The 240,545-nt window shown below is 35.1% G+C and overlaps 9 protein-coding genes across 17 annotated transcripts; 6 read left to right on the top strand and 3 right to left on the bottom strand.

The window, feature by feature from the left end:
• Window positions 1-5,604: 5,604 nt before the first annotated feature.
• On the bottom strand, window positions 5,605-8,861 carry LOC147077784 (EKC/KEOPS complex subunit TP53RK-like). The gene is made up of 2 exons (XM_085960786.1): window positions 8,743-8,861; window positions 5,605-6,859 (listed from the first exon to the last, which is right to left on the bottom strand). Exon 2 carries the CDS (start codon window positions 6,854-6,856, stop codon window positions 6,122-6,124), a length of 735 nt encoding a protein of 244 aa, XP_085816912.1. The 5' UTR covers window positions 6,857-6,859; window positions 8,743-8,861; the 3' UTR covers window positions 5,605-6,121.
• Window positions 8,862-9,168: 307 nt separating this feature from the next.
• On the top strand, window positions 9,169-116,311 carry LOC147077782 (coactosin-like protein). 2 transcript variants are annotated; one of them, XM_085960817.1, is made up of 5 exons: window positions 9,169-9,526; window positions 103,595-103,677; window positions 104,574-104,684; window positions 109,839-109,968; window positions 115,038-116,311. In XM_085960817.1, the coding sequence occupies exons 1-5, from the start codon at window positions 9,473-9,475 to the stop codon at window positions 115,152-115,154; spliced, it is 495 nt and encodes a 164-aa protein (XP_085816943.1). In that variant the 5' UTR covers window positions 9,169-9,472; the 3' UTR covers window positions 115,155-116,311. The 2 variants fall into 2 exon arrangements, with proteins under 2 accessions (XP_085816943.1, XP_085816944.1); XM_085960818.1 differs by lacking the exon at window positions 9,169-9,526 and adding an exon at window positions 92,622-92,742.
• Orc5 (origin recognition complex subunit 5) lies at window positions 111,886-114,541 on the bottom strand. Its single transcript, XM_085960816.1, has 2 exons — window positions 113,230-114,541; window positions 111,886-112,266 (listed from the first exon to the last, which is right to left on the bottom strand). Exons 1-2 carry the CDS (start codon window positions 114,414-114,416, stop codon window positions 112,014-112,016), a joined length of 1,440 nt encoding a protein of 479 aa, XP_085816942.1. The 5' UTR covers window positions 114,417-114,541; the 3' UTR covers window positions 111,886-112,013.
• Window positions 116,312-120,837: 4,526 nt separating the features above from the next.
• On the top strand, window positions 120,838-142,540 carry LOC147077781 (nucleoporin p58/p45-like). 7 transcript variants are annotated; one of them, XR_015072238.1, is made up of 13 exons: window positions 120,838-121,032; window positions 123,411-123,577; window positions 125,604-125,830; window positions 127,954-128,041; window positions 130,493-130,546; window positions 131,411-131,652; window positions 134,301-134,454; window positions 135,267-135,413; window positions 136,525-136,782; window positions 137,772-137,888; window positions 138,328-138,476; window positions 138,927-138,991; window positions 140,666-142,539. XR_015072238.1 is itself a non-coding variant. In XM_085960812.1 (11 exons), exons 1-11 carry the CDS (start codon window positions 120,962-120,964, stop codon window positions 140,842-140,844), a joined length of 1,713 nt encoding a protein of 570 aa, XP_085816938.1. In that variant the 5' UTR covers window positions 120,838-120,961; the 3' UTR covers window positions 140,845-142,540. The 7 variants fall into 7 exon arrangements, 3 of the variants coding, with proteins under 3 accessions (XP_085816938.1, XP_085816939.1, XP_085816941.1); XR_015072237.1 differs by having other exon boundaries at window positions 131,402-131,652; XR_015072239.1 differs by lacking the exon at window positions 138,328-138,476 and having other exon boundaries at window positions 131,402-131,652; window positions 140,666-142,540.
• Window positions 142,541-162,651: 20,111 nt separating this feature from the next.
• On the top strand, window positions 162,652-166,843 carry LOC147077780 (uncharacterized). The gene is made up of 3 exons (XM_085940139.1): window positions 162,652-162,968; window positions 164,289-164,834; window positions 165,571-166,843. The coding sequence occupies exons 1-3, from the start codon at window positions 162,843-162,845 to the stop codon at window positions 165,913-165,915; spliced, it is 1,017 nt and encodes a 338-aa protein (XP_085796265.1). The 5' UTR covers window positions 162,652-162,842; the 3' UTR covers window positions 165,916-166,843.
• Window positions 166,844-167,232: 389 nt separating this feature from the next.
• Window positions 167,233-182,399, bottom strand: grsm (probable aminopeptidase NPEPL1 granny smith protein). The gene is made up of 11 exons (XM_085960785.1): window positions 182,297-182,399; window positions 178,653-178,822; window positions 176,718-176,891; window positions 174,545-174,725; window positions 174,197-174,366; window positions 172,388-172,489; window positions 171,472-171,740; window positions 170,847-171,003; window positions 170,474-170,650; window positions 170,040-170,150; window positions 167,233-167,548 (listed from the first exon to the last, which is right to left on the bottom strand). Exons 2-11 carry the CDS (start codon window positions 178,803-178,805, stop codon window positions 167,390-167,392), a joined length of 1,653 nt encoding a protein of 550 aa, XP_085816911.1. The 5' UTR covers window positions 178,806-178,822; window positions 182,297-182,399; the 3' UTR covers window positions 167,233-167,389.
• Window positions 182,400-182,727: 328 nt separating this feature from the next.
• LOC147077778 (uncharacterized) lies at window positions 182,728-191,182 on the top strand. Of its 2 annotated transcripts, none has more exons than XM_085960784.1 (2): window positions 182,728-182,895; window positions 190,460-191,182. In XM_085960784.1, exon 2 carries the CDS (start codon window positions 190,493-190,495, stop codon window positions 191,129-191,131), a length of 639 nt encoding a protein of 212 aa, XP_085816910.1. In that variant the 5' UTR covers window positions 182,728-182,895; window positions 190,460-190,492; the 3' UTR covers window positions 191,132-191,182. The 2 variants fall into 2 exon arrangements, with proteins under 2 accessions (XP_085816910.1, XP_085816909.1); XM_085960783.1 differs by lacking the exon at window positions 182,728-182,895 and adding an exon at window positions 186,640-186,731.
• Window positions 191,183-193,205: 2,023 nt separating this feature from the next.
• LOC147077777 (lipase member I-like) lies at window positions 193,206-207,123 on the top strand. Its single transcript, XM_085940138.1, has 5 exons — window positions 193,206-193,339; window positions 200,050-200,203; window positions 202,786-203,083; window positions 205,019-205,280; window positions 205,562-207,123. The coding sequence occupies exons 2-5, from the start codon at window positions 200,107-200,109 to the stop codon at window positions 205,934-205,936; spliced, it is 1,032 nt and encodes a 343-aa protein (XP_085796264.1). The 5' UTR covers window positions 193,206-193,339; window positions 200,050-200,106; the 3' UTR covers window positions 205,937-207,123.
• Window positions 207,124-214,933: 7,810 nt separating this feature from the next.
• LOC147077776 (phospholipase A1 member A-like) lies at window positions 214,934-223,218 on the top strand. The gene is made up of 4 exons (XM_085940074.1): window positions 214,934-214,943; window positions 220,367-220,664; window positions 220,933-221,155; window positions 222,859-223,218. The coding sequence occupies exons 1-4, from the start codon at window positions 214,934-214,936 to the stop codon at window positions 223,216-223,218; spliced, it is 891 nt and encodes a 296-aa protein (XP_085796200.1).
• Window positions 223,219-240,545: the final 17,327 nt, after the last annotated feature.

The following is a 240,545-nucleotide window of genomic DNA, read 5'->3' as shown; positions in this document are numbered from 1 at the left end:
GGGGACAGGTAAAACAATATGTTACAGCTAACAGTGGTTTGCTGAATGCTGAAGATTTTGAACGTATTATATGGGAAGCTCTTCGATGTGTCACGATAAATAGCTGGCATTTGCAGATGGGGCATGTACTCAAAGTTGAAGACAGAATGTGGCGGGCTGGCACACTTCAAGAAGTCATCGCTAACGACGGTTCCAATACATCAGGAATAATTCCAACTGTTACTTCGGTGGATTCCAGAGAACAGTCAAACACAAAGACTGATGGAAAAGTACCTCTCCCTGCTGACCAACCCATATGGTTTTCCGATTTTATGCGTATAAGAACTGGTGAGGGTTATCAATACATTGGAGATAAGCAGCAAAACGGTTACGATATGGTTAAATGAAAAAATTGGTTTATAGTCTACATAACCTATAATTTTATTAGTCATGCCATTGCGATTGCAGCACAAACTTTAATTGCAGTAAAACAAATATGTTACTACTAGCCACTCGATATTTGACAGCTCGCGGGAAATTATAAATTAAGACGGCGGCCGTGACTTAATCATAAATCAAAACAGTCGAATCTTGCATCTCAATTCTCAAAATGTATGTAAAATTGACATACTCTGTCTCGCTCTATAAGTTAACAGACATGAGAGTGGCTATTAAAAGATGGCTTTTTTTGACAGTTCAGACGGTTAACTTATTTTCATAATAAACCGCCTAAATACGTAGTGATTTATCGCAATTAGCTCTTTTTGGATGTTAACTGATATGTTAGAATAGGCTTGCTGGCTGGATAAATCAATTATTTCCATACAATTGCCATAGTATCATTTCAGATTTTAAAAAAAATGGAAAATCTTAAAATATTTAAGTAATTGAAAAAAATCACATTTCATTCCTAGTTTGAAATGAAAATGAAAGTGGTTTTGATTATTTTTTTGTGGTTAGTTAGTTATTGAAGTAGGTAGTTCTAGTCATTTGTCGAATTTTAAGGTAATGTAGGTGTTCATGACAATAATATGTTAAATGTTCTGCATCTATTCCAAATACTGGTTTCTCCAATGTTTTATTTGCCTAAAAATTTGCTCTATAGTGAGGTGTAATAGCGGAATGCAGAAACATTTGTCATAACTAAAATTTCCTTAGCAGAAAACACTATGCAGAAACATTGTCCTTAGTTAAGATCATTTCTATTGAAAATAATACCATATTTAAAAATTCTCGTTGGGTAAATTAGGTAAATTATTTTATAATTGTTAAACGATGACAAAAATATGACAACTGCATTTTATAAATGCAATAACTGTGAATACATATTAATATTAAATTATAATACTCTTATGTTTCCGTTATAAGTCATTATACGTGATTCCACAGGTACCGCAAGATATTTTTTTAACATGGTAACACTAGCGTTAAGCGTTATTCTTCACCTGGTATTTTGTATTTCTGCGGGTTGGCGTATAAAAGTAAAATAATATTCTACAAGTACATGCCAAAAGAATTAACACTATCAATATCCATATTGAGATACATTGTTAAATGAATTTGAGTGTATGGACTGTGTTATAGACATGCGAATTTATTTTGACAGCAGCTGTCAGTGGTAAATGGTAATACAGAAGGGGGAGTGTTCATAACAAAAGTAGTCTATGGTTAAGGATTCCTTAACTATATACTCAGGATTGTCTATAGTTAAGTCATGCTTTTCGGCGACTTATCCTTAGGAACGAAATCTTAGATTGTGCATTCCGCTCTAAGTGTGTAATTTGTTTTATTGTTAGGTATCTAATAAACCAATTTCTCAGAGTGTATTAATTGGTATTTAAGGAAAATTTGTAAGACTGATAATCATTACTCAGATATGTACTATTAAATTAATAACAAACATAACTAATATTTAAATTAAGTGACAGATCATGTATTAACACCTTTCTTCTAATAGTAATTTAGTTATATTAAATTTGTGAATTTCAAATAAGTACTTGTTCCTATAAGAGTATTGGCACTGTGATGGAAAATGGTCAATTTTTTGTGATTTAATCTATAAAATATTCCTAATGGTATTTCTTTGATGTGTCAAAAGCGTTTCGTGTCTTTAAACCTTCGCGATTGATCACATGGCTGTTCCGGGTAATAGACGATAAAGCGAAGATCACCCTGATTGTGGTTGAATTTTAAAAGGGTATGTTACAAAAAGAAGGCAGAAGCATACAGCTGCAACTTATATTTACCAACATGAGAAAAAATATCTATATGGCGAAGGGTGGAGGTAGGCTGTTATTATCCGACATAAATAGTGCATTCAGTCAGTCAAACGTATTTGTTTTCAGTGAACTAAGACTATATTGTAGATAGTTTTTAAAATTCAATTAAACCCTACCCAATCCAAGCCATAGTAGATAATAGTCATACATCAATATATAATTTTAGATATTTTATACATAGAATATTATGTTTTATCGAATATAGTTAGATGTACGCAATGTTTAACGGCCCACATGCTCGTCCTAGGTCAAAATTGAGTTTTTATTGTATTTTCAAACCATGATCCTGGACACTCCTTAAACGTTCTAGATAATCTATTTATATAATTTTGAAGCCTTATTATCCTTTATATTTATTTTAAACATTTGATGACTGCATAAAGTATTTTTGTTACATAAAATAGTATTCTTTTAAACCTCTCGCCCCAATGTTTAAGAATATAGTCATATTTCGGTACATGAATGTGCAGTGGTGTTAAGATTTTTTACATTTATTAATTTTTAATCGCATTTATAAAACCATTAGTATAATTTATGATGAGATAATTATAGTGAAATATTTACGATAAAAAATTATATTGATAATCTCTGTGATCCCAAATTTGACAAGAATTAGGCATTTTATTATTCAAAAAATCGGCAAGATTAACACATTTGAAGATGATTCTAAAGATACTTATTATAAGCTATGTCTTTGACCATTCAAGTGTGATAAACATCTTATGAATAATGATTGCTTTATAATAATTATTGACCTAAGAATAAGGTAGTGTTTTTTTGAAATACGCCATTTCTTTTGTCATTCCCCAGTTGTTAAGCTACAACATACGGCCGTAGCCATAAATTGACAAACTATAATTGAAGTAGGGAGTTCCTAATGTGGCCCTTCATCCAAAATGTTCGCCCAGACCTGGATTAAACTAATGCTATTTTCAAAATTTTTTGTAACTAGTTATGGCTTAACTTTGTTAAATAGCTGTCATGTGCCAGGCTATTATAGAACTACTAGCTGACCCGGCAAACGTTGTTCTGCCATATAAATTATTTCAAGTGAATATTTTGGTTGTTAAATAAAAAATAACGAATGTATCGTAAGTGTGTGGGGATGGGATCTATGACAGAAAGAGGAATAGAGCGCTGTAGACGATGACCGCCGATAAAAACAAAAAAAACATCAACCATTCATTTTCTCAATTCAAAATGAGTAATGATGTTCATAATGAATGAATTACCTGTGACAGAATCTCGTTGTTTAATGTTTATACAATATCCGTCTTGTCCCTTCCAGAAAATGAGCGGATATTGGAGAGCGTCCTATAAACGGTGTGTGTCAGCGATGAACTCCAGATTATTGTTTCTTCTTCGAATCACGATTTCTCGCGTCGATGTGTGGTCGCCAACCATGATTCCAGCAATGTCGTCAACAACAGTCGCATTGAATCGACGTACGTGCTCTCCAGCTGGTGTTTTATCAGGATTGATGACAATAGCGTGATTGTCACTTTGCAATTCGTACATGTGTGCTTTGAAGAATTTCAATAATTCATTGTGCTCATTCAACAGGGCGTATAGTTCGCCGACGATGCGCATGGCATTAGGCGAATTGAGGCTATTGTAGCCGCAACGTGCATCCACATGATTGATGTCCTCACCCGCGCCCATGAAGTAGATTTGTAAAAATGTATGTGGTTCGTTTGGCATTGGCAGTAATGAGCCTACTTTGTGGTATACTTGACCTTTGATTTTGAACGTAGAATGGAATTGTTGACCATTTGCCGCAGTATTGTGAACTATTTCTGTTGCTCCGGACGAAGTCAATTGGAAGCATGAATTGAATGTGCAAATGGACTTCAGGAACAGGTTTGAATCTGGAACCGTGCCGATGAGCAAGCCGTTCAATGGTTCTGGTGGTATCTCAATTTCTGGTAGTGGCACTTTTCCTGATGCGCAACACATCCCGGCTGACTCATGTTTGAATTTGAGCGCATGACAATGGGGTCATTCTTTGTCCATAGCACCAATCAGCACTTTCGGATGAGCGGAATATTCAATATCTGGCTCGTACTCGAATGCGAGACAAAGGAACGAAGCGCATGTAAATGTTCGATGTACTTGTTGGCGTTGTCGGTCATTTGCTCTGCATGTGTTAACTACGAACCGGCGCGCTTGGCTCCGTTCCAATTGTCGTTGTTGATTTCGTTCAGCTCGTGCCTCTTGTGATTGAGATGCACGCAATTGCGACATGCTTATACGCACTTTTTTGTTACCTTGTTGGATTTGTTCGTCTGTTCTTTCTGCTCTTCTATTTCGCATGTTTGTTGCTTTATTCGTTCGACGGCCCAAATGCCCGCCCTTGCGTCTTGCTGGCATTGTGCACTGTAATACACGCACATAAAAATAGATAAATTAAAATAAATCGTACAAAATTTTGCACGCACTGCGTTGTGATATGCCGAATGAAATGTCAAAATGACGCGACGCTTCTCTTGAATTCTTCTCGGACGTAGCGCCATCTGTCATTCAACAACATAAATAATTTCGTTCTGTTTGAAATGCGAACGACGGTTAAATTTCTTCATACAAAAATAATATAATCGCGATTAAAAAATGGGTTGGTGGGAGTAGGAAGGTGAAAATTTGGGTTTATAGGTATTTTTTATGCCAAATAATAAAAAAAAATACAAAAAAAAAATTGTCAAAAAATAAAAAGAAAATTTTTCTGGATAGAGAACCCTAATCACCTAGCGGTATGAAATATACTTGTTGACCTATTCTCATACATAAAAAAAAAAAATCGGTCGAGCCATTTCGGAGGAGTTCGACCACAAACATCGTGACACGTGATTTTTATATATATAGAGATTGTATTATCATTATAATACATACTATGATTATTGTTTCAAAAAAATACTGTATTTTCTGTAATATTAATAACAGTAACCAGTAATATACAAAACTTTGTTTTTGCTGTTTTGTAAAATGTCTGTGCAAACAGAGAAGAGTGATAAGTCTAAAATATTGAAAAATGAGTTAAATATACCAAATTTATCATAATGTGTACGTGTATAAAAGGGAAAATAGATTGCCGAGTCTACACTGCTGAATTAGTAAATTTCATGTAGAAATTCCCATATAAAGACTTAGGACTTATTGCCCTTTTCCTTTCGCACACAGAAATAGTTTTAGATATAACCATATTTCACCATCACAGTATCAAATTAAATTTAAAACTCTATTCCGATTTCTCCAAAAGTTTTTGAAACTTACTCGTCAGCGTTGTTCTCTTTTTAAAATCATCTTGCAATGTACAAAATGATATGTTAATTAAATTGTTGTCTTTGTGTCTTGAAATATTATTTTTTATTTTTGATAAGAAAATAATGTTAAATCGATGTATAATATATTATACCTTACTACGTAATATACTAGGTTTGTTCCTGCATGCTTTCTGAATGGTTTGATCGTAATGAGCAGATGCGCATTGCATATTTCCGGATTGAATTCTGTTCCTGGAAGTCAAATGAAAATTAAAACTGGCCAAAATGGTGTGGAACGATAAGAGAACGGCTGGAGGCTTCAACTGCATTCAAATGACAGAATGTTGTCATTATTTTGACAAGTGTTAGTGCTGTATTACCAAATAAGTGCTTTGTAAATCTTCAGAGTAAACGGCTAGTCAGTCACACATAGAATAAATGGTTTTGCTAGTATTTGATGAATAGAGATGCGCATGAAAAAATGCTAAACTAGTTTGGACCAGTTTAAAATTTACATCCAGGAACAAACCTATTGTAGTAGTTATGTACATATTTTATACTTAATATATTTGTATTTTTTTAACATTGATAGTAAAAAAAAATTATTTATCCAACCATGGTACGTTTTCTTCCTCTAGCACTTATTTCTTCATATTTTTGTAATACTTCGTGACATTGTTTTTTGCCAACTTTTTTATACATCTCCAAGACTTTTGTGAATAAATCTGGAGCAATACTATGCGTACTGGTCAGGGCTCTTTCTAGCACATACAAATCGACTCCTTTATCCTCCGCTGCGGATGCAACGAAAGATAATCCAAAATCTATGAGGACAATTTCGGTGGATTCCAATTCTTTCAAGTCTCTTAAGTTAGCTGGAATTGGCGTTAAAAGCATATTTGACGTAGTCAAATCTCCGTGAATTATATTATTTTTATGCATGCATGCCAGGACTTTGCCGATCTTGTCAGTCAATTTATGAAGTAAATCTTTACAAATTTCGTCTTCATCGGTGATTAACTCTACATTTTCTGTGAGCTTTATAATATAATCCTTTATTGTGATGCTGTTTTCTAAGTATTCCATGTAAATCCTTCTTCTGTCAAGGTCCACTAAATACAATGCGGGTGTTCTTATTCCTGATGATTTGCAGCGCACGATTGATCTCGCTTCGGCTTTCATTCTGTCTTTAGTAAGTTTGGGATCCAAGTCTGGATGCCTGTATGTTTTTAAAAACCTTTCTTTAATGATCGCAGGTCTACCAAGATAATTCCCAACGTAGAGTTTAGCTTCTGCACCCTGTTTAATAAGCTTAAATCCAGATTCTGTAAGACAAGCCATATTCTGGAAAAAATCAACACATTTTATTAGTTCGGTTGTTCCCAACTTTTCTCATTTGGCAATATTCTCATTACAGTAAAACCTCAATTTTGCGGAACTCGATTTAACAGTCAAAATTTCCAGTTCATAAAATTGTTTACATATTTACATACAGAAGTCACTGATTGTAAACAATGTCGGATGTTCTGTGTGAATATTTTTCTAAACTTTATCAATTTGTCAATTTTTTATAATACACATTTGGAAAACCTATTTTATTATAATATAACAGACTCTCGCCCAAATTCACCTGTTTGTCAGTCACGGTGTTTGTCCATGGTCAACATGGCTTACTTTCCACAAGGTCTATATAGGTAAAGATACTGTAATTAAACATTTCAGCAGGTATGTGGTAGGTATATTGTATTCGCTGTCGACGTGGGCGGATAAATAATGACTAATCAGTAATCGGATTCGTGGACAAGAACATACTGGTTTTGCATTATGTCGGAATGACATAATATGCATTACTAATCTATCATGACAGACCATGGACAAACAGCGTTACATTGAGGTTTCTTTTTCCCGACCATGTCCGATCCTAATATGATCATATGGGCCTCTACAGAGTGGAGGTTTGTATTAACAGATTATGTTTTTACGAGAAATGGATGTCAGCCACTTGCTCAACCTATTAGGTCCATACTCTGACTCAAACACAAATTGAGAAACAATATACGTATTTACCAGACCAGGATTCAAACCTGGGACCCACGACGCTATAGGCTGACGCTTAAGCCATGCGGCCATTGTGGGACTGTTGATTTTTTACTGTATTTTTATTGGTTTGGTTAATTGTCTATCAGCAAATTAAACTAAATACGGGGGTATGCCCTATTATTCAGATAGTATGATTAACTGCACATAGGTCACTTAACTCATTCACTGTGAACCTGTTAATTACTAATTAATTACACGCATTTAAATAACATGCTAATTATATCTAATGGACAATGCAATAGTTGCGTTGGACCTACATAATGAATTAATAGGCCTTGATCTTGATTTGTTCAAGTGCAATATAGGTCACGTCTGTATCATTGATCTTGGAGTGAGTTTTTCCATCAACCGGTTACTTAAGTGGTATATGAAATTCTATATATGTTCATTTAATTACCATGTTTTTATTAGCTCGTATTATTGTTTGTCCAGTACACATTTTTTCTTGTGTGTCCAGTCCTAGCAACTAAATTATTAATATATACATGCGTTACTATGGAAATCAATATGAAATGTCGAAATGACATTTCAGTATTCTATATTTATTCAGTATTTCTATTAAGTACAAAAAAAGTATTTATTAATACATAGAATTGCCAAGTTTATATGATTCAACAGAAAATTTAAAAATGTGGTATATAAAAAGTTCTTTATATCTTGTAATTATTTTATCTAAGGTGGTGGAAGTTAGAAGTATTACCATACTTCTTATCCTGTCTGGTAGCAGATTGCTGTATCACCATACTAAGACAGTACTCACTGAAGACGTATTACAATGTTCTACATACTAAAATTCTGCTTCTATCTATGGTAGGAAAGCTTCAGAATATTATTTGGTAAATATACAGTACTCCATATCGTTTTGTGACCTGAGATCAAAAACCTAATAGAACCTGCTTATTTTTGGGTTACAGTAAGTTTTGGCTTGTTTTGAGGTCTCAAAAGGCCATGACCACAAAAACGATGTGGAGTATTGTATCTCTTTACCTTTGATTTAATTTAGCATTGTCTATAAAGCGATGAATTCGTGGTGAAATAATGCCGCGTACACTTAACCTCAATCAACCGAAATGTATTACAATTAGATTTAAAAGATAAGGAATTATCAAAATTCAATGAACACCTACTTCAAAAAATGAAAAAGCTCTCCAATAACTATTGCATAACCGTCAAAGTAATTTACTCTTCAATTAATGAGATACGAAGTGTCATTTAACTGTCAGTTCGCGATATTCATAGAGAATATATAATTTATATGAAATCCGTAGACAATCACTTGCTAAATTCAATATTGTGATGTTGGTGAAACTGTATCGCTCCTGGTGGTTATTTCATTCAAATGAAAATAAAACAGCATTGATAAGTAAAAAAAACATTATTAAAGAAACAAATTAAGTCTAAAGTACCTATCCTTTTCTTCCAATGACTAAAATTTAAATTACTCAAAGAGATTGGACTCCTCCCAAATCTCTTTGAAATTACTGTAATCAGTATGGAAAAAATCTTTTTTAAACTGGCAGTATTAATACGCGTAAACATTTATATTTTTTTTTACTACAAGCCGGCAAGCTGCGCGCTGACAGGCCATTCCAAATTCATTCCTTACCACTCTTCATTCTTCAGCAGTTTTTCAATCCAGCAACTGCACCAAGTACCAACCGGCATTACCAGATTGATAACCGGGGAAGATTGTCGCGCGTCCATCTCATTTACCGTTCCTAGTCACGCCGCCGGCTTTTTTTTCTATCGTTTATAATAGTCTGCAGTCTGCAAATTCGCGAGACGCGCGTTGTGTTTTATTGTGTGGCTGCATTAAATTTGTGATTTTATAAACCCATATAATTATTTTATAATACCATGTCTGTGGAAGGATTGGAATACGAGACCATTGTGCAGAATGGACCAAAAAAGGTAACACATTTAATTGATCATAATGAATAAAACATATTATATTATGTACATAGGTGTCTACAGATTTAAAAAAATGTTTCCTTTTGTCTTTATTTTTCCGTTAATCGTGCACATTCTTTGCGAATCAAATATTTTCGCAATCTCATCGTATATAATATAGTATATACCTAGGTACCTATTTTTTATTAATATGAATTGAAATAAGCGACATTTTATTTTATTAACTTCCTCTATTATATTTATCTTATGTTTTATAGCAAATTCCGCAATTAATTTATCGGTGAAATGTTTTCAAATCAATATTATTTTTATTTCGTTGATATTATCACATTAAAAAAATTCCGTCTAACTAGACTTGTACATATTAGAATCCAATTAGAATCCGATTGGATTATTTCGTTTCCCGGCTGTCTTTCAATTCAAATTATAATTTTGATTAAATCAAATGTACTGCATGTCGTGTACGTCTTTTGAATTTTATTATAAACAGACGCGCGTCTCTGTTTATTGTTATTATAATTCTGTAAAGAACTCATTCATTGCACGTCTTTAAATGTTGTATTAACACTTTTTGAAAACATCTGGGTTTCGTTACACACACCCGATGTTCATTTTGTTGTTTCAACGCCAGTTAGAATAGGCATGTCCGGCCCATCTTACTCGTTGCATTTTGAATGTTTTGTAAGCGATATACCTACCTATCTGCTTATATTATAATATTGATGATCGCATGATTTTGACAATAACGTTCTTTAAAATAAAATCAAACTGAAATTAACAGTAAATCATTTAAATAACTCATAATTGGTAAATAGCATAAATTATATTATAGCTATCAGCGACGTCCTTACTTTAACGAAATACCTACCTAGGTATATTAGATTATTATAATATTAATATCGGCAACATCGATAATAGAGAAACGTCATTTAACACGCACAACGTTCTTTTTTTTATAAACTTACCTACCTACCTATCATACATAATTATTAAATTGGTAATTATTATCAACATTAATTTTGCAGGTAAAACCACACATGGCTTTAAAATGCGTCATCGATGTTGCAATTTGCAACCTTTCATTTTGGTAGAATAGGTATTAGGTATCCGGGGTTTGACACATTTTCGTCTGCCCACGTTTAGTCAACCAATCAGTGAAGGGTGAAGTCGTCCATACATAAACGTTAAAAAAACTAAATCCCGATCCGAAATGAAGAATTAATTGCAAATAGTTTTTACCGAAAGATGTTTAATTAAACAATCTACAACTGCAAAAACGTTGTTTTGACAGTTTCCTAAGGATTGCGTTTTTATAGTTATAGTAGGTACCAATGTATGTTGTTTAGCGAAAGTAACAATCATAGTTTCTTCGCTCTCGTTTATCATGACGCCTTTAAAATGTCCTAGCTATGTGTCTCCCCTGCATCCCACTATCCTCATAGCTGAAGGTGGAGTGACCATCATATGGCGACGCCCTCCTTCGGCGTCGAATCTCGATGTTTTCACTGACGGTGAGCCTTTCTCAAATGTAAATGTGTTGAAGAAACCCTTATCTTGTCATATGCAACATTCTGTGGTTTTCCTATAGTTTTTTATACCTACAACAAACTTCTCAAACACTTCACTCGGTTTGTATGAAATTTTTCACTTTCATAATAATATTATGTTTACGCTCTATACCTATATATAATACAGATAGAGGGAAGGGTTCCTTAATCATCCATCATGTGACCTCCACATTTTAGTAATAGGTGCCATAATATTCTAATATACTTGTGACTTGATAGATAGATAGATACCTTGCGAGGGTATTACGGCTTCAACTTTCCCGCGGGAAAGAATGTCGTTACTGTGATGTATAGGTATATCCGGGTCAAAAGAAATACAATACAAAAAAAATGCTAACTATCCATAGCTTTGAGACCAGTAAATATTTATGGACTATCACGTTTACTTCTCATTTGCAGAGATGCTCTTAAACAAGTAGCTTATCCGTTTTTCTTATTTCAATATACTGTGACCTGCAATTCAAACAAAATGTCAGCACACTTTATAATAATGAATCCAGCTAGGCACATGATTGTCTAGTTGAAGATGGTGAAAGACATTGTAACGCAAAAGTCGTTCCGTTTTTATCAGCCGCTAAAGAAGAAACTGGACCGATCGGCCGGTTAGTGGATCAATGCCCCAGATGAGTTTTTTTTTCAGCGGTGTGAGGGTTAAAAAGTAAAAGATAAAAACGCGCTCGTTCGCCGCGTGCATTATTTTATTATTTGCATCTCCCATGTGACAATAATAAACAGCTAACGTAGATTAGAAAGCTGCTTTTGCCGTAAGAATGATAATGAAGTGGAACGTAGAACTTATTGTTTGAGAAGGTCATCAATGAGTAGGTATTGTTAGTAATAAATATTATATTATGCGATTTGGTTTGACGTTATCATCGACGTATTATTTATTGTATGGGTGAAGTGTGTGAAAAATAAAATATTAGTCTGAAACTCATGCTGCCAGAACTAGAACTAAAAACTCACTAAAAAAATATTTTTTTTCGAAATAAACAGATAAATACAGATAGATGAAATGAACTCTAGTAGCATTGTAATAAAGGCCAAATTCTAAAGTTAACTAGATTGCATACGTCAATATTTTATTCTTAAGTATTAAAATTAAAGAAAATAATTTAATTTTGTAGGATATTGTTAAGATGAATTGTTTTTATTATATTATACATATTGTATGTACTTTAAACTGAACTCTAACTACACTACATTTCGATAAAAGCGATTCTTATAAAATTTAGTCAGATGCATTGTTCAGCAGACAATCAAGGTAAAAAGTAAATGAAGACGGGCTTATTATTAATTAATTTTAAATTTAAATAATGAAAGTATAGAAGTAATAGTTCAAATTCATTTATTTTACATACTATAATAAATAATTATTATTAGTAGTTGAAATTACAATTCACAAATTCCAGACGTCTATAACATGACATAAAAAATGCAAAGCTACTATTTGTAACATACTGATAGTATCTAGGTAGTACGTATAAAATACTGTACAAAGAAATTTATTCTCACGCAAGTGGAATATATCAATACCCCCATATACGAGGGTGGGTCAATAAGTCCTTAGAAAAGCCGACAGGTGGCGCGACTAGTACTGCAAGCGGTTTGTTTTCATGCAGCGGCACTACCGATTCAGTATGCTGCGAAGTTTCAATGAGATTGGTCGGGTTGTTGTGTGTTTCTCGTACATTTAAAAAAAAATTTGCTTGTGGAAAATGGAAAATGGAGAAAATTGAGTTTAGAGTTGTTATTAAACATTTTAATATAAAAGGGTTAACAGCAAAGGAAATAAAAAATGAGTTGGATTTAGTTCACGGCATATCTGCTCCTTCACTTGCAACTATTTATAACTGGTTAAATGAATTTAAACGTGGTCGTACATCAACAAAGGATGAACCACGCTCAGGACGTCCTGTAGAGGTGACTACACCAGATATGATCAATAAAATCCACGATATGGTGTTAAGTGACCGAAGATTAAAGTTGAGTGAGATAATTGAGGTTACAGGGATCTCAAAAGGTAGCGTCATTTCTATTTTGCATGACAAATTGGGCATGAAAAATATTTCTGCAAGATGGGTGCCGCGTTTGCTCACAGTCGACAATAAACGCAGTAGGGTGGTGGCCTCTAAAGCCCTGTTGTCGCTCATGCAACGCAATCCGGATGAATTTTTTCGTCGCTTTGTGACTGTAGATGAAACATGGATACACCACTATACTCCCAAGACGAAAGAACAGTCAAAGCAGTGGGTTGCGAAGGCAAACCATGTCCAAAGAAGGCGAAAACCGTAAAATCAGCTGGTAAGGTTATGGCTACTGTATTTTGGGATGCACGTGAAATTATTTTCGTTGACTATTTGGAAAAAGGAAAAACAATAACAGGGGATTATTATGCATCTTTATTGGACCAGCTAAAAAACAAAATTGAAGAAAAACGGCCTCATTTAAACAGGAAAAAAATCCTCTTTCATCAGGACAATGCCCGTGTTCACACATGTTTACGATCAATGGCTAAAATTGAAGAATTGAAGTTCGAATTGGTCGACCACCCACCGTATTCGCCAGATTTAGCCCCCAGTGACTTTTTCCTTTTCCCAAACTTAAAAAAATGGCTAAGTGGACAACGTTTTTTTTCAAATGAAGAAGTCATCGATCGGACAAATGCTTATTTTGAGGACCTTCCGAAAACTTATTTTTCTGACGGTTTAAAAAAAATTGAGAAACGTCTAACCAAGTGTATTGAGCTCCAAGAAAATTATGTTGAGAAATAAAAAAAAAATACAAAAATAAAACCTGTTTTAATGCTTTTTTCTAAGGAATTATTGACCCACCCTCGTATGATGCCACGTCTTTGGTGTGATAAACGTGATGATTAAATGTGTCGTAACAAAATCGTTTTAACGAACGGGCTGAGTTATAAAATATTAGGGGGTAAAAGATTTTCGGTGTTGATGGAGTGGGGGCGTTGAAAATACCAAAAATCGTGTGAATTCATTTATGGACGACCCCAATGGAATATGTAGAGTAGAATAATATTGAACCAGATTGAATACGATTCTTAATAAATGTATACGCAAAGTAAATGGCTATTACAACAGTGAAAGCGATGCATCATAAATTTAATAAAAGAATTAACATTTTATTTGGAAATGTCTTTGAAAAATTGTAGAGGCGTCGCGTGGGTTCATTCTGTATACTTAAATGTTTGTCATTTAAATGTACCTCTTTTTATGGTAGATGCCTTCTGTCATTTTCAGTCTTGGTATTTACGAAAGAAATGAGTATCTATATTATTACCGACAGTGTCTAAAGTTCAAGGATATATTGCGCTATTTTACCTAACCTGGTTATAATAATAAAAAAATGTCCTGACCTAACGTACATAGATTAATTTTATTTAGATTATTTACTATATACGTAATGCCAGACCATTGTATTGGGTCAATAAATCTAGATTAACTGATATTTTCATAGATTTACTTATATCATAGTATGCTACTAGTTTCGTGTCATCTCACTCATAGCATACGGAAAACTGTGATTCATTTTCTTTCAAATAGTTCGTCTATTGCCATATTCAATAGTAAAAGAACCTTTTTGTTATGTAGGTACTAGGTACTTACTCACCCTGTCTTATAATAGATATTATGTTCTGTAGGTATGTATATGAAACTTTATAAATTGTTATTCTAAGCTCTAAGGTGCATGCAGAGTGCATAAGGAATAAAAAAAGAAATAGGAAATTTTAATAGTGGTGGCTGTTTTCCGTGGGACGCAGGAGGAACACGCTTTGTCAAAAAATTCCCAAGTCGTAAACAGTCGCATATTTTTTATAAACTGAGGTTTTTTAGTATAAAGATCCATGCAACACAACTCTACTGGTAGTTAATTACATATCCGGGAAGAAATTAAAGGTTTTAAAGGTACGGCCTCATTGTGAAAGTTTGGGTATTGCGATAAACTGCCACTAGTTGTTATAGTACTTACCTAGTTATTGTAGCTAAACAAATTATACTCTAAAAATACGCAATCTTTTAAAATATTGGTACTTACATCATACGGAACCGACTGCCTCATCTAAATACTTCATTGAAAACCACCACTATAGGAAATCTGAATTCAATTCGTTGATCTACCTAAGGGTACGGTCACAATGATAGATTCGTATACTTTGGAGGCTGTTTTCCTTGGGCAATAGCAAAATTTGAACGCAGCATTTTTCTCTTCCCTTATCGTATATTAGACATGGGGTCGAAATCGGATTTGACTTCACTTTTCTCCATCTATATGCCGAAAATGTCGTTTCCTGTAAGTATATATTGTGAACTCAAGATTTTAACTTTGAACAACAGGCAGAATGTTCTCACTATTTGGTATTTTTAGGGCGATATTAAAATCTTTATACATGTAGGCCACCGCGAAACCACAAAGTTTGAAAACCACTGCTTTATGGGATAAATCGCACCGGTGTGTGCGAGATCGGGAAAGCAATTTCGTTGGCTTTTCTGAGTTCAGATACATTATATTGAGGTCGCTGTTGATTCTGTGTACGGAACGCCTAATATATTATGCCATCTTTAATATAATATAGTAGGTAGGTACATGTAGTTATTACGATCACATATTGTACCATTACTATGTTGTACCTGGGGTATACGTATTTTTTTTAAATCTTCCTCAAGATATTAAGATGTGAGATGCGACTACGCTACCTTCAGAAGCTAACAGTTTGGAGTATGATGAATCAGATACAAACCGTTGTAACTAGAACCAATAACACTGTAAATAAATGGCGACACTCCGATGATCCTGTAAACTGCGAATGTAGCGCTGAGGAAACTGCTTAACATGTGATACTCTGCTGCTCGTTGCCATCAGCTGCACCATCGATGGTAACATTATGTTTGAAGCCAATGATGTGGCCAGGTCGAGGCATGGTTGGGAAGAATCTAGATAGACTCTATACCAGTGGTTCTCACGTGAAATTCAACTGTGGCCGCACAATTGACATTGACAGTTCTATGGAAACGTCTGGCGGCTGCACCAAATTTCACTTTTGTTGTGATTGAAAAAATTAAAGCTAAATTTCAATTCCAATTAATAAAAGACATTATTTGAACATTTTAGTAGATATCGATTTATTTAAAAATAATGCAAATGGAAATTCCTCAATACTCCTTTTTCTAATGCAAGCCGCATGGCTGCTTCTAAGTTTACATCTGTCAACTGACTTCGATATTTGTTTTTATGAAGTGCATTACACTGAATGATCTTTCACAGTATACAGCAGTAGGAAAAACGACAATATTAATAAACCAATTGTTGCCAACTCTTTGAATTGACTTGATTCTTTGTCAACGAATAACTTCGACCAAAATTTTTCAACCGTGGTATTATTAAAATGGTTTTTAAATACTTGGTCATGACTCATTTCAAATAACGAAAATTTAACAATTGAATTAAAAATACTGAAAATGATGTTAGTGGCCGCATGCGGGCACCAGGGCTGCACATGAGAACCACTGCTCTAGACACATCTCTCTCACGGACACGACAGAAGACTTAGCGGGCTTTCAGACGGGATTCCGGTGTCGAGCCACCGGCGTGGCTCGATTCCGCATTTACACATAACTAAATGGGAGCGTTCAGACGGAAGACACCCGTATCGCACTTTTTTAAGCCACCTGCGTGGCTGAGATTCCGCATTTACACATAACTAAATGGGAGCTTAGAACCCCCCTGTATTATATATGCATATATTATGTTTTCAAAATGGACCCGTTCCGCATATATAACATATTTCTGTATTACACGCCTGTTGTTTCTGCAAAATTATGTCTCGATCAAAGCCTGAACAAAAACGAGCCATAAGTGCGAGTGAGAAAGCATTCGGCACGCTTATATCTCCGCAATATGCGTTAGGATTAGAGTAAGATAGAATTTCTACGGCTGAATTAAATATGTTTTGTACACGTCGCCGGTAAATATTGATTTGGATGACTACAGTAATTTAAAAACTGCGATCACGAGTTGCTGAAATTTATTGTTTTCGTGTTAAGTATAAAGTTAGTGGTAATTATTTTCAGTTAATTTAGTAGGCCATAACGTTAAGTATGTTGTGTTTAGATTTTGTAGCCGTACTGATAATGGTATAACGTTTCATAGTTAAGTTTATAATAATATACATAATTGAGGTTATACCGTGCGTTATACGCAAGAAACGCGGCAATACCCACTCTCTTTATATTATTACTCTGAGGTCTCGATACAATTTTTACCGTAGATATCAAGACCCACGATAGTCAGGCCGTGAGACGATACTGTAAACCTATATGGCAGAACCTACTAGTTGTTGCTCATACTTCGAATGAAATGTGGTAAACTGTTTGTAGAAAGTGGTTGTTGCATAATAAAAGATAATAATTTGAACGAAATATGCAATCTAAAATCTTCATTTAATGCGAACAGGTAAAAGATAATCAATAACTAGCATTATCATCGTAATTCCAATACAGTACCACAGCCTGAATATAATCGGCCTTGGTAGTTACCGGGTGTTGATTATATTTTGGTGGACATGATTAATTATTATTACTTAGTATCTCAACTGTACGCTGAAAGCATCTAAGTACCTGTGTTTTTTTTTTGTAGACTCGATAGTACGCGTATACTGATTACTTGGCATATTATTTTGTGTATTCAGTACAAAATGAAAAGTACGGCGCATTGGATAGGTAGAATTATTATTGCTTTAGCTAAGTCGTAAATAAAAATAATCAATAGCCGCGTGTTTAAACACTTTGGCTGCGGTTGACGCACCATTATTATATGTAGTGCATATTTATTATCTACCATAAAGTTTAGTTAAAAATCCACCGCAAAGATGTTGAAGAGAAATCCTCTTCTCTGGAGATGGAGAGCTTGCATGTTGTATGCAAATGAAGCTGGTAAAAATACGGTAACTGAGGGCTCAAACACACGATACTGCATTTTGCGTGATAATCAATTTAGCTGCAAGTGTGCATATTTATTATCTACCATAAAGTTTAGTTAAAAATCCACCGCAAAGATGTTGAAGAGAAATCCTCTTCTCTGGAGATGGAGAGCTTGCATGTTGTATGCAAATGAAGCTGGTAAAAATACGGTAACTGAGGGCTCAAACACACGATACTGCATTTTGCGTGATAATCAATTTAGCTGCAAGTGTTTTCGCTTTAAATTCGCAATCCCCTTTTGAAAAAATCTCGCACTCTAAAATGCCATTGGGTATTAGAAGTGTACACATTGTGGAGAATATGTATATTTTTAAAAACATTTTGGAACTGATAAATCGGCTGACTCATATTAATTTTATGCTTCTTGGAAAACCGCCACTGCCTTTTAGTCCAGCCAAACCAAGATTTATTTCTGTATAGTATAAAAACTGTTTCCGAACATTTAACATGTTCTAATACAATAGATTGTCCGTGTATTTTTGTTTTTCGACGCGGATGGGAGATATTGAACATACAAATGTTCTTAAACATATACAATTACAATCATAATATACTTTTTTTATAAACAAAATATTTACTAGCGTTTTGATTTTACATGAATAACCGTGTAAAATCGCAAATAACATTATGTAAGTTGCAAACAAAAGTAGAGACAATATATTATTATTATTCAGTGTTGCCAATGCGAGTATCAAAGAATCCAGGAATCAGGAGAAAGGAGGCACACAACAAAATATTCCTAATTTTTGAATTTATATTTTCATGTATTATATTGTACATTTAATTTGCTAAAACCAATTAATAAGGCTCCTGAGGCTATTAATCCGGCCCTGCATAGAATAGTAACTTTTTTATAGTTTAAATTCTGATTCATCACATGTTTGGTGCTCACCTATTTTTTTTAGTGCTTTATTAAAGGAGGCACTTTACTTAGGGACGCCTCTGCCAAAGAAATATTGCAAATCATTTTGTATGTGACTTCTTGTTTCAGTCGCTTTCGGCGATATATCTAACTGCCTACCATGTACTTGACATTATTAAATGTTTGGCGGTGCTGTAAATCAAAATTATTTTGCATTGTCTTCAATTCGTATATGATTCGGTTAGTGAATCATGGGGTCTCCCGAACTGATTCTGAGTATCGCTGATATTTATTAGTTAGTTACATCGAGATTTATTATTATTTACGATTCGACCGCAAGTAATTAAATTTGTTCCAACTTAGATACCCACGCGATCGAAAGAAGAAGAAATAAAAACACACTCACATCTGACTTGTAGTGTGCCTAAATCAAAATACTTATACTTAATTAACTGACAATAAAGACCATGGCCATAGTCTTCTCTTTACTGAATAACTGTGGGTCATGTCATTGTCGAGTGTGTACTGGAATTCCGGTGGATCCTGTGAAGAACTCTATATTCGTATCAATATTCGTAGGAAGGAGAAATCTGTTTACCTAATGGGGTTTTGTGATGTTTTTAAAGTTGGAACTGTAAGACCCGTATGTATTTCATGCTGCATTTTCTGGAAAATTTAAAATTATATACTTCGGTGTAGAATTTCAATTTGAGCATATTATTCGAGTTTGACTATAATAGTTAGGCCGAAGTACTGAATTGCGAGTTACGATGATAGTGTTAGTTGCTGATTATCTTCGAATGCAATGTGATAACCTGTTCGCAGTAAATGGAGATTTTTGATTGAATATTTCGTCCAAATTATATATTTAATATATTACCATTTTATAACAGTATTCATTTTCTACAGTCTTCCATATTGCATTCGAAGAATAAACTAACACTACGATCGAAACTCACGGCTTCGTGCCCCGGTCTGAATACAGTCGGCCTTGGAGTCTGTCCCGTACTTATACTTTTTACCTTGAGTTTCAGTCACGTCCCAACTTAAGAGCGTACTTCAGTGAAACGGCAAATAATTTTCAACAGTAGGTGCGACGAAATTTCTCACTCGTCAATCGGAGGCCGACATAGAGGTGTGCGCACGTCGATTTGTTTTTGTCATGGCGTCGGATGAAAATATTCTTAAATCGTGTAAAGATGACTAAAAAACTTTACGTATGTACTTAAAAAAGAAAACATGTCAATGAATATACTATTATTATTAGTAATATAACAATAAACATAACATTAAATGGACGCATATTGGATTTTTATGACAAATTATATTTTTGTTCGGCACGCGTCATTTGCACAGTCCGCGCATCGCCTAGCCACGATCTTTTTAGACCATGCCTCAATTGAAGTATAGCCTTGATATGAACGCATTTTTATCTTTACGTTTTGTTTTTTCAATTGTGGAGATTGCATCTTTTGCTGACTGTAGATCAGATGATATTTTGCACTGTTGATCATATCATCTGTTTACTTGGTCATGTTATTGAATTGTTATATCATATCGATAACATTTCCGTTGTATTTTTCGCATCTATTGTAATCCGTTGGGCGACAATATCGTCGCCCCAAAAGCAAAAGGTCACATGTGCAATTTTGACGGTTTTGAGTTATGAATGCAGTTTTCTTCGTAATTTTTTTCTCTACATTATGGGCGAAACGGCATTTGTGAAGCAAAATCCATGAATTCACAATTGAGCGAAGAAAATAAAGGTTACTTGTGTATTTGTAAACTGATCTTCATTTAATGTATAGGAAAAAGGTAACATGTACACGATTTTAGGAACTGTGTGTAAAATGTTGCAATGTTTACAAAAATAATATAGGAAAAAGTTAACAAGTGTAATTATTTAAAAGTGAGTAAGGACCTTTGTACAAAAAAAATAATTTCGTTGCAGAAAAAAGGCACTTGTGAAATTTGTGAAAAATTTAAAAACATGTTGGCAGCGGACAAAGACGCCGAGGCCCAAATAAATATTTGGAAGATCACAATAAGCGTAAAGTGGACGCTCGCAAATCAGAAGACGAAGATAAAGCTATTCATAAATGCAGATAGGAAAAAGGTAACATGTGACTTAAAACCTCTTAAAAATCAAAAATTGACATATTATAAAAAAAATAAAAATTGCATTTCAATCTTGAGTAATTATGTCACATGTGTTCCAAATTGCATTTCAAAATATTAAGTAATAACCTCTCCACGATTTTTTTTCACTCCAAAAACACTTAAGATGCGTTTTTCTCAAAACTCAATTTATGCACAAGTGCCCTTTTGCTTTTGGGGCGACGATATTATATTTATTCACAGCCGAATTGCGTTGCATAACAAAATAGCCGGCAATCGATAACAGTCAAAATCGCGTTTCGTAAAGCCGGTGCGGGTAGGTAAGGTATGCCCAAACAGAAAACACCCCCTAATACGCAGTCCAATTATTTGGACTTGGCTAAAACCGATGTATTAATATCATTATTATACCCACAGGGATGACGTCTCCGCGTGACTGATTACAAAAACTAGGTCTTATTTTAATATCGGATACATCTGTCATAAGTTATTATTATTGTTCTTCATCTGTCTGTTCAATCACATTGAAACTAATGATTATAATATATTATATTTGTTTTGATTTATCTGTAACACACGAGAGAAACTATATTATGTAAATGTGTAAAAAAGCGAGTCAGGGAAAAGACTTAAATAATAATTACAAGATAAAAAGAACTTTTTATATACTTCCACTTTTTAAATTTTCTGTTGAATCATATGTATAAACTTGACTTGACTAGCTTAAACGATCAAAAAAATTGTACTTAATAGAAATAATACTGAAATATCATTTTGACATGTCATATTGATTTTCATAGTAACGCACGTATATATTAATAATTTAGTTGTTAGGACCATCCGCTTAGCAACCAATAATGGTATCGAAATAATTTTTCATAAAATACAGAATTAACTGAAAATGATTTCAATTCTGCTTAAAGATGGCTAAAAGTATCAAAAGAATGCATCGTGTTCTGATATATTCTAAAAGTTTCAAATGTCTAGCTAGTCAGGAAGTTAGTTAAAAATCGATTGCAAGATTTGTACTAGACAAGCAACCACCGGACAAATAAGAATTTGAGCTAATAAAAACGTTGTAAAAAAAAATAATAAAATAAACTTGGCACGCAAATAAAAAAAATCGCTTATTTTAATCGGGTCGTGAAAGAAAACAAACGATATGATATATTCTCATGATAGTTTGACAGATGACGACAATGTTGACAGGTGGCAATGTTACCTGGTTTTTTTCTATTTTGATAATATTCATTCTTCCTTGCGAAGATGTTTTTATGACCCGAAACTGAAAACTCACTTAATGACAACTGAAAAATAAAAGGGTCACAGTGAACGAACTTGCTCATCACTATTTCGTAAGTTGATAAATACAGATTAGTAGGGTTAAAAAATGAACACTGTCCACATTGCAGTAAGGATGTATATTGCAAATCCGCGTTCATGTAATTATGTACATCATTATTTATCTTCAGTTTACGTATAGGTACTAAATTATTCTACAGTAGCACCATAGGCGATTCACGAGTTTATTGGATTTGCTTGCGATAATGCCTGTTGCAATGCTAGCAAACAATACCACTACAACTGCAAACCGCGTTTGCCGTGCCCATGGTGCCACTGTATAATGATTTACCTAAAATATTTCCACATACATTGCAATACGGGTGCATATTACAAATTCACTTTCATGCATTTGACTTATCTTGCTAACGTGTCCACTTTACTATTGAGATATTGTATCTATTGCAGTGTCATTTAGTAAGATTAACATCAATAACTCCAATAATTCTAAGTACCACTTTAAACATCAGTTTTTTTTCTTATTTACGTAATGCAGAGTTTTCGACGTTAAACAGCCGTTCTAAACAAGAATAAACACCTCCATGTTTTTTCTCTCTTCCACTAAAGTGTTCTAATAAGATTAATGTATTATTTTTCTCTCGTTAGGCGCGTATCTTTGACGCGTAAGTTTGATTCTGCATCGCGCTCTAAAAATAGGAAAATCATAAAATGAGGAAGAGTAGTCGTATCTTAGGGACTTTTAATTTTGAGTTTAATTCTGCATCGCGCCCTTAGATTTGGTCGAATACAAAATAATAGGGTAAACCCGGTAAACAGTACAGTTATCGGCCACCATAAGTATTATAACGAAATTATGACACGTTTCAGATAGTAGTTAATAATAATTACACTACACGAGTCGTATAATCGGTAATCACCGCTGATTTAATAGTCTGTCACGATTATTAAATAATCAATCTAACAATTGAATTAATGACATTCCATTACGGTCGGCAATAAGATAATGCCGAGGCTTATGAATATGAACAAATTCAAAAAAGAACACGTTATTTGTGACGTCACGACTCGAAGCCTTCGCGCGCGGTCGATAGTGACCCACAATATAAATTTTTGGACTATTTTTACTGTTCCTCGCACAAAATAATGTATTGAATTTAATATTTAAATAATCATAATTAACCAGCTACGTACATATTATCTACTTCTTGCAAGCCTTTGATATTACTATGAATCCGACGTGTGGCGCGTGCAATTAGTGCAATCGCGACCGTGACAGGCCATTTTTTTTAACAAGGCAGCATTCGGCTGCCGATTTCATTTCGGTTCATATTTACATTAAATATTCAAATATTGTTATAGTTTCAATTTTTTTTGAGAGCACATCTCCATTTTAAATGTGATTTTATACTGTTGGAGATACTCTCGAAAATTATGAATGTGATATTGTGGTATCTAATTAAATTATTGATAATCCCGTGTATTTTATTAAGTGTCTATCTTGGAAAGACTCCGTGTCAGTGGCGAATGGTGGAGGTAGGCTGTTAAGATCTGAAATAAATAGTGCACACCAAACTTTATCATCGATACGTATTTGTTTTCATTGAAATAAGAGTACAATTTACAGATGTTAGTTAGTTTTAAAAACTCAAATAAACTCTGCAAAAACCAAACCATAATAAATAATACTCGTCTATTTATAAAATATCGAAAATTACGCGATTAATTCATACATTACCTTTGATATTTTATAGATAGAATAATATTTGTTATCTATTATAGTTTGAATTAGGCAAGGCTTAGTGAATTTAAAAAAATGAACCAACAATATGACATGTAATATATTAATATGTATTCTTAATCCAACGAAAAAAAATACGTATGAATGAAAAAGTGTGCACAATTTTGTCGGATCGCCCAAAATCTACCAAAACTATTGTGTTAGGCAGGGTTTAATTGATGTTTAAAAACTATCCAACAATATCTGTAAATTATTGTAGTCTTAGTTCAATAACAACAAATACGTATGACTGACAAAGTGTAATGTGTACTATTTATGGTGGATCTTAACAGCCTACCCCCACCCTTCGCTACTGCTCCATGTATATCTACATATTTTGGTAATATATTGGTTTATAAATAGTCTCTCTACCATGACCAGGGAACACAGAATTAATGGGAACTGAAATACCTAACGGGTGTGGAGTAACAGGACACCGATCTCGAGTGTGGAAGAATATGGTATAAACTTAAACACGTGTCAAGAATACGCTTACCCTGAGTTTATGCACTGACGCTAATTCAATATTGGTGTATTTGAAGGTTTCAATACACACTATTGCACGTATATAATATTTGTTTCATTTTCGTAGGACACTCGCACATAACCCTGCGTCAAAATGTAGTGTATTGGGGTTTAGCCTATCGGAATTTTATTTATTAATTTGTTCTGTGACCATGACTGTATGATAATATAATACCATACAAGCGGCGAATACTCGATACTAAGTGACTATTTTAAGATTACCTTGACTGCAGTCGCGGGTTTAGGGATGTGGAGGCCCGTCGCACTGACTGTTTTTTAAAACCCCCACAATAACAAATAAAATAAAAATAATAATAAACCTTGTACAAAATATATCAATGTATCTCTTCCTAGAACCAAAAAAGATATATGGCAATGATTACAAATAATATTAGGTATTAGTGGTTTATTGTAGAAATACGCATATTTAAAAAAAATATTATTTAATAATTGTATGACTGGTTTTAACTGCTTCGAGACCGCCTTTTAAATTTTCTGACGAATAAATTGCGTCATTTGCGTCAAAGAAAATCGCCCGCTGCTGAACTTATAACAATAATTCAATTATGATAATATTGTTTGATTTCTAGCGCTATTTTAAATAACTACTTTCAAAATATTTAGTCTTTAATCGTGAGTAATATTTGTATGACTGTAGGGTAAGTATCACACGTTGCAGAAATCAATGTGAATGACAATTTTATATACAAAACTAAATTTGAAGTAAACAGAAAAAAATATTCTGAACTTTCTGAAAAAAAAATGTCAGACGTTAATATATTATATTGCAGGTATGTTATAACACATGGATCACTGTCTAAGTGCGTATTGCTATTTCAATAAGTAGTCATCGAAGTTTCGAACGCAAAACTTCGCATCTTTCTACTACACGCGCACTGCCTGACCACTGAAGTCGTCCAATCGAGATATGGCGTGTGATGCTCTGTTATTTTAATGTTGAACATAAAAATACACTTCGCAGTGTTTGACATTACTAAGTATCCAACGTCGAAGAAGCTCGGTCTGATTTCTCGTGAATTTCATATTATTTATTAATATAATTTAAAAGTAAACGGTAAAAAAAATGTTGCCATGTCATTCGATAACGATGTCTTTTGTGCTGAACACTGAACTCTAAAATGGCGAGCACTGTAGTACGGGTAAAACATCAATTTTACATTACACACCGGCCTCGCAATGTTTCATTGCGGCAGAGATGCCGAACCAGTGACCACCGTGATGTCAAAGTACTCGGCATTAATGTTTACAAACTACATGGGTTTTGGTATATATAGATTTAAAAACTGTAAAATATATAACTGACAGAAAACATTGCATGATTCAACTAAAACTTCAACATTTTAACTAATTTAACTAATTTTAGGTAATCTAAATTCTATTATGTTATACTGAGATGTAATATGATAATCTTTATTTAATGTTTGAGTTAACGTATGCGTGTAAGCAGTGTTTGCTGAATGTGCAAGGTTACAACCAGCGCTCGAAATGGAAAAGTTAACGAACCGGAGCGCTCGACAATTTTTTGAAGATATTAACATTACTCGTAATCACTGGCGGCTCCCTCTATAGGTCATTCGGTCATTGACCTGCCAAAATAAATACCTAAAAGTGCGGCCACACCGGCAACAAGTCGCGCGACAACTCGTTAAATTTTACGATAATTATCATAATTGCTTAAGAAATTTTACGATAATTATCATGCTTATCGTAAAATTTAACGAGTTGTCGCGCGACTTGTTTTCGGTGTGGACCCGGCATTACAATCGACATAATAATATTAATAATATGTGCAATGTCATATATAATAATATTAATAATAATCGGTGGATTTGAAATTATAGGGCGCGCGATATTGTGTCAACCCAGTCTATTGGGCTTTTTTTGTTTGGGCGATAATTCCCCGAACAAAAATATTGTGTTCGCCGGCAGTCTGAAAATTGACCCAAATTGAATATTTTTATAAAATTTTCTCTCTCGTTTCTCATACATAAGACAGAGATCGATATAACACAAAATACGAGATCGAAGCTTGTAACGGTGCGTGAATTACTGTAATATCGGCAATGCCCGAGTGTGAGACAAAAGATTTTTTCACCTAATTAAATGAAACAGAATGATAACACTGACTAGATAATTGGTCTCAAGACGCAACTGTGTATGCGGTTCGGATTCGTTGACAGGTTTTGACGAATGCTTTTGGTTATTTTAATAATATATAAGGAGTTTTTGGTGATTTATAACATTTTTGTGAAGCAGTTAGTACGCACGCAGTAGCAATTGAAGTCTGTGATACAATTATAATGGAAATGGAAGCACGATTTGCATCCAACGATCATCTCATTATATCCGATTTGTTCAATAAAGAAAATTACAATGATTTTAAAAATAATTTTCCCACACGTCAAGTAAATTTGGTAAAACTGTTAGAAGAAATAAACATAATCAAGTTAAAAAATGAATTATTGGTGTTTTATCAACGAGATGATTTGCATGGCGCTATTAGTGCAGTTTCTCTTCTACATTTTTTACTCAGCAATAATTTCAACGAAACATTTTCCGAGTCGATCAAAGTTCTCCAATTTATTTGCGTCATAGCAATGACAACAGTTGAAAGTGAAAGATGTTTTTCCACTCTCAAAAGAATAAAAACCTTTCTACGCAATAGGGCCAGGATAGACTGACCGCTCTTGCAATGCTCAGTATTGAAAAAAAATATGTGGGAAAAATAGACAATTTTTATAATCGTGTGATTGATGATTTTTCAAAAAGCAAAGAAAGAAAAGTGGACCTGATTTACAAAAAATTATAACGCGTTGTGTGCAATTTCGGTTAACGATGGGTTGGCGTTATGAAAAACGGACATTTTTTGAAGGGTTAGTAGGTACCGACCTATAACAATTTCTAGCACTTATTCTATAATGTATAAAAAGTCAATTTGCAATACGTCTTTTCAGTATACAACGAAAAGGCAAATTAAAATAATATATTCAAAATTGACCTGCTAGGTTTTTCCGGATTAAGCCGCCAATGCTCGTAATTATCAAATTACATATAAATTAATTAGAGTTTTATATACAAATTAGTGTTCGATTTTTTGGTATATTATGACCTATCTAGCTCAGACCGTCAAATTATTTTTCCACGAGGCGGAGCGATAATTTTACCGATTTCATGAACCGGAACGGCGCTCCGGTGCGTTCTGGCCCATTTCGAGCCCTGGTTACAACCCCAGTAATAATTGAGAAACTGATGATTAAAATAATACAAGTTACCGTGTTGAGTAAATCGACTTCGAACTAAATATGCAATTGTAAATTTTTCATCACTTTTGAACATTTTCTGCTTAGTGTCAAATGATACATTTTTACTACAAAAATATTGGGATTTCTTTGTGTTCCTTAGTATTTTTACCAAACTACTTTTTTATTCAATGAATAATTCACAAGATTTGAGAATGTAAACATTCTTCATATTTCGTTTCAAAGAGTTTGTCTATTCGAATTCGTTAGGTATGTTTCTGAGGTGTTTTCAAATTATGTGAATTTTTAAGGGATTCCATGCCGGACATAAACATCCAAATTAGATGCATTGCTATAAAAATAATGCACAGCATTTCATGATATATACAGTTTAATACAATGCTAATAGTAAAATATGTACTAGTAACTTTCTATAGGTACAGAAGACTTCCATGTTTGAATCATTTTATATGCATACATTATTATGTGGTGCTGTGACAGCTGCATCGTATACATTTTTTACTACCTAATACATAATATTGTGTTACTTATAGTCATTTAATCATCGACCTTTTAATTCATGAATCTCGGATAGGAGCTTAATTAACAACAAAGATTTTCTATTAAACAAAATATTTTTCACGTTAAGTATCGTTTTTTTTTGTAATTACCTAGGTACATACTCTTAATTAAATATTCTACCGGCGATTTCAATAAAATTCAATCTTGATCCACAAGTGAAAAATGGTTCCCCATGACTGCGTTAGCTTCCGATTCTTTTTCGATACGTTATTGATTGTGCTTTGAATTCAATTTGACCAAATCTAATTATTCACGTTCGTTTTGTTGTAGCTAGTAGGTAGATGTGTGTGCATAATATAAGTGATTCTCAAACTTTTTTGTTTGGAATAACTCAAATGTTTTTTAAATTTTTATTATCAATGAACCTGTCCGATAAAATATATCAAGTTCGTCAGGGGCAATTTTATTTACAATGTGTTATGGATTATGGGCTATGGCATAGGTTTACTAAAGAACGATTGCAAATATCTAATTTTGAAAGGACCAGGTGGGATTCGAACACTCACCTTTCACTATTTCTAACGCCTTTCAAAATTATGTACCTACATATTTCAAATAAAAATAATGCTACGATCTTAATTTCTGTGTAGGTATGCATACATAATTTAATTTAAAACATGTGTAAGGATCAGCGTCAAAACTAAAATTTGGATTACTCCTGGAAGGACACTTGGGTCGGCAGCTTAGTTATTTAAACGCACACGCAGTAAGTCAGTTCACATCCCATTCGGTCATATAATATAGATTTTTTTCTAATCTTTAGAATGTTTCTTAGTTTTTTAAGAATTACGTGGGCATTTAGAATAACAATTTCTACATTCTGAAATCTTTTATATATCTGGAGTAAAAAATAGTTTACTCATGCATGCTTTTGAATCATAACTAGCATGCGAATGTCTGAACAAGCTATTATTTTTAAATGACAAATTGTTGTTTTAATTATGTCATGTTATTATTATAATATGTTATATAGGTACCTACTCGATTTCAAAAACACTGGCAAATTGTACAGTCCGTTTCAGCCTTTAATAAACCTTGTTTATGTGTTGGTGATATCAGTAATTGATTGTTTCCAATACAGAATTGCACACGCTGATTGGCCGAATGGTGTACCTTTTCGCCAGGTTTTGTAAATGCTCGGATTGGGAATCACTGTATGCGCATGTACCTATATCATCGGATGAATATCTGTTTTTAATTTCAACATACGATTTCTGTTAGAAAATGAGCGATTATAAAAGAAAAACTTTCGCCAATATCATTTTGTATTGTACACATTGCATGACATGCCACTGTTTTTGACCACTTTCATAATATAATACAAATGAGAGAGTGCATCATGGAATTGATCATTCTTGGCTCTGCAACTTTTGGCAGATGGGCCTTGTCTTCACCCAGAAACGTTCTCCATCACGAAAGATCAGTGGTGTTTTTAAGGACTTGGAAGTCTGAGGCATTGACTGATTTTTAAGGCCATACCTCAGCTGGGGCACGGTCTAAAACGATCGTGATTACGCGACGCGAAGATTGTGCAAACGACGCATGCAGAACAAAACATAATTTGTCATAAAAATTCGTCCATTTAATGTTCTGTTTATTGTTCTATAAGTAACAATAATAACATATTCATTGACATGTTTTCTTTTTCAAGTAAATGGGTAACGTTTTTTAGTCATCTTTACACGATTTAAGAATAAATACCCCCGTCGCCATCACGAAACAATTTGACGTGTTCACAGCTCGACTTTCGCTCTCCGATTGCCAGCGAGTCCAAAATTTCGTCGCACCTATAGTTGAAAATTATTTGTCTTTTCACTGAAGTATGCTTTTAAGCCCCTAACGGTAAAAAAAATAAAAATTCCCTTTCATTACGACTATCAACATCTGTAGTAAAAAATACCAATGTATATTATTTTCCCTAGAATCACATTCTATATCAAAACATAATCAATCATTATTGAAGATGACAGTGATATTGTCATATAATATTTATGTTTTTTTATATATGTTACACCGAATGTGCGAAATTAACTATAATATGAAATGGGCAAAATTTTGGCTAATTCATGTAATAGTCACGCCTGTTGCCTTATTCATGAATTAGGTAAATTTTCTGCTGAGTACATGAATTCGCCAGGGTATGGAATTCTTGAACTGTCAACATGACAGAAGAAAAAGTAAATTTAATACGGATGGTTTTATTAGTTATAATTGGACATAATATAATATTATTATTATTAGGTTAGGTTAGGTTAGGTTTTGTAATTCTGAATTAAATTATTCAACTGAATGTCCATTTTGAGGTTAGCTATCAAGTGTCAACAAACTATCACAAACATTCAATCGACCATTGCACGTTTGAAACCCAAGCACGAATCAAATCGCGAAAATACTTTTCAATAAAATTCTTCTGTTATCATATTATAGTTCTAGATTTTTTTGCGCATAGTAAATGGATATGAACGTCATTGTATGATTGGTATATTTTTATATTATAATCAATGACATTTGACACATTTGTTTAGTTTGATTAGTTGCAAAAAACACCACCGGAGCGCGATCATCTATTTTGACCATAGATAATATATGTAAATTTTGACCAATGCATGAGCATTTGATACATTTAGTTTAGTTGCAAAAAATACCACCGTAGCGCTACTATCTAATTTGTGTCAATACATGAACTAGGCAGAAAAATTACTGCCGAATTCACGCACTCTTCAGATATTTTGTCTAATTCATGAATAAGGTTACGGGCTTGCATTTTTCATGATTTAGGCAAAATTTTGCCCATTTCACGTAATATTCAATTTCGCACATTCGGCGTAACATATAGGTACAAGTTTGAGTATTTATGTTTACAGGCCATTTTGATGTTAGTTGTGTTGATTTTGTTATGCTTTCTTTAAAATTTTATACTCTATTTGTTAGATATACGCATCTTTATAAGATGCTATAATTTAATAATTCTATGACTGGCGAAACTTAATATTGTTTCGCCCTTTAAATCTATGAGGAATCGATTATATTGAAAGAAAATTGCCTTTGCGAACGACACAGCCTCACTTTCCAATTAGTATTAGTATTTTGGCCCTGCATGCTCGTATTATTAGCTCTTGGCTTCACTCATATAATAAGTATTCATTATGCTGATTCCCAGCGGCCGGAGAGCCTCTGGGTGCATACTAAATTCGCCAACAATCTCAGAAGATCACTCACTAGGTACGAAGAGGAAAAGGCCTAACATCTAGGTACCTCATAATATAATACGTTGTACCCAAAATTGTAGTAGTACTAGTACTAATAATATCCCTTGAGTTGCACAGTTGAGACGTCTCAGTCCCACCACCCGAGTGTTGTTTTAACACTCAGGGAAAGCGCTCAAAATTGGTATGTTGCTCCCAGTGGCGCACCCAGGATTTAATATGGGGGGGGGCCCAAGGAGGAGAATGTAAATTAGTCCCATATACTCTTTTTCTTCTTCACAGCTTAATTTCTCGTTTATCGGTCTTTTGTCTATTGCACTCGGTGTACCTATACCATGGTCCCCACATCCTGAAACGGGCCCTCAAGCTAGGATATTTGGCGGGCCCCCTACCTACCGCTAAGATTAAATGCAGTGTGAAACACTACATTAACGTTTTTCAAATTGTTTTTTAGTTCAAATTAAGGTACTTATACAGTGAATTATTGGCGATTTTTAATACATCTACTTTAATAATGGAGCTGTCGAGTATATCGACACATAATAATCAAAAAATATATTGCACAATTATATAAGTAATTGAAAATGTAAATGGCCATGAAGTGTAATAGCGCCGCAGGCGACTTTTTTTACTATTCATGCTACTTTATGATGTGTGTTTATCTCACTTATCTGGTCAACCCGACACGTCGGGCCCCCCCACAGCCCGGGCCCCCAGGCTACCCCACTGGTTGCTCCTCCGGCGGGTTATGTACTAGGTCAAGTTATCGTTTTTCCCCAATAGAGTGAATCTTCGTCTTTACTAAATCCCCTGATCTCCAAGTGCATATTAACAGCCCCATATAACTCTTAGTACTTTTTTCTCGAATACATCCATCTTTCTTTCAATCAGTTTGGTCTGGTCTGCTATAGTGTTAATACAGATCCAGTGACGTCCCCTGGCGATGGGCAGGTCATGCATCGCTTACGGGCGGCAAATGAACGAACTAACACGAATTGTATAACTTTTGAGAGCAGTGGCGGCTTTTCACGAAGCAGATTCGTTAGAAAGTGCCGACATACAAGTTAAAAAAATATTGTAAGCATTAAAAATCCCCGCAACCTATCCTATTATTCCTATTTTGTGTTGTCACAATTCACGAGGGGGCTCCAAACCTGTCAGCGCATCAGACCTACGCGTTCCTAAAAACACCGCTGTTTGAGAATATGTTTCTTGAAAATGCTCCAATCTTCAGTAGATGATGACTAATAAAATAGGGCGGTAGGTACCCAACAAATTTGCATACAATTTGAGACTAAAAATTAAAGGGTTGGCATTCTTAGTCTGCCTATGGCGGCACTGCCTAGGGGCGTCCTGTATAGATTTGATATTACAGTTTTTTTTATATAATAATTGTTGTTTTTCTTTTATAATGAATGATCTGTTCTGTAGAGTTAAGAAGCTTTTGGAAATCGATTTAGTTATTTACGAGGGTGGGTCAATAATTCCTTAGAAAAAACCATTAAAACAGTTTTTATTTTTGTATTTTTTTTTTATTTCTCAACATAATCTCCTTGGAGCTCAATACACTTGGTTAAACGTTTCTCAATTTTTTTTAAACCGTCAGAAAAATAAGTTTTCGGAAGGTCCTCAAAATAAGCATTTGTCCGATCAATGACTTCTTCATTTGAAAAAAAATTGTCCACTTAGCCATTTTTTTAAGTTTGGGAAAAGGAAAAAGTCACTGGGGGCTAAATCTGGCGAATACGGTGGGTGGTCGACCAATTCGAACTTCAATTCTTCAATTTTAGCCATTGATCGTAAACATGTGTGAACACGGGCATTGTCCTGATGAAAGAGGATTTTTTTCCTGTTTAAATGAGGCCGTTTTTCTTCAATTTCGTTTTTTAGCTGGTCCAATAAAGATGCATAATAATCCCCTGTTATTGTTTTTCCTTTTTCCAAATAGTCAACGAAAATAATTCCACGTGCATCCCAAAATACAGTAGCCGTAACCTTACCAGCTGATTTTACGGTTTTCGCCTTCTTTGGACATGGTTCGCCTTTCGCAATCCACTGCTTTGACTGTTCTTTCGTCTCGGGAGTATAGTGGTGTATCCATGTTTCATCTACAGTCACAAAGCGACGAAAAAATTCATCCGGATTGCGTTGCATGAGCGACAACAGGGCTTTAGAGGCCACCACCCTATTGCGTTTATTGTCGACTGTGAGCAAACGCGGCACCCATCTTGCAGAAACTTTTTTCATGCCCAATTTGTCATGTAAAATAGAAATGACGCTACCTTTTGAGATCCCTGTAACCTCAATTATCTCACTCAACTTTAATCTTTGGTCACTTAACACCATATCGTGGATTTTATTGATCATTTCTGGTGTAGTCACCTCTACAGGACGTCCTGAGCGTGGTTCATCCTTTGTTGATGTACGACCACGTTTAAATTCATTTAACCAGTTATAAATAGTTGCAAGTGAAGGAGCTGATATGCCGTGAACTAAATCCAACTCATTTTTTATTTCCTTTGCTGTTAACCCTTTTATATTAAAATGTTTAATAACAGCTCTAAACTCAATTTTCTCCATTTTTGTAAACAAGCAAATTTTTTTTTTAAATGTACGAAAATAAAAAACAACAACCCGACCAATCTGATTGAAACTTCGCAGCATACTGAATCGGTAGTGCCGCTGCATGAAAACAAACCGCTTACAGTACTAGTCGCGCCACCTGTCGGCTTTTCTAAGGACTTATTGACCCACCCTCGTATCTACTTTTGTTATTGTATGATACAATTAACGTAGGTAAAACTAATTATGGTTTCCCTGGCTTCAACGCTGATTCGTACTATTTTATAATATATTGTTGGTGAGTATTATTTTCTATTTAAAAATTCGGTGTCATATTGCCATTTTAAATATGTGCAAAATTTATCTAAAAAATAAATACGATGCTTATTAATGATTTTTTTTTATGAATGCGAGAATTCCATAATATGTATGTATATCCAATCCAAAAGTCGTTCTCCGTGCTGCCTGAAAAAATAATATGCACGCATAAATAAGTCAAAGACCTCTTTTCTTGGTGAATGTCTGAAGTAGAAAATAATATTCGCTCAAAACAACAATATCATTTATCGCGAACGCAACAGCTGATGCTACATAAAATGTGCAATCCGGTGTGGTTTGTATGTCACACACTGCACTAAGTATAATAAGTAGTATGTAACTTTTACTGGTGCAAATGCAATTCAGACCTTTGATCTATTAAGACTGCCCACTAGTCGCGAAACGGTCGTAGTCCTCGTCTTATATATTATAAAAAAACTAATTGATTACATGTAAATTGTATGTATTATAATTCGCCGTAATACAGTTCACCGTGAGCTGTCTTACCGGAAAGAGATGGTCGTATAGAATTTACATAAACATATGCATTGATTGCAGATAGTAATGTTCCAATTTTTTTTTAAATTCAATAATAATATTGATTTGATTGGTATCAAATATTTGATCATAATTCTGTCACTATTGCCAGATATTTAATAGGTACCTACGACTTGATAGTATGACTGTATTTCTGATTTATTTACTTACCTGTTTTCTTCTGAATTTCCATTGTATATTCCAGTGGTTTTTTTTAGACGTGGATTTGATCTAATACTATACGGCTATCTATTTCCGACACAACATTTGACGGTGAATTGTGATACGGCTAACTCCATACGTATACATTTACGGACACGGATTAAATTTTGTTATAATGACAATCAAATGCATAAATGAATATTTCGACGCAAAATGTTGATATTTATTTTGACATTGTTTTGAAAATAATAATAATATGTAGGTACATACTGATGCCAAATAATATTTACTATATTATCATAATGCCTAAATCCCCCATCAAAAATCTTTCAATCGACAGAGTTGGGAATATAATGATAATATTATTGTAACTGTAAATGAGTCAAGGCTAGACCAGGATTCACAGCGAAACAAACAAAAAGAAAGTTACCGTTATCTGTTTCTGGGCGGACGAAGGGTCGAGAGTAGGTACGGTACGGGCAGTCGGTGACCTACGCTTGAGCCTCGAACGGTGCCTCTAAAAATACAACTTTCCCCCTTTTCGCGCCAAAGCGTGCGTTTACTAATGTTATTAATAATTAATTGTTACTTGTCAAGCGAAATATACTTACAATGTCCCTGAATCAGTGTTTTTAATAAGTGAAAAGTATAAATCAAGACCCTACGTAAACCATTACCCATCAATACTTACACCTGATTTGATAACTAAGCGAAAATTCGAAAAGATGTTTAGTTGGGTAGTATTTACGAAATACATACTTACCTACTTATATGTTTTTCAAAAAGAATCGTATTTTGTTTTATTCATTAAACAAACAATATTTTCTACGACGTTGTCTAGAAACTGCGATTTTTTGCGATGGAATTACACTTGTTTGGTACTTATAGGTATATTATGGATTATGTTATTAGCTGATAGTTTATCTATTTTGTGAGTAAATTTTAGATAACACCATAAATTAAACATGGGAAACTGAGATCGTTATCGATAATTTACATTGTCATTACTGAATTTGTTGATGGAAAGTGATTCGATCAGTTGGCCATTCGGGTCAGTCATTATCAAATAGTACAATATTGCCTTCACAAAGTAAAAAAAAATGAAAGATTTTTTACATTATGCAAAGCTTACGGTTTATTGTTGAACTGGTGTGGACTCCGTTGGGAGACCATTAAATAAATCGATAGTGATTTCGATTAACCGTTTAAACTCAATCAAAAAATCGCAAGTAGAAATAGTGTGAATGGTTTCTATGTAACTAAAAAGGAGTGTAATATATTGTAAAGTCGTCAGTCATTAACGTTGTCGTTCAAAACATATTAAAGCGTGCACCACCTTTTTTGGTAAGTAATGCGTAAAACCAAAACCTAACTGATTTTTTTGAGAAATAAATCTGTGTAGGTATTCTTTTCTTCGAGTCGTTATTCCTTACTGAGTATGGTGACCTTCGCTTCTAAGCACCTAGGCTTCGATATCCTCGCCTGTGTTAGGGGATGTCTTCATAGGCAAGCAGGCTGGCTCAACATGGCGACGTTGAAGTGGCGGCAACGCTTGTAGGTACTGTTTTATATTTGAGTACAACCTTACAAAAGGTCTATACTTTCCTCGGACGATGTTTTGTTGTTAGGAAATTTATCGTTTTTCGTGCAAAAATAACTTATTTACTTAGGCATGTTTTTGTCGACGAGAGATATAGTTGTTACTTCATAACTCTGCACTCCTGGTTCTAGGATGTAAATGAAATATATTATTTAATTAAATGATATTACTTACATTTTTTATATACCAATCTAATCACTAATATAAAATAATTACAAGATAAAAAGAACTTTTTATATACTTCTTCTTCTTCTTCTTTGCCCATATCCGCCCCTTAACTGGAGCATATGGACACCACGCGGCGCCTCCAAGAATCCCTGTCGCTCGCCAGTCTTCTTGCTTCGTTCCAGGTCAAACCAGCATCCCGTAGCTCCGCCGTATACACTCTGTAGATTGTATTTAGCGGCCTTCCAGGACGCCGGAATCCGGTCGGCTTGAAGAACAGGCAAGCCAGGTTAAAGTTCTCTTCTGGCATCCGCAGCACGTGGCCGAGCCAGGTCCAACGTCGCCTCTTCACTTTCAGCGTGATGAGAGGCTGCTTGGTACGTTCTCTTATCTCCTCGTTGCTCCTAAAGTCATACCACCGCACACCCAGTATTCGTCGCAAACATCTGTTTTCGAAGCTCAGTATACGGTTGCTCTGAGCCTTCGTAAGGTGCCATGATTCGCTACCGTAAAGCAGCACCGTCAGAATGCAAGCGTCGAATAGGCGGCATTTGGTTTTGACCGAGTACAATCGTGAGTCCCAGACATTTCGCATCGAGTTGAATGTTGCTCCAGCCATTCCCATTCGGATAGCGAGCTCTTTCTGCAAAATGCCATCTCCCGTGATGTGTACCCCCAGGTACTTGAAGCTGTCGACGCTCTCGATGCTCTGTCCATCGCTAATCAGAGGGAAATCTGGATCAGGACAGGTGCTATTGCACAAGACGTTGGTTTTCTTCGCGTTGATTTTCAAACCAACGCGAGAGGAGTTGTTATGCAACCTGTCGATTGTCTCTTGAATGCCCTCGATTGAGTTGTCGAATAGGACAGCATCATCGGCGTATTCCAGGTCGCATGGCTTCACCGTGGGGGTAACAGGTATGCCTCGGTCGGGTGGTATTGACTTCCGTAGTATGAAGTCAAAGAGAATGATAAAGAGAAACGGTGCAAGGACACAACCCTGTCTGACTCCGGTCGTGACCCCGAACCATTCCGTGACAGTGTCTCCAATTCTGACACAGCATTCGCTATTCTCGTTCAGGCTTTTGATTATGGCAATGATCTTGGGAGGGATCCCGTATGCTCCCAGTATCATCCAGAGGGAGGGGCGGTGCGGACTGTCGAAAGCCTTCTCATAATCCACAAAACAGCAGGCCATCGGACTGTTCAACTCATGGCTCTGCTGGAGAAGACATCGAAGGTTGTGGATTTGGTCTGCACACGCTCGACCAGGTAGAAACCCGGCTTGGTTTTTCCTGAGGACGTGCATTATTGGGTCCCTTATTCTCATCAAAATGATGTTTGCCAAAATCTTTCCCGGAACACTGAGTAGCGTAATGCCTCCGTAATTGTCGCAGCTTAGAGGGTCACCTTTTTTAAGAAGTGTGATGATTTCACCGTTCACCCAGTCCCTTGGGCAGCGCTCTTCTTCCCACACCTTTGTCATCAGATGAAACATAGGGTGCAGGATTGCGCTCAAGCTGTACTTGAGGAATTCAGGATGAATCCCGTCTCCCCCCGGTGCCTTTCCGTTCTTGAGCCTTTTCACAGCCGATTTTATCTCGGTGTGCGTGGGCGGGCAATCGGAAATGTCGGTCGCTCGGGGAATGTCCAAAAGTAAAGCTTCCGCAGATATGTCAAAGGGATCCAAGGGGGGTGGGCGGTTCAGCACTCCGCAGAAATGATTCTTCCAAATCTTCTTGACGCATTCTGCGTCAGACTCTATTGCTCCACTGGGACCACGAATGGCTCCGGGAGTCGGTGGTCGCCTGCCGCAGACTTCACGGGTGATTCGGAAGAGTTTCCTGGTGTCATTTCTGCTTGCTGCCTCCTCTGCCGCTTCAATTTGCCGGTTCATAAAATTGCGCTTGTCCAACCGCACGGATCGTTTGACTACCCTGTCTTGGGTCTGGTAGTCAGTCCGGCGGTCCTCGGTTCGGTCGGGGTCTCTCTCCTCGTCTCTCAGGGCTTTCAGCCTGGCTCGTTCACCAATTTCAACCCACGTTTCGTCAGACATCCACTTTGGCTGCTCACTCCTTCTGGTACCAAGGACGGTACGAGCCGACGACACAATCGCACTCTTTATGAGGCTCCAGTCCGCCTCAATGAGGTCGGATTCAGATTTGTGCCGCTCGTAGATACGATCTACACTATCTCGTACAGCAGTTTCGAAGTCGGTCCGAATTCTTCGGCGTCGGAGCTTCTCAACGTCAATTCGTTCGCACTTTGGAGGCCTCGCCTGGCGACTGAGTTTTACTCGGATGTTTCCAATAAGTAACTCATGATCGCTATGGATATCGGCGCCTCTGTAAGTACGCACGTCGAGAAGTTCCTTTCGGTGCTTCAAGCTGTATAAGAAGTGGTCAATCTGCGTCCTCGTGCGTCCATCAGGAGACGTCCACGTATATTTGTGTATGTCTTTGTGGGGAAAAACAGTGCCTCCGATTGCAAGCTCGTTCAGAGTGGCGAATTCTACGAGCCGCTCACCATTATCGTTGGGGTCACCGAGGCCGTGTCGTCCCATCACCGTGGGGCCAAGCACCGGGTCTGCTCCTACTCTCGCATTATAATCCCCCATTACAATCACGCGGTCTCTTCGGGGGATGGCGGAGACTGCCGCGTGGAGAGAATCGTAAAAAGCATCCTTTGTCTGCGCGTCGGCATCCTCAGTGGGGGCGTAGCACTGAAAGACGGTCAAGGAGCTACCAGGCGTCTTGAAGGAGGCACGTATCAGTCTCTCCGAGATTGGTTCCCATTTCACGAGGCAACGGGCCGCTCTCTTTGACATCAACACTGCCACTCCCTGGCGATGGTATTGCTCCTGACCTGAGTAGACAATAGAGTAACCCTCAATCAACTTTCTCCCGGCTCCTTTCCAGCGCACTTCGCTCAGCCCTAGGATGTCCACACCATAGGTGTGCATGATGCGTGTGGCGTGCAGGTCCTTTCCGGGGGTACGCAGGGTGCGAACATTATATGTCCCAATGCGCATACTCGAGTTGTTAGAGAGGATTACTCTACCTGTTTCATTGTCCATTTCCATGCAAGGTCGTCGTTTTACAGAGCCGGTTGTCGTCCGAGGCTGCTGTGTAGGTGTTTTGTTAATCTGTTTCGTTTAAGGAGGCAAGGTGATTAGCCCAGCGCTCCCGAGGCCTGAGCCACGAGGGCCCTGAAGGTCGGCTCGACCAGGTTTTTCTGTCGGGGATTTCCTTCCCTTAGCCAGAAGGCCAGTTTTATGGCGCCGGTCACTCGCCCTTCGCCCCCTGCTGTTAGCTACAGCGTACGCTGCATTGCCCGGAGGTCGCCACGGGGAGGCCAGCAGATGGGACTTGCTGGCAGTTTGGCATTTCCCAACTTTTGCTATGAACACATCTACTGGCGTCAATGTGTCCACTTGGGGCCGACCAGCCGTTGACCACCAAATTTAAAGTAGTAGAAAAATTATATACTTACAACGTTTTTAAATTTTCTGTTGAATCATATACACTTGACTTGACTAGCTTAAACGATCAAAAAAAATGTATTTGATATAAATAATACTGAAATGTAATTTTGACATGTCATATTGATTTCCATAGTAACGCACGTATATATTAATAATTTAGTTGCTAGGACCCCAGCCCTAGCAACCAATAATGGTGTCGAAATAACTTTTCATACAAAACAGAATTAACTGAAAATTGATATAAATAATACTGAAATGTAATTTTGACATGTCATATTGATTTCCATAGTAACGCACGTATATATTAATAATTTAGTTGCTAGGACCCCAGCCCTAGCAACCAATAATGGTGTCGAAATAACTTTTCATACAAAACAGAATTAACTGAAAATGAATTAAATTCTACTTAACGATGGCTAAAAGTATTAAAAAAATGCATTGGCATCGTGTTCTGATATATTCTTAAAGTTTCAAATGTCTAGCTAGTCGGGAAGTTAGTTAAAAATCGATTGCAAGATTTGTACCGGACAAATAAGTATACGAGCTAAGAAAAACGTTGTAAAATAGAACAGTTGCATTGTCATTATACATATTTATTAAATTTTATTACGTTGAAGTTAGAGATCTTTAAAATAGTTACTGGCAGAATGCATTAAGTCAGCAGTCACATTAAAATTATACTGTTTTTTTTAAATATACATACTTACCTACAACTTATTCGCATCGAATCTTATGTTTTGTATGCCAAAAAGGTTATTCTTTATAATGTAGAAAAAAAAAATAAAAAAATCTACGTGGGGGAACGCTTTGAAAAAAAATATACTTAAGTCCTTTTTGCTATTATCTCAGAACTTGTTTAATGACTTAATGCTTTCTGCCAGAATACCCTCGATATATTATTATCTATTTATTTTCTTATTACTACATAATACTTATATCAATACAAAATACTAGTGAATATCATTATTTGATCTAATTTTATTCGAGGTAATCAGGCAAACAGGCATATTATCAGTGGAGTAAAAGTGCAAAGTTATCAACACAAATTAGTACTTAAATCTGAATCTAAGAAACTTTGTCTGTATATCTATAATATTATACCTATAAGTTTTATTTCAACACTCTAGAAAGTTCTCCAGAATCTACGATAATAAAATAATGCAAGCAGATGTCCGTTACGTCAATGGCCAGATTGTCAATTTGTTTCTTCCGCCCCGTTCTATAAAGGGTTTTTGTCTATTATACATACTGACACTGGGTATATTATCTATGCAGGATATTGAACAGTGAGAAATGCAACGATAACGCATTGCATTATGTATGTATAATATACATTCGAAAAGTACTTATCTCCCGGTTTTGAAAAAAGAACATCGCGGGGGCGAGAGTATGTTGTTATTTATAAATATAAAAACAGAATGCAGGCCGCATTCTCGAATGGAGGAGAATGAATGGGCCTGCCAGTTATCGTGCCGGCGGCTGATGATGATGATAATGATTTAGATGAGTAGGACGATGGTACGCATCACTTGACAAACACACAGCGCATTATAGTGCATATCATTATGCTGCAAGTCGAGTTCTTGTTGTGACATTCGGACGTCTGCGTATGTTTTAAATCCGTGTGTGGGACACGCGCAGATGGTCTCAACCGTACCCGAATAAAGTTAAAGACAGAGCGGCATGCACAATCTAAGATTTCGATCCCAAGGATAAGTCGCCGAAAAGGATGACTTAACTATAGACTATACTGAGTATAGAGTTAAGGTATCCTTAATCATAGACAACTTTTGTTATGAACACGCCCCTTTCCGTATTATCATTTTACCACTGACAGCTGCTGTCAAAGTGAATTCGCGTGCTATAAAACAGTCCATACACTCATATTCATTTAACAATTTATCTCAATATGGATATTGATAGTGTTAATTCGTTTGGCATGTACTTGCAGAATATTATTTTACTTTTATACGCCAGCCCGCAGAAATACAAGATGCCAGATGATAGAATGACACTTGACGCTAGTGTTACCATGTTAAAAAAATATCTTGCGGTGCCTGTGGAATCAAGTATAATGACTTATAACGGAAACATAAGAGTATTATAATTAAATATTAATATGTATTTATAGTTATTGCATTTATAAAATGCAGTTGTCATATTTTTGTCATCGTTTAACAATTATAAAATAATTTACCTAAACTATAGGAAAGAGAATTTTTAAATATTGTATTATTTTCAATAGAAATGATCTTAACTAAGGACAATGTTTCTGCATAGTGTTTTCTGCTAAAGAAATTTTAGTTATGACAAATGTTTCTGCATTCCGCTCACACATCACTGTTATTTTTCTCAAATTGTTTTTTTTATCCAAATGGAGATTCTAATGGGATGAATTTGGAATCAAGTAAAACTTGCGTCGACGCGTTGCAACTGCAGTGCTGTGTTTCAGAGCCCTTATATAGACAGAGTATAGGTATATGCTGACCAGAGGCACCGAGCGGAAAAATACGGTGCTTGCAATTTGAGTTTTTTTATAATATACATTTTAAAGTATTTTAATTAATAATTAAATTCTACATATATTCAAAAACATTACAATTTGCTTTGTTAAGTTTTCTCTGATGTGCTTATTAAAAATATTTTTGACTAATTAATACGTAGTTTTAATGTGTACTATATTAAAAAAAAAACTTTATAAATAAGCCCCATATATCATAGCGCTTAGGTTGTGAAGTCATTTATTGAAGACGCTTTATAGTTTATAGCAAAACTAGAATAATTGGCACAAGAACCGAACCCTGGAATCCGGAGGACCGCGTTCATTATTTTGAAATCGGTACCGGAAACTTTGATTCCTAATATTCATAATCCGACCCTGAACCGGAACATCTAAAAAATGACAAGGCTTTCGAAGATTGTTTCTTTTTAAATATCCTTATACTATTTTTGATAATTTTTCACCGAACCCTGGGCGTTGTAAAATAATTTGATTTATAATACCAATCTACAAAAAACTATCCTGGTAAATAATTAATATCATAGCAGGCATGTCAATTTTCGTACAAATAAATACACAATGCGAAATGACCTGCCGATAGTTTTTTTTAATTGTCAGTAAACCCTTGCAGCTTAACTCTCATACTTAAAACCTCTATCTGCATTCTAGATAAAAATGGTTTGCTTAAGTATTTTAAAAAAAACTACCATATTGTATTTCTTTAGGAGGGCATTTGTCCAATAGTCTTTAAGTTTAAATAGTAAGTCTCAACAACTCTCCAGGATTTTGCGACCACACTATTTGAACTGATATACCTAATCACAGAACAGATTAATAAATTTAATTTCGACAGGCTAATATCTCAATATGTTGTCAGAACGAATGAAAAGTTTAGAATTACGTATTATTGACATGTGTTTAAGTTTTTCCCATATTCTTCCACATTCGAGATCGGTTGCCTGTCACTTCACATCCGTTAGGTATTTCAGTTCCCATAATTTCTGAGTTCCCTGGATATAATATAATATTAGTAGGTATAGAATTTACTCCTGTACGTTGTGTGAGACTACGGTATTCCAATCTAAAAAAAATATCATATTAGACGCGGACCGCGGGCCGGACATATGTTAGCACCGTTCTTGCGGATCCATTTTCAAGAGCAAAGCGCTGTGGCTAGACTAGGTGTAAGCAGTTGGGGATTATTTATTTTTTAAATTGTCACACTGACGTGCCTTTGGCCATGAAAATACTTGGGTACATACCTATTCATTTTCACTACCATACATGACCCGTTTTCATTTTTCTCTAGCATAGGCTGTTACGAAATGAACAAGCCATGATCATTTTTGAATGACGATTCCTCTTCCATATTTAGGGATGCTGGAGGTACAATGCCACTACGGTATGTATTTAATGCCTACATACGAAGCTTACAGCGCAGCTCAATCAACTGAGATTGGGAGACTGTGGTGACTATGTCGTCACGTGCGCCGTATGAACCGGAAATGAGTAGCGTCGATGTTATTTCACGCAAATGACGCAATCAATTTAAAAGGGGGCCTCGAAACAGTTCAAGCCAGTCATATTATTTATACTTTTTCACATTCTCAATTGACTATTCTCAATTTAGAATTATACTTAGAAATTAGTGGACGAAACCGGTACTGATCTTGCTTAATTATGTATAATACGTATTATGTCGAGTTTGCTAAGCCAATGAGTGTAGGGGACATTTTAGCGAAGATTTGCTATTTATGGAGAGTGCAGGGCTCGAAATGACCGGAGCGCCGTAAAATCCTGAAGATTATCACTTTGTCTCGTGGAAATATTAAATTACATATAATACAATACAAAATTCTACATATAATAAAAATCGAAAACACTTATTTTTATAAAATACAAATACAATTAGATAACTATAACTATGTTAATATTTTCGTAAAATTATCAAGCGCTCCGGTTCGTAAAATTTTCCATTTCGAGCGCTGGGAGAATGTCATCTTGGACGTTTACAAAAGTGTGACAGCAAAACTATTTTCTGATGGGTTAGTGAAAATAAAATAAAATACTTATTTCTAAATATCAAATAACTGTTATCCTGCAAATTATCGAATTGTTACTCACTCCCTTTTGGTTTTGCAATTCCGGTATATTAATTATATTATTATTTATAGGTACATATTATTGTCCTTCTGCAAAAAAGATAAAGCACGCCATGAGAGTGCCTGTGGAGTATTATAGACGTATCCGAACAAGAACCGATCGGTGTATGCGTCGAATGAACATCGTGTACAGCGCCCGCGTGTGGGTGAGGTCCGCCGAGAGATTTCGGTGGAGGTTCGTCGACCTCCGCGGCCGGGACTGGAACCCCGCGACCTTTGCATCCCCGCCACCGTCATTCGGCCAGATTTTTTCTTCATTTCAATCATTAAAGCCTATTGACCGGCCTGCGGCGCTGATCGCTCTGGCTTAATTGAAACGTGTGATGTTTTCGTTATTGAGCAGGCAATGTTTCCGTCTGGCAGTAGCCGCGCGAACACTTCAATGATTCACGTATCGGTAATCAGCCGTTTGCTTCTCATCAATGTCTCTAGGTAGATTGCTTACGGGGAACACATAATTAATCTGTTCTGTGATTGCTTTCCTTTGATAATTTGAAGCGCCTAGTTTCCAATCATCCTAAAACGGTTTTTGAAAATTTTTGAGTTGGATACCTATGTATTTAGATGAATATTTTTGTTACCTATATGATGGCCAAAGATTTAACTTAAAAAAACGCCAAAATCCTTCAATACGATAAAAATTGGTGTAAATTTCAAAACCCGCTAAAATGGTTGGACGTGCTTTTCAAAGACTCCTAAAATGGATAAGCCAAAAGAAAATACTCTTTAGAATGTACGAATTAAAAAAATAATTCATAAAGTTCACAGATTTAATAGATATGAGTTTTTCTCATTTTTTTCAGAACTATGTAGGTACCTAAAATCGTTTTAGGGGGTTTTGAAACTAGGCCTTCCTATCCATACATGTTTTATAAACATATGAGGCGATTATTGTCAACAACCGAGATTTTAACTCAGGTCCGGCAAGTGCGAGGCCCGATTGGAGCATATGTGCGAGGCCCTTATGTATCCGGACATTTTTAAAGAAACCGATCTGGATTTTTGGTCTCGTCTTCATTCAAAGACGGCCGCCGCTCTATGAACTAAGCTAACATGGGCGCCTATTAGAAAAAAAAAGTATCTGTGCTGGGTACAAAGAAAATGGTTTGCTTTTTTTTAATTTAATTTTTTTTAAATTATTCTTGTGGCGGTGGTTGGGAGTGGGGTTAATAAAAACTTATCTTCGCTTCAACCGCGGAATACCACAATTTTCCTCGTACATTCCCCATACCCAGACATTCCGCACTTTGAGTCTAGTGTGTATAACTAAGGGTGTGTTCACCTACGAGTTATTGTGATCCGTCGGTTATCAAATGCGCGTGGCTTAGCTGCCATAATAATATCTATTAGAATAATGTCCGTTTGTTTTCTTTTATTTTGTTAACTGTCAATTCATGGTGGAACTGCATTGTATTGTTGTTTTTGTTTAATAAAACGCAATTTTTTATAAAACTTATTCCACTTTAATTAATATATTAGGACCGGTTTCGTCCGCCTCAGTTGAAAATGTCCCACTGAGGCGGACGAAACCGGTCCTAATATATTAATTTAAGTGGAATAAGTACTATAAAAAAATTGCGTTTTATTAAATAAAAACAACAATGTCCGTTTGTATCGTCCGCGCTGTCTTGTCTTCTAGACATGCCGCATCGGAAGAATATTAAAGTAAACATTGTGTGCCACAGATAGTTTCACCAATTTATGAGTGCCACGCATCTATAGTCTATGGTGCCACGGGTCTTTCAGTGGCCACAGGTCTTGCGTGACGTACCTACAGTGCCGAGAGGACTGGGGTCAATCCGTTCACGACAGCTGTTTGACAGCCAAACCATCTTTGTCACGATCCTCTGTCATGAGGTCTTGATGAAGGACAAAATAATATTCCGTTTTCCTAAATAGTGTGTATTGTTTCCGTTTCTGGCGTGGTCCGAACCCGAAAACCGCCCACCCCTTGTGTGCTCGTTTGGCTGGGTGAAAAATACAAAACAGCAAAATACAAGCAGATTTATTTTTAATTCTGTAGATAGGTACGATGGTTGAAGTAGCTGAGTGTAATCAGCTAATCGTGGCATTCATTCGCGCCGCAATTACCCTTAAATATTCTGGTTAGAAATTCTCTTATTTCAATTATTTTTACGCGTCGAGGTAAACCGGTAAACGCTAATTAATCAACCAGTATAGGTCTTCGTCACCGTTATATATTACGTCACGCCGAATCCGTGCAATTGCCTAATCCGTAAACTTTTTACATTCAATACTGAATCATTCGTTTCTTGACCTTTCAACATCCGATGACATATTTCTGCGTACAATTAATTAATTCGTACGGGATTCGTACTTACTAGTGTTGCCAACTTTACTACTCATCTAGCCATGGCCCCCATAAAGGGGGGGCTGACAGGTCTCTAGCCTGGGGGCCCGGGCTCAGGAAGGGCCCGGCGTCGCCAGATAAGTTATATAAATACACATCAGTCATCACAAATTCGCTCTAATTAAAATTATGTGGTTGTACGATTTCATTTTTAATTGGGTATCCGATACTCGACAACTCCATAGTTCATATTGATGCATTAAAATGTACAAAAAAACACTAAATATGCACATTAATTTTACCGCGTACACCTTTTGGAAAACGCTACTATAGAGCGTCACGCTGCCTTTATCTTTAGCTATAAGTAGGGGGACCCGCCAAAGATCCTAATCTGGGGGCCCGCTTCAGGATGTGGGGGCCATGCATCTAGCTTGCCAAAATCACGCCTGGTACCTATGTGGCTTTAACTCTAAAGTCTGTATTCTATAAACTGGCGTACACGTCACACGGAAAGCATTGTGCCATCGCGTTGAACTGTTGCAAGTTTTCAATTGGAGGCCAGCTTATAGAAGACAGACTAGCGTTTTCGTGCAATCCAGAATAACAACCGTGCCAATAATCTCATTCACCCTGCGTAATTCCATCTGTGCTTGTTAAAGGTTAAATTGTTCCACAGTAGTGTAAAAGATTTTTTTATAAAAGCGCCAGATGTTTTATAATAAATAAACGCATACGGTAAAGCGTTTAGAAAGGATTCAAAGATTTTTTTTATTGAACCATGATTCACAAAAAGGGCTCACGTTTATTCTTAAATTGAAATTCTTAGATACAAGTGAATTTTTCTTCTCAGCGACAATCTGTATCTTTGATACTTTTTTCATTTCAGGAAATCTACGGTTTTTTCGTGTGAAATAGCTGCTTTTCCCTTTACTCACCCAGTCTGACATAATTTGGTTGACAAGAGTTACACGCAGATAAAAATACGTGTTCGTATTTTATCATAGAAGGTTTCATATCTTAGAAAATATTGTACATTATTTACACTATTTTACATTAGCTACTGAGTACATAATATCTTTATTGATAAAATCGAGGTCGTAATAATAATATTATTATTATCCTCTTCTTACTCCTTAGTAGTAATAATTGATGCGGTTATTCAGAAATGGCTGCCTCATATATTATATTCTTGGGCGCCTAAGAGATAATAATTAATTCATTTAATTGTGCCCAACATTTAATTAATCACATCTCCAAACTTGGAGAGATTAATTAACGGAGATAAAATGAGCGTTAAAAACGCTATACGCCTTTCATTAGAATCATTGTAATCATATATTAGTAAGTACGTTTAAATAAAATCATACTTATCAGTATTTTTACGCCATTAAAAATTATACTGTAAAAATGAATACGTAGATCCCGTTTTCGAATTGTACCCATCCAGTATTAGATTATGTGTATATTTTTAATGTCATTAAAACTGGAGATAATAAACGTAGCCTGCATGGACTAGTCGTAGAAGTAGACTACGCACTAAATTCGTCAGAAGATTTGAAAAGGGCTTCGAAACAGCTAAAACCAATTATTAAATTATTCCAAAATTTTGTTAATTAAGAATAAAATATTACCCAAACCATAATATCCTTGCAACTAACATCAAAAGGGTGGGTCTATAATGTAACTACTCAAACAGATACGTACCTACTTGTAAACAAAAAATATTACCACTTGTAGTATTATAATTATGTCGTCATAATAATTATTTTTAGTTAGGTACAGTATTTATGTTTTTTATTTTATTTTATATCGTGGCGGGGCTCAAAATCGGTCAATGATTGTCTCGGGTCTCCACGTCCTTAAATCGTCCTACTGACCGAATAAACTCCCCAGCTTTCCGAGTGACACGGGGCCTTTATGGGACGGTCCAGTGCCTTATTTCGATGTTTACGAAAACTCAACTGGGTTGACTTGTAATCATTATCATATACCTTCTAACATATTTTGATATACTCATGGAACACAATAATAATGTGCGTTACCTCTTGGGCGTGGTTATAAGAATGTACTATTTTCGAGTGGGAAATAAACTTAAACGCGTGTTAAAAACTATACTTATGTTATTTTCAATATTTATGTAAGTACCTATGTATTTATAATATGCATTCAATTTTGTTATGTTAACCTTAGATTGGTAAATATTTAAGGAACCTAACATGTTCTTTGTATTCCTTGTTTTTAAGGAATTGCCCCTCTTTCGATCATAAACCAAAGTTGCTGCCGAGCAGTGATGCCAACCGTACTATAATTATAGTACAATACTATAATTTTAATTCCGCGAAAAATGTAAAATACTATAATTTTACGCCAAATATACCAAAATACTATAATTTTAAATGATTCAAGACGAAAAATGTTCCTGTACTATATATTTTTTAGAAATACTATAATTTTTACGCCTTCGTACTATAATCAGCATAGAAAAAAATGGCAACACTGCTGCCGAGACGGCAAAAGTCCTAGAAAAACATTTATAATGATATTATTAAAAAATAATATGTTATTCTCAACTATAAACACAAATAAAAGACGCCCGCGGCACATTTTTCTCCCCATGCAATAAATTGTGGTTTTGTACTTCATTTGAGTATCTATCGATATAAGACAGAATCTTGGATTTATAATTAATATGTAATATAATGTCATAATTTTTGTTACATATTTTGATGAAAATAAAATACTTGTTTCATCTTTTCTTTTAGTTATATTTCCACTAAATAAATATTTTATTATTTGAGGGGGGAAGAGCGGCAATTCTAACTTGGATACCAATGTCCCTATATCCAATCGACGCCTTCGACTTGCAACTGTTATCCCCCATTGGGTTTCTAATTTTAAATACTATTTTTTCCACATGAAATTGAATGAATCCTATTAATTAGCGTCGAATAACTAAACAACATCCCGGAGGAAGATAAAATGTAATGAACACAAGACGGCAAGCCGCCAGAGTTTCTTGTGATTGAATGATCTTATTCCACAGTTTCATATTCCTGTATATTATATGATTTGCAATTATAGCAATCTATCGCCTGCTTATAATGATATTCCTGTTTCACCGAGGCCTGCGTCCGCCCACGGACTCAAAAATAGCAGTTTTTAAATAGGAATAAATTTTTAGCTGATGGCATATTAGGTATATTGTAAATGTTTTACTTTCGGCCGTCCATCCGCACACTACATACATTCTACATCAGTGATGCTTAACATTTTCATCAGAATATGTATGTTATAGATTTTATAAGTGTTCAGAAAATGGGAGATATATTTTTTGTAACGTGGAGACATATTATTTAGAATTATTATAGTTTATCGTCTTCGCTAAAGCTGAAATGTAAGTGTGTCAAATCGCGAGTTTAAAAAATAAACGGAATTTTTGGGTTCCTCTCCGTGTTTTACGCTTTACGTTTGAAGACACGTAAAGCGTAAGCAGTATTGTCAAGTTGATAAACAAACCTCTTGATTATTTTTCATTATAATTCCAACTTGAAAATATTTTCGTGGTTATTGAAGGTGGAGAGTAACTTCTAATCTCATATGTACCTATCTTATTCTTTTTCTGAGACAGCGGCGATAATTTAGGCTTTATTTTAGCTGCTCTAAGCTCTAACCAATCCCTCAGATTTTTGAGCCAGGACGTTCTTATTCGCTTACCGTAAATCTTCCCTTGAATGATAATATGCATACGTTGATATTTCTCAGGACGCCGCATGATGTGATTAAATTATGCAAACTTTCTTTACCGCTGTGTTGTTTTTCATCCTCAATATTACTTTGAAATTCGTAACTTTGTCTTTCCAACTGATAGGAAGCCCATTTTAAAAGCTTTAAGTGCCCTTCGCATTGTAGGTATCTATGAGTGCACATACCTTCACTTCGTATAATACAGACAACCCAATAACTACAATAACAAACAACCGAGGTGCCCTTAAAATATATTATTATTATAATGTTTCTATTTAATTACAAATTATGTGTGTAGACTCAGTGGATAATATATTATTATCAAAGTCTGAACAAAACAAACCATAAGTGCGAGTGAGTAAGCATTCGGCACGCTTATATCTCCGCTCTATGCGTTAGAGTAAGATGTCGTTGAAAACGTCGCCGGAAAAAATTGATTTGGCTGATTACATACATTTCAAAACTGCGAGCACGTGTTGATGAAATTTATTGTTTTTGTGTGTAATATAAAGTTAGTGGTAATTATTTTTAGTTATTACCATGTTTTTTTTAGCTCGTATTCTTATTTGTCCAGTACAATTTTTTTTTTTTGTTTCCAGTCCTAGCAACTAAATTATTAATATATAAACGTGCGTTACTATGGAAATCAACATGAAATGTCAAAATGACATTTCAGTATTCTATATTTATTCAGTATTTCTATCAAGTAGAATTGTCAAGTTTATATTATGATTCAACAGAAAAATTAAAAACGTGGTATATAAAAAGTTCTTTTTATCTTGTAATTATTTTAATTGAACATAAATTATGGTTAACTATGTTGTGTTGAAATTTGGTAGTCGTACTGCGAAGCTACACGATGGTATAACGTTTCATAGTTAAGTTGATAATAATAAAATCGTTGTTCTACGGTGCGTTATATGCTAGAAACACGGCTTCATTTTGCCGAAAAATATGCACTCTCTATATATCATTACTCTGAGATTATTATCCATTTGGGGTTCACGAACAATTATTAGAAAATTGAAAAAATTATTTTTGCCCTTCTGATGAAAAGGTTGCGCATCACCGGTCTACATGCTTACTGCAAGTCGATATTTTCGGGTAGACGCTAGTTTGACAGTGTCCATTATTTATTAGGAGATAGGATAGGACGCAATAAATAACTTCCAGCCGCGAAAACCGGTTTATTTCGCTTTAAGAAGTTCGGCCCGGCGAATTATTGTCTCGATGGAATATTATTCTGCTTGACTCTTTCGGAGCGGACGGCAGACGGAACTGGGATCTTCGCCCCGCGCCGGACACGCTCGCCGATCGAGAATCGATCTCGCCGATTGACCGGCATTGACGTCCATTATAGATTATAATAAGAACTTTTAATTCGGAGCGCAATGAAATTAATAAATAACCATTGTATGCTGATTCTAAGAAATGAATGGAGTTAGTTTTTTTTGTTGTTGTAAAAATCGTCGGCAGAAATTAGTTTAACTTGCAATTCGTTAATTTATCATTTTTATATACTTACCTGTATATTTCTGTTTTAAAAAAAAATATCTTAGAATTCGAGGGATTTCCAATAAGAATTTTTCACGGTATGGATTGTTTATAATATATTATTTTTTAATTATATTAACACAGAATAATAAAAAGTGGCTTGTCTACTTAGTAAAATACGAATAAGTACCAATGTGTTTCTGTAAGGCAGTTTGCGCGGTTCAATAAAATTTGTTATTATATTAATATCTACCTATTTATTGTCTTCTTATATTATAATCGTTATAGGTACCTACCTATACGGCGTACAATTAAGTCCGTCAAAGAAGTATTGATATTTTTTGACCGATATTTTTTCTTTAAATATAACGGCCAAACGCTAACAAACACAAAGTAGTAAGGTATGGGTAGCGTACATAAGTAAACTCCGCAATAATTGCTTTAGTCACCTTATCACTGCTCGAAAAACGGTGCAAATTCAGTGGCGGTTTCCCTTGAAGCGCTAGCCTCGTTAGAATGTTCCAAAAATTTACAGATATTTAGAGATAAACTATCGGGGGGCTTCAACCCTGTGATAAAACATGACGAAACTTACTTCAATTAGGATCTTAAATTTTTACCCCTATCTGTAGCTGCCCTAAATATGAATGAAATACTGTTCAAGGTAGTCTTTGAGATTCTTGACCCAGGGTGTACGTCTTCTTATTTCAGGGCTTCTAATATCCCCCGAAATGGCCGATGATGTGTCCAAAGTTTGCCAAATTTCTGATTTTTATATTATATACATATTATTTCATTCGTAACTTTTTTCCATCGAGTTTTTTGAGTGTCGTCCACCCATAAACTCCACTCAACCGAAGGGATTCGTACATGGATTTCCCTTATTTATAGTTAGCGATTCTCGACTCTAGCTACGAGACTATAGTATCGGTCATGATTTAATATAATAAAAACTGTTTTTTTCATCGCGCTATAGTTAACTATACCGTGATAAAAATAAATTATATCATCCTGAACGGGTCAAAGGCGTCAATGATCGATTCTTCGAATTTAACCGCATCGCTTTGTAAAGTTAGTTTTACTCAAACACTTTTTTTTTTAACTATATAATCGTTATTAGAGATCTTGTATTACTGATAAATGATAATCGAAAATTCGGCGGGATTTGTAAAGTTTTCCTCGTCGAGGCCTTATTTATAATATGCAGTTGCAGACGCTGTATGAATAGCATAAAAATCCATAGACAAACTTCTCTAATGTAGTAAGGCACTTAGGCTTTTCGCACATTAGGACGGCTAGACGCAACCACAAATTGCTAAGTTGAAATGATTTTGATAGACGCGTGTGATAACAATGTGAATTTTGCTACAAATTAGAGCGAAATGACTTGTAGCAGTTGTAGCAAATATTTTCAAGAGGTTCATTGTTGATTTAGTCATTAGTGGTAATTCGTGATAATTATAAAATGAGTTTATCATAAAGATGTTGAAAAAACCCTTTTCTAGTCTAAACTTGAAATATGCATTAATTTGCAGCAAAAGGACCTCTTACTAAAACTTACCGCGATTATGTGGGTTATAAAATCGGAATGAAAACTGAGCGTTATTGTGGACTTTATCAACTTAAAAATGCTACATGTGGTTGCTAAATAATTTCAAATGTCATAACAGAAATAACGTATAAAGCTTCTCCTATTATTATTCCATTTTTTTTGATTTATCACTTATCGACATGTGTTTCGTTCACATCAGTAAAGCTTTATCAAGTAAGAGAACCGATATTTACGTTTGAGTTTATGTATCTAATGATGAAGAGATAGACGTCTTACTTACGATGCCGAACGACAACCCGGTGTTGGTCTTAACCTCCTCCAACAGCTCCCTCCACCTGTCCCTATCCAGTGTGGCCGCTTTCCAATTTGGTACCCCTAGAACACGGCAGTCATTGGCAGCTCCATCCAACCAGCGAATCCTTGGCCTGCCTCTTCTTCTACGCCCGATTGGATTGCCGGACACCACTCTCTTTCCCGGTTCATTGTCATTCATATGGTGCACATGACCTAGCCATCGCAGTCTCCCAATCTTGATTGATTGAACTGCGCTGCAATCTTCGTATAGCCCGTAGAGCTCAGCATTATATCGTCTCCTCCAATTGGTGCCGTCCCTGATCAGTCCATATATACGGCGGAGAATTTTTCTTTCAAAAATGTTCAGGGCTCGTTCATTTCGCAGAGTTAATTTCCAGGTTTCCGATGCGTAGGTGAGTAAATATAGTATTAGAAGTAATTTCACTGCATTTCAACCTACTTTTAAAATTAGACCTGTAGTTAATTTAATCAATATCGTTGGTAAATTTTATAGTTTCGCGTTCTTATGTTTAGGCTACGTCTTAGTGGAAGAAGGTTTGACACCTTTGGGAAGATCATTCTTTTGTAGCGGGATGGCGTGGCATTATCGATCACCGCGGCGACCTCGTTCGCGTGTCGGCCTTGCGGGCGCTGCGGTCGCCCTCTATCAATCTTCGCAATAATATATTTTATTATGCCAACTAAACTTTTTGTATCAATCACTTTGCTGACTTGCCAGGTAATAAATTCGCCGATTAATATCGGTTCGATCGACTGGTTTATTCATTTCCGTTGCTGTAATTTCATATTACTGAGTACTGTTCGGAAACTTTGGATGCGGGTTCTTCGTCGGGCGTAGGTTCTTGGTTCTTCTGCACTGAGTGTTATGAAAACTGTGTTAGGATTCTGAACTATACGTACTTTCACCTCACCCATTCATATTTTCAATAGGTAAAAAAAATACTTGTCCAGCAACATTTAAAATTCAAACATTTTAAATGTGTAGTTTCTTGCAAACAATTTTTTGTAAAATATCAATAAACATAAATAATAATACATATGTACTTAAACCACCCACGATGACCGCGCGGCTTAAGGGTCTCAGGCTCGAATCCTGGTTCTGGCAAGTACACATATTGTTTTTCAATTTGTGTATCAGAGTATGGACCTGTTAGGTTGAGCAATTGGCTGACATCCATTTATGGTAAAAACAAAATCTGTTAATAGCTACAAACCTCCACTCTGTGGAGACCCATATGATCTTATTAGGATCGGACATCTTTCAAGTCTTGGAGAATATCATGTTCAATTATTTTAGAAAAGGGATACACTGAGAGGACTTCACAAGAAAGGAATCCATGAATATTTTATACTTACCCAATTTTTTAAGTTTTTGTATAATTTTATAATTGTATCAGTGATTTGAACTGTTTCGAGGCCCCCTTTAAATCTTCTAATGGATGGACAGCGTCATATGCGTCAGGGAAAATCGCTGCTGCCTATAGCTATTGAAGACCCGACACGACAAAGAAAAATTGTCATGAGACCACCAAGCTGACACAACTATAAATCTCACATTTTTTTTATAAACAGTTTCGTGTTATTCAAAAAGTTTTGAAAACGCTGGTTATGGATATCCTTTGAAGATATTATGCGCGTGTATTAAAGATTATATAGGTGCGTATAACCCCACACACCGTGTACCTATATCCAGACACACCTTAAAACCAGCGTCCTGCATCCATCTTTTTGTACCTATCTACTGCTGTTTTGTGAATTCACTATACTAGTGTCCCCAGAGTTCGTCGATCTTTCACAAATGATCCGTTGCGTTCATTCGATTATTGACTCTATAATTAGCTGCAATTGATTGTTATTTGTTTGCGGTTCTTTTAATCGGCTTTATTGTGAGAAACACTTTATTTATTTATTGACAAGCCACGGGTTTATTGTAAAGGAATTAATTTGTTGCACAGTTGCTTGTGCCGCGGAATTAATACATTGCGGATCATTCAATCAAACTTACTGTAAATAATATTATTGTTGTTATACCGAAAGTTTACCGTGTTTTTATTGAATATGTTGTATGGTTAGGTTTACCATAACTCCAAATCGAGACAAAATAAAATAATAAGAAAAAAACATAAAATTTAAATCATTGGAAACATTTTTTTGGCAAACTCTAAAGATGACTGACATAACAATAACAAAAATGTACACAATGGACATAATCCATGTGATATGAGAACCGAATTTACATTGGGAAAGGACCTATATATACTAATATTTAGTAGTGGGCAAAAACCCCAACTTATCAAAACGTACTTTTAAAAAGGGTTAATTTTTCATATAATTATATTTGCTTAAGGCACTTCAGCTGAGGCACGGCTTAAAACGATAGTGACTACGCAACGCACATATTGTGCAAACGACGCGTGACGAACAAAACATAATTTGTCATAAAAATTCAACATGCGTCCATTTAATGTTATGTTTATTGTTATTTAAGTAGTGACAATAATATGTTCATTCACATGTTTTGTTTTTCGAGTAAATACGTAACATTTTTTAGTCATCTTTACATGATTTAAGAATTAATTCCTCCGATGCCATCACAAAACAAATTGACGTGCGAACTGGTCGACTATCGCTCTCCGACTGGCAACGCATGAAAAATTACGTCCCACCTATTGCTGAAAATTATTCGTCGTTTTACTGACGTATGCTCTTAATGAGAATTAGGTTTATTCGGTTTGTAAAAAGAATAATTTGAAATGCAACATTGGGCTTCCACAATATAATTATTATCAATTTTTTCGCCCTCGAAGTATACCTATGATTTGACCGTTCATAATCCCGGTCTAATTGGAACGTATGGCAAACCGACGTACCTATAGATATTTTTATAGGCGGTTTTGAAGGACCTGTTCTAATTTTCAATAGTTTTCTCATGTCGCCTTCGGACTGGTCAAGCTACATCGCTCGAAAAGCAAATCGTCTCTTGAGTCTTGACTAATCGCTACATTCGGTGTTACCCAAACAATATTAGATTTGGTTTTCGATTGAAATTAGTTAGTTATCTCAACACTCGGTGTCGATTCCAGAATATTTTAATGTGGTTGAATGGGTAGACAATGAAAAATGAATATTATGTATGGCGGATATAATATACTGTAGCTGCCATTTTTGTCTGTCTGTTTTGACGTTCCATTATTTATATCCTACGTAATTATGGCTTAGGCGATTTTTTTTTTGTAATTGTTCATTTAAATATTCTACAGAATGGATGGTTCGGTGTATTTGGCTCCCTATTTATGTATGTATGGATATTTGTTTACAGACAATTAATATAGCTGTAATTGTACTACAATAACAGTACTTTGGGTTCTGATAGCTACAATATGAATTTCGTATATGAAACAATTCCACCGATTTTCGATTAATCCAGTTTACCTATCTGGTACAAAAATGTGGCTTAACTCACTTAAAGAAAAATTGCAAACAAATAATTATTATCGACGAAGTGATCTCAAACGCCATTAATTTTTCAATCTGCTATTATTTTTCTATCAAGATAAGGAAGGCTGTGCGAGTAGATTAGTTCGGCCAGTTGGCTGTATTACAAATAATGCAGTCGTTGCCAAGTCTTCGGCCGTAAAAAGCGTTATCGTGACGTCATTCCAGAATTAACACGCTGCGTCAGTGTGCGGGGTTGGCGAAATGCTATAAACCGTGTCATCCAGATTTATGGCTCGATTGGGGCGATAATCTCACATTAAACAAATGAGAGTTTTAGCTCCAAAGTCTGCTACCTCGGCTGTTTTTTTTTTAAATTCAGAATTTTCTTCACCATATTATTCTCTTCTAACATGATTCATTAAAATTTAATATCACAGTGAATTATTGCAACTTTCTTATCAGCATGGTAAATTTATCAATTTTCTAATAATATTCGCGTGCCGCTCAGTGTCCTGGACCGAAAAAATGTTTCGGAGGGTGGACATTTCGAAAAATATCCATAATAATTTATTATTGATATTTTAAGGCGGTTTCTCGTCGCTTCAACCGCAGACCACGCACTTTTCCGGTTACATTCCCCATATCCAGATACTTGAATTTGAGTGTAGTGATTAATACCCGGTCTGCAGCTACAACCACGAATTATTGCGACCTGTTGCATCCACGGGTGGTTATCGAATGTACGTGGCATAATTGTTATAATTATTAGGATGGTTAGTGTCCGTGTGTGTCGTCCGCGCTGTCTTGTCTCTTAGACATGCTTCGGATGGCTAAACCAATAATGAGTGTCACAGGTCTTCCACTGACACAGAACTTCCGTATCGCGAATACCAAGAGGAGTGGGACCAACCAGCTGTTCAAAAGCCAAATCATCCTGATCACTACTCAGTCAGGAGAAGAAATTTAATATTACATGTCGTCGTTGTTTTGTAAAAAGGGCGAATTAACCAAAATGCTACTTTACAGGAGGAGGGTTTTTAACTTTTGACATTTATTTGTTTTTTACCTGTAGATGATTATAAATATTTAACAAGTTTATAATAAAGCTTAGAAAGAATACTGTCATTATAATAGGTATTATTATATAATATGTATTTTAAAAGGCCTAATATGTCACATTTGCTTTTTATTTCGTAATTTTAATTAATTTAATTTTAGTCGATTATCATTTTTAAGTACTTTCCAGTGGAGATAAAAAATCGCAGTTTTTACACAACAAAGCGAGTGGGGTACATATTGTATTTTCATTAAAATCTCGATTTCGCCAAAATGGTTGATTCGCCCTTTTTACAAAACACCGACATTGTGAGCTCGCTTGGTCGAGGATAATGGATGTGTAGTTATAATATATTATGATTATTTCAAATTACATATTTATGTACCAGATACTTAGGTACTCTCCTCTTTACTGTAAATTTCGTACATATTTACAGAATGGAACTCAGTGTCAGCAAACGCATCTTCAGGTCGCGTTTAATGTTTATGGTTGCTGCTCCTGCACTACTTCAAACAGTCGCCATATATAATATAGAAAGTTATTTCGGGAAAAATTTACAATTTAAATATTGTGTATTCATACCCAGTAAACTGGGCATAAAAATGCTAGAGATGTGATTTGTCAGCCCTATTCCGAAGTGAGAAAATATAAATGTATTTTATTTTTTTACTTAGAGTGGAGATTGTGCTATTAAAAAGTCTGCGGACTCGCACTATTTTATTTAGCACTTCACCATTGGTATTGTTGCGTTTTTGTGAATATAATATTAAGAGTAAACGTTTATGGTTGTAAACGACTCTGCTACTAGTACTCAATTTTAATATAGGTACACATAAGTCCGCAGTAGTATACAATTATATTGGTTACGTACAATTTCTGGCAGTGTAGTCTGCGACCAATATTAATTTCTACTGGTACGTTTTCTATCTTTGCAACTCTGGGAGTGCCTTGGATTCTTCCAATGTTCATCTCTTTCTAGTAACGGTGCTTGTATTTACATGGGCCTGTTGTCAGACGTTGTCCAGTTTTACCTAATCGTCCGACGAACTAAAAGGACACCCTTTTAACCCGGTGCTCATATGTGCTTCGGAAATACCGAAAGAAAAGTATCCAATTTAGCCAATTTTTTTCTTCTTCTCTGGCACCATATGGCATATGGGGTAGATCTTGTGCGCCTCCAGCACACTCTTCTCCAGTATGCTATCAACCAGTGGCGAATAGTGGAGGTAGGCTGTTAAGATCTGCCATAAATCATGCACATTACACTTTGTTAGTCATACATATTTGTTTTCATTGAAATAAGACTACAGATTTACAGATGGTGTTCGATTTTAAAATTCAATTAAACCCTGCGAAACCAAGCCATGATAGATAAAAGAGTCAAAAAATACTATAAAATATCTAAAATTTTGCAATTAAATCATATATAACTTGGACACAAATACGTGTGACTAACAAAGTTTAATGTGCACTATTTGTGGCGGATCTTAACAGCTTACCTCCACCCTTCGCTACTGCTATCAACCCACCAAACTCATCATGATATTCTCGTTTTCCGTTTTCATTCCGTTGACGGCCCATCGAAGTCCTTGGGTTTTGATTACTCTACCGACGTCAGGATCATCACAGAGCTTGTAGTGTAGGGCTCATGATTATAGGCACATCGTCAAATGCCATCATTGCAGATTGGGCCAAATATAATTCGCAAGGCTCTACGATCAAATATCCGCAGTTTCTGAAGATAAAAAAAAAACACACTGAGCCTGAACTCATTTTCTCTAAGTGCATAATATATAGATAACTCTCTTACAGGTATTTGACACAGGTATGAATCCGTATCTACATAGTTTGTACCTACCCACAAAATAACCGTAGTTATTGAAAGAAGTTAAGTAGCTGATAATACCAGTATACCACCTAAGTGCATGAAGCTGCGCCGGAGACTCCAGATGTCTATATTTGAACAAGTCTCCCCCTCGTGAGAGCTATTTAGGAACTGTCAAAGTGATGTCTGCCAGACTAAACTTATCGCGTATAGCCGCAGCTACAACATTCATTATCAATTATTATTTTGAAATAATAACACGGCTTGAGTTTGTTTCTACAGTAACGGGTACCTAACTGCATCTTGTCTCAAGGTCATCGTATAGTTCGCGACACGTACGTTGACCTGTCTCATGAATGTGTCATTTTCTATAAAAATGTGCCAATTTCTTTTACAGCAGTAACAGTGACACTTTGTTGTTAAATTATCGAGAAAAAAAGATCTTCTCTTTTGACAACATGCTACGTGCCTCAGTTTTGAACGAATGTTTATTTTCCCACAACCAGAAGTCCATTAAAATGATTCATTTTGCATGGTACAATCAGCGGTGACCGACTCGATACGAAACTATAATAAATTTATCATGTACCTACCATGAATCTTAAAAAATAATTTAAACACCAATAATTTCTGAACATTCCACATTGCGAATATACCTACCATAGTCATGACATTACCTACATTATTAAAATATGAGAAATTTGCGTCATTTAAAGATACTACGAAATTTGCATTAACTGCAATTTGGAAAAATCAAAACCATTGTTTCTATTAAAAAATAGTATTTTTGTTAAGCTAAACGTAACTTCAGTTGGACGCTTGTTGATTATTCTGCCTCCATAAACAAAAAGGTAGCTAGCTACATACATATTTACCATATTGCCGAACAGGGAACTCAGAAATAATGGGAACTGAAATACACAACGGGTAAGGCGATAGCAGGTAACAGACTCGAGTAAGGATGAATACGGGTTAAACATTCACCCGTGTTAAGAATACGTTTTACGTCGAATACTAAAAACTGCTCTCGGTTTATGCATTTACGCTCATTTAATGTTGGTGTATTACACACACTATTGCACGTGCATAATGCGTGCTTCATTTTCGTAGGACACTCACACATTCAAAAGCCTGCTTCACCATCCGGCGTATTGAATATTGCCTATCGGTATTCTATTTATTATCTGTTCTGTGTTGCCGAAGTTACATTTTGAGATAACGAGATATCACGTTTCTCAACTTTTCTTCCGATTTTTTTCAATAATATAACTAAATCTTTTGATTTACTTATGGTATAAACAAAAACCAGTATATTTTTAATCGATGCTGTGTTTTTGCTTATGAATCTCTTTATACTGTCTTCTTGTTTAGAATAACTACCGTTTTCACGGAAAAAATGTAAAAACAATATGTCGATTTGTATACTGAAATAAATTTATATAAGTGTTTTTTACTTTGTGTCAAATGGTTCAGAATTTCACTCAATTTGAGATTTTTGTCGAAAAATCGGTTACTATATTATATATTGCAGTAGGTATATATTTTGTCACTATCTAATTATCGTGTTTTGTTAATTTTGATTAATTTCTAACCATTTACCTCCATCTAATATGCAGCCTTCGTTATTGCTAGCATACATTTTCACATTGCAATGTACAATAATTCCTTGATTATTTTTTTGGATATCAGTTGAAGCGTCGAAACTGTAAGTGCACACTGGTTCAATACTTGCAACTCTATGCCAAAAGATTTTATAAAATTCGGCGGTTTATGAACAGCTATACAATGCTTTCTCACAAGAAAAAAACAAGTGTGTTTACTATCCATCGTTTCCTGTTGATAAATTTTCATAGTTTTTTTTTTAGAAACTTAGCGATGGAAGATCGCTTGATAACTTGCCAAAATTACAGCATAAATCCTCTTTATGGCAATATTCTATGCGCTGCATTGTACCAGTGTTGCCACTTTGTGTAGGTACTAGATACTAGTAAATAGTGCTTTCCAAAATAACCAAGCGATTGATTGTTAATTATTCACGAATTTATCTCTTGTTGGCAACTCCATGAGGGATCAAGGTTACGTTATTTCCACTCTCTACTTCATCCTCCACATGGCCAAACTAATTAGTAACGACCAAGCGTACACATAAAATGGTGGAGAGGGGTAACATTAATTTCGGACCGTAATACAATAATTTATTTATTTGTTATACATTAATTTCGTTTATAGTGTGATTGTGATTTGTTGGATGCGACTCGCTGCGGAATTCGGAGAGTCCACATATAGCCGGTGCCACTGACTTCCACTCTTACCACGCATGTTTCACATGCCCAGACACTCCGTGCTTTGATTCCAATTATCAACATGCAGCTAGAAATACTAGTGGGGTGGCTCACCTAAGAGTCATTACGATCTGCCGCACCCATAAGTGATTATTATATACGCGTGGACTGGCGAACCTAATTATTTGATTAATGATGTGCGCTTGTGTCGTCCGCGCCGCGATATATTGTATTTTAGACATGTCGCGTCTACAATAGTTTAATAATATTCACCTAAATATATTTGTTTCATTCCTAGTGATGGGCTCCGTTCGTTATGACTCTCCCTCCTTGTGCGCATACCTAGACAACCGATCAAAAGTCTCCCCATATGCTACATCTGAATGGAGCATGGTTATTTCATTGGATCTACCCGTGCACTGATGAGGTCTGTATCGTGACGTGTACTGCCTACAAACAGCTGTCTTGAGTCTTTATTATTATGAAAACGTAGTGCGGGGTGTGTGCAGATTCTTAATTCGAATTAACAGCAACAAATTATTACTGTAAGAACGATTCTCTAATATATAAATAACTTACCTACTATTGAGAGAAAATCCGTTATACAGATATATCTACACAGAAGATGTTTCTTAATTTTAGTTGTGTTTATGGCATCATTACGTTTAAGGCTTCAATGCTTCGAGTTTTAATGAAGATGACAAATTACAAATTCAAAGCGTTCACAACATTAATATTAAAAACTAAAGAAAAATAAATATTAGGTATGTAACAATATTTACATAAAATATATAAGTATTAGTAAAAAACGTTGATGGAAGCACACCGAGTGAACCAAGTAGACTCTTATTTTAGAAAGTTATTAAACGGCGCCCACCTTAACACTCTCTCACGTAAGTGGAATATATCGATATCATATTTCAATGGGGAAACAACTCAAAAAACCTTGTTCCAAGATAGTGGCGTTTGATTTTTTTGCAGAGATTCTCATTTTAATTTTAAAGCCTTGAGATTTTGAGAAAAATGTATTTTTTTTAGTTATTAGTTTATTAGAATTCAAGAATGCACAATGACATTTTACAATTCAATACGGAATTAAGCTAGAAATTTCAGTACCTATATAATTACTGAATTAATGATTAATATCACAAAGGGTTTTTCGATTTTATGACACACTGAAGAAATCTTTGACTCTTTTTTTTTTACTGAATTGTAAATAGAAGAACTTACTACATCGAATGTCATTATTAACTCAAAACCTTGAAATTTTGAGTTGTTTCCTTATTGAAATGGGGTATCGATATCAATATCCTAAGCGATATTATTGAACGCAGTGGCAGGTAATTACGTTCTACACCTTGGGCAGGCCCGGTCATAGGGGAATTGTAAATTAAACGATAGATTAAACTTGGTTTTTAATTTCAATTAACAAGAATTCTGAGAAAAAACCCTGAACAACGTGTTTCTAATAAAGTGATTCATGACTACTATTATAATTGTATTATGTTGAAAAACGCATTCAAAATTAACTCATTGGCATCATGGAAGATGCAGTACAAAATAATATTGTTAGAAGAACAAAAGCGACTAGTATTTTGGTATCTTACGATGTTAGCTGTTAACTAATTGTTACTGATGAATCTTGGAGCTTAGATTTTGAATAATCAACATGTAAAACGCATGCAATTCATCTTGATTAGGTATGTAGGTACTTACGTAGTTTTGTTATAATATCAAAACCTCCGGTAAATTGTTATAATACATATAGGTTTACCTAATACGTAATGGGAAGCAACACCCTCTTATGTATGTATCTATAGTCTAAGCCCTTAACCGTTTTAGGAGGGAAAATAATATTATAATTAGGGGTCACGCGCACATATTTCAAACGGGCTTCGCACTTGCCAGGACTGGCCCTGACCTTGGGAGAAGACAAATCGATGCTACCAAGATGGCAGATTTTTCACTGGTCTGCTGAGAAAGTTAGCTTCAAGTTAATCCTTCAGCTTCATATAATAATTATAACGCCCATGACTTCCCAAAGTTCTGCAAGCCCGTATGAAGCAACTAGCAACATTGTGACAAAACAAAATATTGGGCGATTTTGATTTGGAAATTAAAGAAAGGGGCTACCTATTTGAATTTATGCTGCGATCGTTACAATTTTTTGTATGTGGGCTGGCGTATTGTAATTAATAGTGTAAATTTGCGCTACCTAACGATAAAGTAAAATACACAAAATATTAATCATCTTGTTGTATGAAATTAATTACATGACTTACGCGATATGCATCTAACACATTTTCTTTATCACCCGGAGTGCACGGCTTCCTCCATTCGGTTTTGTTAGGTACATACAATATTTTCTTTTATTATTTTCCTTTACCACGCAGAGCTGCGAAAAAGATCTATTTTAGTTCGCGACATTTCGATAAGGAACGAATTATGTTTGCACAATAATATTTTTTATTATTTTTTTATTATTTTATATTATTTTTATCACTATCGCGCCGGTTTACAAAAAAATGCACTGCAAAGAAGAATTTTAAAATAAATTCGAATTCTCTTTGCGAAAAAAAAAATAATACATATAGATACATTATAAGTCAACTATAAAGTTGTGATTAGGTATATTGAGTACATGTCGCGTAGGACTGTCACGCTATTACGGCGAGAAATTTAGTCTATAGTTTCGTCATTTTGCAGAACCCAACCCGCAGACCATAGATAATAGACAACATTCTTATAGCAAATACATGGTGACAACCGCTAAAAAAAAAAAAACACGCGATTTTGACATGATTCGAAAATGTGTAGATATTATGTAGAAAATTATAGTGCATGTAGAAAATCATAAAAAAACGTTCATTGAGTCATGCGGGTGTCGATGCAGTGCGGTACGCGTGAGGGTTGTTGTTGTGTGACAGTGTTCATTTAAAGGTTCAAAATGTGCTACGGGATAGGAGCATCAGTCTGATAACATTTTAAACCAAAAAAAAAACATAACATAGTTTTTTCCCGTAGAGGCAGCTTACAGTGACGTCACGTGATAGTACGCGACGTGCATCTCAATATAATCACAACTTAACAGTATTGCCGGTGTGTTGTAAATTATTAGTTCTTTAAACCGCCGCACCTCAAATTAAAGTTGTAGATGGAAGAACGTTTGTCTTTTTAGTAAAAATTCTTTATGTGCGATGTAGGAATAAAATGTGAGCCTCGAATTGTCATGAAATACCTATTATAAAGTGTTGCATGCTACGAGGGTGGGTCAATAAGTCCTTAGAAAAGCCGACAGGTGGCGCGACTAGTACTGTAAGCGGTTTGTTTTCATGCAGCGGCACTACCGATTCAGTATGCTGCGAAGTTTCAATCAGATTGGTCGGGTTGTTGTGTGTTTCTCGTACATTTAAAAAAAATATATTTTTGCTTGTGGAAAATGGAAAAATGGAAAATGGAGAAAATTGAGGTTAGAGCTGTTATTAAACATTTTAATATAAAAGGGTTAACAGCAAAGGAAATAAAAAATGAGTTGGATTTAGTTCACGGCATATCTGCTCCTTCACTTGCAACTATTTATAACTGGTTAAATGAATTTAAACGTGGTCGTACATCAACAAAGGATGAACCACGCTCAGGACGTCCTGTAGAGGTGACTACACCAGAAATGATCAATAAAATCCACGATATGGTGTTAAGTGACCGAAGATTAAAGTTGAGTGAGATAATTGAGGTTACAAGGATCTCAAAAGGTAGCGTCATTTCTATTTTACATGACAAATTGGGCATGAAAAAAATTTCTGCAAGATGGGTGCCGCGTTTGCTCACAGTCGACAATAAACGCAATAGGGTGGTGGCCTCTAAAGCCCTGTTGTCGCTCATGCAACGCAATCCGGATGAATTTTTTCGTCGCTTTGTGACTGTAGATGAAACATGGATACACCACTATACTCCCGAGATGAAAGAACAGTCAAAGCAGTGGATTGCGAAGGCAAACCATGTCCAAAGAAGGCGAAAACCGTAAAATCAGCTGGTAAGGTTATGGCTACTGTATTTTGGGATGCACGTGAAATTATTTTCGTTGACTATATGGAAAAAGGAAAAAAAATAACAGGGGATTATTATGCATCTTTATTGGACCAGCTAAAAAACAAAATTGAAGAAAAACGGCCTCATTTAAACAGGAAAAAAATCCTCTTTCATCAGGACAATGCCCGTGTTCACACATGTTTACGATCAATGGCTAAAATTGAAGAATTGAAGTTCGAATTGGTCGACCACCCACCGTATTCGCCAGATTTAGCCCCCAGTGACTTTTTCCTTTTCCCAAACTTAAAAAAATGGCTAAGTGGACAACGTTTTTTTTCAAATGAAGAAGTCATCGATCGGACAAATGCTTATTTTGAGGACCTTCCGAAAACTTATTTTTCTGACGGTTTAAAAAAAAATGAGAAACGTCTAACCAAGTGTATTGAGCTCCAAGGAGATTATGTTGAGAAATAAAAAAAATACAAAAATAAAAACTGTTTTAATGCTTTTTTCTAAGGAATTATTGACCCACCCTCGTATTTGAAGAAGAGCTCGATTCTGATGTCGACGAACATGAAAAAAAATTAAGGTAATTTTTAAATATAGAGCATTCGAAACAAGTGAGATGAGTTTTCCTGTCAAATGTATGAATTGATTATATCATATCCCTATAAGTACTCATATTAATTATTCGTATTCGACAATTTTCCGACGTAGTCATCGAAGAAAATGTCTGCGCGGCTGTAGATACGTATCGTATACGCGTATCCACGTGTGAGGACCAATGACATTGATATGGACGAATCATCTGGAAAAGAAAATGACACTCACTTTATCGTCGGGTCTGCCGAATGGCATAATCTGTTCTAACGCCATTATAATAAAGGTGATATTGCTATAAATTCCTGATGCTTTTTGTTGGGTCTGCCGAATGGTTGGTTCGAACGTGTTCGTTCAAACTCCATTACAATAAAGGTCATATTGCTATAAATTCCCGATGCGTGATATCGCATAATGGAAATTGCGTGACGTCTACCTATACATGCGAATGCGCGAATTTACTTGCTAGCTACTGTATTCAGTGCGTCGTCCATTAATAATGTCATTGGTGAGGACACATTCGTACACTGAGCATCCGTCATACCGTAATGGGTACTTGAATCCTCCGTGTGACATTGCTCTAACTGTTTTGGCGCCTTATTATAATGGTAGGCTTCAATTTAATAGGGTAGATTAATTTAATCGCAGGGTTTCTCCGTTCCTACGAGTGTTTGGAGGATTTTTGATGAATTATGAAACGCGAATTTATAATTTATTCTTATTAACATAAAATTTAAATTGCATAGTGGCCGTTCTTGGTTTCATAGAATTTAAATTCAAAGTTGAACATTCATTTATTTTTTTATCTTAGAAATTTATTTCCTCAATCTTTTGTTTAAACAGACTAAAGGGAATGGTATATATTGATAGCCAAATTACTAAGAAATAAACTGACCATTATTATTATATATATCGAGATTCTGCAAAATATAATCATATTATGTACTTACCTAGTCTCAAACAAATGACTATTGTATAAAGTTGTATAAAAACTGTTCGAAGATGTTTTCTTTATTCCGCTGCGGATGGAAAACATGTGTAAATATACCGATCAACTTGTAAATGTGGCCGTATTTGTATGATTTTTTACTTTTTCATCGGAAGTAGCGACCCGTGGTCTTTTGTACTAAATGTTGTTTTTATTAAAGTGTGGAAATTTGTACGATGTGGACTGTCTAAAATATTTTATTTATTATTTCATAGCAATATTTGCAGGACGTGTCGGCGCAAAAAATATACGAATTAGTGCACCTACATTCTACCTCTCTTCCACGGACACTGTCAACTCAAAGTCAAGTATCCGTCAAAGCACACTTGAGCGCTAGGTGACCTCAGTTTCTATTCTCAGTGCTACTGAGACATACCCACTAAAAAAAGATACCTGTCTGAAAAATCTGAGGAGCTGACGGATTGGAGGCCTCTTGTGAAAATTTTGTCTGTGCGATAAACTGTCATTAGGTATAAGAAAATAAAAATATGATAGGTTGTAATTTTCGTATTCGTTCATACATTTGCCGCCCCTAAGCAACGCATGACATGCCTTTTTCCACGGGGAAAAATGATGCTTCACATAAATAATGTCTCCATCCCCTGCATGGCCCCAACATCCTGTAATGGGCTCCCACTGCTCCCAGGCTACGATGTTTGGAGGCCCCTCCAACCTATCGTTAAAATTAAAGGCAGTGTAATGTTTTACGGTAGTGTTCCCCAAATGGTATTCCGCGGAACTGTGTTTTTAGCGATTTGAATAAATCCACTTGAATTGTCGGCACTCTGCATCATAAGAATATTATGAAGCACTCATCGCGACCCCTTTCTATGATAGCCAAGTAACATGCGATATTGGATAAATAGTTATTTTTATTAGTCGGGAAATACACTAAATATAATTATAAAATAAAATTCTATTTGTGAAACAGTGCGCAGACGACTTTTTTTTACTATTCGAGTAAATTTATGGTGTGTGTCTATCTTATTTAACTGGTCGACTTGCTACGCCGAGCCCCCTAAGCCCGGGTCCCCAGGCTAGAGCTCTGTCAGCCCACCTCTTGCAGTGGCCATGGTCCCGTTATACACCCGATTAAAAGCGGGCGTGGTGCTTGTCGGGTGGTGTCATTGGGCTATTGACTTTGTCATTGCCGACTCAAGTAGAAAGCCGATACATTCACAACGACTGGTCCTACTTTTTCCGCTCCTCCCGTTGTTGTCTATGTATGACCTGTCATTGACTGCCATTGTTCTATAGGGTGCTCATACTGACGCGTCTGTCGTGTTCACACAGGGAATGGTTTGATTTGAATAGATAAGTTACATGATAAATAATACACTAGCATTACTTAACGCACCTTCTACAAATGTAATGCATAGATAAATGTTACATATTTTTTGGAAATCGATATTACCACCGGTTTTTGTGTGAAGGACTAGTCTAACTTTGACAGCTGATGAATAACAGGAATGTATATTATTTATAATTTATTAATATATTTGATTTGAGAATTTTTTTATAATTCAATTTGAAACGAGAAAGGGCGAATCAATATGTCAAGCAATCAGGGATCTGATTTTGACAGCTGAAAAGTGGACACTCGTTGCTTGTGCAAAAAGTTATGTTTAGGCTTTATTAATCTAAAGATGGCGGTGCTTTAGTGTATGCGAAATCATGTATGTAACATCGGTCTGGAATAGGCATTTTTGGAGGTAGGTGTGCAGGGTGTTAAGTTAATAATAAATTATTATGAGGCATTGCGCAAAAATCAACGCGATTTTCTGAAATGGCGTTACGTCTAGCCGAAAATTTTATCCAATTACATGTAAAAGAAGCCAATGAATTAAAAACACAAAATAGATCTTTTAAGCCATTTTTTCCGGCCGAGTTATGGTTGCGCGCCCAAAATCCAAATCCACAGACGGTTCTTTTTTTAATAACGTGTTATTTCGTACTAATTATTGATGGCAGTGGCGGGCACGGTCTTTATTGTAAGTCTTCTCAGCTTTGTGTCAGCAATTACAATAATTATTATTGATTACTCCATTATCCATTGAAGTACGAAGGAACTGAACAATAAAAAAGGTCAACGAAAAACATCCGGGCCTGCTCGTACAAATTTAATTCTTTCGTAATCGGGTGAATATGTTTAAAAATTAAGTTTACTTAAATGGTGAGTGTTGCAAATCCGCGTTCACGTACAGAATCGTTATATATTACTAATGCGTTCGCTTAAGGCCATACCTTAGTTGAGAGGTTGAGACACGGTCTAAAAAGATCGTCGCTAGGCGATGCGCGGATTGCGGGTCGCGGGTGCATATAAGGCATGTCAAAATAATTATAATTTGTCTTATAAATCCAACATGTGTCCATTTAATGTTCTGTTTATTGTTTTATCAGTAACAATAATAATATATTAATATATTCATTGACATGTTTTCTTTTTAAAGTAAATGGGTAACGTTTTAAGTCATCTTTACACGATTTAAGAATTATTACGGCCGTCGCCATCACGAAGCAAAATGACGTGTTTCCAGCTCTACATTCTCTCTCCGAATGGGAGCGAGTGCAAAATTTCGTGGCGCCTATGGTTGAAAATTATTTGCCGTTTCACTGATGAATCACCTTTCGCCCAATACAATACGCGTTGTGTGTTCATGTAGGTGCACATTGCATATGTTTTTGACTTGTTCAACTAAAGCGATCATTTTAATATTTATCGCATACAAATTATATTTATCAAGCTACTAGTCAGATTACTATTAGCTGATTCAAATCGTGTCCGGAAATTCGTAGGTACGTATGCAGTTGGCCGTATCACAGTTAATCGTGAAACGTTGTATCAGAAATATATGGCCGTATAGTATTGAAATCAAATTGGTGTCTAAATAAAACGCTTACAAAATACGTAATAAAACCCACTGGAATACAAGGGAGACGGAAGAAAATATGTTTAGAACTACAATCGTATATAATTTATAAAAAAAATCTCGTAGGTGCTAGTAAGTATCATGTCGTACCTATCAAATATCTGATGATAATGTCAACATTAGGTACTATCCGATGTTTTCTGCCAATAAATATCAAATTAATATTCGGAACATTACTGTCTGCAATGCTCCACAAGCAAGCGTATTTTTGTTTGTCTCAATGCTATACGTCCATCTCTTTTCGGTAAGATAGCTCACGGTGAACTGTGCTACGGCGAATTGTAATACATACAATTTACATGCTACCGATTCAAATATGATCATTCATAGTGCGGATGAGGTGCAGGGATAAAAATACGCATATCTTAATAATAAAGTAACCTACCTAAATGGTAGAAAACACGATGAGAAACTGACATTTACAAAATAAATTATAATTCTATTTTCACAAGAATAAAAGATTACATATGAATTTATCGTTTAGTATCTATGTATCTATCAAATAAGTCCTCAGTAGAGAATCACTAATTTAATGTAATGTTGGTACCTACTAGTAATTATTTTTTGTTGAAAAATAATAATTTTAGCCATTGATCCCCATTGCTGCACGGCAATGCTGCGAATTTGACGAACCACTGACATTATAATATTCTGTTATAATGTTTCATTGCTTTTCTTCAAACACAGAATAGAGTTTATATTACTATGATTGTTTTACCGAATTCGTATAATTTTATCATTCAGATACATTATACAATACATATTACAGTTGTAAGGTAAAACGCAATCTTGTACATATAAAGTAATAATTAGAGACGCTCATTACCTGGATTCGCGTTGGACTGGACCGAATTATGTATAATTAAATATAGCCCACCCAACTTATTGATAATAAGTACCTAATAACGATATCATGTAGTCAATATAAAAATTATATAATTTCTCTGCACACAACAGTGACGAAGGGTGGATGTAGGCTGTTAAGATCCGATATAAATAGTGCATACTAAACTTTGTCAGTCATACGTATTTGTTTTCATTGAACTGGATTACAATTTACAAATGGTGTTGGCTAGTTTTTTTTTTAAATTCAATTATAGGTACCATGCGAAAACCAAACCGTAATAGATAATAGTGAAAAAATACTCATCTATCTATGAAATATCTAAAATTATGTCATTAAATCGGACGTCATTTTGAATATTTTATATTATTGTTTTATTTAATAAAACGCATTTTTTGTAGTACTTATTCCACTTTTAATCAATAAATTAGGACCGGTTTCGTCCACTTCAGAGGGATCTTTTCAACTTCATTAAAATGTCCCTGTGAAGTGGACAAAACCGATCCTAATTTATTGATTAAAAGTGGAATAAGTACTACAAAAAAATGCGTTTTATTAAATAACACAATAACACAATGCAGTTCCACCACGAATTGACACTTAACAAAATAAAAGGAATATATAGAATAATATTTTTTATCTATTATAGGTTGGTTTAGGCAGGGCTTAACGAATTAAAAAAATAACCAACAACATGTATATACTGTATTTCTAATTCAATGAAAACAAATACGTATGAATGAAAAAGTGAGCATAATTTTGTCGGATCGCCCAAAATATACTAAAACTAGTATGGTTTAGTTTAGACAACGTTCGTGCTCGATGGTTTTTTGTTCGATATCGAACAAATTGCGCTATCCGAAAAAGATCGAAGGCCCGTAATTCTTGCTCGATGTAATTAGAGTGAGGGAGTGAGGACGCATCGGCAAGGCTTGTGTGGCCTCGCTGTCACTCGTGGTTGAAGTCGTGGCGGTGCGACGGTGGCCTCACAGCGTCTTGTGTCGAGTTGCTCGACTGTGTGGACGCAACGACGAGCATGCTCCCAAGTTAACATGCTCGATCGAGCAAAAACGTACGTGGGTACTAGGCTTATGACTGACAAAGTTTAATGTCCACTATTTATGTCGGATCTTAACAGCCTACCTCCAAACTTCGCCACTGCCGCGTATCTACCTCTTGACATATTTCGCGTACGCGTACCACAGTTTGGGAAACACTGCATAGCTTAATACGTAAGTATATATATTTGCCTAACCTTTCACTGGTATATGCAATATGATAAGTAAAATAATAACGTACACATAAATCCATTAGCGTCAAAAGTACAACTTAGGTAGGTATAGTATGTATCAAAAATTCTTTCTCATTTACACGGCATAAATTTCCCGAACGAAAAACCCACCCCCGGGGCATTAGGTTGACGAAATTCTCTCACGAAACATCTCGTCTCTTATTTACTATTGCTATGTGCTATTTTGTTATTCAGGATGAGAAAATTCCAGGCTCAGCGGCGCCCAATGATGAATACGCGTTATAGTCCCTTACCGACAATAATATGTACTTATAAGAATATGCATTGTCGTTTTACATGGTGTGCTATTTACAAAAGATTCTTGATTATGTCCCTGCCTGCAGTAAATAAGACGCTGTTAATTTATTATTACGCGCCCTAGGGGGATAGTATACTTAATACGAATTTAATTTGAAATTGCTGTATTTTTTTGTTTATATTATACATATTACCATAATATAGTAGAATAATATGTATTATATCCACAGAACAAATTAATAAATATAATTCCGATAGGTTATATCCAAATACATTACATTTTGACGCAGGGTTTTGAATGTGTGTGTCCTACGAAAATAGAGCCGTTTCAGACGGGACATCGGTGTCGCGCTCGTAGGAGGCCTTTGTATTCGAATAAAGGAGCCTTTGTATTATGTTTATGAACGACCCAGAGCTAATGAGTCAGCGGATAATTTCGCGTTATAAATTAGAACATAAAACTGGCTGCGGTAATAAAAACAAGTGTATCGGCGGCTTGAGAATGTAGCGGCCGACAGAAAAGTGTACCGGACACTGACTCATTAGCTCTGGGGCGTTCATAAACATAATACAAAGGCCTCCTTACTATATACGAGCGCGACACCGGTGTCCCGTCTGAAACGGCCCTTAACCACGCATTATAGACGTGAAATAGTGTGTTGCAATCTTCAAATACACCAATCTTTAATGAGCTTCATTGCATAAATCGAGAGCGGTTGTCAGTATTCGGCGTATGACGTACTCTTGACACGTGTTTACGTTTATCCCGTATTCTTCCACACTCGGGATCGGTTGCCTGCTTGTCCACACCCGTTAGGTATTTTAGTTCCATTATTTCAGAGTTCCCTGATTATATCCTTTCCCCCTAACAGTTTTCCTTCGAACAAGTCATACGCCTAGTCATATATTTGTACAAAGTGGCTTTAAATGCCACGTATGGCCCGAACACATTACTACCACGTCACGTGCTGTCGCGCTAAGATAGAAACGTTGTAGTTGTGAATCACTATGTCGATCCCATTTTCCCAAATAGTGTTTTTATCATACGCAGGGCTCAAACAAAATAATATTATAGTAGTGCTAGCTATCAACCTATCAACCTTTGTAAGTTAAGCATAGGTGTAATTAGCAAATAAATAAATAAATATAGCAATGCTCATAGTGATTTATTTCGTTATTGTGTTTGATATTGTTATGTCCTTTAAGTATAGAACAAACTTGGCACACCGATTAAAAATACTGATATATGTATAGTAGGTAAGTATGTAATTTTGTGTTTCGTTTGAATTGCAATCGAAATTCAGATTCTTTGTACCTATCTTGCATATGGATTCTGTACATGCTCGACGTACCTTCTTTGAAGTTCTAACTATGCATCTGGCCCTAAGTATGTAGGAAGAGCTTTTTACCAGGGTATATAAAATTAATGGGAACTGGCTTACGGTACTGGGTATGGTATAACAGGCATAAACTCAAACATGTGTTAAAGAATATTTTATTTTTATTAGTAACGTATGTATTATAATACTATGGATTACAGTTTGTCACGTAAATGTAACATTCAATATTTGAGGGTAGTCGCCGCGCACAGTTTTACTTGGGTTTTTATGGCTTGACCGGCATAAAGTACTTCAAAATCTTCGTCAATGGCGATGGCTTTTACATTTCTATCTAATCTGTTCTGTTGCTTTTACATACAACAAAAACTGAAGTATTTTCGACACGTGATAGGTACGTGGTGAAAATATCATACTGGGGAAATTGCAGAAACTGTAGGTCCGGGAAGACGAATATCGTGGCGGAAGAATCTGGAAGAAGTGGAAATCGATTCGGATTGCCAACCTTCGTAGACAAGATTACACTCAAGCGATTAAGAACAAGTAGGTATATTATGAAACCGGTCGTTGCTACCATTATTATTATTGAAATCCGGAGTTTTTACTGTCATCGATCCCGTGACATTTCTTCGAAGTTCCATTGGTTTCGTTGAGACTTGTGTCGTGTTGCTGCGGGATTTTCTGGCATCCCACCGAGCTGGTGGGCTGACGTGGATTGGGGCTTTGTAGTCAGAAGTCAGAACCATCTAGGTCTTAATAATGTGATTTTGTGTTGATTATCATTTCCGCCCTGCTGCCATACAAACGAATGAAAGTAGATAATACAGTCTGAATTCCGGAATAGGTACGACCAACGCCAGGTACAACAATTACTATTAAATTATTAAGGGGGGACATGCTCGTCGAAGGTCAAAATTGAGTTTTTATTGTATATTCAAACCATGATCCTGGACACTCCTTAAACGTTGTAGATGATCTATTTATATAATTTTGAAGCCTTATTATCCTTTATAGTTATTTTAAACATTTGATGACTGCATAAAGTATTTTTGTTACATAAAATAGTATTCTTTTAAACCTCTTGCTCTAATGTTTTAGAATATAGTCATATTTCGGTACATAACTGTGCAGTGGTGTTAAGATTTTTTACATTTATTAATTTTTAAACGCATTTATAAAACCATTAGCATAATTTATTACGAGATAATTTTTGTAAAATATTTACGATAAAAAATTATATTGATAATCTCTGTGATCCCAAATTTGACAAGAATTAGGCATTTTATTATTCAAAAAATCGGCAAGATTAACACATTTTAAGATGATTCTAAAGATATTTATTATAAGCTATGTCTTTGACCATTCAAGTGTGATAAACATCTTATGAATAATGATTGCTTTATAATAATTATTGACCTAAGAATAAGGTAGTGTTTTTTTGAAATACGCCATTTCTTTTGTCATTCCCCAGTGGTTAAGCTACAACATACGGCCGTAGCCATAAATTGACAAACTAAAATTGAAGTAGGGAGTAAAATGATATTGACGCGCGTGTTTGAACATGTACCGTTTAAAAAAAAATAAAAAAAAATTCGGTTAGGTACATGTTCAAACACGCGAGTTAACATAATTTTACTCCCTACTTTAATTATAGTTTGTCATTTTATTGCTACGGCCGTATGTTGTAGCTTAACCACTAGGGAATGACAAAAGAAATGGCGTATTTCAAAAAAACACTACCTTATTCTTAGGTCAATAATTATTATAAAGCAATCATTATTCATAATATTTTTATCACACTTGAATTGTCAAAAACATAGATTTTAATAAATATCTTTAAAATCATCTTGAAATGTGTTAATCTTGCCGATTTTTTGAATAATAAAATGCCTAATTCTTGTCAAATTTGGGATCACAGAGATTATCAAAATAATTTTTTATCGTGAATATTTTACAAAAATTATCTCGTAATAAATTATACTAATGGATTTATAAATGCGTTTAAAAATTAATAAATGTAAAAAATCTTAACACCACTGCACAGTTCTGTACCGAAATATGACTATATTCTAAAACATTAGAGCGAGAGGTTTAAAAGAATACTATTTTATGTAACAAAAATACTTTATGCAGTCATGAAATGTTTAAAATAACTATAAAGTATAATAAGGCTTCAAAATTATATAAATATATTATCTACAACGTTTACGGAGTGTCCAGGATCATGGTTTGAAAATACAATAAAAACTCAATTTTGACCTTCGACGAGCATGTCCCCCCTTAATAGAAACAAAAATATATACCGAAGTATAAAATGCATTATGCATAGTTGATAGCTGTACTTATTTCAAATTAAATGCGATGATGAAAATACGTACTTATTAAAAATTTTAATGTTTGTGTATAGCATACAATTTTAATTGTTATTTTATTAGGTTGTTACTCGTACTTGTGGCAAATGGTAATATAATAATAATTGTTTGTAATTAATTATTATGAAATAAATACTAATTACTGAAAAGTCATTTTGAATATAATATAATGTAGTGTCCAAGATATAGTTTTGTTGAAATAGGTATAATCTATTTGCTACAATCGGTTTCAATGCAACATATTTCTCTATTATATTATCTTACTCTAATGTTTATGAATAAATGGATTCGTGTTTATCGCATTGCGAATATTGCTTTCTATGCGTCTATTTAGCGCTTTTAAAAATATACTAGTGGCGAAGACGATAAATAGTAAATGACTTTTCATTATTGCGATATATACTGCTTCACCTCTACTACTACTTCACCCTGTCACGCCCCAGCGTAGGGGCATAGGGCGAGTACAAGTTCGCGCCATTTCAATGCCAACTCAAGCGCCTCCCGCCATGTCAGACCTGCAGCGCGTAATAACGAAAAATAATGTTATTTAATTTATTTGTAAAGTACAGTGACACTCCATAGAAGAAAAAAAATCGGATTGTGATCACTGATCAGCCTACCTCAAGATAAAAAAAAACTATAAATGTTCGAAAAGAAATACAATTGCCGACGACGGTTATATTTTTCTATCTGCTGTGGTATCTATTTTGGATTGAATATATTAATTATACCTATTGTGTACTTTTATTATAGCACACACCGTGGCAGAGTTGAAAAGAGTGGCCGTCTATATGCCATGGGTCACAAGATTGATCTCGCGGCAAAAATGCACCTATGATATCTTTTGCACGTTTAGCTTCAATGTCCTAGGACTTTTTTCGGTCACCCATCGCCTACCCCCCCCCCCCCCTCCTTTAATAGGCATCATTTGCCACCGGTTTATAGATATACACATAGTTTACGCCCACGATGGCCGCGCGGCATAAGCGTTGGACTATCATGCCGTGGGTCCCAGGTTCGAATCCTGGGTCTGGCAAGTACACATATTGTTTTTCCAATATGTGTGTGAGTAAGGGTATGGACCTAATAGGTTGAGCAAGTGGCTGACATCCATTTCTCGTAAAAAAAATCTGTTAATACAAACCTCTACTCTGTGGAGGCCCATATGATCCTATTAGGATCGGACATGGTCGAAAAAAAAAACATAGTTCAGAAGACAATTTTTTGATTGTATTGATTGCGGGTTTACGAATAGTTTCGAACTTTTACTGACATATTATTATAATTATTTATCACATTATAACTGTTGTTTAATATTACACAAGATATCTAATCAAGTATTAATTAAGATAGCAATAATTAGTCATGTACTTGTTACTTGCATTTTATAAATGTGTATGTAATGAATTAAGTAGGTACTTTATGATATTATAAATTTGACAAACTTGTAAAATTTGATATAATTATCATTAGGTAGGTATACTGTTGGACATTAGCGGCTTCTCCCTTAGGTCATTTGGTCATTGACCTTCCAAAAATAAATATCTTACAATTTATGTAGGTTATAATCTAAGATGTAGGTACAATGTCTTATAATTATCGGCTAACTCGGCAACTCGGGACGCACGCTAACCGTGTGTATAAAATTTAAACAGAAGGAATCACGATCGGTTGCTGTGTAGTGTATACCTTGGGTCATTTCGGAACCTGCCGGGATGAAATATTTATAAATATTTCTCTTTCTCTCTCATTTTTCCTATGTCAGACGAAGAGAAGAACAAAACTTTTTTCTTTTTCTTCATATTATTTTGTCGCCGTATTAGGCGTGACTTTGGTCATTGCCAGAAATGAAAGAGATGTAAATTTTCAATGTGTTAAAATGAAACAGGTATAAAATTAGCGAGCGTGTTTTGTTTTGGTAAACCTTTTTATACTTATTTGTTATCGCTTCCTATTGTTTGAAATTTGCATATGCAATTTCAATGTTTGTATGTAGTTTAGTTTAAATCCAACCTTTGAGTAATACGCATTGATTGCGTTCATTGTGTTAAACCATTGTATACAAGTTATCGCTTAAAATGTCATCTGCCATATTTATCATAAAATTTACCTTCTAATAAAATCAGTGGAAATATAAAAAGTGTTTTATATATATAAATGATCCCGCCGTTACATAACAGTACACAACACTTTTTCTGACAGTGACAGTTAAATGAAAAATGAAGCTAAAAAGCTACGGTGTTTTTATTAAATGTGTTTGATTGTTTGATGTGAAATGGGCATTTTTTGAAGAGTAAGTAGGTACCTATCTATAACAATTTCTAGCACTTTTTTTATAATGTTTTAAAACCCAATTTGCAATACGTTTTTTAAGTATACAACGAAAAGCCAAGCTCCAATAATATTATTACTTATTTAAAAATGACCCCCTAAGTGTTCAAGCCTAGGGCCGCCAATGCTGTTGGATAATGTATTATGTCTGAAAAATATTCATAATGTGAAGAATTTTAGCAATGCAAGGTTTTCGTGGTCTGAAATTAATAGCCATTTCAACCAGGGGTGCATTTAGGGGCAGACGCTAAAACAGGAAAAACTGTCTAAAATTTCTTAATCTCCCCCAAATTTTTCAGTGTATGATAATATCATGTCGCCCCTACTCTCTCTCCGTATACATACTTATTTTTTATTTATGTAAAGTATGTTGATGTATATGTGTAGGTACAGAACAATTGCGTCTGTATAAATTAGCTTATAATAAAAAAAAATCCTATACTTTCCACTTGATCTCTTGAGTAAAACTATTGACAGTTTCGGATTTGGAGGCCTCCTTTAGGTGTATTTGCACAAACGTTAAACCGACATTAGATGTTAAAAATACAGCATAATATTATTATGCTTTAATTAGTTTCAACACTCAGATTGTAAAATACACCTATTTTATATTCAAAAGTACAAAAGTAAAGGTACTTTCCGACGAAGCTTTATGGAACACTGAAATTAATTATTAAAACTGTTGTTATGACAAACAGACATTCCTTTAATTTGAATGGAGATGGATTGGATAATCCTACAATTACTCCGTAGTAAATTTCACCGTGAGTTTTCATATCAGAAAGAGATGGCCGTGTAGCAAAGATAAAAAATGACATGTTTTTACGAAGCTTTTGCTTAGGGTATTCTAAAATTTTAATACCACCATATTATCTTAATTTATTCAGTTGATGAATGTTAACAATCATAGTATCATACCATCAGGAATGCTGTGACTCTTTCTACATACTCAGACTACCGCAATATAGTTCTCCACAACAGTACCTAAATAGGATTTGTACTGTTTGTGCAGTAAAAAAATATTATCTATTTCAAAACCTCCGTTCATTTTTAGTATCAAGACGACATACTTTCACTCTGTTATTTCATATTTCTCTATGAAAACAACCTTATTTATTGATGCATAATTCGGTTCTGCATATTATGCTTCTGTCTCGGCTGTTACATTAATAATCAGATAAGATAAAAGAACCTCAAACAAAAAAATGCAAATTGCGTAGTGGGTCACGGGATTCTTGTATTCACTATTTACCCACATCGTATATCAAATTTATTTTTATTTATTATCATAACATATATATATCTATTAGTAACTATTAATTTAGATTTATTTGGCGAACACTGTTGCCCAGACTTCTACGAATGACCACGATGAATAAAATCTGACGTTTAAACATAATTATTAAAATAATAAACGATTTTCTCTGAAATTTGATTTTTATGGTGGTTTTCGTGGTGGAGTCTGAAAATATTAATTATCTCATACGAATAATATATACAGCCTATCATGGCGTCGCACATTGGTCCCGGATATAAGTAAGTACACGGCTTTCGAACTATACACAACATTGTAATATGTTTATTAAGAAATTTTAAAATATTAAAAAAAATATTGGTCGCAATTATTTAGAAATCGCACTGTTTGGAATGGGGTGTAACTGCGACCACAGAGTACGATGGTGCGGGAGTGTCGAGTAAAAGACGATGGCCTGCCACTGATTTCGAAGATGAACAGCTGTATCCATGTAGATGGTGATTTTATTTTCAGGATGCGCACTTGCTGTTGAACATAAGGTTGGTATTAGAGGTTATACCCTGTCTTATTTTTGTTTGACATTTCAGCAGGGGTAAACTGTCTGAATGTCTAAATTTCACTGACCCATCCCGAGTCTTCAAGTTAAAACACGACATGTCCATAAAATTCATAATACAAATTTCTCTGTATTACTGTAAACATGAGTATTTAAAGGTTAATCTACGAAATAGTATTTCAAACCAATTCAGCAAAGTTTATTTGTTGATAATTATTGCTATTAATTTAGAACATTTTTATACTGCAATAAAATACCCACAGGGGCAAACCCTGACATGAGTCAAAAGTTTAACTGAACTTTTTAAAATTTCTGATTTTGACGTCATGTGTCAAAAGTTTTTTTAAATGGTCAGATATATTTATTTTTAAGTAGGTGCGTATATGAATCATTCTAAAAGAAAACAATTACCTTTAATGAATGCTGTACAGTTCACCTTAAATTTTTCTATTTTTTTCGTTTAACAAGGGTCGTAGTGAAGCCGTACTTACAAATACATATACTAAATGGGCTTATATTTAAAACGGTCTAATCTTTATTCAACAAAATAATATTACGTTTTAAAACATATAAAACGTGTCCGAAGGTGTTAACCCTTATTAAAAATGTTTTACGACATGTGTCACAATAATGAGATGACCAGGATGAGAGGTCACATAGCCAACAGATGTAATTATACATTTCGGCCTTTATCTCTACAATTCAGTTATAGTTTTGACAATAAACGATTTCATCGATGTAAATATGCCGCATAAACGTGAAGTTCGATAGTTTTGACAGAAAATATAGCATATATAGAGCAACACCGAGCGAGAGAAAACTATCCAATAAGCTTCACGTAAGAGCAGTCGGTACTAATAACGGTAATGATAATTAAATTTACCTTATGTATTTCATGCGCAATAGAAGAAATCGCAATCTGCGCAATTTCAAGTTGTGCTCTATAATTATTTATGAGCTACGACTATATGGGGTCGTTCCACAGTGCGACGGTTTTAAATTTGCATATGAGGTCTGATCCGTCTGATCGATGACAGTTCCCTGAAAATATCTTATTCGCTTTTCGTTTTGTGGCATGTTTAGATGTATTTTCTGCCTACTTTTATTGCGTAGGTATAGGTACAGTGGGCGTCTTAAGCATAAAAATGTACCTACATATCTCATACATTATTTTTATGCGTCGGGATCATTCCAGTAGTAGGTATATTTTTATTGGTTCGTGGACTGTCAGACGTACGCTGTCACATAATATATTCAAATTACTATTGTAGGTACCTACTCCGTTTTACTTGCTTGTAGGAATAACCAGGGTTGAATGGAAACATAATATAATGGTGTCCACCAAAGAGTTCCAGAAAAATTTTAGTATGATTGAATTTATAACTATAGACAAAATAATATTATGGGTATTCGCAGTGTTGTAAATAAAAAAGAAAATTGCCGCCTGTAACTGTTTAGGTACACTCTTTACTTTGTTTATTTACTTTTTACGTAGGTACATACTAAAAAACCGCCCTCTGGCTACGGAAGAATTCGGGGGGTTAATTTTTGTAGAGAGTAGGTAACATCATTTTCCCAAGCTTTTGGCATCTACGCAATGTCACAAATAGTTGGTATTAGTATCTACTCGTTCATCTGAATAAAGATTGAGCATCCTTTTGAAAGTCATAAATATTAATAATTAATTGTGTTTTACTATCATGTTGTTTTTTTACCAGGAAATAAAAAATAATGGTTCATTTATCACTGGCCTCACAGTCTGGTGTGGATCTTAGCCGCCTAACGAAAAGGTTCTTAACAGATTTTATGTTATGAGAAAATAATTTAGACCATGCTCTGGCTTCAGACACTCGTTGATTTTTTTGCCAAATCCCTGATTAGAACCCGAGACCAACGACTTCATACACGGACACGTTACCACTCGTCCATCGCGATAAATAAATAATAACGGTCTCTTGTCCAAAATCATTTCTTTGCTTGACACACTGGTGCGAATTGGTTTTATCTCGAATATGAAATCACTGGTAGCTTCTTTAATCATTAGCCTTAGTAACCTTTTTTCAATCTCACTCCGGTATATTTAGGCACCATCTTCGTGTACCTATAAACCCTTTCTTCAACATATGTATTTGGTGTCGACCACAGAATAGATCAATAAGATAGTAATGCGAAAGCTGGTCTCCATGGACCAATGCTTTGACGCCAGTTTTCGTATATTACTTAATGACAGTTAGACCATAAATCGCAAGAATTACCAAGCTTATATACTTATATCCAATATCGAATTCGCGTTTCGTTTACGTGACAAGCTTTAATGCATAATAAATTACGATACAGACGTAATTATTGAAAATAACATATTCTGTAAAAAAAAAAATATCCACTCGATAATAAATTATACCTTGTTACAACCTTATTCAGAAGGTAACTCACTTCCCTTATTTTTATGTTACTTAGTGTTCACACATCTTCTAATTATATTACTTATAATAATATGCATAGCTTCTTACTTGATCCAGCAAAATACCACTGTTCCCTGTCATAAATTAATTAAATTACTAATATATTACTTTCTTATTAGAACCAACATTTCCAAATTTAGCAATAGTAACGAACACGGTACAAATATACAGATATACTGGATTCCAGCACAATATAAAGGAATTAATGGCAATGAAATTGCTGATCAATTGGAAAAAAAATCTGTAAAATACCCATCAGAAAATATAAGAATTCCATACACAGATTTTAAACCCCAGTTTAAACAAACAATGAGCGAAAATAACGGTAAATATTTAGAAAATCTTGGGAAAGAAAAGGGACCACACTACTATCAAACTATTATAGTAGATCTCCTAAAACTTGGTTTAGTAAACATTGTAAAATAAAGCGAGATGTAATAGTGACAATAGCTAGAAGCAGGACAGGGCATTACAGTCTCAACGAATCATTGTACAAAATTAAAGTGGTAGATAGCCCTCAGTGTCAGTGTGGGCATCCCACTCAAGATCTTACCACATTGTCTGGCGATGTGATGCATATGACCAGGAGAGAGAGGTGTTAATGAATAAATTGAGAAAATGCAGGTTATACCCTCCTTTTACGATTAATTCGTTCCTGGCAAAACCAAATATTTCAGTTATGAAAATTGTACATGAATTTCTCCAAAAATGTAATGTAAATGTCTAGTGTATAGTGTAACAAAAATGTAATTCTGTATTATTAATAATGTAACTATTTATGTCTGTAGTTAAAAAAGTGTATGTATACTTTTGTAAACCATTGTAAAGCAGAATAGCCTTCCATTCAGAGAAGAGCTCAATTGCTTCCAAATAAAGAAAAAAATATTACTTTCTTGCTTGCTTACCTTAATAATTTATTTAATGAATTTAAAGTTCTAGCAAACGTGAATATAATACCTACCAGTACCCTCCAAATTATTGGGGGTCGTAGAGTAGGCATTTTAAAGATCCCTTATAATCGTAGGTACCTATCTACATACCTACCTAATTATTAATTAGTATTCATACTATACTATGTAAACCAGATAACTTCGTAAAGGCTTTGAACTATCCTTTAACTAATATTGTGGCTACAAACAGCTGAAAATTTAAATTCCGAACACAATTTTCAATTCTGGGATTATGGGATTAATATTACTTCAATCTAGGGATTGGAGAAAGTCAAACGAAGAACATAATTCAGTTTCGCCCACTTTAAAACACGCGTCTCTTTTTTATAAATTAGTGTAAATATTTATTGCCAACTTATAAACTATTCAAAAAATTAAAAAAATCTACTTACTTGTCTCTTCAAAGTTTTATTTTAGTCGGTTTGCTTCCATGTACTTTTATTTTATTATTTACTCATATTAACTTGTATTTTTATTTCAATATTGTTAAGATTTTTTTTTATGTCTTGAGTTTATAATTTGTATTATGTAAAATACATAATTTGAAATATTATGATGGAAAGGCCATCCAAGGATGTACGAATTTTTTTTCCATCATCATTGTTCGTGTCTTGTGAATGCATATAAAACTGTTATTTCCACGATTAATAATTAACGAAGTCGTCCAAATAGCCACAATGCCTTCTAAAAGTTTTTAATAAATCTTTTTCGTGATTTGCAAAATGATCCCCATTATTTTAAAGGACTACCACAAAAACATTCATGAGTTATTTAAGTAATAACTATTTTTCAGTGCGCACCCAATGCGAATGATAGCAACGCTTTTCTTACCATTAAGTTTTGTTCATCGGGGATGTCATCCATATGGACGTTTGTTATGAAAAATAGTGTCTTGAAACCCTACGATTTCTTACGTTTCAGTGAAGTGCCTTCTTAAATACTTAGATAGATATATTAGACAATAAATTGACAACACGTACATGGGCCCCTCCAAACCAATCCGCTCCGCACCACACCCGGTCTTAATCGAGCGTATCACGAGGCCCTACGTTTGGTTGTGAAGCATCAGCAGTTGTTTACGCCTGGGAGTGTCTCAGGAGCAGATACTCTAGTCTTGAGTGAGCTTTGACTGAATTTACTCAAAGACGTAATTTAATAAAAAGTGCCACGAGAGAGAAAGGCACGGAGAATTAGGTAACAGAAATAAATAATTTTAATGATATATTAGATACAAAAAACCAAAGTAAAAACAATACGAACAAACAAAATAATGTGAAGAGATCTTCACGTCCGCAATAAGACGAAGCATTTTTTTTAAATGCAATATAATTGGTCTTTGTGGCGACTGAGTCGGGCGGCTCGATGGGCCCAACAGCTAGTTGGACAGACTTAAGCATCTCTTCCCTCTTAATAAATTGTCAGCGGTAAATGACAAAATAGAATAAGCTATATAATATAAAATGCATTGGCTGACTGTACTAATTCGACCCTGCAGTCAAACGGCTGGAATAGGATTGAATTTATTAAGCGGAGTTGCAAAATTTATAATCTAACTCTTCGCACAGTCTATTAATAAAATAATATAATATATAAAAATATATATGCACAAGCGAGTTAGTCGCGTTGCTTCGGCAGTGGGCGGCGAACCCACTTTCATGGAAATAAACATATAAATAGCGGCGACGGTGCCGATTCATGAATCACAATCATTCTTTGTGCCTCATCCTCGCGCACCCCTTCATTTAAAGACAGTGGCGTGAGCATACTGAAACAATGAGTTTATTGAAGGTTACTGAAAAAAAAAAATTAAAAAAAACATTCGATCCATTACAGGTGTTAGTTAAGTTGGAAACGGTTTTAGAGCGGTCTCCCCCCTGTTTCAGCATTCCTCACTGCATTCTCTCTCGTTCCCTCCCATTTAAAACTTGCAATAATCGAAAGCGATGGCACAATGCTTTCCGTGTGACGTGTACGCCAGCTTATAGAATGCAGACCCTAGTTATTCGAATGGGTTACTTGTAAATTGTACGTAAAACATTTCACCGTGACACAGTTCGCCGTGAGCTTTCTATCGGAAAGAGATGACCGTATACAATACGGTCTCCAATTTTATTAGATTCAATATGAATATTAATTCAATTTTCATAGTTGATTTTGAATTCAAGAATGATAACCTAACCTAACAAATAATCCAGTTATTCTACTACAATTCACAGATGGTGTCGGTTAGTTTTTAAAATTCAATTATACCCTACGAAACCAAGCCATAATAGATAATAGTCAAAAAATACTTGTCTATCTATAAAATATCTATAATTATGATATTTAATCATACATAATTTTGGATATTTTATAGATAGATCAATATTTTCATATATTATGGCTTGGTTTAAGCAGGGCTTAATGAATTTTAAAAAACTGACCAACAACATAATATATATGTGTAATATTTATATTCTTAATTCAACGAAAACAAATATAAGTATGAATGAAAAAGTGTGCACAATTTTGTCGGATCGCCCAAAACATACCAAAATTATTATGGTTTGGTTTAGGAAGGGTTTAATTGATTTTTTTTAATTGACCAACTCCATCTGCAAATTGTAGTCTTAGTTCAATAAAAACAAATACGTATGAGTGACAACGTTTGATGTGCACTATTTATGTCAAATCTTAATAGCCTACCTCCACCCTTCGCCACTGCAGTATATTATAGAAGGTTGTAAAAATATCCTTTAAAATGGAATCGCTAGCACGCCATTGTTTCTCGTCTACTCCTTACTTCCTTCCTTTATTTTGTTGTAGCTAAGTACCGAAGAATGCGTCAGGAATAAGTTTCTCGGAACTGAAAGTATTTCGTACAAAGAGTCGCCTACCCTTTCGTGTGTCATATTTCCCTGTCAATATGTCAGCCGTTGTTGGATTGACTGATTTCGGGAAAAGGGAGGCATTTTATTTTTATGTCTACTCGCCGGAAAACTCTATGGCGCATGAGGGCTCTCTGGCTGGAGATATTATTATCTTCGTTGTTTTTTTAGGATAATATTATTTTTGGGCCATTTGCTTATCTTTCATACGTTTGTTATCGCTCAGTTGGATGTGAGAACGAAAAGGAATATGATATAATACAGTAGTGCACAGCCTTTTAATCGGAATAACAATTTCTATTTATTGTCCGATATATTATTCGTGGACTACATGAAGTATAAGTATTTCGGATGTTTATTTTATTTTATTTATTTTAAGAAAGTATTGACAAATTGGTAGGTAATTAAAGACGTTCACAATGTCATTTAGAATAATAACAGGTAAATAGAATAATAGTAAACATACAAAATAAATAGAGCACCTATGAAATATAATTTTATTAAAATCACAAAAATGTCTAGGAAATGCATTGACCAGCCGCGCCGTCCTCGCTATTGGTGTCTAAGTAAGTGCTCGGCCGTAGTGATTTGGAGGGCGCGGCGCGGCGGCGTCTTGCGAAACTCAAACGTATAACCGTGTGTATTATGCCCCAAAAAAGACACTATCTACGAACATTTTACACATGGTTATACGTTTGAGTTTTGCAAGACGCCGCCGCGGCGCCCCCGCGCGATCACTACATTCTTGCACTACGGCTAAGTATAATGTCCATATGGCGCGTTTTGACTAGCGCGCATTCCAGGTACATGTGACCTCATTGAGCCGTCCACATACACTCGCGCTGTGACGACTGTTGCGCGCGGTCGAGGTTCAGGTGACTTCGTTGAGGTGTCCACATCCACTCGCGGCGAGACAGGCGCCATGTGGACAAAGGCTTAATAAGGGTGATATGAGGAAACAGTTTTGATCCAGAAGGAATCATGGCTGTGCCTAATTGACGGGTGCATACAAATTCAAATTTTCAACATGGTTGGAAACCATGCCACTTTATAGCAGAGATATATGCTTTAAGTGACCTACGAGCTTCGCGAGTGACAAGCGAGCATGTCTTAAAAGAAAGATAGTCAGAAATTATCGAAAAATAGTTATAGGTACGATACGTTCAAATAAATTTGTCGAAAATTTTCTTATGGTCGTGCACTAAAACAAGTTTGCTGGAAATTTCACAATCAGACTAGCAGTTTCACCCGGCGCTGCCCGGGAGTGGAATGGTTTAATATTTGAAAATAAAAATTCTAAAAAAGTAGAGTGCGAAGGATTAAATTTAAAGAGTAAAAAAATATAATTCTAGAGATTTATATTTTTATTTAAATATCTTAAAAAGTAGTAGGTACATATTCAATTTATTATTTTAAGGCTTTCTATATTAATATAAATATCCATCCATAATATAAACATCCAATCCATCATTCCAGGGCTTTTCGATATACAATATTTGTGGCTTTTCCATTTGGTGCCAAAATATATAGATTTTTAGCCGCTACATACAATTATTGTCCGTGAGTGAAGCATTCCGATCTAATGTGGCAGCACTGCGTCGCCCGCGCCAACCTGCCGATTAGCGATTCTAATAACTTTCTTCCATTTCTGACATGCACCATGTCATTAATATAAGGAACATAATTCGGCCATGATTTAATCCTCGGGGAACACCTGAAAAAAATTGGAATACGTTAGATACATACATATCTGACATAAATGGCATCGCAGGCCGCGGATTGTGCACCACTGTGTGATATTATACATTTATATGGTTATACATTGGTTCTAGCGTTCTATTATATTTATAGATTTTCGAAGCGCAGATAACTTTGCTGTACTATTTTAATAAAATTTTGATATGAAAAGAATCTGAGATATACATTATTATCAGTTTTGTCATTCAGGGTTGTTGGTTTCGGCTTACAAATGTGCATTTCCTTTAGAACCGGTTAAAATAATAACAAATTAGTGTTATTGTCCTCAAAATACGGATTTATATATGCCTGCGACGTTGTTTTATTTAATAGCGAATTCTCTAATATTACCTAAGCTTGTATGAGTAACTAAGGCCGACATTTCGGTTTTTTTTCAATATAAGCCCAATGAGTTACTAAGTGCTGTAGCTGGAACCAAATTTAAGGTATAATTAGGATCATACATTTGTAATAAGGCGCAATTAATACAAGATACGGTAGATAATATCCGTGTGGATATTATACATATTTATAATATTGACTTATTTTAAGACGGGCCATCCGCATTTTAAGCTAGAACATTACGGCTCTATGCCCCCCCCCCATCTAGCTCGTGTCCGGAAATTTGTACGTATGTATACAGTTCACCGCAGGACACTTCACCGTGAAATGTATCGGAAATATATGGCCGTATATTAAAGACCGTCCAACCGCTTTGGGTCGTATAATACTAAGATAAAATTCATGTCTAAATAAAACACGGTTCTTGTCGGTTTACACTTTACACGAAGCCAGCGGCAAACAAACTTTGAAAATAGCTGATATACTGGTTTGTTAGGTCAGATTAGGTTTTCATATTGAATCTAATAAAATTGAAACATTATCTGCATGCTCCACTAACAACGCGTAATTTTTTCATCTCTGTGCTATAGGGATAACCGTATGGTATACAGCCAAATACTTCCGATAAGAAAGTTCACGGTTAAATGTAATATGTACAATTTACATGTAACCCATCTAGCTAGTAGGTACTGGAGTAACAGAATTCATTATGTAAAATTGTTATGGTTTAAAGGGAGAGCTGGGTTTCTAATTAGGCTGCTGATGGTGGTTTTATGTGTTCTTTAACTTACGCGCAAAAATCTGCCTCCTGGACATAGAGAAACTGCGAACCGTTTGATTGCAGGATATAAATTGTAAATCCACAACTATATCTGACTAATAAGACTTTTTACGACCCAAGTTTCGGCATGACGTGTAGATAGAGCCTGACCACACAGAGTGATCTAAGATGTTGGGACGAAATCTAGATCTCTTATCAATTAGAATTTAAATTCAATGTTTATTAGGTAAATACCCTCAGCCGATGGTATATATTACTTACTACTGTATTATTACTGTATATTACTGTATATTACTGTATTTTTTCTCTGAAACTATTATAAAAAATAATCAGTTTAGCCTCTACTCCAATTATAATAATTTCACTGTCCACTTCTTAAGCAAACTTTTCATCAAAGCTTAGCTTCAAAGCGACCCTTTATTAAATAAACTGACATGACAGAATTGGTTCACTGCTTTTTGATTCTTATCGTTTCAAAACTCATTTTATTACGTTTATTCATTTTTCAATCATAGGTCACTAGGACAACTCACAAACAGGTCGACTAGGACGACTAGGTCAATAAATAAGTTCATAATTATTTTTTATCATTATATTACAAGAAATGAAAATATAAATAATATTAAATACCATGTACAGGTTTTATTATAATTTAATTATAATATTATTTATATTTTTATTTCTTGTAAAATGCAATTCTACCAAATAAATGCTATCTCAATTAATATCATTATATTCTCCATAGTTTTTTATTGTTGATACGGAAGATGTTGAAGAAAATCTTCTTCTGCAGAGATCAAGCAGTCACTAAACATTTAATTGATGCAAAATGCACTCATATTGTACTAATTTCCATACACATCGTGAAGGTTTGTAAGGCATTCATTGTTTGCTGAATATAACAATTAGACTTATAAGTTATAATACATAGCACAGAAAGTTTCGTTTGGCAGAAGGTTTCTTCACCATTTTTGGTCTACACACTTTGCGATGTGTATATTAAAATTGTTTCGTTAACATCCCGGTCAGTGAATCACGATTATGCTATTGATTAACTATCAAAACTACATATTACATACGTATAGATATATAATATTATGTACTCATTTATAGCACTGCAAATGGCCATGAGGCCCGATGGCAGTAGTGTAGTGAAACAGTCACAAACATCCAGGTTCTGAAAAAATCCCATACATATATTGTGACCTCACCGAGTTTGAACACGGAGTCCCCACTATCTTGCCATTACCTCTGACCGGCGCATGGCATTCGATGATTGCAATAACATTGGGTGTTTCCAATTTGATATCTGCAGTTCACCTGTCTTCATTAGTCGGCATTATAAAATGAATCATTAATATGACAGTCACTGCCAATGTTGTAGATAAGCGAACTTGGTTTTGCGGACTGATTGTGCAAACCATTTTTTTGCCACATCCGTTTCCACTTTCCAGTCGGTAGTTGACTGTTGGCTTTTGCTGGAATAAGTTGTGCCCTCAAACCTCCTACTTTATTAATTGCACCTCTGTTCATTAGCACAGTGATTGTTCGTTTTGTGACTTAACTCATCCCAAAAATAAGTATGTACCCAGCTTTGATATTATTATCATGCATTCTTGTCTTACGATTCCTTTCTCTATTCATGTTGATTGCTTGTATTTTTCATACACTATTATTAGCTTGACTTCTGCCTCTATGATCCTAACAATCTCCACTTGTCTTAACTATTTCTCTAAGTGTCTAGATTTATTATGACATACTCTCTGTAGATACATTGTTATTAGATTTCTCTCCCATATCTGTGTGCGGAAGGCGCTGGCTTCTCATCCGGGAGCCAGGGCTTCGAATCCCAACGACATCACAATAGATTTATGTTATTTTCTCAAAGCCTCAGTGTTTATGTAATCGTTTCACTTTTGGTACAGTACAGTATTTCACTGCACTAGATGACGTGAAACGTGAAATTCGGTCTTCGACATTTTCTTATATTTCTGTGATTGGACTAAACCTGTTTTGTTCATTTACGCATATAATAATGTACATTTTGGTTAATTTGTCGTATTAAACTTATTTTTCAATTTTTAAGACTTATCTTACTTTTCCTTTCAAAATCGGAAACATTTTGTTTTCTTACTATTATGTCGTGCGCCTAAAACCTCGTTTTTTTTCTTTTGACGGCATTAATATCACAGAGTGTAATAGTTTGCGTATCGGTTAAAATGGGCGGGTTGTCGTGAAGCGAATGACGCTATCGCTTAATTAGAAAGTTCCAAAAACTATTAAAAATGCACATTTTTCACACTAACAATATCAATTTATAAGTGTGTATAAAATTCCTGCACAACCATAATATTGCCTACTTCATGTTAACACTCAGTGATGTTCTTACATTACGAATAATAATTAATAAGATATTATGATGCGTATCTATTGTATACACAAAGCTGCTATCGAGGGTATTTTATAATATTTATATATTGAGGTATTATAATTGTTACAATAAGTTAGCCGTCTTCTAAACTGTTAAAACTGTCTATATCTATCTAAAAGTTAACACAGCCAAGAGAGGACGTGCTGTTAAAACATAGCACTTATTGAAATAATTACAACAAACTTTTTTAACAATTATAATACCAATACATAAATGTGACAAACTACCCTCGATAGTTGCCAATAGCAGTCTTGTGTATAGAATAGATGCGATGAAACGAACACTTACGATCGTCGATTTATTTAAGACGGTACCTACTTCAGTGTAACGGCAAATAATTTTCAACTATAGGTGCGACGAAATTTTGGACTCGCTGGCAATCGGAGAGCGAAAGTCGAGCTGTGAACACGTAAATTTGTTTCGTGATGGCGACGGAGGTATTAATTCTTAAATCGTGTAAAGATGACTAAAAAACGTTACCTATTTACTTGAAAAAGAAAACATGTCAATAAATATATTATTATTGTTACTAATAGAACAATAAACAGAACCTTAAATGGACGTATGTTAGATTTATATGACAAATTATATTTCGATCGGCTCGCGTCATTTGCACAATCCGCGCATCGCCTAACCACGATCTTTTTAGACCATGCCTCAACTGAGGTATAGCCTTTATGTACGAGGGTGGGTCAATAAGTCCTTAGAAAAGCCGACAAGTGGCGCGACTAGTACTGTAAGCGGTTTGTTTTCATGCAGCGGCACTACCGATTCAGTATGCTGCGAAGTTTCAATCAGATTGGTCGGGTTGTTGTGTGTTTTTCGTACATTTCAAAAAAAAAATTGCTTGTGGAAAATGGAAAAATGGAAAATGGAGAAAATTGAGTTTAGAGCTGTTATTAAACATTTTAATATAAAAGGGTTAACAGCAAAGGAAATAAAAAATGAGTTGGATTTAGTTCACGGCATATCTGCTCCTTCACTTGCAACTATTTATAACTGGTTAAATGAATTTAAACGTGGTCGTACATCAACAAAGGATGAACCACGCTCAGGACGTCCTGTAGAGGTGACTACACCAGAAATGATCAATAAAATCCACGATATGGTGTTAAGTGACCGAAGATTAAAGTTGAGTGAGATAATTGAGGTTACAGGGATCTCAAAAGGTAGCGTCATTTCTATTTTACATGACAAATTGGGCATGAAAAAAATTTCTGCAAGATGGGTGCCGCGTTTGCTCACAGTCGACAATAAACGCAATAGGGTGGTGGCCTCTAAAGCCCTGTTGTCGCTCATGCAACGCAATCCGGATGAATTTTTTCGTCGCTTTGTGACTGTAGATGAAACATGGATACACCACTATACTCCCGAGACGAAAGAACAGTCAAAGCAGTGGATTGCGAAGACAAACCATGTCCAAAGAAGGCGAAAACCGTAAAATCAGCTGGTAAGGTTATGGCTACTGTATTTTGGGATGCACGTGAAATTATTTTCGTTGACTATTTGGAAAAAGGAAAAACAATAACAGGGGATTATTATGCATCTTTATTGGACCAGCTAAAAAACGAAATTGAAGAAAAATGGCCTCATTTAAACAGGAAAAAAATCCTCTTTCATCAGGACAATGCCCGTGTTCACACATGTTTACGATCAATGGCTAAAATTGAAGAATTGAAGTTCGAATTGGTCGACCACCCACCGTATTCGCCAGATTTAGCCCCCAGTGACTTTTTCCTTTTCCCAAACTTAAAAAAATGGCTAAGTGGACAACGTTTTTTTTCAAATGAAGAAGTCATCGATCGGACAAATGCTTATTTTGAGGACCTTCCGAAAACTTATTTTTCTGACGGCTTAAAAAAAATTGAAAAACGTCTAACCAAGTGTATTGAGCTCCAAGGAGATTATGTTGAGAAATAAAAAAAAAATACAAAAATAAAAACTGTTTTAATGCTTTTTTCTAAGGAATTATTGACCCACCCTCGTAAATAGATTGAATGTGACAAAACTAACTTTGGAAGTTGTATACTTACCCATAGATTTTTTAACATAAGTTGACTGGATTCATTTTTACATAACATCTACACGTATTATTACGATTTAGCAAAACCAAAGATTCTGAGGAAAACTTTCTTCGATAATCTATAAAGATGTAGCATATAAATGAGATAGAATGGGACACTTACGTCAAACTGGAATTTCTTCGGCGATTTTATAGGGAACACATCTGGATGAAGATAAGATATTGTGTTGAGTTGTTGAGTATGCATCGTTTTTTGGTTACATGTAAGTTGTACGTATGCAGTTCATCGTGGGGCACTTATTCTTACGCCGCAGTACGTGAAACATGAGTTCGTATAACATTTTATCAAATGACGAATTCTTCGTTGAACGTTTCACCGTGGGATACTGTTGTACGACATCTTACAAAATGCGGCGATAGTTTGCAAATAGTACTGTTCCAATTAGATTAACCCCAACTTAACCTAGTAAAGACATTTCCACATGTTGTAGCATACGTACAAATAAACTCCACGGTGAAGTGTTCAACAAAGAACTCTTCATTAGATTAAATGTTAACACGAACTCATGTTTCACGTACTGCGGCGCACGAATAAGTAGTGTCCTGCGGTGAACTGTTTACGTACAAATCTCCGGATACGTCGTTTTTTGGGATCACGCGATATTAAAAGCTAGTTTGTAATGTCAATGCCGCATGCTATTAATTTGTTTTTTCAGTCCACGAGAGTGTGTGCTTTTCATTTTAAATGCATTCATTAACATCCGCCATCTCTCTCGCCTTGAATACTTAATTACGTACCGTTTGTTTTCTCAGCTGCTCTCATCTTAATAATTAGAAATTACAACATATTCATTTTCTCCACACATCGTTTTCGTCACCGATATGATTTCGTTATTGTATTGTACCTATACGCAGTTATGTCCCTAGGTAAAGTGCCGCCCTTAATTAGACGTAGAATGCCATACCATATTATATGCAAATTCGTTAGGTATCTACCTAATCATTACCAATTTTATTATTTATTTTCGGCTATATTAAAAGAAACAAATACCTACATCAAAACATTATATTGAGAATTCGAGCATTTCCACGAAACCTACTCTCAAACAGTACCTATTCATTTTAGGTACTTTGTGACACTGACACGTTTGTAGGCATTGTTGTGAAAATAGACCTTAATAATTACAAGATAAAAAGAACTTTTTATATACTTACCACGTTTTTAAATTTTCTGTTGAATCATATAAACTTGACAATTCTATGTATTAATAAAAACTTTTTATTGTACTTGATAGAAATACTGAATTTAATATAGAATAGGTACTGAAATGTTATTTTGACATTTCATATTGATTTCCATAGTAACGCACATAATTATATATTAATAATTTAGTTGCTAGGACCCCCTTATGCATCAATTACATTGAGCTTCTTTACGAGCTGTTTGTTGGCGAATTTATAATCTGCCTGTAAAGTCGCCCAGTGTAATCATCGAACAAGCTGACATTTCGATGATTACACTGGGCGACGTTACAGGCAGATTATAAATTCGCCAACAAACAGCTCATAAAGAAGCTCAATGTAATTGACGCTTTAGCAACCAAGAATAATAACTTTCCATACAAAACAGAATTAACTGAAAATGAATTCAATTTTGTTAAAAAATGCATTGTCGTTCGTGTTCTGATATATTCTAAAAGTTTTAAATGTCTAGCTAGTCGGGAAGTTAGTTAAAAATCTTCAATCGTCATATTATATTCAATACAAATCTCTTGGACAAACAAGAAAAAATTTGTACTGGACAAACAAGAATACGAGCTAATAAAAACGTTTTGAAATATGTTTTACGGTGGGTATTACAATACAATACTAGAATATTATCCGGGTTTTTTATGATTCGATTATTTTTAAAACTGTGGAAAACCGCCACTGCTCTTTTGTATTCGTTCTGTCATACGCCACACTTTTTAATGTGCCGCCCCCATACAATACATGACCTGCCTACCCCCACGGGACGTAACTGCGTATACCTATAATACCTAATTACATACTCTCTGGGGGCGTCGCGGATTCTATCAATTCAATGCGTTCTCGTTCTTGTTTCAACAGTTTCTGATCTCCAATGTTTTTCGCGATATAAGTACAAATTACTTTTGAACCGTGCATATCTCAGCTTAGCCAATGGTTTCAAAAATACTTTGAAGGAGATACTATGAATACGTGTAGATAAATTCAAAATTTGAGGGTAACTGCAGTGACCTCCCGTGTGGTTAGGCAGATCATGCGTCGCTTAGGGCAGCGGTTTCCAAAGTGGGGGGCGCGTATTCGTTTTAATGGGGGCGCGAAAGTTTTAACCTTTAATCCTGTATTGCTTTTTTACATTTTACATTTTTGTACATTTGAAATAGGGCAACACCAAGTTATTTTGTAATATGGAGCGTATTAACATACAGTTTGGACCACTAGCTTAGGTGTTTGAGGGGACATTTGAGAGTACCTATGTGTATTTCGCCTGCTATATTTATAAGTGTGTTCAGGGCTCGAAATGGACCGGAGCACACCGGAGCGCCGTTCCGGTTCGTGAAACGGGTAAAATTATCGCTCCGTCTCGTGGAAAAATATGTTGACGGCATGAGCTAGATATGCCATATAATAGAAAATCTAACACACTTATTTTTTATAAAATACGTACACATAAAATTTGATAACTATGTAAATATCTTCAGAAAATTGTCGAGCGCTCCGGTTCGTAAACTTTTCCATTTCGAGCGCTGGGTGTGTGTATGACGTATGTTATAGGTACCATAATAAAATAAATATTTGCAGGTATACGTTTAAGATAGCGAAGTAAAAAAATGCAGTATTTAATGCATTTACTGTGTAATTAAAATACATAATTTTTTTTAAGTGATATAGTAACGGATGGCACTATATAATTGGGTAAATGGGTAGTTATGTCTAGTATGATTATAACATTTAAGAAACTGCATGATGAACATGCTCACCTATCTCACTAATTGATATTTTATGCACCGCCGAAAAATCTTTATATTATGCTAATGGCGTCGTGAAACGAAAAAGTTTGAAAACCACCGATTTAAGCTAAATTTCAGCGGGCATAACGACGTATAATTTCATGGTAGCCTGGACAACAAACTACATGCTTCTTACTTAAAAAAAACATTATGAAACTTTGGTTTATTGACTTACATATTATTATATGTAATAAAAGTGCCTTGAGATTATTTTGAGCGGTTTTAAAAATATAAAATTTATCCCGACCGTCGCATTGATTGCCCCGTAAGTTAAGGCAATAATTGTGAAAGCCGCACTATCACTTCATTGAAATTGAATCACTGACTGTCTGTAGTGGGAGTGTGTGTGAGAGCAGATATGAATCCCCGCGCTTTTAACTGAGGCGTAGTTCTTTTTACATCTTTGCACAGTGGAATTCGAGTAGGTATTTCTTTATAATGGCGAATGACAAGTATCCTCAGCCATATAGGTACAATCCGTTTGTTTCAGTTGAAAAATGACAATGGGAGATGTTGGTAGGTCACTGCCAATTTTGATACTGGATCACATCCTACTTGAAGTTAAACATGTTTGATATTTTTATGGTAAACCACGAATTCAAATAGATACCGTTACTACGTACTGTATTTTCCCTAAAAATAACAGTTGTCCCACTGCACTATACAGTTTCGTGTTCATATTAAATTTGGGTGGTGGATAAGAATATATTTATGCGGCATCGTGAAGATCCCTTTTAGACGATAGCAATATAAAATTGTAATCGTGTGTGTGCATATCTTGCTTTTACAAAGGTGATAAAATGAATATATTATTATTATTCCTTCATAAACCGATCTTTACTTTTTGGCTTTTCATTAAATTTACCCTCTGTGTGGACCTTTGCGTTTTTAAACTCTGTTCAAGGTTAAAGATGAGAAATTTCCAAACCCACATGACGTGCCCAGCATTAATATTAGTATGTGATACTTATATTTATATTTTATACCAATCCCTCTCAGACGAATCGTATGGTAGTTGATTAGTTGTTAGTCATTCGCTAAATCACTCAGGGGCTCGCCGAGCAGGGGTGTTGGGGGTGAAAAGCACTCGGGAAGCAGAATTTAGGGGGGCGGAAAGTACCCGGAATACTCATTGATAATACTTAATATGCGCCGTTGTCATAATATGTAGGTATATAATAACTAATAACAGTCATATTTAAGAATTTAGGTTCTCCGATCTACTTATGACTAATGAGAATGCATGACTGTATTGACAGTTTGTATCCAAATATATTAAAAAGCATTCTTTCAAAGCCTCACTATAATAGGTCTAGGTTTTTTTTACAATATTCAAAATTTAATATATGACAAAGGTGTCAGGAAATTGATTCATAAAGCAGTCAAATTTGAAAGAGCGTTTTCTAATTAATTTATTTAACGGATAGTAAAAAAATTGCCCTTTAGTTCATCTTTATAAATATTTTAATGAGAATATTTTTTTTCTATATTTCTTTTATATTTTTATATTGCGGGGGCAGAAATTTTGGGTTGGCAATGTTGACATCTACCCTTGCCGCGGTTCTGAAACCACTATTCAGAGGCACGACAAGGGAGTGATTGGACGAAAGGGCATTAGACATTATTTTAAAGCCTGAATTGTGTGTAATTTAAAAAGTACACTATTGAGGACAATTTGTCGGTATCCGGTATGTTATAAAAGAATAGATTTAAAAAAATACATTTTAATCTTAAAACGGAAATAGTGTCGTAACATGTTTTTCCCCATATTATATGCGATTACTTTACCTATTTTTATGTAGATACCTATTTATTTTTAGAGTGCGATGCAGAACCGAACTTAGGCGCGTAAGTCCTTAGGATACGCGCCTAACTTTAAGATGCCAATTTCGACGACCTAAGTTCAGTGAGAAAAACAAATATAATTCTTACTAGAATAAGGATGAACCGTGTCCGGAAATTTGTACGTATGCAGTTCGCCGTATCACACTTCACCGTGAAATGTTGTTTCGGAAATATAATATGGTCGTATATTAAAGACCGTCCAACTTCTTTGGGTCGTATAGTATAGTACTGAGAAAAAAATCATGTCTAAATAAAACACGATTTTTGTCGGTTTACAGGAAGCCATCGGCAAACCAGTTTTGAAAATAGCCGATATACCGGATTATAATTATGTTAGGTTAGGTTTTCATTCTTGAAAATTGAATCAATGTTTATATTGAATCTAATAGAATTGGAGATCCTATAGTATACAGTCATCTCTTTCCGATAGAAAGCTCACGGCGAACTGTGCTACGGACAAATATTTTACGTACAATTTACATAGGTATATATAACCAGGATGAACATGTAACGAGTTTTTTTTTTGTTAGAACTTCTGCTTAACGTCGACAACTTTGCATTATGGTCTTACTATTTACTACCGAAAGAATAAACCGATGATATCAATACAATTTTAGTAGATATTATGATTACATCTAGATACCTACCTCTAATGTCTGGTGAAGTGGCTACGAATAAGACTAATATTAGTATGATAGTGTTTGTGAAAACAATTATTAGGCTATTCCTACACACCTACACGGAGAAAACACTTTCGCTTTTCCGTGGATATGTTTTTCCGATATTATGACTAATCCCTCAAAATACAGACTGCCCACCATATAAGTAAGTACATTGCAGACTCTCCTGGTTAATGGGGTTTCCCGCAAAACACAGAAACTTAGGAAATACATCGCGAAACCACACCCCGCTTGATAAATCGCTATCTGCAAACTCCACTCGACTTCATTAATTTTTTTTTTATCAAACCACTGGAATGAAATGAATGACACGCTCGCCAAATAATGTTCTGCCATTTCTATTAAGTTTATCCGATAAACAATATTATTTCCCAACTTCAGTTAGTTTAATTACTTGGCTGACTAATTGAATGTGTAGTTTTAACCTATTTCAGTTTAGTTTTGTAGCGAATCAAACGGCTATTGAGTATATAAATGTACCTATACCTTTATACAAACAATGTTATGTACGTAATATAATAGTACACCTACCTATAAGTTAGTAGTGACGTACCTAAGCAAAATGCCGCCATTGGCAGACTTAGAACACCTACCGTCCCCATAGGTACATTTTTAGTTTCAAATTGTCTGAAAATTCATCAAGTACCTACTTACCTTTTTTATTATTTATTTTTGGCTATTTTAAACATAAAAATATGTACACCAATTTTTAAATTGATATACACACCATCTACTGAGAATGAGAGCATTTCTATTAAAGCTGTTCTCAGATAGTGGTGGTTTTAGGTACATGGACGTCTGTGATTCTGACTGGTTTGACTTTGATTTTTTTTAAGTTAAGGCGAAGTCTTCACTGAGCCTTTTTTAAAGAGGCACCTATCGGAAAAATACGAAGCTTGCAATTTGAGACATTTTTTTGATAATTTACAATTTCAACTGTATTAATGAATAAATATGTATCTGGAAACATTAATAAGAAAAATATTTTTTATTTTAAGTCAAAGATAAACTTACAGTTGTAAAAAATGTGAATTTGTTAAATCGGACCGCACCCTATTATTGCATATATTTTATGGTCATATTTATTATTAAAATTTAGTTTATTAAGTTTTCTAAGCATCACCTAAGCGATTTTTGACTAATTCATAGTTTTAATATTTTTTATATCTATTTTAAAAAACATCGATTTTTATAAAAAATATAAATGTGTAGATATAACTTAAAATCCTTTTTATTTAGTAGTTTTAAATAAAGCGACTGCATTGTTTGCTTAAGGCTCTTCAGCTGAGGCACGGTCTAAAACGATCGTGACTACGCATCGCACAGATTGTGCAAACGACGAGTGACGAACAAAACATAATTTGTCATAAAATTTCAACATGCGTCCATTTAATGTTTATTGTTATTTAAGTAATAATAATAATATATTCATTGACATGTTTTGTTTTTCGAGTAAATTTTTTAATCATCTCATTTTCAAATATTTTTTCTATGGATTTAAGGGTTATATTTGTAATTCAGAATTCTGATATTCATGGAAGCTATGATTAAGAAATTTATTTGTAAAATAAATATTGGAGGATTTAGTATCAAAACATACATGAATACAAAACAGATTAGTTATCAATTCTATAGAAATTTATTATGATTTATATGCCCTTTGATAATGTGTAATATGGTTATTTTGAATTCAATATCTTTAGTGATTAAAAATGAATTCATAAAAGATGTTTATTTTATCAGATTAAGTAAATGGATTGTTATGATAAGCAAGTTAACTTGATAATGATCATTATGATAAGTATATCTACATATGAACTCAATAATTGTTTTATTTTTATCCTTCTTTGAATTGCAATAATGTTGGACAGGTACAGGAAATTGGAAATAGTTATGCAAGCAGGATTTAAAACATATATTTGATTGGTTTACCTCTTTATCTGCTTCATGAAAGCACTGACGGTGGATTACTAGACGTGATCTTAATATGCATTATAAAAAAAATTGGAAATTGTCCAGCGACTTGGGTTTCTAAAAAAGTTGCCCTCCAATTGGAAAATTATTATTCGTAACAAATCACCGCTCAGCGAAATATTTTTCGATGAAAATTCCATTTATTTTCAATGGTCTTCTGTCATCTGTGTAGAATTTTGACTACATTGTAGTTGTACAAGTGTTCTCATACAATTTACCAGACATCGATGTGACATATTGATTTTGACTCCGGAGAGTTATTTTCTCTTGCTAATTTACATTCAGTTGACATACCCACTCAATTATAAATGTAAAACTGTTTATGAATATTAATTTATTTTACCCATTGTTTATATTGTATTCTTACCCTTTTATTTTATTACTGTTTTGATACAATAAATTGTATTATTTTTTTTACTAATTAAAAATTTTCTGGTGTTGCAGGTTGCCATGACGACGGGAATAGACAAAGACGAAGTGAGAGCAGCATACGATGATGTCAGATCAGATAACTCACTCACAGATTGGTAATAATATTTCTTTTCTCTTTTAAAATTAAGTCAGCATATTTAAGTGCCTTTATGGAGTGTATTTATCTCACGAAGAATCACCCATAGTAGTCCCAAAATGTAAACGAGAAACTAGTCTGTCTACGCGGTCGCTGGGGGAGGGAATGTGCCTTCGTTGGATGAAGACACCATACGCCACGTCTACTATTTAGATGTATTAAAAACTTTTGACACACAAACCATTCTACCTGATGCCAATTAAAAAATGTGCTGGCTAAGAGTGACATAGTGGAAATCGTTCATTTACCCACATCATCTAGTTAGTAGGTGTATACTGATTTAAATTCTACCAAGTCTTGGAAACCCGCCTTGCAAAAACCATGGAGAATTGTTTGTAATTTAAGGTGATGGAGCCAGAGCATATTGCTGCTATAGTTTGCAATACCAGGACTCAATTTCTTGATCCCGTAAAAATATTATCAGATATCTCCCCTAACTTGTACGGTATTACAGTATCAATAGAAACATGTGTAATTATAAAAAAATTGTTATTCACAGCGTTTTCATCTCGGTGTATTATTGGCAAATATAATATCTCAGTACAGTTAGTGTGAAGTTTGATTGAAATGAACCTGCAATGCAACATTACTTGCAGCTAATTTAATCTTCAACCTTACTTAATATCGGTAACACTCACATTATATTTATTTATCTCCATAAAATATGGATTTTCCTCAACATCCTTGTCGCAATAATTTGACATGGATTGGATGTTAGTTATTCTATTCATAGGGAATAAAACCACAAGCTTCCCATGCCTTGGATTGATAATAATATATTGATTTGAAAAAAAAAATCAACTACCCGTGACAAAATAACTTGACTGCATTCTGTGTTTTTTTTATGATCCACAGGGCAGTATTCAAATATGAAGGAGCACAAATAATTTGCTCCGGCACCGGTTCAGATTTCAACGAGTTCAGGGAGCAGTTCTCTGAAGATGAGAGGGCTTTCGGATATATCAGGTAATTTAAAATTTATGAATACATATCGCCAATTGCTATTGACGCAATGGATAGTTTCTGTTATCATTGAAAATAAATTACTATAACCCTACAAATTACTCATATAGGTAATCGCCTTTTAGCATTAGTGATATATTACTTACTACTCACATAAATTACCACGAGTCCTCTTGTATAGATCATTAAAACCTGAAAATGTCTTTGAGGATAGCGATGGATAACTAATCCGATAATAATATATATTTTACAACCGCCTATTTGTGAATTGAACGACTTCTTAATGCACATCCAATGAGGACCTTTATTAAAATTAGTTGTCATCATTGTCACACTTCTGATTTCTTGGTTTAATAATGGCCTTAGGCCAGACTAAGATAGATCTGTTCGGTGAACAAATGAACATTGTATAGAAACTGTTTGAAAAATATATATCATTGTTTTTGAACATTTCCAAATATTTAATATGTATGATACAGATGACCATGTATTTTTGTATTCCAACATGGATGGAAAACATTGTTCTTGGACTAAGAATCTGAAGTGCATGAAATAAAGCTTTTTATTTATGTCAACTATATAATCGTATGCAGACGCTTAGAGTATCCTCCACATAAACTTGCCATTGTACACAGTGATAAGGATTTGTGTGTATACGCAACCGTATAATTGCATTAGTAAAAGCCAGGCACTCGATTGGTTTACTCACGTACGCCGTATAATTGTATTAGTAAATTCCAAGCACTCAATTGGTTTACTCACGTTTTAATTCAAAAAAATCATTCCAAACAAGGCAAGGTTACGTGATGACTACCCTACAAACACAGCTTTTTGCGAGTTGAACGGTGCATCTGGTATCTTCTATCTCTCATCTCTCTCTCTATTATCTGGTTAAACTAGAGGTTCTTAACCAATCGATCGCAACCCAAATAAAAATCAGAAAAGTTTGGAATTGGATATTTATATAAAAATAACTGTTAATCAAAATGCATCTGTATTTACTGCAGAATGCATCACTTTGAACGATGTGCTTGATATAGCCCTACAATGTCTACTTTTTCCAATTCAATTTATATATTGCAGATTTTAAAAAGCTTTAATACATTTATACAAATAACTTCAAACAATTACATTCTACTGGACTCACGTATTAGAATCCAGGGAAACGAGGAAGAGAGAAAAAAGCAACTATTGAGAAGAGCATAGATAAACTCCCCATACAGACTTTTTTGAATTATTTAAGAAAACAGCTAAAACTAAGACAGAAAACATGTTAAAAGTTATAACAAAAGGCAAAAAGTATTTTCAATCTTATTACAGTAATAAAACCAAACCCTGGTACGCCAATAAAATGCTTAATAGGGAAACAATTGTAACAATTAATAGCTGCAGAGTTGGTCATGTTCTTGGAGAGGAACTCAAATTAATTATTTACCAGATGTTTAGAAAGAGAAAACTGTTCACTGGTGCAATGGAAGTCATTCTAAATAATGCTGTAAATATTTATTTAAAGCTGCCATTCGTTTAATGTATTATTATGTATGTATACCAAACTTCCGGTGTGTTAACTACAAACATATTTACTATAAATTCAACATAAAATGTAGGTGGGTACACACTTCTTGCTTTTTGTGTTATCACACCTTGTTGACTCTTTAGCTGGTATAAGAGGTTCCGGTTAATTTATGGCACCGCATTGAAAATAAGGTTTGACATTTTGGGCAAATAACAAGAGACAAGCTGATACGGTAGACTGTCTGCAATAGCGACCTAAGACAATATACAAATTAGCCCACTTGCGTATTTGGTATACTTACTGACTTTACCCTGTCACGACCGAGCAAGCACATGGTTGCGCCACTTTCTTCGGTTCACTACTATGATTTGAGCCTCCTGCCATGTGAAACCTGCAGTGTGTAGATTTTGTAGCACAGCTGCAAGGTATGGTCGGCCACGGCGAGGGGGAACCCTTGAGGTTATGCCACTAGGGCACGGAGTGTCAAACCCTCTGGCGGGGTCCGGAGCATCCGAAGCGTCTCTTTATGACTACTTCAATCACTGAGGCCTGCCGTGTCCGTTCACGAACAGTGTTTGTAACACAATCGTACCAATGTGCCCCTATGATTCAGCGGAGACATTAATTCTCAGTCATATTTGTTATCAAATTATGAATATGTAACATAAGTCCACCACCAACAAAAAAAAAAAAAAATTTGTACCACTGCCATAAAAAATACCTACGGACGACAGGAGAGAGCATAATTAGTTCTTTTAATAATAATTAATCTTCTATTTTCATATGAATATTATCTTTGTTATTTTGGACAAGAATGACATACGTTTGGTGACAAATAATATTTACAAACTGGTTTATCTTTAAATTACACTACCCCGCTTCTTTCTTTAAGTGTTCTTATGGCGGCTATAGTCAGTCCCATTCTCGTCCAAAAATTTATCTTTTACACGAGTAACTCTCTGTTAGTTACAAATACTGGACGTTGTAACTCATTTAGTGATAACGGCTTTGTTATCTTTTCATAAAACATGCTATCTAATTTACCACATTTTTTGGCTCCTCAAAACTGATTGTTGTTGATTTTTTTTTTTTTTTATATATATAACCCCCAGTGAATTATTGTACATCCGTTATGATGGACAGATATTAGACGAGACTTGCCATACAATCTGGCTACAACATAATTTTATTATATTACACACTATTATATAAATATTAAAATTATTCAATTCGAGACGTCTTTATACGAACCAGATTCCGTCAGTATGTCTTGTTAACTATTCTCGCTACACCGGACTTAAGCTTTATATTATCATGGCGAAGATTCGATGCTATAAATTATAATTTCGATTCTAGTAGACGGGTAGCAAGAAAGAGCAGGAGGAGGGCCAAGCAAGACAGCCCGGTACAATAGGAGCGATGTAAACTGTCAGTGATAGCGACCATAGATAATATACAAACTAACCTCAAGTACTTCTAGCGCATGGGGAGAAGTAGGCTATGGAGATTCGACATAAATAGTGCACACTAAACTTTGTCAGTCCTACATATTATTTGTTTTCTCTGAACTAAAAATTTAAATTGCAGACGGTATTGGTTAGTTTCTAAAATTCAATTAAACCCTCAGTTCAATTAATCAGGAATCTGTATTTCTCACAATGCTATGGCGGAGTTCACATCTCAGAAAAGTGACAAAATGAGTCTTATATCATAAAAAAGAATGCAAATCGACAATGACACTCATTAATATTGATGGGATATCATTACTTTTTTGGATAATGTGAGTTATGACTCCGGACTACTCAGTACTTATATGTAGTTTTACAAATTATTTGAATCAAAAACTAAGCGAGCACCACAAGTATAATTCTGTCCACCCACTACGTTTGACTGTCATGCTTAACCCTGCCACGCTTCTTGGGGCATAGAGGGGTTCGCAACATTAAGATTATGTTGGCACGCGGCCTAAAATGAATATAGTTGTTAAATTAAAGACATTGTGTAATTATTGACAGTGTACAATGTAGTTTCGCTTTCATTTGCATTGATTGAAATATTTTATTAGTTATCTATTTTGGCAATAATTTGTGAACAATTAGGTGTATTCATAGAGAGAGACTACACACTATTTACTAGTGTACGATGAAGGTTAACAGCAGCATAGAGTAGGTAGTATTTTTTTTTTTTAAATTACAAAACATTTCAATTGTAATTATTGGTATAATAGATTTAATTACCTACCTATTATTGCATGTTCCGATAATTAACTTTCAACTAATTACTGACAGTTTGTTAATTTGGATGTTGTGTTTATTACATAAAGCCAAAACTACTGAATTAAAAATATAGGTTAATTGATTCATGGTACTCTTAACTAGAAAATAATATGGTGTTTCTAATAATACAAATAGAGAATTGCGCATGTGTTTTTTTGAGGCTTATGGAGCTAGTTATTGCGGTGATACAGTCATGGTGTTATGCATTCATTTTTATGGTAAAAGTGTCTTGAGTTAATACTTTGTAAATCTTACGTCATATATAAAGATATTGGAGAAATATAGAGATGGAACCAAAACAATGAGGCAAGAAAAGTATTTCTGATACTGCACTAATTTTCATACAAAAACTATACACAACTGGAATATGTTTCATTGGTTTTCATAGGGAAACCACCTTCATCCGAAAGATTCAAAATCTTTGGTCGTATATCTATGTTTCATAGCAATATATATTAAGATAAACAGAGATGTAACCATCGCACTCAGTACTGTTTAATAGTTTCATAACTATACCCGATAATTCCCTTTCTATAATTTAGTTATTCTATGATTGCTATCAATAAATAACAATGGCGAATTCTCAATACTAAATGATATTGATACAATGTTAAGGTGACGCATCAGTGAAACGCCAAATAATTTTCAACTGTACGCGCGACGAAATTTTGTACTCGCTTCGCATTCATTGAGAGAACGGCGAGTCAGACATACGTCACTTTGCTGCGTGATGGCGACGGGCCAACTAATTCTAAAATCGTGTAAAGATGACTAAAAACGTTACCCATTTACTTTAAAAAGAAAACATGTCAATGAATATATTATTATTGTTACTAATAGAATAATAAACAGAACATAAAATGGACGTATGTTGGATTTATATGAGAAATAATATTTCGTTTGACAGGCGTCTTTTGCACCCGCGACCCGCAATCCGCACATCGCCTAGCAACAATCTTTTTAGACCGTGCCTCAACTAATGCATGGCCTTAATTGATCTATTATTTCATTTGTAAGTAATGAATTATTACAACCTGAAAAACAGTGACATCTTTAAATGCTAAGGAATAACATGCATTTTTTTGCCTTGCCGGTAAAACTCCCGCAACCCACAGCTTTATATATAGCCACCATAGGTGCCATCTACTATAAGTATATTATAACACATTGATCACTGTGTGAGTATTGTTATTCTTTCGTGTGTTGTAATCGTTTACCTCCGTCCAATAGGCAGTCTTTGTCACTGATAAATAAACTCGGTCGTAGTGTCTTTCCACTTATTGAGTGACTCCAGTGAACAACCGACACATTACCATTTCTCAGTGTAACGTTTGCGTTGGTATTAATGTTGCTGTGTGCTTTCAGATTACAAATGGGCGATGAGATGTCCAAGAGGCGGAAGTTCTTGTTCGTGACGTGGGTGGGGCCTGGAGTATCCGTCATCAAGAGAGCAAAGATGTCAACTGACAAAGCCATGGTCAAAGACATCATCTCCGTAAGTAATCATTACTATCTATTATCGAATGGCTAATCAAATCAAATTAACTCACAGTTCTAAATTACTAGTACATATATTGTGTCCAAAAAATGTTTCAGCACATGCAGCGCTGTGACGTAGAAGACTTGATATAAAAGTTGCGCTGTACACAAGATTGTCAGCTTCCCAATCTTTTTCTGGCCACATATTGAAAAATTAGTTAAACATACAAAATTATAGGTAAATCATTATACAGTGGCATCATAGGCGATACACGGGTGTAATAGAATTGTTTGCTGCAATGCCTGTTTCAAGCATACAATACCACTACAACTGCAAACTGCTTTTTTCGTATCCATGGTGTTACTGTATGATGATTTACCTATATCCATAATGCATAAATGAGAAAACGGATGAGACGGATCACCTAATTCAATAAATTTCACATGGAAACGAGGAATTCACAATATAAAATTGTCTAAAATCAATCTTTTTTTGGCTCTTCTGTAAAGTAGTAATATTAAACTTATCTGTAACCCTTTTCCTTTCGCACACAAGACCACTTTTCGTCAAAACGTCTCATACTCCGTTTAGGCTTGGTACCCTCGTTACTATGTCTAAATATTTACTATAATTACTATGCATGACATTGTAAATTTTCAAAGTCAATGTGTAACACTAATTTTGTGAATAAACTTAGAAACAAATCACGAACAAGGCATGTCCACTATGGCTAAAAGCAATAATCGTATGAAAAAACGATCTTATGAAAAGTCATTTTTTGATTATTTTTTCTATTATCAAAAATACCTCCCCATTCCTGGTTAACTGAGGTTTCATTGTATAATATTATAATATATAGGACATGTAGGTACTAATAAGACAGAATTAAATTTAATCGTGTATTTGGGAGAGTAATAAATAATAAAAACATATTTATATTAAAATAAATATATGTATATTAAATGAAATTAAACTACAATACTCTCTCAGTAATCCGCCACCCCAAAAACCAGACAAGTGTCCAATCAGTGAAAGCGGCGGATTATAGTGCATACATACAAAATATGGTAAACATTAAAACAGGTATTTCGTAAAAATAGTTTTTTTGAGAAATTTGTACTAGCAAATTACGGTTTTATTTATAATCAAAATCAAGTATTTATTATTAAAGTATACATATTTATAAACTAAGTTTATTAACTAAATATTAAACTGTAAATCACTTGACACAACCAGTTGTTCAGTGAGGCAGATATTCTTGAATGGCTTAGGATTCCTGGCTTTTCCTACGACCAAAAGCTTAATTTTCTGTGTCCCAGGTGCATTGGAGCACGGGATAATTGTCATGTGGTCTTTGGGCACTTTTCTCCCTGGTACATTACTTTCTTCGCGATGAACATACGTTTTAAGAAGGAGAAGTTTCCAAAATAAACCCGTCTCATCTGCGTTGTATACTTGTATGCGACAGACTACTAAATTTGACAATCGAATACCGGCAAATTATAGAGCTTGATTTTTGCTTTCAACTAGTAAAAATAACGGCGGATTATAGTAGTTGTCGGATAATCGAGCGGCGGATTACTGAGAGTGTACTGTATAATACTATAATACATCAAATTGGCCGACTATAATAGTACATAATAAATATTAGCCCACCTTGCATTCAGTGTATTGAATCATGATATTAAAATTATTAAGTACTGGATAGCTACATTTGATAATTTTCTAAAATTATTGTTATGAGAGTATTTCTGCGGTGTCTGTTAAAATACATAAGTCGAAAGTATTAGCCGGGGTTGCACATCTAAACTCGTCTTGACTGCAACACATCGAATAAGTCGATTTATGTAGTTTGTAATTAAAGTACTTTTTATTCAATATATCAATATTATGCATACATATTATGTAGTTGTATTATATTATAATATAATCTTATTTTTTACTGAAAGCGTGGAATTCATTTCGATGAAACCTTTTTTAAACTATTGAACAGCTGGTGAACAAAATATTTCTATAATAAACAGAAAATTATAATAGCAACTAAAAATTAACATAATACATTATATAAAATCATAGAGATACTTTCTGAGATTAAAACCGACCATCCGAGAGATAGCGAGGACAAAGTCGTGTCCGGCAGTGCACCTGTATTTTGAACCGTCGTGAGAGGCGGCGAGAAGTTGCAAGGCGACAAGGCTGGACACTTGGCACAGCAGGTTTGCCGTGAGGCCGACTCGCTCCTCTAGTATCGCGTAGAATATCGCCAGCAGCCGGTCCAACGTGAAGAACTTTGGCCCGAGTTGAGCGTTCATTCTGAAAACAAAATATTTTACGTTAAGTCAAATTGTCACCCCGTTTTTTTTCTTGGCGTAAGGAAAACAGATTTTTTGATTTGCCATTTTAGTTATCAGAAAAAGTGTAGCATTGGCCTTTCTGCAATAGGCATTGCTATATTTTGATCCATCGGCGACGCCTTCGTTTACCAGGTATATACTCTGCTGTATATATTTGATAAATTAGAACTGATGCTGAGGTGACAAAATGGGAAATGCTGTCAGACATTGCTGAAAAATATTGTATTAGGTACAACCCATGCTTTAATAGCTGCAGAGTATCCACCTCCGAAGGCGTTGGTAGCGGTTTGAATCCCACATCTGACAAAATTTGCATTTATTTTTTCGATGGATGTTTGACCAATAGATATAATTAGCATGCTATTTAAATGCGGTAATTAATTAGTAATTATCTAGTCAGCAGTCAATGTGAGACAAATGTGACAAATAGCCAGGCATTGCTTTCTGAAACTTGTACAAATAGAATGTAAATTGCCATGTTCATTCCTAAGCGAATCATGTGTTTCAGATTGGAGGTTATATGAACAGACTTTTTTACGAGGATATTTTGTTAGCCAATGCCCCAACCCATTGCACTGCATCAAACACACATTGAAAAAACAACATGCGTTTTTGCCAACAGCTGAGTTGAACTATGTCTTCAGACTGCCATTTGATAGACTAGACCACCGTGGATGGGAAATAAATTTTATATAATTTTATGACTTTCACTCTAGCTTCGTTGATTAGGAGAGTTTTTTTTTCATTGGGTCTACAATCCGATATCAATCCAGATTTTATTTGCGAGAAGTGGATTTTAGCCACTTGCACAACCTATTAGGTCCATACTCTTAGTCCAAACGCACATTGAAAACTTTACATGAATTTACCAGACCCTTGATTCGAATCCGCAAGCAACTGATTATTATTATTAAATACTTACTTATCACTGAGTTTCGCCTTGGCGTTGACCTGCTGGAGCCTCTTCCTCTGCTTTCCGTGATACTTCATGAACAACCGTTTGTCTTCTTTCACAGGATTGTAACTTGCCAAATACGCAGCTATCAGTAAAAACTTTGCATAGAACGGCAACTCAAAGCTTTGCACCAATGTCTTAGTGTTGGTCAACTCATCGGTGATCTTTTCATTCTTCAAAATGGCAACATCGTTTGTGGTAATCCCTAAACGTTCCATTCGCAAGTGGATATCTCTGCTCGATGGGTCTTCCTTAGTTTGCTCTTGATTCCCACTCAGTCGAAGATAGAGCGCTTCTAATCCGACTTTCAAAGCCGGTGCAATGTTTCTCCATAACTTGGTGACGTCATCGGCTGGAATGCTGCCATCTAATATCGGTTTGCAGTATTTTAGATAGTGTATCCGTGCCATGTGTCGCAATTCGACTAAGTCACGACATGGCCTATAAAATACGCTGAGGAATGCATTAAGATAATTTGGAAACAGATCTGGTCTACGTAATTCTTCGCAAAACTTTGAATCGGCATTCGTTTGACTTAAAACGTAATTCGTACACGATGATTGACTTAAGAATATTATTCGATAAAGTTCTTCTTTGGAATATTGCGGAAAAAACAGCTTAATAGGCTCTCGAAGTCCTGTTTTTAAATGATATTTTTCGAACACTATATTTGACAGTAGAATAGTACAAATATTCAAATTGCAGAACTCTTTCAGGCGTAAAAATGCCGGTAAAATATTTTGATCTAAGTCTCTCAATCTCTCAGCTTTATCTATTACAATAATGACTGGCTCGTAATCCTGGTTTGGAAGAATGTTATTCAAATTCGTTATGAAGTCCTTCATGTTGTCGCATTTGAATTTGGAAGCGTATCCCATTTCCCGTCCGTAATTATGGCCGCTCAGCATGTTCAGGATTGTCTCGTAAAGTATCCTGGGAGAGTAGCATTCCACTGCGTTCATGAACGCAAAAGTGTAGTCGAGATATTTCAGAGTAGCCGTTACGCACGCACTTTTACCAGTTGATGTGTTTCCGTAAACGTAAATGCAAGGAGGGACCGGTTCATCTGATTCACCGATGTAACTAAAAAACTGAGATAGCTGGCTATCCCTGCCTGGGAGGATTTTACGCGTTTCTTGAATGAATTCATCCATTTTGTATCACTAGTTTTTCAATCATTAACAATTCAATCTTAAGCGTTCGTAACTCGTAACTTTGTTTATGAATGAAAATAACGCACTAATATTATATCAATACATCGTATGTACAAGTTTTAATACATTATACTACTATTTTATCAATAATTTCTGGTAAATAAACTTCACAAACATAATACGTAACCTCGCTGTCACAGCAAAAGTCAAAACGATAAATGTCAAACCTGTTTGCGCGGGAATCGAGGTGGCGGTGCTGCCACTCAATAAAATAAAGTTACTTGCCACATTGCAAAAATTGTATTGCCAGATAGTAAATAACCTTTTCCTTATGGCCGTATTAATCAGTAGGCTCATTGTACCTAATTAATTTATAATTTTTATATTCATATTATTATTATTATAATAATAATAAAATGTTTATACAATATTAATTTATAATTTTTATATTCATATTATTATCATTATAATAATAAAATGTTTATACAATATTAATTATCTGACTAAATCACATAATTATTTTATTTAGTTACTTACAGATTTTTTTACTATTTTGTAAAATTATGTTCTTTTAAATCTGTGAAAACTATATTTTAATATTTCATACATTTTTTTTTCCAGAATTTCGCAGTCGAGTTGCAACTAGAGAGCATCACCGAATTCGAAATCGAGCAGTTCCGAGACGCCCTCAATAGAGCAGGGGGCGCCAACTACGGCACAGGAGTTCGGGACTTATGAGGCACTCGCCGCAACTCCACCTACCCCAACACTCATCATCATAATCATAATATTATATCTATAATGTAAACCAATGGTCAGGATCAAAATCAAATGGAAACTTTGTATATATTTTATTATTGAAAATCTGGCGTATCTTCAGATCATGGAAAAGTCTTGAATATATTTGAGATTTAATTATTGTATAGCGCACATAGATTTTTAATAATTTTGTTTTTTTTTTAAGATAATCTTTTTGCATTTATTTGATGCTTTCCTCAATAATTATTTGTTTTGCAATCAATTTCGCCAGCATTAAAAGTTATTCGCTATCTATCCGTTTGAATGAATCGAGAGTATAATAATTATTTGTAGAATAATATTATTTCAATACAGAAGAAGTTAAGAAGCTAAGTCGACTGAACGGAATGTTAATTAAATTTATTAAACAACAAAACAAAAAAGAATGAAAAACAATGTATACTGTAAATTAATAATACATAATTGATGGAATTATTATATGGATTTGATTACATTTTTTAGATTCATATACTTAGTGAATAAAATTTCTAAATTTAGTGTCGTTTGTTGAGTAATAATGTACTCCGTAATATCTGAAATTTAATGTTATGTTCTTAAAATGAAATTAATCTTTACGAAAATTATAAAGCTTATAAGTCAAAGTGATAACTTGTTTGTTTCCTATCAAAATAATGAAGTCCACCAAACATCCTATATCAGCAAAGTGATGAACTATTACTGGCCTTAAGTATAACTGCCACAATTTTATGTTAGAATGGTCTTTGCCAGTAATGTGTGACGAAATTTAAATCTGGAATAGTTCTGTAATTTTTAAGATTCTGCTTTGTAGTTGAAAGTTCTTTATGATTGTTAATTTTGTAGAATAGAAGTTAACGATAATAAATACATTCAATGTGTTATTAGAAGTTAAATTTAATGTGAAATATAAATTATTATTATTATGTCGCCGTTAAAGAACGAATAACGAATCGCTGGTTCATTCTATGTGTCCGTAATCTAGTATTGCATTGTCAGAATAAATAAATAAATGTGTGAGTAAATTTTGTACTAGGCATGTAATTATACAATATCTCTGTTTAATAAAGTGCAATAATTTTTTTCATATTGTTTCTAAATACATACAAATACTGAATGAATTGTATCTTTTATTTAATTATGCAAATGGCGAATTTATTGTATTAATAATTAATTGAATACAAAGGAAAACATCCTTATGGGCACGGTAGCCAAACTGTGTAAAATGCAATATAGACATGTAAAAAGATAAAAGGTGACAATCCCCACTTGAATTATCTGGGTTAATAAGTAGGTATGTAGTGATATGGTCAAGGACGGGGTGGGGCTTGAAGTCGGCGTCTGTATATTATCAAGATACAGTATAGAGCGGAGCCAGGAATCATAGAACGGTGTGTATTCAAAGAAAAGTATAATTACAATATACGAGTTTACAATAATTATTGCTGAGCAAGTATCGACAAGTTTAAGTCAAAGTTCATATTGTGTTGATGTCTTTTTGGAACGTGGATTGCAGCCTGGCACCTGTGGCCTGACTTTTCGGAACTGACCAGACACGGTCTAGGCAGGTAAGCGGATGAGTGTTAGAGGTAATATTTACACAACCATGAAACTTATTCTAAGGAATCTGCAACTAACTATTTGGTAGGTCGCTAGTTTTCTGAGGGCGCCCGAAATATAGGTATAACGATAATATTATCCAACTCTGGATGTTTAAAAAATTTTCCACGCCTAGAATGCAGTCATTAAAATATGCAATGTTTTTGCCTCCAGTATAGTTTTACGCAAAAACATGGGGCAACAGCGATATATTATACCGATACATTTAGAAGTCAAATTTACAGGCTGGTATGATATATTTTCCACGTGTAGCATTCATTGAAAGATTGTAAATAAACACACAATGAAAGGACTTTTCAATCAAATTTATCACATTTCAGCAATGCCTTATCGATCAGTCAAAAATAAATTCGTGTCGAAGTCACTTGTGACCTTTTGATAGCTACTACAAATACCTAAATATTCATTTTACTTAGTGCTAAATTGTATCCATTTCTAGTTTATTCAAATGTTTATAAGATTCTCTAACTTAGCTTTATTCAAGTGTATCATGACTCCAAGTAGGGGTATCGTCAAGATTCTACAATGATTGTTTCGAGAGAATTACTATGTGGCGCACTGCAGAAATTCTTACAAAATAGAATAATCATGGTAAAAAATATAAGTTGCACACAAATAATATTTTTGACAATCTACAACATTGTTGTACCCGACATCCATTGAAAAATCACCTCCACATTCAGTTGGTGTTCACTTAAGAATTGATGTGACAAACAAAATAGTTTATCAATGGTTTGAACAATAATTAATAATTAGTCTATTGCCATGTCCACAAACATCACCATCGGAGCAATATATTTTACTAATTGAGAATTCGATGCAATCACTAATCATACTGAAATTTCCTAATAACATAAATACATCAGAGGTGTTATTTTTAACTCTGTTAATATTGGCGGCGATATTTTGATGTTTTCATTAACAATATAGTACTGTTGGGTCACTACTGTGGTGTTCGATGTGTGGGTTGAGGATGATGATAATGAAGTCTACGATGTAGCAGGGTGAGATTTATTAGCAGCGTATCGGTACAATAGTATATTAAACAATGATAGTACATATAATCTACTGAGATAGTTACGAGCTAGGTACTTGGATTCCAGTGACATTTAGATAAATTATTCTTTGTTCTTTATACAATAAAAAGTGGGACATTAACATTAAATTCTGGTACATAATCATATTGGACTAATTATAGAGTCAGCGTTTTAAATCAAGTAGCTTGTGAAATATTATTTATTATTACATATTATATTATAATAATACACTAATACACCGTAATGTGCTGTGATATGATGTAATAATATACCGTATCTAATGTCGCCAAACAACTTGCTGATCTAGCTAAGAGTTGTTTGCTGGAAATTGATTCGCTGGGAATATATTACTGCAGAGTAATTTGATGCATTAAACAATAGATATCTGATCGCTATTATTCTGCAGCTACATACCCCCTTTCCAGAAATTACGAAATTTCGATACTATATAATAATATAATTGAGTGGGTTTTTTTTTTGTTGCAAAAAAATGGATATAAAAATGGAATTTAATTACGTGTTTAACCTAAACGATTTACTAATGTATAAACGATATTATATCTATGTTCCGTAGCACTTTGGAATATGCACTTTTGGTATGCTTTTCAGTAGCTTAGACGGTCAGGAAAGCGTACACGTCTGCCTATACGTGTGACGTAATCATGCTGTCTGATGTCTTCTGGTGCTGGATCGTTCAATGCCGGTTTCTCCTTTGATGAGTTGTCGTCGTCTTCTGCCATTATCTATGCGGGTTTAAGGCGGTCTACAGTGACTGTGATGTCCTTGCCTCGAACGCGAATGACGTAGGTTCGAGTATTCCTGCTGATTACTTTGTGTGGGCCAGTGTATGGCGACTGCAAAGGTCTTTTGACAGTGTCATCTCGTAGTAGCACATGCGTGGTCTTATCCAAATCTTTGAACATAAATGAGTGTTTCCTGCCGTGGTGCGTTGTTTTGGCGGGTTGCAACTTATAAAAATGTCGGAGATATTTGACAAAATTGGCTGGTTCACAGTCGTTGGGTTGCTTTGAACCTAAGAATTCGCCTGGTAATCGTAGAGGTTTGCCATAGACCAGCTCGGCTGAGGTAGTTTTGAGATCTTCTCGCCAAACTGCCCTGATTCCCATCAAGACTGTAGGCAGTGTCTCTGTTCAACGCGTGTTTTGATGGCATTTGATGGCTGCTTTCATTTGACGATGTAACCTCTCGACCATGCCATTTGCTGCGGGATGGTACGCGGTGGTGTGAATGTGAGTTGTACCTGCCAGACGATTTAGTTGTCTGAACAGCTGTGACTCAAACTGTCTTCCTTGGTCCGTGGTGATTCGTACTGGAGTTCCAAACCGCGTGATCCATCCGGAGTAAAATGCTCGTGCCACTGTCTCTGCTTCTTGGTCGTTCAACCGGAAGGCTTCTGGCCATCTAGTAAAGCGGTCTACACGTCATGTTAAACAGTATCGATGTCACTCCGACGGTGGTAGGATGACAACAGTGGCGCACCCAGGATTTAATATTGGGGGGGGCACAAGGAGGAGAATGTAAATTAGTCCCATAGGCTCTTTTTCTTCTTCACAGCTTAATTTCTCGTTTATCGGTCTTTTGTCTATTGCACTCGGTGTACCTATACCATGGTCCCCACATCCTGAAATGGGCCCTCAGGCTAGAATATTTGGCGGGCCCCCTACCTACCGCTAAGATTAAATGCAGTGTGAAACACTACATTAACGTTTTTCAAATTGTGTTTTAGTTCAAATTAAGGGTACTTATAGAGTGAATTATTGGCGATTTTTAATACATCTACTTTAATAATGGAGCTGTCGAGTATCGACACGTAATAATCAAAACATATATTGCACAATTATATAAGTAATTGAAAATGTTCATGCCCATGAAGTGTAATAGCGCCGCAGGCGACTATTTTTACTATTAAAGCTAATTTATGATGTGTGTTTATCTCACTTATCTGGTCAACCCAACACGCCGGGCCCCCCACAGCCCGGGCCCCCAGGCTAGGGCCCTGTCAGCCGTCCCCAGCCATGACCTACACCACTCCGGAATTCGGGTAAACTTTGACAGTTCCCTTAGGTATTGGGTTTCTAAAAAAACCTGACATAATTAAGTGTTTCGAAATTTTAAGAAATTTTTCTAAAAAGGGTGCTGGAGAATTATTACAAATCATTTTTTTGCCGTGTTTTTAATTGTCTAAGCCCAAAGGTGTAGTTTATTGGCTTTCAATGTCAATGTTTAAAATCATTCTGATAATTTTCATGTTTGGGAGATGCCAGGGCCCCTTGCCCCCCCCCTGGCTGCGCAACTGGTGTACACCACTCCGGAATTCGGGTGGACACCGAGAATTTTTTGATATTTCCAGTAGAGATTGAGTTTCTAAAAAAACCCGACATTAGTGTTTCGAAATTTTTGTGTTGAAAGAGGGTGCTGGAGAATTTCAAATCATGTTTTGCCGTGTTTTTATTTGTCTAATCTATTGGCTTTCAATTTCAATGTTTTTGGGGGAGCCAAGGCCCCTTGCCCCCCCCCCCCCCCTGGGTGCGCCACTGATGTACGATATAAAATAGGTTTAGTACGCCCAAAATACTATAATTTTAAATATCGGAAAAATGTGTAAAAAGTACTAAAATTTTGATATTGCCGTTCGATAAATTGGTGTAAAGTACTTTAATTTCGAAATATAAGAAGATTTGGAGAACTTGGGAAAAAATGCTCGAAAAACGTAAACATATCCCTTGACTTTGGTTTAAAATAAAATTTCTTGTAATTTTATTGTAAGTAAAGTTCTAATCTTTTTGGTCGGAAGAGGTACCTAAATAAAAAAGGAGTCTCGGAGTTTCTCAAATTCTCCGTTATTTCTCCTGAGAAACAAAAAACCTAAACATTTTCAAGAAAATATGACAACGCGTATTATATTTTTTCCCCAAATAGTATCATTTTGGAGGCTCTGTACTATAATTCCACTTTGAAAAGATGGCAACACTCAACAATGTTCTGTGATCAAAAATGTCAAAATTTTTGTCCGTTTCGGTCGCCTAAGTAAATTTTAGTACGTGTTTTGTTTTTAATTTACAGCCTTGTTGGTCGGATTATTTAGAAACAATAATGTCTAAGTTTAATTTTATGGCCCCCGCTAGCACGGCAGCAACAGGAGGATTCGCATTTGGCGCTAATAAGTATGCTTGAAACATTTCTAACCTTTAAACTGCCATTTTTTAAATCATGTTCCATGTTGTTTATTCGTTTGTTTTTGCAACAAGCACTCTCGTTGGTCAATTATTATTTCCGATCAAATGTGACATAAGAATAAATTAGTAAAAAAAGTTACACATTTATAGCATATCAGTCTATGAGTTCCACTATTCTTGTACAAGTTGAATATTGAGGTAACTTATTGTAATCATTCATTTTCTTTGATTTAAAATCATATTCTTAACCACCATTATGGTAATAGCATGCCTGACACCAAGACACGATTACCCAATAAATATTTAGTTGACATGTTTATTTATTCGGCTACATGTTACATTTTCGTTGAGATATTTATGAAAATTAGTCTTATCAGAAAGACACAGTTGGAACCGCAGAACAAATTGATAAGATAGAAATGCGAAAGTCAGTTAACTTGAGCCAAGATTTTTGAAGCTGGATTTGGTTTATTACTTTATGACTCAGGCCATAAAATGCAAGTAGCACAAAGCACACTGAGTGAATAATACCAATATTGGATGCGCATTCGTTTCGTGACAAACTTTAATGCATATTATGATACAGAAATACTATTGACATGTATGACGAGATTGCTTCCAGAACCAAACTGGCGGGTGTGCATTTGGGCGCCTAAATGGTATCTTCAAAAGTGACCTCCCATTGTGTCTTTAGCGTAAAGTGTTCAAACAATGTGTGCTACCAACACTCACGTATGCATGTGAAACATGGATTTGTAATGTAATAGAAATCCAAATATTATGAGTGCAACGTGACTTGGAAAGGTGCATGTTGGGCAAAACGCGTAAAGATCACAAAAGAAACAGATGGGTAAGGAAACAGACAAGAGTATGCGATGTGATTGAGGTCGCTAACCAGATGAAATGGCAATGGGCTGGACATGTCGCTCGGCGAGTAGACAAATGCTGTCATACAGTCGTACCCAAGGGGCACTAAACCCCACAGGGATGCCCTAAAACCCGCTAGATCAGTACTTCTCCAACTGGGGGCGCGGAGCTTCTGCCAGGGAGCCACGAAATATGTCAGTATTTGAAAAAACAAAAATTATAACGTCATCACTGGACGATACCGCTCACACAATCACAATACTTTATCCGATATGTATAAGAATTGTAGAACTTAATAGTGAACTTTGCCTCTTTGTTTCCCACTTTAGTGATGAAAAATGGATGTGTTTTGCTTCATATTTGGCGGATTAGTAAATGAATTGAATCTTTCTCTTCAGGGAAAAGATATCAACATTTTCATTCTGAATATCAAACTTCAAGCTCTCTAAAACAACTTTCTTCGTGGTCAAAAGGTATTAATCAAGGATGCACTGATATGTTTTCATGCTTGAATAAGAGTGCCTTACCACCAATGAAATATCACTGTTGACTTCTATTAAAAGTGTTTTCAACATATGCATATTTCTCAAACTTAAATGAATACCAAAAGTACAATTGCATAAGAACACCATTTGCTAAATCCTTAAAATATGATCATATTATGTGGGCAGCTTAAGAAGAATTGGTTGATATTAGATCTGATAATTCCCTTGAAGTTGAATTTAATGAAAAAAGTCTTGCAGAATTTTGAATAAGATAAAATAAGATATAGAATAAATATGATACCTCCCTATGCGAAACAGCATTTTCATCATTACTAGTAATAAAAAATAAACACAGGTCGTGTCTTTCAAAGGAGATTTTGGAGGAAACCCTGCGAATTAGCATTTCAAATTACCAGATATTGATTTATTATGTAAAAATATGCAATAACCCCCCTCTCATTAAATTGTTTTTGTATGCTGTAGCTGTAATAAATTTGAAGTAAATTTTTTTTTAAATTTTTGTTAGTACAAGCAAGTTAAATGAAATGTTTCATTATCTTTAATAAAAATGTACCAATAATAATAATTAATGTTAAATAAAGTACTGTTGGTCACTAAAGACTAAATTTTTGGGGAGGGTAGCCTTGGATTTATTTTTTCTGATTTAGGGGGCCGTGGTATGAAAAAGTTTGAGAAGCACTGCTAGATAGTCGAGCTCATAAAGTTCAGTGGATGTACGTGACAGCAAAGAACTAAGGGCCGAGAAGAGTGGGAAAAGCTGGGGTAGGACTTCATACAGTAGTGGATCAACCCCGGCTGATAATGATACTGTTGAAAATTACACATAATTTATTATGTTTGTTTATCTCATATTTTTCCCAAACAGATTTAAATCCTTTCAGAACCTCGCCCAGAAGGAGCAACCCATATACCATTATTTTCATGTTCCCCGGTTGGAACAGTGGAATGTGTTGATTTAAATTGAAATTATTGTTTGTCATCTTTAATTTGCAGGCCTGCGACAACAGGATTTGGATTGGGTGCTTCTCCGTCAGGCGGAGGTCTCACTTTCGGCACTCCGGCCACATCGGCGCCCACTTTTGGAACTCCGGCTTCCACCAGTTTTGGAGCAGGCACGGGATTCGGTTTCGGAACCAACACCACCAGCACAGCAGCCACTGGTACAATTTACTGCCCGACTTGATTGAATTTTATTATATATTTAATATACAGTAATGTCCAAGGACATTGTCATAATGAAATCGAATTATTATATTATATAAAAATATGTGGCGTATGTTGTGAGTTTTACGATGCTCTTCGAAATAAATGGTTTTATGTACTTATCAAAACAGCTGAAATTACTAGAATTACTTATTATGTAAATATTTATTATTATGTGGGATTAACTTCGGAAATAAACCCTGATTTTATGTTTTTGAAGGGACTGACAAAAAAAATGTAAATATAGGGAAATGTAAATTGGGGATGTGGAAAAATAACAAAAATCTAATTTATTTTTTATTAAAATGTCATACAAATTGATTTGGTGAATATTTTTGGAGCGATCGCAACAAAATACGGGTAATATTTATGTATACAGTAATAGCCCCGAAGTTACGCAATAGGTGGGTCCATCGAAAATCGCTTCACACAAGTCGAATTCACGTAATCCAGGGTACAACTTAATATGCATATAAATACATATAAATTTCGTTTAATTGGGACCAAGAACTAACAAAAACACTAGTTTAGAAGAAAAATATTTAATAAAATTGTAGTTCTGCAGGGCTTCGAACTGTTATTTTTTATTTCGTTTTGGTTCAAGTTAAAAATATATACCTATCGGTTTGGTTCCGGTTTTTGCTCCAAAATAAATAACGGTTTTTTCGGTTATCGTTTCAGCTCCAACTGATTAATTTTGAAATGTTTTCAAGACCCAAGACGTAAGATGTGTTGCGCCTACGACAACTGAAGTGGGGAGTAAGATCATGTTTACGCGCGTGTTTGAACATGTACCAAACTGTTATGAAATTGAGTTACGTAAAAAGAATATTTTGATGTCAATGGTTTCATAAAATCTAACAAATTCGTCGACCATACCAATGCCTTCTTTTTTTCACGGAGAATTTCTTCATAGCAAGCTAATATTTTTTTATTCGTTGCTTTGTATCTATAACGCGTTCTTCATCGGAGTCTATGTTTTTTTTTAATTTTTAAGCCCTTTTCAATTGAACTGCGACCTTTTGTCAAGCTTACAATTAATTGTCATGTGCTTTTCTGGTGGAAGTGTTGCCAAATGAAAATATCAAGAACTGTGTAACTTCGAGTTTGCACAAGTTGAGGTAGCGTAAGTCAGGGTATAGCATATTATAATAATATTAGCACATTTCCACAGATTTTAATATAATAATTTATATGGTCTTTAACAAACATGTTTTGTAATTATTTAGGGGTGCACTGCATCCACAACATTTATGGGCTGCACTGCATTCCACTGATGTATTTACTATAAAACAAAATATTTCCTTGTGCTTTGAAGATTAAAATTTAGTTATCTCAAAATGTTAAGCCTCGTCTATGGTTCAGACTAAGAGACCGCAAACAATCAAAGGCGGTAATCATTTCCATTTTATTAGTCTTGGTTTTGCCCATTTTTTGAATAATAAAATGCCTAATTCTCGTCAAATTTGGGATCAAGACATTATCAATATAATTTTTTATCGTAAATATGTCACTATAATAATGTCGATATAAATTATACTGATGGTTTTATAAATGCGTTTAAAAATTAATAAACATAAAAAATCTCAACACCGCTGCACATTTATGTACTGAAATATGACTATATTCTAAAACATTAGAGCGAGAGGTTTAAAAGAATACTATTTTATGTAATAAAAATACTTTATGCAGTCATCAAATGTTTAGCTACAAGCTACAGCTTACAAACGCTGAGCATGTCCCCCCTTAACACTATTGACCTAATTTGATTTAATTTCTAATGGATTTAAGTTTTGAAAACTGTATTTGTTATCATTAGTCATTCATTAGTCAATCGATGAGTGACTATAGTACCTGAAGATGCTGAAATGCGAATCCCGGGTCAGAAAAAATTACTCTAATGGAATATGTAGTACAACACTTCCATTGGAATTTAAATAATTTAGTATTAAATAATTAACCCCGCAACATTTTCTCACCCAGGGCTAAACTTCGGCAGCAATACTGTGACAGCTCCAACAGGGGGCTTGAATTTCGGCAGTCCAGCCGCAGGTGGACTCAATTTTGGTTCTCCCGCTCAGGGTGGACTCAATTTTGGAGCACCGGCCGGTGGCGGCTTGAACTTTGGCGCCCCGCTACCCACACAAGGTTTGGGCGGTTTCAATTTTGGCGGAGCCACTGCCACTACATCAGCTCCTGCCCCATCATTGGTTCGTATTAAATAAACGACATACTGTTTTCTTGTCTTTTGCACACAAAGTATGAAAAACGAAATAATTTTGAATGTACATACCTACCTATCTTAAAAGGAACAAAAGCATTTATCCAAGGCATGCCCAACCCGCGGCCCAAATGAACAGTTTTTGCGGCTCAAGGCCCAATTGAAGTTTTCAGCTTTCTATATTTTGCATTCTGGTATTCATATAATAAAAATAAGTCATTCTCGTAAATATACTACATCTATATTATATTTTGTGAAATTTTCTTGTTGTACTGCGTGCTAATAGCTGTTTTCATGCTTATTCTGGCTCCACACACTCGGCGAGCGTGTGGAGTTGGCAATACATTAGTGAGAGTCAGACGGCTATATTGTGAGCATTGACCAATTGAGAAATCGTTCATTACACTGTTTCAACTGTTTGTATGGCTTACTTGCGTTGGACAATTTAGATATCAAAGTTGGATCAATTGCTTCTAGATTTATGTTTTCTGACAGATATAACAATGAAATTAAATGAATTAAATCAGAAGCTACAAGGTGAAAATAACCTAATTACAGAATGTTATCAAGATATAAAATCCTTTGTAACAGAACTCAAGCTTTACGAAAATCAATTACGGTCAAATAATTCAATTCATTTCCCATTATTAAACGACTTTAATAGTGACTGTAAAGATTTTTTTAAATATTCTAATGAAGTCGCAAAATTAATTAAAGAATTCGATACCAGATTCGCATTTATGCAAAAGTATGAGGACATGTTCAAAATATTCTTAATCCCATTTAACGCGGAGGTGGAATCAGCGCCTCCAATTTTACAAATTGAGCTAATAGAACTGCAATCAAGCGTAGAGTTAAAGTGCATCTTCGAAGGGAATAAGCTTGAGTTTTATCAGAAATATATCCTTGAAGATAAATTTCCAAAATTAAAATGACTGGCAATGCGGCATTACAGCAGCATTTGGAACTACATATCGCTGTGAATCATTTTTTTTGAAATGAAATGTAGTCAAAACGGAAGTGTCACAACATGTTGGTAGATGGAAACACAACCAATCAACTGCGATCCACATTCGCTAAATTACCAGTCGATATGAAACAGATATCAAACAATATATAAAAACAAGTGTCACATTAATTATAAGGTAATAAAATATTTTGAATAGGTTCTTTTTTTTATATATTGTGTGGCCCACCTAAGTTCAGTAATATTTTTTTAGCCCACCAAATGATTTGGGTTGTGGGCACCCATAATTTATGCGGTCATCCAAAGCATTGCTATAATATGTATTAATTTTTTATTCACATTTATTGTTTTTTTCCTCTCATTAATTAATAAATTTAAGGGGAGTTGAGATAATATAAATTGTTGATTTAAGTTATGCCAACATAAATTGAATGTTTATATTAAAATAGTAGTGATTTTACTTGTGCGATGATCGCATAGTAGGCACGTGCATTGCAGTAGTGAATGGTGGAGGTAGGCTGTTAAGATCCGCCATAAGTAGTGCACATTAAACCTTGTTAGTCACATGGATTTGTTTTTAATAAATCCCTACAGTATTAGACAAATTATTATTTTATAAGAAAGCAGTTATTTGTTATCAATATTGTAAGTTGAATATTTGACTTTAACTTTATTAACGCCTGTACACGTGCATGGATTTACTGGCACCAATAGTGTGTATATTACACTATCACAATAATAACTGTTTACACACAAAAGTGCTGACTGTCTCGCCAATCTCATTCTTCAAGCGTTAGCGAACGTGTTTGTTGTCATTGTGTGGCGCCATTGTTCGGACAGGTTTTGGAAAACGGTAAACGTCAAAATGCTCTGTGCGGTGCAGTTTTTTTCCATCACGTTTATCACTATATTTCTTATGTGCATGCGCAGATATGCGGGTTGCAACTATCGTGTGAAAATTCAGAAGCCGCTGAACTTTTTTAATCTATGCATGCAGTCTTGCAACTTGCACGATAATATGTGTATATGTGTAAATCCATGCACATGTAAACTGGCTATGTTATTCTAACAAAATTTGAATTGTAAAAGAAGTTAGATTTGCCCTACTTTGCAACTCATACCTTCGTATGCTATGTTTTTTCTAGTCTTTTCCATTTGGAGGTGGCCTAACCAACACTCCAGCAAGTACAAGTCAGGGCTTTGGTTTGGGGACTTCGTCTGCTGGACTCTTTGGTAAATATATATATTTATACTTATTTTATTTCTTTTTATAAATATTAGTGTCTTGAGCTTTTTGCCAAAATACAGTATTTGACAGGTCCCTCACCGGATCAAAAAGATTGTAAAATAGATATTACAATGGCAATAATTTTGAATGTCCACCATTACAAAAAAGGGCGAAGTTATTTCTTCACTAATGTTCCATATGAAATAAGTTGTATATTTAAGAATCACTCTCCAACTATAGTTTTTTTTTTACCATAGATATATGAAATATCACCTTTCTTAGTTTTATTGTCGATTAACCTCTCAATAATCTTTTCCTTATCTCCTTTAGATGACAGTTTTCCTCCAGCTCCATTCCTCAATCCCAGACTACACGGCACACCTTTTCCTATTAACCAATCAAAAATGCTATCACGGGCCACTATTGCGATGGAATGCCAGGATTCCCACTCCGTTAATGTCCCGATGGATACCATTCAAAATACTCCCATGGATCAATCTAATTCGTATTTCCAAAATGTATCCGGCTATCAAAATTCCAACGCTTTCACGAGTTCTATCACTCCATCCAAACCTTTGTATTGTATCCCTCTGCCCACTCATATCGCAGATAGTCAAAACCCTGTATCTTTTCAGTCTTCACCTGTGCCATATCAGGTTTTGTCAAGTTTTTCTCCTAATTCAAACTTACCGATCGTTAAAACTGAAAGTGAAACAAAATCTACGATGCGCCTGCTGTCATCTACTCCACAGAATAAAATTTTGAGTTCGAGTGGTAAGATTATGGAATTGGTTACAGCATTTACAGATAGACAAGTAGTGACAGATTTATCGCGAAATTCAATATGGCAGTTTTTATATGTTACAATGAGTCTATTGAATCTGTCAAACTAAAATACTAACCTGATACACAATGTCGAGGTGTTGTGAGAGAGATTGTTGTTTAGTGTTGGGAGAGATAATTTTATATAAATCTTGAAGCGGAACCCAAGTTACTTGTACGTTATGCCCAGATATCGAAAAATGCAGTCACAACACGTTATGGATGGTATTGGACGACCAAACACAGAAATTATACTCCTTTTTGATGTATTTTTTTTCCGACCATGTCCGATCCTTATAAGGATCATATGGAGTGGAGGTTCGTATTAACAGATTTTGTTTTTTTACGAGAAATGGATGTCAGCCACCTGCTCAACCTATTAGGTCCATACTCTGACTCATACACAAATTGAAAAACAATATGTGTACTTGCTGGACCTAGGATTTAAACCCTGGACCCACGACGCAATAGGCCATAATGCAATGTGTGCAAGTGATACAGCAATAATATGTGAGACACGTGGAATACACTATGTGACTATCCAATCCTATGGATTTTTTCCGACCATGTCCGATCCTAATAGGATCATATGGGCCTTCACAGAGTTGAGGTTTGTATTAACAGATATTGTTTTTTTTACGAGAAATGGATGTCAGCCACTTGCTCAACCTATTAGGTCCATACCCTGACAGACACAAATTGAAAAACAATATGTGTACTTACCAGACCCAGGATTCGAACCTGAGACCCACGGCGGGATAGTCCAACGCTTATGCCGCGCGGCCACCGTGGATGGCCTATGGATTTTAAATATTCAAAACGTCTTATTTTTGCAATATCTGCGGTAACACAAAATAATTGTAAAAAACTAAATATGTACTTACTCTTAATACAAGAATTTTTCGTTAGTTAGTTCGCTAGTTGAAAACTAATGGTTTAAGCGGCTCTGCTGAATCGGTTTGACCAAGTGCCAGTAATGTGACTCAAACTAGACAAAGTGGAGATACTCAAGAGATGAGACACCCTTAGTGAATCGTTTTATTCTCTCTACCATTCATACAGTGACAGTAATAGCTTTTGTACCTTCATACTTAATACGACTAGATATAATTTTACGTCTCTTTAATGCTCAGCTCCTCATTTGTAGATTGTCATATTGAATTTCACTCCTGCCATCCCAATGACATTATTAATGGACAACGCACTCGGTACAGTAGCTAGCAAGTAAATTCGTGCATAGCAATATAGATAGACGTCACGTGAGAAAATTTCGCAATTTCCATTATGTGATATCACGCATCGGGAATTTATAGCAATATCACCTTTATTATAATGGCATTAGAACAGTGTTTCTAGTGTCAATGTTCATTTGAGCGAGCGATATTGATATAAAAAAATGAATTATGCCATCCGGCAGACCCGACAAAAAAGTGAGTGTCATTTATTTTGCCAGATGCTTCGTCCATAGTAATGTCATTGTGCCATCCTGACATCGCATTTTTACTGAAATTAATTAATAGCAAAAAGAAATAGTTGAAACATCGAATTAATAATAATGTAGTGACTTCTTAAAATAAAATATATTCATTGAAATTAGTCTCTCTCAAGTATTGATATCGATTTTTAATTTGCAGGTAAACCTGCTCCAAGTCTTGGTGGTTTACCTGATGCTTCGAAACCACCTACTGGTGAGTAACTTTTTTGGAAGAATTCATTAGGTGAAAGATTGGGCTAACATTCGGTACAGCAAGGAATAAATAGTCAAATGGATGATTCCATTTATAAAACCGCGTCAGCATTAAAAATGAATAACTTTCATAAACATGTCAAGATACTGACTACCTCAGAGTACGAATACTATAGAGAGAGAACATAGTCTGGTTGTATACATCTGTTTTCTGTGCATATTAATATGATTAAATTACTACTGTACAGTAGAACTCACAATTATCCAGACTAATTGGGGTGAAAGTACTCTATAAATTCAAATAGTTTATAAAGTAATAACCCTATTTTATTTCCGGAATCACCCTTTTTCATTGCAATTACTTTAAATTTCACCTTTTTCTTTTTTATTGTTATTATTGTTATGCATTGTTCTTATGAACCTGATGAACCTACAGCTAATCGGGTAATTAATAATCTGGACAAACAAGGTCTGCATACTTGAGGATCAACTCCATTACTCCATCAATACGTCATCTATAAAGCATTATATGGCTTTATTTTTCTCGGTTCGCTTCCTAAATTTTGATACAGTATAGCTAATCATGTTATAAATCGTCCATTAAATATAAAATTGACGATTATTTTATTTTTAGACAAAATGTAATGTTTAAGCAAAACACACTGCACTACATATTATCCTCATAACCTAAAAGGCAAACACAAACAAAAGTGGCTTCACAGCAGTGAATTCGACGCTTAAATTCCTGTTTATGTCGTCATATTCTGACATATATCTTTTTATGTGTTGCACTCACATGTCGGTTTTGTTCAAATGTTGGATTTTATAGTAGGAAAACTTATGATAATTCCTTCAGTTTCTCTAGGGCTCGGAGGCCTGGATCCTTCAGCTGCAGGCGGTGGTTTGCTAGGTTCAAATATCACCGGGACGGGAATCACTTCATCGGCGGGGAACACAGCGTCTGCTCAAGGTGGAGGGCCTGCCCCCAAGTCTGTCGCCTTGCCGACTGAACTTCTAACTGTCGTAGATGCTTTCAAGACTAATGTCAGGCAGAGGAAGCAGACTAGCTCTGATATTGCCAGAAACTCTGTATGTCCTTTGAACAAGGTAATGATACAAATTTTTATATTATATATACATCAAAAGTTTCAAATCAATGGTTCATAATATGATCCTTCACCATAGAAGGCAAACGTCAGTACATATTAGCAGAATATTTAAACACCTGCGAATGAATGGTCTGGTTCTCAAATGATACATTAATTTTAGGTTCGTTTCTTTCAACCTGAACGAAACAAATCAAATTAAACCATAGACAATATACATACAAATTGTATGAGTAGAAAGTTGACCGGAAATGGTTTGAGATTTGACGTTTGGTTCAGTGTATCATTGAAAATCAAACCGTTCTCGGACCATCAGAAATGGTTTGACATGAAACGTCAAACAGATTCGGACGATCCATAGACTAATGGCAATCTGTCAAAGTGTTGATAAGCATTATTCGGCATTTATATATCGTGAGGTGTTCATATTAATATGTTAGACATTTACACCATAGAAGTTTACTTGAACTATGTATATTATAGATTAATAATCAATACCTAATATTATTCATAAGTAACCATACGCGAACAGGAAGCCGCTTTTGGTCTTATTATCTCAAAATCTAATAAGTAATATGTTCGATTGTCGTCTAAGTCACAAAATCATACTATCAACATGAACAAGTGGTCAATTATAAAAAGCTCTTAACAAAAGTAATTTTTAAAAACTTGTCATACCTATTAATCTTATAAATTAACTAAATGGCTACCTATTCACGAAGCATTCTTTATATTTTGTACATTTAAAATGAATGAATACGAATTTGTATTACTGTAGACAACGATAGGAGGTTAGAATTTCATAACAAGTTGACGTTTCAATAAATATGTTTCTGTTTTAGAGACTTATATGTTATGAATTAATTTTAAGTACAGACAACACTAATTAGTCGTCAGAAAAGCGTTTCCGTGGACATTTACCAAACGGTCCCAAACCAAACGGTTCCATTTCGTTTGTTTGATTCAGGTTGAATGATACAGACTTTTTATATCATGAACACACATTGATATTTTCTTTGTGTTTTTAATGCTCAAGGAGGTGCAAGTTGAGCCAATACATTTAAATTAGATGCGTTGGTTTGACAATGACATTTCATACAAAGCAGTTAGACGGCTGTAGCCATTTTAATGCTTATTAAATTAGCAGATGTTCTGCGGTGTTTTACCTACTCATTGTAGAATGATGGGCCTTAAATAGGTATGTGGTGATGTGACAACTGTTTTTATCATTTTTTTAAAATGTATTTACGTCACTTGTAGAAACCTTTTCAATCCTCAGCCTCTCTATAAACCAGACCTGGAATTCGAAACCGGGACTTATGATTTTATAAGCAAACACAGTAATCGTTTGGCTATCATGTATTGTTGCCAAAATTATTACCTATTATAATTTGCTTGTTTAAAAACGATTTGAGTTAACCATTCTCACAAAATGTATTAATGTAAGCAATTAAGGTTATCCTTCATGTCTAGAGGGTGTCACTCCAGAAGTTGCAAAGACAACATCATTTTCCTCTATTAATGACTTTCCATGTTTGGTACTTTGGACTGACTCTGGGTATTAGATGCTCTGCTAACTTTACCCATTCTTTGAGACCCTCAGAAGTAAAATTCTCTTCCTGAAGGACAGAATTAACTTCAGTGCATAAAAACAATTAATTAATCGGTCAATATGCTACGGCATAGTACGATTTTAGTTGTGTCGTGTTACATGTATTAGGTCACTAAGTCAATTGAATCATCAGGAATGCACGGTCGATCATGTGAAAACATGGATTTAATGCACTCTCCCAGTTGCAATCAGTCTGAAATCTGTGACAGGGTACTGATTTTAATATCGGCTGGTTTTGAAATTGTTGATTGGCTGATTAATTAATTGCTCATGTGCGCTTACTAGGGATTGCAATACCGAATGAATATATCAATACCGGTATTTCTTATTGAATACCGGTATTAGTCAAAACATATTAGGTATAGAAAAAAAGAAGTACCTATCCATAAATATAACTATTTAAATCTATTTTATGGCAACCGAAATTACCTACCTACATTTATTATGTTGACCTTTATCAAAATCTATTGATCATAATATTTTAGAACTGCTAATTTTTACAAATACTATAAGTCCGGGTACAGAAAAATCTCTCTCAAATTAAACGTTTGTTGGATGTACATACTACCAACGTTGCATCAAGATAAATTATTGGAAATGTTTGACACGATTTTTTTCTTTTTCGAAATATTATGTTAATTTATCGCGACAATTCCATAAGTATGTTGGAGGGATTTTGTTTTAATTTTATTTAACTTTAGTTGGTTCAAGTCAATATATTTGCGTTCTGACAACATAAAACTTATACACTAAATTTAATATACAATATAGTAGTAAGTAGGTAATGAGAAATAACATTTAATTCATTTTCGAAAAACAAAGTGTATGCTTTTTTGATACCGGTATTTTGGGTTTTTGAAACCGGTATTTCAGTATCGATAAATAATTGAATACCGGCTTTTAATTACCAGTATTGGAATCCCTAGCGCTTACCTTTAGATAGAAGAGGCTTGGTTGTTGTCATAAAACTTTCACTGAATTTAAGTGTTTGCATATTCATGCACTGCTGTAATAGAGCTTACCATCTTGAATATTAGGTTGCCAGCGAAGCTGATAGAACATTGCGAGAGAGCTCAGAACTGAGTGCCCTCGTGGCCCAGCAAAGGAGAGCGGCGACAGGGCTCCGAGGCCGGGCTGCTGCATCACTGCCGGCTGCTGAAAGGGCACACCGGGCTTTCGAGACTCCACATGGTACGAATGTGAATCAACATGATATTCACAAAATTAATTTAATAATGGTTTTCTTATTGGCAATCTTGATAAGCTGTTTTATTTTCTAAAATTAAATCTCGTTAATTGACCGGGGCACATCCACGTGATGTGTGCTTGCATGATGCCTATAGTCAGTGGAGGTTTTCAAGGAAGCAGATGGGGCCTGTCGTGAAAATATCATTAGAAAATGTGTATTTTTCACAATCTGAAGTATAAAAAAATCTGTGATCGATATCGATGGCCATTTATCGTACAGATAAAATTGTCACAAGTGGTCTCCAAACCTACCAACATCTCAGGTCTCCCTCCACGTATATAAAACCGTCATTGCCTGTGACGTGATCAGTTTTACTTAAAGATGTTAAAAAAGAATCTTCTTCAATAGAGAGTCTACCTACAAGTTATGTCGCATTGCGAGTTCATTTGTAATGAAGTTCACACCTGTGCTCTGAGATTTATTTGCCAGGGCACTCCTAAGATAAGAACATCTAGCATTAGTGTTACAAGTCAAAAACCGAAATGAACTGAACCAGATGAAAAGTCGCATTAAATCACAAATAACAGTGCACGAGTAAATGATTGATATAAGTTGTTTACATTTTCTTATCTATATAGTTCAGTATTAAGTAATAAACGAAAACTGGCTTCAATGCCTCGGTCCATGTAGACGGGGTCTTGGATTTCTAATCTGTTCTATGATGATACCATTCAATATGTTGGTTCAATGTATTCAGTTTCTTTGGTGTTATTTTGCACATCCCCTTACTAATTGATGATTGTAAATCGTGCAGGTGTGGAATATGACAGTGCTGCTGTTGCTTGGATTACGGCGGTGGTTGCGGAAGGAGAGACCACTCTTCGTTTGCTGCGACGCCAATTGGAAGCCGCAGAGCGCCAACTCGGGACGCCTTCCAAGCCCATCTCCGATCAGGAATTAGGTACTAACTGATGTATATTTTTCCAAAAGTCCCTATTCTGGCCGGCACGTCATCACAGCCGTGTGAGAAAATTCACACTACATACCTACAGTGACCTCTCTATTACTAATTTCGTGTTACTTTATCAATCTCTGTGTTTCCACTACCTATATCAAAAACTCTGTACATATGCGATCCTCGATCTTTTTATCAGTAGGGCCAATTAACCTATTGTCTAATTGTTGCACAGGGTATAACTCTAGTGGTGTTTTTGAACATGCATAATCTTTGAAGCGAAAAATACTGTAAAATTGTTAAACTCACAATTTGACGCACATTTATCATTATATACGCGCTGCACCAAATTATAACACTACATACAGCTTACATTAATGATATCTGTCAGCAGCATCTTTCAAAGTTATAATTTAAGTATTTTATCATGATACACTGAAAATCTAGTCTAATTAGGGTATATCTTATGGTTGGGTCAAATATATCATCACCTCAATACTAGGTACAACTAGATAATTTGTTTTTCACTGTTTTTGAGATAGCTATTGAATAAAATTATACATTTCCTTCTCTACAAAAGCTTCCGTGGTATACGGATCTATCAATTTATGTAATTTGATACTTTTAATAATAAAAATATGTCTAGAATGATCAGGAGTGATGTTAGAATTTTTAATAGTAAAATTTTGGTTTATTGCAAAGAAAAGGAGTCACATCTAAAAAGAGACCCGATACATTATTTAAACACGCGTTGCCGCCATGAGAAGTCTTCTATATGAGACTACAGCGACTTCCTGTTATCAACGAGATCTTGATGTCGGACAGTAGTTGTAGTATTGAGGTGATGATATGCTACCGAGGGTCGCGGATTGTGTACCACTGTATACGCATGAAGTAATAAAAGTAACCTAAGGCCCCTACATGCGTAGGTAACAATAAATCTAGTAATGTATCTGTGCTGTTTGAACAGCGTAGATTTATTGTTTGTGTCGATGGTAAATCGTTATTGATATTTTGGATTGTACAGTTCGTCAGTGCAAGTTGCTTTTTCTATTTGATAAATCGGTATTGATTGCATTTGCGTTTCTATTCACCTACCTGTCTTAATTTCTCCTAGTCGAAGGAATGCGTCGAATCCACGAATCCTTTGTGGCGGTGGCCGGACGTCTGCAAGCAGTTCATCAATCGGTCGAGGCTCAGAAGTCCCAATACCTCTCCTTGAGACGCAACCTTCTCAAGGATCCCTCGGATGTGTTTGCTGAAAAAGATGGCGGCGGAGGAAGTGCCGGCTCTACTTCTCTGTGCTTGGATTGGATGGGGAAAGCCTCGGCACAACTTCCCAGCGCAGTTGTGGCCGATCCGATGATGGCTCTAGGTAAATAAACACTGTTCTACTTTCTAAACGTCAATCAATTCATTCGATGATATTATATATGTTTGTATTTTTATTCAATCGTCTCATCTCCAAGATTCAATCAATGTTGAATATCCGATATGTAAAAATTCATGAATTTAAAAATTATCTAATGTTTGAGACTTTCACGGTTGTCTTTTATCGTAATAGATTCTTGGGTTTCCACCACGTGTACTTCTTCCTTCTTTCCTCGACATTTTGGGCTCGTTGCAGAGACCATTATCAAGAGATACGTGTTATGATGAAGTGTAGTGTAGGTGTATGAATGCAAACGTCGCTCTAAGAATGCCAAAAGGAATCCGATTAGCTAAGAGCAATAGGGATGATGGGTTACGGTTATGGCTTCCGGCCCTGTCAGCAAAATCCAATATTCGATCCGGTATCTCTGGTCGTAACGAGTCACGCATTACTCTGAGCAATATTTGCTCTTAGCTAATCGGATTCCTTTTTTCATTCTTAGAGCGACATTTGCATTCATACACCTACACTACACTTCATCATAACACATATCTCTTGATAATGGCCTCTGCAACGAGCCTGAAACGTCGAAGAAAGAAGGAAGAAGTATATGCGGTGGAAACCCAAGAATCTATTACAATTTAAAATTATCTGATGAAATTTTATAAATAATAATTATATAAATCATATTGAATAATGATTAATCTAATCAATTGTTTCCATACATATTTCCATCTTCAATTGTATAATTAATTGATCAAAATTGTGTATGTATTTACATAGATACATGCACAATATTTTTCCCTATCGAGCATTTTTATAATTTGGGCACACTGATCACAGTGGAATTCAACTATCATATCCAGACCTCCATAATGTTACAATTTTAAATGATTTAATTGAACAAATAAATAAATCATCATAATATTATCTGAGCATCAGGGCCCGCATCCTTAAATGACCCATTTAAAGACATGTATGTTTTGGTGTAGGCCTACCGCAAAACAAGAGTCATCAGGTGAACGGTGGTCCCAACCCGTTCACTTATCTCGACCCACCGGGATTCAGCCGACTGCCTCTCGGATTCTCAGTCAAGCCAACTACTCTCGGTGAGTAACAATATATTCACAACCCTTCAAAGTAGTTACCAAACTATTTATATGATATGTAATGTAGTTTCTGATTTGTACATTGATATAATATTATAGATACACCCATATAAATAGATGAATGCAGGCTACAATATATGTAGAGCTAATTTTGCAACCACTTACATCTGGATTTATCTGTTTTCGTGAAAGGAATGTTAAGGCCATGCATTAGTTGAGGCACGGTCTAAAAAGATCGTTGCTAGGCGATGCGCGGACTGCGGGTCGCGGGCGCAAATGACGCCTGTCAAATGAAATATTATTTGTCATATAAATCCAACATACGTCCATTTTATGTTCTGTTTATTGTTCTATTAGTAACAATAATAATATATTCATTGACATGTTTTCTTTTTAAAGTAAATGGGTAACGTTTTTAGTCATCTTTACACGATTTTAGAATTAATTGGCCCGTCGCCATCACGCAGCAAAGTGACGTGTTTCTGGCTCGACGTCATCTCACTGAATGCGAGCGAGCCCAAAATTTCGTCGCGCCTACAGTTGAAAATTATTTGGCGTTTCACTGATGCGTCACCTTAACAGATTAAGGTAGACTCGTTAACGAGTGACCTTTTATTTTTCACATGCTTTACCCTGTTATTATGTCAATACAACCGCACTGTAATTATATTGATGTACTATAATTTTGATTATAAAATAGTAAGTTGTTGTATATGTCTATGCCAATAAAAATCTATTATTTTTAAAGATTCAATATAACTTTTAGAATGTAGTAAGATTTATATTAAAGTAAAAATTAAAAAGATGGCAACACTGGCAATGAGTCGATAATGACTTTTCTCATGACCCTCAAAAATGATTGAAGTTTTATTTTAATTATTTGAAGATATATTATGTAATATGTTATGATATTACCCTTTATATTTCTATTTTATGTTTATTTTGATTTGTTTTTATATCATTTAATCATGTAATAATGATTCATACTCCACATTGTAGCAATATCTCTGTCTCAATTTGTAATTTTATCTTATTCAGCGCAGTATTAGCCAATCCCACTGCACACAATATGATGCAAAAACTTGAGCACCGAAGAAAAATAAGTATGTCTTTGAGATTTGTATTTATAAGATTTCGAAAAAGAGTATTTACATCATACACAATCGAATAAGATATGAACTCAAATGTTCTGAAAATTTGGCTGTACATACGTTGTTTTAGATTTGTGAATAATTATTTAATTCTAGATAAATTAAAAATTGAAAAATGTTTTGTTTCGTGGCATCATTATCGATCGGCTATTGGATCAGTAGGCGGCACGGTAAATTTTGAAAACACATCCTAGTTATTTTGTGATGTGAAGGGGCAGGGAGACTGCAAAATATTGTTATACTAAAATAATGATGCCAATATGCATATAGGTAAATCATTATACATTGACACCATAGGTCAGTGGTCCCCAACCTTTTTATTGCTGCGGACCGGTTAACGTTTGATAATTTAGGGGGGAATATTTAAAAATAGAGGGGGGGGACGTTGATTGTTTTGATTTAATAATTTTAATTTAATTGTATTTAGACATGCCTTCAAAATAAAATACAGTTACACCAAAAAATGAATATAAAGTGATTTAACATTTTAACTCACTAGAACGCTAAATCAATGAGAACCCTGAGCTTGTTTCTTTGCAACGTGACGCTTCCATCTCGGGGTAATAGGAGACAATGACACCCAAAGTGTGTTGCTTATGTCCAGGTAATTCTGTTGTTTTGTTTTGGTTGCTGTCATTGCAGAAAACCCCGCTTCACACAGATTGGATGTCGAAAATGGCAATAGGGATTTAAGTGCTGTGTGGCAATCTCAGGGTATTCCGCTATGACTTTAATCCAGAACACCGGCAGAGTTGTTGTCTCGAATGCAGTTTTAAGGCCGGTATTGGTGCGGCTTTAGGTAACGTCTCTCAGCTCCCGGTTAACCTCTCGTCCATGGAAAGTCGCACAAACCCGAGAGAAATACAACACAGTAAATAATTTAATGTTCCTCGGGCGGCCCGGTACCATTTGATCCACGGACCGGGGGTTAGGGACCACTGCCATAGGTGATTCGCGGTTGTTTTGGAATTGTTTGCTGTAATGCCTGTTTCAATGCTAGCAAACAATACCACTACAACTGCAAGCCGCTTTCACCATGCTCATGGAACCACTGTACTGCGTTTTATATATACTTGTGCTATATTTATAGGATTGTTTACAGTCGTAAATAACCAAAGGTGTTCAAAATAAACTCTCTTCTATAAAGATGAATACTAAATATGTGCAGTTTGAAAATAGACACTTAGTTTGAAAGTGAAACTATAAAAGAAGATACTAAAGTTAATATTTAAATTATATGTATGTCATTTTGCACTGCAGATTCATTTGTAGAAAGTTTCACACTGGGTTTTAGGAATATTCGCTAGGACCACACCGAAATAAAATCATTTTGCAGTAGTATTACAGATATTATGAACAAAAGTTTTTTTAGATATTTGATAATATTTTTTTGATGACAGTAACCGAAGCACCGCATCAAAACAGGCTGTCATATTAATTTTATTTACAAACAATACTACTAACTATGAGATTTTAATTTTACTATTGTTATCTATTCAACCACACTAAATTCGTTATGGGATTGCTGTCAAATGTTGTAATACAAAAAGTTTATATGATTCTTTTTAGATAAATTCCATTAATTTTGTAAATAACGTTAATTGAAAAATTAAATTTTTGCATTAGGTAACACATCGTGGGGCATGTCGTCAAACACGAGCGGTAGCATGGGAATGTCTAACATGATGGGAGGACTCCAGTCTCCGCTGTCGGCAGGCGGCGGCCTGATGGGTCTGGCTGCAAACGACCCCATCGGCTTCGCTCTACAGAAGCCACCCGCGGGCAACAAGAGAGGGAAGCACTGATACTCGGATTCGTTCAGCCGAAGATTCCGGTGATCGGTTGAAGGAGTCGCGATGGGTGCTGTGATAAAACAATTCGTTTGGTCACTCTTTTGTGGCTAAATCGTCTATGTGTAATACATAATGTGTTTAGTAATTAATGATTGGCATAAACTACGGCTAATAAATTAGACACCTGTATCTCAAATTGTTTTCATGCATTGTGACAATAAAATCAAAAGATTCGTCATATTTTTTAATCAATGAAAATGAAAAGATTTATGAAAGTTTATTTTGCTGTATTGTTCGGTATATAGCATGATGTTTTCTGAAATAGCATTAATACCAAATATGATATACATATAATATAGATAGAGCCCAAACATAATTATGAAAGTGAAGCAAAAAACGACCCCTGCAGCTATATTCGATGTACCCGCTCTGCGAGTGCAATATATATCGCTTTGTGATTCGCCGCTGTAATTTATCGCGGCAGTATTCACCAAAAGTGCAACAGGGTCAATCAAATATTTCTGGAAAATCGTATTGTGAATGCGCATTTTATCAATTTATTTACTACTTTTGAGACATGCATGCTTACTAGAGAATATGAAATGTCATTGGCTAATAGCAGTATTGTAAGTTTCTAACTATTTCCTTCGAGTTATAAAATGACAATGGATTTGCAGATGGCCTAAAGTAATACGAAACACTAAAGATAGTCTGTCTGCGTTAGGGACTTCTGCTTCTGAAGCATGGGTCTGCATTGTGCTCTTTGTCTTCAATACAAGTCTTGTTATTCAATAAATGAAATATTTTTTTTACTTTACTATTTATAACAACCCAAACACATGCCTACTGTTAACATGATTAATTGATACAGCACATAGAGATTTTTTTGAAGACCCTCGGATTACCAAGTGAAAACATTCCTACTGTGCTGTATGAATTATTCTCATATTATTGTATAAATGATTTATGGCTCGCACAGGCCAATGCAAAACTTTCGCAAAACAGTTCGAGTTGGTCTATGGGTGCCTTTGATCTCTTATTGAAGGGAGAAACATGTGAATAAATCACTTGATATGAATACAGTTGATTTGATAATAATCATATGCAATTGAAAATAACTAAAATACTTCTTTCATTAATCATTACTATCAATATCGATAAAAATCGCCATAAATATCATAATATTGTGTTACAGACCTACAAACTGAATGGAGGGGGAGCCACAGTCGAGTTCCATTTTTGACCGTTCTTTAGATAAGTTTGTAGGACTGTACAGTAGACTCCCGATTATCGTAGGGCTAATGGTGGGGAGCGGTGGCATGGATAAACGAAAAACACGGATAATCCGAACTATGGTTTTTTCTTTTTAAAATAATACATTATTATACATTTCTAAAACACACAATTATTTTAACATGTTTAATACTCATTATTTATTAAGATAACCTGTGATTTTGGTTTATTTGCAATCTTTTAATGATTTTCTAAAATCAGTTTGAATTTTCCTAAGAGCTATTATATCGTTGTATTCACCGTATCGTGCACGGATAATCCCGCACACAGATAATCGGGAGTTTATTGTATCTGAATATCTTTTTTGTCTATTGTTTTTTATTAATATGTCTTACATCTTACGAACATTTTCATCATTTTGTTATCACCATTGCTTTGACAACATATTTTCGATGAATAAAAATAATTTTTTACAAAAAACAATGTTTTTAATTCATTGTAATATTACATTCTTATCTATTAGCTCTACAATCTGGTGTGAATCTTTTTTTTTTAACCATATTCGAACCCAAGATCATATATCCAGAGTAGAGGAGTGTATTTAACAATTTTTGCTTTTTTATGAGAAATGGATGTTGGCTACTCGCTGAACCTATAAGGTCCATACTCTAACTCAAAACACAATTTGAAAAACAATATGTAAATTAACCAGAACCGGGACCGTGACATTATAAGCCGACGTGGTTGCTGTTCAGCCATCATCTGCGTGAATCCTGATCACCTACAAATATGATATTAAGAACTAAATTGAGAATAGATGCAAACAGTATGCGACAGAATAACCAGATTTTTATAAAAGAATCTTCTTTATTGTAGTATTGTAGGGACAGGGATATAGGTATAACAAAAGCAAAGAAAAAGTATCTAAACTTTTTATTATTACAAAAAATGCAATATTTTCTTAAAAAATAATATTAATGATATATTATATATATATTGTCATGAAGGATGATAAAGAGGTTGGATGGTGTATATACCCATTTCACAGTAAGTACATAATTATAGCGCCTGTACACATGTATGGATTTACTTGCACCAATAGTGTGTATTTTAAACTATCGCGATAACAACTGTTGTTCACACATAAAACTGCTGACTATTTCGCCAGTATCATTCTTCACGAGACGCTAAGTTATCATTGTTTAGTACTATATGACAGGTCGTGAAAATCGTTTAACCGTAAAATGAACATGTAAACACATATTATCGTGCAAATTGCAAGATTGCATGCATGAATAAAAATAGTTCATAAGTTTCAGAATTTTCACGCGAAAATTGGACCGTGGAATATCTGCGCCTGCGCAGTAGAATTATAGTGGCAAACCTGCCGGTAAAAAACGAACTACACCGCGTGACTCATTTTGAGGTTAACCGATTTGCACGACCTGTCAATTAATAGAACTATAAAATGACAACATCGCGTTTCACTCTCGAAGAATGAGATTGGCGAGAGAGTCAGCACTTTTACTTGTAAACAATTAAAATATATATACTTATATATATAGTTTAAAATACAGACGGACATCGACTTTCGAACATTTGACTTTCGCACATTTAAAAAAAAATCGTTTTTTTAAAACGTTGCGCTGTGGGGTAAAGATTCCCCCTCTCGCTGGTTCACTCACAAGCAAGTGCATTTCTTCAATCACTTGCATCCTGCTCACACCCGTCACTTTGCTTGTGAGCTAGCTAGAATAGGTTTAGTGAGTGAGAAACGGAAAAACTGCAGTGTTGATACGAACAAAAAGAAATCAATGACTCATAAACTTCACACGATCGAGACAAAGATGGAAATTATCAGACGTTCTGATAGCGGTGAATCTCTTGCATCAATCAAACGTTCGTATGATACAAACAGGTCTACGATATGTTGTGATAATTGTGGAAATATATCTTTAAAGATTGTTTCCAAAAGGCACGGCATAGTTATGGATGAAATGGAAAAATCTTTGTCATCATGGATCGATGACCAACATCAAACAGATGTCCCTCTGAGTATTTCAATTATTCAAGCGAAGGCTCTTAGTTTGCACAAAGATTGGAAGGCTAGATTAAAAGAAGATTCTAACACGATTTTCAAGCAAGTAACGGTTGGTTTATATATTAAATTCACTGGAGAATCGGCTGATGCGGATAAAGATGCTGCAAAAGAATTTATTTCCTCATTATCCAAAATTATTGAAGATGGAGAATATTCCTCTAGCCAAATATTTAATGTAGATGAGACAGGTTTACTTTGGAAAAAATTCCTAGTCGTACATTCTTATCTAAGGAAGAATCAGTTGCCCCTGGACATAAACCTTCTAAAAACCGATTGACATTGCTTTTTATTGGAAACTTAGCCGGTGATTTCAAATTGATGCCAATGTTAATTTATCAACCAGAAAATCCCAGAGCATTGAAAGGGAAAGATAAAGTATTCTTCCAGTCATTTGGTAATCAAATAAAAAAAGCCTGGGTTACTGCGTTATTATTTAAAGATTGGTCCACTTTAAATTTCGTGCCAGCAGTTAAACAATATTGTAAAGTTAATAATTTACCATTTAAAATAAGAAAAAGAAGAGTGGCAAACAGTTAACTCTTGATAACTTTTTAAGGGAAACACCAGCAAACCCCACTTAAACATGTCTCTTAAACATCGTATATTTACTTGATAAATAAATATTTTAAAATTCACACAATTTAAATAATTTTTTACTTCCCTCTACTTTCGAACATTTAACATTCGCACACACTTTCAAGAACCAATTATGTGCGACAGTCAAGGTCCTCCTGTACACACTATTGCTGCAAGTAAATCCATGCACGTGTACAGGTGCTATTATTTCGTTATGCAAGTTCGTGTAATTACATTGTAGGTGTTGGATGTTTTTGACCCATCGATTCTATACAACAGTTGTAAACATTGTAGTTCACAATTTTTTTTATTGATCGATATATTACTAAACTTACGATCTATATATTTTATAATTGATTAATTATTATGATACAACGAACAAGGAATAATACACGAAAATCTCCATCTGGACCAAACCATGTTGAAAATATTGGCTAAAATTGCAAATTGGCATTGTAAACGTCAATCAGTATTTCAATACCTTATAACAGGGATGGCCAGTGCGTTGATCGTGGACATAATAATGTATTGTACTATTTCTTGTTCAAACCAGTCAAAACTACTCGACGTTCCAGCTCTTAAAATCCGCTAGTTCTTATCTCTTCTCTTACATATCATTATCAAGAAATACAGTCATGCGAAGAACACAAGTGATGAGCTTAAACTTGGAAGAAATTCTACAGGAAAACATTAATAAAATAAATGTAAATTCCTATCCTTGCAATTTGACGAGTCGGTAGATTACACGGGTATTGCACAACTATGTGATTTTATTCGATTGGGTTTTAAAGACATGTCTGCTTCAGAAGAATTATTAACAGTTTTACCACTGAAGGAAATCGATTTCCTATTCATAAACTAGTATCGGTAATGACTGATGGAGCTCATGCTATGGTTGGGAATCATGTTGGGTTTATTACTTTATCTAAAAGTGAGGAAGCAATAGGTACCCACTTTTATCAGTTATCATTGAATTATACACCAGCATGCATGGCTCCCACAAGGGGGTCTGACAGGGCTCTAGCTTGAGGGCCTGACGTGGCAGGTCGACCAGTTAAGTGAGAAAAACACAAACCACAAATTTGCTCGAATAGTAAAAAAAAGTCACCTGCGACGCTATTTTCCACAAGGGATAATTACATTTTAAAATATATGGGTATGTGATGCAATTTGATGTGATATGATTATTGATGTACACGTAATTAATCTATAGAATTATTTATTTTAAGTATGTTTCCTGGCGAAGGGTTGCATGTTACTTGGCTAGGTACTACAAAATTTCTATTATTCCATTACAGGTAAATTGTGTAACTATGTCGAAATTACAGTTAATGTAGACCTACCTATTTTTTTTAGAAGTGAAATATATAATTATTGTATTATTGTCGTTAATTCGATTTTTTGTATCGTTATTTTTTATATGTAAGTATAGAATATCTGTTTTCAAAATACATATTTGAATTATAAAAATTGGGTTTTTATTGTTCTCGCATAATATAAATATTACAGGTGATCGCCATAAATAATTTTATCAACTAGTCGATCCTAGAAAAAAAAAGTGTGGCCACCCCTGCCTTATAACAATATGAAATAAATTATATCAACTGAGTTCCAGATGAGGTCCCTCCGAATTCCTCGGCTAGCTCTGGGGCTTGGAAGTGGAGGTTCATCGTTGTGGAGAAGCAGGCCATGGCCTCGTGGAAGGAAGTTTCCATATAGGTCATCAAAATAAAATTCCTCGAAAATTTAATTAGGTCCATATATTAGTCCATATATCAATATATTATATAGAGGCTGTCAAGTCCGCTTCCACGTCGATCAGACCAACTGACACCTATAGATTAGATATACCAAAATCCACTAGAATCAAAATCACGGCGAGAAACTGTGCCAGAAAGATCGCCCAAATATTGGGGGATCAGCCCTCTTACTCCAAGTTTAAGAAACTAAGAAAAGAGATTAGGAAACTAAACGCGGATCACGCTGCTGAGACCTGGAACACCAAACTCACAGAGTTACTTAAGGGTAGTGACCCCTACTGGAAACTCTCTAAAGCCCTGAGGACAAAGAAATGTCCAATAACTCCACTGAAAGGTCGCACCAAGACGGTATACACCACAGAGGAGAAACTTGAGGTATTCGCGGACAGCCTCCAAAATCAATTTAGACACATCAAAAAGGTCCACCAGACGACACCTAAAATCAATTGAAGATAGGGCCGGCGCAATAATTCATGATAGGATAGATCCTCCACCACCTCCGATTACCCCAACCTCCACTCAAGAGGTTGAATACTTAATCAAACGACTTAAAAATCGTTCAGCGCCAGGAAATGACGGGGTGAGTAATCTCACCCTCAAGAAAATTCCAGAAAAAGGCATCCTTGCCTTAACAGGGATCTTCAATGCCTGTTTAGAGCTCCAATACTTTCCAGATGACTGGAAACTTGCGGACGTCATCCTCCTGCCAAAACCCAGCAAGGATCATACATGCCCCGAAAATCACAGGCCGATCAGTCTCCTCCCTACGATGAGCAAACTTCTAGAAAGAATCATAGACTCCAGACTTTAAATCATTATTTATGAGAAAAAACTCATTCCAGACGTACAGCACGGGTTCAGAGCCGGTCACGCTACGAACCACCAACTGCTGCGCGTATCAGAATACATAACAGACGGTTTCAATCACCACAAATGTACAGTTGGCTTGTTCTTAGACATTACTAAAGCTTTCGATAAAGTTTGGGTCGAAGGACTCATAGTTAAACTCTCTGAGGTCGAAATCGAACAGCCAATTATTAAAATCCTACACTCGTTCATCACCGACAGACGCTTCGCAGTCAAACTGTTCGGAGCCAAATCCACCATCAGACCCGCAAGTGCCGGAGTCCCTCAAGGATCCGTGCTTGCTCCGTCTCTGTATAACCTTTATACAAGAGACATTCCAATCCCTATAGATACCTCAGCAGATTCTTGCATAGTTGCACAATATGCAGACGATGCAGCCATCCTTTCCCGATCGATGCACAGAGATAGAGCTACTTTATTAGTGCAAAGGTCGGCCGACCAGGTGTCCGCCTGGTGCGACAAATGGCGTACAAAGATAAACGCAGACAAAAGTAAAGCCATTTGCTTCACGCGCAACTTTAAAAAACGGCAACGTAAACGTAAGCGCAAATTTTCAGACCTGACAATGCATAAAACTAAAATCCCTTGGACCAATACGGTCCAATATCTTGGTCTTACGCTAGACACGAAACTCAATTTTTCTAAACACATTAGCAAAAAAAACGCCATTGAAGTTAATCCCTTCAAACCAAAACCCGCCACGCACCACACCCGGTCTTAATCGGGCATATAACGTGGCCCTACATTGGCGATGTGAAGCATCTAGTTAAGTTTTAGGCCGGGAATGCCCTAGGAGGAGATACCCAGGACTAAGGTTGCTACGCTCAGAGTGAGCTCTGACTGAGTTTAAAGTTACTTTATAATGTAAAGTGCCGGGGAGAGAATATAAAACAAAATAATGAAGCTAATCATACGGACAGCAAAAATTATGTGAAGAGATCTTCACGCCCGCAGTAAGACGCCGCAAATTTTTTAAATGCAAGATAATTGGCCTTAGTAGCAACCAAGCCGGACGGCCCGATGGGCCCAACTGCTGGTTGGACCGACCTGAGCATCTCCTCCCGTTCGGAGCACATTCTAAGACATTCCCAGAGGATGTGGTTGGCATCCTGAATCTCCCCTCCGCATGGACATGTCGGACGGCTTACAAGTCCAAGCTCAAAGAGCTTGCCAGCGAACCCACCGTGTCCAGTCACAAATTGACGGGTGTGATGGTCAGGAGTCAGATATTTGGTTATCTCCAATCGCCATTTAATATTTGGAAAAAACATGTATGTGTTCCGGCCCTTGGTTGATTCATCCCATCGTCGCTGCCAGGTCTTCCACGCCGCGTCAAGCGTCATGAGACGTATTGTCCGCTTCAACGAGGCGGGGCTAGGTGAAAGTCACCAACAACGGCCTCCTCGCCTTTGAAGAGCATCGTTGACGCGCCGCTGACCTGTATGTGCAGATCTAGTGGGAGAATGCCGGCCAGGACCGGGAGCGCGGCCGTAGAAGTTGTTCGGTAGGCCTTGGTTATGGAAAGCAGCGCGCTGCGCTGTCCGCTTAAAAGAGTGCTTCTAAGTTTGACACTTTTCGGGATACACAAGCACCACGCACTAGCAGCGTAGGCGGCGATCCCCATATAAATGGCGCCATAGGCAATCTTAAGCGCCCTTACTTTTAAGCCCCATCCATCACCAGCCATACGGCCCACCCTCTGGAAGGCCCTCCCAGCCTTATAGACTTGGGTAAAGGCATGGTGATGGAAATTTAACATAGTGTCCATTTGGACGCCCAGGTAGGTGACGATCTTTGACACTTTCACTCTCGTGTCACCGAAGCGGACTGTGGGTGGCCGCTTACAGTTTAGTCATCCCGGTCCTTTCAGGACAATGGCTTCTGTCTTGGAAGGTACGAAAGATAGTCTGCTTACTTTACCCCACGCCTCAATTGACTTTAAGGCTTCGCCGACAGCACTCTCAATCTTCGCCCTGCTGTCGGCCTCCACCAACAGCAGCGCATCGTCAGCGTAGGCGATGACAGTGCAATCGGTTGGAAGCGGGATCCTAAGGGGATCGTCGAAGAGCACGTTCCAAAGGAGGGGCCCGAGGACAGAGCCCTGGGGGCAGCCCATGCTGGTGCGCCTCTCTATTGTGGTAGATCCAACACGAAACTCGATCGATCTATTCATGAAATAACTCTGAATCGACGCGAACAAAATTCCTGGTAGTCTCTTGAGCCGAAACTTTTGAAGTATAAGAGGCCAGGATGCACTATCAAACGCACCTGCAATATCCAGGAAAACTCCTAGGACGTATTTACGGCGAGAATTTTTAGCGATGGCAATCACGTTTCTTATGGCGTCTGTCGTTGATTTGCCTCTTCTGAATCCAAATTGCTTATCAGAAAGCGGCGCATGCTCTTCCAGGTGGGCTTCAATCCTGTAGCACAGAAGTTTCTCCAGCACCTTACCGAGAGCCGGCAAGAGTGTTAGAGGACGGTAGGCTTTGGGGCTTGGGGATTCTCGACCGCCGGCTTTGGGGATTACCTTCAGTAAGCCCCGCTTGCAGCAGTCGGGGAACGTGCCGCTCTTGATGCAGTCACTGAAAATTTTGGTAATTTCTGGCGCGGCGATGACCCATGTGCGTTTGACAAGTATAGTGTCAATGCAATCCGGGCCTGGGGCCTTGCCAACAGTCAACGTTCTAATGATGCGATTGGTCTCCTGTTCAGAGGGCAACGATGAATGGTCCGTGTCGATAGGAAGAGAAGCCTCAAAGCGGACCATACTCATGGTGGCATCGTCCATGGACTCGTCATCCAGGAGGATGAGTGCCTCGAGCAGGGCCGCAGCCGTTTCAGACTCGGTACTGGTGTATCCGCCACCCGGTTTCTTGATACCGCACAAGAGGCTCGTCGGTCTGAGACCAAGCTTTAATGCACGGTATGGAGGAACCCAAGGGTCCGAACCCTCCTCGATGGTGACGAAGTTCCTCCAGTAGTCCTTCTTGGCTTGAGTAATTGCTTTCTTGTAGTCGTATCGGGCGGACTTAGCCATGGATGCAAGAAGATCAATAAAGGCAGGTGGTTGCTTGAGTCGGCGCGCACGTTGATGGACCTTGCGTGCTTTCCTGAAAAAGACGCGCAGGTTCGAAACTTGCTGCGTCCACCACGGTGACTGGCTGGGTGGCTTGGGCTTGCAGCGTCCGAGTGAAGCTTCGGCTGCTCCGGTGATGTTTGCAGTCAGTCGTGAAGCGGCCGAGTGCAGGTCCGGAAAACGTTATCTCGAAGTCCTATCAAGCTTTTTGGAGAGCGCCTTTTCAAACTTTTCCCAATTCCTGTCACGCGTTCTGAAACGCGTGGGCGGGAAAGGGGATACGTCAGAGACGCCATCGTGCGAGGAGTCAGCGGCCATCTTGAGCGCCCTTACTTTTAAGCCCCACCTTCACCAGCCATGCGGCCGATCCTCTGGAAGGCCACTCCAGCCTTGTGGACTTGGGTTTCGGCATGGTGTAGGAAATTTAACATTGTGTCCATTTTGACGCCTAGATAGGTGACGATCTTCGACACTTTCACTCTCGTGTCACCGAATCGGACTGTGGGTAGTCTCGAACAGCTAAGTCATCTCGGTCCTTTGAGGACAATGGCTTCTGTCTTGGAAGGTGCGAATGATAGTTTAGTTAATCTACCCCAAGCCTCAATTGATGCTAAGGCTTCGCCAACGGTGCTCTCAATCTTCGCCCTGCTGTCAGCCTCGACCAGCAGCAGCGCATCGTCTGCGTAGGCAATGACAGTACAGTCGGTTGGAAGCAGAATTCTAAGGAGATCGTCGAAGAGTACGTTCCAGAGAAGAGGCCCGAAAACTGAGCCCTGGGGACATCCCATGCTGGTGTTCCTCTCTATTATGGTTGATCCAACTCAAAAATCAATCGATCTATTGGTGAAGTAACTTTGAATTGACGCGAACAAATTTCCTGGTAGTCTCTTCAGCCGGAGCTTTTGAAGTATAAGAGGCCAGGACGCACTATCAAACGCACCTCCAATGTCTAAGAAAACTCCTAGGACGTATTTACGGCGAGAATTTTCAGGAATGGCAATCACGTTCCTTATGGCGTCGACTGTTGATTTGGCTCTTCTGAATCCAAATTGCTTATCGGAAAGCGGCGAGTGTGTCTCCAGGTGGGCTTCAATCCTGTGGCACAGTAGCTTCTCCAGCACTTTACCCAGAGCGGGCAAGAGTGTTAGAGGGCAGTAGGCTTTGGGGCTAGATGGTTCTCGGCTGCCAGCTTTGGGGATTACCTTAAGTAAGCCCCTCTTCCAGCAGTCGGGGAACGTGCCACTTCTGATGCAGTCACTGAAGAGGGCTGTAATCTCTGGCGCGGCGATGGCCCATGTGCGTTTGACAAGTAGATTGTCAATGCAGTCCAGGCCCGGAGCCTTGCCAGCAATCAACGTGCGTATGATGTGGTTGATCTCCTGTTCGGAAGGCAACGATGAGTGATCCGTGTCGATGGGAAGAGAAGCCTCAAAGCGGGCCATTCGCATCCCTGGATTCATCATCCAGTTGGATGAGGGCCTCGAGAAGGACCCCAGCCATTTCAGACTCAGTACTGGTGAATCCGCCACCCGGTTTCTCGATGCCGCACAAGAGGCTCGTCGGTCTGAGTCCCAGCCTCAGTGCACGGTATGCAGGACCCCAGGGGTCCGAACCTCCCTCAATGGTGACGAAGTTACGCCAGTAGTCTTTCTTGGCTTGAGTAATCGCTTTCTTGTATTCAATTCGGGTGGATTTGGCCATGGTTGCAAGGGGATCGATGGAGGCAGGTGGTTGCTTGCGCAGGCTTGCACGTTGATGGGCCTTGCGTGCTTTTCTGAAAAGGTCATGCAGACGCGAAACATGCTGCGTCCACCACGGCGACTGGCTTGGTGGCTTGGTGGCTTGGGCTTGCAGCGTCCGAGTGAAGCTTCGGCTGATCCGGTGATGTCTTCAGTCAGTCGTGAGGCGGCCGAGTGTAGGTCCGGAAATCGGGTTCTAGATGTCCTGTCAAGCTTTTTGGAAAGCACCTCTTCAAACTTTTCCCAATTCCCGTCGCGCGTTCTAAATCGCGTGGGCGGGGGTGGGGATACATCAGAGACGCCATCGTGCGAGGAGTCAGAGGCCAGCTCAAAAGTGATCAACCGGTGATCACTCATGGACTCTCCAGCCGCTGATTTGTCTCGCGACGGACTCAGTGGCCAGGGTGATGTCTATGTGGGTGCTTCCGGAGTTTGCGTGCGACACAAAAGTCGGCATGCTGTTGGGGTCGTTGAGGACGACCAGGTTGTACTGGTGAACCAACTCCTCGATGACGTCCACGTCGCACAGGGGGATATCCACGGGCGCCCAGAGGGGGGATTGCGAGTTTGCATCCGCACAGATGATGACATCCCTGCCAACAACTGCGCGTAAAATGCCGTCGAGCACTGATGCCACGTGTTCCTTTGTGCTCTTAAAGCTGAAGTAGGCGGAGATAACCACCACGCTACCTCCTCCGGGAAAGCTTATATCTGCACACGCGACTAGCTCAGTTGACAGGTGCGAGAGCGACAGCACGCCAAGGCGAGGGTCAAGAGCAAAGACGCAGGTCTTTGGCTCTGCACATCTGGCGCTGACGACAAGGCCCGCGCACCTGAGTCCCTTTTCAGTGACCTTGGGGCCCTTTTCAGAGCCCTAGTGGTACGGTTCCTGCACCAGCGCCAGAGACAAGCCTGTGGCCCGCATAGTCTCAATTAGCTCCGCCGAGCCGGCGTCGCTCAGGTTGACGTTCAACTGAACGAAGGCAATCATCGCGTGGCAGTGTAGTCCACCATCGCCCTATCGCGCAGCTCAGCGTGTAGCCTTGCTGGGCAATCGAGACAGCCGGTGGAATGGTCAGACGGCTGCTTGTGTTTGTGGCAGGCCACGCATTTGGGTGGGTTTCCTTTGTTGGGGCAGTCCTCGCGGTCGTGGCCGGAGATGGCGCAGTGGCTGCACGTCGGGGTTTTATTTGAGCATCCTTTGGCCATGTGTCCGAAGAGATGGCATACGTTGCATTTTACTACCCCAACGTAGTCCCTCAGAGGAAAGGATTCCCACCCCATGTACAGCCTGTCTTCTGCCAGTAAGGCAGACCAGATGGCCGCCGGGGCGAAGATCACAAAGTGGCATCTGCCTGTTCTAGGCCCGGCTTTGTGGCTTAATCTTATTTCACTGTATGCTGTTTCTGGCAGGCCGGTCTGTTCCTTGGTGGAGGTGAAGATAGCTTCCCGGAGTTGAGTTTCTGTAAGAGTCGATGGCAAGTTGAAGATAATTACGCGAGGCTGCTTTTTCCCGGCGAGCTCGGCTCGTAGGGCAGCCTCCGAGGTCTCCAGGGCTTTCATAAGGGCCTTGGCCTCGACTTCAGAACGGGGGTGAACAATAACGCCTCCGTTCCTTATATTCCCGATACCCGTAATTTGAACCCCAAGGGACCTGGGGTCGAAGGCCTTTTTAAGGATCTCCTTCGTGGTATCTGATTTCTTCTCCCCAGAGCCGGTCGGGAAGAAAAAAACTCCCGGTCTGGGGGCGAGGGGAAGTAGGGACGGGAATTGTTGGTTGGCGGAAGTCGAGTTAGAGGGTGGTACAAGCGTTGCTGTCGTGACCGTAGGGCGGCTTTTCCTCCCCAATGCTGTGGCCCATGACATTGGTGCAGGTGTTGTGGCGGTGGGATGAGCGTTTGTGGGCGCCTGTGGCTGGATGGACTTTAGAATTTTGGATTGTGCGTGTAGGTCCTTTATTGCTTTTTTCTGGAGTTTAAGGCCGGTAGTTCTGTCTTTAAGTCTTGGGCATCTTCTCCCAAGACACTCCCAGGCCAATTCTTAGATGCTTCACATCACCAATTGACGGGTCTCGTGATACTCTCGATTAAGACCGAGGCTGGTGCGGGGCGGGTTTGGTGGAGGGAATTTAACTTCAATGTCTTTGAGTAGTTCTTCCAGGTATTGTATCCTCGCCTCTTGTACGATGGACTTCCTCTCCAGCTTGGCCATAGCTAGGTTCTGCCGGCTGTGGGCTTCCGACAGGCTCAGGAGGGCGTTTGTTATCTGCTCCTTGGCACCAGCCTGTTTGCCGCGGAAGGCCGTTATAACTTCTTTAAGGCAGGTTGATACGTCGTTGTAGATTTCATCGTGTTGGTCTGGGTCCAATCTGGAGAAGTCTACGGGGATCTCGTAGTCCTCGCCAGAGGAGGAAGAGTCTTCGTCTTGTGGGGGGGCCGGCTGATGGTTCCTTTGTTTGGTTTTTTTGGCCTCAGGTTCCGTGATTGTGGTTGGCGATATGCTCTTTGACGTTTTCTTCGTGGGGGTTTTGGGCGATCGTTGTTTGTTTTTCGCCGGTCTGGCCGATGATGGGGCATACGCAGTAGATCCGGACGTGGATGATGCGAGGGTTGGGGAGGTGCGGGGGTCGAGAGGGTCAGGATCCTCCTGGGGAGGAGTGCGCATCATCTTGGGCATGCAATGAGATGGCGTTTAAGCAGGGTACAAAATAGTATTTGTGTTATAATGCGTTCCACGGCCGGTGGATTGCCGTCTTGACAGTGTTAGTGTTTTACACTTTTTGAGATGGTGGAAGCGGTCGAAGCGAAGCGGTAGGTATGTAACGTGGCTACCTACCTGGCTATCAGGGGTGCTCAAGTCGGGGGTCGGAGTCCAGATGGGGGTCCCTTGACCTCCAGTCAGGGAAGGTCAAGTTGGGCCCGCGGTCCAAAAATGGTCCCTATCCAAAAGTGGACAGGGACACAGAAAGAGGTGTCACGGACCTCAGACACGATGAGTTGATGACATATGAGTAAAATGTTTAAGAGAAAGTGGTCAGGGGCTCAATTGAGGGTATGGCAGACCTCAGGGAAGAATGGCGGAGCAGTAATTAATGGCTTCAAATTATTGGGTAAGTATATATATGCATTAGCAGCAAGTATTTTAATAAAAAATCGAGCAAGTATTTTATTAAAAAGTTGGGAACTATTTAATATGAACAGCAAGTAAAAAATGATTATTGGTAAGTATTATAATATGACAATGGAAGTATTTAAATTATGATAGGGAATTATTTGAGTAATTTTCGGGAATTATTTGAATAATTAATGGTAAGTATAAATATCAATTTGTCAGTATAAAATTTATTTTGGACAGGTTTTTTCTTTTAGAGAAATAACTTATTTAGTAGCTTCCTTATTATGTTAAATTTAGTAGGATAGTATTGTTCTTTCTATCTGGCTCTCCAGAACAGATTGTACTATAATTATAATAGTATTTCTCTATTATTTCATCCCTTACGCCCATTTAGTGTAGCAACATTTGTGTATCTATAAAATAGCTCAATGATGCAATAGTGCCTTTAAGATACTATTTCATTTTAACTATCAGCTGTAACTTAACTGCACCTTCCGAACCATCAGTTGTAGGTAGCTGTTAGGCATACACCCTTGATCTAAGCGCACTTCAAAGATATATGTAACCTTACCTTATGAGATTCAAACCCTTAATCTCTACTTTATTGCAGAGTTAAATACAATTGTAGTGTCTGTTATATATATTTTCAACTTTGCAATAATAACAAGACATACTTCAGACTTGTATACTGTTTATTACATATTATTTTCAATATCAGAATTAAATAATAAGACAGACTTCAGTTGATTACAATAAATATATTTCTTATGTTCATAAATTCACAATAATAATCAATGGTAACAAACATATGACAGAATAAGACGTTTCCTTCAATTACATATAAATTACATACAATCTATTACTAAAGACGACCGATGTCGATCAATGTGTATGATTGAAAATGATAATCTAGAATACACATCCCTCGAATAAACAATGGGAAACAAATTATTTACAGTCAAACGATAACATAAAAATCTTTTCTTTTAATTACGTACAACCTATTAAGTACTAAAAACGTTTATGAAATTCATAAAAGAAAACATAAAATTTGTGTTGTTTTTACTGTTATATTATTTTATGAAAGTCTACATATACATAACACAACATTTTAGGATTATCGGAAAACATTCCGATAATAGCAACTTTTGGCTTTTGACAGCTCGACTTTTTTTATTCATTCGTTGATCAGTATCAGAGCATAGACAAATCGGACGACTTATTAATAATAGGCTTCAAATTATTGGGTAAGTATATATATGCATTAACAGCAAGTATTTTAATAAAAAATCGAGCAAGTATTTTATTAAAAAGGTGGGAACTATTTAATATGAACAGCAAGTAAAAAATGATTATTGGTAAGTATTATAATAAAACAATGGAAGTATTTAAATTATAATAGGGAATTATTTAAATAATTTTCGGGAATTATTTAAATAATTAATGGTAAGTATAAATCTCAATTTGTCAGTATAAAATCTATTTTGGACAGATTTTTTCTTTTACAGGAATAACTTATTTAGTAGCTTCCTTATTATGTTAAATTTAGTAGGATAGTATTGTTCTTTCTATCTGGCTCTCCAGAACAGATTGTACTATTAGAATGGAATTTCTCTATTATTTCATCCCTTACGCCCATTTAGTGTATCTATAAAATGGCTCAATGATGCAATGTGAGTCTCCTAAGCAAGCTTCTAGTGCCTTTAAGATACTATTTCATTTTAACTATCAGCTGTAACTTAACTTAACTGCACCTTCCAAACCATCAGTTGTAGGAAACTGTTAGGCATATACTCTTGATCTAAGCGCACTTCAAAGATATATGTAACCTTACCTTATGAGATGCAAACCCTTAATCTCTACTTTATTGCGGAGTTAAATAAATTGTAGTGTCTATTATATACATTTTCAACTTTGCAATAATAACAAGACATACTTCAGACTTGTATAGTGCTTATTACATATTATTTTCAGTATCAGAATTAAATAATAAGACAGACTTCAGTTGTTTACAATAAATGTATTTCTTGTGTTCAAAAATTCACAATAATAATCAATGGTAACAAACATATGACAGAATAAGACGTTTCCTTCAATGATATATCAATTACATACAACCTATTACTAAAGACGACCGATGTCGATCAATGTGAATGATTGAAAATGATAATCTAGAATACACACCCAGTCAAACGATAACATGAAAATCTTTTCCTTCAATTACATACAACCTATTACTAAAAACGTTTATGAAATTCATAAAAGAAAACATAATATTTGTGTTGTTTTTACTGTTATATTATTTTATGCAAGTCTACATATAAATAACACAACATTTTACGATTATCGGAAAACATTCCGATAATCGCAACTTTTGACAGCTCGATTTTTTTATTCGTTCGTTGATCAGTATCAGAGCATAGACAAATCGGACGACTTATTAATTGTCCTCGGACTTTTGGCTCGCCAATGGCAATACGTTTCACGGTCTTGCTTACATTACATACTGTAATAAATTAACAATATTAAATTATTATCTGATTCGGCATTTACACTAATAGTAAAAATAATAATATACATAGGTATTATATAAATAATTAAGATACTTACTTAAATTAGTAATTTTAAAAGACGTTGAAAAAAGACATTTTTTGTAGTGATGAGTAAAAAACATGTAAAATATAAAAAATCCATGAACCCTAACTAATTAATTTAGCATACAATTTTAATTGAGATAAATTTAATATCACACTATTAATTATTGTTGTACCCAAACTGAGATTCATTTTTTTTTATAAAATTAGACAATAATAGGTACTTAGTTTAAAAAAATGATTTCTGTAATATTTGTAGTACCTACCTAGAGAACCTATATTTTTGATGAATTATTAATTTAATCTTTGAGGTTATTCGCATTTATTTTGTGAAATGTCCATCTAGCTCTTTTTTCTGCACCTCTGCGACTTCTTATTTGATCTTCTTTTAATAATAATATAAACATTAATAGTTTTGTTCTTACCGATATTCATGAATGCATAGACTAATATACTTTATATGCGATAATGGTAACCCTAAAATGCCGTGCGCCCCATTGAATGTTTTTTACTTTTCATACTATCAAAATAATAATGGATATTGATTTTATCTATTGGCCCATGTCATTTAAATAATGATTATTTATTTTTACTACTGATTTTTTAATATTATTTCTTGCTGTACTAATATTTTACATTCAACATTAAAACTGGCGGGCTTATACCGATACTTTGAAATAAATACTTACCATTCATTTAAAATTCTGACAGTTGTTATTTAAAAACTTTTCAAAATTGTCTATTAATACTTGCTTCAAAAATGCACGCCTTAATAATAATTATTGTCCTCGTACTTTTGGCTCGCCAATGGCAATAAGTTTTACGGTCTTGTTTACATTACATACTATAATAAATTGACAATATTTAATAATTATCTGATTCGGCATTTACACTAATAGTAAAAATAATAATATACATATATAAATAATTAATATACTTACTTAAATTAGTAATTTTAAAAGACGTTGAAAAAAACCTTTTTTTGTAGTGATGAATAAAAAACATGTGAAATTATAAAAAATCCACGAACCCTAACTAAATAATTTAGCACACAATTTTAATTGAGATAAATTTTATATCATACTATTAATTATTGTTGTACCCAAACTGAGATTCATTTTTTTATAAAATTAGACAATAATAGGTAATAAAAATGTACTTAGTTTAAAAAAATATATTAATGTGATTTCTGTAATATTTGTAGTACCAAAGAGATTGGACTCCTCCCCCAGAGGTAGCACACAAATGTCAGTGTGTACTCGTTTTGTGAGAGAAAGTTCTACTTCTCTGAAATTAGGTACACTTTGCTGCAAATGGGCCATACTTGGACATAAAAACGCCCCACTGAGTATTTTTTTTATCAACACAAGCTTACAACCAATTTATGATAAACGTATTTTCATTATAAAAATTTCCCGCAATAAAAACTTTATTAGGATTCAGGGTAAGAAAAAATAATGCAAATGGATGTAAGTATTTTATATTTAATAACACAAAAAACACAATAATATTACGAAAAATTATACACAAATCAGTTAATAGCAAATGGTTAAACATTGGAATAAGAAATATGGTCTTGTTTTTACATATTGTTCTATATAAAATAACATAGCATTATTGTTTAGATAAAACGGTTAAATAAAAAACACAAATAATTACAGTTAATTACAAACAAAAAAAATTATTATAATACCTACCTATTTACACATGTGTATTTTGAAAATATTTTATGAAATAAAAATATAACATGGGTTCGTTTTTGACATATTGTGTATAAAATTACTTGTTTATACAAATCTATTAGAGACAAAATACAGGTAGGTATGTTGAAAATTTGATTATATAGTTAATTACAATATTTTATATATTTAACTCACTTTTTTAACTCTCATTTAACTTTAACACTCATTTAACGTCACTTTCCGAGACATGCTTCCCACACAGTAATGAATATTTAGATGGCACCCAGCTCTCCCGCCCGACTGCATCAATCCACAATTTCCGAAGAACTTCATTTTTCGGAAATCTGAAATAATTTAATTCATACCTATAACATTATAAAATTGCTACATATACTCCATTACATACTTCATATAAATAAAATTTTTTGTTTGGTATTCTTAAAAATATATTTAACTCTGAAATGAAATATAAAATCTATGTAAATAATGAATGTCATTAACTAGCACTAACAGTTTTTACTTTGAAAAAGACATCGTATATTTTGGGTTCAAAATAATATTATGCATACGGCCCTGGATTTTTCGCAATAAACCATTTGACGTTTGATGTAAAAGTTTTGAATTGTTATTGTAAAAGATCTTTTAGGAAAAACTATCAATGTATAAATAATTAATAGTATGCATATTGTTCCGAAATGCTATTACTCATTTGTATTCTTCCATTAATAAACATTTTTTTACCGAATAATAACGTATAATACGTATAAATCGAGAGAATAACAATATCATATCCGCCATGTTGTTTTACCACACGAACTTGAAGAAGCTCCAGAATACCAACATTACCAACTGTCTTTCTCCGATTCGTATTTTTAGTACATAAATGATAGCGTGTTCCCTCTCCAGTCTTTCAATCTCTTTGTGTAGTACCTACCTAGATAACCTATATTTTTGATCAATTATTAATTTAATCTTTGAGGTTATTCGCATTTATTGTGTGAAATGTCCATCTAGCTCTTTTTTCTGCACCTCTGCGTATTCTTAGTTGATCTTCTTTTAATAATAATGTAATCATAAATAGTTTGTTCTTACCGAAATTCATGAATGCATAGACTTATATACTTTATATGCGATAATGGTAACCCTAAAATGCCGTGCGCCCTATTGAATGTTTTTTACTTTTCATACTATCAAAATAATAATGGATATTGGTTTTATCTATTGGCCCATCTCATTTAAATAATGATTATTTAATTTTACTACTGATTTTTGAATATTATTTCTTGCTGTACCAATATTTTACATTCAACATTAAAACTGGCGGGCTTATACCGATCCTTTGAAATAAATACTTACCATTCACTTAAAATTCTGACAGTTATTATTTAAAAACTTTTCAAAATTGTCTATTAATACTTGCTTCAAAAATGCACGCCGTAGTAAGTATATTAATTATTTATATAATATGCATATTATTATTTTTACTATTAGTGTAAATGCCGAATCAGATAATAATTTAATATTGTTAATTTATTATAGTATGTAATGTAAACAAGACCGTGAAACGTATTGCCATTGGCGAGCCAAAAGTCCGAGGACAATTAATAAGTCGTCCGATTTGTCTATGCTCTAATACTGATCAACAAACGAATAAAAAAATCGAGCTGTCAAAAGTTGCGATTATCGGAATGTTTTCCGATAATCCTAAAATGTTGTGTTATTTATATTTAGACTTGCATAAAATAATATAACAGTAAAAACAACACAAATTTTATGTTTTCTTTTATGAATTTCATAAACGTTTTTAGTAATAGGTTGTACGTAATTGAAGGAATTTGTTAACGTAAAAGTTATCGTTTGACTGGGCGTGTATTCTAGATTATCATTTTCAATCATTCACATTGATCGACATCGGTCGTCTTTAGTAATAGGTTGTATGTAATTGATATGTCATTGAAGGAAACGTCTTATTCTGTCATATGTTTGTTACCATTGATTATTATTGTGAATTTTTGAACACAAGAAATACATTTATTGTAAACAACTGAAGTCTGTCTTATTATTTAATTCTGATACTGAAAATAATATGTAATAAGCACTATACAAATCTGAAGTATATCTTGTTATTATTGCAAAGTTGAAAATGTATATAATAGACACTACAATTTATTTAACTCCGCAATGAAGTAGAGATTAAGGGTTTGAATCTCATAAGGTAAGGTTACATAATTATATCTTTGAAGTGGGCTTAGATCAAGAGTGTATGCCTAACAGCTAACTACAACACTGATGGTTCGGAAGGTGCAGTTAAGTTAAGTTACAGCTGATAGTTAAAATGAAATAGTATCTTAAAAGCACTAGAAGCTTGCTCAGGAGACTCGCATTGCATCATTGAGCCTTTTTATAGATACACAAATGCTGCTACACTAAATGGGCGTAAGGGATGAAATAATAGAGAAATACCATTCTAATAGTACAATCTGTTCTGGAGAGCCAGATAGAAAGAACAATACTATCCTACTAAATTTAACATAATAAGGAAGCTACTAAATAAGTAATTTCTGTAAAAGAAAAAATCTGTCCAAAATAGATTTTATACTGACAAATTTATATTTATACTTACCATTAATTATTCAAATAATTCCCGAAAATTACTCAAATAATTCCCTATCATAATTTAAATACTTCCATTGTTTTATTATAATACTTACCAATAATCATTTTTTACTTGCTGTTCATATTAAATAGTTCCCAACTTTTTAATAAAATACTTGCTCGATTTTTTATTAAAATACTTGCTGCTAATGCATATATATACTTACCAAAATTTTGAAGCCGATTTTTTTTAGAGAGGTGTAGTAACATAAAGTTTGGAAACCACTGAATTAACATTTGAATTTTGTCTAAAAAAACGAGACGTTAATTACCCTTCATGGATATTTTGTCTAAAAAAACAAGACGTTAATTACCCCACGTTTATTTTTTTCAAAATGTAGAAAATTATTGGTCACTCAACGCGTACAATATTTTTTGCCGAAATACTATAATTTTGAAGGCACTCTACCATAATTCCACTTTCAAAATATGGCAACATTGCCTAAAGCTGAAATCTGTCAAACTGTCATCAACGAAGCAAAATAAAACAAGTTTCGAGTGGTGTTAAAATGTCATCTCCAGTATAATATTATTAATTATCCAGATGATATTACTGAATTAAACCACACCTCAATACGTATCACTATATTGGTTTCGAAACAATTGCTACATGGACACTGCAAGAGGTAATATTAAAGGCGAATTCGACGGACTTGTGTCTGATGATTCCGAAACTGATTATGTATTAAAGAATATTGCTAAATGCGCAGGCATCGCGGAGGATTTTAAGACTGAGGTAAGACATACGTCATTGCTTCCTTAGGAATATAAATTATGGATTAAAATGCTATCCATTGAATGCATTATTTTATTGTAGATCAAAGAACCAAACAGTGGGTTAATATAAATTCTACAACTTTAATGCTCAAACATTTTCCACGTCTAGGGAGCATAATTTGGGCCCTTGCATTAGAACATTGAAAAGTAACATGCATTTCTTCCAACAGTGGGTTCGAACCCGCAATCCACAGGTTCAGGGACAGTGGCTCTAAAGTTACCGTAGGTGCAATATACAAAGAGCAATAATTATATTTGACATAATATGAAACTGTACCATCCCAACCCTAGCAATGCTCATGTGGTATATATAGTACTGCAATTAAATCACATGATTATAGATAACGCAAAATGAATAACTATAATTCGATATTACATTTTTAAGGCGGTGACATTACATTCACCCTTTAGAAGTTTGAGACAGTTTTTATTCATGTTGACCTGTTTCTTACAAAAACTGTAAATGCCAGTTCTTATATATGACACTGGTTAACGATTACCCGCATTAATGAATGTACAAGCGGCCCTTGATAATTGGCTCCTGAAAATGTATATGAATGTTTAATATACGAAAGTAGAGCAACATTGCTCTACATTATTACTCTCTACTCTACTATATTTTTTTTTTTTTTTTTCGACCATGTCCGATCCTGATAGGATCATATGGGCCTCCACAGAGTGGAGGTTTGTATTGACAGATTTTGTTTTTTACGAGAAATGGATGTCAGCCACTTGCTCAACCTATTAGGTCCATACCCTGACACACACAAATTGAAAAACAATTTTTGTACTTGCCAGACCCAGGATTCGAACCTGGGATCCACGGCTTTGTAGTCCAACGCTTATGCCGCGCGGCCACCGCGTACTATATTACATAATAAAAAACATCAAAAAGTGTACTTTAAAATAATATATATTCATCAATGGATAAGTATAATAAAGTTAACGAGGCATATTAGTAATCAAGGGTTTTCTTTATAAATTTGTCAAGAGATAGTTGAATAACACCTTTTTTTCTTTGTGGAGAGGACTGTATGGAAATGGACAGTTTTTGTATTATCAACAAAAATCTAAATTTTAAGAAATGTACAAAAGTAGAATGTTCGAAAGTCAAGGGCTCCTTCAATAACTTGGGCACCATTCCTTTGGTTCTCTACCCTACCACTCTCCTAGCAAGTCAGCCCATGTACGGTGATTCTTGTAGTCTAATGCGTAAGGCATTTTTTAAATAACCATGCAATAATATAAAGTAATGTTTTTTTATTATTTTGGTTTCAAGTCTTATTCAGATGCAGATAAATTATCAACACGTAAAAAAAAAAGGAAGTTAACCCTAAGTGACGCCATGGCGAGTTACGAGACAGATGAAATAGAGGACTTTCAAAATTCAAATATTTCAAAGTTCGATGACAATTCCGATGAAGAACCGCCCGATGAGGATTCTGATATACCAGTTTGCTGGAGCAGAAAACAGTTGCAGTCATTCCAAGAGAAATATATTTACTTAATAACCAAAAAGGGAAAATTGGGCTGCTCGATATGTGCGCAGGTGACGAATCTGGGATCCGAGACTGGAAAGTTCTATCACGTTTCGAAGCAGTGGAGAAACAGCGATGTTAAATGCAATGGTCAATCGAAAAAGACGAAACAAGCTTCATTACGAAAGAAGTTGTCTGAACATTTCTCATCGAGTTCCCATATGAAGGCACTACTAATTGTTCAGGGAAGAGAAACAGAGATGAGGAATGGAATCGATATGTCAGATTTCGACGCGGACATGTCGTTTCAGAATTTTATACAAGTCGACAGTCAGTCAGACATAAAGGTAAAATTGTGATAAAAAATATTATTTCCACGATGCATTATTCATTGCGGTTTTGATTTGTGGGTGATGAGACCCCATACGTAGTACTGTAAAGAAAAATGTAGTTCTACGTCAATAATAATAGTGGATCACTTAGCATGTCTCAGTAGGACTACCATAAAATTTAATTTGAATGCACAAAAAGTATTTTTAAACGTTTCATGAATGATCATAATATAGAATATATTAATACCATAAATGTCTATTATGTATTAATTGTAAAAATCGTTTGAGATTGAGAATAAAACCATATTTTGGTAGGTACCTATATGAAATGTCATTGGTTATAGCAATTTTTAAAATTATATCCTTTTTAATCTTTAAAAGCACTTCAGAGTATCGTAAAAGCGCTAGTTAACTTTGTCGCAATTAGATAGGACACGTCATATAGCATATTGGTCGGTACATGGGCATCAATCCTAGGGGTGTTGTATTTTTTTGAAGTTATATATTGTTTGGAAGTGTTTTAAATTATGTTTAGTTAACTTTCTATTGGAGTTTACAATTAACTCATAATTTTGGAGAAATTGCAAAACATTTTGCAATCTGTATTTGCTATGATAATAAAATAAGTTTTTTTTAATGGTGTAATATAATTTTCTCTCAAGGTCCACGCTTTCCCATTCAAAAAATGCTTAAAGAATTCTTCAGAAAATCGAATGTCTGATTCATCAATTAATTTTATTTTTGTTGTCAGGAAACCCCAGCAAATACAAATACGCAGACGACGAGTATGTCGACCTCTCCATTGCCAGAAGAAAGAAAATTCCAAAGGAAAAGACCGACCAAGCAACAGTTTCTAAATTACATGAGGAAACAGCGGGCAGAAGATGACGAGTACGACGCCATAGGAAAGATAGTTGCTGCCAAGATACGTAGATTCCCAAAATGCCAGAAGCTCATCGCCGAGAGATTACTTCACGAACTGCTATATCAGGGCCAAGTGTCCGGACTAACGACAGGTTCAATAATCTACACACCATCGAATAAAGTTGTTGCGGCAGCATTGGACACAAAAAATATTAGTAGTGAACAATCCTGAGAACAGTGTGGCAGCAGAAAAGATATTTCTAGCTGTCAATTTGCCTCCGTATGACCTTGTACTGTACTGTCGAATATTGTTTAATTTTTGGGGGTGTCTATTTACCCAGATATGTTTATTGGTGTGGTTTTCCTTATTAATTAAATAATTGGAAACTGAGATTTAATAATATACTATTTTTATTAACATACCTTTCATTTTCTAACATCTCTTATTTATTTGGGTAATACTTCACTGCTAACGAATTTTACTTTATATGTAATGGTGCAAATCATGCCTATTGTGTATTGAAAATGTTCATGGTTATGTGGAAGGACAATTTTTATAATCCACACTACAATCGGTAGATTTAGATTCTAATTCTTGTAATGATGGACTGCAACGCATTTAGGAAGGCGGTGCTAATGTTATTATGTGAATATTGCAAGGATTTTAGTTCTCCAAACAGCCACTCTCTTTCCTAAACGTGTCCCAGTCAGGGATAAGGCTTTCAAAAATACATGAATACTTTTATAGCCACCATTGAACCATTCGATACTTATTCCATACTTGGAATATTCAAATGCTGATTGACAATGACAATGTATCAAAATATTTGCAATTTTCAGTGATGTAGAAAGTATTTTGATTCAATATGTGTATTGTTCATTAAAATTTGTCATGATTATGTAGGAAAGTGTCACAAATCTGGAATTTGCGTGATCTTAGTATAGTCTTAGATAAGTAAAAAATATGCACTTTTTGAGGAGAGCACCAAACTTGGCATACATCATGTCCACACGTTGACAGTTAGGAAGGGGAGCTACCTTAAATTCATCCTCTCAACAAAATAGTGCTCATGTTTTCCAAATTACCCCACATTAAATTTAAATCATTTTAATATTTGCAAGTTAGGTATCAGATTATATGTTTTTGGGAATGCTGAATTAAAAAAAAGGCTCTAAAATATTGTTGGACTATAGGGTGAGATATTCAAGATGGCGAGCAAAATGGCTACCGTGTAAAAATTATTGTGGGAATTTCACAGTCACAACTATTAATTCTCATCAACTTTAGGTGAGGGATATGTGTTATCCTAATTTTTATTATTATTCATTATTTGGGATGAAATAAAGTAAGTATGTAATCTCGTAATGATTAATAATTTTTTTCAATATTGTTATATACAATATCAATAGTCTGAATAAGTTTGTAAATTTGTCTGCACAGTCCTATTGTCTGGGATATGGACCTAATTTTTGTTTGTCCATTTCAAATTCAAAATAAGAAATGGTGAGAATGAATAGAATGAATTATCGAAAATAATAAAAGTTCTAATTAAAATTTTGAATAATTTAATTATCAAATCAATATGTTAACATTACAGACTTTAATTACATGTTTGCACTTTCAATATAAAAATATACAATCGATTCATTTTTCATTATTTTTGTCAGTGGATCCTTGAAATTAGCTCTCGTAAAAGTCAGGTGACCTAGCTACGTCTGGACTTCTTGGCAGCGGACGCAGGCGAAGGCGACGCGGCAGGCTGCACCAGAGAAGCAGGGCACATTTCCTTGAGCAGGGTTCGGCGGGAGTATTGACCAAACAACACTGCCAACAGTGCTGTTCCAAATCCGGTAGCACGTTCGCCCTGTTGAGAACATTGAAGGAGTGTTAACGTAGGAAAAAATAAAATACGCAATACACCCGATCCTCTTTTTGCACGGGGGATACGTTCCAAAGAGTACCGTGTAAAAAAAGGTAAGGTGCCCATCAGCGGCGGCTGGTCTAACATCATGCAAGTGCACCGCACTGCTTGCATTGCTATGAAACATCGTTCAAAATCGTAAATCATATTTTTTCTTCATAGGTTTTTAATATTATCGCTCACTTATTGTAATGCAAACCACAAACCGATGTGCCCACATTCCCAATCGGCGATAATACAGGCACTATGCTCCGTGTACGTCATCCTCACTGAAATCGCTTGCGCTCCGGCAATAATTTTGTTTACTTAAAATGAACCCAAAGCTTAGTATTAACTAAAGCCATTATAAAACAACTTAAACCGTGCTAATCACTTACGCCATGCGTAAGTTCCAGAATATCGAGCGCCGACCGGGTAAAATGACATCATATTGTTCTGAGTAGAGAGCAATTACAGATTTGAATTATGGTTTGTTATTATAGACGCCGCAACTTCACGCCGCGACTTCACGCTCAAATTATGTTTAGTATCATATTTAGCAATCTCGTATGTAAAATGCCTGTTAAACTTAATACAATAGAATTCATTATTTTATAAATTTAAAATGGATAAGAAATATAATAGAATGTCGGTAAGATATTTTAATTTATGTGTACTGCAAATTAAATCAATGAAGATAAAAATAATTTTGGTACCTACCGCATTTCTGGAAAATTAATATTTCATTATCCTGTGTGTTGACTAAATGCGAAATGATGTCGGTTATTTATAATAGGTATAGAAAATTATTAATTCATGAATTCTAGTGATAAGCTAATAAATTTTAATACTATTTCACAAAGTGCAGTTTCATAATAATCATTATTCATACAGTGTACAAATTGCTAAAGATAATGTACTTATATAGAATAAGATGGCTTACGTTGAAAGTAAGAGGTATTTATCTACTATAAGAGATGCAATCGTTTCTTAAAACAAATCCAATAAAGATTTAAGTAACTCGCAACATGTTTTATTAAAAATATAAAATATACAGGTAATTTCCTAAATGTCAATAACGTTTTGTCAAATCAAAAATAAGGCCGAATTGATTTAATTTTTCAATAAGGTAGGTTTCCAGCGCACCCTCAAAAATTACAATCCAAAAAATCACCGGCCGCCACTGGTGCCCATACAAAAATGGTAGATAGGTTCCATTACTTAAAATCAACTCAAAATACAAAATTCTTGAACTCAAAAATAAATCAAATTTATTTATTATTTATACAGTATAACCCCTATTTTACGTTTTTTAAGGGACTGAAGAAAAAAAACCTAATTGGAGGGAAAATGTAAAAGGGGGGTATTGAAAAAAAGAACATTTAAATTTTATGTTTCTAAAAAAATAACGTTTTATTAAAAAACAACATTCAATTAAAATTTTTATTGAAAAATCGTTCAAATGTCACGACCCAATCATTGTCGAGTGCGCGTAACTCGCATATTTTGAATATTTCCGACGTAAATCGCGGGAAAGAAAAACGTAAATGCGGGTATTAAATGTACTGAAATACATCGGGACTGAAAAAAATACACGCAATTGCCGGGAAAACGTGAATTCCGGGCACGTAAAAACGAGGTTATACTGTATGTAAAAATACATAGTTTTCGATATAAATTAAATTTAGCACATTTAAATATTATATTCATTCAGTCTTGTTAGGTACTTGATAATAAACGTGCCCGTTTACTGTTGTTTTTCTCTGGCAAAAAATTACTCATCGCTGGAAATATTTTTTAATGACGCCGAAGCACGCGGCGCGTCTCTCGTATCGAACCCGAAGTGACTGACTAGTGGCGCCATGTATACATACGTATATATATAAGTTTGTATGTCTGAGCGGCATCCGGTGACATCCATTGCTACGCAATTTTTAGATAAATATGTACATATATACGTATTTTCATACGCAAAAAAGTCAGTGTAAATAAAAGGTAATAAAAAATAATCGGTACTTTTTTTAAACCATGCAAAAATAGGATCAGGTGTACCTCGATCAAGTTAATTACCGGTTTCATAAAATGAAGAATAAAAGTGGTATAATAGGTACCTTCAGTTAAACACCCAAAAGTTCAAAAAATAGAAAAAATCTGTGTTTTGTATTAGAAGATGACATTGAGAAAGTTAATTCAATACGGCATTTGTAATACAAGACATTGCCAATACAAGGTTTAAGTGCAATCACACACGACAACTACTGGGTGTCCCATTTCAGGGACAGTTTGGACATTTTTTTTTTCACGCTTTTTTTCAGATTTTACGCTTCGCTCCAACTGAGCAAGTCGTATACTGGGAAAGTTGTATACATACTAATGATGCAATAGTGGTTGCCACGTGCACGCGTTTTAAGTTGGTGATAATTGGATTAATATGAAAGACAAAATCACTACTAACCGAATATGAAGGGGCAGCAATGTCTACGTGAAGCCAAATTCCAGGGAAGTCCCATCCAAGTTGAGCTCCAATGAAAAGACCAGCACACGACACTTGGGCATTGTTACGATCCTGTAAAAAAGAATAATGTTAATTCGACATATTATTATAATGTATGTAGAAGCAAGATATAATATGAAGGATATAATAAATAGTACACAAATCTTTTAAAATATTATTTATAGTTCTCACACAAACCTACACAAGAAGATATTTTTTAAATAATTGGCCTAAAATAATGTTCCCCCTTCACTATTAAAATACTGCTGCAAGCCCCTTAACTTTTCATTGAGAGGAGGGGGTATCTTTCCTAATGTTCAGAGAAAACTATGCCATTTTCCAATTCTGAGATAAAACACAATATTAAAAAAAGTTCAAATGTAGAGATGACTAACCGCAACACTATTTTTCATGTCAGCAATGGCAGATGTGAATTCAGTGAAGTGTAACTCTGGCGCGTACGGCACTGGAAACACGACATCACCCGAAGTCCTGCCGGCCTGACACACTGCAGCTTCCCAAGTCCCACTGTTGGTTAGCACTGCAGCATGATATTTCCCAACAGCTATACCCTGTCGCAAAAAGAAACGATTAAATAATTTTAAGAAGCAAAACATTGTGACACACAGAATGTGCAAAATTACTGCAAGAACACTACACAACATAATTAATAATTATTTGATCAGTAAAATTAATAACATGGAGCTAGATTTGCAAAATTTCGAGTTACGATATGTTTTCATAGTGCGAATTTGATGGCAATTTTACTTGAGCTCCGGTCAACGTGGCGACGTCCACAATTATGTCAGCATGGAGATCTTTTTGAGCGTATGTGACTCCGTCTGCTAAGACTAAACGTCCTTCCGCATCGGTGTTGTTGATTTCTACCGTGCGACCTGAGTATAAAGTATGGACATCGTCAGGTCTGGAAAGAAAAATTGCAAAAAATGTATAAATTGACTGAAATAAAACAAAACAAAAAAAGATATTCCTTGATATTTGGATGTCTTATTAAATTGAAGAAAAAAGAAATTTTCATTTCATTTGAAATTCATTAAATTAAGTTTTAGGATAAAAGTTTTAGAAAAAATAATAAGATGTTCCACATTTATCAAGTAAAAATTATCGCAATTAGACAACTTTACAATATTATGCTACATTTGGTAATTATATTTTACAGAATTTGCGATGAAAACTAGATACCCACCAATTAAATGTGGTACCAATTAATTTTTCAATTCACAAAATATTAATATAAATATTATGTAATTGGGTTTTTAATTCGATTTAGCTATTTGTGGCGATAAACTTTACATGTGGACTTGTGAAGAGAGGATTTGGGATTAAATTCAAGACATCCCATCCGCTGATATGTCATGTAATCGAAATATACCTAGTTGCATCAGGTCCAACGCTGTTCTCAGCCAAACAGAGCACAGCATGCAAGTTTTGAGTGAACCCGCCCTTCACAGCTGCCCGGAACGCTCCCAAAATGGCCGCCGCGCCCCCACAGTCTCGTTTCATCCCCGGCATGCCGCTCTTGGACTTGATGCTAAGGCCACCGGTGTCGTAAACGATTCCTTTACCTACCCACGCCACTGTTGAAGTGGCCCCGAGCGGTCGATAGCTTAACACTGCTAACGCAGGCGGCACAGTTGCTGCCTGAAATTTGAATAAAATTTCTACATAAAATGCTTTTGTATGTAATTGAAAAATTAAGTCTACCTTCTTGCAATAAGGGGACGTCCATAAATGACATCACACGATTTACGGTAGATCCAATCACAAAAAAATATTTTAACCCCCTGACTAAATTATGACACATTTTTGAACTCCCTCCATTTTGTTAAAAACAAATTCATTGAAAACTATAGATTTCCCCCTTTCACAAATGATTACACTGTATCACACCCTCCTTCTCCCTGTTAGGGTGTGATGCTATATATGGACTAAAGGTGATATTACAAATTTGTGTTTTATTTCTTTAATCCTAACCCCCCCTTTTTTTGACCATGTCTGAGTCTAATAAGATCGTACGGGTCTCCACGGAGTGAAGGCTTGTATTAATAAATTTTTGTTTTTATGAGAAATGGATGTTAGTCACTTGCTCAACCTATTAGGTCCATACTCTGACTCAAACACAAATTGAAAAACAATGTGTATTTGCCAGACTCAGGATTCGAGCTTGGGACCCACAACGTTATAGGCCGACGCCTAAGCCGCTCGGCCATTGTAGATGTAACCCTATTTAGAGGATGAAAAACAAACAAGAAGTGACCAGAAGTATAGTTGCAAAAAACTTAACTCACCTTTCCGACCCCATAAATGCCTCCGAATCCTTTCTCATCAAGTTTTTTTCCTCTGATGATGACCGGCACCAAGTTTAATTCTTTACCAACCGCTGTTACTTCCTGAAAACAATAATCGCTACATTATTTCTACTTCTAGTAGGTATAGTTATAATCAGGCTTGAGAGGTTGTCGTTTAATTGGGTCCCGTGACAGTTGAAGTACGGCCTCAGGTTTAGAGTCTTTGGGGGAGACAGGACATTTTTGACACCTGACACTGTATGGATAATATCCAACAATCTGATACTGACAGGTCTCCGCAGACGTATGGTGATCATGTGTATTACAGGAGAACCTCGATATAAGGGACTTCGGATATAGCGGACAAAATATCCGGTCAAATGTGAAAATCGTTATAAACATCCTGTTAATGTTATGCCCAGAAACAAAGATATTAGTGATAAGATCGCGTCTTAACACGTTGATCGCCATGGGGGTCATCGGTGACCGGCATTGGATTACGTTAAGGGGGCCATGGGGGTCACCGGTGACCGGCAAAGAAAACCTGCCGCGACGGACACATGTGGCCGGCACATCATAAAAACCAATATTCACGTAAAAAAATCATCAAAATGAAAAAAAAACATTATATTCTTTCATAACCTATCAAATAATACCTTAGAAACAAATAATCATTTTTTATATTAACTAACTAATAACTATTTTATGTAAAACTAGTTGGCGATCAATGTGTTAATAATCTAATAACATTTATTGACTATTCGTCAGATAACGAAATTCAATTATATTACACGCATTTTCGTAATTTTAGAAGACTTCAAAAGTGCAAACTAAACATGATTCTTTTATATTTATACCTACATACAAATAAATTGTAGGTATTATCTTTAGGTAATTGTAGGTATATTTCGATTTGATAGCAGGAAACTTTTCTGTGAATAAAAGTTTTCATACCTATAAAAACGCATTCAGAAAACCTACTTTTATAAAAGTTCTTTTGACTTTATAGGACACCCCCTCACGTTATATTGAGGTTCTATTGTACTGTACTAGCGTGAAAGGTGACCCACACAATAAAACAGTATGGATTCTATGCGTAGAAGCAGCGACTTTTTGAACTACACACAGGCAGAGAAGAAGGGGATAAGGGGTCAAAGCCCAGGTGACCCATAACCTAGGAATGTCCAAAGTCAAGCTGTGTTGTTGTGTAACAATTTTTTTTAAAGAAAAAGTGTTGCGTGGCCGCTGTGTGCACGGTGCTGGTACATTAAGTTACATGTGTTTTGTAAATTCAAGCGACCCGGTATAGGTTTACTGTAAGTGTAAAAGTTAGAAGAGATCTTTATGTCTATTAGAGCTACATATTTTTTTCATTTATACGCGGGTCAAATGAGAACTCTGCCATTCTTGGTAGTACTGACCTATGTGTCCATGATTGTTACTCAGAAATCGGGAGCATTGATTGTTTGTTCTCCCAATAGGCAGAACTAACCTGCATTGCTAAGTAGGAGGCCAATTACTGTATTCAGCCATAATCTTCTCGGGTATTGACATATTCCACTCGCGTGAGTGAGTTTAGATAGATGTTTTATAAATACATAAGATACGGTCTATCTATTTAGCTCACAAGTGTCCATCCATGGACTTTTCATGGTTTTCTATATTTTTCAATTTTATATTATGTATAATTTGTAATGTTCATTTTGTGTATATAAATGAATTTGACTTTGAATTGAATAATGCTGTAATGATTCGAAGATAATCTTGGTATCAAAGAAATAACATTAATAAAATTACATATTATTTCACCTCCAAAAAGTGGCTGACATTCATCTCATTGGTGGGTTTGTCGACGATTTCTGCAGTGAGCTGGATGGCTTTGACCGCATCGTCGAGGGTTTCCAAGTCTTCTTTGGTGATTTTGGTGGATGCCAGGTCTCCTGAAGGGCTTTCCCAGATTTTGTCATGAGGACTGCCATCTGAAAGATTTCATCATATATAATTATTATAGTTTTCTAGATTCCTGATTCATATATATTTGAAATTGTCATGGCCATTGGTAATGTGTCAGCTTATAAAAATGAGGGTCTCAGGTTCGAATCCCGGATCTAGCAAAATCATACGTTGTTATGCCAAAGGCTGAACGAAACTACTCACTCTGCGCTGGGGCAACGGGCTGAACGAGCAAGAACTCAACAGTGACAGTAGCCGCGGTGGTAGTGGAGGCAGAATTGTTCGAGTTAGCCGCGTTGGCGGTGGCCGTCCGCAGCGAGTACTGCGGGTAGGCTCGCGCTACAGCACACGCCGAGGCGTACAGCTCGCTCTTCTCACACACCACCTGTAATAGCAATAGATTTCATATAATTTCACCTTTCATTTACCATCATCATCTGAGGATTAAATACACTAACTTTTGTCAATTTGTTCTTTTCCAAACAAAAAAATTAAAGATGCCGAAGAAAAACTTTCTGATGCGAAAATGGGGCATATAACAGTGAAGTTAATAAGAAGGTTACTGATGTAATGATTAAATTCATTAGAAATCAGTTTGTGTTGCAAGTTCATAATATGGAAAAAATCCTATTAGAGAATGGCAAGTATAATGTGAAGCATGGCTGTTTCAAGAACTACAATCCTCCCTAGCCTTTTCCTCTTCGTTCCCCTCGCCATGCAATCATTTGACGTTCGTTATTTGTGCGTGCTGCAAGTTTGTATAGTGTTTCTTCTTCTTCAGCCATATCCACCCCTTAGTTGGGGCATATGGACACAACAAGGTACCTCCAAGAATTCCTGTCGCTCACCAGTCTTCTTGCATCGTTCCAGGTCAAATCAGCATCCTGTAGCTCCGCCGTATACTGTACGTATGGCCTTTCAGGACGCCGGAATCCGATTGTATTGAAGAACAGGCAAGCCAGGTTCAAATTCTCTTCTAGCACCCGCAGCACGTGGCCGAGCCAGGTCCAACGTCGGCTCTTCACTCTCAGCGAGATGAGAGACTACTTGGTGTGTTCTCTTATCTCCTCGTTGCTCCTAAAGCCATACAACCCCACCGCACACCCAGTATTCGTCGCAAACATCTGTTTTCGGAGCTCAGTATACGGTTGCTCTGCAGGCCTATGTTATAACTGGTGATATGAAGTCACCCGACGACATGACGTAAGCCAATACACGCTCGAGGCAAGCCGCCCAACGAACACTGCTCACCATAGATATTATTATGCTGAAACACCTATTTGTGTATGGGGACAATGGATAACGCCAGTATTTTAGTAGCGTTAATTTCTCGAATGCTATTATCACTCCGGTAGTACGTCACAATGATGTCACATGACGTCATGTCAACCGGGTGACTTCAACTCGCAAATTCTAATATAAGGCCCCTGAGCCTTCGTAAGGTGCCATGATTCGCTATCATAAAGCAGCACCGTCAGAATGCAAGCGTCGAATAGGCGGCATTTGGTTTTGACCGAGTACAATCGTGAGTCCCAGACACTCCGCACCGAGTTGAATGTTGCTCCAGCCATTCCCATTCGGATAGCGAGCTCTCTCTGCAAAATGCTATCTCCCGTAATGTGTACTCCCAGGTATTTAAAGCTGTCGACGCTCTCGATGTTTTGCCCCTCGCTGATCAGAGGGAAATCTGGATTAGGACAGGTGCTGTTGCACAAAACGTTGGTTTTCTCACGTTGGTTTGAAAATCAAAAAATCTCCTAAAACTGGCAATCCTTCATGGTATATCGCAGCGCCACGACGGCAGCCGTGACTTTCGCAGTTTAATGTTTTGAGATTTATTTGTCAGCGCCGTTGCCACATGGAGATGGAAATACCCGGCATTAGTATTACATATCTCAAAGAACTCTTTTAATGAATGAACTAAACATCATTAATTAGATGAAAAATTGCAAATAATTTGTTTATAATGTATTTATGCTGCCAAACAACAGAATATAAACTTATCAATAAAAATAATTACTCGGCAAAATAAATTTATAACAAAGCAGTCAAAAATACAAAACTATATTACATACATACTACAAGTGATTATTTCTTACAAGGAATTTATTCATTTTAGATAATATTGATTGATATAAATATTGACATAATAATATGTCATGTTCCTTCATTTCTGTACTATTGAGAAGTAGATAATAATGTATTATTAATGAGTTTTTTTGATTGCATGGTTCATTGGAAAAGAAAAATGTTTCAAAGTACTTTATAGAATTTAAAAAATGATCAATCTATAAAATCATGACACGTGTGTTAAGTAGACGGAAAAACGAGTTTATATAATATTGTACGTGTGTGTATTCAAATTGGCTGAACTTACGACAACACAGTGGTCTGCGGATGTCAAGTGTTGCTTGGTCAATCGGGTGAGCGCTGCTGGTCTGGCAGGGGCGCAATGACGAGAACAATGCGACGGCAGCACTCCGATGTTGGAGCGTACCACCAGAGGGCAGAGCTCGCCGGCTTGTACTGAGCCCAACGCTTGCTTCCATACCTAAGAATGAAAAAATATATAAAGCTATTAGTATAATTTATTATCGTCAAAAATTTTAATTAAGAAGGCATTTGTATTCTTTCGATCTTTACTGGAAACTATCATAACTGAAATAGTTAACTTAAGGGGCCACGTGCGCCACGTAGGTCAAAATGGAGATTTTTGGTATTTTCATACGATAACCCTGGACATTCCTTAAACGTTGTGGATAATCTTAATTTTGAAACCTTATTATCCTTTATATTATTTATTTTAAACATTTGATGGCTGCATAAAGTATTTTTATTACATAAAATAGTATTCTTTTAAACCTCTCAATCTAATGTTTTAGACCAGGGGGCGGCAAACTTTTTGGATGGAGGGCCAAATTCAAGAATTCAAAATGAGCGGCGGGCCGCAAGTAAAATACTATTTTTAGATATACACTATTTATTATCACGAAAAATAAACAATACAAAAAAATTAAGAAGAATGAAACTGTTGTACATTTTCGAACATTTTATAAATTCAGGTGTTAATTTTGTAGTTGATATTCTCAAAACTGCTTGTAAATGGGCATTGGAGATATTTTGATCGTAAAGAATTTTTATTGAGGTTCATGATCGAAAATGTGTGTTCACATATATAGATTAATCCAAAAATAACGAACATTTTTCTTGCATAATCTTTAAGTTGGTCGAATTTGTCTGAATTAAGGGCATTGTAAAATTTGGAGTTTTCTTCACGACGATGCAATTCTCCTAAATCAGTGTCACACTACAGATTAATAATCTCAAGTTGTAGCTCTGTCGGTACACTATCAATATCTATTGAAATCGATGTTCAACGTAGAAAATAGTGCTTACATAGTGCGAGACGAAACGCAAGGAAGATGTACTGAGATAATACATTTTACGAAACAACAAATTCTTCAAATTTTAATCTATTGTCAATATTTTTTAAAAAATTATAAAAAAAGTTATTCGTAATCAAGAGTACAATTAATGATGGCGGGCCTCAAAAAAATACCCGGCGGGCCACATGCGGCCCGCAGTTTGCCCTCCCCTGTTTTAGACTATAGTCATATTTCAGTACATCCATGTGCAGTGGTGTTAAGATTTTTTAGGTTTATTAATTTTTAAACGCATTTACAAAACCATTGGTAAAATTAATGTTAACATTATATAGTGATTTACGATAAAAAAATATATTTTATAATCTCTGTGATCCCAAATTTGACAAGAATTTGGCATTTTATTATTCAAAAAATGGGCACGATTCTCACATTTGAAGATAATTCTAAAGATACTGATTATAAGCTATGTCTTTGACCATTCAAATGTGATAAAACATCCTACGAATAATGATTGTTTTATAATAATTATTGACCTAAGAATAAGGTAATATTTTTTGAAATACGCTATTTCTATTGGCATTTCCCAGTGGTCAGGCTACAACATACGGCTGTAGCCATAAATTGACAAACTATAACTGAAGTAGGGAGTAAGATCATGTTAACGCGCGTGTTTGAACAAGCACCGTTTTAAAAATCATTTTTTTTTGGTTAGGTTAGGTAGTATATGGACATCTCTTATCGATAAGAAAGCTTTCGGCGAACACGGTGAAATGTGTTACGTACAATTTACATGTAACCATAAGATGTAGCAAAGATCTGTTCAACCTCAATTCACACCAGGTAAATAAATATACTCATTATTCGATATTCTATGACATATTGAAAGTATCACTGCAATTAATAAACAAATAAATAATGGACTAGACCTCTTCAGAGACTCCTGGCTGCAGCTTTGCGCTCAGCGTTTCGTAAGACACCTGCTGGAGATGGCGGAGCTGACCGATGACCAGGACAGGAACTTTTGCCGGGTCTGACTGAGTCAGTTCACCTGACAGGACTATCCTCGTTGGGGGAGGCATCCTCGAGTGAAGTGATCCTGGACAGTATCAGAAAGATAGTAAGTATATCAGTATCGGTAAATACTCATATTTAACAGGACATTGACGTTAAAATAATTATGATAATACGCCTATTTGTTGAGTACAAGTGGATGGGATGGTTTTCGGTATTTATAAATTAGTTGTTATTTATTGTGACGTCCACGATGTTTGGGCAGTTATGCAAAATATTAGGGTTATGTCATGGGTTCCAGGTTCGAATCCAGGGTATGGCTAATTCACATAATGTGTGTTTGGACCTAATAGGTTGAGTAAGTAAGTGGCTAACATCTATTTCTCATAAAAACAAAAGTCTTTTAATACAACCTCTACTCTGGAGGCCCATAATATGATCTTCTTAGGATCGAATATAAGAATGCATGATTCTTTTTTAATGGAAAATATTTAATTTTTATAATCTTACGAAACATACTCGTACATTTGACTGACGAGGGATTCGAACTCATGTCATTCACTTTGCAGGTGATGGTTTTTATTCATTAAGCTACCGATCCAACTATCATTTTGGTGACAAGTTACTAATAACTACGATATTCAAGTTTCAAAATAATGTAGTTATTAGCAATTATTTGCAAGAATGCGATGTATACTTAAAATTTAATAATCAACTTAAAAGATTTACTAATAGATGGCATTCATTACGTGTTCATTGGATATGCTGTAATATTAAATACAAAAGAAGTCCACGTACATACAATATCAATTCTTTTATAGAATGTTTTATAAAGTTTACAATTAATAGTAAATTGCAGTACCTATCATAATATTTATTAAATATATTTCCAAATATTAAAATAAACGATACGGTTTATCAAATTTTGATAAGATAGTAGTCACTGCGGAAAGTGACAGATATAAAATAAAATAATTCATTTTCATATATTGTTTACTTGATAAGACTATCAAAATTTGATAAATTTGTGAAAATATTATTTCAGAATTGTTTTATTAATATTAAAGAAATTCTATACCATTATTATTGGTGGGTCCTTATTTTGTTTTCTTGTTGAAGAAAATATTTGTTATATTAAATATTCTATCAGAATGATAAAATTAAGAAATTCCAGATGACTAGTCAGTATGTGTTAAACGCCCTCCAATGCCTCTCAATTCAACACCAACATAATTCAAACTAGGAAATACCGAGAAAATTTCATTCGCTCCCTTGCACATATGCGATAATCTATATTTATAATCTATCTATATCAGTGGTTCTCACGTGAAATTTAACTGTGGCCGCACAATTGACATTGACAGTTCTATGGAAACGTCTGGTGGCCGCACCAAATTTCACTTTTGTTGTGAACATGTGTTTGGATTAAAGCTAAATTTTATTTACTAAAAAAATGGATCAATTTATTTACAGACAAGTCCATACATTAAAAGACATTTGAAAATTTTAGTACATATTATTATCTATTTATTTAAAAATAATGCAAATGGATATTCCGCAATAATACTTTTTTCTAATGCGAGTCGCATGGCTGCTTCCAAGTTTACATCTGTCAACTGGCTTCGATATTTGTTTTTTATGAAGTGCATTACACTCAATGATCTTTCACAGTATACAGCAGTAGGAAAAATCGACAATATCAATAAAGCAATTGATTCTTGGTCAACGTATATCTTCGACCAAAAATTTTCAACCGTGGTAAAAAATGGTTTTTAAGTACTTGGTCATGACTCATTACCAATAATGCATATTTAACATTAGCCCAGTTAATTAAATTTAGATAAACTTTTACCGAAGATAATCACGCGATTACAACATGAATAAGCGTAGGTTATCATGCAACTGACTGAAATATTGTACTATAGACCGAAGTGTCCAACAAAAAAAATTTGAAAACCTCATCTCTCTCTCTCTGTCTCACACGATAAGTATTTAATAAAATGGTGACGACTCTTTCCATATTTGGTCCCACATTTAAACAAATGCGTGAAATTGTAAATTTCACTAAGTCAGAAACGGACTATTTCACACATCACAAGAACACATTATGGATCATTTGGGCGTGGAAAGAAATTTAAGACAAGTCATGTGTATTCAACCAATTTAAATATTATTCTGTAAAGCACTGTTGGCCCCGCAGCAAAATCCTCTGGTGGCTGCACATGAGAACCCCTGATCTATATACCTAATCGAAATCGAAAAAAACTCATATTTAAGCCGGATAAACGTACATTAAACGAAGAGATAATTTTGTAGATTTACTAATTAGAAATACCTGTACCAATGCTGTATTTCAATATTCTTAGAAAGATATTTCTCAAACTGTGACGCCATAATCTATATCCATTGCTATTTCTGTGGTCTGTGCATTCTAACAGGGACTCACGCGCTATGAATAGTATGAATTCTATGCAGTTTGGTGGTGACTACTATAACTACTATACTTGTGAGAACATATTTATGTCTTAAGTATTATTTCTTGAACCACGAGTTAGAAGAATTAATAAAACATGAAACGGTGGTGAAATTCTGTCGATCCCAAAGACTAAGGTGGGCTGGACACGTTGAGAGAATGCCTGAGCACAGGACGCCAAAAATCATGACCAAATGGATCCCACAGTGGAAACGGCCTAGGGGCAGACCAAAGAAGAGGTGGGCTGACTGTATCGAAGAGGACTGGAGAAAGATGGGGAGGGCTGGAGACTGGAGAGGAGCAGCCAGGGAAAGGAGCGTGTGGAGGACAATTGTAGAGGAGGCCAAATCCCGCCCCGGGATGTAGTGCCGAGAAAGAAGAAGAAGTATTATTTCTCTCCTTGAACAATGTGCATCCTCTCCCATGCACGCGTACTGGGTCAAGAATGCATCTTACCTCTACGCCAGTAAGGCAGATGCTAAAATACTAAAACATTTTCAACTGAGGCGTAATGAGGGTAAGTGTCAATCAAATGTGTGGATTTTGGGAAAAAATTAATAAACCAAGTTTTTACGGGGGCCCGATATACTTTTGCTCAAATCTCATCTTCAACCATAAATTTGGCCCTGTCAATTCTATTTAAAATACCTAAGGCCAAACTTTTGTTATATTTTGTGAATTCGATTGTCATTTTTATTTTACAGTTTTTGATTGTAGGTTGATAATAATTTATGTGAGTGTGCATTTTATTAGTTTATACAATATCACAGGTGTTCGTGTCAAAACTTTTAGAAAGATCAGAGATTAGTGCTGATGTTATCGCAATCATGAAAAAGAAAACCAACTCAAAATAGGAGCACAGAATAGACGAATCTTGATAAAACTTACTTATCAGGAAGGAACAAGGTCCATAAAGCAATTTGAAAGTCGAGAACATCGCCCAAAAATATTTGTCAATTTCAGTTAGGAAAACTAGCCATTTTTCTTATGTCGCTACCAACATTGCAAATGTATTAGTTACGAAAAAAAACACATTCTATGTAACACTATTTTAGATTCCAGGATTGTTGATAATAAATTATTTACCTGGATTTCAGCTAATGCAGAATTTGTGAAGGGTTTATGAAAGAATGGAAAATAACTTGCCGGCCGGCGGCCACTTCTTCAAAAGATTGCAATTCAACGGTGTGAAATTAGTCGCAAGTTACAACTGTTACAAACCCAAATGTTGAAAGGCGATAAAAGAAAAAATAAATAGCCTAATAAATATTTAATTCTCCGCGAAGGTTAATTTCCTTTTAATTCAAAATATAATTTTTATGAATTCAAAGGATTGTAATAACACAGATAAATCCATAGGTATAAAAATAAAATGTAGCATGCCAATAATAACTTGAAACTGATAAAATTTAATTTTTACTATCGAGTATTACCAAACGTCAGATATGATAATATGATAATAATATTAATGTGTCAACACCGTCACTGAGTTTTCAGTTCAACGTATATTATCTATGTTTCAGTTTTCATCGAGCTGAAAATAGGTGTAGATTGTGAACTGTCATCTGTCAATTTGAATTTAAAATATTGTAACCTCGAAACGAAAATATAAGATAAAACCAAAGAGATTAATCTCTTTGGATAAAACCTATTTAGTTATTTGCAATATTATAAACAAAAAACTGGTGAGTGGAAAGATTATTAATTCATTAGAGAGTTACGAAATACTATTATTACATTTATTAGGAACTATCAAAATAATGTAATCGACAATCGTTTCAACAAAATTTATTGTAGGCACCTTTCTACCTACTTATCTACATAATAATATTATAATTGAAGATTAATTATTTTATAATGTCAAGTATCAAAGGGCATGGGTGTGCATTGGTGAGTTAAGCCAATGATTCTCAAGCTTTGTTAATTAAAGTTTTTTTATTGTCTTGGAGAATACATACCTACTGTTGGTCACTAAAACTGAAAATATTCAGGATGCCTTGATATTTTTTCAGATTTAAGAGGCCGTACAATGAAAAAACTTTGAGAAACAGTTATGCAACCTAACGTGCGCTACAGGGACGAAATTAGCTTATTTTATTCTTAAAAGTTACCTATTAATATTAGTCACATTCAGTACAAAGTACTGGCACCGTGTATAAACAGCTGATGGTCCAATTTGGCAGTTTGAGGTTATGAGTAGGGAGCGGATTTATATGCAACAAAAACATGATTATATTATGCATGCACATAATTCGATACCTTAGTTCAATAGGGGAACAACTCAAAATTTAAAGGTTTAGATTTAAGAATGCCATTCGATGTAGAAAGGTCTTCTCTTTATAATTCAGCAAAAAAAAATTGTCAAAAATTTCTTCAATGTGTCATAAAATCGAATAGCCATTTCTGAGATTACTCAGTAATTCCGTTATATAATCAAATTTATTGGTTAATTCCTTATTAAACTGTACGATTTCATTGTGCATTGGTGAATTCCACTAAAATAAATATAAAAAACATACACTTTCATCGAAATCAAGGCTTTAAAATTAAAATGAGAATTTCTGCAAAAAATTCAAACGCCATTATCTTGGAACAAGGTTTTTTGAGTTGTTCCCCTATTGAACTATGGTATTGTATGCACTTAAAATCATTAAAATATGCACTAAAACCGAAGAAATATGCAGTTAAAAATTTACATTTTTTATGGAAAAAAATTGTAAATTCCCACTTCACCCAAAAAATCGAATAACAAATTAATAATCTTAATAAATATAATACATTAACAAAAAAAACAAATAAGTAGTCGATATAAAGTTAATAAAAAGTAAATAAAGTTATCAATTACAATTTTCAAAATAGTTTGTTTACAAATAATTGAATAAGAAATGCAATGTAAACTAGGCACAACTTTAAAAAACAAAAACGACACACTTAACTATTCCTAAATACTATTTACTATTTTCTTGTTGTCAGAACAAAAAAAGTTACAATATTGTGATCTGCCATTATTTTTTTCCGGATATCTGTCGGTATTTTGTTTATATGCGGAAAACGACCTCTCAGCGTCGACAGAGGTGATTGCGCAAAATTTAAATAAAGGAAAGTAAAATCGCAGGGCCGAATTTTTGGGCCCCTAAAAATTGGAATCGGGCTCAACTTGACGAGGGGGCCCGAAATGCTCCGATCTCGCTGAGCTTCTGTAAACATACGCTAGGGGCCTTGATGGGTCCAGTAAAAATAGTCCGAGTTGACTTCACTTTTTCTGATAAATCCACAACTCGGGGATGCCATAAAAAAATGCAAGTGCATCTGAACCAGTGTAACTTGAGTCTACGCTCTCTCGTGCTAAGATTTGGCCAATTTTAAATTATTGATCTTTCTGCACAGGAATGCGTTATACATTTTCAAAATTAAGTTGTAATATGATGTGGAAGAAAAAATAATAGACTTGAAAAACGATCCTGTGCACAAAACCTCATTGTCTGGGCTAGAGCTATCAGCATTTTGGATTCCAGCTTGAAGTCAATATCCTCGATTAGCAAATACAGCTATTATCTCAGTTGCAGTGTGCACCGTCGTGTCTTGCGAAATGATCGATATACTAATCAAGTTTCTATTGCCTTTTGCACTTCTAACAAAATTTAAATTTTATTTGGGTAAGCGTTCTACATCTAGGAAGCAATAAAGCTGTTGGTTTTAAAGTGTAATTGTACACAATACATATGGAACCTTTCGCGGCACACAGTTTAGCAGAAAGTGATATTTACGAACATCCGTATGACAATGTCTTCACAAAGTTTCAACTAAGAGTGATTGATTGTGGATACAAAAACGTTTATCTCATTCATTCATAAAATGAGTTTTAAACAGAGTGTTCGTATACAATTACATTCTTTTTCAGATACAAGCTTGCTTCAGAATAGCCACGAATCGATCAATGGTCATTAAATTTACCAAAATGAACGAATTCAATGCTTTCAGATGTTATCGTCATAATCCATTAGGTACCTATCTAATTGATGGTAAAATACAGAATAAAGTGCAAACACTCAATCAAGCGATACAATACAGCAAGAAATCATTTATAATCTGGGGCAAAACAACAATAGAAATAGAATAATAATTTTGACCTTTTATTAGAAAACTCCGCCCTCATTTGGGTAAAATGGTGATATAAAATAATATATTATGAAACAATTTTGATTACGATCCTTTTTGAGCTCCAAACAAAATAATATTGGAATTGTTGGTAGGAAGGTAGGGATTATTAAACATAGTTTTATGAATAACGCTTTTCTGTAACGCAACAGACTCAATTGAGTCGTCACAAGATTTAAAGGGGGACTCGAAAAGACAATAAATTGAACATACATGATTTTGAAAACACTTCTGAGAAAATATTATATTATAACAACCAATAGAAAAAAATCTTTTTTGAAAAAAAATACGACTCAGCAGGAGAAAACCTGCATTTATCGGGTTTCACGCCCATGCACATAGGCTACTATGCTGTAGGCGTCATACTTAATTGCGATAAATTTTAACTAATGGCTCTTAATACTCTCTGAAGCGCTTTCCAAATTGAGTTACTATTGGCGATCGACTTTTGTATTTTAAAATCAAAGTAGGTACACATGTGGTGTACATTCTTAAATCTTGTGAATTATTCGTTGAATAAAAATAATAGTTAATTAAAAACAATAAATTATTAAAGTATACAAAAATCTTAATGTGAAAAATTTTTTGTTAATAATAAAACTTTTACTTTTTTTATAATTTAGAAATATTTTGTAAAAAGTGTTTCTATAGATCTGATGAAATTAAAAATAGGTACTTACCTAATAGTTAAAGATATGAAGAGAGGGGAATGGGACAACTGGACGCCAGGACAATTGGACGTATACAGAACGTAGACGAGGAATTTTAATCAGTTTCTATCTACTACTTAGTAGTTTTAATTCATTTTACTCTTAACATAATGTTTTTTTATTGCGGATTGAGAATTACCATGCCTAAGGCTTTATATAACAATAAAAAAACTCTTTTTTCGTTGGAACTTAAACATACGCACGATTAAATCATTATTTACGTGTGCGTATTTAAATTCTCACCAATTATTGAATCATAATATAATAATTTAAATATAATTACCTAAGGTCTATTTATTTTCGAATTGCGTGGCGTCCAGTTGTCCCGGCGCCAAATCGTCCTAGACCCGAAGAGAGTACGTAACCTTTTATTTTGAATAAGGAAAACCTGCAAGTAGCTTTTTAAATAATATGAATTTAGATTTCACTTTTAGGTTTTAATTAGTTCGTTACATATACTTATATCGCATTTTATTTACAAACATTAGTTCCGATAAGAACATAACTAAAATAAATATCTTACATAGTTACCATACTTATATAATATAATCGTTAGATACATATTATTTTTGTTGTTGGTCACCTCGATATGAAATTTAATTTATTGTGTAGATTAAACTTGTGTAGTGCGGTCTGGTCAGACGAGATTTGTTGTGAGTTTTCATTGCTACTAATAACTTACTAAGTAATTCTATAAATTTATACAGCTCTATGTGGAAGTAATTTTCTAAGATCCATCATGCCAGAAGCCAAACCATACAAGAATCCAAATGTCCTACGTACACTCTATGTCTCGTTAGTGCATAGTATACTTGAATATGTCCTCATCATGAGTCCTTATGAAGTTTCTTACAAGCTTATTTTAAAGCGCGTCTAGAATAAATTTCTTCGATGTCGTTATTTAAGACAACTATTCGTCAAACGATTACTTTCCGGCTGCCTTTCTACAAGGCATGCTCACTTTTCACTCTCTTGAATCTCGTACTTCACTTCTGGTCGTGAAACATTTTTGCCTGCTTTCACGAGGGCTGTTTTCTAATCATGGCGTCCTAAAGAATTAAAATTTATATGTATCTATAGTCTATGTATGCACCTGCCAGTTACCTACGTGGTAGCAGCCATGACCTATTCTGGGTCAGAACTGTTTCCTCGAGTCAAGCCTATCAGGCACCATTAGCGAGGGGTGCAAGACTAGTAAATGCGCTCCCTAAATACGTAGGCATTTTCAATGATGTACCTACTTTGCATTTTGTTTTTGAAACTCTATTTTATTGTATGAAATTGTTTATGTTTTTATTATTATTATTTTCTTCTCTCTTGTGAGAGTAATATTTGTTATGATGTAAATCATGATAACTGTATAATGTGAACGTCCTGAATATTGATTTGTTATGTCCACATAGTCCAATCAATGAATATATTGTAGAGTGCTTGGAATATACCACAATTTTTGACTTCATGACTTTGTTATGGTACGTTTACATCTGACACTTATACCATTATACTTATTTTATGTGTCGGACATAAAATTTCATTTACTGTTTACACCTGCATGGATCTGACATAAAATTCTGGTATACTTCTCGTTGAAATAAAGTCTCGACACTTTATTCAATGGCAACATTGGAATAAATATATGCGGTGTTTACATATGATATTGTAATTTATTCGGACACTTATTTTGTATACTTCTCAAAAACGTTATGTCAGTTGTCAATATGGGAATGTTAAAAAAGAAAGCAGCGAGTGTTATTATTTTAAGTCTTTTGGCAACAAAAAGGAGGAAAAAATGGTCTAGATGGTGCGGGAATGGATTCAGCGACGAGAAGAACTAGGTGCCTTCCGTTTAATGTCAGAGTTTAAAATCGAAGATCCAACTCAATTTGTGAACTTTAGTTTGCAAGATTGGACCTTTTGCCAAAAAACAAAACACACAATTCAGAAATGCGTAGAAGAACGATTAACAGGAACATTGCGATATCTAGCACTTGATCGTCATTGCATATTCAATATAATATTATCGTACCTAATACGAGTGCAGGTGTGGGCCAAAATGAATTAGGTAATACCATTTGAAGCGCATTTTTTCTTCACAGAGTGCATCAGAATTAATCGTATGTGCCGAGAACAAGCGATGTTTTATTTTCGAACAAAATCCATAGAACACGGCACATCCGATTTATTTCTCATTGTCTATGATTTTTGACAGATCGCTACAGTACAGTGTTGCCAACCGTACTATAATTATAGTATTTGTACTATAATTTTGGTCCGCGTACTATGTACGATATAAAATAGGTATAGTACGCCCAAAATACTATAATTTTGAAAATCGTACTATAATTTTATATAAAAGTACTATAATTCTGCATTTGCCATTTCGCAATCGAGTGGTCTTCGAAAATTTGGAAATCTGCGGCCCGCGACGAAATATTTTTCCTAAAAAAAACGAGCCGACCATGAAAATTTGGGAACCTGCGGCCCGCGGCGAAATATTTTTCCTAATAAAAACGAGCCGACTATGAAAAATTGGGAAAATTTTCATTTTCAACAGATGACAACGCGTACTATATTTTATCTCCAAATACTATAATTTTGGAGGCTCTGTACTATAATTCCACTTTGAAAATATGGCAACACTGCTACAGTACATTTATTAACGTAAACGTTGGGCATACATTCATGGTGTACCTATGATTATTGATTGTCCGTTGTTTTAGAAATATACATATGCAATTCACTAGGTACCTGTCAAACTACGAATATTGTGTCAGGTACTTGACATAAAAGTAGACGGTGGTCCAACTTCGGTGATATATCGCTCCAAGTTCGAACTTGTCGAATACGCGGTGTTTACATTTGCGTATATAAGTAGATTGAATAAGTGGTAGGTGAGAGTCGACACACGCAAAATAAGTGGCAGATACAAATATACTTACTGTTTACACTTAAGTGAATATGGTGTCATACATAAATATGACGATATTAGTGTCAAATGTAAACGTACCATTAGGAGTAGTTGGTAGGTAAACATACTAAAAGTCCCCGCCCCAGGGAGTGAGCTAAAGGCGGGAGGGGGGTTGAATGGTCCCATTTTTTGGTTTTTCGCTTATATCTCGGAAACGGTACATTTAGAAAAAAATGTTTCACATAAAAATGAAAGCTAATTAAATTGTCTATGAAATTGTCTCTATACATATTTGTCGAATTCCCAACGGTTTCCGAGATATACGTTATTGAAAATCGATAATTTTCAACGATATTTGGCAACCAATTTGCCCATTTGCTCGATTTCTACAAAAAATGTGGCATATTCCATGCACTCTACACCCATCTTTTGAGCACTCGACTGGACTAACAATGTTTTGTTTTCTTATGTCACGGTTTATGCATTTATGCTCATTTAATGTTGGTGTATTACACACACTATTGCACGTGCATAATGCGTGCATCGTTTTCGTAGGACACTCACACATTCAAAAACCCTGCTTCAACGTGCGGCGTATTGAATATAGCCAATCGGTATTATATTTATTATCTGTTCTGTGCTAGGTACTTATCTAAAGTAGGTTTTTATATTTTATTTGAATGAACAAACTCACTGATAATAAGAGCATTTCCACGAAACCTATACTCAAATAGTGGTGGTTTTAGATACGTAGATGTGTGTTGCTCTGACAGGTTTAGAGACATATTTGAGACAAATTTGCCTGTGCGATAAACCGTCATTAATATTTAATATTAAACAATATTAGTTATTATATTGTCAGGATTTTTGATGCTTCGGTTATTTTTCAAACTAAGAAGTTGATACTTTCCCAAGGTGCAGAACCAATCTGCCACTGGTAATGCCAATTGAGAGAGCAATAACTATGTTCAACCAAATTGGTTCGGGTGTTGATATATTCCACTGTCGTGAGAGTGAGTTTGGGTGGACGCTATTTTATAAATTCTTAAAAAAAATAGGGTCTCCTTAGCAAACTCGGTGTACTTCTTTGAACTTCTGTAGATATTATTGTATTTTCACTGCTTTTGTATGTTTATATTATGTTCTCTTTTTATGTTTTAATTTTTATCCCTTTTATTACTTTTTTCTTCTTCTCTATAATAATGTTTCATGTCATGTTGTGAACGTCCTACACTTATAATTTGTAATGTACACAATATGTTGAAAAAAATTAATTGAATTGAATTGAATTAATGAAGTGACCGCATCATCAGCTTCTATGTAATATTTGTATTTGTTCCTTCATTCGTCACCCTATATAATGTGCCGCCGCTATGCAACATATGACCTGCCTACTCCCACGGGACGTCACTGTCTTTATGAATTTAACTGCTTATAAAGCACTACCTTGACTTGTTTTTTCCATTGTTTCAGATTTTTGCCACACTTATGTGAATCTATGCCGAAATGGGTCGTCTTTTAATGTTCTCAGTTCTCGTTTCGTCAGTGGTAGGAACGTTAATAAAGGCAACGCATTACACCACAGCAACAATGGAGAGACCGGCACTAACTTTGTTCGATTTCACAAAGATGAAGAACGTCGACGACTGGGTGGAGCAATCGGACACAGTCAGAACACCAGGAATGTCCAAGGCGATTCTGACATTACAGAAGACTCAGATATACCAGCGAGCCGTGTTTTTTGCGCTCCTAAATCCTCAACCAAACGGTGCAGGATTTGCAGGAGTCAGAAAGTTGGATCACTTCAGCAATCTTCAAGACTACAGTGAACTTCATATCAAATGTAGAGGACAAGGAACGTGCACCTCGTTTAAAGTTGTTCTCCGTCATAAGGATCTTAATGACGAACCTAATTATACTTACGAACAGACGTTTATGGCTCCCAAAGACGATTTTGATGTTATCAAACTAAAACTGGAGGACTTTAAGCCTTATTATCGAGGGGCGTTGGTAAATACAACTGAGACTTTAGATAAATCGAAGATCACTGGATTCGGTATTCAGTTTTATGGAGGAGTGTATTTGCCAATCAAGCAAAGTGGGCCAGCGACACTTGAAGTTGACTGGATTAGAGCTGTAGCATAAAAAAACGGTACCTGCAATATTCTAATATTAAAATATATTACTAAATTTACCCATGCTTGTTTTACTTACCTATTTATTACCTACTGTCTATCGTGGGTGCATAACTTAATATGCAAATACTATTGGTAACATGATCAGTGGCGCTAATTAATCTAATATAATTTTACAAAGAATATGTCTAAAATGCGTATATGCCTTCAGATGGACAAAACAGATAGAAATAGTGTCACTGCCATTCGCATTACGCACTGGAAAAACAGTTTTAAAATTTTGAAAAAATAGATATTTTTCTTGGCATTGGTCAAAACGTGACGATGGTATTAGATATATACCAACTGTTTTAATTAACTATTTCTTTTATTCAACGAATAATTCACAAGATTTAAGAATGTACCATTCTAATTATTGAACATACATTATTTTTGAACACTTCTGATAAAATATATTATAACCAATAGAAAAAATCTTTTTGAAAAAAGTAAGACACCCGGCAGGATCGAACCTGAATCTCCTGGGTTTACGTCCCAATCCGCGCATTATCCACTATGCTACGAGGTGACATACTAATGATGACAAACTTTAACCATTGGCCTTTTTAATACCTGTTCATCAGCGTTCTTCTAAATCAAGCTACTATTGGGAATCTGTTTTTAATTATTAAATCAAAGTAGGTACCTACTACTTCAATTACTAACCGACGTCACAGATTTCTCCAATATTTTATAATGTAACTTACCCGTACTTGCTAATAATTTTTAATTAACTATTTCTTTTATTCAACTATTAATTCACATAATTTAAGAATGTACCATTCCAATTATTGAACATACTCTTGGGGAGTTTTATGTAATCATTTTATTTTTCACGAGAAATGTTCCTAATAAAAAAGAATTTAGATGGGCTTTCTATACATGTAGATGATAAAGAGGTAAACTAGGTTAAGTCCAAATTTGGTGAAATGAGTTACCATGTTAAAATTTTATTAACTCATAATTTATTTAATAACACAGAAACAATGTATTCAGAGAGCTTAATTTAAAAAATCTGTTTTCGGCATTAAAAAAATATTTTGAAACCAGAAAGAACGCAAAAAATTATATTATAAAAAGAAATGTAGATACTTACCTAGTCATAGTATTTAAAAAAGCGCGACAAATCACTATTTTGTCTCTCATGTAAAGTTGTCAATATGGATTTATTGTAGTTTAACTCTCGCATACAGATTTATTAAAATATACATAGTACACATGGCCAGCACAAAGGAAGGGCTGGCAGGGCTCTAGCCTGGGGGGCCGGGCTCAGGAAGGGCCCGGCGTGGCGAGTCGACCAGATAAGTGATATAAACACACATCACAAATTCTCTCTAATAGTAAAAAAAATCGATACTTTACAACTCCATAATTCAAATGGATGTATTAAGATATAAAAAAACACTAAATATACACATCAATTTTATCGCGTACCTACACCATTTGGTACACCTACTCAAGAGCGTCACACTGCCTTTATCTTTAGCGATAAGTAGGGAGGCCTGCCAAAGATCCTAGCCTGGGGGCCCGCTTTAGGACGTGGGGGCCATGCTGGTACATACCTACTACGAGTATTACCTAAATATTAATTCATATGAATTCATACTTTCAATACCAAAAAATAAAACCTTGCACAGGGCACATGAAAAGTTGGTTACAACACTGGGTAGGTACCTACTATGTTATCGATAATCTAGATTTCTTCTTTAAGTAAAGATAGTCATGGTTTCTTAACATCTTGTGCATATAAATCTTTATAAGTATGCACAGTTGTGAAAATGTTTCAATTCATTGGCTCATCGACATAGAGAGGGGAGCGCTTTTTATTGAATTAGAAACTGCGATTTTCAGACGAGATTTTACTGCCCATTCATTATACGAGGACGATAGGTACGATAAGAATACTGTAGCTGTATAGCATAATAAAATAAAAGAGAATAAAAAACTTTATTGAAAAAACTGTTCTTTTCATTCAAGTTTTTTTCGTATGGCAAACTCTTTATTTACATTACCTCTTTGTGTGACTAACTTCACAGTCAGATAAAGTTTTGCAATCGGATCAGGTTTTGTTGAGAGGCAATATGCTGTCGCTCAATAGCTAAATAGTCAAAGACACAGTACCGATATAGAAACTTCAAAAGGCTGTGATGTCTGCAAATAGGTATAGGTACATAAAAAGGTATGCATAAAAAAGAATTTTATTGTCAAATTTTTAAAGCATGTCACTTGCCGAAACGAATGCTGTATCTTTAGTTCATGATGAGAGCGTCTATAAATAATAAAATACTATAGATGTTTTCAAATAATATAGTATCCTATGTTTTACGTCCTTAAATGTTATGTCAAACAATCCGTAGAGAGAAAGTGATAATGATATTCGTATTTGCGAGGTGCCAAGCTATGTTGCGGGCATTATAATAAAGTTTGAATACATGCAGATTTAGCATACTATGGTTATGAAACTTCCTCCATCCTGGACAATCCAGCGCCGAAACTTTTCAGTTGCTTTGACCGAGCATTCTTAAATCTCCTGTGGCGCAGTCCAGGCATCTCAATTTCGGCTATCCTTGTCTACTCTTGCTCATTCTATGAACGGGGCCGACCCAGCGCAGTCTGAATTTTCATTTGCCACGTGATTTTTTCGCTCCCATAAAGTGTGTACAGCTCCTCATACCTTGACCTCCAAATGCCACTTTCTTGAATGGCCCCAAAGATTCTTCTCAAAACTCACAAAGCTATCTATATTTCTCTCATCCTGTTTGGTGAGTGCCCAGTATTTTGATCCATATGTTAATACCGGGTGCATGAGAGTTTTATATAAGGTTGTTTTGGTTTTCCTTGAGAGTGCTTTGCTCTTTAGAAGGTTTTGGAGACCAAAATAACACCTGTTAGTTGGCGAGGGTGATACGGCGTTTTTTAAAGGGGCTATAGTCCCCGCATATTGGTAGGGGTCACAGTTTCTAAATTAAGTAAATGTTTACAGGGATCTAATCTACTCTAATAAAAATAAACTATTTTTGACAATCAAAAATATCCACCAAAAGAAATTTAATGTTCCCTGTGTACCCACAAGGCTGCTATCGGCAGCTATAGAGGGTTGTTTATTATGTTTATGTAATAAGGTATTATAATTATTGTTACAATAAGTTAGCCGTCTAAACTGTCAAAACTATCTATCTCGCTCTAAACGTTAACACAGCCATGAGAGGTGCTGTTAAAACCAGAGCGTTGGAACGGACCCTTTTTTGAGTTGCTCCGCTCCAGTTCCGCTCCGGGACCTAATACTTGCTCCGAGTAAAAAGTTTTATATGTATACAAATGGAAAAAAAAATCATAAGTACATAGTTTTTTAAAAAATCGTCATTTTCATTATTAATTCTATTAAACAAAACCGACAGCAAATCGTCTCTCATTATTTGCCTCTTCTATCAAAAAGTGAGGTTATTTATCACTCAGCAGTGTTGCCATATTTCAAAGAATTCCAGTGTTGCAAAGTGTCAAAATATATTATTTTCATTGGATTTTAGGACGAGAATTTATTAATAAAAAAACATCCGGAGCAGTGGAGCACTGCAAATTTTCGGTGGTCCGGCTCCGCTCCTGCTCCGGGTAAAATACCATTGCTCCAGTGCTCCGTGCTCCTTCCGCTCTCCGCTCCGGTTAAAATAGAGCAGTTTTTGACACTTCAGACGGTCAAAGAGATTTAATATTGCGTATTCAACGAAACTCTACTTCTGCGGTCCTACCAAAAGCTGCGCCCGGGGTGGCTGCCCGGCCGCACACTCTTGTTACGCCACTGTGTATAGGTACATATTTACATTGATATCGATTTAACCATATATCCGAGTGGCCTTTGAATAATTAGATTAATGTCAACCTTTCACATAAAAAGATCCGCGGCCCCAATAGTTTAGCGTTCCGGAAATGTAGGTTGAAGGTTCAACTGTATCAATTCCCGTCGAGGTAAACCGATGTAGATAACAAGGAAATTTGTAAGCGAGGGCAGTGAAACACAAATAATACCTATATGCCAATCTATATACTAAGCCACCCCAATAAACCTATTATGATCCTGGCGCGTCACTTCGTAGATAATGGAAACTCGTGGCCAGACTAAGTTCTACGCTTACGATGACACGCGTAGCAGATCCGTAGCACATCGTAGCATAATCGTAGCACAAAACGAAATACATTTAAAATGACTTGCGAAATTAGCAGAAATTTAAGGGTACTGTTCGGTTAAAGTGGATACAGCGGAAAACGCATTTTGAAAATAGCCGATAAACTGGATTATTTGTTAGTTTGGGTTAGTTTAGGTTAGGTTAGGTTGGGTTAGGTTAGGTTAGGTTTGGTTAGGTTAACCTAACAAATAATCCACTTTATCGGCTATTTTCAAAATGCGTTTTCCGCTGTATCCGCTTTAACAGAACAGTACCAATTTAAGCTATTAGTATTAAGCAATATAATTTCTCCTATTAGTAGATATTTTGTCATTCTAAGTGAGAAAATGTGTCACGTTCCTATCGAAATAACTATGATTATAGGGAAATTATCATTTCGGCCACGTGATGCCTGTAATTATTATTGAAAAGGTATTTTCTAGAAGGTGCGCCTTAACCAAGATATCATTTGGCATCATATCCGGCGCGCGTAAATTAATGTGTACCTAACTATAAGTGCACAAAAATTACATCGCAGTAAAAATAATCAAATTTCACAAAACGGTAAAAACCGTAGATTTCGTACATTTATTTTCACACATGCTGTCCAATATTTCTGGTAAATACGTTAGGATAAAATATTTACAATCTCAGGGCACGCAACAGTATGATATTGGGTTTGACATTGTGTATGTATTTTTTACAGTACGTGTATAATCGTATGTATGTGTTGTATGCGTGAATTGTTCGAAACTCGTCTTAGCCTATTTTTCATTTTATTCTTCTTCTTCTTCGACCATGTCCGATCCTAATAGGATCATATGGGCCTCCACAGAATAGAGGTTTGTATTAACAGGTTTTGTTTTTTACGAGAAATGGATGTCAGCCACTTGTTCAACCTATTAGGTCCATGCCCTGACTCACACACAAATTGGAAAATAATATGTGTACTTGCCAGACCCAGGATTCGAACCTGAGACCCACGGCGTGATAGTCCAACGCTTAAGCCGCGCGGCAACCGTGGGCATTTCGTTTCATTGTATTAGTGGCATGGAAACGTCTGGTTGGGCAAGCCGACAACCAATTATTTATATAAATACTTGAATAGGCAATTGTTTTTTTTGGATGTATAAGACTCTAGTGTACAGAATATAAAATTGTGGTTTTGTGTAATTTTCACATCTTTATCCAAATAATCGTGTTAGCGAGCTGGCCGGCCATGCTGCTTTTTTTGAAAATCAAAATATGCACCCACGCTCTAATTGAAATCACGCCTGTTATTGATAAAAACGATATCAGAGGAGGATAAGAGAGTTTTTGCTACCGACAGAATGACAATAAATTATTTAAAAAAATATATATTATCTTCCTCTTAGTGAGTCAAAGCTAAAAGCAAATCCATTAGTGCTATACAATTGATTCTATTGTATTGTATTTTTGGGGTAGTTCCTCGAATCATTATTCATTGCCATTATATTCTAATAGTGGTTTATAGTCATATTAACTTGATATTTAAGTCAGTCGTCTGTAAACACTGAAAAGCATTGTGCCTTTAGTGTAAAGATATTGTTTGTCCATAAAACCTTTGTCACAAATAAATATAAAAAAAAAATTATAATTATATATCGGGCAAAAGTCTAAGCTATATCGTATATTATTATAATTGTTATATTATCCAAAAAATCATGCAAGAAAAACTGTGATTATAATATTATGATGCACGTCGCGCACTATCACATGAAGTCACAGTAAGCTGCCGCCACGGGAATAAACTGTGTTACGTCGTTTTTCTAATAACAAAAAAAATATACTTTTAACAAGATATTGTGTTAAAGAAAGTTTTGTGAATATATCTGTATTATTCACACAATATAACATTTCGACTGCTTAATCTACAAACCAGCAAACAGCACTTTTGACTAAAAATGAGATTTGATAGTATTTTGTTATAAACTAAAGCTCTTCTATGCTCACACAAAATTTAAAACGCTTAAGGGGGGACATGCTCAGCGTAGGTCAAAATGGAGCTTTTGTTCTATTTTCAAAGCATGATCCTGGACCGTTTAAAAAAAATCGGTTAGGTACATGTTCAAACACGCGCGTTAACATCATTTTACTCCCTACTTCAATTATAGTTTGTCAATTTATCAATATATCATATCAAGCAATCATTATTCGTAGGATGTTTATCACACTTGAATGGTCAAAGACATAGCTTATAATTAGTATCTTTAGAATTATCTTCAAATGTGTTAATCTTGCCCATTTTTTGAATAATATAATGCCTAATTCTTGTCAAATTTGGGATCACAGAGATTATCAATATATTTTTTTATCGTAAATATTTCACTATAATAATGTCAATATAAATTATACTGATGGTTTCATAAATGCGTTTAAAAATTAATAAATGTAAAAAATCTTAACACCACTGCACATTTATCTACTGAAATATGACTATATTCTAAAACATTAGAGCAAGAGGTTTAAAAGAATACTATTTTATGTAATAAAAATACTTTATGCAGTCATCAAATGCTTAAAATAAATATAAAGGATAACAAGGCTTCAAAATTACATAAATAGATTATCTACAACGTTTAAGGTATGTCCAGGATCATGCTTTGAAAATATAAAAAGCTCCATTTTGACCCACGCTGAGCACGTCCGCCCTTAAACCCATGAATAAATCCAAATTCCAATATCGTAAATGAAATAACTCCGCTCTTTATATATATTTTCTTTATATATAAAAGGAAAGCTAAAATAGTGTATTACCAAAGCGCAGTTTATTTGTAAAATAGTGTATTTTTGGAATTGTTAAATTCCGCTTGATAGTTAAATTAATATGTTTTTTTCTCCTTCCTGATCAATTTGCCCAAATGGAGTTAGCCGGTTTGCGGATTAAGCAGTCGATTTGTTTATTACTGTATCAAATCAAATCTCAATATATCTCAGACGTAATAAATAGTATAATCATCTATATATTAATAATATCTTCGCATTAATTAATTACTTCTAAAAAATATATCAAAAAGGTTGAAAAATAAATAAATAAAGGGAATCATTCTTAAAGCACAATATGCTTATAAGTAATATGGTACTTAATATGTATATAAAAACATAAAGTAACAAAATCTGGCTAAAAAAATCTGTAGGTACATTGTTTATTGAAGTTGTTTTTCGTTAGCTATCAATTATTGTCTATGCAATAAATTTTACGTGAACCGGTAAAACGAAATAATATGGTATAAAAGAAATTCACGTATAATCATAAATTTCGCAATAGATTTGAATAATAGATATATTTTAAATAGGTATACAATTATTAGTGATCTGTATCACTGTTAGATATGTATTAAAGATATAAAGGGCAATTTATTAGCGAATAAGAAAGGGAAATTAGATAGGTACCTATCTAAGAAATATCTTCAGGAAAAACAAATAAAACTATTTCAATAATAATTCAATACAAAATATGACTGCGAAAATACTTTATTAAGTGGTTAACTTCAAATAACATATTTAGATTCTCACGTCTATCAATAGCCTCGATCGTCAGTCACGATCGCCATCGATTATAATATGTCATTTTGGATCGATTCATAGAGTCGTAGATAAAAGAAAATAATTCATATTTTAGCGTTCGACTCAGTCGACGATCAGCGACAGTTAGTCGAAGATTACCGTGCATGTAGGAAGATATCTCACGGTTAGATTGTGAGTAAGGCCGCATGCGACGTGTCATGCCAATGGTTTTGTTCAAGGCCTGAACAAAAACGAACCATAAGTGCTAGTGAGTAAGCATTCGGAACGTTTATATCTTCCCACTATGCGTTAGAGTAAGATAGATTTTCTACGGGTGAATTAAATATTTTTTGTAACCGTAGCCGGTAAATATGGATTTGACTGATTACATTCATTTAAAAACTGCGGCACGTGTCGCTGAAATAATTTTTTTTGTGTTAAATATAAAGTTAGGGGTAATTATTTTTAGAAATCTTATTTAGGCATGGTCCCAATATTTAAGCTCGATTTGATACAAATAAAACGGATTTCAAGTTATACACATTTATATTTTTTATAAAAATCGATGTTTATTAAAATAGATATAAAAAAATATTAAAACTACGAATTAGTTAAAAATCTAAGCGGTAAAAAATTGAAAACTTAATAAACTAAATTTTAATAATAAATCTAACCATAAGAATAATGTAATAATATCTTAACATGTGTACCAAATATGTGACAAATTCAATTTTTTTATAATTCTAAGTTTATTCAAATTTAAAAAAAAAGTTTAAAAAAAATCTTTTTAATGTTTTCAGATACATATGTTTATTAATTAATACAGTTGAAATTGTAAATTATCAAAAAGAATTCTCAAATTGCAAGCTTCGTATTTTTTCGCTAGGTTCTCTGTTTGCATATAGGATCCGCTGCTGGCACATACGTATGTCACCATTCATTTATCCTATATTCAAACCTTAAAATCACTCAGAAGATTATTTTCTACTTGTGATATTTTAATTTACATGTAAAAATTATATAAGCTTCTGTCTACTAACATATATCTGTTCATTAAAGTCGATGATTGCCCTCGACGATCGGCGTGAATCGTCAAATCTGGTTAGTTCTGCGAGTCTGGTGGTGTAACTTTACCTTAGTAAAACTAAGGAAGACAATTAATTATAAGAAAGGAATATTAATAACAGTTCTTCCCTTACAGATACCTGAATCTAAATAACAATAAATAAATATCGAGAAGAAAAGGAAAACTGATACAATGTGGAAATTAAGAGTGATTGTTTTATCAGTAATGATTTGTAAAGCTATAGCTGAAAATAAATCGAGTGGATTTGATAACGGATTGTTTGGAAACTGTGAGTGCTCCAGTTAAATAATTGTATCTATTTACTTTTTGAATACCTCAAATGTTTGAGAACGGAAAACAAAAGGAAGGGAAAAATTATTATTAATTTGAAATAATTGGGGGATGGATTCTATTAACCTCAAGTGGTGCTTTCAATCAAAGGTTTTGCGTTAAGTTTGTTTTTAATTAAATAATTTTGCGTGCGCATTGTGAAAATAAACATCGTCGTATCAATCAATCAATCAATACCGCTGCGAGAGTATTGGGTCTTCCGATTTTTACCTAAATGGCATGTTCAATATCCACTGATGCACAATTTGTTAATGTTAATAGATTTTTGTCTTCTTCCCAAGGCCTGAACAAAAATGAACCATAAGTGCGAGTGAGTAAGAATTCGGCACGCTTATATCTCCGCACTAAATGTTGCTAAGTAAGATAGTTTCTACGGCTGAATTAAATATTTTTTATAAGCGTCGCCGATAAAAATAGATTTGACTGATTACATTCATTTAGAAACTGCGAGCACGTGTTGCTGAAATTTATTGTTTTTGTGTTAAATATAAAGTTGGTGGTAATTATTTTAGTAGAACATATTGATAACTATGTTGTGTTTAAATTTGGTAGCCGTACTGAGAAGCAACATGACGGTATAGCGTTTCATAGTTAAGTTGATAATAATAAAATCGAGGGTCTACCGAGCGTTATACGCAAGAAACACGGCTTCATTTTGCCAAAAAATAGGCGCTCTCTATGTATTGTTACTCTGAGGTTCTTTTTCTTTTTTCCTCGACGTTTCGAGTTCGCTGTAGAGGCCGTCATGCAAGAGGCAATGGGCCCGAAACGTCGAGGAAAGATAGAGAAAGAACACGCGATGATAACCTAAAATTCTATTATATAATATTATAACGAACAACTGTGAAAGTCTCAATTATTGTACATATCTGTATGTCTATTCTGTCATATTAAATCATAAATAGGAATAAAGATTAATGCGGTACACTCGTTTATTCGTTGTCTTAGCAACAGGGGAATAGCAAGATGTTTTAATGCCCGGAACACTAACAACGACCTTTACGTTAATATCCGACCATGTCCGATCCTAATAGGATCATATGGGCCTCCACAGAGTAGAGGTTTGTATTAATAGATTTTGTTTTTTTACGAGAAATGGATGTCAGCCACTTGCTCAACCTATTAGGTCCATACCCTGACTCACACACAAATTGAAAAACAATATGTGTACTTGCCAGACCCAGGATTTGAACATGGGACCCACGGCGTGATAGTCCAACGCTTAAACCGCACGGCCACCGTGGGTACGTTAATATACATCTTATATTTATGCATTCTGGTACATATCCTACCTATAAATATGAAGTTCACATGTGTTCGGTTACCATTAACAGATTCAAATAGTACGAGATACATAACTAAGAAAATAAGTATTTTAAAAATATACGGTCCCCTAAAACTTTAATTAGCCGTCTAAACTGTCTATCTCGCTCTAAAAGTTAATACAGCCAAACTACCCTCGATAGTCGCCAATAGCAGCCTTGTGTATAGAATAGATGCGCTGGTATAGGTATCGCATCGACGCAGCGTCGGTCAAAAACTTCATCATCATCATCATTAATGACACTATAAACCTTGGTGGGTGTTGGCCTCCTTCAAAAACTTCCTCCATCCTGGACGATCCAGTGCCGACACTCTCCAATTGTTTTTACCGAGCGTTTTTAAATCTCCCGTGGCACAGTCCAGCCATCTCAATTTCGGCTGTCCAGGTCTTCTCTTGCCATCGGGGGGTTCTGTAAATAGCCTGCCTCGCCGGTATGTCTTCCGGCATTCTATGCACGTGGCCGATCCGGCGCAATCTCTGCAATTTAATATGCCACGTGATCTTTTCGCCCCCATAACGTGTGTGTAGCTTCCCATTATACCTTGATCTACAAATACCACCTTCTTGAATAGCAACTCTCCTCTCAAAGATATCCATCCTTCTTCTCATCCTGTTTGCTGAGTACCCAGCATTCTGATCCATATGTAAATACCGGGCGCAGGAGAGTTTTATATAAGGTTGTTTTTGTTTTCCTTGAGAATGCTTTGTTCTTTAGAAGCTTTTGGAGACCAAAATAGCACTTGTTGGCGAGGGTGATCCGTCATTTTATTTCGTCGCTCGTGTTATTACTGTTTTTGACAAGGGACCCTAGATAAACAAATGAATCCACTATCTGTAGCAAAATATTATTATCCTTTACTATTTGGACGTGTCACTATTGTGCAAAAACACTCGATAATATGACGTGATGTTTGTTAAGTGAAGAACGTCAACAGAAAAGTTTCTAAATATTTTTTTTTATATAAATGTTTGTCACCATTTCAAAAAATCCGTTTGCATGGAACCGGTTTGTATTATAAAATTATATAAATTAATTGTGGGAAAAGTACAAAAATAGTAGGTATATAACTTAACATTGTAGTATTTGGTTTTTATAATTTTCTGTAGTAAACATGCTATAAGTGGTCTGGGAACACAATCAAATTTAATATTCAAATGTGCTACCTTTTGATTAATTCAAACTCTTTGCTGAGCAGGTAACATTGAGATACTCGACATTACCATTACGAAGCAGTCAACGGACTCTTTGAAGCTTCTTCTTTCAACTGGAAACCAGAATGACATCTACCATGTCTACAACATAAGCAAAGCAGCGTCCCTCCTGAAGGATCCATTCTTCAGAAAAGACTTTAGGACGGTTGTATTCATACATGGGTTTAACGACAAGGCGCGGGGGCCTGCGTCAGAGAAGGTCGCGGATGCTTACAGAGCCAGAGGAAGGCATAATGTTGTGATGTTGGATGCCAGCAGTGTAACTTACTACGAATATCTTAGGTACCTACTTATATTTAATTACATTGAGTTACCATTTTACTTTTTCTTTTATTGACTATTTCCATTACTAAGTGCTCGGCCGTAGTGGTTTGGCGAGCGGGCGCGGCGGCGTCTTGCGAAACTCAAACGTATAACCGTGTGTATTATGCCATAAAAACGACACTGTCTACGAACATTTCACACACGGTTAAAGGTTTAAGTCTTGCAAGACGCCGCCCGCCAAACCACTACGGCTGAGCACTAAGAAGATCATAATTATGAGGCCCCACAGAGTGGAGGTTTGTATTGACATATTTATGTTTTTTACGGAAAATGGATGTTAGCCACTTGCTCAACCTATTAGGTTCATACTCTGACTCGAAACACACATTGCAAAACAATGTGTATTTGCCAGACCCAGGATTCGAATCTGAGACTCACGAAATTAGTCTTTGTAATTCAGTTTTTTTTTGGCGTAGAACTACGTATTTGTATTCGGCAAGACAGGTCGTTAACCGGTTAGTAATGATGTCATAAAAGTATAACACTGTGTAGATAAATGAGTCCTTTGACAGAAAATATCAGGTTCAAACTGGCCAGACCATCAAGGTTGGCGAGACGGGTGAGAGAAAAACTGTCCTCGATAATTGAGTTCTTGCTGCCATTTTATGACTACGACTACGTCATAATAAAAGAAAAATGCATCGATACCGAAATATTGACACTTAATAATATATTTATAAAAACAATAATCATGAGATAATATTCAATTTATATAGGCATATGGGATAACTGTTTAACAACATTTGAGGCTTAAATAATCAATTGGCAATTAATGTTTCAAATACATTATCATCACGTTATGTGCTGCCACATGCTGTCACAGTAAACTGCCTGATCAGTCTGATGCTCCCATTCCGTAGCACATTTTTGACCTTTAAACGAACATTGTGCAAAATCTGCCGAAATCGCCATAACAACAATGAGGTCACCTCACGCGTATCGCAATACATCATGACCAGCACTAGTCAGTGAACGTTTTTTTTCTATTATCTGCAGGTCTACACATTTTCGACGACGATTAGTGGTTTTCTCTGTGGACTTTCTATTATATTATTATCTATGTCTGCTGTTTACAGTCTACAGGTTGGTTTCTGTTCAAAATATTATCTATGGATGCAATATAGCAAGTTATTTTAACGTAAGCACGCGTAGAAGCTGCTAAAATTAATTGAATTTAGTATGAATAATAGTTTACAATACTAATACATTAAAGTTGGCACTCTCCATCATTGAATTTATAGAGATAGTGATCGGTAAAATATTCTGCGGAGTGACGAAACTATAGAATAAATTTTCCGCCGTGACAGCATGTGATACCACATAACATGATGATAATGTATTGTGAAGCATAACAAACAATAAATATTGAAAATAACATTAATTTAACTTCGACCCATTTGACGGTACATATTAATAATTATTTCATTTTACATTCAAAAAATTGTTCGTGTTACTGATCGCATTGCGGAGTTGGTTGTTTTTGACACATCGATTAAAAACAAATGCCAAATTATTAACTTCAAAATGTTCCAACATTATTGGTCGATATTATGTTATGTAGGTATGTATATTTATTTGCTATTAAAAATGTTATTAAAGAAATACTAATAAATCTGGAGTAAAATTACTCTGAAAATAATACAAATATTTTATTGCATTATTGGTAATCTTCATTCAGCATTTAAATATTCCAACTAGAGAAAAAATATCCGATATTGACAAAGAGTATCTATAATATGGTATGGGAGGGACTGATATTTTTTTGCGGGTGGCAATACTTTCAAGTTCCGCTTTGTACCAATGAGGTTTGAAATTTTCCCGCGCCGTTAGTAAATATATACTATTTTGTTATTATAATATGTATCCGATTGCACATTTATTTCTGATTTACAGAGCATCCAGGATAAGCCGTTACGTTGGTGTTCGTTTTGGCCAAGTCCTTGCCCAGCTTGTGAAATCAGGTTTAGTCGTCCAAACCCTGGACATTGTTGGATTTAGTCTCGGTGCTCACGTGGCAGGTTTCACGGGAAAGTCATACACAAAAGCTACTGGTAAACTGCTACCGAGGATCATAGGATTGGACCCTTCAGGACCTTGCTTCAGAAAAGCATTGGCAAAGGATCGGTTGGACAAGACTGATGCTGAGTTTGTGCAGGTAAATAAATAATTAAATTAACCCATTCTTCGGAAATTAGGCCGGGACTCATTATCAAGACTTATCTTAAAGCCAGTTAACAAGAATGCATTTTTATCTAAAAAAAAAAATAGCTTTAAGAATTGTAACTAAGTGTTGAAGAGAGAAAAAAACTAAACATATTTGTTACAGTTGTTAATAATTAAATTAGTATTTTTTCTTGCATAATTTGATAACACCTAATATTTACTTTTAGATAACCGCAATATCTGATGAGCAATGTTAACTTTGAATTATTCCAGGTAATACACACAAATGGCGGAGAATTGGGCTTATACAATCCAATAGGCCACGTCGATTTCTATATAAATGGCGGACGGCGACAACGATCCGAATTTGGACTCACTTGCCTATTTTTCTGCAGCCACGATCGCGCTAATGACATTTGGATGGCCACCGTCGAGTTTCCTGAAGCCTTCGTTGGCTGGCAGTGCCCAGGGGTTGAGGAAATCCGTAAGAAGCAGTGTCCCTATTCGAAGAAGAAGAAGCGAGCTCTGATGGGTCCTGCTGCTAATCCTAAGGTTAATGGGGTTTTCATAGTCGATACGGCTAGCAGACATCCATTCTTTTACGAGAATGAGCCTCAACCATACGTGCGTAGGCGAATTAAATGTTAATTTAATATAAAGACCATGGTAACCTGTAGGTACCAGTAGCAAAGGGTAGAGGTAGGCTGTTAAGATTCAACATAAATAGTGCATATTAAACTTTGTCAGTCATTCGTATTTGTTTTTATTGAATTAAAACTACACTTTCCAGATGTTGCTGGTTAGTTTAAAAAAATAATTAATCCCTGCCTAACCGATACGACAAGATTATGCACACTTTTTCATTCATTCTTATTTGTTTTTGTTGAATTAAGAATACGTATTACACATGTTGTTTGTTCGTTTTTTTTGTAAATTGATTAAGTCCTGCCTAACCAAATCATAGCAGATGAAAAATTTTGTTGTATCTATAAAATATCCAAAATTATGTATGGTTAATGGCATGATTATATTTTTACTATTATTTATTTTGGCGTGGTTTTCGCAGTGTTTAAGTGATTTTTTTAAAACTAACCAACACCACTTGTGAATTAATATTTCAATGAAAACAAATACGTATGACTTACAAAGTTTTCCCGACCATGTCCGATCCTAATAGGATCATATCGTCTCTGTTCTGGCAGAACACACTAACTGGAGAATACTAGTTTTGAGTAATTTGACTTTGAAGTTGTTAAAAAGTTTGAAATAAAGGTCTATCATGTGAGTTTATTAAGTAATCGTAAAAAGGATGACTTTAAATAAAGACTGTTTATTTATTAAGAAGGTTTCCAGACGGTAAAGTTTGAAATAAGGAACATTTTGGTACTAACTCAATATGTCATTTTTCCGAATTAGTGTCTTCTGCCAGAACAGTGACGATATGGGCCTCCACAGAGTAGAGGTTTGTATTAACAGATTTTGTTTTTACAAGATACAAAGTTTATTGTGGACTATTTTCTTTCGGATTTTAACAGCCTACCTCCACCCTTCGCCATTGGTAGGTGCCATATAAAATCGCAGCGTTTCAAACCTTTTTCCATATACTTATTTATTAACATCAGCGAACATTACCAATTACAATAATATTTTGTGCAGAATCTTTTATTCTTCAAGACAATTAAGTTACGTTAGTACAAGTAACAAAAATATGTCACTATTATAATATGTAATTATACCTATGATCGCTAGAATAATGTATAAATATTGCTATGTTTCAAGGTACTTGATGGGTAGGTACCTACACAAGATGACATCATATTATCATCCTTGTTACCGACTACAAAATAAACGGAATAATAAATAAATATACTTAACTATATGATACCTAATAATTATTATAGTATAATGTACGCACCAATATTATAGGTCGGTACCTAGGTACCTAATCTCTTTATTTTCACCATCCTCCGACATGAAATGATATCAAAATAAACGCATACAACTTATAAATATACCAATAATTATAGCAGCAAACCCAAGGATAATGTCGAGGGCTTAGTGTCAAACAACACTATCTACAAAAGTGCAACTTTACAGGAGAGCCAAAAATCGTTATTTTAGATTCTTGTAACTCAACAAGGGAAATGTTTATTTAAAACCTAATGTTAATATTTTATAATTTATTGTGTATTGTACATTTATCTTGCTTATGATGATGTTAAAATTTATAGGGATAGTTTAAAAAAATATGAAAACAAGGGTAACTTATGTAGTTAGCGTTAAACTTTACTGATGATTTAATAAGAAATTAGAAAATATTGACATAACGTTGTTTGACTACCATGTAGCCGTAAATGTAAAATAACATTATCTCAAAAAAACAAAAAAACACTTTTTTGTAGATAACGTTGTCTGACTTTAAGCACTCGATGTGTAGGTGCCACTTTAAAACCGCAACGTCCCTGTGAAATTTGCTATTGACGAACATAATATCATACTGCATCCATACTGCCCGCCGACCGCCGTCGTATTGTAGTTGAACCATTGATATACTACTAAATGAGGAGTTCCCATACAAGTGTCATTTTAAAAATGTACCACAAAAGAAGATAATATTACGAATATCGTCTTATAATATTTCCTTGTAGGTATAATGCGTTAAGACCGTTAACATGGATTCCCGAATTTCACCCGTATTGCCCTGGCTGTAAAACTAAATTTGCGTTCTTGGAATAGTGACCCTAAGGGTGTGCAACCCAAAGCTTGCAAGCTACCAAAAATTCATGTCTGAGCGGACAGAGCAAGTCGTCATGCGCTGACTATTAGTTAGAGCAGGGGGGGGGAAAACTTCTTGGATGGAGGGCCAAATTCAAGAATTCAAAATGAGCGGCGGGCCGCAAGTAAAATACCACTTTTAGATATACACTATTTATTATCACGAAAAATAAACATTATAAAAAAAATAAGAAGAATGAAACTGTTGTATATTTTTGAACATTTTTTTAAATTCAGGTGTTAATTTTGTAGTTGATATTCTCAAAACTGCTTGTAAATAGGCATCGGAGATATTTTGATCCTTAAAGAATTTTTATTGAGGTTCATGATCGAAAATGTTTGTTCACATATATAGATTAATCCAAAAATAACGAACATTTTTCGTGCATAATCTTTAAGTTGGTCGAATTTGTCTGAATTAAGGGCATTGTAAAATTTGGAGATTTCTTCACGACGATGCAATTCTCTTAAATCAGTGTCACACTACAGATCAATAATCTCAAGTTGTAGCTCTGTCGGTACACTATCAATATCTATTGAAATCTATGTTCAACGTAGAAAATAGTGCTTACATAGTGCGAGACGAGACGCAAGGAAGATGTACTGAGATAATACATTTACGAAACAACAAATTCTTCAAATTTTAATCTATTGTCAATATTTTTTAAAAAATTATAAAAAAAGTTATTCGTAATCAAAAGTGCAATTAATGATGGCGGGCCTCAAAAAAATACCCGGCGGGCCACAGTTTGCCCTCCCCTGAGTTAGAGTAAGATTCAAGCTAGATCGGGCTTACTCATAATTATTGCCAGGTCGTTTTAGAGACAAATATCGAGTTAAGTCTGCTGATATTAAAACAGTAAGTTTTAACACTGGCCGAGTCGCTGAAAATCGGGCGTCATTTTAAGAAGCATAATATGATTCATTCAGTAGTATATCAATGAGTTGAACCTACTTGAAATATTTCATATTAGCATTTTTGTCAACGGGACAAAAGGATAAGCTAAGAAACGTCTGCTTGCGTCCCACTATAATATAATATGGACATCGCCGCGCGGTTACAATTAATATTATTCGATAACATGTTGTTTGAACGTATCTTAGCAACCGAACTGATATTTTATTGGAAGTAATTCAGTAGGTAATGTATTTGGTGATTATATTTTATTGTTTTATTATAATATATCTTAATATATAATTTAACGTGTGATAAACATAGAATGTTACAAAAGTTCATATCTACGGTTTTTCTGAGTTTTTAAAATTTTATTGTCAGGGAAAACATAAATACTCTTAGCGTTCGTTTATTAATCGGTAACCCTTTACAGTAATCTTGAGGTAAAGCCTGTAAAGGGCTATCAACTTCTTTCCTACATTTTTGTAGCGTGGTTTATTTGCACGGTAAAGAATTTAAATATTACTATCTATATAAAGTAATGACTATTTTTGATTAGGTGGTTTGAAAAATCTGAAAAATTGATACGTTTTAGGCTTTTAATGTTTAAAAACTTTAGTAATAAAGACATGCAAGTCTATTCTCAAGGGGGATGCTTCACGGAAAAATACGAAGCTTGTAATTTGAGACAATTTTTTGATAATTTACAATTTCAACTGTAGTAATTAATAAAAAGGTTTTCAAGTTATATACATTTATATTTTTATATAAATTGATGTTTAAATATCAAATATCAAAACTATGAATTAGTCAAAAATCTTTACGAAGAAAAATTTAAAACTTAATAAACTAAATTTTAATATTAAATTTGACTATAAAATATAATGTAATAATAACATAACTGTGTACTTAAATATGTAATAAATTCACATTTTTTTACAATTATTGTAAGTTTATCTTTGACTTAAAATAAAAAATATTTTTCTTTTTAATGTTTTCAGATATTGATTTATTAATTAAATGTAAATTATCAAAAAAATGTCTCAAATTGCAAGCTTCGTATTTTTCCGCTGGGTGACTCTGGCAGGTAAAAGCATCCCCCTTAACGGTTACCACTTTAGTACGTTTCCGTTATTTCCATTCTTACAAATTAGCACGGAAGTTATTCTTTACAATAAAGGATTAGCGGCGACTATCTCTAATTATTCATAATACGGCAAAAAATTAGGTTAGTAGAAATGTCGGTAAAATTCTGATATGTTCGTAATGCCGAAAGCAAGCGGATAAGACCGAACACAAGCGGATAAATCCGAACGAGCGCCATCTAGTTGGCAATGAGCCGAACACAAGAATTTTGTATTGACACGTCAGACATATAAACATAACCTACAATTTTCTGTCAAGTCATTACGATTGCAGCAAAACAGGATCTTGCGTCTCAATTCTCAATATGCAAAATTGACATACTCTGTCTCATTTTCAAAATTAGCACTTAACCGCCAGAATACATAAAGTGATAAATGTGATATATTTATCACAATTAGCCTTTTTTGGATGTTAAGTGATATGTTAGAATAGGCCCGCTGCTGGGTTTTTGCGATGTAGACTCGATTAAAGTTGTTGCATAATAATTGATAAATAAAGGCTTATTTTTGTTGTTTGAAATAATTTATCTACGTTTTTTAAACTAAGTTTGCACTTAATAGAAAATAAATAAGTTACTTACTACAGATGTATTTGAAATTATTTAGTAATATTACCATTGTGTTATATTTAAGATGTTTGTATAGTAGTAAAAAGATTCGTTACATTTGTCTCATCTATATCTATGTAGAAGAACAAAAATCAAATTTTTAATTAAGTGGTTTATTGCATACACGAGTCTTAAAGTGTTAGCGAATTAATTCCTGCATTAATATTAAGTGTAATGTCACCAGTTTTTTTTCAATAAAGAAATTTTATGAAAAAATAATTGCATTTTTGACTATTTCGTAAGCATGTCACTTTTTCCATAATGCTGCATAATATTATACTCAGGGATGAAAAAAATTCAACACATAAAAAAACAATGGTAGAATATCCTATTATCCTATTGATAGATGTTTGTTTCGTTGGTGATTTAATCGTCCAATCAGCAGATTTAATTGAAAACATTAAAAACTCATGAGCTAATGAAAGCAATGAGCAAAAATTGTCCAAACTATATAAAAACTTCCTCAATTAATCTGATTGTCGTTTTATAAAATTGGCTGCTACTGTTTTGTTATGATTTTCAGTTACTACGGGTAACACAACAAGTACCTATTGTTACTTTAATCTATACAGTGCTTGAAATGAAAAAAAATACGAACCGGAACGCTTCTACAAGTCTCCAAATATATAAACATATTATTTATATAATAATATAAGGTATATTTTATAAAAATAAGTGTGTTTGAATTTGTGTTATATGGGCAAGCTAGGGCAGACGGTCAAAGTAAAATTTTCACGGGAGGGATCGATAATATCGAAGATTTAACGATCTGGAACTACTCGACGGTGCGCTGCAGTCCATTTCGAGTCTTGAATCTATATGTGTGTCTCATATCTCATGTGAAAAGCCAAATACATGTAATATTTAATTTCCCCGAATCCGTGGTTTTATTCAAAGTGTAACACTTTGATATAAATCCATACAGATCACTATACATATAATTATATACATACAGCAGGGATGTTAAGTAATTTTTAGATAAGATCTACTTTGTAGGAAAAATCCTCCGCGATATATTTTTTCTGGAATTAAGACATACATAATATAGTATCGACTCTGTTTAGGAAAAAGGACGTAATCCTCGATTTTTTGAAAAGTGCTTTTTATTAGATATTAACAATGTATACAACTAAATACAATATGTTCAGTAAAAAGGAAGAAAGCCGCAAATACCGAATTATTATCTAAATTCAGGTTTTCATTGAGCATTAATTAAGTTTTAATTTAATTTAATAAAAAGCATTTACCCTCAATTTTAATGATTTTTATTATTAGATCGAAAAGATATCACACCAAATCATCAATCATCATGCACCGAATGTCTGTGCCTTTTTTTTTTTTTTTTTTTTTAAATATTAAACTAAAATTATTCAAAAACGTTTTTTGCCCCTCCTGTAAAATTTGTTCTGTGAGGGTTACGCCCTTTTTCCTAAACACGGTCGATATGTAAGTAATGTATAAAATAAATACATGTTGTGTATTATTTATTGTGTCAAGATTTAAAATTCGATTAAATTGCATAGCAAACGAAGGTAAAACAAAAAAATATTATAAATCGATAATCTAACGGCTTAACAAACATGTCAATTTTGTTTGACAGTTTGATAGTTTGAAAAACACTGAGAGAATCAAAAGCCTTAAATACTTGATAGAACACATCACGAGAGATGGGACTTTGCAAAATGAGCTTATTATCCGAATGGGAATGGCTGAACCAACATCCAACTCGTTGCAGAATGTCTGGAATTCACGGTTTGACTTGGTTAAAACCAAATACTGCCTATTTGGCGATTGGATTCTGATGGCGCTGCTTTACGGTAGTGGAACATGGTACCATATAAAAGTTCAGGGCAACCTCTACTGAGCTTCATGCCCCCCACAAGGAGTGGGCTGACAGGGCCCTAGCCTAGGGGCCCGGCGAGGCGAGTCGACGAGGTAAGTGAGATAAACACATCACAATTTGCTTCACTAGTAAAAAAAGTCCTACAATATTATTATTTAAAATTATATGGTTGTACGTTACAATTTGAACTGTGTCAATACTCGATAACTTCATAATTCAAATGGATGTATTAAACTATATAAAAAACACTTAATACCTATACACATTAATTTTACCGCATACACCATTTTGAAAAAACGCTACTGTAGAGCGTCACACTGCTTTTATCTTTAGCGATAGGTAGGGCGCCCGCTTCAGGATGTGGAGGATATGCTGAGCCTTACTGTCGAGGTCGAGGGGCACCGTGTGGTGTATACATGCTCCAACTAATGTTCGGACATGGTCAAAGAGGTATTCTGAAAAAAAAATCTTTTTTGGCGAACGCTAACGTATTGATTTGACGCATACCCGTCATTGGAGACCACTGATGTCATTAATCAAAATTCAGATCAAATGGAAAATATTTCGAAATCACAAAAAGACACGTCCATTGGATTATTAGTATATATTATGAGTATTATGACAATGACAGTTGTCTGACGCCATATTCACGGCGTTTTTTATTTACATATTACAGCGTACAATAAATTTATAAACGAACTGTGGTAAGACTTTAATATTTATGTGAGGGTATGTTTTTGTATGTTTTTATATACCCACCACTTATTTTTCTCGCATGTCCATTAAATTTCTTAAAAATATTGTTATCTTAAATTTATAAATTGATTTTTAGTCTAACTACTATAATGTTAATAGAAATATAATTAATAATAATTACTTTGTGATTATAATAACAAACTTTTAAATTTTAGAATATATATATTTAAGAACCTATGTGGGTTTGCATTGTAACTGTTTAATTATATTTTTGGTAACAATTAGGGTTTAGTGTGGTTAATGACCATGCTATTATTTAATTGATAATAACTTTTCATTCATCATCATCATCAGCCCAAATCTATCCACTGGTGGATGAAAACCTCTCCAAGCTGATTCCACTTCTCCCAGTCCTGTACGTTGCGTTGCTACGTAATTCCGCAGAACTTTATCATTTTATCGATCAAGCGGCCCCATGGTCTACATTGCAGATGTTTTGTACCACTTGGGTACAACTGGATGACTAGATTTGTCCAATGATTGTCCCTTCTCAGAGCTATGTATCCTGTCCATCTCCATTTGAGGTTCTTAGCAAACTTTATCACATTGCAAACTGTCGTTAGTTTCCTTATCCACTTATTCCCCTTTTTGTCCTTTTGCGTTATGCCCAGCATGCACTTCTTCATACCACGTTGTGCTACTCTAAGTTTCTGAATCTCTCTTATTATTCACTTCATGTAATTTAACTAGGTACCTAAATGTGATTATAGTAATGTTGTCTAATACGTTAGGTATTTTTATTTATTTATTTTTGAACAGAGAATTTTTTAGAATCATTGGGTCTAGAAAGGTTCGGCGCTGGGACAACTGGGCGTCACGCAATCGAATGAAATTCGAAAAAAATAGACGTTCGTGAATTATAGGTACTTTTAAAGTATATTTAATATTTTTATTTATATTTAAATTATTATAAGTACTATTATTTATTACTTGGTGAGAATTTCATTATATATATATTGAAAAATAATGATTTAGTTCCGCATATGCTTAAGTTACAACGAAAAGAGAGTTATTTTATTTTTAAAATTACAAGTAGTAGATAGAAACTGATTAAAATTCCTCGTCTACTTTCTGTATAAAATCGTAATAAATATCTATTTATTTCATTCGATACTGCGGCGCCCAATTGTCCTATTCCCCAATTTTTCAATCTCAGTTTTTCTATTTTTATTCACCTGTTGATGTTTCGTAACATCGTGTATGTGTGATATGCACGGTCCGCGTCTGGTGGATACATGTCACGTGGCATGTTCCCAAAATGTTTTTTCAACAACAACACTCAATGCGACATTGAGGAAGGTTATTAATCAGTAATCACAATGACATTATAAAACAAAATTTATTATGTGTACTGGACCACTTTATCATCGCAAATAACATTTAATAACACGGACTGTAATCGTTTAAAATTTTAAAATTATTCCAGCGTGCAGCCAAATAAATGGTCTACATCAGTGAGTTTTCATTTTGATCCATTTCTGAAACAAAAAACGGCTAAAAGGACTAAAAAATTGTCGACCAATAATAGTTTGTGCGATAAAAATTACGTGTAGGTACACCTGTCAGGTAATTTTTATATAATTTTTTTTTACAACGTTATAATGATTTATAATTCATTCCAAAATGGCGTCAAGTAAAATTGCGGTGCAGGTTGGAATTAAAACAATTTGTGATTGTTTATTATATGAATGAAGAAATTTCATAGAGAGAAAGAGGAATAGGAAAAAGAGGCATTGGTGGATAAAACCATGGGTAATGTGACATTATGTCATTGGGAATATGATGACCAATACTCAGGGGTGTTTGTGATTCTTCAAAATTACTGACAACCACCTTGTATGAAAAAGCTTGGGCATGGTTATTAAGAGCATACCTACTTCACTGAAACGGAAAATAATTTATAACTATAGGTGGACTTTGGACTCGCTGGCAATCGGAGAGCGAAAGTCGAGCTGTGAACACGTCAATTTGTTTCGTGATGGCAACGGGGGTATTAATTCTTAAATCGTGCAAAGATGACTAAAAAACGTTACCCATTTACTTGAAAAAGAAAACATGTCAATGAATATGTTATTATTGTTACTAATAGAACAATAAACAGAACATTAAATGGACGTATGTTGAATTTTTATAACAAATTATGTTTTGTTCTGCAGGTGTCGTTTGCACAATCTTCTTGTCGCGTAGTCACGATCGTTTTAGACCGTACCCCAGCTGAAGTATAGCCTTAATAGTTCTTAAAAAAAAAACTCAGGGGCGCAGTGCGCATGCTTAACATTTTTGGAGTCATCCGTAGTGATCAAAAAATGAACAAAAAGGTTCTAGTTTTAGCTTATCGAAAAATATCTAAGAATATAATACCATATAAAAATATATAAGAATATAACATAATATAAAGATCTCTGTAAGTATCAATATTTTATTAGTTAGTTAAGCTGACGCTAGAGACCATTTTGGTTCAAGACCGTCTGTCCAACCATCTTCCAGAAATCTCTCACTAGTCAGTCACACTCAGGTTCTCTGCGTCCCTATTGGGATTATTATTATTATTATTATTTATTAAATAGTTATAAAACCAAGAGACACAATTAATAATTGTTGGAAAAGAAATTTAATAAGAGTATTTTTCTTCTTACAGGTGATACTTACCTAAATCTAAATAACAGTAAATACATATCGAGAACAAAAGAAAGACTGATACAATGTGGAGATTAAGAGTGATTGTTCTATCACTAATGATTTGTAAAGTTACAACTGAAAATAAATCGAGTTATCTATGATCTGGTTTGACCTGGAACGAAGCAAGAAGACTGGCGAGCGACAGGGATTCTTGGAGGCGCCGCGTGGTGTCCATATGCTCCAGCTAAGGGGCGGATATGGCCAAAGAAGAAGAAGAAGAATTTACTCAATGAATGTTTGATAACGGAAAACAAAAAGGCGGGGGAAATTATTATTGATCTGAAATAACTCACATATGAATCTATGATTCCGTTAATCTAGGAGAGGTGTTTCCAATCAAAGGTTTTGCGTACAGTTCGTTGGTAATTACATAATATTGCCTACTCCAGGGATGGCGAACCTTTTTGCGTACGCGTGCCAAAATTTCCCAAATACTATTTTTCAACTGTCTGACGTGCCGAGGAAAATAGTTGAAAAAAATGATGATGTTCTAGATAGAACATAGCTTTATCACTTTTTTCAATTACCTACGAGATTTATTTCGGTCCACCAATTTTGAAACTGTCTGTCAGAATAGCTTCAACAAGTTTTTGTTTCTTATTTGGTGCACTCATTTTTTGTGGGTAGAAACGAAATCGTTTGTTAATGTATTAATTAGTTTTGACACCAGAATTGCTCCGATCAGATGACGCATTCTCTCGCTACAGTGGTCTCAAGCATTGTAAATCGATCAAAATTAGAGTTTCGCGGCGCGGCATTCCCCGCCGCCTGATGGGGTCAGAGCGATAATATTATATATGACACATAAAGTATAAGGATCGACCTATGCAAATATAAACGTTATGTTTATTCTTGAAGAGTATTTGGCTGCTATTTTTTTACAATCTGATATCTAATTTATTATTATTATAGGTATTTTTTCTCTCTTCAAACGCGTGCCATATGTTCACACATCCCTGGCCTACTCAGTGTTAAACTAAACATTAGTGGATCAGATCCTTTGGGAGTATTCATTCATCTGATTTCCTAATTAATATCAAATGCGAATAGCATATTTTATCGTGATTTAGAAATTAAAATTTATTTGTAAAAGGAGTTGCTCTTGTTAGTTCACTGTCACGTTGAAAACGTTTATCATTTAAATGTAGTTCAATATTTTTTTTTATTTGATCAATTCATTGTTATAATATCTATATAAAATATATATTTTTTATAATATGTGCCCTTGAAATATTTACTCATTTTACTTAGAAAAAGAGTATTATGGCATTACATCGATTGATCAATGCGCCATAATACATAATAAATACAAATTATAAAAATGACTTAATTACAAATAATAAACAATATAACAATAAAGTAGAAAAGAAAGTATGTGCTTATGTAGTTATTAAAGTAAAATAATAAATACAATTAAGTACACATTTAACCTGTTTAAAACGTCCACAAACATGATATAGTTGACCAAAAATAAATCAACCTTTATGGTGCCATCAAATAAGTTAATCACACGATACATAGCATCATGAAACATTACATTCGTCCTGCGACGGGGTATCATGAAGACCGTAGAGTTACAAGTGATGTTGGTGAGAACATGACAATCAATATTTTCCAGTATATACGGACTGTAAATGAATCCACGAAGAAGTAAAAACAACTGCTTTAAAAAGGAGAAATCACTCTTCGGGTGTACAGGGATTGCATTGATAGCATATCCCAGAAGTCGGAAAATTCATTTTATTATCATTATCATAAGGAAAGAATCCGTATGTCCTTAAAGCCTCAATTACATTGAGCTTCTTTACGAGCTGTTTATTGGCGAATTTAAAAGCGGGCGATTCAGCTACTGCGATTTGATGATTACACACCAGCGCTCGAAATGGAAAAGCTTACGAACCGGAGCGTTCGACAATTTTCTCAAGATATTTACATAGGTATCACATTGTACGTGTACTTTATAAAAATAAGTGTGTTAGGTTTTTGTTGTGTAGCCTATCTAGCTCAAACGGTCAAATTATTTTTTCCACGAGACGGAGCGATAATTTTACCGAGTTCACGAACCGGAACGGCGCTCCGGTGCGCTCCAGTCCATTTCGAGCCCTGTTACACACAAAACTTTCCATTCGCTGAGAAGCCACAAGCCAGCGACTATTTTGACGGAACGTAGTTCGTTTTTTTACCGGGAGGTTGGTACTGCGCTCTACTGCGCAGACGCAGTAGGCCCACACGCCGGCGTGTAGTGTGTAAAGTTGACCGGCTTTCAACTTTTCTCGGTAGAGTGTTTACAACCTGCGTATTAGCTTATTCGATGATTACACTGGGCGACTTTACAGGCAGATTGTAAATTCACCAATAAACAGCTCGTAAAGAAGCTCAATGTAATTGAGGCTTAAGTAGAGAAATCTAAGAAATCTATTGTGCACTCGATCCAACTTAATTGTTAGGACTTCAAATTTTAATAATGCTGGTATATTCAAGAATACTCAACACAAATGACACGTTTTATGTACGTAGCACTCGGACGTTTTCGAATGATCTTGAAACCCTTATAACAAAACCAAGCATTTTGTTAGATCTAGTACTGATGTACTAGGTTAGGAATGTGAGGAGTGGGGCCATTGCCACTTCTGGGCTTGGCATCATAATTTTGCGTGTACACTATCGTCTCAAGTAAATGAATCATAAAAAACCTCGTCCGTCATATTATGTATACTCTTGTCTTTGCTCCACCTGGATTATTATGCAATACTCGATTATATGATTTTACTTTACACATGTCTGCGTTTTAAATGTTTTACACCTACTCAAATATTTGATTAAAATTAATAGCTACCCATTGTTTCATTAATTTTTTTTTATTGTGACTCACTTAGGGTGCAAGTAGGGCTTGCAATACTGAATAAATATATCAATTCCGGTATTTCGGTATTTTTATTGAATACCGGTTTTCATTGGAGCTGCAGTTGTTTGTTCTCCCAAAGTGCAGAGCTAACTTGCCATTAGTAATCCCAATTAAAAGGGCAATTACTCTGTTCAAACAAATCACTTCGGATATTGACATATTCCACCTGCATGAGGATGAGTAGGTATAATAGGTGGGCATTGTTTTATAAATTCTTAAAATAGTCTGCTTAGCTCATTCGGTGTACTTACTTGTATCACATTTATATATATTTTTTGTATTTACACTTTTCTACTGTATAATAACTTTTATTTAATACTGTTTTAATAATATTTATTTGTTTCTAAATTGTTGTTTTTATTTAATAAAACGCATTTTTTTTATAGTACTTATTCCACTTTTAATTAATATATTAGGACCGGTTTCGTCCGCCTCAGTGGGAAATTTTCAGCTGAATACATTTTTTTAAAACAATATTTATCAAACAAAATTCGAAGCGATAGAAATAATATAAAAATAGGTACATAATAATTATCCGTCCAATAATACTTTCCCAATAACAGACTAATTTAAAACTTATGAGGTTGGACATTAATATTTCATACTACGTCAGGGGCATTAAACAAATTATTTAAAATATTAACAAACCACAAAATATGAAACAATCTACACTTACAATAACATTAATATCAACAAATAATTATGATTAGTCAAAATTTACAATAAAAATTTTATAAAAAATAAAATAAACAATATTATCAATTGAAGTGAGATCGAATAAAAAAACAGATACAACCAAAATATGAGTCAAAATTAAATAAAAATAAAATTAATAAATAATGTACAATATATAAAGTTATGTTATGACAATCCCAAATATTAAATAGGGTATAATAATGGAGAAGACACAAAATATAAGTGATCATTTAACAAATTAGAATTGGGCAAAAATTTATACCCATTAATTTCTAGGATTTCCTGTTTATCCAATTTTATAGATTTCTCATTCAAATACAGGATTTTAAAATTTTTACTGATATTAAAAGAGTGATTATTTAAACTTAAATGATACAGGCACGGAAAGACAATTAGATAATTTTTTTAAAGACATAAATAGTATTAATAAGTCAATTCAATTCACAATAGAACTAGGGAACAGTACAATTAACTTCTTGGATTTAACAATCAATATTACAAATAACAAACATACATTTAGCATTTCTAGAAAGGATACCTTCAGTGATAACATTATTACAGCGATATTAATATCGAAAATACCGGTATTTTGTATTTTTGAAACCGGTATTTCGGTATCCATAAATAATTAAATACCGGTATAGGTGTTAGGCCTGATTAGGGTCTGTGCATGTATTTCTTTAGTGCTGCGAACACAATATGGAATATTACGGAAACACTTTTCTAAAGTTATCAATAATTCAAGCGCATTGAAAAATATTTTTTATCGAATGCAGGCAATATTGAAATTCTCGACCTCACCATTACGAAGCAGTCTACGGACTCTTTGAAGCTTCTCCTCTCGACCGGAAACCAGAATGATATATACCACGTCTACAGCATAAGCCGAGCAGCGTCCCTCCTGAAGGATCTATTCTTCAGAAAAGACTTTAGGACGGTTATCTTCATACATGGGTTCAACGACAAAGCGCGATGGCCTTTGTCGGAGAAGATCGCTAATGCTTACAGGGCCAAGGGAAAGTGTAATGTTGTGATGCTGGATGCCCGTAGAGTAATGTCCATCGAATATCTAAGGTGAGTTGATTGTATTGAGAACGTCAGTAAAGTGAGGCCTACAATTTTATATAATAATAATATATCATATTATAGAAAAAATACAATTAAAAATGATCGTGGTATTCGAACAGCTGGTGGCTAATTGATTTGAATGCAGCGATTTGATTTTGCAGAATTTCAAGTTCTACATTATAATAATATGCTTATCGATATCATATCCAGATTCAAACCTATTTATAATTTACAGAGCGTCAAGGATGTGCCGTTACGTTGGTGTTCGTTTTAGTCAAGTCCTCGCCCAGCTGGTGAAATCGGATTTAGTCGTCGAAACTCTGGATATAGTTGGAACTAGCCTCGGTGCTCACGTAGCGGGTTTTGTTGGAAAGTCATATAAAAAAGCAACTGGTATGATGTTACCGAGGATCATAGGCTTGGACCCTGCAGGATCTTGCTTCAGGAAGGCATTGCCAAAAGACCGGTTGAATAAAACTGATGCCGAGTTTGTACAAGTAAGAACATTTTACTATACAAACTGGTAATATTATTTTTTATTAAACTTCAATAAGGTCAATTATATACTCCATTGAAAATGTTACCGAATATATTTTACTGTACAATGTTAAATTAGATGACCAGGAAAGATAAATAATGCACGTGTAGACAAAATACTACGATTTTTGAAAAAGTTCTATAACCACAGACATCTAATTAACCAAATATGGCTTTATTTTTAATTTATTAACATATCTTATGCGGTCATTAAATGTTAATAGATTATTATATCATATAGATCGTTAATAATGACCTAAAAATCTTCTTTCCTAAAAAGTTTACTGAATATTTAGGCGAACCTCGCGAAGGTACTTAAAAACCTTAATTTTCTACCTTCACACAGTACCTTGGCATTTAATATAATATATCATTAGAGAATTTAATATTTCCCAGTATTTATGCAACAAACATACCATGTGATATTTGAAAGTTGAAGTTCGTGGCAGGGGTGTCGTGTTCGTATTTTAATAGAAAATAATATCGTCATAAAAAATATTACATTTACCATATTGATAAGGTAAAAAGATCCTGCAGGACGAACCTGGTTAAATGATCCTGTATTACTATGTTTGTCAATTCTGAGATAAAAATTATATTTTATATTTTTATCTTATTTATCGGATATAAATATAATTTGTAAACATAATCAATAAAATGGCTGTGTTAATTATTGACATATTGTTTCCGTAAGTGGGTATATACTTTAGATTCAAGCAGAGCTTATAATTTGTTATTATCTGTAAAAAATATGTCAATGGTTTTTTTAAACATTAAACACTTACACTAATCCTCTATGGATGGCATGTTTACTGTAAAAATTAATTTTTCATACTATTAAAAAAGGTGCAGGTAATTCCAACCTTGGTTTTCATATAATGATTAATTTTCGTATTAACACAGACATCTAATGAAATAAATAATTCAATCTAGGTAACTATTAGACTATTAAAGATTCATTTAGACTTCCAAAACTTTGAAAAGTTATGGATATTTTATGTCTTGTTGGACAATTTGTGAGATTGAATTTTAGTCGAAGCAATAGATCGTGGGCAAATCCTGAACAAAACCGAACCATAGGTACGAGTGAGATAGCATTCGGCACATTTATATCTCCGCAATATGCGTTACATTAAGATAAAATTTCTATGGCTGAATTAAATATTTTTTGTACATGTCGTCGGTAAATATTGATAAAAACTGCATGCACGTGTTGCTGAAATTTATTGTTTATGTGTTAAATATAGTAAGTGGTAATTATTTTTAGTTGATTTAGTAGAAAATATGGTTAACTAGGCTGTGTTTATATTTGGTAGCCGTACTGAAAAGCAACATGATGGTAAAATGTTTCATAGTCAAGTTAATAATAATAAAATTGAGGTTCGACTGTGAGTTATACGCAAGAAACACGGCTTCATTTAGCTGAACAATACACACTCTCTATATTGCTCTGAGATCGTGGGTTATTTTTTTGTTACAATTTTATACATTTATGCTCCATCTCTATAGAAGAATGTTTTTTCAACATCTTGGTGGAAGGAGATATGAAATTGTGGCTATGAAGAGTTGTGGACGGGTAGAATTTTTGAAAAAGAATTGTGCGCGAAGAATGCTCTTAGACCAGAACTATCTAATAAATAATTGTTGCCTTGGATTATTACAGGTAATACACACAAACGGTGGAGAATTGGGATTGTTCAGTCCAATAGGACATATAGACTTTTATATAAATGGCGGACGTCGCCAATGTTCCGAATTCGGACTTACATGCTTCTTCTTGTGCAGTCAAAATCGCGCTATTGACATATGGATGGCCAGCGTTGAGTTTCCTGAAGCTTTCGTTGGTTGGAAGTGCTCTGGGGTTGAGGAAATCCGTAAGAAGCAGTGTCATTATTCGAAAAAGAAGACAGTAACTCTCATGGGTCCCGCTGCTAACCCAAAAGATACGGGATTGTTCATAGTCGATACAGCTAGCAGATATCCGTTCTTTTACGAGAATGAACCTCAGCTATTCGAGCATTAGCGAAATATCAAGCCTGTATCGTAAAAACTTGCGACCATTTTTATACTCTTTCTCTCTTCTTCTTGGCCGTGCACTCATGGCTGAGGATCGTGACCACATTTGAATTTCGCCATCTTTTGAGCGACCAAGACTTTCCATCCTTCTCGATCTTCCGCTTCTCTCAGGGCAGAATGGATGATGCCCCCAGTCAGCTCTTTCACTTGGTCGCTCCATCGCGCAGACGCTCTTCCTCTGCTTCGCCTTCCCTGGAGGCAACCAAAAACTACCAGTCTCTCTAGGTTGTCCGGTCCGCGCCTGACAATATGTCTAAAAAACTGCAGAATTCTTCTCAGACATATCAGACATATAGCCGTTCCTTTATCTTCAGTTTCTGGATGATTGACTGGTTCGTCCTGTGCTCCATCCAAGCAGGATCCAATCCAACCATCGCAGCATTCAGCGCCAACACCACATCTCAAAGGCATCAATTGCCTTCCGTTCCCTTGCCTTCAGGATCCACGACTCGACTCCGTATAGAAATATCGAGAACACTAATGTTTGCACAAGCATCATTTTTGTGGCAATCGAAATTCCCCAATCCTTCCATATAGTGGTAAGGCGTGTCATCGCATTTTTTGCAATCTGTGTGCGTCTTCTTATTTCCGCTTCGCATCCGCCCTTTCCACTGATGGTCGATCGCAGATATACAAGCTCGTCGACTGTTTTGAGGTTTTGGAGTGTACTTAGTGTTGGTAGAAGGTTGGCCCGATCAACAACCATTAATTTGGTCTTATTCCTATTAATAAGGAGGCCGTATTTGCGACTCTCTTCCTCTACTCGGTGTAACAGCTCTGTGAGTTCTCTTTCATCAGCAGCGATTACTCTTTCTACGTAAACTTATTTATTAATATGAGCAAAAATTACATATTTTGGCGGTCCCTTGTAGTCTAATCCACTAATGCGCACGGCACTGGCTTCTCAAACTAGAGGTTCCGGTGATGCCAAAATACATAATAATTAAGTGATTTTCTCGAACATTGGTGGTTTTATGATTATTTCGCTACTGTTCTTAATTGGTGGCCAAATATATGGCATGAAGAAATATAAAGAAAAATAAGTATTTAACACCATTCAACAATTATATAATACACATTCATATATTAATCATCAAGAGCCTGATTAATAAATATACCGAGTGAGTTCAGTATACTATATGTATGGATGATTATGTGGAAGAGAGAGAGAGTCGTTGTTGCTTGGATGTTGTTTGGAGAGAGTTTATTGATCGATACAAGAATACAATAAACACACATGTAAAGATGACAGCGTGAGATTATAATCGCGGATACGGATGTACTGGTGAGATCGATGGTATCCAGAGATTGATTATATTAATGAACCGAGAGACTGGACTCGAGTGGAATTACAGTTGACTATATTGAGTGAAGGGCTCGTGACTATTGTAGTGCGTCGGGTGACGGACTCGATGAGTGAGCGTCAGTCAGTGTTGCCATCTTTTCAAAGTGGAATTATAGTACAGAACCCCCAAAATTATAGTATTTGGGGAAAAAATAAAGTACGCGTTGTCATCTATTGAAAATGTATAGGTTTTTTGTTTGTCAGAAAAAAATAACTGAGAATTTGAGAAACTCCGAGACCCCTTTTTATTTAGGTACTTCTTGCCACCAAAAATGATTACCGAAGAATTCAAGAAATTTCATTTTAAACCAAAGTCAAGGGATTTTTTTACGTTTTTCGAGCAATTTTTTTCCAAGTTCTCCAAATCTTCTTATATTGCGAAATTATAGTACTTTTTACATATTTTTTCCGATATTCAAAATTATAGAATTTTGGGCGTACTATACCTGTTTTATATCGTACATAGTACGCGGACCAAAATTATAGTATAAATACTATAATTATAGTACGGTTGGCAACACTGGCATCAGTGCATAAATTGAGAGGAGTTGTCAGAAGGAAGAATGTACAGAATGCCGTATTCTTTGCATTTGTTTATGTTTACCCCATAGTTTTCCACACCCGTTAGGTATTTCAGTTCCCATTAGTTCTGTGTTCCCTGAGTGTAATGCACACCTGTACATATGGATAGGACGGCAACGTATACAATCTGGCTCTAACCATTTTATAATTATATCTTTTTATTTCATTATTTAAAAAAAGAAATAGGCAATTTCGAAGACATAGTACAAAATACCAATGTTAAAAGAAAATAAAATGCTAAAATATTTTTAATCAATTGTCGAAATGCACAAATAAAAATCTGATAGAAAATGCTGTTGGTAGCTCTGTTCGTTTCTTTGGTGTAATCGTCGAGTCAGGAGATTTAATTGAAAATGTAAACAAAAACAAAATTTTCCATTGCAAACAGAGAGTTAATAAAAGCAATGAACAAAAATTTCCGAACCATATAAAAGCTTCCTTAATTAACCTAATTGCCCTTTTATTACACTGGATGTTGGTAGATACCTATCGCACCTTTCACCTAAAATTGGGGTGCGCTATGATACTGTATTTGACTGATATTGTAGGCATTGTTTTGGTTTTGCAGTCACTGCAAGTACAAAAAATGCCTTCATATTATTCTATAATGTATTATAATCTGTCTATTTGCAGTTGTATGAAGTCATATTCATGAGAGAATTAGAAAGTTAATTATGGTAACAATTCGATGTATAGTGATATGTATGTTTACACGCTTTTGCCATGTTTATCAAGATAATTTCCAAAATGAATTATTTTAACCATTTTTATATTACATCAACATTATCTCACCCACTAACAATCGAAGCACTAAGGTGCATGGTTGCTACATCAGTCCCGTACAGCATCGCTTCGGGACAAGGAAGTGTGGCACGAAATTGCTTCGGGTATTGATATATTCCACCTACGTGAATGAGTATAGGTGGAGGTTGTTTTATAAATTCTTAAAATAGAGTCTGCTTAACTCATCCGGTGTACTTCCTTGTACCTATCTAATTTAATTTTTTTGTATTTACACATTTCTACTGTTTAATCACATACTATCTATCTCTATACTGATCTATCTCTTTTTTATGTAATACTGTTTTATATTTCTTGGTTTCTATATTTCATGTTGTGAACGTATTAAACTTATAATTTGTAATGTCCACAATATGTTAAAAATAAATAAATTGAAATTAAAATCTTTTCATTCTGACACGTTTATAGCGTCATGGAAGGCGGCCGACCACAAACCGCGGCTGCATATACATGGCGGGTGGAGATGGGGAAACTCAGCATTACTTTGTTGTCTACACCCTTCTCAGCTCCTATACCCCAGTAAAGTTTGTACAGGTGGTGGTTCTTCGAAGTAGGGAGCTACAATTTGGCATCCCCAACCTCTTTATTGACTAAAACCGTGGCACGGAGCCTTTTATGGGGCGGTCTTATTTTGGTGTTTACTAAATCTTACTTGGTTCAGTCTGTAATTACTTTATACTAACAACAGGGAGCCCAGAAATAATGGGAACAGAAATACCTAACGGGTAAAAAGAAGCAGGCAGCCGACCTCGAGTAAGGAAGATGGGATAAATTTAAACACGTGTCAAGAATACGTCACACGTCGAATCCTGACAGCCGCTCTCGGCTTATGCATTGACACTAATTTAACATTGATCTATTACACACACTATTGCACGTATATAATGCGTGGTTCATTTTTCAACCATAGTTCAAAATTTACTGTATTGGGTATTGCTTTTAATTTCTCCTAATTTTTACATAAATAGTAATAAGTTCAACATGATTCCCAACCATTGCAGAAACTCCATCAATCGTTACCGATACTAGTTTATAAATAGGAAATCGAGTACGATTAATATACGACTTAAATGCATTAAATAGGTATATCTTCTCTTTTGGATCGTCCATCATTGGTAAAACTGTTAATAATTTTTCTGAAGCAGACATGTTTTTAAAAACTAATCGAATTAAAACACATAACTAGTTGTGCAATATCCGTATAATCTACCAACTCGTCAAATTGCAATGATAGGAATTAACATTTATTTTATTAATATTTTCCTGTAGAATTTCTTCCAAGTTTAAGCTCATTATTTGTGTTCTTCGCATGACTGTATTTCTTGATAATGATATGTAACAGAAGGGATAAAAACTAGCGGAGTTTAAGAGCTGGAACGTCGAGTAGTTTTGACTTGTTTGAACAAGAAATAGTACAATAATATATTATTATGTCCGCGATCGACCAAAAATACCTTCGCGATCGACGCACTGGCCAGTGGCCATCCCTGGTATATAGCCTATCGGAATTCTATTTTATTATCTGTTCTGTGACTAACAATCAATATAGTAAATTAAAACTGAATTAATAGGCAATCGAACCTCATTAAAAGTAATAGATACATTAAATAATAAACTGGTTAATTTGCAAAACAAATGGTTTTTAAAACCAAATAAACATTACTATCGTAATTTTAGAAATGGGTATCCAAAAACTAATTTATTAAATTTTATTAAAAATACCTTTTTTTGTATTATAGAACCGTTTAATATATATTTATAGTGATAATACAACATATCTAATATATAAAAAATAATATTTGTTTGTGTGTTTGTTTGTTTGTTCGTATTGAATGCACTGCCATACCGTTCATCCGATTGCGATAAAACTTTGTTAACTTATTGCTTGCACTTTCGTGAAGAGTATAGGCTATATCTTATATATAAAAATGAATGTCTGTCTGTCTGTATGCCTGTTTGTCTGCCTGTCTTTCTGTCTGTCCCGTATGCGTTCCTATACCATTCATCGGATTACGATGAAATTTTGGTAAGTGGTTATATGTACACCCGCAAAGGTTTCTGAATTAGAAAAATCATCATCTTCTTCTTCTTCATCATTCTATTTTCTTTTATTCGTATGGTTCCTATACCATTCATCCGATTGCAACGAAACTTTCGTCAGTTATTGTACACACACCCGCAAAGGTTTCTAAATTAGAAAAACCATCTTTTTCTACTTCTTCTTCATTATATCTTCTTTTATTTGTATGGTTCCTGTACCGTTCATCCGATTGCGATGAAACCTTCGTCAGTTGTTGTGGTAACGCCCGCAAAGGTTTCTCAATAAGTACAACTATCTTCTTCTTCTTCATCATTCTATCTTCTTTTATTTGTATGGTCCCTATACCATTCATCCGATTGCGATGAAACTTTCGTTAGTGGTTGTGCCAACACCTGCAAAGGTTTCTGAATTAGTACAACCATCTTCTTCTTCTTCTTCATTATATCTTATGGTTCCTATACCATTCATCCGATTGCGATGAAACCTTCGTCAGTTGTTGTGGTAACATCCGCAAAGGTTTCTGAATAAGTACAACCATCTTCTTCTTCTTCTTCATTATATCTTATGGTTCCTATACTTTATACATTATTCTTTATACTTTATACATTATTCGTATGGTTCCTATACCATTCATCCGATTGCGATGAAACCTTCGTCAGTTGTTGTGGTAACACCCGCAAAGGTTTCTGAATAAAAACAATCATCTCTTTCTTCTTCTTCTTCTTCATCATTCTATCTTCTTTTATTTGTATGTTCCCTATACCATTCTTTCGATTACGATGAAACTTTCGTTAGTGGTTGTGCCAACACCTGCAAAGGTTTCTGAATTAGTACAACCATCTTCTTCTTCTTCTTCATTATATCTTCTTTTATTCGTATGGTTCCTACACTAATCATCCGATTGCGATGAAACCTTCGTCAGTTGTTGTGGTAACACCCGCAAAAGTTTCTGAATTAATACAACCATCTTCTTCTTTTATTTTATATTCTTCCATTCATCCGATTGCAATAAAACTTTCGTCAATAATTGTGCCAAAACCTGCAAAGGTTTCTGAATTAGAATAACCATCTCTTTCTTCTTCTATTCGCAATGAAATTTTGGTGAGTTGTCGTGCGCATGCCCACGAAGATTTCTGGATTAGAAAATCATCTACTTCTTCTATTCGTATGCGTTCCTATAACATTCAACCGATTGCGATGAAACTTTTGTGAGTTGTTGTGCGTACACCTGCGAAGGTTTCTAAATTAGTATTATATAAAATACAACGTTTATTGTTTGTTTGTTCCATGCAATTTTGATTTTTTTTACTACATATTAATAACGTTTGCATCATAGACTATAGATACATCTAGACACCACCCGTTGCATTGCTAAATGAAGCTGCGTGCCATGCGTTTGGTTTGTGAGCGAGCGAACGCATTTGTCTACAAATGTTCGAGACCAAAGACCATTTCGGTAGTGCTCGCCCAAAGTGCTCGCACTAGACGCTCAGAATTAAAATATAATTTTCTATTTTTTTACGTTATATAGTATTTTTAAGCGGTCAAAATGAAACCATTAGGTAAAGATATCCATAATTTAAGTTATTTTAAAGAAACACTAGGTCACTGATAATATATATAATAATATACAAATAAATTATCATGAATATGTATCAACTTACTTATGAAACGTAATACCATATTCTTGCTTATCAGTATGGCTACCATATTTTAATACAACACACAGAACCATCTTTCCTACTTAATTAACAAAAAATATTTACCATTGACTTTATGTCTAACACAAAAAATAGCAATTTAGCAACACGAGCTACGATGCTACGTGAAGCGATTCTCCACGATTTGTTGGCGATACTTTTATAAACTAACGAAAACATATGTAGACCTTTTATCTTACTCTAGCGCGTGTCGCAGAGATTATAAGGGTGCCGAATACTTTCTCACTCGCACTCATGCATCGTTTTTGTTCAAGCTTTGGTTTGCATACTTTGGATTCGATTTTAATTTAGTGGTCTTTTGTTTGACCTATACTCCTATTAGAATTATTTTCATATTGCCATATTGTATAACACAGATATTTTAATATTAAAAAAAAAATTACCTCTTAATATTTTTTAAATATCTAAGATAAATATAACCACGAAGCGACCCTGTGCGAAGCCGGGTACTTCAGCTGGTATAATATATAAATAACGATTTTGCGCATTTGAATTTCGGCCTAGTTGCATATTGTACGGATCTCTTCTTTAACCATATTCACACATTAGTTGGAACATATGGACACCAAAAGGCGCTACCAAGACTCACTGTCGCTCTCCAGTTTTCTTGCATCATTCCAACTCATGCCAGCATCCCGTAGCTCCACCATATACACTCTGTGGATAGTATTTAGAGACCTTATAAGACGTCCGAATTAGGATGGTTTGAAGAACAGGCAGGTCAGGTTGAAATACGGGTATAGTTTAATCAATAATTTATATCGAAGGTGGGAAATGAAAAACGTAGTTTTTAGGCTCCATTATTATGAAATGATGCCTATATAATTATGTTTCATCTGTATTTTTTTAAAACTATTTTCAAAACACCCACTATAGCCGTGCGGTTTATAACGGTGTGTCTATAACGTTGTGGGTTCCAGGTTCGAATCCTGAGTCTGACAAATACAGATATTGTTTTTAAATTTGTATTTGAGTCAGAGATTGGACCTAGTAGGTTGAGCAAGTGGCTAACATCCATTTCTCGTCAAAATCAAAAATCTGTTAATACAAACCTCCACTCTATGGACCATCGCCCCCACATCCTGAAGCAGCCCCCCTACCTATCGCTAAGGATAAAGGCACTGTGATGTTCTACAGTAGCGTTTTCCAAATGGTGTACGCAGTAAAATTAATGTATATATTTAGTGTTTTCTTGTATCTTTTAATACATCCATTTCAATTGTGGAGTTGTCGAGTATCGATACACAATTAAAAATTGTATCGTACAAGCACATAATTTTAAATAATAACGTTATTGAAGGAAGAGGACTTTTTTACTATAAGAGCAAATTTGTGATGTGTGTTTATCTCACTCATCTGGTCGAGTCGCCACGCCGGGCCCCCAGGCTAGAACCCTGTTAGCCCCCCCTATGTGGGGGCCATACTATGGACACCCATATGATCTTATTTTAATCGGACATGGTCAAATAATAATAAAAAAAATATTATGAAAAAGTCATCCATTGACACGTGTGGTGAGAAATTATATAAAGCCAACTTGTCGTGGTCGGATGGTATGGCCCAGCGACTAGAATTATGATGATAGCGATATTGTATGTACATGAATGAATAGGGACAGGTTAAGGAATGAGGAAAGGAAAATATTGTATCAATCAGGCTTTAGTCGAAAGTAAAAAATAATAAATAAGTATATGTGTGAATTTATTGCATAATTCAGTCAAATTCCAAATTCCAAAAGATAAAAATAAACATATGTTTTATAAATAACATCATGGTCTTTTTCTTTTTAGCGGCTTAGTTCCCTGCTTTCCTAAATAAAACGGATAGTTACTGGATGTCCGTATGTAAAAGATGCCGTTGATTTTTGGGTCAGCGTTGGGTCCCATAATGGCCGTTCGTTGTTCCCCTGAACTTTTATAACAATTGCTTTTGTCAGCCATATCGACGCTGGCACACTCCACTCCGATAAATCCTTTACCTAAGGAGAAAAAAATACATTATCAATAAATTTAACCTTAGTACATACTTATGTAATTTCCCTCCATTTTCGAAAGTGGAAAGATGCTGTCACTTGGTTCTTTGTATGGATTTTCGTCTGGATTCAGGACTTGGAGGTGGACAAATAACAAAACGGAATTGTGATGGAAACGGCGAGGTTTATTTACGTTAATATTATATAATGGTTACATTTTTAATAATTTATTTTACGGAGGACGAGATGTGCGTATTTACGGTTTGGCTGTTTGCAGCGTTCTGATGCGCCAAAAAAAACCACCGCTTACAAAGCGATACAATTCGGCGTTGCCAATATGAAATTTTGCCGGCAACCATGTACAACGTTGCCGGTTTTTTATTACTTATTTTCTTAATCAAACTTTACTATTTGTAGGCTGATATCGATTAGGGCCTCTCCAGATTCACAGAGACATCCCCAAATGGGGGCCATTTGAGAATGTAACACTTAGTTACTTACCATTTTAGATAATCAATAATATGTACTATTTTTTTAGGCCCGCAAATGGTATCAATCACAGAGAATAAGTATAATTTATAATATAGAATAAAATAATATGTGATGGTCCCAATAACAGACGGACCCAAAATGCATAATACATCAAATTAAATTAGATCAACTATTAGGTACAACTGTAATGAATATAATTGAAGAGTTATTGAAAAAAGTTAAAACGGAAGAAAATCACATTAGTAGTAATCATAAGAAATGATTACAAGATAAAAAGAACTTTTTATATACAACGTTTTTAAATTTTCTGTTGAATCATATAAACTTGACTTGACTAGCTTAAACGATTAAAAAAATTTGTGCTTGATAGAAATACTGAATAAATATAGAATACTGAAATGTCATTTTGATATTTCATATTGATTTCCATAGTGAAGCACGTATATATTAATAATTTAGTTGCTAGGACCCCAGAGCCCTAGCAATCAATAATAGTGTTTTACTTTTTACGGATTTCTTCCGAAACAACTTTTCATATAAAGCAGAATTAACTGAAAATGAATTCAATTCTACTTAAAGATGGCTAAAAGTATTAAAAAAATGCATTGGCATCGTGTTCTGATATATTCTAAAAGTTTCAAATGTCTAGCTAGTCAAAAAGTTCGTTAAAAATCGATTGCAAGATTTGTACTGGATAAACAACCACCGGACAAACAAGAATATAACCTAATAAAAACGATGTAAAGTGGAAAAAAATACAGAAAAACATAAAAAAGAATATTCTCTAGAGAAGACAGGCAATATACGAAGAGGAAAAATACAATAATAATACTAAAAAAATGAGAATACTCAAAAAGACGAGACTGAAACTAAAAGTCCAGCCAGTATCAAGCTAATGTATTTCAATGGCGGCTTGCTCACGGAAAGACTGGATTCTCTCAGTTTCAAAACGTTCGCGACTAAACTGAAAAGATGTGATATGATAGTCTCCTGCTCTCTCAGTTTCTAGTCCTTCATAAAACAGTGGTGCCAATATCAGTAGATTCGATGAATAATCATATGTTATTACCAAAATTGGTAGCACTGAACTGAACTTTGAAAGTCAAGACGTCAAAAGTCAAAGATGGGCGAACCGATTTTTAATTTAAAATTTGTGGCAGAAGTTGAGAAATACCTCTGATTGTAAAATTTCAAGCTGCCGTAATATTCCCGTTTAAATTTTGTATATAGGTATATTCAGTGGCGGCTCGTGGATAAGATATTTGGGGGTGCTGCGGTTGAATAAAAATAAAAATAAATGTTTATTTGGATTATATTTTACTATTAACATCAAAATTAAATATAAATAATTAATTATATTAATATTTACGATAAAGAACTTTGCATAAATTGCTTGCAGAAATAAATTTTACAATGTTAATAAATCATTACAGCTATATTTTATTCCTCGCTGTGGCGCGCGTGCTTACGTGCGACGCAGCAACGGAAAAATACTGAAATCGGACTGTCTGACCGGCACTGTCCGTCGCCCACTCGAGAATATTCTATTGCAATCGGTACTGTGCAAAATCAAGTACCTACCGCAGTGTATGATAATATTATTGGACATTGGATGTATCGATGCGCGGGCGAGCTGATTACACGCTTAATAATATTGATATTTTCATATAATATACATAAATTTATGTATATTATATGGACTACTTCACAGTAACCAATATGATTTTTTTTTGTTCGTTATTAATACAAACAATCGGTGTGTATACTTATGTACGCGAGTTAGAAGTTATACTTCTTTGGCGTAACAAAACAAAAACAATTTGTGATAACCTAGATTCTTCGACTGGCTCTTAATTATCTTGTTAAAACACACACGTAAGAAAACGGGCCGCTTATTGAAGCGCCGTTGGTTTATTTCTATACACTTTAACTTATATTACTAAATTATTATAATTAAATATAATCGTTTCTCGTTTAATAGTTTGTTTACGTAAGGAATTGAAAATGGCCGACAATAATAAATTCGCTGCCTAGTCAACGGAACAATTCTAAACTATAATAGTATACTGTATAATCGTCACGATTGCAGTATCATACTGTGGCGTAAAGGTAGTGCGTTCGGCTGATAACCGAACAATCGGTGGTTCGAATCCAATCGAGTGCACTTTTTTCTGTTAACAAACAAATTATGTGTTACATGTCTCACGCCAAAAATACACTCTGATCTGATTTTCCAAACGCGCCTAAAGAAATATAACTTCAAAAAGGAACGATATAATAACCTTCTGGGGCAGCTATAGCGGCCCGCCAAAGATGCAGAGGTCTCCCATGACTGCAGATAACGAGGCAGAAGAGTCCAATCTCCGAAGGCTGCCATCTTCCGCCATTTATGTAAAAGTCGACGTGTCCAACGGCGCTCACAAGTCCGTAGCTCCCTCCATTCGCGTGGATGATTTGGACGAACGCCGCATCAGACTTGTCTATGCGGTCTTTTGGACCTGCGAGTCTGAAGCATGGACCGGCTGGGTCAAGACCGGTGATTCTCGGAAGCTTCGTACCTATATTATAACAATATATATTATATTAAATGTAATATAATAGGTTCCCACATATTATGTTTTTCATAAGAAAAAGCGTGGCAATATGAGAGATTCGGGAACGCGAGGCAGGGCCGATACGAGCAAACGAAGGTCCCTGGGGCCTATTAAGTACAGAAGCTTTCATAGGCTTTTGTGAGATTTTCGGTGTTGTAAATTGACTAGCAGGATCATAGATTGAGATTTGAGATCAGAGATCACATTTTAGATGTCTAGACGACAGTGGTTATCGTTTAAGTGCCAATCTATTTGTGGACACAAAACAAAGGCCGACATACGAAACTCTATACAAATACTACGTTTCTATTTTGTATAGATTCTTGATGCTCATATTATAAATCATTGATTATAAAATATTTGATATACTATCGAGATTTAATGTATTAATGAGACGTAATGATGACTAAAAAACACTCTGAAAATCACAGTATTACGTCGTAATCGTATCAAAACACATGTCAAAATCGCGTGTTCTTTGTTTTTAGTGGTTTTCTCTGTGGATATTCTTTTTAATTATCATCTATGTCTGGTGTTTACGGCTTTTATTTATGCGCTGCTGATTGTGCTCTGTTCAAAATATTATATAATATTTTAAACAGAACTTATGGATGCAACACCGCAAGTAATTTTAACGTACGCACCTGTAAAAATTATTAAAATTAATTAAAATTAGCACGAATAATGAATAATAATTCAAAATACTAATACATTAGAGTTCGCACTCTCCGTCATTGAATTTATAGAGATAGTGATCATTCAAAATATTCTGCAGAATGGCAAAATTATAGACTAAATTTGTCGCCGTACCAGCACGTGACAGCACGTTACGTGATCATAATGTAATCGCCGCTTTATTGTCAATTCTCGTGTCAATTTTCAATTGTAAATGAATTTAATCTTATTTATTGTAACGTAATCTATTGTACAATTTCAGTATGAGAAAAATGTGTATAATATAATATATTATATACTAAAAGTCGGTATTTCCTTTTAGATTGAAAACCTTGAAACAAAAGAACATTAGGTAAAAATCAAGGCCTGAATAAAAACGATGCATAAGTGCGAGTGAGAAAGTATTCGGCACCCTTATAATCTCTGCGACACACGCTAGAGTAAGATAAAAGGTTTACAGATGTGTGAGATGCTTTGCTATAGTCTCGCCGCCAAATCTTAGTTTGTTGCTTAACTAAGCAAAAGCACAAACCAAACACACGGCACGCAGCTTCATTTAGCAATGCAATGGGTGGCGTCTAGATGTATCTATAGTCTAAGGTAAAAATCCCTTTGATACGTACCTGTGTTTTTGTAAAACGATTTTCCAGCAAACCCTGCGATGTGTGCTCCAAGACTGTGACCAATCAGCTCAAAGGTGTCAAGGTTGAAGCCAACTCGCTTCATGTGAGCGAGGACTATGCCTAACCGGTGACCCACATATCTGGCAGCGCGCGCGGACCTGAATGATATAATATATTTAATTTACAATTTAAAAAACATGTTTAATAACAAATTATTATATGGGGATAGATAGAGAGTCTATAAAATTAACAAAGATGATCCAAAATGCATTCATTGGTTAGTAACTATACTAAAGGTAAGCCCGTTTGGAGTCATGCGTAGCGGTACAATCGAACCAATCTGTCATGGGAAAATACATCATTTTAAAAATCCTAAGAAACATTAACATCTATAAAAAAAATCGACACAAAGATTTGCCTACGTGGGAGTCGGTTTTCAGGTGAGAGCTTTTAATAAAATAAGCTTCTGCCACGCTTCTGCTACGCTACTGCTACGCTACTGCTACGCTACTGCTACGCTACTGCTACGCTACTGCTACGCTACTGCTACGCTACTGCTACGCTACTGCTACGCTACTGCTACGCTACTGCTACGCTACTGCTACGCTACTGCTACGCTACTGCTACGCTACTGCTACGCTACTGCTACGCTACTGCTACGCTACTGCTACGCTACTGCTACGCTACTGCTACGCTACTGCTACGCTACTGCTACGCTACTGCTACGCTACTGCTACGCTACTGCTACGCTACTGCTACGCTACTGCTACGCTACTGCTACGCTACTGCTACGCTACTGCTACGCTACTGCTACGCTACTGCTACGCTACTGCTACGCTACTGCTACGCTACTGCTACGCTACTGCTACGCTACTGCTACGCTACTGCTACGCTACTGATACGCTACTGCGGTACTAGGGTACATGTTAAAACACGCGCGTTACCATGATCTTACTCCCTACTTCATTTATCGTTTGTCAATTTATAGCTACGGCCGTATGTTGTAGCTTAACCACTGGGAAATGCCAATAGAAATGGCATATTTCAAAAAAATACTACCTTATTCTTAGGTCAATAATTATTATAAAGCAATCATTGTTCGTAAGATGTTTATCACGTTTGAATGGTCAAAGACATAGCTTATAATCAATATCTTTAGAATTATCTTAAAATTTGTTAATCGTGCCCATTTTTGAATAATAAAATGCCTAGTTCTTGTCAAATTTGGGATCAAAAAGATTATAAAATATAATTTTTTATCGTAAATATGTCACTATATAATGTTAACATTAATTTTACATATGATTTTGTAAATGCGTTTAAAAATTAATAAATGCACATGGACGTACTGAAATATGACTATATTCTAAAACATTAGAACGAGAGGCTTAAAAGAATACTATTTTATGTAATAAAAATACTTTATGCAGTCATAAAATGTTTAAAATAAATATAAAGGATAATAAGGCTTCAAAATTATACAAATAGATTATTTACAACGTTTAAGAAATGTCCAGGGTTATGTTCTGAAAATACCATAGAAGCTCCATTTTGACCTACGCTGAGCATGTGGGCCGTTAATGTGAAATAATTATATTCGATTCAACTGTATAAACCAAAGCCACTCTCTAATAGTATAGTTAATTACTCACAAGCCACTTCAGGAGCTTATTAATAATATTTCAGGAACTCATTAATAATTATTAATTAATACCTTATATACAAGAAAAAATCCCCAATCATGTGGATTGAATTCAACAGGAGAACATTGTACTCCGATTTCAGCAGATATGCTTTGAGTATCGGGTGTTCATTCGATGAAGGCAGGTCGATATAGCCATGAGCAAACAATATCGTCTTCCGGCTGGAGTTGAAATCTGGGTCTTTCAAGATGTCCACGGCCTTGGTGATAGGAAAAGGCTTGAAACGTTTCTTTCCACCACGCACTATGTTGATCTCCAGTCGATCCGTTACGTGTTTGGAGAATGTTAGGTCCATAATTTCGAGATGGCCTGGAATTAGTAATAAATAACAATATAAAAAGAGCTTTTTATATACAACGTTTTTAAATTTTCTGTTGAACCATATAAACTTGACTTGACTAGCTTAAACGATAAAAAAAAAATTCTACTTGACATGTCATATTGATTTCCATAATAAGGCACGTATATATTAATAATTTAGTTGCTAGGACCCCAGACCATTAGAAACCAATAATGGTGTCGAAATAACTTTTCATACAAAACAGAATTAACTGAAAATGAATTCAATTCTACGTAAAGTTGGCTAAAAGTATTAAAAAATGTATTGGCATCGTGTTCTGATATATTCTAAAAGTTTCAAATGTCAAGCTAGTCGGGAAGTTAGTATAAAATCGATTGCAAGATTTGTACCGGACAAAGAACCTACGGGCAAATAAGAATACGAGCTAAAAAAACGTTGTAATGTAAAAAGTAGGTATACAGTGTATTGATACAACTATATATAAATATATCTGTCCCTGTCTTTTGACGTATGTAACATAATATGATAGATTATGCATATTTGACGTAGGTAACATCTAATCTATACATCAATCAGTCGTGTAGTTTACATATAAATATTATTATTATCAAAGTTCATGATACCGGTCATAATTTTTTTTTAAATTGATGAATGGGTATTGCAATATCAGTTATATAGAATACAATATCACATACAAATCTGAACAGAAAAATTTGTATATTTCTCAGAAAGGGTTATAAAAATGTCACATAAAAAAAATCAGTATATGTAGGGACGCGTCAAGTGGGGGTGTTGGGGGTGTACAGCAGCCGGGCGGCAGGATCCAGGGGGTGGCAAAATAGGTATATAATAAATAATAAGCCTATTATTTTTTTCAAGATCACCGATCTACGAGTAATTACTAATAGTTTTATAAAATTACACTTAAAGCATTCCCTCGAAGTCTTTATAGAATAGTTAAGGGGGACATGCTCAGCGTAGGTCAAAATGGAGCTTTTTTGCATTTTCAAAGCATGATCCTAGACATTCCTTAAACGTTGTAGATAATCTATATATTTAATTTTGAAGCCTTATTATCCATTATATTTATTTTAAACATTTGATGACTGCATAAAGTATTTTTATTACATAAAACAGTATTCTTTTAAACCTATCGCTCTAATGTTTTAGAATATAGTCATATTTCAGTACATGCATGTGCAGTGGTGTTAAGATTTTTTACATTTATTAATTTTTAAACGCATTTATAAAACCATTGGTATAATTTATGTCGACATTATTATAGTGAAATATTTACGATAAAAAAATATATTGATAATCTCTGTGATCCCAAATTTGACAAGAATTAGGCATTTTATTATTCAAAAAATGGGCAAGATTAACACATTTGAAGATAATTCTAAAGATACTCATTATAAGCTATGTCCATTATGTGACCATTCAAGTGTGACAAACATCCTACGAATAATGATTGCTTTATAATAATTATTGACCTAAGAATAAGGTAGTGTTTTTTTGAAATACGCCATTTCTTTTGGCATTCCCCAATGGTTAAGCTACAACATACGGCCGTAGTAATAAATTGACAAACTATAATTAAAGTAGTTAGTAAAATGATGTTAACGCGCGTGTTTGAACATGTAGCGTTTTAAAAAAAAGTTTTTTTTTCGGTTAGGCACATATTAGCTATATTATTTTTTGAAGGTGCATTATTATAATGAACTTGTATGATCGGTAGTTAAATTTCACCTGTGGTGCAATTTTCGTTAAGAGCGTACATAAGTGAAACGGCAAATAATTTTCAACAGTATGTGGGACGTAATTTCGGCCGCGTTGCCAGTCGGAGAGCGATAGTCGAGCTGTTCGCACGTCAATTTGTTTTGTGATGGCGTCGGAGGAATATATTCTTAAATCGTGTAAAGATGACCAAAAAACGTTCCGCATGTACTTGAAAAAGAAAACATGTCAATGAATATACTATTATTATTACGAATATAATAATAAACATAACATTAAAAGGACGCATGTTGAATTTTTATGACAAATTATTTATTTACTTCGGCTCGCGTCATTTGCACAATCCGCGCATCGCCTAGTCACGATCTTTTTAGACCATGCCTCAGCTGAAGTATAGCCTTAAGTATTATCACTAAACAATGTGGTTTACTTTATTTTTTACTACATAGATATTTTGAAGATTGTAAAATAGATAATTATTTCAAGTATTACCTTCCTTGTATATTTTGATTAAAAATTATTTTTATATTTGTGGAAGATCGCAATTTTGGATTGGTACCAGGGTGGCAACTACCCTTATACAATATGTGTCATACAATATGTATTTCTTGCAAATTAAATATAAAATATTACCAAATGCGTAACATAATCCATACAACTAACATAAAAGGAGCTTTTAAACTACAA

The sequence above is a fragment of the Rhyacophila brunnea genome, unplaced genomic scaffold, assembly GCF_057557595.1.
Source record: "Rhyacophila brunnea isolate RB1 unplaced genomic scaffold, BYU_Rbru_1.0 scaffold_12, whole genome shotgun sequence".
Classification (NCBI taxonomy): domain Eukaryota; kingdom Metazoa; phylum Arthropoda; class Insecta; order Trichoptera; family Rhyacophilidae; genus Rhyacophila; species Rhyacophila brunnea.
Note: the sequence above shows the minus strand (reverse complement) of the source record. Positions and strands in the feature narration are given on the sequence as shown.

What these genes read in the sequence shown, in the direction of transcription:
- LOC147077780 (XM_085940139.1), top strand. Translation starts at nt 162,843, where the DNA reads ATGGACACTGCAAGAGGTAATATTAAAGGCGAATTCGACGGACTTGTG. An exon ending in CGGAGGATTTTAAGACTGAG is followed by an intron (nt 162,969 to 164,288) that starts GTAAGACATACG and finishes TTTGGTTTCAAG; the next exon opens with TCTTATTCAGATGCAGATAA. An exon ending in ACAGTCAGTCAGACATAAAG is followed by an intron (nt 164,835 to 165,570) that starts GTAAAATTGTGA and finishes TTTTGTTGTCAG; the next exon opens with GAAACCCCAGCAAATACAAA.
- grsm (XM_085960785.1), bottom strand. Translation starts at nt 178,805, where the DNA reads ATGCCTCCCCCAACGAGGATAGTCCTGTCAGGTGAACTGACTCAGTCA. An exon ending in CCGCAGACCACTGTGTTGTC is followed by an intron (nt 174,726 to 176,717) that starts GTAAGTTCAGCC and finishes TTGCTATTACAG; the next exon opens with GTGGTGTGTGAGAAGAGCGA. An exon ending in GTTGGACCTGATGCAACTAG is followed by an intron (nt 171,004 to 171,471) that starts GTATATTTCGAT and finishes TTTTCTTTCCAG; the next exon opens with ACCTGACGATGTCCATACTT.
- LOC147077778 (XM_085960784.1), top strand. Translation starts at nt 190,493, where the DNA reads ATGGGTCGTCTTTTAATGTTCTCAGTTCTCGTTTCGTCAGTGGTAGGA.
- LOC147077782 (XM_085960817.1), top strand. Translation starts at nt 9,473, where the DNA reads ATGTCTGTGGAAGGATTGGAATACGAGACCATTGTGCAGAATGGACCA. An exon ending in TGCAGAATGGACCAAAAAAG is followed by an intron (nt 9,527 to 103,594) that starts GTAACACATTTA and finishes CTGGTGTTGCAG; the next exon opens with GTTGCCATGACGACGGGAAT. An exon ending in TGGTCAAAGACATCATCTCC is followed by an intron (nt 109,969 to 115,037) that starts GTAAGTAATCAT and finishes TTTTTTTTCCAG; the next exon opens with AATTTCGCAGTCGAGTTGCA.
- Orc5 (XM_085960816.1), bottom strand. Translation starts at nt 114,416, where the DNA reads ATGGATGAATTCATTCAAGAAACGCGTAAAATCCTCCCAGGCAGGGAT. An exon ending in AAGGCGAAACTCAGTGATAA is followed by an intron (nt 112,267 to 113,229) that starts GTAAGTATTTAA and finishes TTTTGTTTTCAG; the next exon opens with AATGAACGCTCAACTCGGGC.
- LOC147077776 (XM_085940074.1), top strand. An exon ending in ATGTCCATCGAATATCTAAG is followed by an intron (nt 220,665 to 220,932) that starts GTGAGTTGATTG and finishes TGTTCGTTTTAG; the next exon opens with TCAAGTCCTCGCCCAGCTGG. An exon ending in CTGATGCCGAGTTTGTACAA is followed by an intron (nt 221,156 to 222,858) that starts GTAAGAACATTT and finishes GGATTATTACAG; the next exon opens with GTAATACACACAAACGGTGG.
- LOC147077781 (XM_085960812.1), top strand. Translation starts at nt 120,962, where the DNA reads ATGTCTAAGTTTAATTTTATGGCCCCCGCTAGCACGGCAGCAACAGGA. An exon ending in CATCTCCGATCAGGAATTAG is followed by an intron (nt 135,414 to 136,524) that starts GTACTAACTGAT and finishes AATTTCTCCTAG; the next exon opens with TCGAAGGAATGCGTCGAATC. An exon ending in CGATCCGATGATGGCTCTAG is followed by an intron (nt 136,783 to 137,771) that starts GTAAATAAACAC and finishes GTTTTGGTGTAG; the next exon opens with GCCTACCGCAAAACAAGAGT.
- LOC147077784 (XM_085960786.1), bottom strand. Translation starts at nt 6,856, where the DNA reads ATGGCTTGTCTTACAGAATCTGGATTTAAGCTTATTAAACAGGGTGCA.
- LOC147077777 (XM_085940138.1), top strand. Translation starts at nt 200,107, where the DNA reads ATGTGGAAATTAAGAGTGATTGTTTTATCAGTAATGATTTGTAAAGCT. An exon ending in TAACGGATTGTTTGGAAACT is followed by an intron (nt 200,204 to 202,785) that starts GTGAGTGCTCCA and finishes TTTGCTGAGCAG; the next exon opens with GTAACATTGAGATACTCGAC. An exon ending in CTGATGCTGAGTTTGTGCAG is followed by an intron (nt 205,281 to 205,561) that starts GTAAATAAATAA and finishes GAATTATTCCAG; the next exon opens with GTAATACACACAAATGGCGG.